At 38.1% G+C, this 288,358-nt stretch overlaps 3 protein-coding genes and 1 long non-coding RNA gene across 13 annotated transcripts; 1 reads left to right on the top strand and 3 right to left on the bottom strand.

The window, feature by feature from the left end:
• Positions 1-44,422: 44,422 nt before the first annotated feature.
• On the bottom strand, positions 44,423-86,667 carry GRXCR1 (glutaredoxin and cysteine rich domain containing 1). The gene is made up of 5 exons (XM_009474218.2): positions 86,272-86,667; positions 83,661-83,663; positions 55,513-55,752; positions 47,805-47,870; positions 44,423-44,602 (listed from the first exon to the last, which is right to left on the bottom strand). The coding sequence occupies exons 1-5, from the start codon at positions 86,665-86,667 to the stop codon at positions 44,423-44,425; spliced, it is 885 nt and encodes a 294-aa protein (XP_009472493.2).
• Positions 86,668-141,985: 55,318 nt separating this feature from the next.
• On the bottom strand, positions 141,986-146,398 carry LOC148051391 (uncharacterized). The gene is made up of 3 exons (XR_015699577.1): positions 146,221-146,398; positions 145,527-145,662; positions 141,986-144,079 (listed from the first exon to the last, which is right to left on the bottom strand). It is a non-coding gene; the product is annotated as an uncharacterized LOC148051391 (long non-coding RNA).
• A 152-nt stretch (positions 146,399-146,550) lies between these two features.
• Positions 146,551-268,895, top strand: ATP8A1 (ATPase phospholipid transporting 8A1). 10 transcript variants are annotated; one of them, XM_087735937.1, is made up of 37 exons: positions 146,551-146,997; positions 158,330-158,444; positions 160,291-160,390; positions 162,960-163,058; positions 167,169-167,214; positions 171,724-171,764; positions 175,354-175,427; positions 177,314-177,383; positions 178,008-178,135; positions 181,590-181,701; positions 182,561-182,726; positions 185,032-185,159; positions 186,809-186,886; positions 189,408-189,496; positions 191,517-191,561; positions 194,181-194,253; positions 196,040-196,145; positions 197,516-197,598; positions 197,799-197,848; positions 203,692-203,761; positions 204,761-204,845; positions 208,505-208,644; positions 210,405-210,543; positions 211,792-211,856; positions 215,569-215,741; positions 223,198-223,381; positions 223,489-223,599; positions 230,326-230,400; positions 230,558-230,680; positions 233,153-233,231; positions 237,180-237,241; positions 242,126-242,182; positions 242,669-242,776; positions 256,892-256,980; positions 257,383-257,475; positions 263,865-263,956; positions 264,305-268,895. In XM_087735937.1, the coding sequence occupies exons 1-37, from the start codon at positions 146,949-146,951 to the stop codon at positions 264,400-264,402; spliced, it is 3,495 nt and encodes a 1,164-aa protein (XP_087592063.1). In that variant the 5' UTR covers positions 146,551-146,948; the 3' UTR covers positions 264,403-268,895. The 10 variants fall into 10 exon arrangements, with proteins under 10 accessions (XP_087592063.1, XP_009472490.2, XP_087592064.1 ...); XM_009474215.2 differs by lacking the exons at positions 146,551-146,997; positions 175,354-175,427 and adding exons at positions 156,721-156,931; positions 172,665-172,738; XM_087735934.1 differs by lacking the exon at positions 146,551-146,997 and adding an exon at positions 156,722-156,931.
• A 4,056-nt stretch (positions 268,896-272,951) lies between these two features.
• Positions 272,952-275,547, bottom strand: SHISA3 (shisa family member 3). Its single transcript, XM_087737142.1, has 2 exons — positions 275,262-275,547; positions 272,952-274,318 (listed from the first exon to the last, which is right to left on the bottom strand). Exons 1-2 carry the CDS (start codon positions 275,545-275,547, stop codon positions 273,867-273,869), a joined length of 738 nt encoding a protein of 245 aa, XP_087593268.1. The 3' UTR covers positions 272,952-273,866.
• Positions 275,548-288,358: the final 12,811 nt, after the last annotated feature.

Raw genomic sequence — 288,358 nt, 5'->3', positions numbered from 1 at the left:
CCTGACTAAGATATTCAGGAAAATAACAGTGATCTTTTGATAAACCATATATTTTACTAAGGACTTGAACATCAGGGGACTTGAAGATCATTTAATATTTCTGAAGGGGTAAACTGTGCTACACTAGATTCTTCATCAGACCTGATCATTAATAATCTAGAGGTAGCTTCAACAATTTCCATGAAACTCATTCAGTCATGTGCGTTCGGTTTCTTACCACCAATCTGCCACTACTTAAGATGCCTTTTAATGGATATTATCTAACCTCTCTGGAACAATCTCCTCAATGGTTGTGTTTATATATTGCCCTCCAGATGACAGCAAAGGTCAATTCCCTATCATCTCATTAAAGGTGTATTTAATTTAGCCTCTTTCCTCTACACAGCTAACAAAGCCCTGATTAATCAGCTATATAGCAAGAGTAAACACACTGCTTCACTTAATTAAAAATTAAATTCCTCTTGAGGGATCATTACAGTAGTGAGCTGCTACATGCCTTTGTTAAATAGGTGTTTCTTCGAGGACACAACTAGAGGTAGACTATTGGGAACCCTGTATCAATATAAACAGAAATTTGTTCAGGCATTCAATTAGAACACTACCTATGTTCATCCTCTAAAAAGAGGTGGGTATAGAAAAGTGAAGGGTACTTTAAAGAACCTGGAGAACTGCACTACTATCTTTGGTACACTTTGGTATCTGGTACACTTTTTAAAATGCATCATGTAATTTCAGTATTTGGAAGAAGATGCAAAAAGTATTGCTTCGCATACTTGTGACTGACCAATAAACCCCTACAATGGAAGAAAGCTCAGAGATGGGCAAGGGCAATATGTCAGTGAAGCCCAGGGAACATGGCAGCGTGTGACTGACCACAGCTGTTGCAAAGAAGCTGACTTTATCTCAACAGAAATGGGACCGGGACCAGAGGATGGCCTTTGTTTTAGCTGAACAGCTAGCAGCAGTTGAGTGGATCAACTGGTGGTGTAAATGTTTCTCCCTGAGTTATTAAAAGAGCATGAATGTCTCCCTGAATTAGCCAGACCAGCACGGCAGCAGGGGAGTGAATATGTGGCTCAGCCCAACATAGAGTATAAAAACTAGACAACTAGAAAAAGTAATTTGCAGAGAGCAATGGGCTTGAGCTGGCTTCAATCCACGTATTCCTTCCTGGTGACTGGGGATGCCCAGTGTTGTGCTGGTGAGCGTGTTATAGAGGCTGGTAATGGGAATCACATTGCTACTGTGATTGAACTGTGTATTACAATTGCTATATTTTGCTAAGTGCAACTTACATTTGTATTGTGTTTTCAGCATATTTTGTATCACTCTACTAAACCAGAAATCCTGTGCAACATCAAATATCTTCAAATAAGGAAATTTGATATTAAACATTACACCCTCCACGTATGGAATATCTAAAAGAACTTGGTCAGAGAGTATTGGACTCTGACAATGCTGCATACGTCCTTGTGGAAATCCTTTCAGTACTCTAAAACTTAAAAAAAAAAAAAAAAAAAAAATCAAACTTATCAGAGATGCAGATGCTAATAACATCATCTAAGAAAACATTGGAAAAAAACTTCCAGGTTTATTGTCCGTCCTCCACCTTCTAATGCAATCAGTAGCAAGCAGCGTAACTTACACAAAACAGATTAGCTGTAGCTAATGTGCTGAATTTTCATACGCAATATGATAGGAACATGCTCCTGCTCTGGTTGTGAGTCCCATCTACTTTTGACACACAGGCAGTGTGAATTCAGGACTCTGATCTGCCTGCATTTCCACAAAACCAGCACTCAGCTAAAAACCACTGTAACTTCTACATACAAGTCATAGTGTACTGATGGATACAAGTGTATCTGTTCTTTCTTTCTACTCATTTGCATTAAATCTCCACACTGCACAAACAAATAGAGTGGCATGAAGTCATCCCTGATCTTCTGCTGACCTTCACATCCTGTACTTGGCAGGACAGAAGAAAATAACTGTTCACGCAAATTCTCTTCCATTTCAGTGGGTTGATAGCCATAGCAGTCAGCCAAAACACACAGATAGCATGCAATACAGTAGGTCTACTGTAGTGTGTTTATTTCCTATTACAAAAGGGGGTCAAGATTTCCTCTAAAGACAGTTCCAGGGGCGTTACAGTTTGGATTTGCACCTTTCAGAATCACAGATTAGAATAACTCTGACCAAGGTCTTGCACTCTGAGTCTGGAAGCAGACATTCAAGTGGGAGTAGACACTTTATATGTTGCACTGAGGATTTACCTCTGCTTAGTAGTATATTCCCATGATCCAGAAATGCAAAAGTGATCTTCTCTGTGACATAATTGTTAACATGGGGACTCTTATTTATTTTCTCAGCTACAATGCATGTAAAGCAAATAGACCATAGCAATACCATTACACACATTCCTGCACTCACTTCAGAGACAATCAATATCAATTATCAAATTCTCAACAGGAGAGAAAGGCTGTGAAATTGCGCATAAAATAAATTTACAAAGTCATCCCAATACCTTCTATGTTCTGTTCTAAAAATTATACATAAATAATTATTTGAAAGGTACTTTCATTTCATTACCATACCACAGCCTATTCATGATAGTAGTGATGATGGCTGTAACATCCCATGTTTCACAGAAATGAGCAAAATGAGCTGCATTCTTGTTTCAGTGAAGGTCCTTGTTTTGTAATTGATTCTGCCTTTTGGAACAGGGTCATTTTATTGTACTTGCTTCTCAAGCTCTGTAACAGACCAGTATCTTTTATTCAAATAAAAGCCATGTTTGTTTTCTTAGCCAAATACTGAAACTCTTGATATACCTTAAAAGCCCAGGAAGATAATTCCTGCCCTGCAGGAACTCTTTACTGGTAACCTTGGAGTTTCTTTTAGGAAGATAGCCCCTAGGTATTTGAACAACCACACAAAGCTGCTTGTCTTCTCTGTCTCTTGTGGAACATCCACTAAATAGGATGAGAGTTTTCTTACAAACCTCTAAACAGAGAGTTTCTCCTCTCCTGCTTCTTGAGGAAAAAGTCACAAAATATTTATCCTTCCAGTTTATGGAAGTGATGATAAGGCTTCTAAGGGACTGGTGGATCAACACGCAGATAATGTTACATCTGTATTGGATCACCTTTGGAAACATGGGAGAGAAGGAAAAGGGAACTCACATTTTTAATATATATAGTTTAAATGCCATTAATGCCCAAAGATATTTGGCATAGTTTGCTGCCCCATTTGATATTTGCTGTTACTCGCATCCAGGTGAAAGGACAGATCCCAGCATTAGTCAGTGGTCAGACTTTATCCTATAGTCCTCCAAAAAGCCCAGGAACTCAGACTCCTGGCAGCTGAAGTGCACTCTAGTCTAACAGGAAGTAAAATGTATTTCAGACAACAAAAATAACATTCTGCTATCGTACTATCGTCTTCTGTTTAACGTACTATTTTCTGTCTCTTCAAGTGAAGGATTTGGCTCTCCATCACTTTATTATGCCAGTGGTCCCCACTCATTTTAGTGGAAACATGCCACAAAGAGCATGTTTCAAGACTCTAATGCATTGCAGCCTTTCCTATCTACTACTTTCCAAGGTGATTATGCATATCACACCTAGGGCTCATTTAAGACTGTGCACTCTGTGTTTGCCCATAGAAAGTACAAAGACATCCATCATTTTACAAGGCGCTACCAGCTTGGAAGTGTGATGTTTGTACTTTTGAACATTCAATATACTTATTCTGCTTGGTTCTTTAAACATCTCATCCTTAATCTTTTATCTCTAATTTAGACAACTAATTGCTTCAGACAAATTACATTATTCCCTTTCATATTTCCCTATATGCTAAATACTGATAAGTAGCCTCCATTTATCAATGATATTCAGCTTTACATTAATTATATTTCAAGGCACATAAAAATTGTTGTGCAGTAGCATTCTTTAGTGATGCACAAATGAACCACATGCTGAATATGAACCAAATACAAAGAATTTAACTGAAATCAAGTGAAATATTGAATCCTGAGCAGAGATGAAAATAATACATTCAAATTAATTCAGGCAATTTTGAACACCATCATTTTTACTATAGCTTATGCTCTCAACAATCACTCTCTTTGAACTGCAGCAACTGGGATTAAAGATTAGGATGTATGGAGCCTACCTGAATCTTTCTGAATAGCCACAATTATCTTATGATTTGTAAAGCTGTGCTCCCACTCTTGAATGCAAACACCAGGCACTGGTTTTATTATGAAAATCACAAATTTACTAATGCCTTTTAGAACATTATTTCAGCTGTTTTTATGTGCCGAGTTGAACTGACTACACATGCAGCATAAAATTAAGGATAAAATGTGCTCTAATCTAACTGTAATTAAGATAAAAATTAAAGGAAATGAGTTAGTATAGCACAAAAAAAAAAAAAAAACCAAAAAACTATTACCCCAGATATATTTGGAACCTTAAGCTTTGAGGCTTAACAAGCGATTTGAAAGCAAGTCAAACAGTCTGAGCTAGATGCTAATAGATAACCACCTGTGTCCTTCCAGTGCTCTGGAAGGCCTCATTAGCCATGTAAGGCTATGGATCTTGGCTCCTTTTCCACTTAAGTAAATTTAGCATTATGAAGAACCACGACAGGGTGGGTATTTCATGCTAATGAACTCTCTGAGCCACATGGTACTCTTCCTGTTAGAAAAAAATGACCATTTGTAAGGAAAGTCATTTTTTTTACATAAAATATTAGTCAGATAGTAGTTAGAGCAATTCCCTGTGCTGATCCAAGAATAAAGAATCAGCTAGGACTGTTTTCTAGTCAGCCATGCTGGAATGCTATATCTATTAAATAGATCTCTGTATGGCTGTAGCCTTTTGTCTGAAAACAATAGGAACTGGATCAAAAGTTCATTTTATTTTAACTGTATCAGACTCAGCAAGGATGCTTCAAAACAAGATTAAAAGCATTCCTGGGAAATGATTTCACAGACCTCTAGTGGACTGAAATTGAGCTACTCAGACTTACTGTGATGCTTAGCACAGCAACAAATTCCCATAGTTTATCTCTAGTGTCTTCTTGCAAAAACTAAATACTGCTGACAAGTTTTATTCTCCAGCAACTCCAGTGGTGTTTTCTCAATATACAAAGATTTCTGATACAAATATCAGCCAGCACATGTCCTAGAAATACAGAATCTTACTATAAGGCAACTTTTGAAAGATATCTGGTATTCTCGTGTATTGTTTGCAGAGCAGAAAATAAGATTTCAGAAGAGCTCATGAAGGTAACTGCTGGAGCTGCACAGATCCTATTCAAACAGGACTGTTTTCCACTGTTGCATCTTCCACCACAAGTTTCTGAGCTAAAAAACCGCTAAAGCTCTCACAATTCTGGATTGAGCTGAAGAAGCCAGATTTCAGGTCTGGTGGCAGAATTAGATTGGAACCCACATCATTCAGAGCACCAAATGTCATCCTGAATTTTCAGGTGTTTTATCTCAGATCAGTAGCAGAATACATTCAGGGTATTACAGGCATGTCCTTCTTGTAGATCTGTCAATAATTAGGCTCCTTAAAACAAAACCTAGAGAGATGAAGCTGATGATGTCTGTCAGGTCTAGAAATTACACTTACCTTTCTTCTGAAATTGTCCTGAGCTGTATTTAAGTCTCTCCAGGCAAGCCAAATTCTTATACCATCCCCTCAACAATTGTTTTTAAGAATCTTCCAGTTAATGCTTTTCATTAAATAAGTCTCACGTTGCACATCTTAAAGAAAAGACAGAAGAAAAAGAATAAATGACCTAAGGAAAGAGTCAGAATAATGGTTTAACAGCTCACAAAAGCCCATCACTGCCTTTGGCTTCAGAATTCCTGTTAGATTTAATAAGAATAAAAAAAAGCCTTCCCAAATACAATGCTGTTGAACATAGAAAAATGGAAAGGAAGACTGTGTAGGAAGAAACTCTAGCAGTTAATAACTTTTATTGTATATTCTTTGCATGAACACATTTTCCAAACATAAGTATCTCTGCTTTCCAGAGATGAATATCCATGGCATTAGAAGCTGTATGAATACATGTATACACATATCACTTGCTCAGAGTTGCTCCTAATTGAAAGCAAGTGGTCTCAGTCATAGGGTCATATCTCAGCAAACCAAAAGCAAATTTCAAAAAGCTATAAATCCCTTCAGTTTCATTATGGCTGAGAGGAATATGGATTACAGTTTGTATAGTTTCAACTTAAGGTCTCATTTTGTCAAAGGTTGAGAACTTTTGACCTAAGAAAGTTGACATAAAAGGCAGAAGGAAAAGAGTGCAATCAAATACATCTACACTTCACACATCTTTCCATTATCTTGTAAATGGGAAAATATATATTACCACATACACATTGGCAGTTTTTCATACACTTTATTGAAAAAAGTGAGTTTTACTGAGACTACTATAGACAGATACAGTGCGATACAGATAAAACCAAGTCATATTTGTGATTGTAACATGTAAAAATACTGAAGAAAGAAGTGCACATGTACATGTGTTCCAAGCAATATTCTGCAAATACTATTACTGTTCAGCAACAGTACTAACTACAGGAAATGTCATTCCTGGGTGGTTATGTTGACAGACTGGACTAAAGACTGCCATATTGGAATGAGCAGAAAAATACACTACTGAGAAAGCATAGCCTTTTAATAAGGGGATACACAGAAATAATTAGGGATGAAGAGAGAGAGGCAGATGCCTCATGAGATTTTCAAAAGTATTACACTTCAATGGCAATCAGGCACTGAGCCTTCTATTGCAGCTTTTCTAGGTACTAAAATAGGACAATTCTGATGCAAAGTCCTACTCCTTACACATGGTTTGTGTTAAAACAAATTAAATAACTGGTTGAGGTAGGTCCGGCAGCATTAGCCTTTTCTTGCTTTATTCCACACAGTTTTACAGAAAGCCACTGCTCCAGAGATTTGAGAGGCTTCTGCTGGCTGCTGAGTGCTGCCTCCTTAGCAGTGTTGTGACTGAAAACACATGACGCTTGTGGTCCACTTCTCTCAGTTCCAGGGTGTTTTTGTTACTTTTTCAAGAATGTAAGTTCTACCTGGGACCCCAAGTGAATGCATCTCTGGCCATGCCTGGCTATGCTGCAGCTAGGCAGTTCACAAAGGATGAAGTGCATGAAGGCCATAGAGAGAACACATTCAGAGTTAGAAAGGGTAGTAACGTGATCAGCTTTCAGAAATATCTGACCGCCATGAGAATGCATGCAAAATTATATTCTCCCAGAAAGCTTTCCCACTATAAACAGTATGAGGAGGACCTAGCAAGGAAGAAAAATGAGGGGGGGGGATCCTGAGCATTGGCTCTCTACTGGGAAAAGAAGAAGAGCAGAGCAGATGATTCAACTGAAGTGCATTAACGCCTCCACAGAGCAGATCTAAATTACTTAGGGAACACTTAAGCATTAAAGTAATAAGCAATACAGGAAACTCTAATGCAGATGTATAAAACATTAAATAACTTAATTTATTTCTATTACCTGCTTTTACCCTGCTACTTTATTCTAACCTTTCTACCACATTTAAGGCAAGCATCAAAATAACCACAGCCCCTTCCAACAAAAATAGTGTTCAGGAAGCTGCATAACCCTTTCTTCTGCTTTACTCCTATCACATTAACTCCAATATATCCAGCTCTTCAGCGAGCCTCACCGTAGGTACTCCTCCCAGATACCAGAATCATGGTGTTACTTGTAATCTCAGTTTACATTAAATATGAAAAAAAAGCTTCTTCATTCTGGGGATAAAACATGAATCCTAAATATACCAGCACTAAAAAAAACTAAAGAGCACTCCCAAACAAAATCCTGAAAGAGAATGGGGTGGGAGGTCGTAGGTGACACCGATCATTGTAGAGAAATTACTAATGCCATTACTAGAGATCTGAACTAAGATAACAGGCAGTGAAGGTCTGGATTTTCCACAGGAAAATGGTAGGGTTTAAGGAGCCTGTGACCTGAGCACCTCACAGACCATGGGATGTAACAGGGGAGAGCTCCTGAGCATTATGCTGTGGCTGTAGCTAGCCCTGTCCTTGTTTCAGCCAGAGAGAAAGCTGTCTGTTTACATCACCTGTTAAGAATTTCAACACCCAATATTCAAATGCAATTAATATTCTTCAGATTCCTATCTCTTAATTTTCAAAGCATTTGAATGTCTCTATACAGACTCTTAAAAGTCTCTATATGAGTCTCTATATAGAGATTATGTAAATGGCAAAATACCCATTTTAAGATTAGCAAAGAAAACAGATGAGAGAAAAAATTTAGTCAGGTATTAATTATTATGAGAGAGAAGGACTCGTTTTTGAGTTGTGAAGGAGCTGGTAATCTCCTTAATCACAGAAGAGTGAAAGTGAGATACTGAATCTTTCAAGGATCTTATAATGCTTAATGAGATTTAAAAGAGAAATCTAAGAGCTAAAAAGTAGCAGTTATCAAGCAAGGATTTGTCATCTGACTCAATAAGAAAAAAAAAAAAAGATTAAAGTGTTTTAGAGCCTTTACTTTAAAGCTGTGTGTCCGTTTGTTTTCAGCTACCTTGTTACCTTGTTTATGTAACTATAGAAAATTAAGTAGAGTCAGGGTGGTTGAAGCTGTAAATTAAAGGTCTGAAAAAATGGACATATAAAATATCACAAGTTAATAACAATGTTTCTTTCTTGTGAATATTTCTTTAATAAAGACAAAATAAAGCCCTTTTAAGTCTTTCAGATCTGCATCATTTTGTGATAAGCATGCCACGACAGAAAACAGTTTTGCATTGACTGTGCTGAAAGTTTTACTCCTTAATGTTGAGTATTACCATCTCTGGCCTTGGAAAGGGATAATCCTACCAGAATCTCAGAGAGAAGAGTCACTGCATCTCAGAGGACTCTCTTGAGGCATGATGAAGAGGATCTAAGGCAACCAGCCCTGCTCTGTCCCCTGCATCTCTCCTTGGGCAAAACATGCTGCCGGCACAGTCCCCCTGGATCATACAATTGGCAGGAGCAAAGTGGCACCAGTCTGTCCCCTCTCTGGCTCCACATACTAGTATTAACCTGGTCCCACAGAGATAGGATCCTGTTATTTTATAGAAACATACGAAAAACACCGCAGCTGTTCAATATATTTAATTATTTTTTCTGGGTATCTTTGTTTGGGGGTTTTGTTTGCGTTTTGGGGGTTTTTTTCCTTTTTTTTTTCATTTAATTACTGGATTTTTGTATTTGCTTCAGAAAGAGTAAATATTCAAGTAGGACAGTTCACCTTCTTCTTATGAGACACTTGATTCAGCAACAGATGTGAATATTTGACATTAGATCATGAATTACCTGTTTGCTCAGATGGACCTCTGACTTTATTCCACTGTCTCTCTAGGTTTGTTTGGATCAAAGCTGAGACAGATAAGGTAGCTGCAAATTTCCCAACAAGGACTGTGTGAAACAAGAGTAGCCCTGAGAAACGTTCAGCTCAGCTCCTTTAACTTGCCAGCACAACAGGTACTCAGGCAAAATCCAGCAGGGACATTATTCCCTGTTATTCTCCAAAAGTCATGATATCCAAGGACCAAACAGGTACTAATTCATTCCACTTACCCTCTAGCTTTTGCTTCAGTATGTCACAAACTCCAGTAAAGCAGTAACAGGTTGTATTTAGCAAATACACTGTTTACTCTAAAAGGTACATAACTCTAAGGCAGGGGAGCTGGAACTTGCTGTGTACTTTAATTAGTTGTCTCTTCAGTCCAAAGATGCTCTTGGCCCTGCAGCCACACTCGCACAAAACAATAGGTACTGCATACTGCAGTTTGAAGTGCAGTATGCAGTATGCTTGCTCTTCCCACTTTTGAGAAAAAGTCAGGCTTCCAAAAAAACATCATTATTTTAGGATGACAAGACAAGAAAGAAGAGGTGCCATTTCAGAAAGAAAAAGAAAAAAAACACCAACAAAAAAAAGAACAACCTGAAAATAAAAAATAAACTCTCTTTTAAAGCAACCCTTTAGGGTCATAACACCTGAAGAAATACGTTCTGAGAACTCACTCTTCAGATATATATATATTTTTTATAAACTATCGTAAAGCCATTTCCTAGAGCCAAAAATAACATAACAACTTGGATTTGTTCCATTGTTAATTTATTTTTCATGAAGGACTACTGGATATATTTGACTTAAAGTTGTTGCTGCTTTTAGTATTTTCCAGGAGGGAGGCACAACCAAGGCATATTATGCTCTTTATAGAACAAACATAAGTGGTGAGGTTCTCAAATCCTTAACCCAAAAGCATCTAGGTCTCTATCTATCAAACTGACAAAGGGATCTAATATTGATTCAGTGGGTAAAATACCTGAGTAAGCTAGAAGTATGTATATACATGGTATGCAAATATATTATCTACTTACATACACACTCACATTTTTCTCTATGTATATAAGGAAAAACTTGTGTTTGGTCATGACTGTTGGGATGAATAGCAAAAAGATGTCGTAGACATAAAATGGTACGTGCTCTCCCCAACCTGCACAGTTCAGCTTGCCTGGTGCAGCCTTCCAGAGACTGTGTTTAGAGACAGTGGATTTTCTTCGTCATTAAGGAACCTGAAGTTTGCAGAATCTGCAAAATTCAGAACCATCTATCTGTTTTTTTATCTTAAAAAGCAAAATGAAACAGCAAGGTGGAAAGACATTTTTAGAAAGGCAAACAGATACCATACAATCCTCATCCCCAGACTGTATGTTAAGCTGAAAACAACGACAACAACAAAAAACTAGCAGAAGGCATGGACAGGAGTCCACCACAACAGCTCTGATGGCTAAAGGAAATAAACTGTGAAGGCAGCAATTCTGAAAAGGTGAAAGAAAGATGGATATATCCTAACTGAGCCAACTGAAACTGCAGCAGGCAAGCTAAAAAGCTCCTTGAACTCCAGACATGAAGCTAGCCAGAAAACTGTCGGTCCCCATTGACAGAAGAAGAGGGAAATGACGTGTAAACAAAGAGCAACATTGAATGGTGGAAGAGAAAGGACAGGTTTCTTCCTTAATGTATTCTCTCAGAAAAATAAAGGGAAAATTTTCCTCAAGACTGGACTCAAGCAAAGGCCTCTCCTGCACGTGCAGATGGAGAAGAGAAGAGAAGAGAAGAGAAGAGAAGAGAAGAGAAGAGAAGAGAAGAGAAGAGAAGAGAAGAGAAGAGAAGAGAAGAGAAGAGAAGAGAAGAGAAGAGAAGAGAAGAGAAGAGAAGAGAAGGAAAAAGAAAAGAAAAGAGAAAGAGAAAGAGAAAGAGAAAGAGAAAGAGAAAGAGAAAGAGAAAGAGAAAGAGAAAGAGAAAGAGAAAGAGAAAGAGAAAGAGAAAGAGAAAGAGAAAGAGAAAGAGAAAGAGAAAGAGAAAGAGAAAGAGAAAGAGAAAGAGAAAGAGAAAGAGAAAGAGAAAGAGAAAGAGAAAGAGAAAGAGAAAGAGAAAGAGAAAGAGAAAGAGAAAGAGAAAGAGAAAGAGAAAGAGAAAGAGAAAGAGAAAGAGAAAAGAAAAAAAAAGCTGGCAGGAGCTGTGAAAAAATGTTCTGTAGACAACTCTCCAAATTTTAAATAGGTGATTTCAGGAAGTCCTGCACTCCATATCAACGTTAATAATCAGAGTGGGAAGAGGACTGAAATAAAGTTTTATAATACAATCTAATAAGTTCAGAGAGTATTCAGTTAATTGATATCAGATCCTATTATGAAACAAGAAGTTATTGGTACAATTTTTCTGCTTGTACATGGAGATAATTAATCATTAAAGTGCCAGTAGTACTCAATTACATGTACTATAGCTTTTGTAAGACCAGCTGTATTCATTTATGCCTAGAAGTGGTGTTCTTTGTAGCAGTCATTAGTTTTTGCCCTTAATAAAAGCTGTAGAGTCTTTCTAGAGAACCAGTAACTCTGTGCACTAAAAATCATGGAGCTTACCTCCAGGATGTTGTTAGGGAAATTCTGACAGGTTTTTCCTATTTTGATACACATTACTTTGTCTTTAGAGTAGCTAATTGATTGTAGAATCACTGCTGTGAGAAATAGGTTCCAGGGAAAGATGAGGTGAATTCCTGATGATTGCTCACTCTCTGTTAATCAGATACTTTTTTTTTCTTTTTTTTTTTTCTCTCTCTCTTATCTGGAACATTCAAAAAAGAGGAAGGATCCAGAATCATTGGTCATATATAAAATCTGACTGTTACCCTGGAAGCATCTGTTTCAGGTGTCCCTCCCTCAAATTTATTCAGAAGAGATCCACTGAATGTGTATCAGACTCTGAGTCATAGAAAAATATCCCACCTGCAATACAAGACTTCAGGAAGTTTCAAAGATATAGTATGATACATACACAAAGTTTCTATAAGTGGAATTTAGTGTCATTATTCAATTTATGCTTGACTGGGACTTACACAGCAGATTTTTATTGCTGATTATTAGCAGTGACACAAGTTTAAAACTTGATGTAATGAAAAGGACTGATCTAAAGTGGTCATTGGTCTGCCATGATCACAAAATAGATTTATTCATACTTGTCTTTAAGCATATTTGCTCACATCTGGCTATGTGGTGAAGAGAAAGCATAATCTTGTAGGAGTGCAAGCAATCACTAGGAAGGCTCATAATTCCAGGTTTTGTAGAAAACAGACACATATCATTCATATTATGTTATCTTTGTTTTCACAGTCCACTTCAGGTCAAAAAGATGTACCTGCACATCTTCTGTAGCGCTTCTTGGATCACAGGAGAAAGGAACAAATGCTTGCCTGTACATCCAAGAACTGCTCCTGGAAGAGCTCTGGGATCTCTAAAAACTTGGATAAAGACCACAGCTTCTTCTCACATCATGAAGGAAAAAGTTTTTCTCCACTAGTTCCTCCTTTGTTGCAACCTAGCAGTGTCGCTATGCTTCTGATATTTCTGCAATTCTTTGAGATATTCCTTCAAAGATTTCATAGAGTCAATTAGGGCAGATGGGAACTTCTGCCACTGCACAGCTTTTGATTCACTTCACTGAGATATGAAAAAAGCTGAAATGGCTCATGCAGTTCCAGCCAGTACCTCACAGATATTGTTAGCCTTATTCCTCTTGAGCAGAAATACATCTATGTCCTCCCACAAAACAAACCAAAGCAACCCAAATGTGCACTGCTAATCACCACTAAATGGCTGTGAATACACATCGTCTCTAAATTCAGCCTCATGGTTTTCCACAGAGAACTAGACTTTTGGGTATGGAGACTTTCATACATTTAACATCAATGTTTATGGCATGCTCCATTTTAAGGAGGTGTGCAATAAGAGTTTGCTGATGAATAAAACAGTGTCTTCATCTCCAGACTCTACAACTTTTTTTGTTTGTAAGTGCTGCAACACCCCTTTCTCTCCACATCATAAAGGAGGCACCATCTGTTGTGACACAAGTGAGAGATGAGCTTTCCATGTGTTGTTTTCATCAATAGCGTGGCACTCAGTTATTTTTTTTAATCAATGCTGTCTTTGAGACTCTAAAGAGCAACAAGGGCCTCCGAGACTTTTTCTGTCACTCCACAGATGAAAACAGCATTCCTGTCATCAGTACACTCTTCGCACTGTGGAAAGTTTAACGTGCTTTCTTTTCTCCTGTTGAACATGCTTTTCAACATTATTGTTGATGCCTTCTATCCAGCGTGACATTTTTGTAAGGCTGACTTCCCGAAATGTAAGGCAGCAAGGATGGCCCTGAATTTCTACATAAGAGGCTTTTTATTTTCTACACTCCTACCTAGGCAGTCCTATAAGTCTCCATCCCTATCCTGCAAAACTGTCCAGAGGGGGAGGGATGTCGAGTATCTATACATTACATAGGTCCCTACAACTCAAGAGGCGTTTTCACAATATGAGACTGAAGGTATGTGCAATAATAGCCCTAGAGCAGAGCATGAGGGATGGTCTGGGGGTACAAAAATTCCTGACACAGACCTGAGGGATTGCAGAAAGGGGAGGGAGCCAAACCTGGTGTAGTCTTATCCGTCGTGCATTTTGGGAACAGTCCTTGGTGCAAGGTGTCTGAAACCTTGCCCAGGCATTTTCTGGAGGACCTAGTAAACCATAAGAAAGTCATGAGCCCCATTAACAGCTAAATAGTATGTGTGATCATAGTGTAATAGTCGAAACCATTTCCTTGGCTCTGGCTAATTTAACAGCATGCACATTGACTTACTTTCAAACATGTACCTCAAAATGTCACTGTTCAGCTTAGCAAAGAGAAGGTGCAAGGGGGATCTTATCAATATATAAAAATACCTGAAGGGAGAGTGAAAAGAGGATGGAGCCAGGCTCTTTTCAGTGGTGGCTGGTGACAGGACATGAAACAATGGGCACAAACCAAAACACAGGAGGTTCCCTCTGAACATCAAGAAATACTTTTTCGCTGTGAGGGTGACTGACCACTGGCACAAGTTGCCCAGGGTGGTTGTAGAGTTTCTATCCTTGGAGACATTGAAAAGCCATCTGCACACAGTCCTGGGCACCCTGCTCTAGGTGACCCTGCTTGAGCGAGGGGGTTGGACCAGATGACCTCCAGAGGTCCCTTCCAACCCCAAGCTTTCTGTGATTCTATTCTTTGGTTCCCTTAAGGGTGGGCAAAAGGAAAAAATTCATTTGTGAACCACATACAAAGTCTTAATGGCTCAGAAATATCTTGTGAGCTGCATTTTGGTAAGCCTTGACCTAAGGAAAAAGTGTGTGTGGATGTGTGTTAATCCAAATAAATCTTCTAACCAAATAGTATGCAACTGCAAATTAATCCCAGAAAAAAAGCAAAAAATACTCAAACTCCCATAACATTTACAAAAATCCTGAATTTTAAACAAGACATACACCCCATGAATACTCATCCAGATGAAAGAATCCAGGTGAAATATATTGCATAGGACACTTTCCATCTGTTCCACACATAGTTGTTGTGTTATCTACAAAAGGAAAAAGTTAAAAGCATTTCTCCTGCTTGTTTTCACATCAGTGAAGATAAGGGGAGAATGATAAGAAATCAAGTGTATGCAAAGGAAAAAAAATGAAAGCATCCACACTAGGGGAGAAAAGGTTTAAAAATTACTGCAGAAAAAGTTTTCAGCTAACTGCAGAAGAAGCAATCCATAAAATTAAGATTTTATTTGGCTAAGGAGATTTATCTTGCTACAGATTGATCGCCCAGTTCCGTTATTAATAACTATTTATATTAACATAGCTAATTAACGCCAAAATCCTACTATGTTAGATCCTAGAATACACAGGACAGAAAAAGATCCTTTCACATTGTAACAATTGGTCTTTGCCATTCACAACTATTAGAGCACCTAAAGAAGATAAGAGTAGGTTCCTTATTAAGGAAGAACCAAAATGATTTCAATAACTAAATCTCTTGCTCCTAAATCCCTTTTTTTTTTTTGTTCCCTCCAACATACTGCTTTTAGAAAGACTTCTCCAGTTACTGTGAATCTCTTTCCTGTTATTTTACAGAACTATTTAAGATCTCATTCATCACTGTGATTGTTCATGAAATTGTGTGCAGGGATAATTGAAAGAAAAATGTTATTGCATGATGTTCTGCATTTTGTTCAGTAATCATTAATTGATGCATTCTTTAACCACAACTGATGCAATATAGAAGCTCTTTCCCTTCACGTACCTCCTTCAGTACCCCAGTCCTTGATGAGTGCTTTACCAACACAATCAAGAGGGTGAGATTTCTTGGCCAACCCAGAACTTGCATCTCCTCTGTAAGTAGCCAGACCTTATCTGGTGTTCAGAAAGACAGCATCTCTACTTGTCTTTGCAACAGATTTACAGCTTTTCTATCTGTTTCCTGCCAAGAACCTGACAGAAAGCATTTATCAGCAAAGTCTGCAATTCCTACAGTAGTCCTTGCACAGCTCTGCCTCTCATGTGCTGTTGTTGGCCATGTTCTATGACCCCTTTTCCTTTAAAGTTATTTCACTGCATAATGCAGTTTTGGTGGGTCACATGGTTTTAAAACTGTGGCATCAGCAAGATGATGATATTTTTATTGCAATAGTTATATCCGTTGTAAATGCACAGTACCTAATTTCACAGTAGTAAAGAACCAAATGTACTTTTAGTTTCATTAAGTATTACCACTGGGAAAATAATACCATATGCTATTTATTTAAGTATTCCACTGGTAATACCTGGAGTACTAGCAACTCCCAGGAGTGGATGCAGACTCTTTGCCCCTGGGACCCTGATTCACTTTCTGGGAGTTTCTATACAGCCAGCATTTTTGTTATTAAGCTATATATCACTTTGGCTTGGCAACATGGAGAAGTTAGTGAGTGCTGTGAATTAGGGAGGGTGTGAATTATGAGTTCCTTCATGCCACCTCCTTATATGCTCATCACAAAGGTTAACTTTATGCTTGGGAGGATAGTCTGCTACCACTTCTAACAGGGAACAGGGAATTCTAACAGGGAATGAGACAGAGAGAAGCAGAAGCATCTCTGCTGTACCTATGTCAGTCTCCCACTCCGAATCAATTTCTAAATGAACTTATCTTTTTTTCTGCTAGTTGCGGAGGGAGTCTGGGCCCCATGAATATATCCCTTAGAGCATGTACAATTAATTCCAAACTAAATGTGGAAGAATGTGTCTCACAGGCAGTGGTAAGAGGCAGAGCAGGTGAGAGGAAAAGGTATCACATCACTTGAAGTGGAAGCTAATCTCCCTAGACTCTCTTTATAGTCCCTGTGGGGAGAGAGAGAAAGAAATTTCTCTGGAGCGGAGATCACAGCTCATGTCTAACTTACATGCTCTGAATCTCCCTTTGCAGGAGACTCTCCATTGTCAGTGCAGAAGCCTGGGGATACCTGCAGCTAGGTGAGATGGATAGTTATACTGAGAACACCCTCACCTGGAGCCAATGCAGAGTAAATCACGCATTGTAAATTCACACTGTAATTTATTGTGCTCCAGCTTTCCGTATAGACAAGTCATTCATGGCAGAAAAGGAAACTGTGGACATGTTTTTTTGTAGGCAATGCTGCAATGTTAAACCAAACTTTCATACAACACTTTTCATCCATTGATTTCAATGAATTTACAAAAACAGATGAACACAAGTACTGTTTTAGAGACTGAGACCACAAGTGTTACAAGTACTAGTCATACAGAAACTCTGTCAGAGACCTGGGACAACCTCCAAATCTCTGGGTTTCCAGTAAGGATTTATTGTCATTATTCAGCTGACTCATTGTAACAAGGAAAATTAAGCAACACTTTGCAGCATTCACTCCTTTAGAGGAAATTACATTCCAAGTATACTTAGTGATAGATGCACATGCTATGTAACCAATATTGGCCACATGAAACCCAGAGCAGATTCTGATATATGCTGAATTCCTTTGCCTATGTTTTTACACTACATTCCTGGTATCTAAGAGCAGGATAGAACCCATTAAGGGTTCAGCTTTGGCAAGATCTGACAGACTTGTGGAACAAAGGCTTGAAATGCTAACAAGAGGTGACAATTTTCACAAGAGAATCTTTTAAAGTCAACTAAATTCAAATTAGATCATGAAATCAAAACAATGTGACTTCAAAACCAGAACATCAATTTTATGTATGCGTGTGCAAAACCACGGCTTAGTTTGTTGTTGCAGTAGGCAATTTACAGTAAAGTAAAATTGTCCTTTCTGTATCAGACATGCAGATAACAAAATAATGCCTTACTTTATACCCACTAAAACTGCATTTAAGAATTCAGTAGCATATGGAATCACTGAAGTACAGAGGCTGAAGACCTAAATGGGCAAGAAAGCAAGAACAGTATAGCAATAAAACCTTTCTTTCCATCAGTTGCTTGTCAGTGTTATGCTGCTGTAACAATGACCAATGATGGCTTTGAAACTTTCACACACTGCTCTTATAACGTGCTACACTAAATCACAATGTAAGAACTGAAGAACTGCAGAGAAGGTACAACCCAATAGCACCAATACCACATGTAACCTTCTGAAATAACAAATAGCTCTCTTTTTCTCAGCACACTGAAATAAAGTTGTCAGGAGTGTGAACAGGGTGAACCTCTTGCCCTATGAGGACAGAGGACAGCCATTCACTGCCACCAGCATCTACACATTTTGCTTTTGGAAAGGTAATGTCACAAACAGAAAATCCTGAAGTTTTGTGCAGACTGGAAAGTTTCCCAAAATGTTCTGCCTTCTTGCCTTCCTATCCCTTCCTTACCTGCACATATGGATATGCAAATTGAATCTCAAGTCACTCAGGTTGTCTACCCAAAGGCAAGACAACTCCAAAAATTGGCTGACAGCTCTGAACATTTTCTTTTATCTGCAGTTAACCTCCAGCACTGCCTTGAAGTGGGGTTTTGTGAGCAGCTCCCACCTTCTGCATTTGTTAGTATATTGAATAGTAACTACTGAACTTGAGAACTGAACCCAGAGGGATTGCCATGGTACGGACAGGTCTGCTGGAGCAGGTACAAGATCTCTTTGTCTCCCTCACTTACCTCAGTGTGGCTCATGGCCTGCTGTGCAGGAAGCAATGGCCGGCACAGCCATAGAGCTCTACATACTTCAAAAAGGGCCCTGAGCATTACATCCAAGAATCTATCCTTTTCTCCCAAACTTTTGACCTTTGGACAGCTATGGGCCTTCATGCTGTAAGAGCTGCTGTTGTAGGAACACCCTCTGCAGGAAAGGATCCTTTAAATTAGCTTAAAGGTAAAAAGGAAAAAAACCTCAGTATGAATGTGAACTGTTGATGAGCTCTTACTGCAATCTGTACCCTGACTATTGGGAAGGTTGGAGATACCTCTGGAGCTAGGGAACTTGGACTTCAGTGTGGAAATTCATGGTTTAAAGAGTGGAGAACAACAGGCTTAATTTTTATTAATTGGCAGGCATCTTATGACTAGTCTGCTGTGAAAAGGGGTGCTTCTAGCATCTCCTTACTTTCAAAAAACCTCAGTAAATGTCAATGGCTGTACAAAGCCCTTGTCACACAATTGAAGTACATTCTTCAGGTCAGTGCAGACTTGAATTAAGTGGCTGCGGCTCCACAGAGGCATCTCCTTGCTTACTGTAGTCCAATATGACCAACATGTACCATAAGACCTAAAGAATTGGCCACACTTTTTCTGCATACTTTAATATTTAATGGCACTTTATGAACACAATGTATTACTGTGTGAGAGTAACAGTGCAAAATAACAAGATATCATAAAAACTGCAATATTTAATATGCTTCTCAGGTTTTTTTCCATGTTATGGTACATCACCAGTATCTGAATAACACAGCTGCACTCCTTTTATCCACCAGTGCTTGATAAAGGATAGTTAATACCCACTTATGTTTGCTACTTTTCCGCTAAGCCAAAAGAAAATCTTCATCACTGACCCTGGCATATCCCTAACCACAGTGCTGTACACTTTCATGCTCATCTGTTTCTGCGATAGGCACAGCTGTCAGATATTGGAAGCACACTAGCTCCATCTGCTGAAACTGCCTCTGCAGATCTTTACCCAAATATCAGTGTTAGATAAAAGATTTATTTGCATCAGTCAGTTGATACCGAGATAAGAGTATTGAAAACAGATAAGACTGCAATGAAAGTCCCTTTGTCAAAGCTGACTCAATAAAAACATCTATATTAACAACATTGTCTCAAAATCTACTTTGTACAAATGTATTGTTCTTCACAGTAAGAATAAACAGCCTCCTTACAAAAATGAATCACTAGTCTTTCTAAGTATTTCCTATTTTTGCTGACCTCCATTTATTTCAACACTCCTATCATTATTGTGCATTTTTTTTACCAGATTTAGAAGATTTTCATCACAAAAATAACCTTTATATTCCGATAGCTCTAAAGGTAAGAAGATCTTGTAGGAACAGTTAAGAAATGCTGAATTACATTTTTAATTCAGAAGATTGCATCTTTTCTATATAAAAGAGATTTTATGTCAAAATGAATATTTTCTTGTTACTCATGAAAAATTTGTAAATCAGTCATGAAGGAAAAGTAACTGACAATTTTTCACCTCCTACCCCCACCAACTAAAGTGATCTGAAGTACTGTTAGGATGGGAATTTTACATAGAAATCAATGTAACCAGTATGTTGCAGCTTCTATCAAGAAAATTTGGAGGGGGGAAAAAAAACTAAACAAGAAAAGAAAGAAAAATGCAAAGTAAACACAACAGATGAGAGAATATTTTCTTAGGAGACCTTAGGTTGGTACATAACCACTAACTCATCTGACACTGAATCCAGTTCAAGAGCTAGAACGCCAGAGACAGGGCAAGTATTTTTCTGACTGATAAGTCCTGACAGTTTGCAGATATGTTAAACAATGATCATTCTTCCACAACTGAACTTTAAGATGGAGACTAAAAAAGAGAATAGAAGCCTTACTTTGGGATTTAATCTAAGTACCTCTAAATCATAGCATGAATCAACTGGAAGATACCTCGGTCAGGTAAAACAAAACAACCCTACTAACACGTTATTTTTACATGCAATTGTTAATAAAACAAACTTTGTGCTAGTCTTTCTATGGAGTTTAACTTTAACAGAAGGCCCCAAGATCTATTTCAGGCATGGGAGAGCTTGCAGTTTTCCAGACCAGAAGGTTACTGCATAGCACAGATCAGTCCTAGTCCTTGCTGTGGGTGTCCTTACCCAAGTCCTGCCTGGCTGCTGCCCCCAGGGGCAGCAAGAATATTCCAAAGGGGTGTGGACCTACAGAAAAAAAAAAAAAAAAAGCGACAACTACAAAGGCAAAGAAAACAGCATGTGCACAAAAACTGAACAACAAAATTTTATACTACAGAGACAACAGACTCTTTTGATGCAGGTTCCCAAAGCTTTAACCCTAACTAAGGGTACGTGAAGTGCTTTGTTCCAGCATCATCCACTGGTGCATCTGTGGACTCACAGAGGCTATTAATATTAAACACACCCCACGTGGAGCAGGTTGGCTTATTAGCTCCTGCTGTACTTTCTCACACTTCTAATTATCAGCTATCCTGATCTGTGTCTTTTCAGTTAGTTGTGAGGGTTGTGTCCCACAAGAGGTGATGAGGAACTTTTTCCTGTCCTTGATCTTCTCAACCAACTGTTAAGTATCAGTTTGTAAGACAAGGAAAAAAAAAGGTTTTTTTTTCTTTTTTTGAAGTGTATTCTAGCAAAATGTTTGCTATTCTCTGAAGACAAAGTCTAGAAGAAACTTTTTGCAGATGCTGACTTCGCTATCTCTGGGAATACATGTATACTTGTCACACCCCAGCTGTTAATCTGGTGGAAAATCTAGGGCATTCAATTACACAGTTACTTAGCGTATTTTACTTAGCCATTGTGCTAATTCTAATACCCAGGAAGCTGCATCTGAGGTTGCGGTGAAGCTTCTCAGTAACCTCTGGGTGTTTCCTTTCATGAATGTCTCCTATTTAAGATAGAACATGATTCCACACAGCAGGAGAGACAGCCTCTCCTGAAAACACAATACAGGTCCCTCAGGCTGCAGTGGAGGGAAGGGGACAGAAAGAAAAATGAAATGAAACAGACAAAAAGAAGTTATCAACCAGACATCAAAAATGCCACAGTTCTTCAGAACAGAGTTTTCTAAGGTTCATATAGGAAGTCCAAAGTCTGTCCCGTCTTCCATGACTGGAAAGGTGATAACAATCCCACAACATTACCAAAAGGACTGGTTTCACCCCAGAAATGGATTCTGAGCTTTAAGGTGTTGCAAAGGCACAATGAACTTACCCTGCAGTAATCCACAGACTGCAGAGGCTGTATTCATCTCACAGCACCGCAGACCAGCACAACAGCAAGTTGAGGGGTGAGAAAAAAGCTTTATTCCTGTACCACTTATGGGAAGATACACACAGATTTAGCAGCTCTCAGCAGCACAACAGCCCTTTTCCTGGGGGAATGAACTTTGTTTGCTAGACTAGGACTAGGTACCTAATGAGTTAAATCAGTATTTATGCTTGGCAGTATCCCAGCTGGGAAGTAACTGGTTGCAGCTGTATATATTTAAGCTCAAAACCTTTTTTAAATAAAAGCCTGGGATACACATTCAGAAGAGGAGGAGAGGGATTAGAGCATTAGGTAGGTTCTGTTAAGGCAGAGGAGTGATGTATTTTGCTTTTGCCTCTGCTTGTTTTCAATAGTGTTCAAGCTATATGTAGGTTATCAGGCTGTAACTGGTTTGTTTTGTCTGCTTATTTAAGTAGAACAAGCTTTTAGTCAGGTAAAAATAAACCTGTCCAAGCAGTGTAGTCTAGTTGTTTATTTTGTGTTTTACCTTGAGCTTTCTTTTATGCTTCTCTATTGTGAACATTTATGTCTGAGACCTTGCCAGGCATTTGTGTGGCCTTTATTTTCCTGAAGATTTTTTTGTACAATCAGTAGAAATTCTGCAGTAATAATATCTAAAGATATAGCTTTTTAAAGAAGGACACTCAAACACCAATCAGTCTGCCTCTGTCTCCCAGAACTGATGAAAATTATGATTGAGACAAAAAAGTAAGAATTCTGCAGGAAAAAATATTATGACCTTTTTCCAATAATGTTGTTAAAAAGCCATAAAAAATTAGTCTGTTTTAAGAATTACGTTTCCAAGACAGTTGAAATTCTTATTTAGAAAACTACTTGGATCAACACTGAGGTCAAGGCAGCAGTTCAGACGGGATGGGAAAGCTGTACCTGGCAAATGCATGTGAAAGGGGGAAATAAACATGGAATTAATATAGCTTATGAGCAATCAATTTGCTGTGAATAAATAAACAAAGCTAAAGATTGCAATGAAAAATATCTATCTCTATCCCAAAGACAACTAAGGTTTGTAAAAAGGAGTTTAAAATTATACTAAGAACAAAAAAAAATATGCTGTAAACATAAGAAAAATACAGCACAGCCAGTCAGGATGTGGGAAGTGCAAACATGTTCACGAGTAATCTAGTTTTGTTTCTTTAATGTTTGGTTTGTTGTTTTTTTTTTTTTCCCCATGATAGTATTTTATGCTTCCACTCCAAGCATCACAGAGTGATTTTGACCATTAACAATCAGAGCAAGTTTTAGAAATATTTATCTATATTGAACAGAATAGACAAATAAAACTACGGGGAGCGGAGGGACAACAGCAGAAGAGCTGAACACATTAGCAGGATGAGTGAACTGCATCAGTATTTGAGTAACCATTCAAAAAAAAATCTATGCAGGGTTTTAATGCTAGAAACCAAGTGCAAGATTCAAAGGAATAAAGGACTTGGTATCATATTCCTAATAAAAAAACCAATTCCATGTAAGCTCCCACATGATGCAGCAGTAAAAAGAGCTGGCAGTCATGTGATACTTAAAGTAGTAATAGGTGTATGAGAAAAGAAATTAATTTATTTTTAGCTATGTCAAGACTGACACCAATATTATGAAACTGTGTACAGTTTAAGTGTCTGCATAGTAAAAAGGTAGCTGGGAAATCTCTAGATGAAAGCCACATAAACGATTTAAAGGCTGGAGAAATTGCCTTGCAGTGAGAGTCTGAGAACCCAATCTGTTCAGCCCAAAACAGGGGCTTGAGAGGTGGCTTGATTACTGCTTGCAAGTGCCTTCACAGCCATAAATTATGTATTAAGGGGATGTTTAATATAGTAGGGTCATAATAAGAACATATGGACAGAAAGTAATGCCAGATATTTCTGCCATGACATTTTTCCAACAATGAAGATGATTAATCATTATAGGGAAATCCTAAGGGAAATGGCAAATTTGTAATTGTTTCATGTCTTTGTATCAAGATTAAATGTTTCCCCTGGAGATATACATTTGTTAAGTGCAACCTGTTTGGTGTTAACTAGGTGAAAGAAAATTATTCAAGATCCCTTAATATCTGTAAATCCTGCAGATCTACACCAGGACAAGACCTGTGCAATGTCTTTAAGGCACTGAGAAGAGTCTTTTATGCATCGCAAAAGCAATTGTTTACACCCCTGAACCTATTAACCTACATGGAAGGACATATACGGATATACTCCTGCTTCTTTGGGGATGTCGAGAACACCTGGCAATGCTAACAATTCACATAACTGGGCAGTACCAATGTCAGATCTCATGTTAGAATGAAGTCCCCATTCCCATTTGTGAGCCTCCAACTCTCACTGCATATCATAATAGACCACTTTTTGTAAGTTAATATGTAATAAACTTTCAGTTTGGAGTTTTAGTAAGCTTTGAATCTCAATAGATAGAGATGGATCATCAAAAATAAAATGTTGTCTTTGCTGTTTATGTGAATTTTATGGAGTGTTTGCAACTCTAACTTTCATTTTTAAGCGTGTGCACTTTTTGTGTGTGCATTGTCTTCTGTTTCACAGTGGAGCCTTGCTCTAGGATTACTGCTAAGACCAGGAACCATTCTGCTCTCTTAAGACCTCTGGATTCCACAGATCAAGAAGTTGGTGCTACTCATATGTGTTTCCAAGTCACCCAAAGCTCCTCTTGATGTTGACTGCGTGTTAATAATCAGTCTTCAGATGCTTCAGCACATCTTGCTACCATAGAATAAGTATGGATCCTGTGTTAATGGACAGCATTCTCTAAAACACTCCAGGTACTCAGTCCTTCTTCTCTACCACGGGTGAATGAAAAGTATCTTTGTGGTATTTTTGCAAATGCACAAGGCTTACACAGAAAATAAATGCTGATGGCTGGACTAAATATGATGTAGCTGATACAAATGAGAACAGTCACCTTCCTTCAAACCACCATTAGCAAGAAATTCAACTGCACAGCTTGTCTTAGAGAAAGGTAGAAGAAAACTAGGAGACTGTTTCTCTGACAATAAGAGGAAGAATATGTCTTCTACTGTCACACTTGTTCTTTAATAGATGCACTGTTCAACACATTTCTATCTATGTGAAAGAGGTAGAGTACACAGACCAGCTTGCATAGGGCAAGCACCTTTGGTGCCTTCCCTGAACTCAATAAAGAGTTGAAAGGATGCTGTGTATGTGGAGTTGGCTGTAGTACAGCTGGTTTTGGTAGATATAAGGGGAGTAGGGAAGAAAAGTAAGCAGAATTGCCTAGATGAGTGGTCTCAGGTCCTGAAGAGAATGGTCATAGAGCCATACAGCTAAAGAAACAATGTGTTTTGGAAATGGCTTGGGAGGGGTTGAGTCAGAAATAAAGCTATGATGTGCTGCCCAGCAAAATGGACAAAAAATCCTGACCCTGTCATTTTGAAAGGAAAGCATTAGAGTATACTAGAGATATAAGACACTGTGAATATACAGAATAGCCTCTTTTTAAAGCCTTGCTAGTATAAAGTGCTGGTGCTCTGGTTCAGTTAACTGAAAAAGACAAGTTTTTATTTTTCCTGGCATGCAGAAAACAAGAAAGTAGCTACCCTAGGGAAAACCAGTGCATCCCTAGTTCTGCTTGCTGCAAGCAAAGCTTAGTTGGTTAATTGGGCTTCTGAGGATGCGAAACACATCAGACGGAAATTACACTATGACAATCACGTTGCAGGAGAACAGCCAGCCTTGCAACATCTGTCTTTTCCCAAATTTTACCGAAGCCAATTAAATTCCCTCATAACCAGCTGGTCCCAATGTGACCACACACTGACTCAGTCAATGCAAGCTGAGCTTTCCGTGCTGGGGCAAGGCAGCTTTCATTTCTACCTCTCACGCACAGCTTACGCACAGCAGCCTCAGTCTTGCTCCCATGGGCTTCCCTCACCAAAATGCCATTGCCTTCAAGGTAAGGCCAAAGCCATCTTCAGAATGTCTTCAGTCTTCCTTTGTGTTTTAATATGTGACCCAGATAACCTAACATACAGAGCCAAAAATACCTGGTTCTTCCTGTGTTGCAATTATAGTTGTCATATCAATGTCGGCGTCCCCCAGTAAATGCTGCGCTGTAAGTGCTTTCCCAGTGCTCAGACCCTGCAAAGCCTTATTTTTCAAAGCAGTCCCTGGCATATGAACTCTCCTACTCATGAGAGCAAGGGCTGGACTGACTGACCAACCCCAGCCCAAACAACATGTTTCACTTCAGGTGCCTTTCTAAGATATCTTTGTAGTTTTCTGCTGGTTAAGGTCACTTGCCCTTTGGCTCACTGTCTTTTCAAAGGCATGTAAAAATCATTTGCAGAGGTGCTGCCTGTCATTTTATTTCCTAGCAGACAGAGTTATTGAGAGCAGAGGGCAAAATAATATGGTATCATGGTTCTGTTGTCTTTCTGCTCCTGTGTATGAATCAATTAAGATCACACAGTAAAGAAAGTTTCATAGTACAGTAATTTTCATGAAAGTCATAGACATACATTGATGAGACTGTTGATAGAAATGTAAGTGAATTATAGTCTGGCAAGAGATGAAGCTATTAAAGGCAAAATGTCCTCCAAGTCATCCCTAAGGATCAGCAGGTTTTATACCCAACAACTTTTCTTTACTTAATGGTGTTTCAGTGGGAATTACAGGAGCCCAGTATGCCTTACAGTACTTTTTATCTCACATTTGAAGTGCTGTGCCTAGTCAGTGCAAGGTTAGGGGATGGAGGAAGGAAAGAAAAGGAATATGAGAAATAACATTGTTTTGAAATCAGGAACTGAAGTGGCTTTTTTCCTCTATACAACCCAGCCTAAAATCTTTCTAGACCCCAAGCTGAGTAATTAGTATTAAAACATTTATCTGATATGAATTTATTATCATTGCCAAAAGAAAACTATAATAGCAGGATTTGTTCTTACAGGGGAAAAATATAAATTACTGTAAATTTTTTTTTATTCCATATGAGCACATTTTATTTTACCTTTTCATCTGCAGTTCATAATATCACCAGTGATCAATATATTTTCATGCTTTCTCTGTGTGACAAGAATTATTTTTATACAGACAGCTCTACCTTATAGCTTCCTACACGAACTCATCAGCGTCTTTATAATCAGCCATCTCTTGCCAGAGTGCAGAAATGCCCTGTAAAGATAATGTTTTAGTTTTGTTCTCTTTCAGGACCAAGTCTGGAGGGAAAATAATCTCTGTCTTACTAAGTCGTGATCAGTCTTGTTTATTCAACTCTGAGAGGTGATGGAAGACCTCATAAAAATTATAAGCTCATATAAAAATAATATTATTTGTAAATATTCTTGTTATTTATTGCATTTTCCCAAATAAATATATTTCACAGAAAGCATAAGGGATGATTCAGTGTCCTAAAAAGCTGGCAGTCTAAATACAAGCATGATGAATAGTTGAGGATGCATATCAAAATATGAAAGGGAAGGCTTAAACAGGCCCATATGGTTGCTCACGGTTCAAACATTATTGTTTATATATGTGTGTATACATATAGATGCTATATCAGTAGTATATACATTATATATATACACACATATGTGTATAATTAACATACCCAAGACCTACTTAAGGTATTCTGAGGCACGGTTTCATTTCAGAAGAGATTATCTGCATATGTTTACAGTTGTCCAAAGAGTATGGATCCACTCTTACATTTTCAAACCTGATTATATCATCCAAACAATCACGAGCATTTTAAAAATGTATTTTAATGTATTTTTGCTAGCTTAAACGCAGTAGTATTTGCCTGGGTCAAAAGAGAAAACATCACAGCAACAATCTTTTTGGTTGTTACTCTGGGCTGGAAAAGACTGACTTGCTGAAGAAGACAGTTTCTTTGAAGATTATTTTTTTAAGCCATCGTTTAGAGACATTAGAGCAAAATAAGTGGCTCCCTTTTGTGTTAGTTCATTATTTGTCCTTTTAATCTCCGCCTGGGGTGGCTCTCTTTCTGTGGTGTAGCCGCTTGTGAATGAAGGTCCTCAGCTTCTGCTGATGCTCACCAGACATCTCGTCCACCAGGAGTGTGGTTTGGATTGTACCTGTGCAATGTATTTCCTGCGAAAAATAGCAGCCCTTTTCCACAGCCAACTAATTGTTCTTGTGACAACATAAACCTGCTGTTCCAGAGCTGGAGGCTTTGTCTTCCGTTTTTAACCTTATGCTGTCCTGAAGATTTTGGGAACTATAGTGATTCTGTTTCTTATTCAAACAGAAATTGTTTCTTTCATATTCCTGGGCCTTTTTCTTATGATTCATTTTTGATCAAAGTGACACAAGCTTTCTGAGCAACAGAATAGGGAAACAGTGAATTGCGCTGCCGGTGGAGAAAGCAGCAGGCAAGTAAACAGATCTTTCCCTCTTACACTGCAGTAAACAGTATTAGCTTTGAGCCCTCAAGAAGCAAGAGCAGCTCTGGGAAAAGTAGTGACACTTTTGCCTTCGTGATAAAAGAGAGATTGAGGCTGAGCTTGCAGAGCTGCATTGCCTGGGACAGCAACAACTGTGACTGCTGAAAACACTCCCAAACAACCAGCAAGTTCAGCCAGCTTCTTGGGTTGGTTTTTTTTTTTGTTGTTGTTGTGCATTTTTTATTATCAGAAAAGGCAACAATATGACAAAAGTGCATCGTAACACTGTGTAATGACATGTCCATGGTATCACTAGTTGTCTCTGTGTGACTACAAATTTTGCCCAACCTGTGAACAATATGGTCATTAAGGAGCTTCCTAACCATTTTGAATTACTTCTGATATCTTGTAAAATTGCTGACAATAGAATGCTTTCAGGACAAAAGTTCATTGATAATATACAGCATATCCCACACAAACTTCTACCTTCTCTGCTGGGTTTTCATTTACAATGATTTTACTCTGCTGCACTCCAGATGCTGTTTCCATCATTTTCATCAAAGTTGTGATATCACTGTTTTCTAGTATATTGTTGATGATATTTCTTCTAATCCCTGCAGTTCATTGCCGATATTGCAAACAGTGTATTTCATACTTCCAGGAATAACTGTCATCATGATGTGAAAGTTCAGAGCACAAACCATACACAGCAGGTTTTGGCTGTAATTCCACCTACACACGACTGCATCCTTTCTCAATGAGGAACACGAAGCATGTGGCACATATAAGGAACAGTGGAGAACTAAAGGAAGAATTAGTATCCATCCTGCCAAAGGCAGGTTCCTTCCTATCTTTTGCCCACCTTCATCATGATTCAGTGCGGCGGTAAGAAAGCAAAGGAAGGTACTTCAGCTCTCTTACACCCTCACTTAGAACCTCTTCTGGGAGGTGCTTCAAGGGGTCCTTCAAGAGGTATTCAAGCTAAAGGCACTTGGCAGCCCTGCCAGTAGGCCTGGATTTGTCAAACAAGACTAAAGAAGTGAGAAGGAAATAGCAGCCTGAGCAGCTTAGTTTCTTAGTTTTGGGTTGGTCTTTTTTTTTTCCCACTTTCTTCAAGCCTGTTAACTCATACAGTGTATTGCAAAGTACCATTTTAATTCCAAAATGAAGTCTGGTCTTTTGGAATTAGTAGCAGAATATACATGCTCTCCATTTTCCCATGAGCACCCAATTCCTGTGAGCACCCAAGTATTCCCCTACTAATAAATTCCTATCTATTTGTTTATTATTATTCCTCAGTTGGGAAGAAGTAGACTTTACCTTGAAAACCTGTTTCTTTCACAATTTTTCAAGGATTTAGCAATAGACAAATTATTTATCTTCATTCCCTGATTGGTATCATCTTATCTCTGAGGATGGAAAACTAGCCAAATGCTCAATATATTCTAAACCGTCCTTGTTGACTTCCAGGTCTATAATAAATGTGTGCCAAAGTTGTCGAGGTACCTTCCAAGCTAAGATCAGCATCAGCATTTTTTTTTTTCCACAGTCAATATTTTATTCACCTTCTGCAGAGATCATGAGTTGCTAATATTTTATTCACCTTCCACACACATCATGAGTTGCTGAGATAATAGTTCCAATGTGTGTCATATTGCAGAGGTTACCTGGTTCCCTTGTGTCAAATTTCAGATTGATATACTGGGTAACATAATACGCCAGGGGCCTGTTGTCAGAGCAGATACCATGGCCGCATGTGACATTACGTGTAAAAGATCTAAGCAGAAAGTATTTTCTTCCAAGAAAGGTATATGGATTTAGGGCCAAGTGATGTTAAGAAATATTTGTGCAGCTTTGGCATCTGAGCTATTGCACTGGATCACCAGGAACCCTCACAAAGGGGATTTCTTCCACCACATCATTAAAATTCAGACAACTTATCTAACTGATCTCTTGTGATACATGATATGCACTTAAGTCATGAGCATAGAGCAGCTTAAAATAGAGTGAGTAAATCCCTGCAGTAAGAGAGGTACATTAACAACTAGCATCTACTTTTCAGCAGGAACCTAAAATCCAAAGGAAATCAACATCTCATTCAAAACAGGAATGGTTTTGCTGCCTGTTCAGTCCTGCTCACCACACTTCTCATTTACAACAATCTCCACCTTATTTACATCATTTATATAGATATATCACTAAGCAAGGTCAGAGAGAAGCAATGACATCTCTTGGCTGCCCTTTGTTTCTCAAAGGTACTTTCCCTAGAATTAAGTAACACTTCTTCCCCTCTAATACCAGTTTCTTTAGGATTTCTCTAAAAGTCCTTCAACGTCCCTTTTGCTGTGCCACAATTTCTGTGGCATTCAATCAGGAAGACATGCCCCCTTTGCATGATTACTACGGGCAGTCTGCCATTTTCCAGCAATATTTTTCAGGATTTCATGACCTTTCCCAATGAAGTAAAAATAGAACCACAAAGTACTATCTCCAGATCAAATAACTTTGAACACATCTAGGCAATGTTTTTGCCCAGTCTCTGTCTCGTCTACAGCTATTACTATCTAATCTATCTACGATCTACTAAAATCCTTTCTTTTCTTAAAGAAATCAGTACTGCCAAAAATCTGTCATAAAATACATTTACAAGTTAATTGCAGTAGAGAATCTCCTTCAGTAATACAAAGAAGAGTTTGCAGCAGAAGGCACAGTGCTAAAAATCCTAAACTTGCTAGAAGCTGCATAAAAGGCCACATGGCATAAGTAAAAGAAACTACAGTATTATGTATCATTATGTTTTCCCACTACAGGTCTCACAGTCTCACTGACTACTCTGGTTTGCCTAACAGGCTACTTTTGCTCCCCAGAAATAAAATTTATGCATAAATTATGTTATTAAGAAGAAAGGACATAGCTTTTAGTGTAGCTATTATGAATTTTTTGGTACTGAATGGTGATTTGTTCCAATATCATAGGACAGAAAAAAAAATTTAAAAGAGGAACATAAGAATTTCGCAGCAAGGACATTCACAGTTAATGCTAAAGTGCAAGTCAACTCATTCTTTCTTTATTACAGGCAACATGAGACCACAGTGTCATCAGAGATCTGTCCGACTTCTTTAGTGAAGTTACACATCAGCACTACTTAAATACCATTTTTGGGATTGCTATTAGTTTCAATGTGCATTTAATATGATCATTGACTTTGGACTGAGACAGCAATTTCCATTTGTTATAAGGCTCTGATAGATTTAATCAGGTTAATTTTCCCTGCTATTGAAAAAAATCAATTAATTCTAAAGGAAAGAAAAAGTCACTCACTTTTACACTAGTAGACTGTGATTCCTGTAATGCTTTGTACCAAAATACCTTTTCACTATTTCTAATCATTAGGAATTTAACTGTTGCATAATATAATTTTTATACAGGACACACAAATTTTGCTTATTTAATTATCTTAGCTGGAGTACTGACACAGTAGAAATTAGAGACGAATCAAGGATACCTAAAAGGAACTGGCCAGGAAGCCAAGGGATAATATTTAACTCTCATAGTCTACTTCAGGGGGAAACTGTCCAGCGCAGCAAGATGAGCGGTTGCCTGCCAAAATGCAAAAATGTCCAGCAAACAACAAATTAGATGTGACCTCAAAACTTCATGTAATTTCCTATCCAAGGACTAATAAGTCTGTGTGAAGTTATTCTCCCCTGGCTCAGTCCAGGAAGGTAGCCATTTCTTTATATTTTCTTTCAATAAGGGAAAACCCAGATCTCTGTGAACAACTCAAGCTTCTTTGGTAGAAAGGAAAGAAAATTACTGAAGACTTTCCATAACAGAAAGAAAAGTTAGCAGTCACAGTAAAATGTAGTGAAAAGCCTTCCAGAGCTGCAGAGAGGCTGTGCTTCTGAGAACACACTGGAAGATAAAACAGTTTGCAAATTCCCCTTGTCCTTGAGATGAGATAAATATGGGCAGAAGAGAAGACAAGCAGTGAAGAATCTGTCCTTTGTTCAGTGACTGAAAGGCTATAAAGCATCCAGCCAAATATATGGAAAATGTTTGAAACAGCATGATTTTAGGACAATAATTTATTGGTTCTTTCAAATTTGCCTTGGATGTAGCAAAAAACTAAAATTAAATGACTGATGTGAACATATGCATTTGCGGAGGGATTTTTATTTGTGGTTATTTTAAAGATATCAACCGAACAGACAGCTTCTGCTTGCTATGGGCAAGCACTTTTCCTGTTAAAATTTTACTTGACATGTTAAATTCCACTAATTTAAGTGCTGGATTGGTATAATCTTTCTCATGTGCAAGAACTGGCATTAAGACCATCACTAGGTGGAGTGTTAATGGCGAGCACTAGTGGAGAGTAAGTGGCTGAACATGGGACCTCGTAGGAAGGATTGTCCTACAACCTCCGTCAATGCATATGGTCCAGGATAAACCACCCTGACTGTGCTTGCTGAATTCAAGCACTGCAAGAATACAACTTTTCCAGTTTACCTCCTTGCTTTTTGAGACAAAAAGAGAAGCTAATCAATTCAAGCAATGGAGATTGAGATGTATCCTGATCCTCAAGAAAAATCTGTAAAACACCTTACAAAGACAAAATTGTAATTTAAATTTCATAACTCTACTGGACACCAAAACTATCAAGTCAAAAGTAATACTGTTTTCATGCCACATTATATTATCCCTTGTTCCTGTCTGTCCATAACAGGCTATGTGCTACTTGTCTCCCTCTCGCCCCTGACTGACCTTTATCATCTCACCTTTTCCTATTCCCACTCCTTCACCTCCTGATACTGCCTCCACTCCTCAGATACCTCCGGTCTAGCTGATGCATATCTAAATAAACCTGAATGAATTGATTTCAACTCATATTTAGCTCTGAAATCAGTTGGGTACTTTTTCAAACCTAAAGAAGGAGCTGTGTGTTGAAAACCTGCCTCTTTTAATGAGATTTGAGTTATAGAAAAAAATGCAAACTCTTCCTCCACGCTTCTGGTGCTTATATATTTAGACCATACAGCAGAACATGTGTTCGTTACATTAAGGCTATACTGACAACAAGCATGTGTCAGGCATATGACAAACCATGTCTTAGAGGGCAGTCTGCACCCCTGCATGGTGTCACACTTTCAGAGCACTGTCAGGATAGACCTTGCATCTGATGTTGAGGGCAGCTTTGGAGAGATCCCCAAAAGTCAGGCTGGACATGCTTATAATGTTCTGCCACATGCATCATGGCTGAAGAGATGGTGAGGAGGCACTCAGCATCTTTCAATAAGTAGATGAGTCATTAAAAATCAGCAGTCCCTGAACAGCTCTTAGCATAGGAGAACAAAAGAATAAGAAAATCTGAGTTTTATCCAGCTGCTCTGCTGGGATCTAGAGTCTGAAGTAAAGGAATTTTCCCAGAAGCAAAAGGAGTTTTCAAATTCAGGTGTTATTTCTGGGTTATAGTATCTAAAATTGTTGGAGCAGGAGTCAGAGAAGAACATAACTGTTATTTGAATAAAATTAGAGAGAGATATATACAGCTCTATAGACATAGGAATACTGGATTATATTCTATACTATATGACCTAAGTTAATAGAATTAATTTATATGCACTCGCTATGCTATTGATCTTTCAGGTATTAGAATATCTTAACCAAGTTCACCTTAGCTTTTTTTATTTCACACTGAACTATACTGACAGAGTAGACTTCTCTCTCCAGCATGCAACGTCATTACTAGACATCTGTTAATTGCTAAACACTACTACTGATTAAATGTATATTTTGTATAGACAACACTGTTCTTCTGCACATTTTTTTCTGAAATGAAGGTGTTACTGAGAAAATGTAGCTGAAGACATCCAGTATCTCATTCTAAACAGAATGCTTAAGATCGCTTTTAAATTTCCTTTGTATTTTTAGGTATGAACACAAATGTTTATATCTTATTTGAAATATTTTGTATTAGCTGTAGGTCTATACACACTTACCAGCAAGAATTTCTAAGCTTAAAACAGGTCATGTAAAGTAAAATGCTAAAAGAAGATGTTACTTCAAAACTGTAACAAAAAATCATGGTAATCACGTTTGGGTTGAGTAACATGACAGGTAGTTAAGTTTATTTTGTGAAACACAGAAGCATTATCTAAGACCTGATGTGTTTTCCTAGTTATGGCACAGATTTTGGCCAGTTCATGGAGGTACATTAGGTGTGGTAGCAATAGGTGCTACAGCATCCAAGACGCTCACTCACTGTGCCATCCCGCAAGCGGGCTGGAGAAGGCATAGTTGTGCGTGGGGCATAACGTGATATCCAGAGCCTCTGCTGAAGTGCTGCAGTCTTTCACCATGTCTCATGCGGGACTGAAAGTGCTAATAAAGAATGTGGACTGGTCTGGTCCGGTAAAGTCTAGAGCAAGTTGTAAGTATTGTGCCAGGAAAGGGTTCTTCCAGTCACAGCTTTGGGCCTGCCTCTGAGAATTTTGCAATAAAAATAAGAATGCCACACAGCACCATGAGACTAGCAAAGCAAATTGCTGAGGACAATGGGACAAGGGTTTGTACTATTTTCTTCAGAAAGAGAGGAAGGAAAATGGGGCTTTATTCTTCCGAGTTTTGTTTTTAGCTATGTGGTCTTTTAGCCAATAACTGATGTCACTTGTGGTACATAATACTTCCATTTTTTCATAATCTCCCTTCAAATGGACGAAAACATTCTGAACAGATTGCACATGTATCAAGCTCTAGAACAAAAGTACACGAGAGTAGGAAGGTAAACTGCAGTTAGTTAATAATCTTAATTTGGTTGATCTCATTTAATAGCAAAACACAAACTATTTCATTCATGAAGGGTGGTTGTTATTTTTCCTTCAGTTAGACGAAGTATCCAGCTAATGCATGTGTCATCATTAAGCTCTTTCTCTTGCAATTAAGGTAATAGTGGTCCTTCATGGATAAGACATTTTCCAGTATCTGGGCAATAGAAATAGCACTTAAAAATTCTTATATCTCTGTATGAAATGACAAAATATTTGCAGCCAGTTTCAATTGCAGCTTACAGGAGAAAAAACATCACTAAGCACAAATGCTCAAAACTGAGAAAGTTTTCAAAAAACTTGTGACAACCTCTCTCAGTATGAAACATAAATCCTTGCTTCTGCAGACATGATATGATCCTTTTGAACTATTATGTAAAAAACACTCAGAATGTAATGCCTGCTGAAAATATTCACAGAATTTTAATGTCAGAGACTCAAATACCGATAAAGATAAAAAATGTTACCAAACTTGCTACCAGCATGTTACTATTGACATCTCTCTCTCATGAACAGTGATGACACGGTGAATCTGCTGCTCAGTGTTAGGTAGCAAATTCACAATAGAAAGCTCAAATTTTCAATTTACTTTGCAACATATTCAATTTTTATACACAATCAGATTTTAAAAGTTGAAAGAGACATGTTATAGCTATGTTTAACAATTTAATTATTTCTAGGTATCTAATAACATCAACTGAGGAAGGAAAGAAGGAAAGTCAGAAATTGCTAGTTTTTCAGATATAAAGCTTTTGGGAAAACTTTATACTTAAAAAAAAGGGAGAAATACTTCAAAGAATTTTTTTTAGGGGGAGAAGACTTAGTATATTCCGATTTCTGCCTGATAACATCTACTTGAATCTGGGCGTCAGCAAAGATTGTTTTTGTCTGGAGATTTAGATTAATTTTCTCTCCCTCAGTGCCTCTGAGGCAAGCAGGGATGTTAAAACAGGGATGTTAAATCTGACTTGCCATTCAGAATTGCTGTGCTGATCTTCACTGTTTATGAAATACTTTCAGATTCACAGCCAAGAAGTCCTTTATCAGTTTGTAATTATTACTGTTATTATCAATATGAAATGCCATGTTGGGAAAAAAGTGCTTTGGGGATTTAGTAAAACTCTTTAAAATAAAGCTCACTATGAATTTAAGCCCCCCCCCCCAAAAAAAAAAAGCTTTGGCTTTATGCTGTTTCTCTGCAGATGTACATTGGATGAAGAGAGTTGGTTACAGGAGGTTAATAGCCCCTCTCAAGGTGGCTGTCATGAGGAGTGAAGGACAAAGGTTGACACCAGCTGAGGATTTAGGAGGACAGGGTGGAATAAACTACCTCTATTAAGCAGGACGAATAAACTCTTTGATGGAGAGAAGATGAAATGAGTGAATCTGGGATCAAATTCTAAAACCAAGTTATGGTATAGCAAGGTATTCTGGACCATAAGTTATAGTACAGCAAAGACAGATGGTAGGAAAGCTCCAAGACAGGACAATAGGATTTGTGGCTAGGCCCTGAGGCTATAAATCCTACAATAAGTAGATATACCAAGTTGGCTGAAGGTAAGCGTAAAGTACAGCATGACATATTTGGCATTATTGAGCATTAGATGCTCTGCAAGAAGTATAGGCTGCAATAGGAAAGACTTATTGCCATCATAGACCTGATAAAGGAGTGGAGAATAAATGCAGAAAAATATTATAGGGTTTTTCAAACCATATTGCTCATGAAGTATGTCCTGGAAGATCAGATATGGTGGCTATAAAAAGGAGCAGATTTTATTGTTAACTTTTCTTTGATACAGAATGTGAACATTTGGTTGAGAACGTGAGAAAAGACTCACAAATTTAGGATTATTATGTCCCAAACTGGTAAAAGATTGCAGGACATGAAAAAAGACAGTGTAGCACCAGTCACCTCAGTGCACTGTGTGCATTGCTGGGGGTATCACAAGAATACAACATCAAATAGCAAGGAGCCCTGTTGTGAAACTCTGCATCCCACAGAAAGCACGTTAATGGATCTCTCTAAAACACTGAGGAAGAGGATCGCAGATTGAACACTCTGACATGTTTGTCTCTTAATCTTGCTTTAGTTTTTCTTCTCTTGAGATCTTAACTGATGAAGGGAATAGTAATAATAATATTCTACATATGTTTAAAAGTACAGTTCTGTTGTTTGATAGTACTCCAGTAAATTTTATTCTGTGATTATGGTGAAAGGGAAAACTTATCAGCATCAGCTATTACCATCAAGCTGTAATGAGAGGCAGCATAATTTTCTTATAATACAAAAAACAATGATTGCAATACTGCAAATATATGAGTAATGATGATGACTGTTTATTATTTTTGTGCTTATATTTAACAAAAAAATTACAAGTTTTTTACTGAGTTCTTTAATTTTGCAGACTGAGGTATTGATCTTATACCCTGTCTGTCTGATTAGATCCCTGAGGCAGTATAAAGCACTCATTGCCAGTGCAGCTCTATTAATGCATAAGGTTTATTATAAATATATCATCCCACATGTCTGGAGGCTTTTTCTTGGAGTACAACATCTCTGTCCTAGTGTGTGCTATTCCCACTTGTCATAGGATGGGGAAAATTAATGTGCAAATGAACTTTGGGGGTTAGACAGAGTCTAGATGTTCTTCAAAGTCTCAGTCATTGGCCCAAATCAGCGGCAGAGCCCCAAACAGAAGTAATAGTATGAAGTTGGTACGGGAAGTTAGCTCAGAGAGTACTCAGGTTTACGTGATGCTTCGTAGATTTGTCATCCTCACTCATCTATAATATACCTGTCTTGAGATCAGAAATTAATTTCTCCTGTATCTGACAGACAAGAACGCATCCACCAGATTTAATACTATGAAGTAAAATAGCAACATTTAAGTGGTAATTTGATGAGTGTTCACATTTAAATGATGGCATTTGATGATTTTCTATTGATCATTAGTTGCCTACTTTGAACAGATCATGATCAATAATAAATATAACTTGTAGTCAACATTTCTGAGTGGTCATATAACCCTTGCTTGTTTTGTGTAGTCACAACAAGTTGTTTTTTTTTTTTCCAGATCAAAATACAACTCTCTGTCAGCTACCCTAAAGCATATTTCTTTTATATACTTTCAAATTTCAGGTCACTAAAGGATAATGATTTTTCCTGTACTTAATATCTGATTGTTGGGTTTTTTTCTTTTAAATAAACCTTTGTTTTCAATAAGATTATCCTTCCATCAGTGGAAAAAATATGAGGCCTGAAATAGAGACAGGCAGTGTATGTCTTATTGCAGTGTGACTTTTCTTGAGTGGAAAATTTATTGGATTTCATAAATCTTTTAACTCATTCAAAACCAAATTTTCAAAGTAGAGCTGATAAACTAGAAGCAGCTTAAACTGCAAGATTTTTTCACAGCCATTTCCTTCTAATGCAATTATTTCCTGATTCATCACCCCTAAGCAAATTAATGCAAGAAGAAAAATAGAATTAAACATAAATATTTATTTCTAATTATTTTTACTTTTCAAATTATTGTTGGATTACAATATCCTTTACTATCATCTCTAAATTATTTAAAGTAAGCTAAGCAATCTAAATTCTTCTCCTTACTAAATTATTTAGGGCATAAATGTTTCCTGTTGAATGTTTTTGTGGTTAAATAACGTATCTCAGGCTAAGTGAATAAAATTAATTATAACATAATAATACAAAGGTAACAGCTAGGAAAATACCTGAAGTGTCTTCCATTAAGTATTTACTTACGAAAATTGTAAAACTCAGCTCAGTAAAATCCATTTCTTATTTTTATCACTAAAAAAAACCAAACTCTCAAGAATTTGTTATTACCTTTCTTACGTGATGCTGAAGTCAAAAATAGTGAGTTTTCTTCCAATACATGTTTACTTACAGCAGAATTCACTTCTCTTATTTCAAGACCTATCAGGTTCTTTTCATTCATAATTATGAGTTCCCAGTTGTAGCAAATTAACTCACAGAGTGAACGTCTTGGAAGGCCTCAAGGCATGCCACATTCTTATTTTAAGAGAGGCATTTATTCTATACACTACACAGCATTAATTTGGTTACTGTATTTCACAGTACTTCACTTATAAAGGGAAGATAGGCTAGACCAAATCAAACAAGCATTTAAATCACTAGAACAATTATCATTGACTCGAAAGGACTGTGTTTGAGATCAGCAAACTTTAGAACCAGGTATGGAGGTCAGTAAGCTCTATGTCTGATATAGTTTTTAGACATGAATTAAAAGGCCAAGCTAATCTATGCAGCATTACCTGCAGAAACTCTTCTCGTTCCAAATTAATATAAATTATTTTATTAGAGTAGGCTGCTGACAGGTAAGACAGTTTATCTGGTTTTATGTATCCTTAGAAATAGTAGACAAAGGAAACAACCAGAGATTGAATGGAAATCAACTCCTAGGCTCACTATTTCTTATTAAAAATGGCTTGACTTCTCCCACAGGAAAAGACGCCCATTGGTGTGTTAAAAGAGGAAGTTACTCCCCAACATAGCAAAACCAAAAATATTTATTAAATAGTGTAATATTAAATAAAATTAATAATCTCTGGGCTCTTAAACAGTGCAAGTGAGAAACGCATTACTCTGAAATACCCCAATGTTATTACAAAGAAAACAAAGCGAGGAGGATGAAAACCTTTTTAAAGGGGTCCTCTCTATTTAGTGATAGTAATAAAGTAATAGTAATAAAGTAATAAATTTACTTACACTCTACTCTTATGAAAAGTAAAATCCTGTACAGAGAAGACCAGTCGTAAGCTCAAATTCCATCCTGAGACTACATAAAATGAAAGTACATGTAGGTTTGTCAATGTGTGATCTTCTGTTGAAATGTAAAATATGATTCTTCTATTCAGTATGACATGGTTTTTTACTTGGAAAGAAGTGCCAAATGCTTTAAGGATATTCATCCCTTTCTTAAAATTTATCAGATCAATATTAATAACAGGAAGAGAAGAAGAAGGTTTTAGGTCAAAACTTGTAGAGGAAAACCTGCTGTTGTAGCCTTGAAGACAATCTTCAGGCAAGCAGGGAGAAAAGAAAGCTCAAAAGAAGCTCCTAATCACCATCTAGTCACTGAAAATTCACACAAACTTCTCAGAGTACTTGGTCCTCTCAGATGGGTCTGAACTCTCATGAGTGAACGTGTGTAGATGCTGAACAGACATCTGACTTCTGCAGAGATCTTGTGCCAGGTATGAATTCAGATGCTAGTCCCTACGACATCAGCATTTGATTTTGTTTAGAAAGTACTCATGTACTTCTTTCTCTGCCTCACAATGGGCAGCTGTTTCCTTTCCAAAAATTAAGGAGAACATGTCATCCATAGTAATCTAGTATTTTCTGTCTTACTCTGCTTCATTTCCACCTCCATTCTAAACACCTTTTTCATTTCTTTTTAAGTTTCTCTAGTTAGGCAAAGTTAGTTCAAAAGTTTTCTCCTTTCAAAATTGTCATGAGGTCATCAAAGCATGTGTATTCTGCAGGTCATTATATACTGCAACATCATATTTGTCTAGCCAGTTATTTAGAGCGATATATACAATCCCCAGCGAAATAGTCACAGTCTTTGTTGCTTACACCTGAAACGATACCTTTATTTGTCAGTCAGTTGTAGCCTTTGCCACAAGGGGGGCCTGCATTTATCTATGAAGTTTCAAGTACATGAGACCTCAGATGGCCCTCGTGTAAGCCAGTTCTCTGCACTGTTTCAGTTTCTACTTTTCAGTTCTTTTTCATGAAAGTAACCAGTTGCTACAGCCCATGAAAAAAGGAAATGAAAAACTAAATTTATAGAAAAATCAGAGAACGAGTTGCATCATGTCATGTCCTCGGATGTGAATTCTGGTAAAGCCAAGCCACCTGATGGCTGTAGCATATCAGTATGGGGGATATGTAGCCCACTGGAAAGCACGCTGCAGGCTACACGCCTGAGAACTCCAAATCATTCTCTTTCTCAGGATCAAAAAGATTGTTTTGCAAAGTAGTCAGCCTAAGGATTACCTCACTCCCTGATACTTGCTCTTGTATATGTTAATATGCTGAGCTGTCAGCCAGAGAACATCTACTTGGATCCTTACCTCAGAGGGGCAATGAGGGCCAGAAACAAGAGGAGCAGAGCGTGATGCATTGAGAAATAGAAAAGTTCCTGTACAAAGATGCAGCTGAATGAGTCTTATTTGTCATACCAGAGGAGACCGCTGCTAACTCCCTGGAAGTAAAGATGCAATGCTGGTGTAAATCAGAACAGAGCTGCATTCCAAGTCTGTTCTCAGACTGGCTTAAAAGTTGTACCTCTTATACCAGAAAGCATCATACCCCTGAACTGGCTTCTGGGTTTGCCTTAGTAATGTTGCCATTCTGTCACCTTCAGTGCTTCTAGGATGGTTGGAGCGAGCTGAGAAGTCAGACCCAAAACCCTAGCAAAGATGGTAAACCATGCAGTAAAAACATCTTCTTGCAAAAAAAAAAAAAAATTGGTTTTGGTTTTGTTTTTCATGCAGGCTGCTACAAGGAAAGTATAGCTGAAGAGAAAAAGCTGGTAATTCAGTTGCCGACAGGAAAAAACAGCTTTTCTAGTACTGGAAATTTGTCATAGGTTTCTTGAATATATATAGTGCCTGAAGAATGCTCTATTTGTGAGCATTATGTGCCCTGTGTTTTATTTTATTATCTTCTAGTTTCCCATAAAAACCCTCTGAAAAAAAAAATTCTACAAAATCTGACCTTTTGCTTTCATCATTTCTCCTTCTAAAAAGAAAAATAAGGGAGTTTTGCCTCATTCTGATTGTAGGAGTGAAGTGCCTCTGTTAGAAGGGTCATGCCTAGGCTAGGACAGTCTCTCTGGGTTTCTTGCATGGCCTCTGAAGATAAATCAGGAAAGAAACTGAATTTAGTGTATTTGTCTTGCTCTGAAGAGAAGTCATTTTCTGATTGCCTGAGAGTGGGAAAACCAGTTTCAAACCCGTATTCCAGATCAATGAACAATTCAGTTTCACTGAAAATATTTAACATACTTTGACGAGTTGTACTAATTTGGCCACGTAGTGCTTCAGTGGAAGAATGATGATATGGACTACTTCATCAAGCAAAATGTCTTTTCCAGGTTGAAGACTGGGGAATTATAATATCACAAATATACTGGCATTTTCTTCAATAGTAATTTCCCTCAAGGGCAAGTTTGCTTACACCATCTTAAGTATGATATTCACTACTGTGAATGAGCTCATTCCCTAGGTCCATAGCATGTTAACAACTAAAAAAAGTAAGTTTTCATGCATGAGAAATTATGACATTCTAAGCATCAGTATTCTGCTTTATGCTATATTTCATTCCCTATCACACCAGTCTAGACTGCAATATTAGCCAGAAATAGAGGTTACATGACGGTATTAAATAAAAGAAGGGAACTGTATTTCTTTTCTTTTCTTCTTATCCATGCAGTAATAAGTTAAGCACATCTGCAATTCAGAGTTTTATAGCTGGGGTGCTGCTAAGCATTGTAGATGGCCTCTGTAGAAAATTTACTCTCTCTCGTGTTATGCAGAAGATCCAGACACTCCCTCTGAGCCTCACTGTAGAAGCTGTAGGATCTCAGAAGCACGTTCAAGACTGCACATTCAATAGCTTATAGAATATGCATAAGTCCTTTAGATTCAAATGTTCAAAAAGATGTTAGCCCAACTTGTTCAACTCCTCAGCACCAGCTACCAGCTCTAGATATAGGAAGTGGAATGGAGGGGAGGAAAGGTTGTTTTCTGTTGATTCAGGTAAGGGAAATAAGGCATCAGGAAACACAAATGTTATCAGAAGGGGCTTTTTTGCAAGCCGTGCTTTGTGCAGCTGTAGCTATCCTGCTTTATACCACAGCTGTGCTGTGCCCAAAACACTTAAAAGAAAACTGCGTTTCTCATCACAGACAAATTAAGCAAGGTTGTATGGGAAGAGGGAAGGGAAATGGGGTCCCCCACCAGAGTCAGCAGCTTCTAGTAAAGCCAGCTGCACTTACCCAAACCCCAGCCAACACAGCTTTACAAGGAATGAGGCAACAAGCAAAAAGTGACATGGCTTAACATTCGCTAAAGCAGTTTGGGCAGGATGAAATGGAAGCCGTTTCTAGCCAATACCAATTTCAACAAGCTGCTAAACCTCTGTATTGCTTGTGCCAGCACAGACTGACAGCAGCAACAGGAGGAAGATGTGCAATGTCAATGTAAGCAGAAGGAGGTGGCCCACTAAAGTACCCTGTTAAAAAGTACTCTGTGGCAGTGCATGAATGCTAATGCATTTTTAGACTGGAATATATCCAATGTGGAGAGCCTACAGTCCATTCAAACTAACCGCTGACTAATTCTCCTGTGCTTGTGTTGGGGAAAGCCACCAAAAATGACAAAGTTATATACAGTGCTGGAGTGTCTGGGTCTAGTGTCAGTGTCAGTGATCCTAAAACACTCATGCCAGGCTAGCCCTTCAACCATAACAGCGACTAAGCTGAAAAAGCAGAAACCTCATCCACAATGATTTTTTATGTAATTTATAAAGTTGTCTGGTGTTCTTACTTGATCACTGTGGGATCTACTGTGATATGGAGGATCATAAAGCTCTGAGATAGTACAACAATGGTTATCAACATCTATGATGTTAAATGTTTATGTAACTTTGTCTAACAATGTTAATTTAGTACTGAACATGAAGCAGTACTAAAAGAGAAAGCTGATTCATGGGACTTTTAAGAAATGTTTTTGTACCTCTGTTGCCACTTAGAATTCAGGCCAGAATTTGGTCATAGCAACTTTTCAGGGAAGTGCTAAGTGGAGTGGTCTTGGGCTAGTCCACATCACAATATCTTTATTCTCACTGATTTTTTTAAACTGCAGCTACTCAGTAATCAGGAGGTTAAATTTCATTCTGCTGTAATATTGGGGGCATGACTCAGAACTCTGTGAGCAGAAACACATACTATTGCTGATGATCCCCCATAGAAAAAGGGAAGACTTCATATCCAAAAAGGGATGATAATACGGTAAGTTTTGCAGACTACAAATCTCTCTATAAAGAATGTAGAAAAATATATTTCAGAGTTCATGTTACGGTCAGTGACCTAAGTTTAAATGGCTTCAATGATCAAACCAGCAGCAGTATAATACAAATGAATTTTTATTGACTGAAATGGATAAACAGATTAATTTTTAAAAAATCGTATTACAAACTGGTGGAGTACCATAAAATCAGTTTGTACATGTGGAGATGCCGTTCTTAACCTGCACAGCTCCTGCAGCGCTGTAGCCCGTTCTCATTGCAAGCGGTACATTTGAGGGCTTTGAAAGAGTCTGTAAAGCAGTTCCGAAACACAGACATCTTGCTTCCATGGCACGCTGAGCACGGCAGGAAACCAAAGCCCCCACAAGAGAGGCACTCCTGAGGATGCTGGACTCTCTGCTCAGAGAAGAAAGTAAAAAAGACAAAAATGTTACCTCATCAACCACCATAAGCTCTAGGACAATGAAGGGTTCCAAGACAGCTGAGAATACACATTCTGGTTCCCATTTTGACCAATACCCACCTCCCCGTCCCAAGGTATACCACCATGGAAGACCAGTACGTCTGCCTTTTCCTTTGGTCAGATCCACACGCAATGGTCAGAGAGGCTCACTGCAGGTTCATCAGTCACATTATATCTCAGTAGCCTGTGTTTATACTTGCCAAAATAGCCAGTTAAAGGATAGCTTGCATACATTACTCTGATGTAGCTTTAGGTCTAGATCAATTCTAGGAGGTATTGCAATTGATTGAATCTAAACTCCGGGCAGTGTATATTGGCATTATATTTTCTATACTGTATGTTAAAATATTGTGACTTTTAGTATTTGCATGCTTGTGCTGAACATGTTGTTCCTATTATAGTTAGAGTTGATCATATCAAAAAGCAATTCATAGCTTCTGACAAGTAGTGCTTGAGGAAATAAGTGGTGTATTCAAATTTAAGGATATAGAATACTGAAGCTTTAAGTGTAAAAGAGAAAGATCATCAATATTCAACAGTTATACCTGAAGAAAATTGCTGCAAGTTAGCCTTGAGCTCCCTCAGTTGCCCTAATGCCTGAGTAAAAAAATAATTTTACTCTATTTTGTTTTGGAGTAAAGACAATGGAGAACACAGGAAGAGATTTCAGAGACAGTTTTAAGTTTCACTTGCTGAAAATGTTGCTAGTTTGTTTAATCATTGCTTTAAAGTTCTATATCAGAGAAATGAAAGGTGCACCACGTTAGGTACTTACCACAGCACAGATATGTGGCTTTAGCATTGCACTGTTGAGTAAAGACTTTACAGATTTATTTACAAAGGAAGAACAGTAATCTATATAATTTCTGCTAGTGTTAGTCTGAGGAATTATGCACCACTAAAAAATTAGTCACAAATTATTACCAGAGTATACTGAAATATGTACAGATAATGTAGTCCTTCTTGTAGCTTCATCGAGAAAACTGAAGAGATTTCTGCAAAACCATTAATAATAGCATTCATCTATCGACAAAAAAAAAGGCACTTTTTCTTTTTGTCCTGTAGCTCATAAGCTTGCCATTTTTCTTCACCGGGCAAACAACTCCTATTACTATTCACTTCTCCAGGGACAGTGTTTGGAAGTATGTAATGTAAAATTAGCATTCTTTTTATCTCAGGAATGCCCACATCTTTCATAATTTATGATGGCAGTTTACTTCATTGGAAATTATTGCAAATAATCTCAAAATTTTAAAATAATAATATTTTTAACCTTTTCATTCATTATTGCTTGTTAGGCTTGTAAATAACTACCTTTCCATGTAGTTAAGGCAACTAACAAAAAACAAATGCAAAACTGTTTTAGTTCAGTTCCTTGAACAATGGCCATTTCCTTCGTGAACAGATGACATTTTGTGTAACCACTTTCAGTTTCCTCAGTAATGAAGAAATCTGTCTGTCTTTTGCAACTGTAGCAAAGCCATTTTTGCAACAAAAAATGACAGGCAAGAATGTGTTTGAAGCAGTGTTTGCATTCATTAAGCAGTTATCATAGTCTGCTGCAGTCTGGCATTGTCTTTCAGATATACTTTCTGTCCCAAGATTAGGGGACACATTGGGCTAGGTAATAACATTATAGGACCCCCCAAAGCAGGATCTGGGGACATTTCATTCCAAAGTAATGAAAAATGTTAAGGAGATGTATTAGCTAACCTTTTTAGTCAGACAACAATAATGCTGCATGCTTTAATCATATGTACATCTTTGTTTAATAGTTTCTGGTTAGCTATTCAGTATGGTTCAATATGGCCAGCAGGTTCTTCTGCATTTTATACAGTAATACGTATGCTGAGGCAAGGAAAGTTTTGCTGAGTTAAGGAACAGGCCAGACAAATACAGAAGGTACCACCTGCACCGCAAAGGGACGAGGCAGTTCACAATTTACTGGATAGTGTGAAATCTACCTCCTGAAAAAGATACAGGTGAACAACCCTTGGGTTCAGCCTGACTGGAACTTTTGGAGGAGTTCAGGAAGGAGACTGTCTGTAAGAAACCAACATGCTTCACAAACAGAGACACTCGTTTTGTGATAAAGTCAAAGGTGTATGATACACAAAGAGTTACTGAAAGCATGTTAGGAAAACATATGCTGTAGTTTGGCTAAATGCAGGGAAAGAAAAACCTTGGGGCTAAATCAACTAGATGTAGCTTTCTTTTGCTCTTTCATCAGTGTCTTTTACAAATATCATATCCTCATTATCTATTTTTAATGCTGATGTTACATACTTCTGAAGTTTATGTGTTATCTTGATTTGGTTAGGGGTGATTTCAAAATAACAAGATAATTAATAGCAATACATTCCTTTTCTAAGGACACAGCCATCCATATAACCCAGATATTATGACACACGTCTCCCCAAAATGTTCTTTGTTGCAGGCTATCCAAAAGAAAATAGAAAACACCTTGTGCAGCCAATAGCACAAAACCAGCAGCAAAGTGATGACCAGTAGAGATCCCAGTTTACAGCAAATCTGTGGGAGCAGACCCACACTTCCGTTGTCCTCAGGGAGCGTGCATCAACTGTTCACAATAAAAGGCAAACTTGCCCCAGAGAACTACAATGGACAAGGTAAACTAAGAGCTGGAGAAAGGCATGATAACCTGTAATTTGTAATTTGTGCAAATTGGTGTAATTGGAAACGTCCAGCATTTGCCCAGATGTCCAGCTTTAGGTCCAGCCAGAACGCGGATGTGCAGGTTCCCAATGCGTTCCCTGCAGTACACAGAAAAGTGGTACAGCATCCACACAAGAGACCTGACTCCTCCAGGGCATGGTGAAGGTTAAATACCAAAGACGATGTCAAAAGTTATAGGAAAGGGAAAATGACTTGCCTTTCCTGCTGTGGCAAAGCCAGGATTAAAGAGATGGATATTTTAATTTGATGTTATCGCCATTCACGTTTTCTCAAACTTAATGGGCTGTGATACTATGATATCATTCATTCAAAGAGAAAAGCAAAAAAAAAATTGAGATCATCAATTTATAACAGAAGAAAAGGAACTAGTGAAAAAAAAATCTTAATTACAAATATTCAATGTACGTTCCTTATATTTATTTGCAGAAATAGAATTACCTCAATTTTGGTTAAGAGATCTTGCAGTTCCCCAGATTCATTCATTAGCAAAATTTTCTCAGCACCCTATTAGGAAGAAGAAAAAGAGAAAGGTCAGCCAGTTTAGCATGAAAAAACAGAGATGATCAGAAGATGTGGTCTTGAAAATTTAAACAGGCTGAGAACAAATTTGACTCACATTAAGTATTTTGTAATTAGGTCAACCTCAGGAAAGTTAGAAGTAGAGGAGAATCGAACCACAGTTCTGACAGAAGTGCCTGTCGTTCGTTACCAGGTGTCGTATTGCACTGCCTTTTTGTAAAAGGCGACACAGCTTGGAAATTCTGATTGTGTTCACTTTATTTTACAGGGTATGCTTCCTGACAGAATAAAAAATATGTCTAGTTACCATGTCCAAAATTACAATTATATAAATATACAAGACATCAGAGAATGCAGCAAAATGAGAGGAGGAAATTGTATTTCAAATATTCTGGCAGTTGAGCATTGAATTAAGACATAATATGCTTAATATATATCACAAGGAGAAAAAGGGTAATGAAAATACTGTAACAACATTAAAGTCAGACACAACAATGAATAATAATAATTTAGTCTGAGTACATTAGGCCTCTGAGGGGTTCTGTAATCTGAACCAAGGCAGTACTGAAGTGGTTTTTCTTTTTCCCTTCTGAAAGTAAATGCTAAGAGATTATTGCAGACAAAATGAAAGTGTCAAAGATGATGTAAAACTTTTTTTTTCCCTTTTCTTCTAATTAGAGGGCCACATTTGAATGCTTACACTTCACTTATGTAACAAAATTCACTGAATACTAAATATTACCAAACACTTACAGATACTTTTAACCAGTGGATCACAAGAAACCGACAGAAGCCGAGGAAACTGAGGCAAAGATGGAGGTAACTGCACAGTCCCTACACGCTGCTAAGGATTATTGCCACCTCTGCACCGGGTGGTGGGTTCATGCCACTGCGATGCCCCAGTTTGCTAGTCCTTGCATGCCCAGACTGTTAAATTTTACCTTTGGGTTTCCTTCTGGCATGAGCTGGGAGGTGCAGTGGGATGCTGGCACAGGGCTGAGGGGTGTTGGGATGCTGGCACACACCTGAGACTGGCCATTACTTTGAGCTGCCCACAGTCAGCTGTGGGGGCTCTCAGCCCCAGCTCCCCACCAGCACTGCTCTCCCTGTTACTGGGAGGTACAGGAAAGGCTGCCGGGGAGCACAGGGAACACATATGGACCAGTAATGTACATGTTAGTGTCCGACCATTTGTAGTGCCTCGCTGGGGACTGCAGAGGTTACAAGTGTGTAGCCCAAAAGGCAACTAAGGGCCACCGAAACATTGCAAAGGATTTTGTATGTCACCCTACTAAGGTTAGTTTCCCTGTGCAAAGTCTTTTTGCTCTGGTTTTGTACAAAATAAAGCACTTTTGACTCTGTGTTTGATGATTTTCATTTCAGTTAAAAAGCAAAATATTAATATTTTAGTGGATGTGAGTATCACTTTTGCAGTGAATGCTATCTTACAGTGCTACACTTTCAAAGAGATTTTTTTTTGGAAGACGTATATACAAGGTAATTGGTTGTGGTTAATTAGTCACAGAGGATGGCAGGAGACTCAGATCAGCTAGCCTTACTTGTGCTGACTCCTACTGAAATCTGTTATAGATCGTGGGCACAGAGCGTACCAGCTTCAACGTATGTGTTAGGCTTTCTGGCCCCAGCAGAGCAGCTTTTAGCAGTCTGTTGGCCCCTTTCATGCTTGCCCTCTAATCTTTCCCTGCTTTCACACGGAACGGGCAATAGGAGTGATTGGCACAACAAAGCGAGGACCTGCCAAGGCAGCCCACAGAGTATTAGCTCAGGGCCGAATACACTAGAGCGGCTTAAGACAAAGCTTGCGCTGCCCGTCAGATGCAGAGACATTAAGGATTTGCAGCTTTATTGATGTAATTGCAGCACCGCAAATTCCCTAAGCCAGACAAGCCCCGATTTGCCCCTGTTTAGGAAAGGATCTCTTCTCTGCAGCAACAGTTGGCAAAAGCATTCCTGTGACTTCTGCTCCGTGTTACAGTGATGCTGTATGATAACGCCGACTGGCTTTTGCAGCAGTAGAATTAAAAGTCTGACAGGTTTCCCATTATAGATTCATATTTTAAAGGATTTATATTTTACATGACATTCAGTCCGCCAGCTGTGTTACTTTCAAAGTGGAAAGCCTCATTACTATGGTTTTAAAATTAAAAACCAAACGTCTGAATGGTTATCAACATTTTTAAGTGTTTCAGTGTGTCTTTTCTGATTAACGGCTGCCTCAAGTGAAATTTGAATAAAAGATACTTTGCAGAGGTTAACCTTCCCTTTGGATCTATGAATCTTAACACACAGAGCCTGTAATTAATAGAGTAATTAAAGCAGCTGCTAAATAAGTCCAATAGCTGCTTTCTGATTAGAAAGTGATATTTTTCTTTTTCTTCCTAGATTGTACTCAGTAAGCAATTACCCACAAAGGCACATGAAACATTAAAGAATCTGTTCCTCCTAAGAGTCACATAAGAAGCACGAGGGACAGTGGCCATAACGTTTAGAAAAGCAGCAAGGAAAAGTGAGTTTTTAGTCCTGTTAAGCAGTCAAATGTCAAAGCACCAGCCTGTGAATCGTTTCAGTAGCTCTCTACCATGGTGGAGGAGCCCGGGGGCTGCGGTCAGGTCTTTGCTCTTCTTTTGGCAAGGAAATGCCACAGACTTGGCTAAACCACTCAACAGATTTTCGAGACCATTTTTATTCTTCAAAATCTTTTCCCAATTTTCTCTTGAGAAAGTCCAGAAATTAGCATCATATTTCACGTACTGTCCCAGTAACTGCAGAACTAGGATAAATCCAAGGTCCATTAAATCTCCTACTGCCCCAGCTCTGTCCTGTCACTAAACCAGTCTTTTGCTTACCTATCTTGGATGTAGCCCATTACCATTTTCACAATGTAGTTCTTCATCAAGGAATACACATAGGTATATGTCTCTGCATCTGGCGGTACTAGAATATCTGCTGATTTTGGGAAGCAGCTTCTCTTCCACATACTTCCTTATATACAGGGAGAAATTAGCACAGCACTGCAACATCTCTCCTGTGGACACATTTGCTGTGCAGATAAGTTGCCTTCCTTATCTCCTTAAAAACAAACTTTTGCTCAGTTTACAGGAGAGGCCTCTTGCTAAGGCAGCAGAATGCAATCACACACCTTACAGTTACTGGACCTGCCATGTTTTTCACCGTGGCTTAGCGAGGGGACAGACTGTATAGACCTCTGTCTTTGTCCAAAGCTCACACGCTCTTCAGCCTATAACACTACACCTCTCACAACAAGGTGCCCCTTGGCAGCAGACATGCATGGAGAGTGATTAAATGCCTCGAAATCTGCCCATAAACTAAGAAAATTAACACTGCAGCATAGTACCAACACCAGAAATGTTGGATTTGATATGCAAAAAACTGAAAGATTGATATGCAAAGAGCTATCAGATTAATTAAACTCTGCTGTTCCTGAAATGTTAAGCTGAAAAATGGAAGAAGCAAGTGGCAAAATGTTAGGTGACTCAGTGCAATGATTACATCACAGTTTTACTGCCACAGAGCCAGTCATATTCACCCCATCAAGTGAACGCCAGGAGAATGTGTTTAACAAAACATGGAGGCAATTGAGAGCTACTAATCATATATGGCCACTGGAAAGCAGCAAAAAGGGAACTGTTACTCCTTGCATAACAAAAAATACATTACACGGGTATTTTCTAAAAGTCAGTTACAAAAGTAACCTCATCATTCTTAGGAAGTAATCATAACCAATGAGTCAAATAAAATAATTTTACTGTAAATCTCATGTCATGGATTCATTACAGCTGGGAAAACTAAATAGGAAACAGTTTCTTCAGGAAAAAAATATATTAAATTCACATATTTGAAAAAGATTCAAGTAGGTTTATATGGCAGGTGAATACTGAATTCAGTCACATCACATATTTAAGGTGAAAAATAAAATAAACGTATTTTAAAACTGCTACGCAGTGAGCTAACATGTTTACTAAAGATGATTCTATTTGCATTTTTTTAATGTGCATCCCTTTTCCAGCGAGTGGGTCTTTACATAACATAAACTTCTGACAGTCTTGGGTGCCTTTGTAAAAGAGTAAATTAATGCTCCTTTTTCTTTTTCTTTTTTTTTTTTTTCTGTGTTGCTTTCTGGTTTTTGGAAATCATTTTTTATTCTGCTTTGGTGTCCCAGCAGATGGCATAATTCCATTTCAGATGGAGACAGCCTCAGGTGAAAAGGAGGGATTAGATCAGCTGGTAAAGAGCATGCTGCAGAAAGAACCTGCAATTTCCTGACAGACTGATATTTAGACAGTGTCTGTCAAGAAATACAATGATTCAATCCTGAAAAAATGAGAAGATTAAAAAACCTGCTGTACTGCAGCACACAGGACTTTGCTTGACAGGGGCTAAATATGCTTTTTCTATTGCTTCTGCCCAAGTTGCTGGTTTGTTTTGTTCCCCCTGTGCAGGCAATGATAGATTCCACAGCGCTGTGAAGATTTATCCACACAGCCTGCAGTGCTCTAACAACATTGTCCCTGCTTCTGAAGGGCTCGGATACTGTACACTTTATCAGATGCACACATGCTGTGTTCTCCTGCTTTTGTTACATTTATCTCATTAAAAATAATCTTGTCCCCTTTCAAAACTGTTCATATTTTAATTAGGGGTTGGGTTTTTTCTCCTTATGACTCATTGAAAGGTGCCTGGCTCAATATAGATTCTCTTTTGTATTGCTACATGCAATCTCCTTCAGGGAGGGATTTGCCAGGAAATAAATATTCAAAATTTTTAAAAGACAGACAGAAAAAGAAAGAGAGAAAGAAAATACTGCATAATTAATTTAGTGACACACCAGGCTTCTGGATTTCTGTGTTGTATTTGCATATCAGAAGATAATCATCATAAAAGGCATTATAGAAATGTCCACTGTTACCAACGAGACCAAATTCTATAATTAGTTCTCAATCGCATGTTAATGAAACACAAGCCCAGCACAGGTTCCAGCCAACTTACTGCCTTTGGAGTCACTGATGCATTGTCTTCCTAAGGTGCCACATCCACCAGGCATTGACATAGCTGGGGGGTGATTACTCCATTGGCAGACCTTCTCAATATGCAAAGTGCCGCCCCCCTCCTTATTTCTCTTCCTAAATGAATGAATTCCAACCTCTCTTACGAAGCCGTATTAAGACAAAGAAATAAAAACTGCAATGAAATAATGGGGGGTTGCCACATTTACCAAACACAGTGTGTGGACACAGGTCCCTTGCCAGCGCAAGTGACACATTCACCCTGGGGCCATCCCTTTCCATCACCCTGCATGCTCCGGTTGGCAGCCACAGTGGGCTGCCTGAGTTAGCTCTGCTCACGCTGAACTTGGTTTTCCCATCCTGGCTCATCTCAACTAAAGCACATTAGAGAGTGATGCTGTAGCAACAGAACCAACACAGCAGTGCTCCCTAGTGTGATGATAATTAGCAGAGAGCAGTGGAGGGCAGAAACCTCGTCTGTGAGCAGAGGTGAGGGGCACCCACATTGGCAGAGCAAAGGGCTGCCACCATCCTGGCTGGCCACGATGCTCCCCATGAGCAGAGCAGGCATCTCCTGGATTGCTCTCTGCCCACAAAGCAGATTCTCCACAAATAATATCGCTGTTATGTGGAATAACATTAACCTCTCCTGGAGCTAAAGTCTGCTCCGTTTAACCACAGTGTGCCTCATCAATTTAATCAAAAAAAGAAAACGAAGAAAGAAAACACCCCCCCCCCCCAGTCTGATTTTGTTCTGTTTTTTCAGCAGATCAATACTTTTTTTTTTTCCTTGTGTTAAACAGTGCCAGTGGAGTTGCCATGCTGTAATAAATGTTTGTAGACCAGAACACCGAATTCTTTCTTCTTTTTCTTACGTACAGGAGGTAAAACCTGCTGAGTACCTGCCAGCAGGGAGTTGGACAGCTAGATTTGTCTCTCCCACAGACAGCTAGCTTCCTAATTCACTTGCCTTCCTTTCTATACCTCTTCAAAGTACCTCATACAATACGTAAATAGTTTTAATGGGGTTGTATTGCTTGTTACACTGTTGCTCCTCTGTTAAAAGACAAGTTTCCCATGATGTCGTAAAAAAAGAGAAAGCAGCAGTGAATTAATGGGCCATCCATCATACCAAAATGACTCTAACCAGGCTTCACTGAGAGCTGAGCAAATAATTTATTCAATCCATTTCAGTATTTTAACTGAATTCTTTTGACAAATTAATCACATACGGACTGAGATTTTCTTGGACTCAGTCATAACTCACTACTTTTATTTTTAATGTGATAATTAGGTGAGCGAATCTTAGTCTGAATCCTGTTGAATTTTAAGCTGCTTTTGAATGAAGCACTTCTGTTCCTGGCTGGCTGGAGAAATCCCCGACTCAGGTTTTTGATAAAAGCATCCTCCACTGGGAAGTAAAAATCACTGACTGCTAATATTCTGCATACAGGTGATTTTGCAGTTGCTGCAGTGGGCTGGTGAGCCTTGTGCCAGCAAATGCATTTGTTAGAGTGCTCAGGGAAGCCTGCCTCAAGCAGAGCACACCGAGAGCTAGGAAGGGGACAGAGAGAAAGGGGAGAAAGGGTACTCGAGTGTTTATACAGGCCCAATATCAATTATGACTGATTGTTGATTACATTTCTTTTCATTACTTAAATCTTTTGTGAAAATGAAAGTGTTAAGCAATACAAACACAATAACCCCACTGTGTGTAAACATAGTTTACCTTCACAAATCACAGTCTCGCTGTTGGTGTTAATTGCTAGTTCTTTACTGCTCGAGACAAATACCTTCTCTGAGCTCTCAGGCTGTTTTCATTGTGCCACTTTCCAGAATCTTTTTCTTTTAAACCCTGATTTTTTCAGTTTCTGAGAAATACATTTTGAAAGTACAGGCTGGCCTTAATGAAAAGGTGATTTCAAATATCAACAGGCTTTTAGACCCAGAGTACCAGAGTACAAATTTGGATTATAGTTTTCCATTTGGAGTTCATGTCTTGCAACAGGCCAGAGTTGGGCTGTTTTTCTCTCACTGCCAGACATTTCTAAAATTAAGTATTAACCAATTCTGTCCCTAAAACAATGTTCAGTTGATTACAGATGCCTGATACAGACTACATCATATAAAATTCAATGCATGTTTAAGGTCTGACCCCCCAAGCTGTTAGCTTCATATTCAGCACAGATATTACTAAATGACAGGTTTATGCTATGTGTGTTCATCTTCCTGGCTCAATCACACATACAGGTTCCCATGAGGAAAAAAATCTATTTCTCTGGATTTTCATGGTTTCAACTACAAAGATAAGCTATTTTTTAAGAAACACAGGATAGCTTAGATTGTATTACTGCATCTTATTCCCCTCTTGATAGCCTCTCCCTGGTTATCATTTGCATCTTCAGATCAAACCTATCAGTGTGGATCTGTGCAGCACATACCACAAAGGGATCTCTGCCTTTGATTGTTCCCATCATTCCAGCATTGCAAACAATTTTCTAAAAACCCTGCTTCTCATTCATCAAGATTTTCATCTGTTCTTACAGACTGCAGAATAAAACATAGGCTCATGCTTTACTTACCCCAAGATAATGGCCATCGATAAACACAACAGGGAGTGAGGGAACTTCACAGACCCTCCTGCATCTTTCATCTAGTTCTTTTCCATAATCGCTGTTCAGAGCAATGTTTTTTTCTTCAAATTTAACTCTGTGATTTTGAAAGATCTTTCTAACCAGTTCGCATCTTTCAAAAGTGGTTCTCACCACACGAAGGCTGGTAGTATAAATTACTATGCGGCCAAACTCTAGCACTGTTGATACCTGGAAAAAAAAATAAGGTGTTAATACCTTCAAAGTATTGAGTAATTTCATTAAAAATACTATTTCAGCAAAAAAATTGCATCTTGAAAACACAATCCAACATTCTACTTTTTTCAAATGTAAAGATGGCAGGGGAGGAATTAAGTTCTTGCAATCAACAACTTAAGGCAATTTAAGCTGTTTGTCTAAGTAAGGTGCAACTTGACTTTTTTTGGAAAGCTTTGGAGGTGGTGAATCAAGCCCACTATTTTCAAGAACCATGTAGATTTTAGATGCTCATGGACTTCCAGTGTGAATAAATCTTCATACTGTTGCTGTTGTCCTGTACACAGAGTCAGTTGTCCTTCCCCAAGCAGTAAAATATGATGCCACGGGTTAATCCCCTCTCATCTGTTAAAGCACAAATTCTTCAAAGCTGAAATAATAACGTGAATGTAGGACTCCCCTGACCCCAGGGTTTTTAGAGATGTCTGATTCTGTTATAACAGTGACTAGTGTTTGTTTGCACAAACACAGTCTGGTAGTAGCCAGACTAAGTCTAAACTTGCTAGCTCAAGTGCTGTTGACAGCCTCCTTTAAGCAAGGATGAGAGCCTAAGCTAAACTCCATCACATCCATGAGCCAATACTAACCTGGAATACTTTAGGTCTCTCCACGCTGAACTAGATTACGACTGCGAGGGGACAGATGTATCTACAGTTTTTAGTGAGGATCCACGTCAAATTACTTTAACATCCAACCAACAATAAAAAGTACAACTTGTGTGTATTCAGTGACCGATTCAAAGCCCACTGCAGTGAGGGGAGGCAGTTCCCTTGGTTGTAATAAGTTTCATACCACAATTCAGATGTGAATTTTTATCCCACTTCTTCATATGTAAAAGTTTATGCTGCATCTTTCCTTTCTGAGATTAAAACTATTAGGGAGGGTAAATACTACAGGGATTATTTTGTCCAAGAGGCAGTGGTACATTTTCCAAAAAACTGAGAATTATTTCTCTAAACAAAGATATTATGTTCAGATAAATAGCTAAAATCCTAGCTTTTTTAAAAGGTAGTAAGGCATTTCCAATTTTTTTAATTATTCATTATATTCAGCAAATTATATTTAATTATTTCAGCAGTATTCTAGGAGCAAAACCAGAAGTTAGAAAATAATAAACAAAGGTACCTGTAATGTGCTGTAGCAATCTATGGAAAATGAACTTTGATGGGTGAATAGATAATTTTTGAACTATGTCATGTAATAACTGTAAAGACAAAGTTGTAAAATTGGGTAGATGCCATTGCAGATTTTGCCAAATAACAAAGTCATGATTTATCTTACTATGTAAATGCAAAAAAAAAAAAAAAAAAGTCATTGCGAAAACCATATTCTGCTTAGAAAAGTGTTTACAAGGTTCAATGTACGATGAAGAGTTCTCAGGAAAAACACTTGGGTTTTACAGATCAGTTCTAGATCACTGGAAGTGTAATTGCAAACATATGTAATTTATTGATTTTCTGTCTCCTGTTCTGGAAAGGAAGCATGTTGTCATAGGTCAGTATTTATTTCTCTTTGAATGGATGTCAGAAATTCAATTTTAGGAACAAATGTTATAAAAAGTGGGCTACTTTTCTCCAGCCTGTTTTCTAGGTTGAAAATCTGTTATACCACTACTGCAGCATTGTCTCTTCTCCAGCATATCGTTCACGCATTCCAAGTGTGAGGATTAGCTCGTCCTGTAATTAAAAGACAAGTACTCTACATAAACACTGCCAAATATTTTAGTAACCATGCATGGCTTGGTGGAAGGAAAAGGATGCTTTTCAGAAGTAACCAAAAGGAGTTCTTAAAATATTCCTTCAAAAGATGATTTCACATACTCATTGTTTTCTCCTCTTTGGAGTGAAAATAGATTTTGAAGTGGAAAACTATTCAACAGGATGGAAATTCTTGTTCCTACATAGCTCTAATCTCTAATGCTGTTTGTTCCCAGACACCAGAGGCTGGCAGCATAGATACAGACAGTCATTATCTAGCGAAGCATCAGGACTGTGGTGTCCCTACAGCATACTAATAAGCAGCTGAAGACACGGAAAAATGGAAAGTTGTAAAGTGATCTGGAAAGATATCAAGTGGAAGGTGTGTACGCAGAGTCACTTTTATGTTTATTCCTCTATTTTTTCCTAATGTGGCAATGAAGAAATACCCTTGTTTGCCCTGCAAAGAAGTATCAAGGGCATTGACTAAATAATTCTTTAGGGAAATTTTAGTAAACACCTTCTTTTCTGTGCTATAAATGCACCCACCTTGTCCTTGGTAGGACTTTATCATACCAGGGAAAATCCTTCCTGTCACCTGTCTTGAACCACACTGGTAATTAAAAATAGGAGTCAAGACAGTTAGTGAGATTTATAGGGTTCTTCTTAATGAGAATATATGCTAATTCCTATTTTGTTACCCGACTCTATGCAGCCTGGAATACTTAGTGACTAGAATATGCTCTTGAGTAAATCAGCAGAATAATGTTTGAACACTGTGCTTTTCCTTCCTAGGTTGGAACTATGGCAAGAACATAATAAATGACAAGCAATGTAAACAAATTAATAGGAAGACATTTTAGAAATTGAACTTTTACAATTTTTCTTCATAAACTTCAAATTAGAATCATCTCGTGTGACTCACAAATGCACATAAAATTTTAGCTGAAGTTAAAGAGATGGTAATTTTCTGGTTAATGGGCATGACAAAACTTTACTGAGGCTGTGGAAGTTGGACAGATGAACAAACAAAAAGATCTGGAGCAACTTACATTGACCATTTTCTCACACTTCCTGTAAATGGGATTCTCATTGAAACCTGAGGCTTATGGAAACCATTTGGCCTGAGGTGGCAACTTTTGTGTCAGATTCAGAAAATCCCATGTGCATGGGCCAAGAGTGTGCTTCAAAGAAGGTGTCCATGTAGAAAGACTGCCAAGGAAGGGATTTAAGGTTTCAGAGGGAAATAAAGTTGCTTTAGTAATGATCCTCTACATCATTTGCAGATTTTAGTTTAACAGCACAGTGCTATGATCTCCCAAAGGGTCCAAAAGCAGTATCTGTTTTACTGCATCAGCCTGAAGAGCTTACATTTTGCTTGGGAGCTTCAAGTAGGCAGCACCAGCAGCAGCATGACCTGCATCACTTCATGACACAGACGCCAATCCTAGTGACTCAGGAACAGCTGCCCTTTTTTTCTCAATCTAGACAGAAAGAGTAATTGTTGTGCCAGTTCAATCCTGTTCATGGTTGAATATGAGAAAACCAAAAGATCGTTCTTATTTTGCACCTGACTCAGTCTTTTCCCAGACTTGTCTACCAGGTGGATCAGGGCTTTCACAAATGAGGAGTTAGTTACAATTTTGTGTACAATTAGGGGAAACCTATCCTTCTGCCATCCCACCAGCATTCATCTGACATGGTTGCAACTAAATGTAATCATCAACTGAGCAAGTCTTCTGCAAACAGCATGAGGGATGTCATCCCATGAGGCTAAATACGTGAGCTTAGCATCAAGAGAGACCACAGAACAGAGGATGAAATTGATGATGAAAAAGAGAAGGCTTAATAGAGAAAGCAGATAAGCAATAAAATGGAGGGATGCGGAGGACTGGAAAAGGGCTGAAAAGACAGAAATAACCAAAAATAGATAATAAACCAAAAACCAAAATGTTAGGATACTGACAAAGGAAGAGCAGTACAAACTAAATGTAGAAATAAAAACATGAATAATACGACAAAAAAGAGACAGACAGTGAAACAAAACAAAGTAAATGATAGAACAGAGACAAGGTCACTGAAATACAACATCCTGAACCTTTTTTAAAATAAATCATGGTAGCCAGTGTAAGTGTAAAACAACAACAAATATATTACAGAATATGTGAATCTCCAAGTTGTTTCAATATTTGGGGGTATTTTTTAAAAAAACTTTGTGTATTACTGGAGCTGCAGAAATAGGAAATATTTGGGAATCATACTCCTAAAATATGTGTTTGAGAATTTACCTTTTCTGTATAACAGCTGCCATGACAATAATAACAGACTTCTCAGTAGCTCTGAAAATATTGTATAACAGTCAGGTGTTTCCATGGTGCTTCTGAAAGCCAGTTAAACATGTACATCATAAAACTCCCACAGACTTCTCTGGGTTCAGACCTTCCCCACTGTATCTTACCCCTGGCTTCTGGATCCAGTCGCAATCGAAGTAGCAACAAAAAGAGTCCGTGTTTCTCTCCTGGTCCCATAGCAACCCTGGCCCTGACCAGTCCCCTCAGTCTGAGCAGATATCACTCACACTGCTATTTGTGAGAGGAATTTATAAAATGAATTATTGAATAATAATACTAGATTATTTCTTCAGCATTTTTGTCATGAATTGCTTTCCCAAGGCTATAGATTTTCTTTAATACCTTTTCTGACATTTTTATGTCTGCCTTGCTGACTTTGAGTGGCTCTTTATCTTTGGAACAAAACTCATAACGTGGATCTCTTTGCAGCACAGCTAAGAGCTGGCCAAATTCAGAGCAGAGGAAGTGGTCCAAGCCAATGCATTTCTACTTATGGTGTAAGGACTACTGGTGGACCTTTGGGCATAAAGCAGTTGTTCCTAAAACAATGGTAACATTTTCTTTTTGAAAACTTTTGTCTATGACCATATCTGCAAGCAAGTAAACAGATAAGCCCAGCAGTAAGAGGAATATTCATGGTGTTAAACTCATTTTTATTTCGTTGCAAATGAAAACTATGACAGCAGCATTACAAAAGTAGTCAGGGGATTATTTTTTTTAATCCTCTCTCTGGACAGAAGACATAAACACGTGTTTTAACCTCATTGGTATGAAAAGAATAGGTATTTACATTCATATCCATATATCATTTATTTCAATGGTGGTGTCACCCACAAATTTACACTTGGTTCTTTTAAAGTACAAAGTAACAAATAAAAAAATAAAAAAAATAATTAAAAAACCCCACACCAAACCCACTCTATACTTTGCATTATATGCTTTATAGGAGCAACTGTATTCTAGCAAAAGCAGAATATTTTTCTGTTAAGATTAATGGGCTGGTATAGTACTTTGGCAAAAGCTGAAATGTTAATGCCAACCTTTATCACATATGAGATTTTTAAAGGGTTTTGGATGTAACATTCAACTAATGTTATTCATGTGGTAGTGAATTGGTTCTGTGACCTAAATCAATGGCTGATATGCCCTTCTCTGTCTCAGAATATCATCTTTCAACATCTCAGAGTGTTCTACTGAAATATGCACCCCTTGGCTTTGTAATTAGATCCTATCAGACTGGCAGAAGTATCTGCTATCCACTAAGTCGGCTGAGGCAGGAATCTAGAGCACATTACAAACCCTGTGCCAGAGATGCTTCAGGGAATAAATGCAGCATTCATGATCTAAAGAAAATGTGGAGCAAGACAAAATGAGTATATATGTGTATATATGTATGTATGTATGCATATAGGTGCATATATGTATATTTTTATGTATGCTTGCATATCTAGAAGCTTTAAATTAAGCTGCTCACTTCATAATTGGTATTGCATAGCTTATAGCTTGAATTAGTATCAATAACTGAGTGGCAAGAAGAATCATGATCTAACACTAATTTTCTGACCACAATCTGTTTTGGAATTTTTTGTTTTAATTTGCCACTCAGAAACAGAAGGGAAGAAAACAGCTACGACTTTCTTGTTGAAGAAGTTCTGCAGAAAAAAAAAATCAATTTAAACATTTCACTTCTGCAAGATTGAAAAGCTTTTACTAGCTTTTGAGTTTCAAAAGGCTTTTAAAATGTATACTAAAAGTAATGAATACTTTCTGAAAGATTATTTTGAAGTAAAAAGCTATCAGCAAAATGTTTCAATTTTTTTCTACCTGACATACATGTTTTCTAAAATGTATAGCATTTAATGAAAAGCATACTTTGCATCATGTCACTGTTTAGATGAAAATGTGCAACATACTTTGAACAAGATGGCCGAAGATTGAAGGTCTGTGTTCTAGTGAAAACTACAATATTTGCCATCACAACAACATAATATAATTCTAATGGGGTTGTGAACCGGTCCCTTCTGTCTGTCATTGTCAGTTGCCTGGTTTAAATTAAAGGTTTAATGGCATTTTTCAGGAAGAATTGATTCGCTGACCAGAAGACCTCTTCCTCATCGACCAAAGTAAAATGTTTTTCTTTGGCAGGTAAGATCTGTTTACGCATACAGGAGGAATTGCAAGTGGTCCCAGCCACGGTGTGCGCTCTCAGTATGGAATCACATTGCCTTCCACTTCACTCTTTGCAGTTCCAGCCCTCCATGGGCTCTCACACAGCAAAGCACAGTGTGCATTTAAATTTAAATTTACGCACTCTCTTAAGTGTTTTATATTACATTTAGGCTGTCCCGTTTGCATTGTGTTCAAGGACCTGGCATTATATCAATATTTGGGAAAATTCAGGACTTGAACTTTATTAAATTCAGAAAACTGTGCATTTTAGTAGAGCTCAGTAGAACAAAGATTAAATTTCTGCAATACTGCAAGTCATATACTCAAGTCAAAACATGTACTGACCTTCTCTTAAATACATCGCTTTGAAAACACTACACTTTTTCTTATCCAGTTTTGGAAATTACAGGAACCATAACTGTATGACTTGGAGTCTGTGACCCTGTGTCATTGGGACAGAGAAATGATATCACCAGCTATCATCCTCATAACCATCAGCAAGCTGGGAAGGTCTATCGATATCAATTTACAAGTGAGGACATCAAGAGCTGCACTCCTAAACAAGGTAGCCAGTGAGTCTGGGACACTCCCAAATGCAGATACGAGTTTTGCTTTCCCCAAGAAAGCGGTCAGGTCACTGTTTCTCTCAGCTTTTAAAATAGCACAAATACTTGTATGCCTTTTGTCTGCCTGTATTCTGGCACTCACCTCCCCCACAAACAGCAGCTCTAGGAATACATTCATTTCCAAAAGCTATACATTCCTATACAGGAATGCAGCCTCCTCTGCCTGATTGAATGTCACAACACACGGCATGAAACATCTCATTTTTCCCCATTTCAGTTTCAACTCTGAGGACCTGGTCACAGTTATAAAGAAGGGCTGTGATCTTATCTATACACTCACCACATACTACTGATTGTAAAATAGCACAGTTTTACCTCCTTAAGGTTGGCATCCTGAAACAACTGCAGTGTAAAATAAATATTATACCTAAGACATCAGTATAGTATATTTATATATGTCTGTAATTCGTTTGTACTTTTCAGGCCGTATATAATTTTTGGGGATGTCAGTGAAAATAATGTTGCATGTGATATTTATACTGTTCTTTTCATCCTAAAATCACTTGACTAAATACTAAAAAAAAACCCCAAGAACATATCCATCCTCTAACAGCATGTATATGTGTGTTGTGACCCTTTCTGTCCCTCAAGTAATACAATATAACATCATACCTTTTTTTCTGCCACTGCAGACTTTCCCACATATCTTCTTGCACAGACCACTGTTCAGACAATGTCAAAGTGTTTTCATTTCAAAGCAGAAAAAATATTTACAATACCACAGCAAAGGAGTACAGGGCATGACCCTGCCTCTCCCTGCTCTTTGTAATGCTTCAGCTGTCGGCAGGTTCAGAAGGTACAAAGACTACAACTGAGCTCACCTCCCAATGTCCTTATTACCGTTCATCCAGCACACACCCATACAACCAGCCTACAGCCTGCTCTCAGGTGACCTGAGCTCAGATCATAGAATAGGTTATCTATCTCCCTAGGGTTCATGGTGTCTGCTAGACCCTGATGCCTCTGCTTGTGTAGACTTCCTAAAGTTAAAGTGTCTGCTACAGGTGTGGCACTGACTCTGGAGAAAAATGTGTCTCCTGTTCAACAAGGCACAGTGATGTTGTGGAAGTCAGCCAAGGCAACATTTATTACAGTGTTCAAATTAGTCAAAAGAAGATCCATATCTGTCCATGCCTAATTGGATATTATTTATTAAGCATTGGAAGGTCTATCAGTATTTTCTTATTTGTTTATTTATGTCATTCTGCATATGATAGGAATAAACGAAACCTTTGAAAATCAGAAGCAAGAGATAATCCTGTGAGTAATTCTAACCCAGCCTGCAATTCTCCCAGGAAGAAATAACACTGTGATATAATGCTTATTTCTCCCTTTTGCTTGCTAGCTCCTTATTTCTCTCTCTTCATACTTACCGATTCAACATGTCCATGAAGTTCTTCCCAGAGAAACAGAGAGAGAGTCTCTGGGAAGACCCTTGGCAATGTTACATAGGTTTGTAAGAAAGAAGAAGCATTTCTTTGTTGTGCAAGGACACTGCCCACAAAGACTGAAGGGGAAGAAGCAAGAGCTACTGAAAATAGTTTTGTCCTCAGCAGTTTACATGAGGCTCTGGAAGTTGTTTGAAAAAGGTGTGTTCAACAATCTCCTCTCACATCGTGCAGTTCTTTGAACTATTCCTGTATTCAGTAGAAGAGACCTGAAACCAGACAAGTTGTACCTAGACTGTCCTGTAACATTGCTGAAGCTACTTTTAGGAAGTCTGGCACATGGGACATAAGTTAAGACAGGTAATAGCTGAGTTGTTTACACTACTTCAGTGTTTCTGTCTTCTATGCCTTACAGTCCTCATCAGATTAGTAGATCTCATCTTTCTTTTTCTTTCCAAAAGAAATGGTAGGGTATTTTTGATCCCTGAAGTATCTTATGCTGCATAGTCAGCACAGTAATGTATTTTATAGCTGATAAAATGTAAGCATTTAGAGGATCAAACCACATCTTATCTAAGTATCCTTTCTCATATCCCTTTTTTTGGAGCAGTCAATTGCATCTATTCAGGGAGAGTAATAGAATAAATTATTACAGAACGTTGTAATAATGGCCAAAATATTGTCCTGGAAACAGCAGCTATTGAGAAATTGCCAAAATGCAGGTTCCCTTCTTCAATTTCCATGCAAAGTCTTCAAACATAATGCTGGTGTGTTGTGAAAAACCTTTAAATGACACACTCCCCATCAAATACTGTTTATATATCTACTAATGTAACTGCCTAAGATGTTACTTATAAGTGAAATATAGTTACACTGTTAATTGGCAAAACGCTGTTACACTATCTTTAAAATGCACTTAAAAAAATCTTCCCCAGATAATCTAGTGGTGGTCGTAAGAACAAAATTGTGGATATATCTTACTTAACTGACTTTACTTCATTGTTTTCCATTATTTAAAAACCCTTTGTTGTTGCAGAGATCTCTGTGATTCAGTTTGCTAGCATCCTCCTCCCCTCTCATCAGCCTTATAAAGACACCAAGAAAAATACAATGTTAGGAAGCACAAGGCAAATAGCAATAAAATATTAGAGCCAGACAAATGGTCCCATGGATAATCTTTTTACAGTTGGCCTGTATAAACTTTGGACTGCCAATAACCTTGAAACTTCCACTAGTAGTACAAAGAAAATCTTTATGACTCCATCCATATCAGAAAAATTGGACACATAATTCAAGATAGTGCAATTTTCTTAAGAGCACTAGCCAGAGAAACTGATTTCAGAAAATTTTCATCAACCAGCACAATCACCATGCAAAAATAACATGCATCTATTTTTTAGGACAGTCAGATTCGGTTATTTGCCATTTACAGCAGGAAACTCCCAGTGGAATTTTAAGGCAGCAGCCAGGAACCTTATCTTAACCAAGTTTCAGAAAGTCACTTTATAACTTTCCCCTTCATTTGCAAAGTGTGCTGTGGGTTCTTACACCAGAATAGATAGTTGAAACCTGATACACTATCTTTCAGCCTTATTACGATCTCACCTACAAAATATGTCTCTGGAGCCAAATGTTTCCTGGCTTCAATAGCACTTAAAATCAAGATTTGGGTGTTGTCCCATTGTTTTAGTTTCTTTGAGTATATCAATCATTATAAGCCACAGAAAGCATTATTCTAGGATGATTATTTTATATCAACTAGTTTGACTAATGATACAGATACATTTGGAGTTTTTTAGCCAGCCAAAATTCACAATTCAGCCCTGTAAAAGTAAATGTGATAGAGAGAATGCACTGCCATTCAGAAGGCATTCACTATATAAAGTGAATGAAACTGCAATATTTCCTAGAACACACTATGTAGAAGGGAAATATTTGTCACTAAGAAGGTTGACTGGAACTAAATTTCATAGAGTAATATTCTAGCTCTTGGACCACGATTTCTTCAGCACACATCAGTGAAGATTCACCTGGATAAAGTTCCATGAGACTTTCTCAGTGTATGCATTTTACCAAATACAGTGTTTGCTTGTTGGGTGAACAAAGTGGCCTCAAACCACACGGAAAATACACTTGCTTGTTCTGATATTGATCTTCATCTTCACTGAGAGCTTGATTGCTTCTCAGCTTTCAGTGGCAGGGCCACAGCCCAATTCAGTCTTGTTCTTTCATCTGTTAGTTCGAAAATTGTAATGTCAGCTCTGAAATGAACTGATCAGGAAAGGGGAGAGGAAAGAACGCTAAAAATTGCTCTGATGCTGCTCATCAAACAGCCTGTTTATCTGTTACCCTTCTCTTCCCTTGTCAATTCATTTCAGAGTAACAGGACTTCCTATACAAGAGAAAAGGTGCTGGGATTACTTTAGTTGCAAATATAGCATTTGCAAAATGGCTCTTTTGAGACAATGAACAACACCAACCTGTAAGACTTTGTCTTTCCAGCAAAACTCAGTTTTTCAGTGGGGAAATGCTGCTGTTTCTGATAAGTAGTTTTCACTTTTCACAGCTGTTTTACGGTATATTTAATATGAACGACGACCTTAACCTATACAGAACACATCATGCAAACTTCAGCCAGCACCTGTCCTAATGATGATTTTTCTTTGGCAATGGGTTATTCCATATTTCCCCTCTGTGCCTACTCTGTGTTGAAAGACTGATTGTAGTGTCCTGTAACCTGGCATCCAACCAGGGAAACAATTGTTTTCTACAGGTGCAGTGTTACCAGGAGAGTTATAAGCTAGTTTTACTAATGTTTGATTATCTGCTATGTTTGATAAATGACTTTCAGCTGAACAATCTGAGTAACGACATAAACAATTTCTCTTTGCTTGATGTAATCTCTGGATCAGGAAATTGAAACCTATACTTCTGCAAAATTGTGTTACAGTGTTAACAGGAGACATAAGCACTCTGATTTGCTTCTTGGGTCTTTGTCTGCATAAAACAAATGTTAATTAGAAATGTTTATTAAATTTTAATACCAATTCTTAAGAAGTAGGCTGTGCCAGTCATATACAGATGAGGAGCTAAATTCAGGAAAATTCAGTGGTAAAACCTGCAAAAATTTTGCAAAACTTTAAATTCCCTTGTGGTCAGGACTGATGTTTTGGTGGAAAATTATGCTAGAGTTTGTTCTTCTGGCTAAAACAAAGTTAGGAAGAAAACTCACTGTAGATGTGGTTAAAATATAGGTATTTTTAAATTGTAATCAAAAGAATGAACAAAAGGACTAATCTTAATGTTGGTCACCAACAGGTGTTGTTGCAGTACAGTGTAAAAACCAACCTATGTCCTCCCATCCATCTGGCTTTGCCAAACCTTCTGAATTCAAGCTATAATTGAAAACTGATGTTTCCATAGTCCTTTTTTCTTTCTCTTTACTTCAGAGAACTGACCAGATTGCAGGCTAAGCTTCCCTTCCCCTTCAGTAAGCCTGATTGCTCTTCATCTCTCTTCCAGGTCAAAGGACATTAACACTCAGTTTTCCCCAGGCCTCCAGGAGAGATTTGTACTTTCTCCAACACTGCCAGCATGTGGAAGCCTTTCTTCTCCCGCCTCTCGCTTTCTGCTTTATTCTCTCAAGACAGAGTACTTCACTGCCACACTTGACATTTCTGGCAGCTATTGAGCGAGTGATTTAAGTGCAGCCCTTATATTTTCCTAAGATTTACGTAAGGTCAAAATTACAAGCCTGTGCTGCAGGCAGGCTGCAAGAATGGCTGGGAGCTAGAGATTTCCATGGTGCCAGCTCAGAAGTAGCTGATGCCTCTTTGTTATGTTTCAGCAGGGCTAAGCATATAATGAATCAGGCAAAATGGGACAGAAGCCCACCAGAGGACTCACATCACTAAGCAGATAGACCTCCCCAAATCAAACCTGCGATCATTTGTAATGAACACAGTTTCCAGGTTTCTGGACATGTCTTACTCACTGAAAGTGTTGCACATATCTTATCCTTTCATATGAAGATCATTGCCATGCATTGCCATGGAGCACCTATAATGCCACCATTTCAGATGAACTCTGCCTTTCTGGTGCAAACTAGTGCCACAAGCCAAGCCAGGAAGACACTGAGTCAAAACCTTCAAAGTTTTGTATTGGTTGCAGTTTATGCCTGAAATGTGATGAATTCAAAGCATTGCTTCCCTCTCTGGGAGGTTTGTTGAGGAATTCCATGAATCCAGGTGAACACATTTACCCAATCATCTTAATAAACATTGAAAATACAGGGTACTTAAAATCATTGCAGAGCATCTCCACAGCCATCACACCAGCTTTTCAGGCTCCCAAACAACATTCCAAACACTGACAATCACAGCTCTTCCATTTCCCTCCAAGATGTCTCTGTGAATCCAGATAGCAGGAAGCTTTCTCCAGCATCTGATGGATGAACTCAGTTTTTCTCCTCAAGTATTTGATTTATCTCCTGAATTCCCTCTACAATATCAGTGTTCCTATTTTATTCCTCTCCAGCCTATACCATATATTCGCAGTCACAGACCTTGCATAACTACCACTTGAGATTTTCTGCAAACTAATTATCTCAGTTTCTACAACCCAACCAGTCTCATTTGCCATGACCTTGGTTTCCACTAGTTCTTCTGGCTCTTGGTTAGCTTCATCTTTTCAAATACCTCTACAAAATAACTTGACAAGGATGCTACATAATTTCATCCTATCTACTGAGAGAGGTTTCTCCAAAGACACTTCAATTACCTTTATCATCTCAGAGAAGGACCTTTGCTTCCCCCACCAATAACCTCTTGCGTTTTACTCATTTATTCCCAGTATCCACTCAACCTAGTATTCTATCTCACCTCCTGCACTGTTTGATGTAAGTTGAATTCCTTTAAAAATAATCAGATACAAAGTATTTACTAAACTAATGAGGTATTTCACTATGTGTAAATAATTTGCACTAAAATTCACACCCAGTCCACAGAAAGCTACGAAGCATGGTAGCATATCAGTTGTCAAACTGAAACTTTCCACTTCTGCAAGAATATTATTTCTCACAGATATGGCTTGTGTTGTGGCAGGCCTGAATACAGTTGTGATGTCTACAAAAATGTACAACATTATATTGTTGCATGAATTGTGTGACCATTTGGAGGTCTTTTAATTTAGGTCTAAATTTTGGCCTGAACTTCCGTTGCACATTAGACTCATTTTGGCTCCAGTAGCCTGTCTGAATTATGCAAAACTAAGGGGACATAGCTTTTAAATTATCCCAGTGAGGGTTTATGACTGTGTTACATCAACAACAAAGGAAAGGAAAAGATCTGAATTTCTACTTTGGCTGTTTGCACCTGTTTACCTGGAGACACTTTTCTGAAGACTCTGCTCACAGAACAGCAGCATAATAGTTTATGTAATATGCCTTTGACATGAGAAAGATATAGGCATTTTAAAATGTCTCGAAAATTGGGAAGTCAAACAAAATGTGAAAACAAAAATGGTAGATTCACAATTTATCATTCCTACCAATTTTTTGTGCCTACTAACAGACAAAATGAAATTACAGAACAGGTAAATTGGAAGGTCACTGTTACTACTTCAAAGTACCTTGCAAACAGAAACTAATTAATGTAAGAGAGAAAAAAAAAGTCTACTGCATGTCACCTAAAGAAATGCTGCCATCAGTAAATTAAAAATGTATGGCTTGAGCTGCATAACGTCTGCCTGCCTAAAGCTATGTCTGTAAATAGTGTGGAAGACCAGAGAACTCAAACAATGGCTCACAGATGGGTCATGGAAAGAATGTTAATATTAATTATACAAATCTAAACAATGTGCAAGCCCTGGAAATCTGAGAATAAGCCTCTAGTCTTAGAAGATTCATCCTTGATTACACCTTTTAATTTCCTTGCTTAACAGTTATGAGTTACTACTTGGTAATAAAAGTTATATGTAAGAGTATGGAAATAATTATTATTTAACATTTGTTTAGTCTTTATTTCACCTCTGTCTCTTTATCACTAGCAACAGGGAGAAACAGACTGAGTAAAATGAGAATTGGATTTCAAGAAAATGGAACTTTTTCTCAAGTTTAAAAAACATTGTTCAATTTTTTCACCCACTTTTTCTGGGCCTTTCTGTTTTCTGGTTCTAGTCAAAACAAGAAGAAGGGATGGAAATAAAAGAAAAGAGCATGTAGGTCAACTTGAAAGAGTTCTGACTAGCACTTAGTGTTTGGTCACTTGCCCAAAAAGGACTTTTAAGCATATCTAGACTTGCCTGTATTTCGTTGTATGTATGAAATACTTGAATAAAGGGCTAGTTATTTTTCTTGCATAGTTATTTTTCTTACTATCAGTTCACATTTTAAGGTACTTTGGGGCTTCCTTTTTAGTAATATGAGTAGGATTTTTCAAATGTGTTTAATTGTCTTGAGGGGGAATGTTCTGTCCTGCTACTTACTCAGACTTTGGTAGTGATTCTACTATTCACTTATGTACTGTTTCCCATGATGTCACCCTGAATTATTAAAAAAAAAAAAAACACAATACATTTGTCTTAAACAGCACCCTTAGCTTTTGGGCACAAATCCTACTTTCTCTTGTCATAAGCAGCTTTTTCTTTTGGTTTTTATTTATCATACTGTTTAAGATGTTTGAATCTTTAATTGCCTGTCTGGGGAGGATCATTGGGCAGCTTGTGTCCTGTTTGAGAATATTCTGCAAGTAAGGATGTCTTTAGCCAGAAGAGAACTAGAGCAGGACTTGCTGAGGGCTGGCAGATAAAGATGAAGGTGTTTGATATCTCAGATCATGTGGAAAAGTTAGCAAACAGCATGGCTCCAAATGAGTCCTGGTTTGAGCACACTGGTCCCATCTGTCTGTAATCACTGCTGCTTCACTCAATAGAACATTTCATACTGAAGAGAAACAGAGTTGTGTTGATCAGCAGCAAATGGCTGTCATGAAGATTACTATGTCTACGCTGACCCATTTCTTTTTAACTTGGCAGCAGCTTTGGAAAACCCTGTTTACAGTTCTCTGGCAGGCAGATGAAGTTTAAAAAAAAAAAAAAAGGTTCCTATCCCTTCCGTCTTTCTCTTTTCTCCTCTCTTTCACCAGGTCCCTTGCTCATCCTTTCTAAAATATTCTCTGTGTATCAGAGAGACTGATAGATGCTAATAATAACATAATAATAATACATACATACATACATGAATCTCTGCCTCAGCCATTTTACATTTAAACATAGCCAGGGGCAGTTTACTCATGCGGTGATCCCTTTATAGTTCCCAAATGTCAATTACAGTTTGGTTAATTAAAAGGCATTAGTGGTCTATGAAAACAAATTCTAGTCTGTTCAGCTTCTTATAATTGTGATTCATCATATTTCTGACAGGAGAATAAAATGATTAGCTGGTGACATCCTGCTTGTGATATTACATGGCTCTTCCTTCTTTGCCAGGGTATGCTTTGTGTGGTGAATGGATCTGTTTTCCTAAGACTTACCTTCAATATACCAGAATATCATAGGAAACAGCATGATAGTCCATAACTTCTTCCTTATTTGCACCAGTGCTGCAACTGGTGATTTTCTTAGTGTTAAAGACAATCACCAAATAAAAACTGATATTCAGAAAATCTCTTCTCAGCTCAGCTGAAAATTTACTGCATTTTTATTGGCAGGAGTTTCAGCCTTTCATCATGGATTAATTATACCCTAGGTTTGGTCTGTCTTATACAACAGAACTACTTCTGCTCATCCAGAAAACAACTAAAGAAGGTAATAGCATAAATTAAATAAGGCACCACTCTGAACTGCAATCAGTAGCAGAGAAAATTCAAAATTATGATCCATTCTTCACAATTTACCTTCTTAAGCAATAAAATCAGAGGAAAGTTAAATGAAGTCTGGCTTTGATTTGGGATACACCCTGGAGTTTTCATGTTTGGCAGATAATGAACTTTCTGTCAAAAGTTATATTATCTGTATTCCTGTGAATGGAAGCTGAAATGAGATGCACTAAGATCCTAAAACTCCCAAGGAGTGGTGAACAAAACTGGGAAACCATCACCCTCCCAGTATGCTTAGTTTTTATTTCCAAACATCCAGCAAATTATGTACTTTTTCTTTCCTGCTGCTCTATAGAATTTAAATTCTACCTGAAAACGTTACTCATCTGGGCTGAGATAAAAACAAGCTATTCTGTAAAAAGCTGAAGTTGTCATTTGTACTGCACTGTTAAGGAAAATTCCAACCATTTTTTGGGTGGACACAGGGCATTCTCTTGCACAGGGTCACAAAGCACTCTGCTACTGGTAATGAATTTTGCACAGGTCTTTGAATGAGGTAAAGAGCAAAGTGGAGCTATGCTTAGTGCAACAAAGTGCTGATGAAGTGCTGATTCAGTCCTTACTCCTCAATGAGAGCAAGCTTTATCTCTCAATATATGTATGTGATGAAAAGGAATCTCATGAAGTTATAGCACTACTTTGTTTTGTACTAGCACTGAGTGATGAAGAACCTTGTTTCCCTGCTATATTACTTAACCTAATTGGAACTACGCTCTCAGCTATCTCATTACTCAATAACACACAGAACCTTGGTACCTTCATCTCCAAACCCTAAGTAGTTAATTATTAGTTATACTCTCAATCTCCATTTCTTTAAATTAAAGATCCATCTGCACTGCACACATATGATGCTTCATTCCTTTTCTTATGCAATAGATTCCAAAACCAACGGCAGAGAGCTTGAGATTTTTATGCAGACATAGAGGATGCAACTCCTAGACAACACATATAAATCAGCTCTGCCCTAGAGTAGCCTATACTGCAGCTCCTAGCCTTAGAATCATAGAATCATATAATTGTTTAGGTAGGAAAAGACCCTTAAGATCATCGAGTCCAACTGTTAACCTAACACTGCCAAGTCCACCACTAAACCACATTCCTAAGCACCACATCTACATGTCTTTTAAATACCTCCAGGGATGGGGACTCAACCACTTCCTTGGACAGCCTGTTCCAAAGCTTGATAACCCTTTCAGTGAAGAAATTTTTCCTAGTATCCAATCTAAACCTCCCCTGGTACAATTTGAGGCCATTTCTTCTTGTCCTATCGCTTGTTACTTGGGAGAAGAGACCGATCCCCACCTCACTGCAACCTCCTTTCAGGTAGTTGTAGAATATCCCCTGAGCCTACTTTTCTCCAGGTGTCCTGGTTTCAGCTGGGATAGAGTTAGTTTTCTTCCTAGTAGCTGGTATAGTGCTGTGTTTTGGATTTAGTATGAGAATAATGTTGATAACACTGATATTTTAGTTGTTGCTAAGCAGTGCTTACACTAAGTCAAGGACTTTTCAGCTTCTCATGCTCTACCAACTGAGAAGGCTGGAGATGCACAAGAAGCTGGGAAGGGGCACAGCCAGGACAGCTGACCCAAACTGGCCAAAGGGATATTCCATACCATATGATGTCATGCTCAGTATATAAACTAGAGGAAAGCTGGCCGGGGGGCTGCTGCTCGGGGATTGGATGAGCATCAGTTGGCAGGTGGTGAGCAATTGCATCATGCGTCACTTGCTTTGTATGTTCTTTTATCATTATCACTATTATTATTGTTGTTGTTGTTGTTATTATTTTATTTTATTTTCTTTCAATTGTTAAACTTATGTTCTTATCTCAACCCACAAGGTTTTTCTACTTTTACTCTTCTGATTCTCTGCCCCAACCCACCAGGGGGGATTGAGCAAGTGGCTGTGTGGTGCTCAGTTGCCAGCTGTGGTTAAACCACGACAGCAGACCAAAACTGAACACAGTATTCGAGCTGCACCCTCACCACTGCTGAGTACAGAGGGACAATCACTTCCCTAGTCCTGCTAGCCACACTATTTCTGATACAAACCAGGATGCTATTGGCCTTCTTGGCCACCTGGGCACATTGCTGGCTCATATTCAGCTAGCTGACTCTATCGTTTCACAATTGCTATGCCCAAGATGGCCTCCAGCCGTCACATCACCCACCAGTCCTTCTCTGTTCACAAACAGCAGGTCCAGCAGGGCACCTTCCCTGGTTGGCTCCCTCACCAGCTGCATCAGGAAGTTATCATCTTCCACACACTCAAGGAACCTCCTGGACTGTTCCCTCTCTGCTGTATCGTATTGCCAGCAGACACCTGGTAAGTTGAAGTCAAGAGAATACATTCAAATAGAATACATCTCCATGGAGCAGAGCTACAGACCTTGTTGCTGAAAAAAATCTAAGGTGTAAGCCTTTTTTTGGCTTTTTTACCAAATAGGTAAAATGTCTGAAAATCAGAATGTAACAGGTTGTATGCTTCATACCAGTCAAAATAGCTGCCGAGTTAGTTATTCTGTATATATCGCATCTGCGGTTGGAGTAATTTTTTAGCAAGCTCTGTGTGAGCAGCTTTATGCTCTAGTCTGATTCAGAAATTTTCCCAGAGATGTATATTTTTTAAATAAAACACAAATTGTTATTCTTATACTTTTCTTCTAATAATGTTCTTATAATAGGGCTAGAATCTATATCATGTCATAGGGTTAGGTGTGTTCCGGTCAAGGAATATGACTACAAATGCAGATGCTGAGATGATTAAATTTCTATCTGCTTTTCTTTTGGAGCAACATTTCAGTGGCTCCTTTGCATAGATATCATTTAATCCCCTGCAGCAAGAAAAATAAATAACATTTATTCTAATACCATATCATGTCTTCAAACAATGCTGAAACCCCACACTGATTACATTTCTGCCAGTTGCATAACCTTCTGCCAAAATGAGAATTGAGACAGGATGAAAGACACACCAGAAAGTTCACTAGACATCTCTCCTTTTTGACAACTCTTGCTCTTATCTGTTGTGACTTCAAAAGAGAATTGCCAGAGCAGCTGATGATAAAACTACCTCATTGAAGGAGCTAAATAGTTCAAGACTGTTCCCAGTCAGTGGCAGCAGAAAAAAAGATAGTATTAGTCACCCGTATTCAGCTGCAAATATTGACCTGTAAAAGTGCCCTTCCACCCCACAGTGTCTCACATGAAGATCCACAAGAACATCATGCACCAAGCAGATAGGTTTGCAAAAGGCCTGACCACCCAGCAGGTGGTACAAAAACAATAGCTGCCATGGCAAAATTTTATAGACAGATTTAAATTAACAGAATCTATTTCTTGAACAAGTCATTTAAAAACTGCTTTCTCTTTTAAATCTACATGACAGCTTAAGTTTGGACTTGGAGGTACTGAGTAGGTGGTTATATTTTTGGATCATGGTGGGATTTGGAAGAACAACCGGACTTATCCACTGCATGTTTGGGAATCTGATTGAAAGCATCAGCCAACACCTGGAAAGGGAAGTTCTCAAGATGCAGATTAAGACCTGCAATAGGTGGAAGGAACTCCAGCAATGCTTAAAGGTCTCATTTTTCACTGTGTCTATCAGGCTGTCTCTTATGACAGTCTCCACTTGAACAACAATGAAATGCTTCACAGTTGCCTGTGGGCCTGGGAGGGAGAGTCCTTTGCATTTAGATGTAGTAAACCAAGAGCAGGACATGAGCAGCTGGGCAGGAAAAGATCACATTTTCTTTAAAAAGCTGTAACTTCACAGGTTTAGAAACTGATTGCTTTCTGTCTTACAGAAGTTGCATGGGGAAATAGATTTTTCTTAAATAATAGTGTTTGACTGCTGTCAGTTTTTAAAACTTGTTAGATAATTAGCAATCGGCAGTGTTCCAAACAAGGCTACCAGGAGTAAAGGAAAAATCCTTTGCCATTGCACTGGCATTCACTGATTTGTCACTGCAGGATACAACATTGCATGTTGTTATAAACTTGTGCAAATATTGGACAGTAAGTTTTCCCATATTTCTTGGGAGTGGAGAAAGAACGAGGCTGCATGTGGTATTTCTGTGGTATAGAAGACATACTCCTCTGACATTATTGATGGATGGTGTGTCTAGATATTGTTCCAAAGCAAAATTGTACTGAGGTTATTAAAATGCTTTCCACAATTCATACTAGCAATGAATGATGGTTTTTCTGCCTTCTTTCTTGCCATGTGTGAAATGAGTCTCTACCTCACTGACTCCAGCTGCTCGCCTGTGACCATTTCTGTTGCTTTGTATGATGGAGGCTGTAAAGAGCTGTGCTGTGGCAGCCTCTCCACAACATAACTACTGTGTCAAGCAAAACCACAAGATTGCCTGCTTGGATGGGAAGCTATATTTTTCCAACTGCTTTTCAAAACCAACAGGCTGGAGATGCTGTCCTAATTACTATTTATCTTTCAAGTTTCGGAAAAATTCAGTGAGATTTGAGTTTTGTGCTTTGTACTATCTAGTACTGGATGTTGTAGAAATGAGGGAAGTTTTCATGCGTGAAAGTCATAGCCTTTTCTCTCTGGCAGCAAATTCCATTCTGAAGCATATTTTATTGCACTTAAGCTACAAACTTATGATAGTGCCAAACATTGCAGTCACAGGTTAAAGCTTCGGCCAAAAAAAGCAGTATCTCTTTGACCATTTCTTTCTTTCAATCTGTTAATCATGTACCTCGTGTTGGTGGAGTGTGTAATAAACTGTCAACACTAGTAGACAAATGTCAGAGCAGGCTGCTGACAGACCAGAGCAGTCTAGCAAGCGTTATCTGCAAATAAAGCATGACTTCATTTCTTCTCTCTTAGGAAAGGAAAAGTCCTCAATGACACCTACATGCCAATTAAATTGGCAGCAGGTGACTTCTGAAACCTGGTTTTGGTCAACTGCTAAAATGCAGTTTTCCTGGGTCATTGTAACAGAATACTGGTATGGCAGGTGTACATTTATGTTTGTCTAGCTTGTGTTTGCTTGTGTAGTTTGTCTAGCTTGTGCTTGTGCTTTGTGTTTGTTTGTCTAGCTTGTGCAAGCTAGGTGTTTGCAAATTCTCATTCAGAACTGAAACAGTTCTGAGATCTGTAAACTAAATGAAATTGTAATGTAATTAACTTGTTAGAAAGTATTTTTGCTAATGCATTCCATGACATGAAATCAAAAGCATTAGTACACGGCTGGATAAACATACCACTAAGGTAAAGATAATTCCTCACTTTTTTGAACTTTTTTTTTAAATTGAAGGAGCTGTGTTTCATCCTCGCTATTACCATATTTTTGCAATTGCACAACTGCACAGCTGTGCATTCTGGTGACAAATTGGCCCAGCGTAGACAAATATTTGCTTCCATGTTTGCAAATGTAACTAAAATAAGTAATAAGTTTGTAAATGTAACTAAAATGTAACTAAAATGTAACTAAAATGTAACTAAAATAAGACCACTAATTCCACCTAAGACACTGGGGTGGAATGAGGACCCTTAAATATTGGTTACAAAGTAATTTATTTGTACACAAAAATTAGGGGTCAATTAGGGGACCAAGAATTATGCTTGTGATTAATCATATAGGATGGTTCATATTTGTAGGCCATTTATTTCAGCTGTATGTGTTCCACAAACTTTGTGTACGCTGTGTCAAAGGCATGCAGATAAGAGGACACAGCAAATGAGGCAGTGGGTCGCCTGTTGTACCATGTCAAAGAAAGCAGAATAGCCCCGACTTTTCTTGATGGTCCTAGTTTTAAGAATATTTCAAAAGATATTTTCTTATAATTGTCCTGCTGAGTTACTGAGTTCAGCTCCACAGCCAGAAAAAAAATGAAGGGTTATTGCTACTAATTAATGATTAAGACTAATCAGTTCATCTTTTTCATCTCTATTGTAAGAGGCCAATTTAGAAAAAAAAGGATTTCCTACTGTTAGAATAAGTAGAAAAATTCTGCTCTAGCATCCTAAGAATTTTTTTATAGGCTGTTTACATAACATTACTTTTTTTCAAGTCAGTTTGAAGGAAGATGAAGCATTTTTCGTGTTAATTCAAAGGTTGAGCACCTTCTTGAGCAGTTCCACAAAGGGACATTATATAAGAGTACCAGAGCAGTAGATGGGCTCAGACCCAGTGTTCTAGTATGCCAGGTCATCTACCAGACAGACAATTAAAAGTAAGAGCGTGGCAAGCATATATGACATTTCCTCCTAATACTCTCCCAGTTTATGAGTATTTTCAGCTCAGAGAATTTCCTGAGGCCAATATGATTTAGGAATCCCACTTAGTACAACCAGAAGGCATCTTTTTCCATTTGGCATTCGCATTCATTGCCTAAGAATAGTACAGTTTCTTTCTTTCAAAAAAAAAGCAAAAGTATTTTTAGATTTAAAGAGAAAGGATGAAACAAGGTGGGAGAACATTGTTATCTGCAGTCTCTCATGTCTTGGCTACTTGGGTTCAGTCTCCTCTCTGCCTCTTGTCCCTAACAAGCAAGTCACAGGCTATGAGCTTTTCTAGGATGCCTCCATGCTGAAGCAATGCCATCACCATAATGCTTAAGAGCAAGAAAGAAAGAAATGGAAGTCAAGCATGATGCTGAAGCATAGCATTTGGGATGGCAAGTTGAGAATCAGCAAGCCTGTGTTCCACTCCTGCCCCAGCAACTTATTCATGCTGTCTTGTGACTGTCTAATTCAAAGTACAACTCCCACCACTGCCTCCTGCAGACATGATTTGTAACAAAGCAGCATCTGCTTATGTACGGTTTGTGTAGGATCTGATCCACTAGGCATGCTCAGAGGACACCTACTGCATCATGCCCTGCAGGTGAGACAGGCAAAGGAATGCCTATTTTGTGGTTCCCATAGGACATGAGTAGGAGGTAACTGTCATGTCCTGTCAAAACTGAGATGCTGAGGCACATGGCCAAGGCAGATCATTAGTCAAATTTTCATTAATAAGAGACTTTTACTGCCTTTGAGACAAGGTGGCACCAAAGAGAGGTTTGGAGGATCACAATTTTGGAGCTTGATGTCTAAGCCCTTCTTCAGAAGCCTATGAGTTTTTTGAATCTATACCTAAGGTCTTGATTCCCTCTAGTACTACCTATTCTGTATACACGTATTCACTGCAGTATTACCATAGCTTCATTGCTATGCCCTTTCTCATGCAAAGGATAAGGCCAGGGGATGAGGTTTATTAATAAATCACTCTGTTGGGAAAGTAGCCACATGGCATAGACTTCACAGAAGAAACAATTTAGTTCTGTTCTTCCTCACAGCCCAGGGCAGCATCTCTGCTTTTTCCTACAGGCTGCACAATATGCTTGGACCACAGGCACTCGGACCCTAGCTGGGGTAAGCCTGAGACAACTCTATTCAGTACCAGTCAGTTGTTAGAAGTTGTTTTCTATCAACAGAAGAGAGAAGGTCCTAATGACTGCAAAATGATCTTTTCCTCACTGCTGCTTCCATCCTGCATCTGCCAGAGTTTGGTTATACTTGAGACTCCAGTGTGTTTCATAGACCCTTGCTAGGAAGTGGGTCAGTTCGGTCTCTGTCTCGGGGAAGGCTGGTGTGCACAGATTCAAAACTGCACCACTCGTGCCACTAATGCCTGACCTCTACTGCAAAATGCGTAAAGGTTAGTTCTCAGCTGTCTTGCAGTTTAGGTGGTCATTACCTATGCTAAACAGATAAAAATATTGTAGCCAGTGGAGAAATATTAATTCAGTGTCATAATAATTTTCACTCACCTGCAGATGTAGGTGTGATTCAAGAAGCAGTCAAAGTACCCGCTTACTATATCCTCTGAAGCAGAAACATATGTAAGCACAGAACAGAAATGTTTATTGTACCAGGGCTTGCCTCTGCTTAGCCCCATACAGTGCACCTGAGTGTCTCAAGAACAGTGTCCTCATTTATGGATCCTTTACAAGGATCAAGGCACATCAGAGCAAGGATAATTTTGAGGCCATGCAGAGCTCTGGAAGGCAGGACAGATGTCCAGTACATGCTGATCAGACTGCCAGCATAAAAATGTAACAATTTTTTCTTCAGTTATTGATTCAATCTTGAAGAAGTGATAAATGTAACCATGGTTTTGTTGCTAAGCTTCCCAATGCTGAGTGTACTGAAAACTCAAGATATCCCTTACCTACATTTTCAAAAAATGAGACAGCTAAGTCTTTTTTAACTCAAAGCTTGTATATCACTTTCAGAGGTTTAGATAGTTTAAAGTCTATTTCTGACCATTTCAAGTCTATGTCAAATATGTATTTCAAGTCCAATAGCAGCAAACACTAAAATATCATGAACAGTCTAATAATAGACTTGTCTGAGCTCGGTGCTCTACAGCTGATTTATATGAGAACATGAGAACAATAAATACCAATATCCTAAGTACTGACCAACCCCAGGCTCCACTTAAAAGCTCACAGACCTGAACAACTTCCTTTTTAAATCAGCGTGGCTATTCAGCCACAAGCTCTGGAACTACCTGTTTTAACTGTGACGTAATCAGCTGAATCACTGTCCCATGCACTGTGGCCACAGATCAAAGCACTGAGGAAGGTACAAAGGAAGTGGTGAAGGGACACTATGCCCGTTCCATTGGTGATCCAGCTGTCCTTCTAACTTTGAATTTTCCATAACAAACTGAAACCTACTTTTCATAATCACTTGATCCTCTGTGTCATTACAATTTTTCCTATTCTTCAGTGGTTTTCAGAGCAACGCTGTTCAATAATTAGTTTTCCAGACTTGCTAACACTAGGAACATACACTGGAACTTTATACCTCAGAGGAGGTACCTACAGCTCACTGGAGTTTATCTCCATCCGTATAAGTGGCATAACTACAGCAAATGCTACAGCTTTAGGTTATCAGCACATTTCCCCAGCATTGCTACCAGTAGGTACAAGCAATCCAGCACGTCTTTTCCTTTTGCAAGCTATGCCCATTTGGGAGTCACAGGGCAGTGCGTACGGATGAGAATATGAAGGGAAAGTTCAGGAGACCATTTACAATCTTAGTCCAGTCCTACCAGGGGTCTTTGAGTTCAAAGAGTCCAATGATGCTGGAGTGTCAGCATTGATCTTCTGCCAAAGAAGCGAGGAGGACAACAGGACTTCTCTAGTGATAGTGCAGACCTCTCTCTTCTCCCTAGAGTTTTGAGGATTGTAGCGATATATGTCCCAGGGGCTGGAGTGGTATGCAAAGCAACACCCGCCCTAAAACCTTTTCTTGTCCTGTTGCACCAGAAACTTTCCTGAATGGCAGTTTGCAGCATCTGCCTTCTTTGCAAGACAGTTGTTTTTGCTGCTGTCTTTCATTTTATTTTCTCTATGTTATTAGCTGGTTTGCAAGCTCTGCATGTCCTGCTATGTATTCACTTTTCCAGGTCACCTACGAGTAAAGATGAAAGTGAACCTAACCACCCCAGAAGCTCTCCTTCTCTTAACAAACTTCTACCTGATTCTTAACTCTTTCTCACCTCTCTCTCTAAAGCTAATTCTTTATCAGGCTGAATATTGACTTGCACTTTACAACCTTAAATGTTAGCTCTACCTGAGACACCGTGCTGGAAAATATCATAAAGACCAAGTACATTATGTCTGACCGTTCACCCATATCCCCTCTGATGCAATGTTCACAAAGGCATTAAGCAGGTTTGTTAACCAGGCCTGTCCTTTCATAATAGACATCAGCAAGCCCTGCCTGAGAATGAGATCTGTAGCTAATTTAGCAGAAGATGACCTTTCAGAGGAAGCTGGAAGGCCAATGGAGTGTGTAAGTATGGAAACAGAGGAAAGGACCCATGCTGAAACAGTGGAAATCAGGGGAGACCTGTGTAAAACCTTTGGCTGAGCTTCATTACATTGCATGTTGGGATAGAAACCCGGTCTGGCATGAAATGATCATTGCACTGCTCATAATATTTCAGACAACCCAAGGATTTTTGTTCTGTGTCACCTGGAAGCCATCACAGGGATGGCCTAGTCATAAAAATTGGTCATGAAGAGAATTCTCTTCATTTATTTTTTTATTTATTTTAAGGAAACAAGAAACATTTCTCTACTACTTTCTGTGCGAAAATATAGGAAATATTCATACCCATTCATGTTTTAACAGTACTCTAAGCATTAGCAAATAAAAATTCTAGTAATGTACTGGAATAAGACCGCAATTACTTTGGATATGCAGAAAAGGGGCTTATGTTTCTGATACAATTAGCAGGTCACATCCTCAGCTCCAGACTTGCCGACAGCACCAGTTTCAGTGTTTCAGCAGGAGATAATTCCACTTATACCAAGGAGGTGCACAAACAGAGAGACTGGGAGCTCCAGATCCTTTCTGTTATTCAGGCTTTTCAGCAGTGTATGTTTCTCACGATTAAAATGTTCCCGACTGTTTGACTGCTGTATTGCCAGTCCTGTAGGAGGCCACCCCTCCGGCCCCAGGTTAGATGGACACGTGTGACCATCCCTGCCCTCCACTGCTGACCACTGATTGGCCTCCCACCTTCCCACCAAGCCAAGGATGGGGAGGCGTTGCCACAGCAACGCCCTCTCATCTCCCCCAGGATGTGGTTGCTATGTCAACACTCTCCTTGTGGCATCCACCCCTGGGAGGGAAAGGCTGGAGGGGTTGCCATGGAAACCATGCTCCCCTGAAGCATCAATAGTGCTGGTCTCTTCCCCACCTTTCTGCCCCCAAAGTGTCCTGCCATGAAGCTGAGATAACCCCCAGGCGTGTCCTGCTCTGTCCCACCCTGTCCTCACAGCCGTGCCAGCCTCAGCTGCACATGGCTGCTCCCACCAGGATCACAGCAGCTTCATCAGCCATGCAGGGCCAACCTGATGGGAGGCCTTTTACTGTCACAGCGCAGCAGTGACTCACATCTGGGGACACAGACAGTCATCGGACAGACTATTGCGGGGGACCTAGTTTCTCTTCTCAAGGAACGGTGGAAATGGAAAGTCACTGGCTGTGCTAGTATAGAAATTCTCAGTGCTTGGATGTGGAAAGATGTAACTGGGGATGCACATCTACTTGGCAGTAGATTTATATTCTCAGGTCAAGCTTGTATCATACAACAAGAACCAAAAACACCTTTTCATCTAGAAATACCTCCTGTATTACATCACCCTTTTCAAATTTCCAAAAACTCCAGAAGGTGTGATTTTTTTTTTTCTGATGAGTCTATTGTGGGAAGGAACTGCCTGAACCAATTCTGTAGGAAGGCTGTAGTTAAAAAAATGTGGAAAAAATATTCAAAAACCCAAATATTCCATGGAACGTTAAAATACATAGGAGTGCTTTTAGCACAGGTATTTGAACAGGAAACATCAAAGGTCTTGACTGCACAATGTAACAAAGCCCAGTTAATGAACCCCTGCTTATCCCTAGACTATCTGAGCAAAGTGATTTGTCTTAAAGGATCTCTCCTCTATCACAGGAAGCATCTGAGGATTTTGGTAATAGCATAGTAGAGGAGTTTACAGATATAGTCTGAAGAATCAGAACGCTGACACTGCAGAAAATCTCAAAAAAAAATAGTTTTGTGTCACAGAACACACACATACTCAGTATTTGTCTTTTTGTATACACATTTTAGTTCATAAGTGATACATTAAATACTAAAAAAGAAGCGTTTGCATCCAAGAATTTATCAGTGCTCAGGATTTAGAATTGTCAAGAGTTCATGTGCATACTCTGCAATTACAAATACCTGCTTTGACACTGACTCTGAGAAATGTATAATGGGGCAGAGATGGGCTCTCCTCAGGGGTAAGAGACTTCATATACAGCTTAACAGTTGTTATACATCTGCTGTGGCTTATGTAAGAGAAGCGAAACATAAAACTGCAGATGACCTCACATAATCAAGGGGGGAACTTACAAAAATGCCCAGATCAAGAGATTTTGAGTTATATCTTCTAATAGAGACATATTTCTATCTTACCATATCTTCGAACGAAGAACTCTTGTTGTTCTCTAAGTGGTATTACTGTGCAATTAATTGTCTGGAACAGACTTACAGAGCACTAGAAATCATCTTCTAATCTCATCCTAAAGGTCATTACTTCATTTATCATTGGACAGATTTCGATCATATTTTACATTGGGATCAAGCAGTTCCAAATCAGCCTCAAAGCCAACCTTTCTGCTTTGCTCTCTTCTGTCTTCACCATGTGGCATAGAAAATTGGCTCACAGTATGACACAAAAGAGATGCAAACGATCGTTCTTCTTCACCAGACTTCAAATTTTATCTCTGGGGAAACAGGAACTTGTTTGTGTAGAAACCTCAAATTGTGATGTTCTCTGCATATCTCTGAATATATGTCTTTGATCCAGTAGGTGCTTAAGGTAAGAACATACAGTTATTTCTGGAAATCAGTCATCTAGACCTGCCTAAGCAGAAGCTGCTCAGTTCCCCATATATTTTCCTCATCTGCTTTCAAAACCTGCCTATTTTTTTGGCCTTTCCAATGCCTGTAGCAGAGAGTTCTTAAATTTAATTATGTGCTGCATGAAAAACTGTTTAGTTTGTTTTCACCTGATAATTTAATTTTTCCACTTTCTTCCTTTGTAAAATATTGTTAGTACAAGATCCTTATCACCTTTGAAACCATTCATTATTTTACAGGTTTTAATTATGGACTTCTGTGGTAGACTTGACTACATATCATTTTCTGAAGTTATCAGATGGATATGCCTCCTACCAAGTCTTCCTTTCTTTTGGCACGGAAATAGTGCTGGTCCTAGCTGTAACTCTGCTAGGAATAAAGGAAACTACATTGCAATCAAAGTACATTGATTTCAGTCCATGAACCTTTCCTGAAGAACTTCCAGCCTAAAACTGGAGATAGAAACAACAAGATGACAGGGCCGCTAATTAAGGTGCATATGTCTTCAGATGGGGCCATTTATTTAGGTGATTCAAATTTCTTAGCTTGGTGTCACTGATGCAGTGGAAGGAAGCTTTTAGGAGGGAATGAGGCTAGTGAGGTGAAATGGTGTACTCCATGTAGTTAAACATGGAACAGTATTTGGAATCAAGGTTGGAGAAGAATCCAGACATGTCCCAGTTAACACTTCCTAACTCATATCTACTTAGAAAAAGTGAGTTTGTTACAAATTTTATCAGAGTAGGGAACTCAAGGACAAACTCTTCAGTGAGTGGCTTGAAAGAAAGCAAGCTACTTGAGTGCTATGTAATGTAAAGAACAAAAAAGAACGGCTAATTCATCTTTGAAATATCTACCTTCCACAGGAACATCAGTATTGATAAAAAGACTGTTATAATTTAGGTAAAACATAGAGGAAAAATTCATATTCAGAAGCAAGAGAATGTCAATCAATAGCCATTTCTAAACGTATTATGAAATGACAGCTTCAAAGTAAGAAAGAACTTTTAGAAGATTGCATTTCAATACACACAACAGTCATTACTAATATCAAATTCCTCATGCTTTAAAACTGCATAAAAGCTTTTAAAACAACGCATTGAAGTCAATTACAGGTTAATTTAAGTGACCATCCTAATTCTGGATTACAACAACCTTTAGAAAGAGTTTGGTTGCATACCTGATGGTCTTTGAATAGTAATGATTATAAGACTTGAATAGTGTATATAGATAAACTATATATATGAGCTAAATTTTTTAGAACATTAATCTTGATTTTTCTGAGGCCTGTATTTCTCTGCCTAAGGCATCAGTGTGGATATACTGTTTCGAATACAAATATTCTGCTGCTTCTACAAAATAAATGAAAAACAGACATTAAGAGAGACCTCTGACTAAGATTTCATTCCTCTGAAATTTTCATATAGGAAAACTGTCATTGCTGCCACCCTGCATCTAATTTGATCTGCTCTGCAGATTAAACACAATGGAATTTGCAAGTATACATATTTACATGTAGGGGACAGTAGATAACATCTCAAACTCATTAGGACTAATATAATAGGAGTGGAAACATGACACATCCCTGTACAGTAGATCTGTACAGATCTCCAATAAAGCCCCATTTAATTCCTCTGTTATGTTTCTTTCCTGGTCCATACATGGGAAACACAACATACATGTTTCTAGTCAGCAAATTTTAGGTCAATTTTGAAAGAAAAATTTCACAGTCAATTCGGAGTGTGGAGCCGGTGTATAGCAGAAAGAGTAAGCAAGAACAGCAAGTGGACAGCAATGGGAAAGAGGCAGAACTGAATTCAGAGTCTGAGAAACCATAAATGAGAGAGGTTTGGACAAAGGGAAAGAATAACTTTGGGAGTTAAATGGGACAGACACAAGGGCTTACAGCCAGCAGGACTACATCACCTACCTGAAATACTTTTGCCAAATTGTCAAAGAGGGCTTGACCAGCGCTGACTTTATGCTTGACTCCCCTGACTGTGCCGTTTTTGCTGAGGATGTTGACTCGCTTTGTACCAAACCCCCTCTCTTTAGTGGCTCGGACTAAAATGAGCAAGTCGTCCTGCTCGTTCTCATTTTCATCGCACTCGGACCCTACGTGTCCATTCTGCTGCCCGTCCACTTCACTCAGCCGGCTGGTTTGGTCGGTCTCTGAGCTACTGGCATACTCGGAGTCCAGAGAGTCAGCGGCCTCCCCGTCGGCATACACCTCCTTCAGCACCCTCCCGCTGTGCGAGGACGCAACGCGGAATCGAACCTTCCTCGACAGCCTCTCACTGCCTGCCTTCATCTCACTTTTAAACATCACCTCTTCCATTGATATAAGCAGTTTGCATTGTTCCAGCGTGGTGCCCATTGCATTTGCCAGTTTGTCACACTTAACAACAATATCAGCACTGCTTTCTGTTGACAGGGGTTCTCATATTAAACTAAAGAGTGTTCCCAAGAAGCTACACTGCCGTTTTGCAGTTAATAATGGATGTGTTTGTGCTATGGTTACCTTTAAACTAAAACCTGTAAAACAATCTCATCAATTAAATATTAAAAAGCCACTGTGTACTTTCTAGCACTAAGGAAGAAAGCAAGAAAGGCAGAAATTATATTCATTGATTAAAATAAAAATTCTAACCCACACATGATAAACACAATAACAGAAATTACACAAGTTTATATGAATGCAGTTTTTGTTTGCTGAGAAAGGCAAAAAAGAAGAGTTTTTGACAAGATCTGCAGAGCCAAAACTGTTTATGTGCATAATACCTGTGGTGAAAATCGTGAACTTCAGCATTGGAGTCAACGATGGGCACATTTCTTTCATCAAAACCGTTCCTTCCCCTACCAGTCAGACCTCATTCACCAAAGCTTGCTTTTCATATAAGCTTACAGAGATTCAGCGGGGAGCTCTGACTTGGTATTTTTTGATGCTGGCCTTTTCACAGACTGGCAGAGCAGTGGAGAAGCAATTAGTCACAATTTGTTGCACAGTGTTATTAAATAAAATTGAGCCACGGCTAGTACCACACAGTAACCCCAGCCTCTGTTCTGTTTTATCAATTATTCAAGGGACTGGGCCAAGAGAATCTGAACAAAGGAACAGGTGAAAGCTAATCAACTGGGGCAACAAGGATCAAACAAAGAAAAGTAGGGTAAGGTGGATTCAACCGGAGGGGAAGCAAATTCCCCTATCCCAACAAATCACAAGTAGAGGCTGGTGCAGTGTTAGGCACCCAGCTCTAGATGTAAAAATCACAATCCCACACTTGAGGTTTCTGGCTATGTCTACACAATATCATGTAGCAGCACCTTAGACCCCCAAGCTGGTTCTGAGTTTGCATGACGATCCCTGCTTGCATTGCTATTTCTGTGTTTTCTCCATTTAAAGTAAAATGCAAAGCACTCCTTAGAGCAGCATCGAGAACTCCGTCCCCTTCTCACTTTCATGTAAACAGTCCCTACACACTCTCTACAGCTTCGTTTTCTCTCTAGACTCATGAATACTGAATTGCTTCCTGAAGCCTGTGATGCCTCCGACAGGCGTAGGCATGAAATGAGTCCCTAGATGCTCAGCGAACCCCGAATGGTAATGCCTGTGGTCACGAGCAGCTGCAGAGCTTCAAGCATCTGAGGAGGTTTTCTGGCCAAGATTTTGGAAATGCAGACTCAAATCTTTCAGCAATTAGGTGGTGGTTATTGTGAGTTTCTTTTGAACAAAAGGCATGAAAATACTGCTCTTCGGCCCAAGTAAAATCACAATTCTTACAACTAAACTCTAAAATTACTTATTTTCCATCTACAAAATGGAAACACAAATGATCAGTGGCATTTCATAGCATTAGTGGTTGCCACACTTCCTAAAATGAGATGATTCGCTGTATTATCAACTATTATTCACACAGAAAGAAAATAGGTAAAAATAATAAGTTACAGGAGTTAAAATGCATTGCTATTCATCTTTCAGAGAAAAAAAACAGCTTGTATCAAAGTCTGTACTAATATTGAATACAGCTGTAAGACACCTTGTGAAATTCATTTTGGAGATGGGGTTGAATCACACTGATTGTAATACAGCCACTTGCCCGCAGGAGCTTTGACAACAAATACAGTTCATCATTATTACTAAAGACTGACTTAGAACTAAGAACATTCTGTAGCTGAATGAATATTTCAAAATATTTTTTATGCAATCATCTAAACAGGGCTGCAAGATACCTGGAGAAATCGCTTAGTCTGTTGCCTACCCCAAAGTTAACTATAGCATAGTGTTTCCATGATCATCTGAGTGTTTTCCTCTTAGGCACCTGGAATAATGAACTTTGTTCATGTTCTTTTTTTTTTTATTAAATAATAAACCCCAAGTGCTTTGTAATGAATTGCCACAGATTAAGAAATCTGAGCTTCTATAACAGAAATATTTTGCACAACACTTTTATAGTATTATCTCCTCCAATTGATGCTATGTATTCTTTAACATAGAAACCATTTTACTCCTATTGCAGGCAATGGGAAAGTTTGTATTGTCTGTAGTGCAAAGGGTTTGATGCTACCCGAGTGATTTAAAAAGTTAATGTAGCATTGAATAAATGCAAATTGATCAGTATCACATTTTAAAAACACTCCAAATACTGTTAGCATCTTGTTCTCTGTTAGTAGGAAATTAGCTTATCATTTAGTTTCATGGCAATTCCATTATTCACTGGGAAATATTTTTATGCCTGGTTATGAGAAATGAGAAACTATGTACAGTTTTCTCTGCAGAAAAATAGTTAAGCACAGTGGAGCGTGCCCCTTGACAGAGGTGTTTACACGCATAAGATTTCATCTTGATGTTCCAGCTGTGGACTTTCTCTGAGCAAACATATGACTTTTGGGGTAAGTGCACATAGCCAGCAGGAAAGGGATTACAGACTCTAAACTGGTTGTATTCATGACATAAGACATTTGAGAGTTCAAAGACCTGAGATGCTCATATTTTTATCATCTGCTGGGTGCACGTTCTCAACAAAGGCAGAAAGAATGGAACGTGACTAAGCATCTCTGTCCCTCCTGTAGAATAAAATTTGTAGCAAATGCTGACATTAACTCTATTTACCCAGTTTGATGCTGCACCCTGCCAGCTGTTATATTTGTATTTATCATTTTCTAAATTTTCTAGACAAACTTCTTTTCATTCAAAGGGTTATTTCATTTAATGAGCAGTATACATTAAAAACTAATGTGGTGGGGTTTGGCAGTAATGAGATATTTCTTACCCATGATTATGACTCTTCCTGAATCATTTGGCCATTGTTAGTCTTTGTTTCTGCTTAGTCTGGTCCTAGAGTTCTGCCATTGATTAATTTGAGGCCAGGGGGTCCAGGAAGCATAAAGTCAAAGGACACAGAGAAAAAAATTGTCATTACAGGGATCTCTCCTGAATAAAAAAGCACGCTGTAAAGAAACACCTGGAAAGAAGATATTAAATCCTCTTCTTTGACACTCTCTCATCTCACAAAGAACTGGACCAATCCATTACCTTGATGTTGTGCTAAATAACATGTTTTCCAGTAAAATCCTCACATTTCATCATGTTCAGTTTTATCACTAAGTTGAAAGGAACAAAGAAGATGATGCTTCTGCTAGTTGTTGGCTTCTGATGCTTCTTCTTGACATAGAGTCAAGATAACAGTACTGGATGAAGCCCAGGGGACAGATGCTGCACAGTGCAGCCTGAAAGACAAACATCTGCTCTGAGACAGACATCTGAGAATCTTCCACACTCCATGCAAGAAGGTGCCTGCAGAGGGCAATTCATCACATCTTTCTTCCATGACAGAGAAAGTAGAGAAAGTCTAACTAATAAGCTTAGTCTGAATATTTACCTTTTAAATGATTGAAATTAGGCCAGGTGAGCCAAACTCTTTAATACTTTTAAGATGAAAGCTTTGAACTAAGTTAAAGTAGCAATCACATTATGCCAAGTGAGACCTTTATAGCTGTATCAGGAAGGAAAAAAAAAGAGCAGAAGAGAACAGAAGGAAACTCTGGTCTCATTTATAAGCCTGACAGAATTTCTTTAATATGTAGGTGAGATCTAGCTGTCAGAGGTCATTATATATCTATATATATAGATATATAGATATATATACACACACATATATATACACTTCCATTTCAGCAGCTTATACAAGTAGAGAATCTGTCCTAGGCCTCCATTTCTGTAAATTTGGAGCACTACCAGCTTCACCTCAGGAAAGGACCAAAAATCAATAATATTAAACTGTAGCAAAATGCTTGAAAGAGTGTCTAGCCATCTGTATTAAGCAGCAAAGATTGTTTACATTTTGCTGAAGAAATGTAGAGTGTGCTATTTGAAACTACTGCAAAAATGGACCTCATGGCATTCCCACTGATCGGACAATAAAAGGTATAAAGAACCGTTAGAATTGGTAGTATTAAAACAGCAGCGAAATGAAACCTGAATCATGAAAATGAGACTTTTGGAAGAAAACAGAAAAAAAAAATGTCCAAAAAAGAAATAAATTAGGTTGAAATCAACACATGCTTTCTTCATTTCTGAACATGTGACAATTTTAACAGAGCAGTTTACCCTATGACAAAGCGTTATACTCTCTGTTTTGATGCATAGTGTAAGTGGGGCCATTTTGCCTTATGTATTTGCAGGTTACTAAGTATATATAGCAAATCTGTAGGCTGATTTGATACCATTCACACTGGTGTCATTCATCATTTGACAGATGGCATGAATTCACAGTGACATGTCTTATGATACTAATTTTTCTTCACGCTACAAAGTCTGTTTGCAACCGCCTCTAACTTTATTACACTGGTAGTAATTGGAAGCATATTCCTGCAATCTCTAATTGTTAATGCACAATTAGCAGGGCAGTTATCAGCACCCAGATATTCAAGAGCCCTAGATTTCCCATCTGTTGCTGGAAAGCAGGTATTTTGGTTTGTAAAAGTACGTGTGGAAAGTTGAGTTTGTTTATTCTGTTTCAAGTAAGTGAAGTTTGTGAATAGCATGCTCTATGCTCTAGAGATTACAAAAGTAGGTGATTTGAACAGTGAATGCTAAACATGTTTCTAACTGAGACAGATTTAGTGCATTTCCCACTTGCTCAGAGAAGGAATATTCCCATTTGCTAAGCTGGCAAAATATCTGTCTACTTTTCTGCAGGTCCAGAATAACATTTTAACTGTAGTAAAGTTCAGGCGGACACACAGAGCATGTTCCAGTACCCATCAGGGAACTCTTGCATCTGCCAGTTGTTTGTCAGGCATAGCAGCTGCTAAACAGAAATACCACAGATGAGAACAGACCAAGCCTGCTGTTGCTATTATAATGTCTAATTATTCATATGACAAGTGCTTTACACCACCTTTCATTTAATTTGTAGATTTCATTTAACTTCTGTTAAACAATTGTTAGACAGAATGGCAGGGGGTTTGTGTCTATATTTCTGTTTGCATTAGTGAGTTGGGTACATTCTTTCTTCAATTTATATAATGAAGGAGTTAAATGAATGAGGAAATGAACACACGTATCTAGGCCATGCACACAAGTGCACAAGGAGGTAAGAGGATATATGGGACCCTTCTGCTACCCTTTTTGCTGGGGGTAGCATAAAGCCTCCATTTCCAAACCCATTAGGGAGAAATGGTCTACATTGTATCTGGAAAGGCAGTCAATTATTATCTTTAACTTGAAATTCACAACTATTTCAGCATAGTTCTTTCATTTCTGCTTTTTCCATGGTAGATTTCTATAGGAACCAGGCTGCTGAGCTAAACACAGAAGCAGTGGTTCCCGAAGAGCTTCTGTCTTTATGAGGTAGTTCAGCTTCTGCTGAAAACTTATTTTGTTTATTTACTCTGAACAAAGTAAAAGGTCAGCTCTTAAACGTGTTAAATATCCGAGTCATATGAAGCACAGACCAGTTTTCCTTCTTCAGGAGAGCCTGTCAAATACTTCTAGCTTACTGACTACAGTAGTAAGAACGGTGGCTGGAGACTTTGATCCATGTCATATGGCTGATAACAGGCACAAACGTTTATTTCCTCTCTTACACAGACAGTCTCAAAATTCATTGTTTCCAGCTCCATTTTTTCTAGTCATGTAAGTGGTCATCACAGGGTGTGCGTAACTGTTAGCTGTCTCTCCAGAAGCATTAGTTTGTAGTTGGCCACCAAAATTTTTGGTAGCCATAGATTTTAGAGTCTGGAATAGGATTGAATTTATATGCTGATCTTCATTATGATTTTTGGTATATTTTCTCCTGTGTTCTAGCTGAACAGGTAAAAATAGTGAGAGAAAAATATTCCAATTATAGCAGCAATATGTAGAGGAAAGAAAAACGTGTTATGAAAAAAAATTGTGTTCTAGATAGGATGCACCAGGAAAAAAAAAATCTCCAATTCAACAGAGAACAAAAAAACGTATCATAAGAGGTAATTGCTCAGCCAGACTGTTCTCTCATATAACGTACTGTATCTATTTGTCTTAGCTCCCACTAGAGACACAGGCCATCTTTCTGTGTTGGGCCTGTTGTTGAAAACTGAAAATAACATAAGTATAGGAATTAAAGGGATCTGGCATCCAGTTACACTGGAATAAAATGGGTGGAAAGAACTAACACTCTAGTGAAATTCAATTTAGTACTGCTATTCTTCATGTGATTCATTACTACTTGTTAAGTACCCCAAGTATGCTTTCCAGGCTGTGTTCACAGGTAGCATCGCTGGGTAATATCAGCTAAATAAAGTATAAACCAAATTCTGTCAAACTACTGTCATCTTTCAACTCATAAATACATATATTGATATGCATCCCTGATACAAAATCCTTATAGGCCTTTCTGTAACATAGGCATGGTTAGGCCTACATGTTGCTTTCAACATTTTGGACAAATTCCAACTAGGTCATTGCATTCTGCATTGTTAAATTTTCCCTGTGCTTGTAGTTGGATGTAGTGGTCTTCCCCTTGCATTGCTATGTTCTATTAAACAGCTGCCGAGTTCTACTGATGAGCTGTCAACATTTCATTAGTGAGAGACCTTATTTAAACACATCTCTTAAATGTTCCTTGGAGACAAGACAGATTTAATTATATAGTTTTACTGGAGTCACACTGAGACTCTTATAAAGAAATGAAAAGGATTTATAAATGCTGTGAGTAGGCTTAAGTTTTTAAAATTTTGTTCTTAGATTATGAAAACGTTTTTCAGGTCGGTTTACATCCAACCTGGGTTTTTGGATTGGCAGTATTTATTTTGGGACTTTAACTCTGAGGGAATCAATGCTAACAACATGTAAGTAGCCCTTTTTTGGTCAGATTTATTCTTCTTTGGGAAGAATACAAGTTACTGCTTGCAGACTGTATGGGAATTCTGCTGCTGAGCATGCAAATGTCTACCAAAACCTTATATCTGACTTGAAGCACAGATCTTGCATGCCTCAAACTTTCCACTACGTAGTATTTTTGACATATATTTTTGAGCCAAAAATATGACTACTAGTGATACAGAATTTTTTTATTTTTTTTTATCTCTGGCTTTCACAGGAGAAAATGATATTCAGTTTTATTCCTGTAATTTTTTTTCTGTAGAAAACCACATTGTTATTGTGATTGTAGACAGTAGATACTCTAGAGATAATAACATATAATAAGGCAGCTTAGCTCTCACTTCATACGTGGGAATAAGAGTGATGAAAATAAGATAAAGGACTTTCATTTAGTTCCATTACTACTAGCTAATGTTACCACTAGTATTCTTTCTGTGGGTTTATTTCGTTTAAAACTTGATAAATCTTTATATGCTGTTTGTTCCCCATGTCTTCAGATCATTGCTGAGAAAAGAAATACTCCAAAATCTTGTGAAGTTGGGTTTTTTCCAACTGCTGTTCATGTTTGTAACAGCAGACTGACTCCTATATAAGGAAGATGATCTGCATATATTGTGATTTCCCATTTGGCCACTAGCTGATAAGAAAAGTTCTCCAATGCCTGGATTGCTGTGGTATTTTTAATTTAAGATAGGGTGGATATCAGTTTTAGTGAAGGAAATATTTATGTATATACAAATGTATTAAATCCTAGATGGAAAGGAAAGGATAGCATTTCATACAGTCTTCAGGATAACAGAAACATATCAGCTTTGTCTTGTATGCTCCTGAGGAGAGTTTAATAGCCATGATTTCCCAAAGGTAAATCTTTATGAGGCCTGGAGGCAGAAGAGCCACGCATGGACACAGAAGAGATGAGACTGGTTTGACTTTTCCACATGACAGAAATCCATAACTGAGTCCAGAGGTGAACCGAGAAAGACCAGGTGGAGGGCAGGGGATTAGGGTACCAGCCTGTTTAACGGCTGAGCTAATTGCTGGAGGGATGAATCATTAAGTCATTTAGGCTCTGTGGATCTCAGCCACCAAATTGGGAACCACCTCACTCAGTTTGATTCAGACAAACCCTTACTATTAGCAAGGAAATAATGTCAGCAAATGCTTGTCTGGACTGACTGATGAAACCACACTGATGCTGGATGAAATCGCTGGCCTCATGCTGACAGAAATTCAGAGCTCAGTCAGTGCAAATGGAGGAGCCCGGACTGGTGATTCACCCATCAGCACAGGGATGTCAGGCACTGTCAGAGCCGGTCTCTGGGTAAGGCTGGCACACAGCAGCCCCAGGCAGGTGCAGAGGGGGCTAGAGAGGAGAGAGACCTTCCTTTTCTGTTTGCTAACAGAAAAATGGGTACTTTTTGATTTATAGAGGAAGGAAAAGCTTGGGAGGACAGATTATGCTTTCTTCTTTTGGCATTGATTGCTTCAAAATTATTGGGAACAAATGATGCAGCACTGCCCAGCTTTTTCCCCACACTTCAGTGCACTGTTGTTATCATGAATCCAGTTATTCACAACTCTAATTTGAAATCACTTCCTTGGGCCATTCATTTGGTATTTAAAAAAAAGAGATGCCAAATATTGTCCAAAAGGATACGCACATACCATAGCACTGGGGAGAAAAAGAAAAATAAGATGCCGCCTTCTTTAGCTACCCTTAATCTCTTTAGACCAGGAAACACTGACTTGCCATCTGAGTACCCAGCACTCTGATATTTCAACACTGTTTAATAGGTTGGTTTGCACATTATAATGAATCATGTGTCTTCAGCCACGTATTCTTTTGTTATTATTATTATTTCAGTCTTATTGCATTCCTCAGGAAACCAAAGGCACCAAAACAAGTATAGCCTCCATACACTATTCTAATCTTGTTTTTTTTTTTTTTCATTTCAGCTTGGATTTTGAGCACTTAGACTGAGCTAATTCAATTTACAGGCTCATTAACCAGACTGCAAATGAGAGGGGAAGACAGTGTGTCTCCACAGGAATTCTCAATGTCAGAACAGTCCCTGGGTTTTAAAACCTCAGGAGCTCCTGGTGCAGTATCAGTCTGCTTTCTCATACCTGCAATCCAAAATAGGATCCAACAGGTAAAGAAAGTGGCAAAGAAACGGAAAGGAAAATTGTAATGCTTTTTTCTCCAGTAAATATTAAATTGCATGTGAATTTCTCTACAGGCTTCCTGGTCAAATCTTTACAAATAATGTCTCAGTTGCCAACAGGCTTTTATGCTAAATCACATTTTTTTTTTTCTGATTGATCTTAAAGCTGTTTCAAAACAAAAGAAATATTTCTTTCTCTCTCTGTCTCTCTCTCTTTCTAGCTCAACCACTATTTGTCACAGCTGAGGGACAGTGATAGTATTCAACACTGTGTTTCCAGCAGGCATGTCTGAGGGCTGTGTCCTGAGCCTGCCTGTCAGAGCTTTTCAGTGCATGCAGCCCCACATCATTATTACTGACCACATGCCAGTTCCACCTTTTAATTGCAAGATTCTTCCCATGAATGCAAGAGTCCTTAATTTATAAAATAGTTTTCAGGTCAGAATACCTTTTGGAGGGGCTTTTAATTTTATACTGATTTGTTTTGGTTTGATTAGTTTTACTTTAACTGTTCACTTACTATTTCTTATTTCTTTGCTCCCCAGAGCTGAGGAGACTGCTGAATTACATCAGTTCCCAAAGGATGCAGCCTTCAGCTGAGTGCTCATATATAAATGACTATTTCCTCTGTGGTGTGTATTCATCAGAGGCAAATTCAAATGCACACTCTCATTTTATTAGATTCTTATATTTGAAATATCTATTCACAAACACAGGATTTCAAAGAAAATCTTTGGGGAGGTTCAGTGGCAGCCCTGACTCTAAATAAGCACAGCAGGAACTCAGACCTCCCCATCGCCCCGCCATCAATGATACTGAGCCCAAGATATTGACTGAGCTGCAGCATATTTAATTTAAAAGTTTACTCTTAGTCTCTAGTTAATAACACATACATGCACTCTCTTCTTTCAAACAAACCACTTTCACAAGCAATGGCCTTTATGCCCGGCAGCTAAATGCCTGATGACTAAATGTCACCTCTTTGAATGCAAAAGCTATTTCATTGTTCAGAACTGTTCCTGGAACACTGAGCAGCATAACGATTCCTGATAAAATAGGCACCTGGGATGTCTGATATTGCAGTGAATTTTCATAGACATGCACTGTCACTAGAATCCCATTTTATTGTGCTCTCCAAAGACTTGTATTTATTGGACTTGAAATCTCTCTTCTACCATTCTACTGGCGTTTCTGTTCCAGGCCAAATAATTTGTGAGGGAAACAAATTTTTCTGCATCTTACGTTTTCTGGGGCAGATTCTCATCTTTTCTGCAGGAAGCTTTGTTTACTTTCAGCAACAAAAGCCCAGATAAAAGCTAAATCAGCTGGGCAGGTGAAGATTCCTTTTCAGTAAGTGAAGCATTGTGGTGGTTTAGCTCTAGCACAGACATCAGATTATTTAAGGATGTCCCAGCAAGTGACCCAAATGAATCTTAGTCACCAATGATATTTCCAAAATGTTCAAAAATCATGAGTCACATCCCCTAAAGTCTTCACACTGGATAAATAGTGTACGATTTTAAAATGTGTGTATTTCTTTTCTCTTTGATCTTGATCCTGTTATTGCACCCCTTTGATATTTTCAAACCTTTCCCTGCAACAACATGGAAAGCAATCTCATTTTTCATGGAAGCTGAGATTTTCATGCAATCCTTTTATTTCAGTAGTTGTGCATTTGCCCAGGACCACGTCCAGGCAGGTTTTGTATATCTCCACATTTTTCAGTCTTTTGCTAAAGATCACTAGTTATTGTGACACTCACAGCAAAATTGTGAGGATTGCTAAATCTAGTCTCTTAGGGTGAGGTGCAACAAGGTGCATACAGCACCTTGCATCTCTCGAACATCCTCAGTACAGTCTATTGTGTAAGCTATAGCTAGTAGAAGATTTAGTCATTAAGTCACCCATCAAAAGTTATTCTCTTCAGTGAAAAGAGATGCCAAAACCCGGCATCTGCTTAGTTGGATTTCTACTGGCGGTTCTTACTGGATCCCTATTACTACAGTGTGCAAGCACCTAACCTTTTTGTAGAATATCTTCACAATGAGGTGCAAAAGTGTTCACCAGTCATCTGCATTATTTAACCTGGGAACAGATGGGAAGCAAGTAGTCACCCTTTGCTGTGGGAGGAAATTTGTTTCCTCCATGTTGGTGCATAGTTGTAACTCTTATTTCATAAGGGTCCGCTAGCCAGCACACAGGAGATGACTGATTTCAAGAGCTGGTAGGTTTCCTTGGTGCACAGTAATTGAATTTGGTATCACCAGCTGGAGTCAGAAGAGGCTCACTTTACCTCAGAGTAAATTAAAAATGCTGGTAATCTTTCTTTTTTAAAAAAACACATATTGATGTGTTTTATGTGTATATCAACTTCTTCAGCACGTTGTTCAATTTGACAAACTATTTGTATGTATGTTAGTGCTCCTGTTTTGGTGTCATATTTGCTGTCCTTGCACCTCCCTTTCTCTGTCTAAACTTCTCCCATGTTGAAACATCTTCCTTGTTTTGTTATGACCAATTTTCCAAAAGCCTTTTAATCCAATTCAAAATTCATGGCAGATAGAGTAGTCAGAGCAGAAACATTTGCACATTGAGCAAAGCTTCTGCAGTCCTGGTTTTTATTTTCTCCCTTGCTCTGATCCCCTGCTTGGTTTGCTTCCCCCATCCCTCAACCTCACCTGCCTTCTATGTCCGACTTCCTTCTTGGATCCTTCCTTGGAGGAGTTGAATCTCTACACTACTTTTTACAGTAAAATAAAATTATTATTTAGAATGTCTAGCTTGTAAACCTTCAGCAATACAAGTATTTGTGTTCAGTAAAGTCCTGGTTTATTAGTTATATACAAGAAATACATACTTCCTCTGACTGGAACAAGATAGACTACAGCCAAGTCATTTCCCAACAAATTATCAAACTATGCAATCTGCTGTTTCATGATCAATAGATGGTGTAATGCGAGAAGTGATTTCATACCTCTCTGGCTCCTGTAATGAAATAACTTTATTATACCAGAATTATATGTATTATCCTCAGACTAACTGTACAGCTGAATGTGTTATCTCGGGAAACATACATATTCCTAAAGTGAACTGGCTGATGCTTTAACAGTGCTTTCTTTTCCAATTTGTTGACATGAGAAAGCAATCTGTCTTCAGTGTTTCTAAGAAGTTAGCACTTCAAGGGAAGAAGTGTAGTATTTCATCTGATCTGGGCATTTCAATTATTATTTCCTTCACTGGAATCAAGAAAGAACCAAAATTTATGCAGGAATAAGAAATTAAAAGATCTTTCCAAATGGAGCTTGAACTGAGGCAATGACTGCAATTCCCATTGATTAAACTAATTTCTTGTTTAAATATTTAAACAATCTGACAAGGCAGACAGCCATTTTTGTACCTAAGGTCCAACACTGCAAAATAAGAGTTGATATTTACATCTTTGCTGGTTTAAGTATGTTCTTCTTTGGACATTGTTGCTTCATGGGTCTAACTCACACCCTCTAACCTGCAGGCTTGAAATATTACTGATGTATGACACTACAATGATTAAGCATTTACTGATTAAGCAATACACTACTAAGAAAGTAATTGTCTAATAATATAATTAAATAATAAGCATATCACCGCTACTGATTTAGTTATATCATTTTGCATAATTATTACATACAATTAAAAAGCTATTATCACTCAAGTATTATGAGACACACACAACTATTATTACAGCTCTATCACCCTTTTCTCCCCCCACCACTTAGTACGTGGCTGCAAGTCCATCTGTCTTTATCATACCCCACACCAAGTCTTTCAGACATAGACCTCATGGGAAGTTCAGTGAGTTGTCTAAAAGAGCCCCCTCCAGCACCCCAGTCCACAGGTCAGCTTCATTAGTGTTTGTAGACATCTATGCTCCTCATGTCAGAAGATTCACCCCCTCCTCTGTTCCCTACCTGATTTTATATCTTATTCCCAATTTACCCTGTTTTCAGAACCACCTTTTTGCCATTCTTGCACCTCCTTTCCTCTGACCAAACTCTTCATTACAGACCAGAGGTGGAGCAGATCCTTTGCTTGAAGGCACATCTGTCTCCTCTTCACCTTTGAGCATAGTAGACCTATTTTGTACTTGTAAGCCCTTAGCTGGGTCACCAGCTTCCATCCTTCCCCTTCTCCAGAAGTTGCACTTACCTTAAGACTCAGTGTGGACACTGCCTCCTTCTCTACTGCAGTGAGGGTCCAGGACTATTCAAGGTGCTGCATCTCAGAGAAGATCCCATCTGCTCCAATGCTGCACAGCCTGCGCTCTTCCTTCTGTAACTTTTCCACTTGATGGCACAGCTCCTGCAGGACAGAAGGCCATTTCTCCTGGCATCAGAGGGAGGCCCCAGGCACTCCTGCAGACTGGGAATTGTAGGACTGCACCCGCTATCTGAAGCTCAGTCTGTACCAAAGCCGCTGCCCTAGCAGGGACAGCTGCTCAAACACCACCTGGGGAAACTACTCTGTCATGCATCACCACCACAACTAAGCACCTAACTCTTACATAGGCCCAGCCTGAGCACTGGCTAAAAGGGTGCTTGATCCTCCCTAACTGGTGACAGCTGCAACAAAGGCTTCAGTCACTCTGGGTCAAGGGTAGCTGATCATGCTTGTTAGAAGCTGCTTGGGATTGCACCTTTGTCTCATGAGAGTCCTCCTAACAGGAATTACTGAAACCCCACAGAGAAGCTAAAAAAAACTGGAACCCCACCAGCTTGGACCAGCTCAGAGACAAGCAAGCCCCATGAAGTTGTGTAGAAGTGAGTATCAATTAGATAACCCCAAATACCTGGAAAAGCCTAAGCAAGCTCTGTATAGGCAAGCTCTGAATTTGGAGGGGAAACATTTGCTGTTCTGTTTTTTCATGGCTGTTTTCCTAGACCAACCACACTGCAAATCTGAATTTAAACTCTGAATGGGGGATATACTGGATTAAAATGCTGTTTCTTAGGGTAGTGTCTTGGCAATCCTATGATACTAGTAGCAGAAGTAGGGCACAAAAGCCCTTGCCCAAAGCCTGACCTACTTGTTGAACTGACCTGATGCTGCAAGTTATCTAGTTGTGGACTGATGCTCAGGACAGCCAGAATTTTTGGACTATGGCATGCATCTCTGTAACACATTATCCCAAAGACTTTTCCTTGTGGGCTTATATTTTCTTGTATCCCCTGATGGTAAAGTTATAGTTTGGTACTTACTACATGTGCAGACCTGGAGTTCATCCATTTATTTGCCTCTCAGGCTGGGTTAAACACTGGCTGGACAGCTGAGCCCAGAAAGTGGTGGTTAACAGAGTCAAATCCAGTTGGCAGCCGGTCACGAGTGGTGTTCCCCAGGGCTCGGTACTGGGGCCAGTCCTGTTTAATATCTTTATTGATGATCTGGATGAGGGGATTGAGTGCACCCTCAGTAAGTTTGAAGACAACACCAAGTTGGGCAGGAGTGTTCATCTGCTGGAGCTTAGGAAGGCCCTACAGAGGGATCTGGACAGGCTGGATCAATGGGTCTAGGCCAACTGCGTGAGATTCAACAAGGCTCAGTGCTGAGTCCTGCACTTGGGTCACAACAACCCCATGCAACACTACAGGCTGGGGGAGGAGTGGCTGGAGAGCTGCCTGGCTGAAAAGGACCTGGGGGTGTTGGTTGACAGCTGCCTGAACATGAGCCAGCAGTGTGCCCAGGTGGCCAAGAAGGCCAATGGCATCCTGGCTTGTATCAGGAATAGTGTGGCCAGCAGGACCAGGGAGGAGATAGGGCCCCTGTACTCAGCACTGGTGAGGCCACACCTCGAGTACTGTGTTCAGTTTTGGGCCCCTCACTGCAAGAAGGACATCGAGGCACTGGAGCGTGTCCAAAGAAGGGCAACGAAGCTGGTGAAGGGTCTGGAGCACAAGTCTTCTGAGGAGCGGCTGAGGGAGCTGGGGTTGTTTAGTCTGGAGAAGAGGAAGCTGAGGGGAGACCTTATTGCTCTCTACAACTACCTGAAAGGAGGCTGTAGCGAGGTGGGGGTCAGTCTCTTCCCCCAGTAACAAGCGACAGGATAAGAAGAAACAGCCTCAACCTGCGCCAGGGGAAGTTTAGGTTGGATATTAGAAAAAACTTCTTCACCAAAAGGTTAGTCAGGCATTGGAACAGGCTGCCCAGGGAAGTGTTTGAGTCTCCATCCCTGGAGATATTTAAAAGAAGGGTATACGTGGTGCTCGAGGACATGGTTTAGTGGTGGACTTGGCAGTCATAGGTTAACGGTTGGACTCGATGTTCTTAAGGGTCTTTTCCAACCTTAACAATTCTATGATTCTATCATAATGGAAGATTTTGCATACACCCAACTAACCTATTGACCACTGAAAGAGAAGAAAGAGAAAGCAGCCATGAGATCAGGCACAGATCTACAAGAAAGTCTTGTCTCTAAGACTGAGTGGCCTCAAACTTCAATGTCTTTAAGCTTTGCAGTTTTTTTAAATCCCAATGATTGCATGCACACTGCTATGTGGAGCATCCTATAGGTCAGGCTTAAAGTCCAAACAGATGTCCATCTATATTGCTGCACTGCAGGATGTCCCCATGATCCACAAAGTGATGAGTTTCTAGGCTAAAGGGAAATCTTGGGTGTTGACAGTGCTTAAAGTGTCTCTTATAGCTTACTTGCCCTGTGGACAGGATCAGGCATCTTTCTATCCAACGTATCCTAGGGACAGCCATGAGAAACAATACAAAAATTGCTGGTGTAGCACAGACAAAGGATTCACAGTCAAGATGTCCAGCAGCAGAGTTTTCTTACATGCTTGTTTGCAGTTCATTCATTAGGATCTTTGCACAGATGGAGAAAATCAAACAATAAAGTCTGAAGAATATAAATATGCTCAGGGCAAACAGAAACCTGTGGAGACCTATAAAGGGAAATCACTACATTCTCAACCTCCATTTTATCAATGTTTTGTTTACTATACAAATGTAAGAGAGGCAGAGGTGACAGGGCATTTGCTCAGGAATTATTCGGCACCATCTGGCATCTTGAGGTAATTAGTCTGCACTGTACCTCCTTTGGAAACCATAGCAACTCTGCAATAACTTAATTGTGTTCTCTGATGATGGCATAATAAATAATAAGTGCCACTGCTGTAATATACTAATTAATGCATTCTCAACTGCCCAGCTGCTGTATACAAATGCACTGTCTATTATGGGTTTCTTGGTAAGAAGTGTTTGCAAAACAGAAAAAGAAAAGGATTCTAAAAGAGCATAATTTTGCATGACATCAGTCCTGGATAAAATCAGGGAGAAGCTGGTACATGATTTAATTGATTAAGAATTGCAGGAATCTAATTAATGTCAGTCAACATGGTTTTATGGGAAATAGATTAGTTCTGTCAAACAAATCTAATTGCATTCTTTAAGAGCATAAGTTTTGTTGATTTAAAATAACGAAGCAAATGTAATCCACACAGATCTGTAAGGTATTTGATGTACTGCAACATGACAAAAGATGACTACAAATCAGTATTTCACAGTATCAATAAAGTGCATGTTAGAAAGATTAAGAAATGGTTAACAAATTGGGGCTGGGGGCAAGCCAAACCTCAAAATTACACTTCATCTTGGTGAAATGTAGGTTTTTACATCTAGAAACAAGAAATACAAACTATACAGCCAAAACAAATGAATCGGAAAAGTAGTGAATCTGGAAAATATCTCTAATACTAGATTCAAAAATTCATCTAGACTGTTGGAAAAAGCATACAAGCTAGTGGGTCTGGTATTGATAAAGCTAGTGTTAGAGTATGGTACTAAAGTTCAGGTGCATGCCTGCATGCAGTGCAGGCAAGAGTGAAAGATGATTGGAGAAAATGCTCTAGAGCAGAAAAATGTGGACATGCTGCAGCACTGGCCAAAATGCTAGCCAGTGTTTGTCAAGCTAGCAGTGGAAAGTCGTACAACTGCAGTGGTACGGTGTAAACAAGCCCAGCTGAGAGACAAGGGTTATTTGCTCCCTGTGTCATCTCCTCCTCGATTGCTTCTGGAATTTGTGCTAGTACTTCAGCATAAGGCTGCCCTACATTGTGAACACATGCCAGCTTGCTCAAAACTAGCCCAGGGATCTCTAACCAGGCACAGCATCACATTATTTAGATGTGAAAATATTGTCCTGAGTTTGTGTGCAGCTCCATTCAGACACCATGAAATATGAGAAACTGAAGCCAAATGCACATTAATGTCCTAAAATCAAGTTGGATACCTTTCAGGAATACCCAAGGGACTGGGCTCAGTACAAAAGTCAATGGAAGAAATATAATGGCCTGTGATACATAGAGGATGTTAAAAGAAATGATCACATGGCCCCAGTCAGTGAAGATGGACCAATGATTTCATAAAAAGATACAGTCACTCCATTCCCAGTCTGTGATTACCACCATTACACTGTCACACTGTGGGAAAATAGCAGTGTGATCATCCAGTCCTGGAACAGTATAAAATTTATAAATACTGTGTTTTTGTTAAGCTTGAATTAATATAGTCAGACACATTTAAAAACAGATATTTGTCTGTAAAACCCAGATTCCTTAGTAATGGCAAACTGAATTCAGAATATTATTTAGTACAAGTTAAATAAGAGTGCCACTGCCATGCATTAAGAATGCCAAGACAAATCTCTCCTTAGTGGCAACATATTCATTTTTGCAAAACACCAGCACAAAACATCGTGTTTATACTTCTCTTATCCTCCCCCCAGGCCTGTCGATCATGTTAGTTTTGATCCACCTTTTTATGCTAATGTAGATGTGAATGTGTTGTTTTCCCAGCTCCCTATGAAGGAATGTACATTACAAAATCCAGTGCAAATAAATACACTTATATTCAAAGTGATGACTGAAATATTTCATAACCTTATTATTACAATGCCCAGTCCTGTGCTAGCTTAGGCCTAAACTATGCCTTGATCCCTCACGATAGACCTAGCATGCTTTTAAGGCAATATAAACAGTGTTACGAACAGTTGTAGAACAAAGATACTGAAAATACTGTCATATACAGTAAAGAAAAATATTTGTCGTTCAACAATGTAATGACAGGTTAAAATATATTGATATACCACAAAAAAAATTCTAGCCAAACATACACACAGGGCTTTCAGAAAGAGCAAATAATCACAAGACAATCAGGAATTATGCTTCTATCCATCATGATTCATATTTGACTCATATAGTAAGTGAAATTAACTTGAGTCACCGGCATAAGTGAGAATACTTTTTCCTGTAGGAAGATAAGAGTTGTTTTGACTTGTTATTAGTGTTATCCCAGATGATCATTCCCAAATATCTGAGCAAAAACAAAAACCTATGAGGCCTAACTACATGCTGAATTTATCCGCATTCAAGCTCACGGAAAGAAACAGGAGAGCAGTTTCTTCCCTGTCTCTGGTAGCTGACCCTCCCTTTACATCTATGTCATAACACCTATTTATGTTGAATTTTGCCACGGGAGTGGCAAAGGTCTTTTGAAGCTTTCCAAGCCTCAACTTTTCCGTGTCGATGCAATACATGCAGTCTGCCACACGAGGGTATGCATCCCAGTAAATAAACACACCGAAGTAGCTACTCCGTATTTACACTTTCCCCTGACCAGAATGAACTGGATGGCACTACGAGCTTGGGGTATTTTCTGAGGACAGCAACACCTCACTCCCACCAGCTCTGTGTCAGCAGGACACACAGCAACATTCACAGCAAGAACTCTTGGGTAAAACCAACTTTTCATCATTTACAAGATGACCACGATTATTTGACAGGCTCGGACAAAAATCTATAGCTTTACACCTACTTCTGTGAAAAGCAGATGATAGTGCAATAATTTCATACAAGGAAGTCAATAGAAATTTGTTAAATTGATTTTTGTATTTTCAAATACTGAAAAAGCTAAAGGGCTACTATTACCTTCAGTTGAACCAGTTTCAGCCCAGAGCTGAGGAACAGGCTTCCCCATACATGCTACAGACCTGTGTAACTGAAGCAGAATTTAATAATGTATGTATTTTTTCCTGATTCCATGACACGAGCATACTTCATTGTTCATTTTCAGATACACTGGGAGTTAAGCATAAAAATAACAGTAACCGTGTCTATGTAATGTGTGGATTGGGAGGAAAAGTGGGACTTTGAAACAATTTCAGAATTAATAATGGTGTGCTATTCTAAGCACTGCTATTTTATACTAACTTGACAGAAAGTTCAAAATTGTTTAAATGCTTTTTGTCAGATGAGCAATACTAACTGCACAAACTGTCTCATGTTCTTTGCAGAAGGAGGGAAGGGGATTGCTCCATTTCCCTTTCTTTCCCTTTCTTTCCCAACCCTCTCCTTTTCTTCCTCTTTTCCCACATTTCTGCAACTTGCATTTTCACATGAGAAGTAACTTTTACCATCACAACCTCAATAGCACTAAGCTAATAGCCAGCAATCTAACAATCACCAGAGCAGTCAGCTGGGGCTTTGTCCTTACTAGACATTTCTGTGTATGTGCCGAACACTAAAAGTTTGTTTCAGATGAAGCCCAGCCTGAACAATTCAATGGATCTCACCCCTACTAATAAGCCTAAGTGAGGTACTTCAGCAGCTTGACTTGGCAGCCGCCATCTATCACAATACAGAAAGCAGTTCAGATCATTTACTGATTAGACAGGTTGAGATCTTCCTCCATGACTCTAGTTAATCCACAGCATAAGTTTGGTAAACTTAGCCTCCTTTCCAACAATAGATGGATAGGTGCTGGTTGCCCTGGCTCAGACATCTTTCTGGGCAGCTTAAAAGTAGATCCAGAATATCTAAAAGTCCAGATCCAATTTTGTTGGGAAATCTTCCACCAAAGACACTGTTGCCCAAAGACCATCAAGATAAAATGAGGAGTTAGACCTTATGTTTCATGGCAGAAATTCACTTTTGTAAGAAGATGCCACATTCCCAGCCTGCTTTCATTCTCTCTCTCTTTCTGGTCTAGATAAAGCACTAACAAACTAATCCTGTTTGCTTCTTTCTCCTTTGACACATCAGATACTATAGTTTTCCCAGCGCTAGTGGGAAATGCTATCCAAAAAATACAAAAGAGGAATTCTGAAAGCTTTTTGTTGGTCACAAAGTAAATATAAGGAACTAAAGCTTACACCATGAGCAAGAAAGAAATGACATATCAATAGTTTCATTTCTAGTTGTAAACAGGCCATTTTTGCTCCCATTTGGGTTTAAGCACAGTGCTAAAGTGAGAGGCCTCAAGCCTCGTTTATACAGCCTTTGCTAATTCAGTGTCCTCCCAGTAACTGGAGACTAAAGGCGTGAATATGTTATGTGAACAATAACTTTTTAATAAATTACCTAATTAAAACTAATGGCCTTGGGATTCCTACGATATATGCAGCCATGTAGCTGTTACAACTTGGTTTTCTCTGTGCCATGCATTTCATTTACTAATCACTGACCTCTTCTCAGGGCCTGCTGCCATGCTATGATGTAGTTGATGAAGACAAAGGCAGCACATGGCAGAGAAAATACTCCTTTTAAGCAAGCTTAACTTTGTCCTACCATGTTTCTGCCATTTCTTCTCACCTGAAATAGAAGAAACTCAACCCTAAAATAAGTGGGTGCTCTTTAAAGTTACCTGGAAACTCTAAGGAACACCTCAAAAAGACAAAATGTTCAGGGATGATTAAGGCAGAGGTGTTCTAACAAAGACAACATCTCATCTGGATCTGCAAGGAAGCTGTGCAGTGCCAGGAATTTTCATGGCTTTCACCCTGAGCACTCTCACTCTCCATGAGGCAGCCTTGGTGCTCCAGCTCCCTCAGAGAACCTGCTACTCTTGCTCTCCTCCTCCTGCCTCCCACAAGTTAACATCTGCTAGCATTAGTTAATGCCAGTTAGCAATAGCTGACATTCTCTAGAGAAGCACTGGCTTCCTGAAAGGTTTCAGCCCAGCACCTCAGCAGTTTGCCTGCAGACAGAACTGCCACTCACCTGCTCCCATCCTCCTCAGATTTCAGTCCTGCACCGTGCTGGCTGAGGTCCTGCCACAGCCTCCCTGGGAACATACTGCATCCCTCACAGCCGACTTGGACAACGGCACGTCCTCACCTCATGCTCCTACGGAGGGGCTGGTCTGGGCCAGGCACAGGGCTGTGCAATCTGCTGGATTGCCTTGATGTAGGGCAACGAGAAAATTCTGCCAGACCACATTTCAGGGCTTCTTTCTAATCTTTGTTTCTGCTAGACTAAAATCACAAGCAATTTCCATAACCCCATTAGGCAAGGTATTTCAGAAAACACTGACAACCTACATTATATGATTATTGTAATAATGAGGTCTTTCATCAGGGAAGTCTATGAATAATTAATTCTAATTAACTAGCTGATAGGCACAGTAAATCATTCATCAGTGCTTGAGTCCTGCATATTACAGACTGTAATAATTTTTCTGTTAGCGTAAATGCTGAGAAAGAGAGTGTAATCAATGAAAACATTATTAAAGATTTGTGTCACTGCTAGGAACCAAATTGGAATATTTCTTCTCTGCCTTTGTTTTCCTTATTCGTTCTTGCAATATTAGGCAGTAGTTGTCCTTGGCCAATGACTCATTCTTACTGCCGCATTATTTGAAAAATAGGAGTGAAGCAGTAAGTACAACAGTAGGAAGAATAAGGAAAAGAAGAAAAAAGATGGGCTATAGACAGAATGTCGTTGGCTTTCTCTATTAAGAAAAGTGATGAGGAAAATTTTTCCAGAAAGTGCTGAGCCAAAGATAATAGACACAGAAAGCTTATTTTGGAGAGCGTTGCATTCTGTGGACTGTCATCAGACCTACTGCATATAATTCAAACTTTTGGATTTATAAGTTGCCTCATTATGCCTAATTCTGGGATCAGATACCCCTGAGTTGTTCAGGTTCTATTGGTAAATTCTGCAAAAAATTATGCGTATTTGAAAACTAATGGCAAAATCAATGTAATAAATATGGTTGTAATTACATCTAGAACCATAATACAAGAAACTATAAATATTAACGTAGAATTCCTGTTAACTCAAAGCCTGAAAATATATATATCGCCACTATCTATGACAACTGGACAAAGTTCTCCTTAGAGCCAGGTACTCACACCTTGCACAACAGAGGGAACCAGAGCACACAAAGAATTCTGGCAATGTCACAGGCAAGGAGATAACACACAGAGAAGCAGTGGCAGCACCACTATCTCTTTGATAAATGCTGAGCCTTTAGACAGGCTGGCTTAAAATTTATGGGTTAAAATGCTGGTGAATTTTTTGTCTTTGACTTGTGAATTCTAGTGTTTTCATAGTCCCAATTTTACTTTTTTTTCCAGAAAGAGAATAATAATCTAACTTCAGGAAGGGAAGCTTTATTGAGACTCTCCAAGTATCCTGAGACTCCATATAAAGCCATGAGAGACAGCAACTTTTGCAGTAGCTTAGATATTTAGAATTCAATTAAGGATCCAGGTCTTAATGTGCTTGGGATATGAGATAATAAAAGCAGGCTTTCACTGTTACATCCAATATGAATAAAATGGAGATAGTATAAGTCAGAATATATAATATAATTTTTAGAGAAAAATCATAATTACAAAGGCAATAGCAGCAAATGTAAGAAGTAATTTTAAAAAATGCATCAAGAACATTAAGGATGATTCAAAAGAATTTAAATTGCCAAGTCTGTGAAAAAAAAAACAAACATGTAAAATCAATGCCCATAAAGAAAAAAAATGTATGAATGTGGTAATGCAACTATAGGAAAAGTATTTCCTCAGCAATTTTCCTATTTTTTATGAGTTTTCAATTTTTGATGATAGCAATAATTAAAAATACAGGAATTTGAATAGATGCCTACCAAGAAACCAGGACTTAAAAAACAGGAATACAAGAAAAATGAAAAAAACCCCAAACCTGTAAACAAAAGTCTCAGATTTTATGACAATGTTCCTCCAACAGGACATTTGCCTATTTGGAATTTCACAGCACTGCAGTAGCCACTGCCATAGGAGACACTGAATACCCCGTAGTTATTTTTTTCCTCTACTGTGAATTGTATGTATTGTCAGAAACATTTTCGTCTAGAGCAGAAAATAAAAACCTCGATAGAATGCAAGTGCCCGCTTGCTCAGACACGTAAGTACAAGCATAATATTGGTCATTATGGGGAGTCCCACTGACTGCAAGAAAGCAAATGACATTTCCATCTGTCTCTGTAGAATCAAGGCTGAAAAGTGCCATTGATGTGGAAGAAAAAAGATTTATATGGCAGCTATGGGAAATGATAAATAGTACAGCACACTTGCATGAAATTGCAATAAACATTGTACCTTTCTTTCTTTCCCCTTCAGTGAGTGTATACTTTGCCATCTCAAGTTATACACCATCACAAACTTGGACACAGTTTTTTTAATTTTCAGAAGTGCTCACACAGCATTAACGAGGCTATCAGTTATCTGCAATACCTGGGCATAGCTCAAGGTGGAACTCTCTTATTTTCCATCATCTTGCCAAAAAAAAAATAGCAATATTGACATGTTTTTAGTAATATGAATAAAAATATCAAAGTCCATGTATTCATCAACAAGATTTTTTTAAACTGAAATCTATTTCCCAAGAAGCAGAAGGTAGGTCCAGGGAAGATGGATAAAGCAGTGTTTTGCCTGTTCTGAGGCCAAGTGGAATGATCCAGCAAAAAGAGATAACAAAGCTCTGAGCCAAATCCACAGCAGTCAATGGAAAGCATCTCACTAATTCGATGAATATTACAGTGTATTGAATGTTACATTCAATATTCAATGAATATTGAATTCCATCATCTTCAATATGAGCCAGATTATTCCTAGTTTAGTTCTACTGACATCAGTTTACTGGCTAAAATGTATTATTTTTCCCTTGAGAGATTACACCATGTTTTTTTCTTTTTAATGTCTCCATTAAGAGAAGGCAGAATAATGTCAATATGACAGAGTTGAAGAGGCTGCGTGTGTCCTATTGTGTTTCAGTCAGATCATACTCTTGTCATCTGGCCATGAAAAGTCCCCTACTGATGAAAGCCAAGTGAGCTGCAGTCTGCCTGGCAGTCTGTAAAGAGCCTTTCTTTCTTCAGCAGGTCTTTTATAAATGGCATAAAAGGAACACAAAAATCCCATGCATATTCCAAAGTACACTAGGGCTTCCTGAGGATATGCTGAGTAGGCTCACACAAGAGTGGGCCACACACTCTTATTGCTGAAGGAGGCACAGAGGAAGGTCTAGCAGATGAATTAACATGTTCACATATCTGCAGTTACAAAAATAAGATGTTTAAAGAATGAGCTAATGAAGATGGGATCTGCTAAGCAGCAAGCCAGCCATGGCATGAAGTGTCACTCTTCTTTTAACGATAAGATGGACCCCTGCTTCTTGCAAGTAAACCCCATTACCATGGAGTTTGTGAAGTACATACTCATTTCTAATGTAGATCTTCCTGTCTGAGAATGTTAGTACGATAGTTGATGTTCCACTGGCAGGGCTGGCAGACTGCAGAATGGAGATACCTCTGGTTTTATGAGCAATACCTTTATAGACTATAGGGTGATAATGTTTACCAGAATTTTTTACTCTATGTCCTTCAATATTTGTTCAGCTCTGTGAGCCCACAAATGACTGAGTAACTTTCCTGGGTTTAATTCATATTCTATATATTGAAACAGCCAATCTAAATGTTACTTTCAAGTTAAAAATGTGTTTCTAAGTTACAAATGCTAAACCCCATCCTCAGGCAAACAATAATTTGTAATTCCTGTTTCGCCCTTTCACATTTTAAGCCAGGCACATTTAATTAAAACTGCAGAAGTAGTCTATTTCTTGTAAATCCTAGTATGGCCAATACATCAACAACAGCGTAAAAAAATAAATCCATCAATGCTACTTAACCAAGTTTTCAAGCACATGATATATGATTGCTTTCCTTTAATCTTTTAACTCCTCCAGAGATTAGAAGGATGTTTCAGGATTGTTGCAATCAGGAGAAAGGAATTCAGTAGTAACACACATGAGAAAATGGTTCATTCCTTTGCAATCAAATTTACAGGGTAATAATACAGTAGCTCTTGAACACATATGTTTGAAAATGAATGTATTTCAGATGCACTGAGAATACAGGCTCCATTATCTTTATTGTATAAGAGCAAAAGACACTCTATAAAATGAATCCAGGTATTTTACAACAGAAGTTTATAACTCATTCTTTTTTATACTGGAGCACTATTATACCTCCCAAGTGTTTCTATACTGAAAGAGTGGCTGCTTCCTTGCAAAGTGAAATTGATTTAGTATTTCATAAAAGAGAAAATTTCCATTTTTTGCAAACTGCTTTTTTAAAAAACATATAAAGGGCTGTATCAAGTCAGAGGACCAAAAGTCCTTCTAACCTGATATTTAGGCTCAAGCAATAACCAATAATGGAGGCCTAAGGATGTCTTCTTTACTTTTGCAATTCCCAGAAAATCTCAAAAGAAATAGAAAAAATTATTTAGGGGTTAAGAATTTATTTCACTGTATTTCCTTACTGTTATGATTAACTACATCACTGCCTTAGACAGAGATAAATGTAGAGTTTTAAACTATAGTTATACAAAAGTTTGTGCAAATCATCCATTCCTTTACTGAGATTTTGTGCAAGTTAGTATAATTTCAAGTAAAAGTGTCTAACTAAACAGGTAGATAATCAATCACCTGAGCATGAAATTACACCCAAGTGTGAAATTGCACACAAAACCTGAAACTCTGGTACAAATACGGTCACATCTTTGCATACTTCGATGCAGATTTCAGATCTTCATTCTGAAGAGGTAAAACATTGTAAAACACGAAAGTTTTATACGATATGAAGAAATTATGCTAAATACTCCCCATCAATTATGTTATTTAAAAACTCAAAAGGTTTTGGAATACAATTAGTGTAAAGCAATCTCAGTGATTCTCTTACTACATTACCTTTTTTCTCATTTATGGAAAAAAAAATTATAAAAGACCAAATACATGGGGTGTGTACAGAATACTTCTGCCTGACAGTACAAAGTGCCCTGTGACATTTAATCTCCATTAAAACAGTTCACAGAAATTGCAGATGTCTATTTATGACACTTTTAACACAATGCAGATGCATGCTTCTCATATACATTATAGGATTTCTGTATGTATCTAACTTAAATCTATTTCTTGCATACCTCCAGCTAAAATTTCATTACAAAACGGACACTTGATGATAAGGTAATACCCTAAGTTGCCTAACATGGCAGCAGACAATCTTAGCCTGTTTTCAGAAAAGTGACAAAAGCAAAATTTATTTTTTTTTAAATCAAAGTAGAGTTCTAAGCAAAATCCTTTGAGTTCTTCAAAACTGATAAATTTGGCTTCTACTGAGAATAAGACGAGGACATAAGAAACAATAGGAGCCTGGAGCACCTGGCAATGATAGCATTAAGACATTCTGTACGTCTCCCAGCTGAGTGTTTTTTCCTAAGGTTGTTGAATTAGCCACTATAAAAATGAAAGCACAATAACAAACTGAAGTTTTGTACCAAGGTCATGGCCACATGGAACCAGTGATTGCAATACCATTTCTTGGTGTATAATTCTAGTTTTGCAAAGTATGTAAACAGAAATGTAGTTACCAAAAAATACTTGCACTGCAACCTTGAACAGAATCTGAACTTTGATTTGATTTCAAAAAGCTGTGATCTCTGGAGTGTCTCATCCACTTTCATTCTTGTAGTGAGACCTGGGAGACAGAAATCACTGCGTATATCTCCCCTACTTAGGGGAAAACAGTATTATAAATAAGGTGAAGAGGTAAGTAATGTGTGCCTGTTCAGCTATAAGAAATTTGAAAGCAGCTGTTCACAGAGAAAGTGGATGTTCCACACAGAACCCCAAAGTGAAAGACAGTTCTCCATCTGGAGTACTTATATGATCCAATAGCAAAATTATTTGAACTTGTTCTGCTGTTACTGTTTGGAGGATTTTCTGAAGATGAATGATGAGTTCAAAAATAATTGTGGCAATGATCTTTCTTTCAAGCCAGTGATGTAAAGCTGGATATACAAAGATTCTGCCTGCCACCAAATTAATGACAGTCTTTTATGATAATAATCAAAGAAGGCAAGGATGATTCAAAGTCCTAAATTTAGATAAAAGATGACTTCTCATAACAATAACCCATCAGTTCTCTAACCACTGCCTCCCCAGTGAGCGCTATGAAGAGCGATCTACAAGATTTTCTTCCAAGAAAGCAATCTCCTAGTCATCCGACTTACTGACTTTGCTGCTGCTCTTCCTCTAGGCATTGACCTACAAGAACTTGTTTTCTAAAGGTTAATATGAGTTCTTAAGTTTAGAGTGGCACACATTACAACGTTGCAATAACAATATCCTCTTGCAGCTAATATATACATTTTCACAGCAAGCAGCTGTGTGGTGTTTAGTTGCCAACTGGGGTTAAACCACAACACCAGTGTAGGTGGTCTGAAAAAGACTGCTTCTTTCTTATTTTGGACAGTGATTTGGACCTTAATGTTTTCTGGAGAATAAGAGAATAAGTTAGTAAATGTACCACAGAACAGATGCCTGTTAAACACAGCATTAAACTCAGATCTGCTGTTGCCCTCAATAACCTTTTACCGCTTCACCAGTTCTTCTGTTCTCTGTTAAACAAATATTAAGCTGATGTTTTAATTAAATGACCCACTCCACTAGATCTCTTTCCAGTTCCAGTTTTCACCTTACATTCATTCCACAGGCCATCTCTCAGCATTACATTCAGCTACTTTTCCTTCACTGAATTACCTATTGCACTGAAAGCTACTACCCTCCCTCTCCTGTTATTAAAAAAAAATGTCACCACCATAAAATACCAACCTTGCTTCAGCCAAATAAGCTTTACACATGTCTCTAGCCCTGCTTTCACTATTTCCCCCTTCTTAGAGCACTTTGCCAACTACCTTGCTTCAGTGGCTTCCTGACCGTCTCCTTGCAGCTTAGCATGGGGTCGTCTAATGTCACCTTCTGTTGGATCTCAAGGCTGGTTTTCATATTATGACTTACCCTTCTTCACTGTATACAAAAGTGGTGGGAGAAAACTGTACAAATGTATCTATTGCATGAGAGATACAAGCCATAAAAGAGCAGCAGGAAAGGAAATCACAATTTAAAAAACAAAAACCAAACAGTTGGATATTCTACAAGAATGTGTTTTGTCTTGAAGTGAAAAATGCAGCAGGTTTCTCTCATATGTTTTTTAGTTGCTCATCTTGATATCTTTACCTAGTAGGAGATTGCTTTAGAGTGAGAATTATAGCCGTTTTCCAGATGATTTCATCTCCTGTTACAACATTGTTTTGGTTGTTTCAGAAGCAGTGAGCCTTCTCTGTCTTGCCACATATTCAGGTCCTTATCTCCTCTTTCCTCACCACTATGGTGTTTTCCAACCAGCTTTCACCATGCCATTTTATGGTAATCATTCTTTATTTTCTTAGTCTCCCATGTTAGCAGATAGCATCTCAGGCCAATGAGAGAGGAACTGCCCAATAGAAAAGACTGGTTAAGGGTGAAATGGGTCCAGGAAAGAGAAGACGATCCGTGTGTGAAGATTCAACTAAGACTACAAAAATTATGAGTGGAAATAAGGCAAATTAAGGAGAAAAAAGTCCAGATGAAGGAAAAGAAGAAAAAAAGTAAAGAGAAAAAAAACAACCAAACAAAAAAAGCCAATCCCAACATTGAAGTTAAAACAGATTATGAGAGTCAACTTAAATCCCCAAAAGCTCACACACATATGTCAACATGACTCTTCTGGGAACAGCATGCAAATTGTGTGAGAAAAATATTTTACAGTATAAAGATATTAAGATGGCAGCAGGTCAGTGGCAAAACCATGATGATAATTTGCACACGGGGTGACAACAAGTCCCAGAAAGTCAAGCGAGATAATCCCTCTTTACTTAGAGAAACAAAGCTCGTATTTGTGAAACAAAACTTGTGTTTCACTATATGAAACGTGCAAGCGATGGGTCAGAGCTCAACATTAAATCTTATATCTAGAAGCACTATGCCAACAAGTGCAAAAGCAGACCCAAGGAAAGAAGACAGAGAATGAATTATACATAAGCATTTCTGCAACATTACAAGCATTTAAAAAAGAGGAATGAATATGCAAGTAACTTCCTTCTGTATTGCAAGCTCTGCTTAATAGCCTGGTGTAACTGAAACCCTACCTATTGCACCTCAGTGTGCCCAGGGCACATGCAGGGCCTGGAGACTAGCTCTTAGGAGGAGACTTGCTGCACCATGTAAGAGAAAATGCAAGTATGAGACTGCTGGGAAGGATCCCTACAACACTCCCCAATCTCTCTTCCCTGTAGCCAGTATCCTGGCAGTGTATTCCTGAAATCTTCACAAGGCAGGATTCTGGAACAGATATATATATACACATTTACACATATACACCAGGAACATACACATAACACACCAGGAACATACACATATTTACATATATTGTAAACTATTGCCATTACTGAACAAAACTGTGGAGCACATAGGTGCCCAGGTAGCAGAGATCTTGATGAATGTGAAGTCAGTGGAAGGTCTGTGCAAAGAGCTCCTTACAGTACAGAGATGGAAGAGAAAGATTTGTAGAGACGATGTGTGTCCAGATAAGTACATCATTTCAGGTATTTGGGTTTAGAGTTTGCAACTTTAACATTTTCCCATTTAGAAAAAAAACCTTTTGTTTGCTTCTGTGCTCCTACCCAAAACGTGCCTAATGTTTTACTGTAATGCATCTTTCAGAAATGGCCAGGCTATGTGTACTGGGCAAAGAATGCAAAGTGTCTGCCTTCTAGAACTGAGAACAGAAAACGTGGGAGATGCAATCACAGGTATTTTTAAAAGAATACATGCTCTGCAGGTACATCGGCATTCAACAAGAAATGCAGTACTTTTACTGGAATCTCTCCCTTTTCATGTGAACATAACCTACTGACAGTAACAGCCATGTTGTATTACATATAGCTAAAATATAAAGGACAGACAAGATCAATATCTCCTGTGAAAATGATGAAAATTTTTGGTTAGACTTTAATCTGTGCCATTTAAATTCATGACTCACTTCTTCTTATGTGTAGCTGAGATTTAAGGAACTACATTTAAATCAAAGACAGTGAAATTACAATATTTTGACAAAGCAAAATGGTTAGTGTTCAAAGTTTTCTACTTCAATAGCACCACAGATTTTTAATATGTTAAAATTAGCCACCAAGTATTATTAGAAATTATTCATTGGTTTTAATGGCCTGGTCTTGTCCCCATTAGACAAAAAGAGAGAAATTTAAACAGAAATGTACGTCAAATAGGCAACTCTTTAAAACCCTTACTGTATGTTTAATTTCCATTAAACTTCTCCTCTAAAATTGCAGCCTGATGATGACGAATACTGGCCTGGATTGAGCCCTCCCCAGTAGGTCTCCTGGCCACGCTTACACCTCCATAGCACTATATCCTTCTCTTTCCCACCCTACCTCAGAATTGGCCAGCATTTGGCAATTCCACCCCAAATATGAACTATCTTCGGTGTTTATTCCTATGATTGTCTGGATATAGGCAAATCTACCCTATAATTTTTCTCTTCTAATGCTGTCTTCAACACAGAATCATGGCCCCAGCACTCATATAAACCCAGATAATAGACACACATAGTCACAGCTTCTTCCCAGTATCTAAAAACCCAGACACAGTCCACTCCCAAGTAGGATTGCAAGTAGCTAGTTTCCAAGATGGTTTACTCCCAAGATAGACAGAAGTGGGGGTGACAGAGACAGGTCAGCAAAGCATCTCTTCTGTGAGCAGGCTGAGACTTGTGGAAGACAAGGTTTTGGAGACCTCGAGTTTTCCATGGCAGGATGAGGAATGCAACCTCCTTGCTGCATGCTCCTGTATGGATCCCAAGAGGCCATAGTGTTTGTGAAAAAAGACTTCAGTGATAGCTGATGTGATCAGTAAACATCACTCCAGCAAATATATTCACTGTTTAAGCAAAATAAACAAACAAAACAGCCATTAGCTTGCACCTGCATCAGTTGACAGTATATGGATGGATTGCATGGTGGTTTCTGTATGAAGTGCAGGAAGAAATGGTGTGCTGGTTATTTTTTCTCATCTAATACAGCTTTGCCAAAGACCTCCAATAATGAAATACAACTGTGTTGTCTCTGGTTTTGACCCCACTCTCTACTGTTTGCTCAAAGGTGCTTGAAAACTGATAAACTGATAATGCAGGAATTGCGAAGCCAGAAGACACAGACATTGGTCCAGCAGAAAAGGGACCTGACTCAGCAGGACTGGCACTGGTAGCAGAGAGATTAGATGAATCTAGAGCCAGAAGTGGGAAATAGTTCTTTCTCAGCAGCCAGCCTGCAACAGCAGTTTCTAGTTTATGAGCCCCGAGAGAGAGCTGGATCAACAGCAGCTGCAAGAGTTATTTGTCAGGACCATTCAGTCTGATCCTGGACCTTCCCTTGCTCTTTGCCATTTGCAGTGAAAGCTAAATGACACAAGTCCTGGGAGAATCCAGCTGACTCAGGGGGAGGTAGGGCACGAGTGACCTCTCCGGCTAGTCCCTCAGCTCTCAGGGTCCTGGGAAGTGCTGAGCATGAGGTTGGAAACTCCTCCTGGGCAGATGAGTGAGCGGGATTCAGCTGAGCATCCAGCCAGTAGGCAGGCTGGGGGACCCAAGGAAGATCCTCAAGACATGTTCCTAAGCTCTCCTGGGAGGGGCAGGGGTTAATAGAGGTTGTCGCATATGTCTCTTCTCCTGATTATTGTACAGGGAAAAAGGAGGCCCCATCATTCGGTTTGTATTTTTCTGCCCTGACAGAAAATAAGCTGTTTCTTGTGTTTATTTTCATAACATCACAAAAATATGTTTTCATCAAGGCATCACCAGCTTGGATGGTGGGCTCAGCCATGTCCTGTGCTGGTGCTGTTGCCTCGAACCAGCTGTGTCCAGCACAGGGCAGCCCCCAGTCTCTCCTCAGAGGCCACCCTGCAGCCCACCCACTACCAACACCTTTCCACCAACACCCAATACACCTGAGCTTGACCGGCTTATGGGATGGCACTAGACACAGTCAGAGCTGCCTCACGTAGCAAGTATTTGTCAAAACTATGTTTTCTGTAGGACTTCAACAAACTCAGTGCTTACAGCATGGAAAAGGCACAGACTAATTAATTTTCAGCTTTTCCAAAATATCTGACTGTTCATGAAGTACATGACAAGACATAATGCCTACTTAATACTCTAAGGGAAAAGGTGTTTTGTTTCCACAACTGGTCTAGGTGTGGATATTGAGAACAGCAGAGGCAGAGAGTCTTATGAAACAAATTAAGAGATCCTCCCAGCACAGCATAAAAGAAGTCTACACGGTAGATTGCAGAAATGAGATTAACAGCATGTAATGGGATCTCCAGAGGGATGTCTCCATTTAAGGACATATCTGTAGCATTGTTTTCACTGAATATAGTGACATGTCTTTAAGATACCTTTCTTGGACCTTCAGTGTCTGCCTGGAGACATCACTTGTAGCTGTTTTTCTGGTGCCTTCAAATAACTCACCCAAGTTTCTCTCAGGCAGCCAGAGAGGCTGGCATGCAAAATATCTCAAGTTAAAATCATACTGTAAAGCATTACTTCATAGTCTAGACTTACCACTTCTGCAACAATTCAAGAGAGGTTACATAAGTTACATAAAGCTCTTCCTTATAAGAAGATAAGCCTTACCAGAGTTTCATAATAAAGCATAATAGCATGTACTGATGTGTGGAAAAAACACATTTAGTTTCCATAGCAATAGGAAAAATGTGAATAGTTTTCAAGGTCTTTGCTTTCTTTCTTTTATTTTTACTGCTGGTTGTAAAATATCTGAAGGAGGAACAGCTAAGGTGCCTCTACTCTAGAAGGAGATACAGGAATCCATCATTCAAATTACATCATCCATCAAGGGTTAGTTTCCAGGAGTCTGGGTTGGTGTGGTTTGAATTACTTTAAGCAGTTCATGGGTGGGAAGGGACATATATAGCAAGAACAGCAAGGCAAATGGCAATCTTCCTCCAGCCAGCAGTACTGAAACAATATTAGATTTCCAGCTCAATATTGTCTCCATATTAAAATGTTCTCAGGACTCATTCTATTATACAGATCAATTACACAGAGCCTCCTACAGTCAAGGGTAAAAGAACCTCGCCGTGAATTTTAGCTGAGACTTTCAGCTAAGCCTGTTCTGCGTTAGCTGAATGTGGTTTGGCGCTTTTCACCCCCTTTGTACATGTGTGCAAGGTAGAGCCATCAGAGGCCAGGCATCCCAGAAAAGGTGAAGAGACTCAGCTGCAAAGGAGCATCTCCTACAGTCTCCACCAGGCAGTGAAGCCTTGCTCTTATTCTCCTATTAGGACTCCAGCACCAGTCCAGCTGTTGCATGAAATTGATAAGTTCCTGAGGCTTCTGTTGCCACCTGGCCTCTCTGAGAGCTGGTTTTGGGACAGCCAGCCTTATGTCACTGGAAAACAATGCAGGACTTGCAGATCATCTCTAGATAGTCCCAATCATTTTGCAGGATGTTCTTATGAACATGCAACACATGGGATGAACAGAGATGAGTCTGTGGAGGAGGTGATAGAAAACAAGCCCAACTATATTTTTTATTGTTGTTGTTGTTATTGTTTTTAATTGCATGTGGATTTTGTGATGGAACTGGCTTCCATCTCTCTCCACCACTGTCAAACAGGGAAGGGTGAAAAGCACTCACTCTTGGAGCAGTGCACTACTTAGTCCTCTACTATTACTACTAGTAGCAGTACACTTAGTGTACTTAGTCTAACATGGCAAGGACTTAAATGGCTGGGGGAGCCGGGACGGGGGGGCAAGATGACAGTTCTGCATCAGTCTCAAGTCAGCAAACAAGTATCATTTTCCTAACTGTGAGTACTTTGGGGAGGGAAAAGGGTGTTCTGCGATAAAGCTCCCCTCTAACAAGGGAGAAAGGCTGAGCTGGTATGATGGAGTAGATTACAAATTGTATTTGTCTGACTAGAAGGTGGGAGAGACTATTTTGCACTTGGTCTGTAGAGAAGGACACTTTTACTTAATGCTGGGCCATGACAAGGAGCTATTTATGTGATTAACCTCTGAAAGATTTGTATAAGACATTTGGAAGAATTTTTATTTCAGCAAAAACATTAGTTTTCTTCTTGATTTGAGATAAAAGGATAATTATTTTTTCCTGTTGGGTATTGATGCAGCTGTAATTTTAAGTGCATTATGCTACATCAGTATCTTCTAGGTATAAACTAGTGCAGATCATGATTATGAGTTTTTTCTTGTCTTCTTGAGAATTGTGTGTCTTTCTCTACTTTCTCCTGTTTTCATTCAAGCATTTTACATTGCTCCTTTTGCTGTTTTTAAAATGGCACATAACGACTTATGATCTGAGACCCAGCAGAATACTTAATCACTTACTAATATATGAGTGTTACATATTTACTAGAGGGTAATATAAAATCCAAAAATGTCACCTGGCTAATTGTTTAATAATACTCATGCATTCATTATGCTACCTCCTGCCACGGATGCTGATAAAATGGAAAACATCTGAACAGCTGTAGGCGACTTACAGAGAAAGACTCGAACCCTCTTGTTCAAGTCTTCCTTTCCTCTGAGCTTGCCCCAGTGAACACAGTGTGCACAGGAAGGCTGGATACATGCGGTGGTAGACAGAGCTGGTAATACCACCTATTCCCAGTCACCTGACAGTTTCCGTTGCAAGATCTTATTTTGGTTGTTTATATCTCTGCCTAACTATTTGGACTAAAATTTCCTATGCCAGGTTCTCTGCCTCGGGCTGAGTTTTACTGGAAGCATTGCAGAGAAAAAAATACTCTGCTGTGTCAGAGAGCAGAGCTGATGGAGGAGGGGAATGCTCTGCTTTTTCCACATTACCAAAAGAGCTCAATTAACTAAACAGGAGTCTGCTTGCCATTGTTTTTCCCAGTCATTGTGAGGTGCTGCAGCAATGAAGTGGCTGGATCTGTGCGACAGCGGAAAAAACCAGCTGGATGCTGAAAGTTGCAGCGGAGTAGCAGTGCTTAAGTAAAGCAAGGTTTAGATCTCTGTTTTGGTTTCAGGAAGACTATTCCCAGCTAGAAAAAGAGGATCATTCTAACCATTTTGAAAGAAATTGGTGCCTCAAAGCAGAGAAGGAGGAGAGAGTATTGGGATGAGACAGAAAGAATCTGCACTTGAGGGAGCGAGAGAGCAAAGGGAAAGAAAGGAGCACAGCCTTCGGCTTGCACCAGACAGCACTCTCTGTTTCAGACCCTGATGGAGCCACAGATCACCAGATTCCCCATCCTTCCACTGCTAGCAGAAGCTCCTCTTGTTCTCATCATATGGCTGCTCTGCAGAGTGACAAGCTGTTATCTCACTCAGTGATAGAGTCAGGAGATTTGCATATTGGATCTAAAATGTTCAATACTGTTGATTGACCCTGCCATGTTATAGTCAATATAATTTTTCTATGTCAGCATTGGTTTCCTCAGTTCTTGGAGTGGTTAAATCTAGGAAATATGCAGGAAAAAACATACAGATAAGTTACAAAGTCAGTGACATGAAAGTTACAGAAAACTAGATTAAAAACTGACTCTGTATTTCCCACCACATCTCACGCGGGACTGCTCCATTTCATTTCTCGCAGCATTTACCTGCCAAATTTTGCTTACATGCTTCGAGCAGAGAGAAACATGGACCGATGGTCTAGAACAGGCAGAAGGGCTGAGGGGAAGAGCCTGAGCAATCCTCCTAAAGTTAAGGTATCCTCAGTCCCTCTGGCTCTTGCTCCCTCTCAAAAGTAAGGGGGGAATTCATTTGGCATCTATAATTTAAAACCAAACAGTTGGCAACCTTACTTTTAAGTGTATGTGTATATATAATTTACCATTCCTCTTAATTTTAAACCTCCATTTTAAGCTCTTTTAATAAAGAACATATTTCTTTGGACAGATTTTTTTATTTCCTACCTTCATATTTCATCAGTGCAGCAGGCAGCAAAGTGCTAGAGTCCTCTCTTCCTCCTGATCTCACACAGAGGATGTATTTACAAATCACCTTTTACAGAAGGCTTCCAGACTCTAAACACCCGCAAGCAAGGTAATGAATCTCAAGCACAGACGTAATGCTGCATACACAGGAAGCAACTGAAATCACTGAAGAAAGTAACTGAGAAAATAAACATGGTCTGTGGTGGGTTTGGAAGAGATGGAGAGGCAGGAAATGCTCATTTCCAAACCCGTTCACTCTGAGGTATTTCAGGCGTCACGAGGAAAACAGCCAGCAATGCTACCTTCCACATGTGATGTCTTTCATCAGATAAAGGATGCCAGGCAGAGACTAACTGCTTCATCAGGCGTCAGGCTCAACATGCTCTTCCCCAGCTCTCAAGGAAATGTGCTTTGCAGTCACATTGGCTAGGAAAAAAAAAAAAAAAAAAGGCTTATTTTTAGTGGTATCCATTTGAATCATAGTCAAATTTCCTGCAATTCACAGGCCAGCGTCCAACCCTCAGGCCTTGCGTAGGTGGGGACTCGGTGTGTCTCTGAGGTGGCACATTAGCCGGGCAAGTGGAAGAAGCCATCTGGCCCCCCTGCAGCGCAGCGCTAGGAGAACAGCCTCAGGAGAAGGAGCTGCCACTGCTTCAGCTACCAAGGAGAAGGACTGGGGGAGGGGGAAAAGCACTCTCTGAGCATGGACTAGCCAGCTAACTCATATCCAAATGCCTGCTGTTCTCTTTCACTAGATAGATGATCAGACTCAAAGTCAAAAGCAGTTGTCTCAGATATTTTTCTTCCATAACCCACCCCAAATAGTAGATTTCACGATAGCCTGAACAGATGAATTCTAACAAATTAAACAGGAAAGTCCACTTAGGGAGTATTAGTCTCAGCTGTGTATGTACCTTTGCATCAGACCCACCTCTTCAGGACCTGCTCTACCCACTCTGTCAGCTCCTTGTGTGCAGCCAGATTTGCACTACTGAAATGGACTGTCATTTGTTCAATGCAGTCCACAGGGTGACTTAGATCTAGTGTGCTTATCAAAGATTTAACAACAATATGAATACATTAATAGGACACAGATTTCAGGGCATATCAACAATTACCTGGAGCACTGTGCAAGTCTTGAAAGAAATGATGTTCATAACATGAAACAGATTGAGAGCTAAAAATCAGTTAATGGTAAAATGGAAAAATACAAAGGAGTACCACAAATAAAACCCATCTCTCCTGTGGGCATATTTCTCTTTAGTGAAGAGAAGAGAAGAGAAGAGAAGATCATTTCCAGAAGCTGCAGGAGGAAACAATTGTGAGAGTCTGCCAGACAATCTGAGACACAAAAGCCTGGAGTGGAATGATAACCAGAGAAAAGCACTTTATTCCCTTTACGTGATGTATTTGTTTTCCCATCAGAAAGCACAGAGCCACGATAAGCTGCCATTAGGATTCTGCAGATCTTTCTTTATGATGGGTAGTTAGTGAATGGAATACAGCTATTTTAAAAACTTCTGCCTTACTTTATTATTTTGGGGTGAAGCTTAGCCATCCCTGGCCCCGGCCAAGGAAGGACTCTTCTTAACTACACAGATAGCATCTCTTGGGTGCAAGACGGCACATGGCATACACAGGTCTTGCTGTAAACTAGTGTAGGAAGTCAAGCAATTCTGGTAACTGAGAAAGGGCTTCCTGGAGCTCATTGCTATTCTGGGACTGCAGTTGTTTTGTAGTTTTATAGGAAGATTTCTTCCTCCACTGCAATTTCCAGCAGACTCCCTGCAAACAGCTCATCTGCTTGAGCCACAGGCGTGAGAAAGGTTTCACTTTTAGATAGCAATATATGACCTAAAATCCTCTTGGAAAGGAGTGGAGAAGTGAATTGGGAAAGGTATTTTTGGTAGAAAGCAGTGTAACGTGTCTTTCTTTGCATGATCTGCACAAGTGTTTTCCAGATGCTAAAAACCCGCAGGGGAAGACGGTTCTCTCTGAAGCGATAGACAGGAGGAGCAAGGTACTGCTCTGAAGTGTGTCACTGCGTGCTTAGCGGAAGCGGAAAAGTGGTTTACCATGTAAAGCAATACATAAAGCTCTCATTTTAATTAGCCATGTGAATGACAAATATGGTTAGCGGCCCAAATGAACCTGGTGAAATGTAAGTGAGCACAGTGTAACTGATGACTTAAGTCAACAATGAAACTACTTATGTTAATCTTTCAAAAACAGTCATTAAATTTTTTCTAAGTACAGTCAGTACACTGATTAACAGGCAGAGTCAAAAGATCATTTTCTTTGTGAAATTCTTTACAACAGAGATTTCCAAGCTGCAGAGAGCTGGTTAGTCAGGTATTCATTCCTTTTAATTTTAGCTGTTAAGCATACAGCAGAGGAAAAGAGAGAAGGAAATTAAATAAGCATGTGTGTGCAGGAGTACCTAGAGTAATATTTTTTTTTAAGTTTTAAAAAGACACATGCATTCTTTTCTAATGTTATTACACCTAATTATATCTTGTGGTTATCAAGGGGATATTCTCAATTGCAAATAGGAGGAAAACCATTCACTTGAGACAGGAAATAGAAGAGGTTTTGCAGTCTCTTTGAATGCGCTCCATGCTCTGAAAATTCAAAACTTCTTTCTATATAATGCAATAAATAATCTTTGTCAGTACTGACTTAGCAATATCCATATTAATATGTGGCCTACACCATAGATTTTCTTTGAAAGTCAGTGCTCAGATTTTTTCTGTGCAGCTACTGAAAATGAATAACAGAATGAATCACAGCATTTTGTTTTCCTCTTCCCCTCCTTTTTTGGGGGGTGTGTGTGTGTGTGTGTGTGTATATATATATATAAAAAAAAAATGTTTAGAGAGGAAATAAAAGCTCCTTCAACATTCACCCCACCTCCAAAGTAGTGCACACCACGTAACAGCTCTGTTTGCCACTTCTGCTAACATTTGTGTAACATTACAATTTAATGCCCTCATCCTTGCCCCTGTTTGATATAAGGCTTTTACTGACTACATCACAGTAATCTTATATTTTGTCCATCAGGAAGTTCACAACTTAATAATAATCCCAGTGCTTAGGGGTGCTGGTTTTGCAGAATTCCCAGTGTGTCCTTTTGCTTCTGATGTGTGCCAGGATGCTTGTGCCTGAGGTTGAAGCCCACTTCCTTAGGATGCAATCTGAGAAGTTCTGGTCATTGCAACATTTTGAAAGTAAACCGCTCCCAACTACATGTAGAGTTTGTTGAACAGTCTGAATCAGAAAAAAACCAAAGTTTATGACTAGCTTCTTAAAAGACAGGTGCAACTCAAAGGGAAGAGGTAAAGCTTTCTCTAAGCTATCTTGCAATGCATGTTTCTGACCACCTCCAGAGCAAAAGGAGCCTGCCCTGGACAGCCTTTACTTTAAACAAATATAGCTAGAAATTGCAAAAACTGAATGGTTGAGAAGGAAAATCAGTTCACAGTAATGCAGTTGTTTGATTTGCTGCAAACTAACAGAATGTTTGACCAAGATCAGATTTCCAGAGTATACAGCAAATGTGGAGCTGTGCTGACTCTTTAGAAAGTCTTGGAAATGTTCACATCTCATAGTAGTTCTTGATTCCTTCTGTTGACCTAGTAAACGTACGAAAAAAGAAAAAGCGTGACGATTTAAAGTAGTCAGCCTTCTGTCATTGATTAATTTCTTTAGACATCTAAAGGAGTTTATACTCTGCAGCTACAAAAATTCCCAGATCCTGGCCTTATTGTGGACTCCTGCAAGCACAGGTTGCCTCAGTGTGATTAGAGCAGAGGTATGGAAATAACCTGATGCAAAAGCTGAATTCTAACTTACAATCTAAACACCAGAACACACTCAGGATATAGCTATGTTTAAAGGTCTAAAATCTTTATTTGACAGCCTGGGATGACCTTTAGTCTGAAATCAGAGAATTAACCTGGAAATAAAGATCTTATCTGGAGTGGTGGATATTATTGCACATTACCTTAGCAAGGTGGCACGTTCCTTCACAGTGACACTTATTGACAGGTATGATTTCTTTGCACTCGCTACTCAGGGATTTCTGTTTTCCTCTGGTAAAACCTACCTGTAGCTTTGTGTTGCCAAACACAAATGAAAAATAGCTATCTTAAATAGCTAAAATAGGTAAGTAGTCTAAAGTTAAGGAAAGCATGCCACCTCTTTGGCTAACGTGTTCCTGCCAAGTTGCAAGAAGGGCTGCACTTTACATCTCGGTCAGGTTAATGATAGTGCTTTTCCCTGCCCTTTGGCTGGATCGAACCCTCTCCCTACAACACACCCACAGCCATAGCACTGCAATCATAAATCCTCCTCCCAAGGAAATAACAGGAGGAGAAACATAAGGGTACCCTAAATCTTAACTTTACTGTCACCTTGTTGATACATAGCGAGCAGGGTAAAACAAGTTGAGGTTTTAACAGCAGCTGCTCTGGAAAAGTACTCCCATATTTACATGAAATGGTGCAGGACCATCAGCAATGCCCTAAGAAGGACAAAATGATATCTAAGTAATGAAATGTAGTGTAGCATGGCTATAACATTTCTATAACACAAGTTTTTGCAGTCCTTGCAGTGATACAAAACTTGCTAGATTCTGTCCCTCTTGTCAGCCTCCAGCACTACCTATTCTGGGAAGCTTTGTTTCATATTTGATCTTTTCTCCAGAAATCATGTCTACAGGTGTGAATTTCATAGTATCTACAAGGAAAATAAGTACATGAAAATGAACAATATTAGGCCTGAAGTTGCACGCTGATTGTGGATAGTGAGAAAAGATGTAGCTAGAATACCATAGACAGTAACACAAGGTTGACCACAGACCCATATTAGTCTGTGTCTTTCTGCAGAGTAGAGTACCAACCCTGTGTCATGTTGGCCGGCAAGCTGGCAGATGAAAAAAACACTAAGGGACATTATTCTCTCCCCCACCATCCTGTCTTTAATGACCATGCATTCAACCCAGTAATCTGTGGTGGTGCATGATGTGAGATGGCACAGAATTGCTTCCAGTAATGTGGGCAATATCTGACATAGAGGGATAGCCTAGATAAGTGTTTAAAATTTAGTCTCCTAGATATTTCAAATTATTCCTCACTTAACACTAATTTAATATTTAAATATAAGTCTCTTTGGGGAAGAGGAGACGGAGAAAGTATGAGTGTGATGCCAAGAAAGAATGACTGTTTGGTTAGAATGAAACAGCTAATCTAGAAAGTTAAAGCAATATGGAAGACTGAACTTCTAGCAGCTGTGCTCATTGACTAAAGTGGAAAAATTACACAGATGACTCTACTGTGTTGAAAGTTAACTGCTGAATTGAATGTGATAGACCGTTTTGCTGACTCAGAAGATAGGATGGTATCACTATGAACTACTAAAATTGTTCTGAATGAAAAAAAAGAAATCCCTAACTATGATGCTGAATGTGGGATACTGAAGAGAAAAGACTTAAAGGAAGTGAGAGAATGAGAGTACAGCCAAAAAAGTTTAAACTAGTTTTCCCCCTGTTCCCTGTGCAGGACCCATCAAAGAAACAGTGGTAGTCACTCCATCGGGAAGGCGGATATGAAGGCTCAAACATCATTTTCTATGTGGACAGTCGCTGCTTTAACCCACGAGAACAAATGCATTCAAATTATCTCCGCAGTGGAGACATGTCTGGTATTGCATGCAATACAGAGAGCCTGGGCGAAGTTTGGACACCAAAGCCAAATTCCACCACACCCCCAGAAAACGAAATCAGCCCTAAAGAATGAAGAAGGCTCAACACTTCTATAATCAAGCACTAGGAATCTGCTGCTGTGACATTGTTGGCAGTTGAGAGAAATGTTTCTTTTCTAATCCCAGAGGAGCTTATGCAATGCACAATGTCTGCTTCTGCTTTCTTCCTGTTCTGCTGGGCATCAGCAATACCAACAGAACACCTTCTGTATCATACATCCTTACCATTTATCTGTCAAAGCAGTGCTTTGTAGCAAGACCTTTCCTAACGAAAAAAAAAAAAAAAACACCAAAAAATCAACCCACATATTTTCAAGGGTGGCATTAAAATGTAACTGCAATTCTTTGCCATATTGTCAGGAGAGTTTCATGTATTTTTAGAAACTAGGCAGCCAAAAATAGAAGAGTAGGTCTAATATTACTCTCGTCTCATGACATATAAGCAATTACAAAACCAGTTTAAACAGATTCTTAAAACTTATCTTAAAAAGTTTTTTCTATTCTTATTTTACACTGCCAATCACCCAATTAAACTATAAATTGGAATATCTCTTGATGGAACAATGTACAACAGAATTTAAATTATATCCTATTCCCCTTCAAAAATCAAGACAGCAAAATAATCATCTGCTAGACACTTTAAAGAACAGGAGTACAAAAGAATTTATTTTTTAAAAGGGGAGCAGAGGAGAAAAATCTCAGATTTCGTTTTTACCATCTCTATCCATAATTGTTTATGTTAGATGCTCAAAGGTTTTGAAATACTAAGATAAGAGCAAGAGGGAGAAATCGGGGGCGGGGGGTGGAGAAGGCGAGGGGAAGCAGCAAATGTTTCAAACTGGCACTGCTGAGGGCAGAGTTTGGTCAGTTAATCCTGACGCAATCAGATTCCCAGTCCTTTCTGGACACTGTTTTTCTAATGTCATTTAGTAGCTGGTTTAAAAAAAAAAAAGACTTAAAAACCAACTGAATTTCAGTGTTATGGCTACTACCATTATGTTTGAGAGACAGATGCATGTTATCTTAGCTTCTCGGGTCATAAAAGAGCAACGTAGGCAAAGCCAGGAGATAAGGCAAAATCACTGCTCTTGAAGTTCAAGGGGATCCTGGATTTCTAGGCTGAGGCTTAAATTTTTCACTTACCATTGTCTCTTAATTTTTTTTTTTTCTCATTTGGTATAGTGTGTAACTGTATTTCAAGAAAGAAGAAACTGATGAAAAGTAAAATATTTTCTCAGAGCAAATAAAAGTTCCCATATAAAATGGCTCCAGGAAATGAGAAAACAAAATGATACAACAGTATATAAACTTTGAGTGTGTCCTCCAAGAAGGAAGCAGAAACAATAGCCCAAGCAAAACAACTGACTTATTTGACCAGCTTTTCTCCTGTGTTCTAAGACATTCAGATGGGAAGGGGTGAAAAAAAACTGTTTTCTTAAAAAAAGCACACAGGAGTTCTCATTGTGTTGGAACACGTGGCCTGGAGTGACAAAGGAAGAAACCAACATATCTTTTACTATTAAGTGAGAAGTAAATGTCTTTACTATCCTCTAATTTACAAAAGAAATCTTATCTCGATGAATTATTATCCCTGATAGCAGAAATAATTTGAGAAGTATTCCATAAGGTGAGTTAATTAAACTTAACCACCAAACAACAGCAGATAAAAAGAGAAAACACAGATAAATAAAAATTTGGCAAGGTTAGAAAACGCATGATTAACAGCTTGTTAAAAATGTCTAATATAGGGGAGGCATCCAATATCGCTCAGGGATAGGAGGAAAAGAGAGAGAAAGGTAACTGAAGCAATGCATTTCTGTAAAACGCATACGTTCAGCAAGATGTTGGTGTTCTGGTGGGGAAAAAACAATCAAGCAGGAAAAAGCCTAAGAATATTCCAGTCCTTCTATAGAAAATAAAGTTTGACTCAAATTTCCTAAATTATAAGGTTAGTGAAGCTGGATCCTATGCAGTCTTGCACTCTTGCATTCTTAAAGTAGTTTTGTTAATGTGCCACCTAACTGGTAACTCAGACTTTTTCCAGCCAGGTCCAACACTGATTGCCAGCATGTTGCACAGTGGAGAGGTTGCTAGGCTAAACAAAATAAAACATTAGACAAATGTTAGGACTTTTATGGTTACTTTTTTTTTCTTTCTAGCCTCTGTCTCACTTTGTGAAAATAACAAACAAAGACAAGAAAAGTAATTATGATGAAAATAACTCCATTGGCAAATAAACTTAATGGTGTCATAAAATCAAAGTATGCAAGGAAGATTCAGGTCAAGTGGAATTATAATGATGTAAAACCCAGGAGGAGAATTCAAGGCCTACTTGTAAACACAAGGGGAAAAATTACCACTATATTAAACCATCCATCATTCCCGTTCTCTTCTCCACAGAAATAAGAATTTCCAGAGAATAACATACAATTATAGTATCACAGCTGTATATACAGCTCAGAGAATGGTTACTTTGCAATTCTTACAAAATATATCTCTGATAAACAGTACTTTATTTGAAGCTGCATTTCTTTTTGTCTTTTGCCTCTCGTGATTAACATACCTAGAACCTGGGCACCCAAAATCACCGGAAATTATTTCCTTCTTTGTTTTCATAAAGAAATATAGGCGTATATCTAGTGCATGTCCCCCCACACAAATGCACATATGTATACACAAAAAAGCCATTTTATACCCTATTTGGAGGATAAGCTTTCAGGAAGATGTGAGTCTGGAAACAGGGCCAGGGAGACCTGGCAGGGCAGGGGCTGGTCTGGTGTATGCGAAACCCGCATTGGGGATCGCAGCTAAACTGCCCGTGCAGGTGCCCGAAGCACAAGGACTGTGGAGAAACTGTGTTAATCTTCTCTTAATACAATAGTCACCTCTGTTTACTAAAACTGATTCTTGCATATATCCTAATTTTTCGCTTAATTTATTTTCAGGTGGATTATCAGTCAGATACTGAATACTCTTATATGGTTAAAGCTGTGGGAGAATTATCAAGTGCTGTCCTGATATACATGCTCTCTTATATACTTTCAGAACAATCAGGTGCATTCACATTGCAATGCCATGAGAAAAATATTTTTGACAGGGACTCTTTCAGCCAACTCGCCTTGCTGTCCCAGAGACAGGGTTTGTGTCAGGTCAAACAAACCTCACATCTTTTTACAAGAGGATGATGACAGATTAAGCGCACACTGAGGACGAGAGATGTTTCTAGGGGGGAGAAAAGGCCAGCTTTTTTCCTAGAAGGCAAGTGCTTAGGAAAACTACCAGGCTTTTTGTCAGCATGCTAACTCTTGATCCTAGCATGCAGCTGATAAACGTGTTTGCTCGGCCCGCTGCGGCTGCAAACAGGCAGCATGATTGCAATGCTGTAGTGAAACGGAGGAGCTCCCAACAGAGTAAAGTTGCTCTTTGGCCCCTCAGCTGTCTGCTGCAGGGATAGAGTGAAGGACTGCAAAAGGAAAAATAATTGCATCAGGTAAAGGGCATGTCCCATTTCACTGTGTAATATAAGCTCTTCACTGCATCCCTTTTGCTCCCACTGTAATCAAGGCACAATTTTAGTAAGAAAGGCACTCACCAGAGCAGTGATGTCTTCATTTTAACTACATAAATAGTGGCTTTGAACCAATATACTAAGTATTTCATTGTGAAATAAGAACTGAAGTGGATTGTCTATAAAATACATGGACTATTTTAAAAAGAATGCCAAATGCATTGAACTTTGAGGATCGCAGCCCTGGTAGCACAAGGTAGCAGTAACCTGTGCCATAAGGCACTGCATGGTACTCCAGCAAGCACTTTAAAATCAGCCAGACTTTCTTCACCCAAATGGATAATGAGGATTCATTCAGTACTTCACCAGACTGTTCATCAAATGTATTAATTTTTATCAGTTCATAAACACATACCAGTTTGAACTTTACATCACTGTCGACATAAGAACTAGATTAAAAATAAAGTTTAAAACCTAATGAAAGTGTTCCAAGGCATGAAAAGAGTCCAGATAAGCTGTGTTTATTTGGTGGCTGACAGATACTGTTAATATCTGAGACAGAATGTCTGCAATAGATTTTTAAAATATCAAACATTTTTTTAATCGATTCATTTCAGAAAACTTGTCAAGTAGAAACACAGATGGGGGTGGTTCTTGTAAACTCAGTGATAAGAAGCAAAATACAGGAACTAAAACAATAATATTTAGCATTCTAGAAAAGAAGATTTGAAGCCTGTCAAACATCAAACTAAATTAATAAATACCATAGCATGTGCTCTATAGCATGCAGCATTTATCTCCCCAGACAGGATTAATTGAATAATTCATAAGTGCTGCAGAATGGGGAATGAATGAGTTTCCTATACTAATTCTTGTAAAAGTGATTACCAGCATCTCATGGGGTTCCCAGTACTCCCATTTACGCTATGAATGAACGTCCTGTTTCAGTTTCCTAAATGACCACTCACAATTGCTTTTTTCCTTCTGCGCCATCGTTATGTATGGAACATACATCATAAGATGATTGTTGCCAGCTAAGATTTTTTTTCTTTTTCTCTTGCAGTTTATATTATTTTCAAAAATGGTGCAGCACTACAATCTGCCATTTGTCTTCCATAGAAACACAGGATTTTCATGCACAGGACTAAAATCAAACTCTCATTTTACAGAAAAAAGCATGATAAAGTTGTTGTTTGGGTCAGAGATTGTAAGGATTAGCTCACAATCGCTTCTTTTACTCTCAGCTACGTGTGCAAAGGCAGGGACTTCAACTGATAATATGAATTTTATTACCTGTCAAATGCAGTTTATAACAGGAGCTTTTTCAATGCATTCCCATCCCCAGAACGATTTAATCACAAAGCCAAGTAAAGATAACACTTCTGTGCAACCAACGAGAATCCAGTTAGTGTACAGGTCTCCTTGGTTTTATCTTGACTTTTCATGCGTCAAAAAAAGGGATCCAGCTTTCGCAGCCTCTGTCTCAGCCTTGTGCAAGCAAACATTTCTTGAAGCAGCGGGGCTTTGTGCTGACCGACACAGCTGATATATGCTGGTACCATGCAGCACATTTGCATGACTCTTCAGCTTCCCTTTTAGACTGGGCCTGCATCTATCTTTGCTTTCCATGGGTGGCCTGTGATCATACAGCCTGAATATTTTTGACAGCCTAACGTGGCAGTTGTAGTAGAGGCTACAGTTTTCTTTCCAGGTGGCAACAGGCAGTTCCCCCTAGGAAGAGGAAGGCAGTAAGAGTGAAAGCGCTGGGAGCAAAGCTACTGGCCACACTCAGAGAGAGAACTGAGAGGAGGGGAGGGAGCCCGCCAGAACCTGAGCATGTTTCTGTTCCTCTCCGCTCCTTCCCTGTGGGGGAAAGGAATCGGTTTCTTTTCATCGCCACATTTTCTTTGGGAAAGGAAAGTAAGGCAAAGATCATGTGCTGAATGCTGAATCATTGCTTTGATTTACAAGCCTGTTGCAGTTCGTGTTTGATCACTGCACGTTGAGTAATGAGTCGACATCACCAATCATTAGAGTCAACTCATCTCCACAGCTAAAATGGTTCTCTATAAATGTACAGGAAATGCTTAGTATGACTGTAAAACACTACATAATTTTATAAATTGTTATTTTTAAAACTTGTTTTAGTTAGTTTTCTATATTTGCCCCTGTACTAGAGAAGAATGAAAAGTGAGCAATACTATTCATTTGTTCTAAACTAAGAATTTTATAAATGTTATCAAAAGCTATTATCAGCTACATTTTACTGGTAAAGAGACAATTGTGGAACTCACTGCAGGAAATGAGAGGCATTATCTGGAGCTAAATTCATGCCTGCTTTCTAGCTTAGTGAAGAAAACAAGTAAATAAAAAGGGGATGCTGTCAGTGGGACACATGCTGCTCTTCCATAATGGAGGGTGCAGCGCCTTTACTTTTCTCCCTCCCCTTTCCCAGAAAAACATCCAGTTTAGCAAAAAATCGTTTTCTTTCCTGTTTTTCTTCACATTTATCTTTGGTAAACCATACTTTCCTTTAAATCAGCTCTGCACAGAGTTCCATTTGGTTCAAGACCACTCAGTTCTCTGGGCCCTAAGCACACTGCAGCTGTGCCTGGTATTGCTGAAATATAAATAGATTACCACCTCAGTGGGTTTTAAAGCCACAACTAAGCTTATTAAAATTGAGACATTGCACAAACCACATTCATTTCTATTAATTCTGATCTTTACGTTCAGTAACACTGAATTCAGTTTATTCCAGAGCACTGCAGGGAAAAGCAACAGTCAAAGTGATCTCTCCAGACCTAAGTTTACAGCAAGTATTTCTCTGAGTGGGAATAGATTCCTTTTTAGCAGGCTAATGTTTGAGAATTAAAAGAATGTATAAAGCAATATTTTTTTGGCTTAGAGGAAGCTAATCTTTATACCCTAGCATGCATCAAATCAGCTTGGTAAGAGATACAAAATGAAAACTGGCATTGCTGAAGCTGATGGAGCTTTTGCCACTGACATTAGATGAACTAGTTAAACTTCACTCACGGTGAATGCTGTTCTGTATTTCAAAATCCAAATAATCTACTTTAATTTCCAAACATCTGATGTAATAGTAAGCGATTTCACTTGGTAATCTACATTTTATGATCCTTTTCTCTCAGATAAACATTAGATTAGTCTCATGGTGTCTAAATAGATGTTGGCGCCTCTAGAGAACTAAAAGAGAAATGGAAATAGAACACTTAGAGAAAATGGTTTTTTCATTTCCCCTTCAATTTTCCTTTTCTGGGATAATAGTTAGAGCTTTTTGACTTCTCTGAAATCTTACCAACCTTCCACTATATTTGCATTCTGTTACAGATTTATTTATATTTAGCATTTTTCTTTAGCCAGCAGAATAGGCTATGATGCTGGATTAGTGCTTTATTCATAGTAGGATTTCAGATGAGTCACAGATATATCTCTGCAGCAGCTGTTGCAGACCTTGTAATGCCATTAGGCTCTGACTCAGAGAGATGTTGCACTGGCATACTGTGGCTATAGTCTTAGTGATCTCTACAACACAGAAGCCACTCAATGTAGATTATGGGAAAATATCAATGAAATTTTGATGCAGAGCATATCCTGAAGGCATAATGCACACAATACGCACTTCACAAGATTTGTGACCTTTCCAGAACTTACATGGAAAAACACTGCAGAGATGAGGAAATTCTACTTGCAGAAGTTTGTAACTGCTTCCTGTCAAAAAAGATTCACTTCCTACCTTATGCTAAAAAAACATTTCCTAGCTCATGATAAAAAAAATAAAAAAACACTTCCTTGCTCATAGTAAAAAACAAAACGAAACAAAAAGAAACATTTCCTTGCTGATGATTAAAAAAAATCCCACTTCCGTGCTCATGGTAAAAAGCCTTTGCAGACCCACTGAGGACCATTAACGTCCATGAGAACTTTTAGAGGTCCTGCTGAAAAACTACGCATTCATGCTACAGAGGAAAATAGGTCCCATGTGATACTAGAAATTTGGTCAGGAGTTTAACTGGATGTCTGCAGAGGATTGGAAAGCATCTTACATATTCCCAACACTATTATAAAAGCTACAGTTTCTGAGTTCTGGGGCAGAGTTATCATAAGCATAGACACGGATAATGCTTGGCATTTTCAGCTTCAATGCCAAGAACTCTGTGAAGCTTCCACCCTTGAGTGATGCCATCTGTACAGAAACATTAAGTCCATCTTTACCTCTAAGGTCTCATATGTTAAACTGACATACTCAGCTAAATTCAAATTTAGAGCAGATAACCTGCTACACCTGGGAATAGGTACATAAAGTACAGCTGCTTATCCTAAGTGCTCAGTAAGTAAGAGCTGTGATCATCTTGTTTCTGCCAAGTCATCCAGTCAGATAGCAGGCACTACTTTGGACTAATGGAAGATATATACCTGGCTCCTTGCACACCTTTCTAAGACTCCACTTGCCAGTCAATGCTCATTTCATTTGATTTCATTCCACTGCCTTTATCTGAGTATATCTGGAATGAATCCGGCTTATTAAGATATAAACAAAATAATAGAGGACATGCATACAGAAATTGAACAGACTGATCATGTAACAAGTTATGTTTCTGAAAAACAGAACAGTACATAATTATTATAGCGTGAAGATACATAAATAAAAAGGGAGTAGAGGAGAATAAGCTAAATCATTTGTTACACTGTTGATTACCCAGACTGTTAGATATTTTTTGGCATGTCAAACATCTCAAAAATAAAACATGAATTCTCACCTCCCTAACACAGAAGAACGGGCATCTGTCATGTTACATTCACTCGATCTATATTAGAACCCCTTAAAGCTTTTCAGAGACTCCTACCATGCTGCATGTTTTCATCTTGCAATGAATGCAGCACAAGGAAGGACATTGTTTTGTTTAAAGGTCACATCTTTACATAAAAGAGAATATGCATTATAAATGCTTACAAATACCTCAACAGGACAGATCGGTCTATTGAAGAGATAGATCAAAATAATGTTGTTCTATAATGGTAAATATTACCTCTGGGCAACTAGGTATATGCTAGATCCAGTGTGTGCAAACAAATGGGTACTGTTAAACTGTAAGTGGGATGTTTTAGTTCCTTACATTGGCTGTTCAAAAGCTCCTGAAACAAAGTATGTCAGAATATTCTTTTTAAAATGTGTTATGGCTGCCTTTCTATCTAGGTAGTCTTATAGCTCTCTTCACTGTGATACTGCAGAGCTAAATGAATGCTGAAGACAGACTTTACTGTATTAGAAACTAAAATACCATGTCATGTACATTCAACATAGGCTATACCTAATTACATTCTTCATTTAGTAATAACATTCTTTTAAAGATAACATAAGAATGCCCTTCATCTTTTTGTAATTGCCCCACATTACCTTGCTTGAGAGAGGACAGAAAGAAAATAGATAAAACAATAGGTCAGATCATTGCAGAATAATACTGATTTATATCATACCATTATTTGGGACAGTGCTTTTTAGTCAGAAGCATGTTTTTCATTTATATTTTACTGACTAGATAGTAACATGATGGTTTTAAAACTACTGAAAAAAATTTGGGTGGTATCCTTGCACTCTAAGGTCAATAGCAAAAATGACAGTCATGTTCAGCGTACCTAGGATTTCTTTCTGAGCTTTTCTTTTTACCGAAGGATGTGGAAGATGTCAAAATAAAGTTTTCACAAACACAGTACAAAAATGAAACTTATTTGGTAACTCAGGAGAAGTGGTTTGTGATCAAAGTCTAAACATGGCAGTGTTTCATGCGTGCGTTAAAGCCTGTAAGGTTCAATGGGCAGCCCGAATGCTGTGACTTCTAACTTGTGACAAACTGGCTCTGTAACCTTTACAGTGAAATTTCCTACAATTTTAAAGGCATTCTAGAACCAAAGATTAAAAAATCCATCGTGCAGGTTATTTTCACTTTTAATTAAAACTGCCAAATTTAAACCTAAACCATCTGATCTCTTTGTTGTCAAAGTTATTCTTTTACAGATGGACTAACATCCTCCTGGAATCACTTGCTGAAGCGTGCAGTAAACTCCATGAGTATCCTGACAGTCACGAGTTTCAAACCTTACCTGTCGCCAGAGCTGTTAGACATTTGGTTATTACCCAAACAGTCCAAGAGCTGAGACTCTTAACCAAGGACTAGGACATGCACCCAGCCCGGTGTCAAACACGAGACGTTCATCAGTGAGTCTGTAGAAAGCATGAGCTACTTGATGTCCTAGAAGAGGTCTACTTTGGTAGCTAAAGACACTTTATCCATTGTTTTAACTCCCAGGCCAGACGTCTCTTCATTTGATTTGTACAATGTTCCCCTTCTCCTGTCTTCCCTACCCACAACTACTTCCTGACTCCAGTACTCAATGCTGCGACCACATTTCATCCTCTTTGGCACACAAATGTCTCCAGATGTGACACTGAAAAGCACAGGAAGTTTAATTCCTTTCTTGGGTGAATGTTAATCTCGTAATGGCCCTCCTGATACTGGGGAAGGCACTTGGAAGAGCTATTACAGAAGGGAATCCTGCTCTCTGCCTGTAGTCCTGGGACAGAATATATCTGGCAGACTGTGTAACCTTCAGAGACTTGGCTGTCAAATGCTGACTGCGCTGAGAATCTGCAAGCTCAGATTTTCAGAGTCATGACTCGCCCAGTTTCAGTTGACTTTATTTTCAGTTTCTTCGGAGCAATGTCATAAAGCATTCCTCTGCCACCAGGTAAATGACCTCCATCTCTGCAAAGGCTCTGCAGTTTCTCAACTAAACGATGAGTTAATATTTAACATAGGAGTCCCTCACCACATACTATTTTCTCTCTCTTATAAGGCTTTCTGATATTTGGGTGCAGTGAAATCAGAGAGAGACATGAAGGCATGAAGGTCTGCTTCCAAGCTCAAAGCTGCTACACTGCAGGATAACAGATAGTGCGCGTTGTCCTGCCCTGCTACTACACAGAGAGTGACACCGGCTTGCTCTCTTCAAAACATGGAGCTGACTCATGCACTATATTGCTTTGTTTAGCAGAATCTATTCTGCTTTGGGTGGATTTCAGACTAATGATGCATTTTTGGTTTATAATTTCCTTCTTTTTACTAACATTTGAATATTCCTGCTACTGTAGCCCCTGGTGGTAGCTATATCAATAGATTTTTAAACCTCTTATAAGTGCTTTTTGTAACTGACTGCCTGGAAAACTGAAAGCATTTATTTTGACAGAAGTTCTCCCTATTGTCCCTCCTTGTTCTCCCAGAAAGATGTATCTAATTGGATATGAGTATTTTAACAATGCTGTTGGAAAAGTATCTGCAGCTGTTTTAAATTTAAACTTCAGGGGCCTCGTTCACCATCCAGTTATTCCATATTTACAGTGTCATAACATCTTTAAAATTGAAAGTGTTAAAGCCAGCATAAAATGGAGGAAAGTAGCAGCAAATTATACTATTGTTATCAATGTAAAGCCATATAACTTGAATTTGTACCGATTTCTTAAAGTGAAAGTAATCACTGAACAGCAGGATTAAATGGTCATGCTGTATAATTAAGACCTGTGTATGCCACTTGTCATCCTTTTAGCATTTTCTTACAGTTTGCCCTCACAGAAGAAACCAATCTAATATAAACATCTGCATTTTGTTTCTCTTTTGTGGTTTTAACCTAGTATTTGCATAAGCGTGTGATTAGGCACAAAGAGGCCATCTGGTTGGCCACGCTCTTCCTGATCCAATTTCTTTATGTGCCAGCACTGCTTGCTCCTGTGCCATTTTCCTTATGTGACAAATTTGCTCGCCACAACACTATACTGAAACTACCAGCACGACTGTTTCTGTTTCTGTGTGCTGAGCGATGGGTGTTTGTGTGTTTGTTGCAGCTTCACAAACATCAAGGGATGCCTGCAGAACGCTACAATAGTCTTGAACCCACTGTGAATGCCAAGTAGTCTGGCAAGAGATCAAACCTTTGCCTTGTTTTCTGGCAGCGTTTTTATTTCAGGCATGATGTTCTTCCTCCTTGTGTTTTTCTACAGCTGTGAACGACTGTCAAGAGAGTCACACACAGACCTGGACTTTCACGTTCTCCTTTAGCTGTCTGCTTTTGTATGACTTTGCTCTTCCTGTTTATCCTGTTGTAGCATACAAGGTCCTATGGGTACAGCGGCTAGGTACTGGCAATCCTGTAAGAAACTGTCTCTACTGTAGACCTATATCCACGACTTAAGACCATGGAAGCCCAAGATGATGGTCATTTCAGCCCAGTCTTGCATGGTATTGAACACCTCCTGTAAAAATCTAAGCACTGTTGTTAGCACTATTACTGAGGCCAGGACCCCACCGTAGTGGGGCTGGCACTACTCAAATGAATATCAAAAGAGAAACTGTCCTGCAAACAGCTCAAATTGCAAAGAAATGACATTAAAGCAGCCAGGAAGTGCTTATCCAAGGTCACACAAGTTGTCCCTTGGCACACTCAGGAAGACAATATAGGTATCTCACTTTTTCACACTCCTGTAAAGGTAATAATAATACAAATAAATATGCAATCCCCAAAGATGCATCTCTTGCTATGTCATAAAGTTACGCTAAAATCCGTTCAAAGACAAAAGAAAGCTTCCGAAGTTGAGAATTTGGAAGTCCTGTGTGACAACTCCCATAGAAGTATATGGCACAATCAAGACAGCAGAGGTCCCCAAGGATCTCTTCTCACATCTCTTCTGTCTTTATCCATCCCATCATTCTTATGTGCAAATTGAGTTATGGTAAAACCTATTTTGGGAAAAGATAAAGAATAACTTCCCTTCCCTCTGCATGTAAAAAAAAAAGATACGATGCCCACGATGCCCGCCTTCTTTTCAGAAAAGTATAATGAGATGGATTTGAAGAAGTACTGATACATTCACTTTTGTTGACCAGAAGGAATGTTCCTGATGGCACATTTGATAGTATCTGTACTGTCTTTCCAAGGCCAAGCTCCAAAACAGACCAAGAACTGACCATAACTGCATTGCACCACTGTGGACATCTGTAGGTTGGCTGCTTCCAGCTACCACAGTTCCTTTTAGCATGCGAGATCATGTCTTTTCAGAAACTAGTGTGCCTGATGTGGGCCGTTTGATGCCGCCACAAGGTGTTACAGGATGCACACCAGAGAACTTCTCCTTCCAGATTTCCATTGCAAGCAACTGTGAGTTTGGGTCTATGCTATGGAATTATGCATCCCTAAGTCTTTTTCCTCCAGTGCCCTGAATGTGAATCTAACAGTGTATAAAGGAAATTTGAGTAAAGGACATTGAGGCTGAGGTGTAGAGCTGGGTCTACAAAGAAAAGGATATATAGATGTAGCTTCTATTTGTTACATGCTGGATCTGCTTTGTTTCTGTTTGTCTGGGGTTTTTTGCTTTCCTTTGCTTTGTTTATGCACTCAGGCTCTGCTACAGCAGCTGAGCGAGAAACTAACAGGAATGCCTTCACAGGTTTCTATAAATCAGCCTAGACGTTGAATTATTTGATGTGTTTTGTGGTATGCTCTATATGTCTAAATATCCACTTCAGGTGTTTGAGGTTTCTTTTATTAACATGTCTTGCCTCAGGGAAGGAGAAGTTTTGTCTTTCATAATCACAAAGGATACACACAATATAAATTTACACTGGCTTGTACAGCTCAAACACATTCTATAATGAAAACTTCACAGCCTGTTTCCACAGGTGATCTATTTTCAAGCCAGAGGGATGGGGTACAGAACAGTTAAGGGCAAAGCATAATTACATAAACAACAGCAAGTAGAAGACAAATAATTCTTCATATCTTGTAGTCAGATACTGATAAGTACATGTGAACATTGGATAGACTTTGCTGGCTATACAGAGTACAGGCTAGTTGATGTATTTGGTGTCACATTTGGGCAAACAGAAGATTTCTTGGTTTCTGTTAAACCACACAGAGAACTGTCAGGAACTTCACTGGGACTACTTGAAATATCAGTAAAGAAAAGTCAAATAATTTAAATAAACTTGCTTTGGAGATATATTTATCTGAAAAGATTAAACAAAACTAACGAGAGATTTCAAAGCTTAGAAAATAACAATGACAACATATAATTTAGGAAATAAACATCTTGTCACCATTTTAATGGCTTCAGGTAGAATTTCAAAGCACTTTATCTGATCTACTTAGAGAATAGATAACAGAAGCTTATGCTTAGACATACGCACAATGGATTTAAAAATCAGTACACAGAGCTTGCAAGTACTATCCTTTCAGAGGGTCAAAGAAGGTAAAGAAAGCAAGAATGTGCTTTTGTTCCTTTGAACACACCACTGGTTTAGTCTTCAGCAATACCATACGTAGTCTCCCAGCAGATAGGCAAATTATAGACTCATCTGAGCTAAAATGGTTGCTTCCCTGTACCTTTTTAAATTTTAGATGTAGCTATTTATAAAATTTCATTAGAAACTTCCCATGCTATGGGAGTATTTTATATATTAAACTACAAAGTTATTGGTTAAAGTACTATGAGAATTTGAGATTAATTGCACAGACTCCAGTTGCTGCAATATCTTGTGAAGCAGAAAAAGATATATGGCAGAAATCCTTTCCAGACAACTCGGGAAAAGAAGCAGCAATTACGGTATTAATTTTCCCTTCCACTATTGTATGAAACCCGGCCACCTGTTTTCTGATAGTATATCACAAAGGAAAAGTGCACCACTTCATATACATTAACAGCATTACAGGAAAAATCTAGATTAAGTTTTTATATACGTCAAGTTTGTGAAAACGTCAAGCTTGCAGACCTCATTTTCCCTGTTCATACACGCATTCATTTTGAAGAGAATATTTCTTACTCTAGGAGGCTCCTACAGTGGACAGTTGGTATGTCGTCAATAATGGAAATGTCTATCTTGACAGTTCTAATAAAATAAGTGTTTATAGCATTTGCAAGAACAGATTTCAGTTGGGTTAAGTAGTCTATACCACTGAAGGCCACTAGAGATGAACCGGTGAGATAAGACTGCTTCATCATAGCTCAGTCTAATCCATAAAACTATGAAGTAGTATATGTGGTATTTTTGACATACAAATAGACTTGTAATCGAGGCCTTTCACAATTTTCTTTTACTATCTCAACATTTCAGCTGTCATTGCAAGGCTTTTTCTCCATCTGAAATAACTTGTTCTTCTCTGTGGAGATGCAATTTTTCTGCATATATGTAAAAAATGAGGTTTCTGTCCCCTTTTGTGCCAACAGGTAGTGTCTGCTAAGAAATTAATGCTAATAAATTGCTATCGGTTACACCAGAGCTTCAACGTATTTCAAAATACACACTAAAATCAAAGAGGAAGCTCAATCTAGAGTGTCATCTAATCTTTAAAGCATAATATAGGCATACTGGTTAATTTGCACGTTTGTTCGAAAGCTGACTGGCTTGCTTCTGTTTTGCAGCCCTATCGTGCACATTCCAAACAAGTGATGATCCAGAAACAAATACTGGGTTCCTTAAATATAGAGCATACTCTGAGCTTAAAAAGCTGCAGAAGCCTCTTCTGACCTGTTTCTATCAAAACAATAATGGTGGTGTGTGAAGACGGAAACCGCTTGAGTGACACAGGCTATATTTACCATAGAAGAAGTGGAGGGATGGAGCTCATATAGTCATTTTCCAAAGAAATACAAGGGCCAGTTGGTTGTGCCAACGGATCTGGAGGGGGGAAGGGAGAAAAGATAGAGGCTACTGGGCTTCTCTTGGAATAATATTGCAAGTGGATGGAGATTGTTAGGAAATACAGTGGTTCAGTTTCCTATATTTGGACGACATCTGGACGAACTGTGTGTTGTGTAATTAAATGGTTAAATGTGTTTAGCTTAGCATTGAGGCTTTGTTGAATAAAAACTGGAAAACTGGACAATTTCTTAAGTGATGGTAAGATTTAATAGAGCCTTATTCCTTATTTTTTCAAATACTTTTCATACTATAAATTCAAAAAAGGCTTTTTCTTTAAAAAAAAAAAATGGGATATTAAGCATTCACAACAACTCAGAGTACACAAAAGTATACCAAGAATAAAGCTACTAATTTTGCTGCTGTGCTATTTTGTGACGTGGATAGTGGCCTTGTTTGTAAAATAACTATTCACGAATGTGAATAAACACTTGGCAATGTTGTTTTAGTATCTTCTGTACTCAAGTGGGTAAACTTCCAGTTGCCCAAAGGTTATCAGTAATAAGCACCATTTGCCAGGAATCTTACCGAAAAGATGTTTAGACATAAAATGGGATTTAAAAGCGGATTTAAGTGACAATCCTATTTGTCACTAGCATTGCAGTGATTTGGGGGAAAATGCACATTGACTGGCATGTATATAAGATTATAGTGAGTTTCACAGTCTGGCTGCAGCCTTTTAACACTAATGTAGCTGCCACGAATTGCAAAAAAAACCCCACACAAGATCCTTTTTCACAAAAGGGCCCTCTTTATGCTGGGAGGGTTATAATATGTTGAGTCTCCTAAATGACTGCTTCAGACAGGCTTCAATGGAATCTCAACAGAAAACTAAGAGCTGTTTCTTACAGAAAGCAACCTGCATCAGCCAAGCCTCTGCCCACAGCTGACTATGACCTACACTATTTCTTAAAGCTGGATGAGCAGTGCATGTTCTCTCCAGGCATTTTGTTTTTCCAGTAAAAAAGCATTAATAGAGATCTTTCTACAACCTTTGATTCTGGTTCAGGAAAAAAAAAACCAAACAACCCACACAGATTTCTGCATGGGATGATGCACAAGAGTATTCTCTTTTGAAGAGGAGTCTCCAGCAGGTTTCCTGGCCCATGGCTTGAAAAAAAAAAAAAAAAAAAAAGCTGCATTTGTTTCCCAATGCAGTCTTCCGTGAAACAAAGTATTCCTTTTTAATGGTATCTGAGCTCGGCATTAAAGAAAAACAAATTCTTGGTTCACTTTTCTCCATGAGTGAAGTGCTGCTTGATCGATTACACAGATTAAATTTATACAATTATATCAAACAAAAGACTGACTCTGTTGCTGCTAAGAAAGCCTATATATATATATCTTATTCTCTCATAGCATGCATGTATGCTCTGTAAAGAAATCAGCAGCAATCCCACGTCTGTAATCTGACCGTGTTACGTACTTTCTGGAGGACGCAATGTTGGCCTTTAGCGGACATGTCAGCCTCAAATCCTCTCAAGATTCGTGGCACAATAGTAGCTTTATTCTGTTTCACAACTTCCATCGTCCTCTAGGCAGCCAGTATTCTTTACGCCTGACTGAAACGGATACAAAACATAATTATGCCAGGAAGACCTGCAGGTCCAAATCCTATCACCTTTCCTATTTTCTTCTCCGTCCTGTTTTTACTGTGGCTGTTTTTACTGAGACGGAGGGACAACACGCCAGAGACAGGTTTCTCCGCCTGTTGCAGCCGCCCAAGTGTCACGCTAACAGCCCAGAAGCACAACTGCCGCTGCTGCTGCAGCCTGAGGCGTCTGCAGCTGGGACCTCCTTTCCACCAGCCCACACAGGAGGGGAGCTGGGATTCACACTGACTCAGGGCTGTCAAACTGCGGCACTCGGATTTATGGGAGATTAAAAATAAAAAGCTGGGCGAGAGTTTGAAAGCCGCCTGTCAAACAGAGAGCGGCACCGAGCCTCCCCGCGCCTGAACGGGGGCTTCAGAGCAGCGCCTCCATCTCCCGCCCCCCGCCGCGCCCTTTCCTCCGACACCGGCGGACGGAAGGACTCCCCCCCGCAGATAAACAAGGCCGGGCAGCGCGGCGGGCTCCCCCCCGCCCGCCCCGCTGCCCTCCACCCTCCACCCCCCTGACCTCGCTGCCCGGGCCGCCGGGCTCCACCGTCCGCGCCGCCCCGCCGAGCCTGCGCCGCCCGAGGGTCGCCGCCCTCAACAGCCCACCTCGCCCCGCCCGGCCCCCCCGCGGCTTCCCGCCCCGCCGAGGCTGAGCTCCCCCGCCCGGGACACGGCCCCCCGGCTGCCAGGAACGGGGACCCCGGCCGGCCTTCCCCGGGGCTCCCCGCCCGCCCCCAGCGCCGGGCAGCGGCCCAGGGCTCGGCGCGTTCCATTCCCCTCGCGTCACGGGGGGACACACACACGCGGGACACACGACACATCGGGAACCCTTCGCTCGCTCCAGAAGCAGGACCGAAACCGCCCGTAGTGCCGGTGCCCGGTTAGGCGCAGCGGCTCGGGGAGCCTGAGCCCGCTGAGGCGGGAGATGGCGGCGGGACGCCGCGGGACGAGGAGGCGGCGGGGGGGGAGGCGGAGTTGGTAGGTTCCGGAGAGGGCAGGCGAGCGCGGAGCGCTGGCGCCCCGGCTGTCAGTTAGCAGCGGCGGCGGCAGCGGAGGGAGCCGCAGCCGGGGTGCGAGCCTGCCGCCTCGGGCTGCCGGAGGAGCCGCTGCCGGAGGAGCCGCTGCCGGGACCCGCCGCCGGGACCCGCCGCCCTCGCCCCGGGCCTCGCTGCGGCGCAGGGCGCGCTCCGGCGTGCGGCAGGTGCAGGGCGCGGAGGCGGTCGCGCCACCGCCCCCCGCCCGGCGGCGATGCCGGCGGTGCAGAAAACGGTGTCCGAGATCCGCTCCCGGGCAGAGGGTAAGTGCCGCCCGCCTCTCCCCGGCCGCAGGGGGGGACGCGACCCTCCGGCGCAGAGCCGCGGCCGGGAGGGGGCGGCGGGGAGACGAGGCGGCGGGAGCCGGTGTCGCGCCTGCTGGTGCAACGCAGCCCGCCGCGCCGCCCCTCACCGCGGCCTCCGGTCGCGCCGTGCCCGCCTCCCGGCCCCGCAGGGGAGGAGGTCTTCGCGTCGCTCCTTCTCCCCCCGCCGCGCACCTGAGCGCGGGTCGGGCACCCCGGCATCGCCCAGGCTGCGGCGGCGGCGGCGGGCGCTTGCATCGGCCCCAGCGCTGGGGCGTGAGCCTTGCTGCTGCTGCTGCTGCTGGTTTCCGGGCGGTCTCGGGTTTACGGCTGTCCATTGTCTGCCGGCGGGCAGCGGTCTGCGCCTCGGCGGTGGCAGCGTTTCAGGGCGAGCGGCTGTTGCCTTCCCCCCGGCGTGCCTGGCTGCGCGGCCCGCCGGCCCCGAGCGGCGGCGGGGGAGAGCCGGCGCTGGCTCATGGCCGGGGGTATGTGCCCTGGGGTACTCCTCCTAGGCATCTGTCCTCATGCCTTCCGTGTGTAGTATGTGCACTGATCGTCAGAAACAAACGTTTCTGGGGCAGGGAGCGTGCCTGAAAGCTTCAGGCCGTGCTGATGTTTCATGCCTAACTGAGGGTTAGGGTTGCTTGCCTTCAGGTAACAATGTGACAAGAACTGCCTTGTGGAAAGAATCACTGTAGTGAAATTATCTTAATATAATATTTATCGCATGCAAAAGTAGGATTTGAAATCACTGATACTAAAGCAGCAGTGTGTTGGGGCTGCTTATGATTTTCAGTTGCTGTAGGTAATGACAGCAATGTCACTGTAATGACGCAGGTATGCAGGTTCTAGCCCTTTGTCAGAAAGTTTTTGCACTTAAACCATTACATCAGGTTGGGGTTTTTTTGTCTTTCTTTAGCTATATAGGGAGGTAGAAACTTTCTACCTGTGTCTTTCTTCGTTCTTCCAAACAAAGGAATTTTTTTTTTTTTTGGTGCTACGAAGAGCACGAAGAAAGATGGATTGGAAGCAGGGTGTGATCTTGATGTTCTTTTCTGTTTCTCCCATGTTACATGCCTTCCTCCCCCAAAAGTAGGTTTGTAGGAGGTCTGGCTCTACCTCTACCTAGGAAATGTTAGCTGGCCAAGAAATAGAAGAATGCATCTTTCTAAGAAGAAAGGAAGACGGTACATCCTTCCAGGGACACTTCTGAAATGCGTATACAACCAGAGCAGCTGTGGGGCTATACCCACAGTGATTAGTAGATGCATATAATGGTATTAGTTAAACGTCCAAATTTTCAGTGCTTTATTTTAGTTCTTTTTCAGTCATTCTTTTCCAGACAGTTGGTTTTCACTGCAAGCTTAGCACAAATAAATTGGGAAAATTGATGCTCTCTTTAAAATGATCTAATTACAGGAACCTTAACCGTTATTAAGTGAACAAATGTGGTGTTCCCTGAAGGTAAATGTCTAAGATGTGCATATGCAGTAAAAGGAAAAAAAAAATCTAGCTTATTTGAATAGTGTTCAAGGTTGGATGACTGTAAAACAGTTGAATACAGGGTTTAAGAGGCTTCTCAAAAATACTTTCTTTAGGACTGAAAATAGGTATGAAGCCTCTTTTAAGAAACTTAACTTTTGGAAAATGATGTGATAGTTTGTCATCATAGCAGTGGAGTTACTGACTCATACTTTGTAGTATTACTTTATAGTATTACTCAAAAATAATTTTTAAAATGTTACTGTTTTCTTGCTCTTACATTAATGTGACGCTTACTAGTTCATTTTATTTATATTCAGTTCAGTTTATTTATACTCGGTTCATTCACAATGAAACCAGTGTCAATGAGTCTCTTACTTCCTTTTTTCTTTTTGAGATAAATGGCTTCCAAGTCTAGTTGGTCCACACACTTGGACCATGTGGCTGGCGTTTCTAAACAGTTCTTTGTAAGTAAATGTTACTATTTTCTAAAAAAGAGAACTTCAGAGTTCTGCAGTTTGGGTCTCGCCTGTAGCATTTGACAGTGACATAAAGTAACTGTAAAACCCTAGCTCTGGCCGTCACAGGAGGCTCTTAGATAAGCACTGTGCGAAGTGATGATAAAGCTGCCTTCAGAGACCTCCACCGAAGTCTTACCTACAGTGCAGAGTAGGAAATTCTTGTTATTGGCAGGGTCCTTCTGTGTTCTTTGGAAGTCTCTGGTAATACTGTTATCACAAACAGCAGCTTCCATAAGTGTTGTTATGGTGTGGACCATTCCTTAGAGTAGCCTAAGGCTTGTTGGGATCTGATAGACAAGCTTAATATTACTTCCCTTATTCTAGAATTTTTGTATTGTATCTTTGGGGTTAAAACCTCATTTTTTTTCTCCTGTCACTGCAGCAACTAATTTCTGCTTCAGAGACTTTTTCCATGGATCACGAGCTACCTTATCAGGCTGGACTGTCTTGACATCATCTCAGAACTAAGCTCACTCTGACATGAAGAGATAGTAATACTGTTATTAGAGAAAATCAACTGTTGTGCTCAGATGAAATAAACAAAGTCAGAACTGTCAGACCAATGCACACATATATCATCGCCAAGAACTGGTTGACAGTTGCACAGAAGAATTGATGCTACAGTCTATAAATTATTACAAAATAAAAATTGTAGGTGTTTTGACATCTGTAAGACGTTACCTGCATAGAGAAAAGAATTTGGTTATAAAAGAACTATTATTTTTGTGGCATTCTTCCAGACCTCTGCAGGTTCTTGTGCTCTTCATGGCTGATGAAAGATAAGGAGGCATGCTTCTAACCTTTTTTTTAATATATTTTTGTGCCTATTATCCCTGTTGCAAAGAAGAACACCTGCAGTTCCACCATAAGCCTAGGAAATGCTGCAGTTCTAAAGCGGTATGTGTATCAATAAAGTCTCACTCGAGGCATGGAAGATCTGGCCCTCCTAAACAAATTTAGGAAATTGGTACATGTGTTTTCACCACCAGTAACCTTAATTCAGAATTGTACCTGGGCTTCAGACATTTGGTTCTGTGGAAATAGCATCGGTGTCATGTATTCTGCAGTTGCAAAACACATGGGGAATCTTTGAGTAGTGTAGCCTACATCTAGCTTTATTAAATACAGTAATTAACTATGATTATTTTAGGTAGATATAGCTGCACAGTTAATATATGCATCTATTAAATAATATGAAATGGAATCATTCAAAGCATTTTATTTCTTGTGAGAGACTCTGAGAGAGTGGAATTGTGGTTGGCAGTTCTTATTAGGGTTCTCTGAGGATTGAAGCATTAATGCCTTTCCTCCGTGTATTGGTGTTCAGTGAACTATATTAGGCTGTCGAGAAAGGGTAGAAATGTGAGGTGCCATGGTGCTGTCTACCAACAACAGTAAGTAATAACTAGTTCTTCATATTAGTGGAGGTAAATGCCTGTATGAAAACTAGGGGAAACTGAACTTCTCCAAAATGAGGTGACTTTCATATGAAGAGGGAAAGTGTTTTGAAATTCTGTAGTAGTCATCAGATTGTCTTCAGCAGACCATCTGTTTTTGTAATGCCTAATAAATGCTTAGGTGTTTCTACTCATGGACTATAGGACTGCATAGCATTTTACCAGATGTAGTGCTCATTATAGTCATTTGTGTCTGCGGTTTTTTTCTGCCAAGTCTGTTCTGCAGACTATGTTGACATCCCAGTGCTTCAGTGGGGAAAAAACTTGGTCTAGTTCTAGTGCAGGCTTGGCCATCTCAGTCCTACCAGCAGGTTCAAACAGGTCATTGCAATTCCCTTCTCTGCTCTGACTCCTCAAAACGACGGACTGATGGGTCAGGTTCCCAGCGCCTGCTCTGTCATCGAAGGTCTATCGCAGCATTACGACAAACAACTTTGAAGGCAGTTTTTTCATAATGATACCCTCTTCAAACTGTGCTACGTTCTTCGGGAATACGAGCTAGCAAACTTACTCATGTAAGAAGTTCTTGGCTACAGCACCAGCTTTCAAAGCTTTTGAATGCCGTACTTTGAGAATAAAGAAGAAATTTTTAATGATTAAGTGAATTAAAATCCTTCTGGTGATTTGAGCGAGGGTTTTCTTTCCATGTTACAGTCTATCTGTATTTACCTTTGTCCATTTCTTTTAATGAAAATGAGACTGGTTTATGGAACGAAAGCTGAAACTGTTAAACTACCCTACCTAAAGGAAAATTGGGATATATGGAAAATATTTGGACAATGATTACTCTTTAGAATTTATTGTTGTTGTTGTTTTACTAATTTAGAAACTTTATTGTCAAAACTGGCTTAGGAAGAGTCCCTGCAAATATTGTGTGTTGGAACAGAGTTGCTTCTTCCAAATTTATTGTTGGAAAACGTGGTCTTCAATGGGTTGTCTTGTTGGAGAAAGCTGAAGATGGTTGGTTGGGGGCTTTGTTTGTTTCATTGGTTATTTATTTATTTGGGCTTTGTCGTTGTTGAAGATGTTATTTTTGCTGGCAAACCTGAAAACATGTATTCTATGCAAAATACAAGTTTTGCTATGATTTTTTTTTTTTCCAGGTACAGCTTGTACCCTGGGAAGTAACTACCTGGTCTCCATATTTTCAGAATTCACAGCAATTCTGTTTCCAATTTCTTCTTGCCTTTTCCCACTCTTGCATATAATTTACTTCCATTCTTTAATTTTGAACAGATTGAAGGAAGTCCTGAACCAAAACCTCAGTTATGTATTGAGCGACTTCGAATGAAGTCTGTAGTGTTTTGTGCTTATCTGTCAATAACTTCCAGATTCTGTGTTCTGTTAGCAAATAACTTTCAGAGTGCAGAACAAAATATTACGTACAGTCATTCTAGTTTATGCAATAGCTTTGTAAATGAACTTTTTGATTAGGGCAATAGTTGCATTCCTTTGATATTGAAGTACATTTTTTATTGGTTTTGGCACTGTAGTGGCATAAAATAATAAGATAATCAAAATATATTATCAGAAGGTGTGATTCTGAATATTAAGAGGAAAATAGTTTTGGAACTTGCCATTTCTGCATAATAAATTGTCAGTAGTATGACATGTTGGCATTTCCTATTTGTTTTACAGTGCTGACTTACAACTTTTTTCAAGTCAGATGCTTTTCTGTCAGTGGGGACATGTAAGAATGTATGGCATAGAATCTGTTTGATATTTCAACTGTGGTTAAATATCAGCTCAACTCTGGTTAAATATCAGCAGTTTTGCAAGCCACAGCAGAAGAAGAAAAGTCTTGCAAAATATTCGTTCTTTCTGAATGGCAGGTCTTACTAGTACAGCATCACAGTTCCTGTCTGCAATGTGATAATTACAGTTTTACTCTTGCTAAATATAAGACTTCAAAATTATTACTAAGAGGTACTTCAGAATTTGCTGTGACCTTAAATTGTTGCAGCCTTTAGGCCAAAAAGAGTCATGCTGCTTTTAATTATAAGCCCTGGAACAATGCTTTTCTGATAGCTTAGTGCGATGAACAAACAAGAAGTGAGTTAGGTGAATATCAGTTTAATACCTGTAACACAATGATAACTGCACTTTTTTTTTTAAAAAAAAAAAAGAGATGAGAATGACTGCTTCATCTTAAGTTCTTACTTTTATTCTTCACACCAATTTTTCACAATCAGAATTTTCTAACAGCTGATGCTTTGCTATTTTCAGTGCGTATGTTGTGGGGTTTTATTTTTCCTGTCTGGATTCTTTACTTCAGGTTTTTATATATTTTTTTTTTCTTTGTCAATTTTCTGAATGTTTGTGTCAACACTCTTCTGTTGTCCTGGAACCTTCTAATGGATTACAGAAGGGCAACCAACTCTTTTTTAATTCTTGCTGTGTCTTAAATGCATTCTTTTCAAACATGCCTTTATCAAAAATATAACTGCTTTCACTAAGAGATGGTCTGGTGAAATTTCCCTTCCATTTTTAAGTATAGGCATTCTTTATTTGTTCTTGCAGTTACTTGGTAGACAATATTTTTATGAGAGGCCGGACTCTGCTTATTTGATTAATAGGCTGAGTTCATACAAATTGGTTTGATGGCAATGGATCCTCACTTCTGGAGGAAGTAGTGTAACGCTTAGCAGCTTTTTTGCAAAGTGGTGAGCTTTTATGTAGACCTGCTGCACTGAAATGTGAGGTTAGTCAGCAGTTAAGCTCTAGCCTATAGTTTGGGTTTTTAAAATTTCATAGAAAGGTAGCTCTTAAAATTGGGAGGTGACATAATGCAGTTAGGCTCAGGTTTGTCAGTGTAGTTTGATAGATGTCCTACTTCATGTTTCAAAGTTAATAGTTGAAACAATACACGTCTTAGACATGATTTCCTGTAAGATGCCAGATTGCATCAGGGATTGTAACAATGGGACAAATCTGCAGCCTTTATTTCTCTCCTCTCGACTGTAGATTGGTGGACATTTCAAATGAATGTATGAACTACCATAACTTTAACATCCTTCCTTGTTGAAAAGCATATCCCTTTTTAATTTTAGTTCCTGGCGTTATTTTGGGCTGTTTGAGTACCAACCAGCTGCTGTCAAATTCTTTACTCTCCTTAAGTAAATAAAATATAGTGAAGATTTCTTTGCAGGTCGTATTTGAAAAAAATTACTGTAATAAAGCTTTTGATGATTTAATCTGTTTATGCTAGACGAGTGTGGGCGAGACATGGCAGAAATTGGAAATGCTTTATGATAGTTTTCTGAAGATGCAGAATACAAACAAACCCTGGGAATGTGATACATAATTTTTAGTTGCAATTCTAATGAATGCATCATGTGGGAAAACTCCCAGTCACGCTCAAGGTGGTACCTATGAACATACAGTCCTGTATCTCACAAATTAGTGAAAAATTTCACTTACAAAACATAGTATATTGACTTTAAAAATAAAACAAAACTGTTGTAGGGTAGGCCTGTCCCGCATGCAGGCCAAGGTGATATAGTGTCCCTGAAGACACTGGCATGCCGAGAGCCCAGAAATGGTGCCTGAGCTTTGGCTTGCCTTGCAGCTGTGCAGCAGAGAGTTCTCTTTGACCTCGCGCAGTTCTGAAAATCAGCAGCTACATGGCAAGAAGAGTGTGCCCAATTTCGGACCAGGCATTAGGCACTATTAGCTAACCAGCATAGCTGCAGAGGAAACTCAGGTGTGCCGACTCTTGACGGAAGTTCTTGGGTAGGTGATGCAACCAAGGTGTAATGGTGTTGTTGCAAAGGGTGGTATATGGACATTTAAAGAAATGGCATCGTGGGAGGGTAGGATGTAGAAGCTCTATACCAAATGCTGAATTGAAATTTCATGTCTTTTTTTACACTCTTTCTGATAATCTTATATGAAAGCAGAGAATTTCAAAGAGCGTTGTGTGTCTCTTGTTGCTTCGATGACATTTTAGTCATTTAAATTAAGCTTATTTACCACTTTAGGTGATATAATAACTTAAGTAATGCATAAGCTTTTGGATATTTTTGTGTATATGCATATAGACAAACACACACAAACAGGGAAGAAAAAAATTGTCTCCTTGATATGGAGCTTTGTGTATCAGGCTAGTCTGTGTACTCTAGTGAATGCATTCTAAAGTTTAGGCAGGGACGCGATGGGACATGTGTAACCTTTAAAGCTTTCAGGGTAGTATAATGCACCTAGGGCACGAGAGCTGGTTTTACTGAAGCTGCAGAGTATAGAGGCTCAGAACTTAACTCCTAAGATTGATTTTTAAGTGAAAATTGAAAAAAGTGAATTCAAGGTAGTAGGAGGTGGGGCGGTGAATGTTTATGAAGCTCCTCAGCACCTTTTTGCTGTCATTTTGAATAAAGGCGACCAAATAAATGCTGTAATACTGATATATGAAAATAAATGTCTACAGTTTGGCAGTCTTTTTAACAAACAGGTAATATGTAGTGTTTAATGCCCACTAGCATTTGTTTTAACTCTATCACCGTCAGTATTCAAGGCTTATACTGGCATAAGTTTTTAAATGAATGCTTTAAAATTAAAGTAATACATTCCAGAAATGTGCAAGCTCTTTCCTTATTTCCTGAACTTAGTCAGGCTAGGTTGCTACTTTTGACACAATAGTTTCCAATTTCTCCACCCAAGTGCTCTCACAGGAGCCGTATTTCGTGTTTACTCCTTCATTGAGCAACTGTAAAGTAAATGTCCTATACCCAGAATGAAGGTGTGCTTGCCATGTGATGGATTTGGGCTCAGTCAGGTATGAACATGGGATTGGATGTGCACCTGCGGCTTGACTGAAAACGTAGTCTTCTTACAGATGTACCTATCTCCAGTTGTGTTATAGGGATATACGTTTATGGAGTTGTGTGCTGGAGGTTGTGCATAGCCAGTTGTATGATGGTTGTCACTCCAAGGAGAGGTAATGACAAGAATAGGATATGGCATGCTTAGTCTGCCACGTGTGCCCGTGTGGTTCCTTGAGTTGAGGGGTACTGCGTGGATGCTTGTTCAGGTGGGCCCAGTCTGTTAGACTCTGAAGGGTCTTCTTGAGATACATACTGAAGTTTGAATAGAAGTGTGTTGGGTGTATGCCTTCCACTGGGGGAGTGGGAAGGAAAGAAATAGAGAAATTGCAGTGGATGAAGGTAGTAGTGGGGATTTTCTGCATAGTAATGGAATCTCTGAATTCTGAATGGCAAACGGCATGAAATTACAAGTTTCTGCTGAGTCTTTGCACAATGTGTGGAGACTTGACCTTGCAAGGTGGTGTCTGAAATATATGTTCTGGATATAATAGGCAAGAGGCTATGGAGTGGGTCAGTGGACTGGAGGATGACTTGGATTGTGCATAACCTGTTCGTAAAAATTTATAGAACATGCTAGAAATAAGCTGTAAGTTTTCATGTACAGCCTTAATTGTCCTTGAGATGCATATACGTTCTGATATATTCAGTTGCATTCTAACATATTTTTTTTCTATGTATCTTTCTCATTTGGCATACAAAATGAACAGTGCTTATTTAACAAGCAGCTATGCACAGATAGATTATTGTTATAATTTAAAAACTTTTTGGTGATTGATTTACACCATACCTGTGTTTACTTTACAAGCTCCAGCCCGAGTAGGCTGCTTAGGCCTGTTGGTCATCAGTGTAATGGCTGAGTGATGGACAAAACATTAGTTAAAAGTCTTGAGAGAGAAGAATACACTGGTATCCCCTTTTACAGGTGAAAGTTGTGATGGAGGTTGGTACAAGATTCCTCATAGTTTATAGAAGAATATACACAAAGCTCAGCTTTCAGTGACTAGTGGAGGCAGGTGCTGGGAATGTCAGTGAGTCTAATAGTACCATTTCAAGTTAAGCAGACACAAAATGAAGAATATATTGATGTCAGTTCTCAGAATAATCTGGCTAGTGTCATGCAGAAAACTTCTAGCAGGTGAAGTAATAGTAGAAATAGAAGTACTAGTAGTAGTACTTCTACTAGAAGTAGAAGTAATAGTCCCATTAACCAACAAATGCCTAGTGGCCTTGGCTTCCAAAGATCAGGTCCTTCCAGCTCAGGATTGGTCCATCACAATGAGCAAGAAATCAAGCAAAGGTGGCAGTAGAACACAATTAGCAAGGAGCCCCTGACAAAACTCAGGTGTAAAAAGGGAACATACAAGAGGTGAAAGCAGGGACAGGTGGCTGGAGAGGAGTATAGAGGGATGGGGTTAGCCAGCAAAGCCAAAGCCCACCTGGGCTTTAATCTGGTGAGGGGCTTGTAGAAGCTCTTGTTCTCCTTCAGATGTAACAGCAGGAAGAAGATGGCTATGGGAAATGTGGGCCTGCCTGCTGAATGGGGCAGGGAACCTGCAGACAAAGGACACAGAAGAGGTTGCAGTACATAGTGCCTTCTCTGCTTTGGTCTCTACTGGTAAGATCAGCCTTCAGGAACCACGTGTTCCTTACATCAGTTGGAAAGTCTGAAGCAAGAAAGACTTACCTTGGTGGAGGAGGACGACCAGCTTAGGGAACACTTAAAAAAACTGGGAATACGCGAGTCTGTGGGATCTGATCAGATGCATTCATGAGTGCAGAGGGAGCTGGCAGGTCTCACTGCTATCTTTGCAAGGTCGTGATGCTCTGGGGGCAGGGGGAGGTGTTCCTGAGGACTGGAAGAATATAATTGATCTCACTGTAGGGTAGCTTACATTAGTTTTCTGTGTTTTCTTCGTTTTAAGTGTGACAGTTTTTTATGAGTACTTCTCAAAACAGGTGATTTGTGCAAATAAATAGAATTAGTCATTTTGATTTAAGATAGCTCTACTAGACACATGCTTTTTGTATTTAATTCCATTATTCAGACATCCTCTTGGTAAACTGTTTTTCTACCATTGAGATTAATGGTTAAATTTTCACAGTTTTTATAAGACTTTTACCTGTTTATGTGTTCTTTTACAGACTCTAAATTGTTACACTACTACAGCTGTGTTGGGGGTGGCGGAGTAACACTAGTTTAAAAGAAGCACAAAGGGGAAAGTGTGTTATGTGCATATTGGTCAGACGTGATGCAGGAAAATAGATTAAGTAGTATGGAATGAATTGTATAAAGGTTATAGTAAATACCCCTTTAAATATTTCACTTGCCTTTAAATTCGGCAATGACCAGTGTTAAATTTTACATGCAAAACTTGAAGCGGTTGAATGATCTGTATACAATATAGAGATCTTCTGAGTTTTTAATGTTTATTTTTCTGATAACTATATTTGTCATTACATGTTGCCTAGAATTACTGGTGTTACTGGTATATTCTTGAACTTCTTGCCTTTTTCTTATGCTAGTGTTAATATATTTCTCTTGGTGTCTTCCTTTTTAAATATTTATTTACCTCACTACTGGAAGTAAGTTCTGCAATTTTGCAGATTTTTAGTTCAAGATCACTCAGCTGGGAGAGATGGATGAGACTGACATTTTTGGGGCTTGGGTTTTTTTTTTTCTTGTGCCCCCCCCCCCCTTTTTTTTTGGTATGCACACTTCTGGGTTCAAATGCATCAACAGACAATAGTTCATTTCATATTGCCATGAAGCAGCACAATCTATTTAAGTGTACACATTAATTCTGTAGATTTTAGTTATTCATTATCGTAGCTTTACAAAGCATCTTGACTATATACTTTTTCAGTTTTTAAATGATCATTGCTTGTCAGAAATGCAAATGCATTGTGTTCATGTTTACAATAGATGTCTTTTTTTTGTCATGAAGTGCCTTGAATCTTGTGTATGTATGTATATAAATCTATTTATATGGAAAACCATGCTGTGTTTTTACAGGCTATGAGAAGACAGATGATGTTTCAGAGAAAACTTCTCTAGCTGATCAAGAGGAACTGAGAACTATATTCATCAATCAGCCCCAGCTAACCAAATTCTGCAATAATCATGTCAGGTATTAACTAGTGGGTTTTTTTAATACATATTTAATTTCAGAATATTCTATTGCATGTTGCATAGCAAAAATGAAGAAAAGATTCTGTTCATTCCACTTCTGCAATTTCCTCTGACCGCTACTTATAGTCTCAGACTCGTGAGGGGGGAATGACGTGAAATGAGGAGAGCAGCAGAGCTGTTTCAATTACAAACCTGACCTGCATTTTCCAGAAGAGGGTGGGGAAGGTACGGATACTTTACAGCTGCACCATCAGCATGGCCCTAGAGCATGGATTTGTTCTTCAGCTTTCAGTTCAGTTGAAGTTCAGTTTGTCTTTGAATGTATTTCTGGTAGCTGGATGCCAGTGCGGATATACTTCACTTGAGCATGGCATTGTTTGTGCTTTGGAAACTCTTGTCAGCTACAAAGATGCTGTGGTTCCTTATGAAACTAGTTTTGAATTTCAAGTTCAGCCTTTAGGACTCTGCTGATGGTTTATGTTGTGCTTTTTTGTTTGTTTTTGTTGAATTTTAAGTAATACACTGAATACTCATAAGTAATATATGTTTAGATCTGATAAGATACTCAGTTCTGTTGTTAAAATTCAAAGTAAAGGAATGGCAAAGGTATCCCTGTCCCAGGTAGGTGTGTTTCTGAAGGTACCTTTGATAATACGCAGAAATTCTATAGAGATTGAGAATAACGTGGTGAGCTTTTCCCATGGACTTGAGAAACATTATAATGCTCTTTGTTTGTGTACGCAACTTGTCTTTTCTGTCTTTTGCTTATTTCTTGACAGCATTGAGCTTTTTTGCAGGATACATTCATTCCCCCTTTAAATTGACTTTTACACAAAGTTGAAGTAAATATTACTAACTTCAAAAGGGGTTAAAATATTCTTACAAGTCTTCTGCTTGTAAGTTTTTGGCATGATTATTTTCACTGTTACTGTTTTAGGCCCTTAGATGGTAGCAGTCTGTTTTTAAACAAATGTAAGGCTGACCAAGAGCTGGGAGCTCAAACATTTTGTGATGATGGTTTAGCAGAGATTATTACGCTGGGATAAGATGTGTTCTGTTCTTCCAGCCTAGCAAAACTACACTTAATATCCAATATTTACAAGTTTAAAATAAAAAAAGTGAACTTCACATTCAGTGAAGGGTATGGGGGTTTATCTTTTAATAGATTTTTATTATTTTAATCATTTCTTAAATGCACAATTTCAACTCAGTTGATCCTGTTGTTAGGTTTTTGCATTGAGTCGTGCAAACTCACACTCAGCGCAGAAGCTCTGCAGCTCCTCAGTCCTGATTTAGCACCTCCTCGTTACGCTTGTTATCCCTCTTTCCCCAAGAACTTTGTCTGAACTGGAGCCGTTGTGCAGAGTTACCTGCCCAGCGTACGCCATGGCTTGCGGGGTAGGGTACTCCTCTGGGCCCAAGAGCTGCAGGCCTGGGGCCTGCCCTACCTGCTCCCTGAACGGTGGTGCAAACGCCTGACTGCTACCTTCTCTGTATTTTTTTTTTTTTTTCCTCTCCTCGTTGCCTGTAACTGAGTGGCAGCAGGGCTTGACTGCTTCCCACAGAGCAGGCAGAGGTGACAAGGGAACTTCTTGCCTCAACATGGAAGCTCAGGACAGTTTCTGTGGGTGGCGGGTGCTTCCCTGGGTTAGCCAGTTCACAGACCCCTGCACCACTGTAGAAGTCTTTCAGTTTCTCTTTTAGCCAAAACAAATGTTTGCTAGCACAGAAATCACAAAAGGTTCTGTTTTATTTGAAAGCTTGTGTAACCGAGAAGGAAGGAATACATTTGAAGACTTTTTTGTACTGTAATAATAGTGCATGTTTTTGTCTCTTTCTCTCAGCACTGCAAAGTACAACATAATCACATTCCTGCCAAGGTTCCTTTATTCCCAGTTCAGAAGAGCTGCTAATGCATTTTTTCTTTTTATTGCGTTACTTCAGGTAAGATCAACAATAAGATGCTAATGTTTGAAACTTGTTGAGAGAGCTTTTATACCATAGACAGTGTTTTGCAGAGATACTGAGGTTGGTGTACCATTCCTTCTGAGCTAGTTAGCCTCTCAAGATAGCTGTATTGTGTAAACGTACCTTTAATAAATGTTTGGTTTTGTGGGTTTTTTTACTCCTTGAAGATAACACAATACACACAAAGATTTTTCTGTAAAACAGGTTAAGTATAGCTGAAATACTGTCAGTGAAAAAGACTGTTGTGACAGGAAAATCCTGTTTAAAAATATCTGGCATACACAGAATAATGTTACCTGTACTTGGCATTTCTCATAATGGAGGGTACTGCCTAAAAACCTGTATTTATGAACTTTAATCCTGTAGCCTGTCTTGAGGGGCAGGAACTGCAGCTGAAGAGAAGTGATTATTTATTCTTAGAGTGAAGCTGATAACGACTGAAGTTGAGCCTAGATGAAGAAATACAGCAGTGGAGTCCGGTACTATAGCAGCTATTTCCCATATCCCAGTGGCTTAACTGTGCTGATTAGGAAGAAAGCACAGTCTTTCTATACCACCGCTGTAGCTTCATTCACTATGTTTGTATAGTCTGACCCAGCTTACTGAGAAGTATGTAATGTTTTGCAGATATATTAGAGTATTTTAATTTTTCAGTAGTTCAAGTTGATAAAGCAGATTGTGGTGTTTTGTATACTGTTCTATGAATGCAATAGCTGCTGATGAATGAAAATTGAACTGTGGGCAGATGCAGTGATAATTACCATTGTCTAGTTCTGTATTCTTAATCATATTTGATAAAAACACATTTTCTGCATAATTTCTAGTGCATGTTTTAGAATGCGTTGATTTGTCTGTTGTGGAGATCGTGTTAGGAATCAACACACCAAACAAAAATTCCTAAAATAATGGCACAGATACTACCATGTGTACTTTTTCCTCCCTCGCTTCAGATGTTTCAGCAAGTGAAAGTTGATTTCTCTGGACTTATTCAGGTTTCTTTGCTTCTGCTATAAGGGCTTGGAGCAGTTTCTTAGGATACATCTGCGTAGGTAGCTTACCCTGTTTTCTAGGGGTGGGGGGGATGGAGGGGAAATCTGAAGTTCAGGGTTTCATTAGGTTGTCTGCCTGCAAACCTGTGGCTTCTAAATAAACAGCCTTTTCACCCCATCTGGCATTTCGGGCTAATCCAGTGGCCCAGCAGTGTTTCTTGTGGTACCACTGTGCATGTTAAGCTAGCAGACACAGAATGTGGGGTTTCAGAAGCCGTTTGAGGCTTGGCATGGCTGGGTGAGAGGCTGGCAGGCAGGTATTTGGGGTGGAGGAAGTGGAATGTGAGGCAGTGGAATGTTGGGACTTACAAGCCCACCGTGTCCTGTCAGGCTAACAGTGAGACCACAGTGGCAGGAGTAAGAAATATGGGGTAATGGAACCAGGGTATGGGCTGGTGCCCCTTTTGCTTTAATATTTTGCCTGGAAAATAACGTGGAGTTAGAATGGGGGAGTTAGGGCATGCATGTAGCAAGGGTAGGAATAGCTGGAGAAGAGATAGATCCCTTTCCATTGTAGCCAACACATAGGCACTTGCTCAACAGTAACTTTTTCTGCCTCGTTTCCATTTAATTGCTTGAGAAATGTGGTCTACAGTAACCTGGAAAATAGATTTATATTGGTCTTACTCAAAGAAATATAGCATATGTAAATATAACATCCTGTTTTCTTCAGAAGCACAATGTGGTGGTAGCAAAAAGAAATATATATAATTCATAAATAACACTGGCTGTTTTTCAACATGCTTTATGATAAATTGAGGATGTCTTCTAACCACATTGAAGCACCACTTATTAGTGTACTCTTTTCTTGCAAAGATCTCATTGTAGTCATATGGGCTGCATTGCCTATTATAAGTCTATTAAGGCAGCAATCCTCTCACTTATCAATGTTGCCATTAACAACTCCAGTCAATATTAAGATAATTATGGATAACCATCCGTGTATATCACATAAGTAGCTGAATCTTCTCAGCTTTTACCTTACATACACATTTGCTTGTACATCTGTGCCCGTACCTGCTTAGCAAAAATGGGTTTCTTACAATAGTCTGACAGAAAGCAGCTATTTGAAATTTGTCAATTAATAACTAGTATGATACAAAATATCTCTTAAAGATTAAAACTATAGGGAAGTAAAAATACCTTGGATGTGTGTCCACTCTAACAAAAATCTAAACTGAAAAAATTAATTGTGTTTTATAAATACGTATTCTAATTTAATTTGAAGCACAGAAAAGGAAGGTGAATATTCTGCAGACACTAAAACCTCTGAAAGTAACTCCACTATATTCTATGCTATTTGAAATGCAAATGTTTTATTTTATCAGCTTCTTTTGAATTGAAGACAATAACCCTCTCTTGGAAATAATCAGCACCATGTCTAAAAAGTGAATCCAGTTGCCTTGTCTGTATTTGCACAGAAAGTACTGCTTCTTGTATTAAAAATATGTTTTCAACCAGCAATGCAAACAAATCTTTTTCTCTCTTTTTAATAGCAAATACCAGATGTATCACCAACAGGCCGTTACACAACATTGGTCCCTCTCTTATTTATTTTAGCTGTAGCTGCAGTGAAGGAGATAATAGAGGATATTGTAAGTATTTAATAGCAATATTTTGTAAATAGTTTTCAAATTTTTCATAGATTATTCAACTAAATTTTTGTAATATAATTGTGTTGAACCATTCTTGCTTTCTGGATGCTTTTGAAAACTTCTAAAGCTACTTTCTTCAGAGGATAAAGTTTTTTAGAATATGGTGTTACGATTTGGAAGTGTGTTTACTATATATACAAGTGACAATAACATGGTAAAACAGTGACTGTTGTGTTTATTATATAGATTGTTTCTAGTCAAACAGTTCTCATTAATGAAGTACAAGCATATTTAAAAGTGTGAACTGGAACTCCACAGAACCAGTCAAGTCCAGAATATTTCCAGTTTTCTCAAACAAGGGCTCTGCTAAAAGAAGATTGGAAGCTATTGAATTAATCTCAGGTGGAATCTATTTTAAAACCAAATAACCTTTAAATATTTATTTGGTTAGAAAACCATTTTTTTTCTTCCTGCATGAGCAGGAGCAGAGTCCTTTACTCTCACTAATTATATTTGTGAGCTGGATTTAAGTTCAATCTGTGAATAAGATACGAGACTAACATTTTACAGAAAAATTGTGAGAACTTCTGGCTTTGCTCACAATGAAGAAGGTAGGATTAAAAAAAATCTTCCCGGCATCCTTTTTATCTTAATATCTTTATTTGAGGTGCCTTTGAAAAAATAGATAAGCCCTCAGGAGCTTACAGTTGAGAATCGAGGAGTCTGCACAGTCTTGAGCATCTTCACTTGTCCTCTATACCTGAAACTGGATGGACTTTTATTTCTAAATTTTCTTTTATTTCTATTTCTAAAAAGTGTCTTTTAACTTGCTACTGGAATTATAATGTGAAATTTTTCATACGTTTAGAATACTAATCTGTTTGATTTAATACATTTTAGATGAATGAGTACCAGTCACTAATGTGCCATTTTTAAAGCTTTAAAAATGGATTTTCCCCAGTTGTCAAATCCAGGTCCGTGCATCTGGTGTAGCTCTTTATTTCTACAGTCACATGCCTAAAATCCTTGGTGTCACTGTTGTGACTTTGCACGGTTTTGTAGACAGCAAGGGGAATAGGCCTTTTCCAGTTTTTCCCATCGCTCCAGCCCAGTGCAATTTACTGTTAGTCTTTCATGTCTTGGTGCTAAGTGTGACCTGCTGACGCCTGATGGCCAGGAGCACACATGGACTGCTTGTCCTCGTTAGGCAGGTACTCCCACCTACACCAAGCTTTCCTTGGCTCCCTCCAGTCAGTGTTTGTGGGAATGGTTGTTTTGCTTTCTTCTTGCATTGAATGAAAACTTTAAAAGAGCTGGGATGACTTGGAAGTGTCCATTCTGACATCTGTTTTGTGGGTAGGGAAAGGAATTTCAGGCTCTGTTTCACTTTATACAAAAGCCGTTGGAGTTTTCTGAGTATCTTCCTGCCTGCTCTTCACTGAAAGCATATGGTAGAACCTGTCTCTGTAATTTGCATAACATAGTTGAGTATTTTAATTGATGTCGTTCACATTTAAGGAATTAGTCTTGGTGATTTACCAAATCACTCCAGATGCTAAGAATTTCTTCATCTGCTCTTGTTCTGTTTTAGTTCTGCAGATATGTTAGGTGGAGGGCAAGAAGTTAAATACATCATAATATGGCAGAGTGCCTTGTCCACTAAAGGAGTAGTGTTACTGGTTTTTTATATTGTGGGCTGTTCTCTTGATTTTTTGGAAAGGGTTGCAGGTAGTATAGTCTTTCCCTGCACACAAGTAGTAGGCTTCCTGGGAGTGTCAGATTTATTGCGTTAGAGCAGAATTACAATGTATGTGCAGAAACATGATCAAGAGGAAGAGTGGTGAGCTGCAAAGAAGCTCTGAAATGGAGGGTGGCTGGTCACATGCTGCTTCTCTTGCTGATACAGTCAACTCAATCTTCTCCTCAGTTACCTCTGTGAATGGTTGGTAGGCAAGATATATTGTCCCCCTGGGTTGTATGAAGCTCCTGGGCCACAGAGTTGAGTGGTCCTGCAAGAGACAATGATGTTTCCATTAAATGTTTGTGTTCTATTTTGCATTTCTAGTACTTGCTCCCCAATAGTCAGCTTCTCCTTAAATGTCTTTTGTTGCTTTCTCTTTATATAAACAAAATCCCTTTTAAAAAAGCCATAAAATGAATTCATGTTCTTTCAGATATTTTTAACCATTCTGCTGTTAATGCTTACAGACTTACACCATCTGTCAGTGTCTAGGCAAATATAAAACTGAGGCTGCTGCTACTGTACAAAGTGTCCTTTTAAAAATTATCTCATCCACTCGCTTTTCTTCTATGTCATTTGTTTCTACCATTTGCTCTTTGCAACTTGAAGTGTACGGTTTGGCATGGGAGGAAAGACAGGGAGCAGGTTTAGTGTTTTTTGCATATAAGAGCTAAAACAAGAAGGTTCTCATTACCAAATACTACAGAGATACCTAAAGGCAATTCAAACACTATTTTCTTTCTGTTAAGTTTACATTGTCTCAGCATGTAGTTAATTCCTGCTGTACTTAGTTGAAACTGAATGAGATGAAGGAGCCAATTGGGAGAGTTTAGGTGCTAATTTAAAGGCTCTGTGTGTGTGTAGATATATATATATAGCTGATGGTAACTTCATTAATTTCTCAATTGCACAGCTGAGTTTCACAGACTATAGTTCAAATAAAATAGTTTGCTTTGTTTTTGTAATCAAACAGGTATGAAATTTAATGTTGCCTGCTGGTTATATTTGGCTGACTCTGACAGCTGTACTTTTTTTCCCTGGGAAAGCTGACCATTTGCTGCATAGTAAAATATTCAGTGTGTTTTCCCTTAACCTTTAATTTTCATTATGTCTTAGTTTATTTACACAGTGAGGTATCTAAGATCTCCAGAAATGGTTGTCTTCATCTAATATCAAAGGAAGATTAACTGGCTTTTGAATGGGAACCTTATGTATCGATATCAATAGATATACTTATCAAAATAATGCTTTTATCTCAAGAACCAAATGCTTCCTTTTCTGGAGTGAAATCCCAAGAAGCAGAAGATGTTAGCAGAAGACATTATTCATGAACAGCATGTGTTTTCCATATATGCTTCAGAAGTGCTAGCAAAATTTGTGACATGCAGTGCTAGATTATCAGCTGTTTCCAGTGTTCTTTTTTTGAAAGGAGAATCTGCAGATAATATGTGAAAATCTAGTAAAAAATAATAACTTACTCTTTGCAAAGTGATAAGGTGGCCTTTTAAGAGCTGCTAGCTCAAAGTCATACCAGCATTTTATTAGAAATAAATCTCTTAAGCAGCTTGACTTATTTTTCTTGCAATTTACAAGATTGCTTCTGATTTTATTTGGATTTCAAAGGCATGAATTCTGTAGCTCTATTAAAAAAGCTAACCTAAACCAGTTAATTATATTTAAATTAATTTTCAAAATCATGTTTCTGCTTAGGAGGAACTGAGTTCATTACTCTTAAATACTGTGTTTAAACTAGTAGTCTCCTAAGCTTTTTGTAGCTAAGATGAGTTTGATTATACCTTGAAAATGCTGGTGGTTAGTAGCTGCATCAAAAGATTTCTGTCAAAAGGTTTCTCACAGCTGTATTAAAACTGAGAGACATCATGGCCTGTTGGGGGGGGGGGGTTAGTTGATTTTTGTTTGCTGGTCCTTTTTACTGTTGCTGAAGTCTGCAGGCACTTAAGTGTAAGTGAAGTCATTATGTTTACACAGTCGTTGCTTGACTCCAGATCTGTGTGAGGCACTTGTATGAAGAATGGTTCCATGATCTTTGCTCTGGTAGAATCATCTCCCAGTTCCAAGAACAGGCAAAGTTATGGTACACAAATACACTGCTTCCTTATATAAGGAACTTGTGTAGATAGTGATTGCCCGCATGAGAGGACGTTTTCATACAACACAGCCTGGAACTGGGTGTGACTTTCCTGATGATCATAACTATGCAAGTAATCCATAGTCCAGTTTAAAATGTTCTTAAAATCAGTTTATTGAATTGATGAATGGGAGAGGGTAATACTTGTGGTTTTTACCTTAAGTGTGAAAGCTTTATCATGTCAACAGAATTCTTTAACCACTGTGCATTTTTAATTTAGAAAAGGCACAAAGCTGACAATGCGGTGAACAAGAAACAAACTCAAGGTAGGAAATTTTTTAAAGCCTGTTAATTGGGGGGGAGTGAGGGGGTGTTTTTTGAATTTTTTTGGAAATGGTAGTAATGTCATCTGAACTCCTGACGGGTAATTGAGTGGGAAATTGTTTGTGCAGATTACTTCAAAATTTGGAATCTAAACAGTTGAAATAACAATTTGCAGTCACTTTAGCCCCACAAAATGGAATATGTTCTGGATTAAGTTTATGAGGTTCCTAAGAAACTCTAACATTTACTCATTTAACACAGGTGATGCTGTAGCTGTTAAAAGATCATAATCACCACTATATTTAGTGGGCCTAGATTATGATGAAAAGTCTATACATTTCTGAGTACACAAATCATAATTTTTTTCAACGAGCAAATCTTGAATAATTCGATTTTGGAAAACTCTGCAATTGGAAGGAAAAGTCATAAAATGGAACTACCTTTCTATGCTGCTTCAAAACTGTGGCTAAAGATGAATGGAGTTGTTTGGGTTTGTTTTGTGTTTTTTAATATAAAATCAATAATAGTTTGATTAGAGATAATGAGATATTTAGCCAGTGTACCCAAACCAAAGTTTGGAATATAATTTTTTTAAAGATTTTAATAAAGAAAAGTAGTATTAAACCAGAGGATTATTTTAGCTCAGAAAGTGAGGGAGATGTTAGCTGATATGTCCTAAACACGCTTGTCAGGTAGGAAGCCCAAGTTCAAGTTCCTGCTTTGCTCCTTTTCAGCTTTTCCTGTTACCTGTTCTGAGGTAGGCCTCTCTTGATAGAGCTGGTCCTGTTTTTATAAACAGGAGGAGGAATGAGTGTCACGTGAATTTGATTGCAGAACATGTGAACAATACCACAAAGAGGAGAATCTTACACGGAATCTTTTTTAAATAAATAACAAACATAACCTTAATTTTTTTACGGAGGGATGTCGTCATTGACTAAAGATAGTCAGAATTGTTTAGCACTGCTAAACACTGGAAATGTCTCTAATTTAAAAACATAAATTATAAAGCCTACCTAAATTGTACATCAATCTTAAATTTTACTGTAAGATTTATGGGGGAAGGAGAAGGGAAGATAACTTACAAAGCTACTGAGCATGTACTTCAATAGGAGGAATGGAGAGATTAGGACAGGGAGACATATCTATTGACTAAAAGCACTGGGAATAGAAATCTAAAGAGAACAGGCCTGGAGAAACAGCTTAATGTAGACATCCAAAATTCTTTCATCAAGCATTCATAGCTTTTGAGATTGCAACCAACAGTTCTAGGTGGCAGTGAATCTTGAAGTGCCTTTTCAATTATTTTTTTTTTGTCCAGCGTGTACAAAGTTTTAAATTAATGAAAGACTTGTTTCACTGACTTTCCCACCTCTTCTCCTTGGTTATCTCTCATTAGGCTCTTTGGTGACTGTTCCTAAAATTCCTGAATGTTCCATGCATGCAAAAGAGCATCTTGGAAGTTGAAAGTGTAATGAGGATACATAAAATATTGCTCGCACCGAGAAACAAGTTTCTTAAGCTAATGCAGGGTTCACATAATTCCAACATCGATCTTAGTGTACTGTCAAAGCAATACTTAAATGTATCATCAAATATAGTCTATTGTCAAAGCAATAATTAAAAAGTTAATGAATACGGTACTCTTTTACTTTATTTTCCTGTATTCAGCAGTTCTGTAACTCTGAAAAGTAGCGATGCGCATAGTACATTATATAACCAGCTCCACCTTTGGTTATCTCTTAAACATATGAATTTGTTAATGAAATGACATGTTGTCGTGGTTTAACCCCAGCTGGCAACTAAGTACCACACAGCCACTCTCTCACTTCCCCCTGGTGGGATGGGGGAGAGAATCAGAAGAGTAAAAGTGAGAAAACTCGTGGGTTGAGATAAAGACAGTTTAATAAGTAAAGCAAAAGCTGTGCACGCAAACAAAGCAAAACAAGGAATTCATTCACTACTTCCACTTGGCAGGCAGGTGTTCAGCCATCCTCAGGAAAGCAGGGCTCCATCACGCATAATGGTTATTTGGGAAGACAAATGCCATCACTCCGAACGTCCCCCCTTCCTTCTTCTTCCCTGAGCTTTATATGCTGAGCATGATGTCATATGGTATGATGGAATATCCCTTTGGTCAGCTGGGGTCAGCTGTCACAGCTGTGTCCCCTCCCAATTTCTTGTGCATCCCCAGCCTACTTGCTGGTGGGGTGGTTTGAGAAACAGAAAAGGCCTTGACTCTGTGTAAGCACAGCTCAGCAATAGTGAAAACATCTCTGTATTACCAACACTGTTTTCAGCACAAATCCAAAACATAGCCCTATACCAGGTACCATGAAGAAAATTAAATCTACCCCAGCCAAAACCAGCCCACGTTTGCATGTATAGATTCTGTGTGTGGGGTTTCCCTTCATCTGTCTGTTCCTTAAAGAGCATCTGTATCTCAATTAACCTTAAGTAATTAACTTTCTAAATTCCCATTACTGTAAAAAACTTTTGCACAGGATTTTGATTTATTAGGCTGCATTAGGGATGATTTTTGTTACCTCAGGCTGCATATATATACAGCACGACACCGTCAGGCATTTTGACATGATGAAATGTGCATTGCTGCAGTGTGGTGAAGTAGTCTCCTGTAGGGCAGCATGATTTTGAAAGTTACTTGTTAGAGACAGCTGGAAAATGGGAGACACCAATGTGAAAGCCAGGCTGCAGAAGACTTTATGGCACAAGTTCTCTAACCATTATATAAAAGGTGCATAACAACACTACTTCTTTGTTTGTTCTCCTAAGAAAATGGATTTAATTGAATGTCAGTGTATGTTAATTGTGCTTAAAAGCTTGTTGAATCAAGCTAGGGTTAGAGTACTCTTGAGATTTCAGGTGTCTCAGCACGTTTTTGTGAGTCTGACTCATCCATTTGCGAGCTGATTTTAACCAGCTAAACCAGCAGGAAACAAATCCAGAAAGAAAAGATGACAGTTTCCTTCCATTTAGTGGGTTAAACTGGCTCATCAAAGGGTCCAACCAACACCAGAGGCGGCACACATTAAGCAGTGAAGGCACACACCTTTGCATGGGGTGAGGGCAGAACAGGACCTTCCCTTTGCAGTGGCAATGCTATGTTAGGTCAGCTTGGCTGCACGTGAAACCGCCTTAGGATGTATTTCAGCAGTGCAAGTGCTTCTGCAGCCAGCGCTTCCTAAGAAGTCCCTGGCCACCTCTGGCAGCTTATTTACATTTCAGACCTGCAGAACTCCACTGGCAGTTATTCTACTATAGCTATTTGTGAAACTTAGTCATCTGGATTGCTGCAAGGTATACGTTTAATTCTCATCAGTTCTTTCATTTGGTTGATACCGTGGCCCCACAAACAGTATTGCTGACACAAGGAGATGGAAGGAGATAGTTGGTAGCACAATTATTAAATGTATTGAGTTCCTTAGGACAGTTTTACAACCAATCCTCACTCTGGATCTGTAGTTCTCCTGGTGCAGGGAAACGGTGTGTCAAAATAGATTTTGTGAAATGATCAACTGATTGGTGAGCTAGTCATTAAAATATCTTGCTTACTGTCTGAAAGGGAGACTGCTCTATTTACCATTGCCCTGAGCATATCGTAGCACTAATAAATTTGGGGGAAGGAAGGGTAAGAGAATTTATCTCTTCCTAAAGAATTATTAAGCAGGTTAGATAACGACTGGCAGAAATCATTGAGATACACAAGAAGAGGGGTCAGTCTGGACAGAGCTTCAAGGAAGACTTAGGTGTAAAGGCCATATGTATTCCCAGATTTGGATCCACTTTTTTGAAATCAACATATGCTTGCGTGAGAATTGGGTCCTGATCAGGTACTTAGATAAACATCCTGACAGTTTGAATGCTAGGAGACACAGTGAAAGAGAACAATCTCTTGGAGCTGAGTATTGGTACATGGCAATACGTTTTCTTTTAATCTCATTTTCTTTTTGCAAATCATTCTTCAATGGCTTTGTAACTGGTGCTAATAAAAAAAAAAGTCACCTTTATTATTGTCTGAAAACACAATCTTGGCAATTAATTAGCAAACAAGGCATGGTTTTTGTATCATAGTAGCAATACTTAAAACTAGAGTAGTGGAGCACGCTTGCAATATTATTTGCTACTGCCAGGGAAAATCTATACTATATCTTATGCTAAATGTAATGGGTTGAATTTGGGAACTTTTTATTCTAATTACTACTTTGTTTTAGAAAACACCACGTTATCATACAGCCTATATCAGATTTAATTGATTCTCAAACCCTGTAAAATGTTCTGATTGACTTTGTAATAAGATTCTATGGTACTAGAACTGTTTATACAGAATATGTGCTGTATAATTGAAATGCTTGACCTGAATTTATTGAAACAAGGCATGCTGTAAAATATTGTGTGAGCTGTGTCTGTATGGCTTTTCATAAGGAATATAACCCATACATGTTTACTGCAGTTAGATTGTACAACTGGAAAATTCTCTTTCTTTTTTTCAGTATTACGAAATGGTGCATGGGAGATTGTTCACTGGGAAAAGGTGTGTGTTTATGTTGATGTCTTTTAGAGCATAATGCAGATTTAATATTTGCTTTATTTCTCCAAATAATTGTCATTGATAAGAATTAACTGGTATGATGGGAAATGTATAATCTTTTGTATTTTATTTTTTGTTTGTTAATACTTGTCTCTTGAAATCTACTTTTAAGTCAAGTCAGTTTTGATGGCATGAGTCAGGCAAAACTGCTGTTCAATTGTGGACTTTAAGTTCAGTGAAAAATAACTTGAATAATATGATTGACTTGGTAGTATTCGCATATGGCAAAATTATACAGTTCCTTAGTATTATTTGGTGTGCCAAGGCAGAAACTTCTGGAAACTAGTTACTTTGTGTATTTGCTGAACTACTTTGGTTTAAACCATGAGAACTTTAAAGACTGTTACGCAGTAGTTAGGAAGGGACTGTTAAAGGTAACTTTCAAGGACTAAGTGTTACTCTATCTAGTCCCTTAGTTTTATTGGTTTCCATACTTGAAAGCTTGAACAAAATTTGACCCACAGTAATTTGGAGGCAAGGTTCAGGTGAAATTGGTTTATACCTTTGGAGAAGCAAGGGTAAGGTATATAGCGTGATGCAACAGAACTGTGATCTTAGGGGAGATTAATTTCTTCTTTAACTTCAGTCTTCCAATAAAATATTTTACAATAACTAGCAAAAGTAAAGAACTGCATAGAGAAGGTCAGGATTAGGCCTATTAAATAACAGATTTGCAAAGAATTCCAGTGACGTTTGAGTACCTAATACCTACAGGCTTCTCTAAGTGTGTGAGTTTCTAACAGTCTTTCTATCAAATTCAGCAGGTCAATATTTACTGTGCTTAAAACAAAGGGATAACATATTTTGTTTGAGACCATTAACCAATTCCCAGTTTTCTTTCAGGTAGATGTTGGAGATATAGTTATAATAAAAGGCAAAGAGTATATACCTGCTGACACTGTACTGCTCTCATCAAGGTAGAGATGCCCACTGATGCTTATAGTGTAGAGGCTGGTTTCTCTACCCTGCATTTATTTATTTATTTATTTATTTATTTGTGATTGCTCCAAGGAAATAAGGAATAAACAAAAATGCTGCTGTTCTGAAGTGTAGTCTTTTGTTCATTCAGGCATTTATCATTTCAGGCAGTGTTTCTTTAAACTGTGACAATTACAGTTTTCAAATTACACTGGCATTCAATTTACCCCTAAGAAAAACTTAGTGTGTTATTTTGTTGTTCGGTATAATACAAAAAATGCTGATACTCTGTCTAAAAATTGGACCTCAAGTGCCATATTTAACCAGGTTGGCTTTTTGATATGTACCTAACAAATTGCATCCTACAAATAAATTAAAGTGGATATATTACAGGGAACAGAAATATTTTTTTAATGGATATAGCTGCCAGTTTCGTAGTTGAATCAGGAAAAAAAAATTAACATGCGATGTGAACCATCAAATTAGCACTGTCTTTATGAGCTGAACATTCACTTTATTCTCTCATATATATAATGAATAATTTCAGCACTGAAAGCAAGGCTTAATTTATAGCATGTAATGCTGTGACTCTTTTTACATGGACAATCAGAGGTTGTTTATCATGATTTCCTTGGACAGTTTTATTTAAGAAATCCACATCTTATGTGGAAGATGCACATTTTTCAACATCTATTTGATCAGGTCAATAGACAACATATTCTAAGAATTTTTAAAATGAAGATTGTTTAAATGTGATCAATTGTATTTGATTTATTACCGTATGTTTACAATGCAATTTCTGTATTTTTTCTGGCACAAACAGAAGCATTATTGTAATGTGTGTCATTTTGCATTAGGTATAAACCCTCTATGATCCCACTGAAGTTCATGAATCCACTCATACGTACAATTAATAAGGTTAGGATCTTATGCATTTCTGTGACAGACTGTGGTGTAGACTAGTACACTGTTCATTCCATCTTCCATTATATCTCAAAATCAAGTGTAGCTGTTTCTGAAACACTTCCACTAAATTATTATCACGTGTAAAGTAGTTGCCAGATAATACTGTAAATTTTCCCCACAGTCTGTCTTCAGTACTAATGTTTGTCATAACTTCGAATGTTTTTGTATTGAGTGTCCTCTATAAACCTTTTACTTCAGTACTTCAAGAAGCATTTATAAATTTTATTGGGGCTGCTCCACCACGATCTTCATAGGCTATACACCATGCAGCAAAAACAGTTGTTCTGTTGGCCTGATAATAGCTTCTGTCATGCTAACTCTAATGTTTTGCAAGTGAAACAGATTACATCCTTTTAGAGCAGCTTCTTTATAATCTTCCTGAATTTGAGTCTGTCTTCACTGTTTTGCCCTTTTGGATTTGGAGGACACTAGCGTAGCAGTGTTCTCCAGTTGTAGTTTACACACAGAAAAATACCAACTGCCTGCAAAGCCTTCTTTCCGAGCCTTGGCCTCCTGAAGGACTCCTACATCATGTGTTGATAAATTGAAATAATGGTCAGCTGCTACTGGACTTGTCAGGACTGTTACCTCTTTGTTTATCCTCACTTTACTGCCCTTGTCAGAACACACTGTCCCAGCTACGACCATTGCACAACCTTGAATTTTTCTGTCAGGTTTTCTTCTAGGATCCACTTTGCAAAGGGGACTCCTTGAAGCAAGATTGCTTTTCTGGGCCCAGTTCAGGCATTTCTTCCAGCTAAAACTTCCTTCTCAGTTATATTACTATGGTCCTGTTGCAGCCCTCCTTCCAGGAGAGAACCCTGTGCTACTACATTACCTCTAATTCTGCCTGCATACTGGCCTGTGCTTTCCTTCTCCACCTCTCATCTCCATGTGACCATGCATTCTCCAGGAAGACAGTCTCGTCAGTTTTGCTTTTCAGATGTTTATTGATGCCCAGTTACATTTTAGTAGGTTTCAATAGTAATGTGACCCTGTGGGCCTGGTTTTAATTCAAACTAATAATATTTGGTTTTTTTACCAGTAATAGCAGTTTGTGGAGAATGAGAGGATCTTAATTATTTTAGGAAACTATAATCTCTTACAGTGAAAGGACAGAAACCTCTGAGATTTAATTCCGTTTCATTATTGCTAGTTCAGTGTAAATTGAAATTTACAAAGCTGAAACAAAACACAGTCATTTTCAGCATGTCTGCATAGAAAGGTTCTTGTCACCTGACTTTCCAGAAAAGTTGGTGGAAAATCTTTTGTTGTGGCTTTTATTTTTTTAATTAATGTATGGAGTGGCTAAAAACTTTGTCAATTGAGAAATAAGAATAACAGCTTTTTATTTTTACTGTACAATATCAATGTGTTCTGCAGCTTAAAATTGGTGCCTTACAGTAAAACAATCCACTCGAGTAAGAATATTCTACCTCTTCTCCTTCTGACCTGATTAAAATAGATTTTGAAAAAATTGTCATCAGACATTTTAATTAACATGTATTGTTTGTATAATAATTTCAAACTCTGTCTTTTTGTCTTTGTCTGTTTTGGGTTGTTTTTTTTGGTTTTTTGTTTTGTTTTGTTTTTTTTTCCCCCGTCACTTATTTTTCTGTTCTAATCATTTTCAAACTGGGATGTGTAGGTGGCAGTAGGGGAAGTAGTGAAAGTGACCAATGGGGAACATCTCCCAGCTGATCTCATCAGTCTGTCATCAAGGTTAGAATAAACTAGTTGCACAGGATACGTGTACGTGGGTCCTCATATACCAAATATGAAGAACACTATCGTGTTGATAATCTTTGCTGTTCACTTTTCTTCGGCAAAACACACGCATTTATAAAATTAAAGGGTTCGGTTGATTAAAAGTACAGATCATTAAAATGTACATACACAATAACTGTCCAAGAAATTAAAAATTGTTTCAGTCCTCTTTGTTTTTACACTATCCCCATGAAATTTTATCAGACAAGTTGTCATTGAATAAACACACAGTAAAACACCAGGGTAAATATATGTTTAATTCTTTAGAGCAAATTAAGAAGAATATACATGTTTATACCAACCCACTATTTTCAGCAAAGAACATAGTTTAATGTTGGTAGGACTGGTAGAGGACCCTCTGCACAAACTTGGATGTTGCACAATCTCTGCTGCATGCAATGGCAAAAGCAGCGCTGTTCCTGTGTATTGTGACAAAATGCATGTTTCTTAGACATGTCAGCTTTATGCTATTGTCTGCACTGTTACCGCACTTTGGGTTTCCCTAACAAATAAATGGGCCTGCCTTGATCTAACTGTGATTTATTTACTTTGGAAGTCACTGCTATCTGCTACAGTAATTACAATTAAGCATGTGTCTGACTTGAAACGTCTTTGCTGCCTTAGTCCGTTTTAAAAGTGCTTCAGAAAAATATTGTTTGGTTTTTACTATTAGCTAATAAAAATGCTAGAATTGTAATAACGTTTTATGCGGGTGATTCCATCCAAACGATCTAAACAGAAGTTATTTACATTTTTAGAAAAGTTTGCCAAGAAGAAAACGCTAGCCTGAAAGGAATTTATGATAATTATTTATCACATTTTAATGCTTTTGCTTTACAAAAATGTTAGAATAACCTACAGAGCTTTATCCTGCAAGCATCTTGAAACTAAGTCGCTATCAGTAGCCACTGTTACATTAAGAAAGCAAACTTTAAAAAGCACTTGATGCTTGAATTTCATGTTAGAAAGAAGGAAGATAATAGAAGTTTTAAAGTGGTGCAGAGAGTAAACATTTATTCTTTTAAGTTGTAAGGGATTTTTGGGACTCCTCTGGTCCTTTTCAGGATCAAAACTTCTTTCTATTGTAGATACAAGTAGTAGGTGTTCTGTCCTCTTGCCCAGAAAATGGGAGCTGAGTGTAGTAATTCAGAAATCCTGACCTGTTAGATCTGTTCTTGTTTACTATCTACTTGCAGAAAAATAATTTTGTCCTTCTGTATCTCTGTTTTCTTAGTTAACACTTCTGTAATGGTTATAATATGTTTTAAAACCAAAAAGTATTTTACAAAATACTGCTGTGTTACACATCAAAAAACCGTGTTGAAAAAATTAAATGTAATAACCCTTTTATCAGTATATGTCAAATAGATGAACTATTCACTAGTAATGTTCTGCATAAACTTAAAACTTTTAATTTATAAAAAAGCTTTTTTAAATTGCATAGAGGACAGATAGATTTCAAAAACTGTACTATGTTGTCCATAATTTAGACTTTTTTAATAAGAGAACCCTTTACAAGAAAACGTTCATGTCTAAACTACTACAGTAGTAGGCACTACAAATGCACTATATTTGTGCTTGTATCTTAATCTCATGTAAAAACATAGAAAACTTACTATGTACAGCATTTTTAGCAGTGTTTCATCTAAGAAGATAGGTTTTGGCAAACTTTTCTGAAAATGTACTGTTGGTTTTACAGATTTGGCTGTAAATGATTCTAGTTCTGAAGATTTGATAAGAAAAAAAAACTTGATTGTATAAATAGCTATGAAAATGTTACAGAAAGTTCATGGATTTTGACACAATAATTTAAAATTAAGGATTTTTTTTTTTCTTAATAGTGAACCACAAGCTATGTGCTACATTGAAACATCTAACTTAGATGGCGAGACAAACTTAAAAATTCGACAGGTAGGAATTTCATTTTTGAGAATATTGCTAATATTCGTACTGTTTATAAAAACATATTTTATGACATTAATGGCCATTTTAGAAGACTGTGAAATTTTAATGGTTTGAATAAAAAGCTGCGGGTTACTGACATCATAAAAGTTTTTGTTCAATTAATTAAGCTGAAGGAACGAATGGTTACTCCTAAGCCATGTCTCGCACTTTGTTTTAGGGTTTTTCTTTGGTGAAAATAGGTGGAAAGATTTGTAGTTTGGGTATTGGTTTTGTTTTTAGAGGATAGTTGAGGGAGAAGCCCTGCAGAAAGAAGCTGATAGTGCCAGTATTGTCCTTGAGGGACAGGTAGGGAATGCAGTTTTTGACTGAGTGTGCTGTCCCTATGCAGGAACATTCTTGCTGAGTTAGATCATTGGTTATGACCCTGTCTTCATCGTGATGTTTTAAGATACCAAGGTGACTTTTTCCACTGTCTGTAGCATCCAGCACTGTGACAGCAAAATGTAGCAGTCCCATTTTGTTCCCGTAGGGATACTGGTTTTCTGGTTTTGCACTATCAGATTTATAATACATAGATTTATATATTGAAAAGTGATTTTTAATGTCATGACAAACTGATTTTGTTTACAGGGTTTGCCACTAACATCAGACATAAAGGACATAGAAAGCTTGATGAGACTCTCAGGCAGAATTGAATGTGAGAGCCCAAACCGACATCTCTATGACTTTGTTGGAAACATCAGACTGGATGGGCATGGGTATGTAAATCTGAGGAAGATCATCTCAGTAGATTTGATCTAAGAGTAGATAGCTATATGTTGTTAAACTACTCAAGTGAAAATATCAATAGTAAAATCTTTATTCTGTTAAGACTAGAGAGGTAAAAATCTTTTCTGATGTATGCTTTATTAGACTTTGTTCTTTAAAAAAACTTGAGGGGTAAAACCGTACTTCTAATGTCTACACCTTGAGTTTTTATACTACTTGACCTTCATAAAGCAATAACTATTAATAGTAGAAGGGAGTGCTAATCAAATTCCAATAGTTCTGGAATATGTACCTAGTAACTCACTTAAGCATCTCATTCCTTGCCTGTTAAGTTTCTATCATAGAAGCTACATAGAAGTAGTTTCTTGTCTGTTTTTTTATTGTTGTTTTCTTTTGTGTGTCTAAGTCTGGAGTGGAACTGAGTCCATCACTATATACCTCAAATCCTTCTAATTTGGTAGCTGAAAGACATTTAATACATTAGCTTACTGACAGTATGTTTCTGTAAAAATAGACAGCCTCAGTGCAATTACAACATACATGCTTGTAAAACTGCATCAAAGATTCTTAAAATACTTAAGTGCTTACCAAATATTGATATTTGGAGTTTTCTATGGGTTTGAACCACATGTGATGTATTAGGAGTATAAAATTCATTATGATATCTAGAATTGTTGAGTCCTTCATTCCCAAAGATTTACAGGATTTCTTTTTTATTTGGTAGGCATTTACTTCTCCGTTATACAATATTATTCATGTTTGTGGTTTTAGACTGATATATATAGTACTAACTAATTATTAAATACCTTTTTTTTTTTTTTATATTCCATTTTTTATTTACTGATTTCTTACAGATACATTCCGGGAGTTTTCAGTCGCAAGAGTGTGGATCTATTATAATTCCACTGTACTTGTCGTTAAGAAGAGAAAAACATTTACCTGTAATTCTTCTCTGAAGGTAATAGTTATAATAGATCCACACATTCATCCTTCCTCCCTGGCTAGAGGGAAAAACATACTTGTTTTTTTTTTAATCTAATTATTTAATTTTAAAATTTGGTTTAAAAAAGAAACATTGAATGTGCTGATGGCTATTATGCCTCAAGAATGTGTAGGAGCTCGCCATCTGCTGGTCAAGCAATTTGTCATTTAAGAAATTCAGTTTTGGAGTATTTTTAATACAGTTGCTGTGCAGTAGGATAGTTCCAAAAGTGTGGCTCTAATATAATATTTACCTTCAGTGAAAAAGAATTGCAGGTAAGTAACTCTCTTTGGATCCTGACCTTATTTCCAACCTGAAAAATCAGGGATGCGTTCTCTTTCTGCCTATATTAGAGGTAGCACAGATTCATCCAACTGGTATTTATTTATCCAGATCTTTAAGACCTTCTTACCAAATTATGTAGATCCAGAAGTTTTGATTTCCACTTTATCTGCTACCATTTTAATGTTTTTGCAAAAGCAACAGAAGATACTGAAAGTGTTATCTCTGTCTTCTTTCACTTTAAATAACTCATTGGAGTGCCATAACTGTTGTATCTTGTTGACCTTTTCAGTCTCTTATTTTTCCCTTCATGGGAGAGCAACTCAAAAAGATGAAGGTTCTCTTTTTTCTTTTGGATACTCAGTATTCAAGGAGGTAGAACTCCACTACAGTTATTTTGCTTTTTGGCTAAATCTGTGGACTAAAAGAGGTCAAAAAAGCTTTTGTAGTATCGTCAGCTTTTGAGTGAGTGAACTCTTACCTCCAAAGCATGCAGCTTTTTGTTATGCTCATGAATATACAGAAGCATGTCACTTGGTTTTAGTCAATGAAGACAATTAGCTAGAGAAAGGAGAAGAGGATAAATTCCTGTCCCAAGTTGGAGAAGGGTATCCATTTGAGAGACAGTGTCCTGATGGAAGAATGAATCAATGGATCCTGCACTAGAAAGGACTTTACTGCATATTCTTCACAATTTTTAAGAAGGGAAAACAAAGAGGAAGATTAGGAAGAGTCTTAGAACTCACCTGACTCTTCAAGGAGTACAAGAATTAAGACTGGAAGGTTTTGACTTCTGCCTTCCTAGGCTCTCTTGTATTAGTAGAAGGGACAGAAAGTCTTTTGGCATTCCAGAGAAGGTCCATAGTTGAAAGGTTTCCAATTTATCTGTGGGGGACTTGCATATAACCAGAGAAAGGTATTTTTCTTTCATCTTCTGTGACGTTCATGCTAGTGTTAATAGACTAAAACTATCTAATTATTCTTGGAATGACATGTAATACATTCCATAACTGAAATGTCTACGTATTGTGCTGATCGATGGTCCAAAAGTCTTAGAATGATTCTGATCAAGGAATGCAAATAAATAGAGGTGCAGAAGCAATCTTTGATGGCAACAGGGGTCTCTCTTAATGATTCTTGTGTAATTCAAACACCAGCAGTTCCTTTCATACTTGAAAGAATATTTATTTTCTTAATTTTGCCATGATATGAACACTTCTCAAATACAAGAGCAGCACAGTTCAAATTTAGAATGCAAGTAAATCTCAGTATTTTTTATATTTCAGTTTTCTTTTCTGATTCCTTCTTTTGATTAAGTGCCTCCACTTGGAAATTATTTTCCATGGCAATATTGTTCAGCATTTCAGTTGCTGAAACCTACTTAGTTGGTGGGGAGAATGATTCCTTAAACAGTCAGTATGCTCTGTGCTAGTTTCCTAGAAAGTAAATGGGTCAAGTTGTAATGGGGTGGTGTTTGTTAGTTGTTTGGTTTTTATGGAAAAGCACTCAAATATTTTTCCAGATTAATTTTTTTTTTCTACTTTCTGCAAGAACTGATTCCAAAAACCTGTCTGAATTTAAGACAGTTAAATTTTTCCAGCATCTTTTGAGGTTTTGTTGCTCATTTACTCAGTGCAGTTCTAGAAGAATAACAGAAGTAAATTTACCTGGTTTTGCAATTTAAAGAAGGTGCGGGAAATACTGTTGTGAATTTTAAATAATTTATCACGTTCATAAAGGATATTTATTTCACTGGAAGAAGGGATTAAGTTGAGAGTTCAGAAAATTATTTCATTTGAAAATTGATTTGGAAAATCAATTTTATAAGAGGAATTGAGTTTCCGCATACGCTTAAGAAAAAGCTTCGTAACCATAAATCACAGGAAAATTAGCCTTTGTTAGTTTCAGTATGCTTGCTTAGTAATACCAAATCTTTAGTGTCCATAGTCAAAATTAAATGGTAAGTAATATTTTTGCAAGCCTAAATTTTTGGACTTGCTTTTAACTGTCAAGTTTTTTCTCTGTCAACACTCCCAAAAAGTTAACTATGAAAATTAGGTTCCTAGCATATTTACAGTAATCATCGAAATTTTGAAAAATTAGTTTTAACAACTGCTGGTTATGTTTAGTCGTTGGCATTGCTTGTTTTAATGCTAAAATATAAAACTTCTTCCTTCTAGTACTGTTCCATTGGGATCTGACCAGATTCTTCTACGAGGAGCTCAGCTGAGAAATACTCAGTGGGTTCATGGGATAGTTGTCTACACAGGACATGACACAAAACTTATGCAGGTTTGTCACTTGGATTTTGTCTAAATTATCTGTTTTGTTACTGTATTATGCTGTTACACAGCACAGAAAATCCTCTCAAAAAACATGGCTAGATTCAATATAGTGGTTAAAATGTCATTAATAGAGCATTTTTCTTATGAAGAAAACCAAAAAAAAAAAAAAGCAATTTCTTGTTATTATTAGTCACTTAGCCACGGAGTAGTTTTTCCACTAGTAACCATATCCATTGATTCTATTTTTTAACTTATGTTTTGAAACTATTTTATTAGCAAGTTGGATCATTATAGTTTGCCTGTTCATGTTTTTTATTTTTGACTGCTCCTAAATCTGTCCTCTTGTGGAGCTTTCTTGCAAGTACAAAGGTAAGCATTCTTGTCAGAAAACAAAGTGAAACTTTATTTGCAAAATGAGGAGGGAAGAGAACCGTTCTCAGCCTATGAAATCACTTTTCCTAGTGCTGTTTGAAATAAGAAAATTGAGATGCATTTGTTGAGAAAAAAAGAATGCTTTCAGATTGGTCACGCATGTCTCATTTATTGCTTTTCTGATTTGTAAAATTGTCTTCCATAGCACTGATGAGGTGTACGCACATTCATTTTTAATGTTTACTGTTAGCTGTTGCTGTTATGAGTGTTCTGTGTGGTTGTTTAAACTGGTTGTGACACAGATCTAAAGCTCTAATTCATGGATTTATAAGCTGCTGCATTTTTTTCTTTTGAGTGAAACAGTTATGCCATTTATGATGATGAAATATTTGGGAGAATATTTGGAAAAGGATGCAGTAACATGTAATTTGAAAAGTGAGAACTGTGTGTACCTTTTCTAATATTTAATAGCCACTCTTGTTTTTGTCTTGCAGAATTCAACAAGTCCACCTCTTAAAATGTCTAACGTGGAACGGATTACAAATATTCAGATTTTGATTCTCTTCTGCATCCTTATTGCCATGTCTTTGATCTGCTCTATTGGTTCAGCTATATGGAATCGAAGGCATACTGGAAGAGATTGGTATCTTGATCTAAATTGTAAGATGTAAAACAATATATTAATATTTTAGTGTTCATATTTGGAAAGTAGGATGATTACCATCCTTTACACAGTGTGTTTTTTGTCAGCCTTTCTTTACTAGTTGTTGACTAAAGTCTTTAGGCTAGGTATATCACAGCAAGTATAAAATTTACCCTACTGTGCCATCTGACCTTTTGGTAAATTCAGGGAGGGGAGCTTTGTTGTTTGCCTCTGCATCTTTCAGCCCTTCCATCTCTGCAGCTCAGAAGGGTCTGTATCAGCATTCCACTGACATAAACAGTCAGCTTCCTAGACATCAGACTAAAGCCATTTTCAGCTATTACCGATGGATTATATTTAAAGCTGCAGCGACTCTTCTGAATTTTTAAACTGCCTCATCCCAGGACGTGATGCTGTGGCTTTATAATTTTTACTAGACAGGGATCTAACTAATTATTGGTTGCCAACATCAGATCTTAGCAGACTGCTCCTAAAGAAGATAAAACAGGCACAAAAGACCTCACCTAACATATTATACTGGGCAGCTGTACTCACAGTGGATGCAAGGCACTGTGATGTTAGGTGGACCTTCACAGCAGCATGCAACGTATTGAAATAATTTGACCCTCAGTGAGGGAACTAGTTTTAAAGGAAGTTTTCATAAATATACTTTGTGTTCAATTATTCATATTTTCAGAATTTCTTATGGTGGGCCTACAGTCTTCTTTACTTAGGCAGTACAACCAAAACTAGGCTTTCTGCTCCTGAAACAACAGTCTTGAATACAAAGCTGCTGAATGTAGTCATCAAAATAGGAATAATGGAGTGGTTTGGTCAATATTTTGGTCAATTTTTCTAAAAAAAAATCTTAGAATTCTGATTTGAAGGCACTCTCCTGAAGTTTCTGTTGAACAAAACAGTTGTCTGCATTTATGATGAACTTCTGTTTATTGAGAACCTTGACTCTCTTCTTTTTGACGCTGAGGAAGAAGCTTTTTGTTTTAAAAAAGGAAGACATTTAATTTTCATATTCCCATCGTGAAGTGGAAAAAAGTTGATATTTTTGTGTGTTCTTTAAGTGATTATCCTTGTCAGTTTATTTTCTGATATATGCCCCATGATTAAATGAAATTGTGTGTGTGTTTTGTAACATATGCCCTCTAAGGCTGCATTCAGCTCATACTTGTTCTTGTACCAGGTACTTTTAATATGTAAGAAGCAATTTATTCCACTTTCCTTTTAGTTATTTAATTTTTATGTGGTAGTGAAACAGGTTCCCAGCAGTGCCCCATCTTTCTGAATGCTGTTAGTATTTAGTTAGAACAATCTGTTGCCTGTGGATGATAAAAAAAGTGGTAATGTTAACAATAAATATCTGAATATTATTTTATTTACAGGTAGCAATAGGTAGCAAACTTCATTTAATCTTGGTAGTCAGTATTCAGAATATCAATGTCATGGTGAATGTTAGCTCTCTGGTCTTCTAGGCTTGTACTTCATTTGATGCTGGAATTGGTATTAATGAAAGTATCCAAAACCTGCTCTCTTGGATCTTAGAGTAACAACCAGATCCACATTCCGTAGGCAGTAGAAACCTGTCTGAGGCTGTTTTTCTTTGAGAGATCTTTGAGTACAGGCAGGCAGGCTACGTCTTTTACCCTTTTGCTGTACTGGAGAGCAGACTGCTATTTCCTATTCTCATCCTCTCTGAGGTGCTACTACTAGAGTTATCTAAAATTTTGAAAGGAAAAAGTAGGATAAAACTGCTTGTTATATATGGTAATATTCACATTTCCAGTTCTAAAAGAACTTTCATTAAACTCTCTAATTTCATCTCCTCTTTTCATGTGGTGTGAATTTGTGAATTTACTTTTTTCATAGTATTTTACTGGATTGGGGGGGGGGGAATAGGAAGCTGTGAGGGCAGATAGACAACAAATTCATTCTACTACATATTTGCCCTTTTAAAAACATAAAACTCCAAAATTTAGAGTTTAGAATTTGGTTGCTATATATAGGTATTCCCAGATTATGATCTTAAAATGTATTAAAAGAGGGAATTGCTGGTAAGTTTGCTTTTCAGAAATTGGAGAAGATGGCAAAGATCTCTAAATTTGAACTCCACTTTATAATAGAGGTCCTTAGCTTTTATGAAGGGCATATTTATAGGCAAGTGATATTGTAATTAATTCTTAAGTTTCTTCTTAGACACAGAACATTTTAAAAATCAGCATTTAATGTAATACTCTGAATCAGCAACTAACGCAATACTTTTAAGTATGGTCATAAATGTTTGTTTTTGTTTGCTTTGGTTTTTGGCAGATGGTGGAGCAAGCAACTTTGGACTGAATTTCTTGACTTTTATCATTCTCTTCAATAATCTTATTCCAATCAGTTTGTTGGTTACACTTGAAGTTGTTAAATTTATCCAGGCATATTTCATAAATTGGGTAAATATTATTTTTACAATATGCATTGACTTCTAAAATCACATGGTTTACAAGTAAGTGAAATGATTGCTTGTCTATGTATACATTTTTTCCAGACTTTTTATTAATGTAAATGCCTACGTATGCTGTTTATTTATTATTACTGGAATCTGAGAAGGTAATAATAAATGGTTTTATTTAGTACTTTTATACCTGCACCAAATTGTTTTTTGGAACATGTTTTTATGTGCTTTGTACTTTCTCATTACTAATGTGTCTGTTTCAGCCAGAATGATCAGAAGAAAGAATTTTGTACTCCAGTGGAGTTTTGTCCAGTTTCAGTTCTTCTTTCTAAGCATAGCCCATGTTTTGGGTTTTTTTCAGTATTTTGCTGATTTTTCCCACCACCACCATAGTTTAATGGGGTTTTTTGTACAAAGCCAGTGTCTGGTAGTATTATCTCTTACAAAATATATAAAGATCGTTTTGGCATCCTTTAATTTTTTTTCTTAATGAATTAATGGGGGAAAAGAAGGGTTTTACTCTGTTCGGGGTAGGGGTGAGGTATTCCCCTTAAAGCCATGCAAGTGCTTTTAATAGCATGCCTTCAATTTTTCCATTTTTTCCAAATGTAAATTAATCATACCATTCTGAACTCTTTAATCTGATTCCTTGATCAAATGTCAGAAATAGATTTGTGTGTGTGAAATATGATGTCATGCAGATATAGATAAAAGTGTTTGTGGAGTAGCAGGTGAAGTGTATCTTTATTTTAAAAGTCAAATCTTTTTGTGAGCAGTCAGCTGGCTTTGATTTCTTCATTTCTTTTGTGCTATAGAACAAATTGTTGACAAATAAGAGAATGCAATTAAATTCTTCCTTTATGTTCTGTATTCTAAAATAAATATTCAACAAAGGCGCACCCATTTTGAATGTGTAGATTGGCAACTGTTTATACAACAAATTCAAAAGACTGTTTTAACTTCTATTTCCCCCTGCCCCATTTCATGTCATGAGGGATTAGTTGTCTTTAATTTCTCTTGATCTGGGACTCTGGACATTTATCTAAAACACTATCTTTCTGTTTGTGCATGCCATATTGGTATGGAGAAGTTGGTCATCTGCAATCTGTTGCACTACATTGCCTTACTTCACAACGTTTTAATCTTTTACTGTATTTAAAAATATAAAAAAAAAAAACCACTTATGTACCCTACATTTATTGTGTACTCTTAAATTTATCTTCATGTTTTTATCTCAAAGTATATTTATCTTGCTATTTAGAAATGACTGGATGTGCATACAATATAAATTGCTAAGCCTGACTTCTATGTGTTACAATGTAGTATTTCTGCTTGTGGCTAAATCTATTTTAGATGCACGGATACAACAGTTTTTCAATACTACAGATCACTGGAAATAATCGGAGTAAAATCTCAAAGAATCATATAGATTTTTGTTTTAAAGAGGAAATCTAATTTCTTCTGGGGACTCTTGGAAGTGATCTGATTGTGTCTGTGGCTTCCCATGTTGAATCAGTCATAAGTAGATAACTTGTATCCATGTTCAGTCTGCTCTTCTACACTTACCTTTTGTATTTATGTACTAATTTTTTTGTAATAAGTTCTGGACGACTAATTTTTAAATATATATACTTTTTTTATCTGTAGGACATAGACATGCACTATGAACCTACAGACACTGCTGCGATGGCTCGTACTTCTAATCTCAATGAGGAACTTGGACAGGTAGAAAAAAATCAGTGGTTCTAACTCTGTGTGTGAAATTATTCCTGTGGTTTTATAATTTAAATTATTAAAATAACATGAGGATTTATTTCAAAAAACTTATATTCTTGCTGTAGTCGTCTTTTGCTTATTTCTGTTTTCTTCATTTTGTCAGATATTTTTAAAAATACTTTGCAATATGTGGGAGTTAAATTTTTTAAACCGGTATTAAATGAACAAACACTGCTTTATGTATCAATTTGTATGTGGTAGTCACAGAAGGTTGAAGTGTATCATTAAAATCACAAAATCCTCAAAGGAATTCTGAGCATTAAGGCTGTCTGTGACAAAAAAAAATATAGTCTCTGTATATACACTATGATAGTGTGCATCTTTAGTATGTCATTTTTTTTCACGCACACTGCCTTGCTCGGAAGAGACAGTGGGTATGCTCTAGGACTGAATCATGGTTGTATACATTCCCTCATTTTTTTCCACTGAAGATTGGAAGTAGTGAATGGAACAGGGGCTCATGGCTGAATTAAGCCCTGGAAATTTGGGCTTAATTCTTCATTTTGCTTTAGAGTGCTCTCTTAATACTATAAAATCAGTTAGACTTTTCACAAAAGATCACTAATTGTATGCTCTTCGTTTTATTGAAGTATGACTTTGTAGAAAGTATGCCTGGGGCACAGGGCATGCTTCCAGAAGCACTACACATTGTGTTTGCTGTTTCACCCAATTGTATTTGCATTCTTGCTTTAAAAACATGATAAACACTGTTTTCTGTTACACTGACTGGTGATGGTAAACTGATTCTGTGGAAAAAATATTATGGGCACATTTAATTGAACTGTATTATATGCACAACTATACATATTCTTGCATTTCCTAACCTAGAAGTTTTCATAACTAATTCTTTCGTTTATTGCATAGGAATGTATAAAGTGTTTTTAGCTTTCCAAGAACAATCAATAATAACATAATGTTAGCCATGTAGCAAACAAGTCTTAGGGACTAATACTTAAGAGGTCTGCCTTTTGGGAAAACAGTAGTTGCAGGTTAACATGTTCTAACATTGGTCTACATAGAGGAGGACAGGGACTTTGCCTACTGGGTTTAAAAAGTATGTGCAGATAGCAGAAAACTTGATTCTCTTCCTAGCCTTAAAGGGGAGTACAATCTCCTCTAGTGGGTAGGACACTCTGTTGAATCTTAGCTTTACTTCTGTCTCATTTTACACTGTTTTTTCTCTCTGCAGTTAGCTTGCTATTCACATTCCCAGACACATTCCCTCTTTTTGACTTTGGCAGTTCTTGTCTTCATTTCTTATGTTTCCTCATCAAAGTCTCCTTCACCACCAAGATCTAGCCAGAGTTCTTGGGATCTCCACTTTCACTTTTTTGACAGATTCTTAATTTGAGCAGATTTTTGTAGGGAGACCAAAGGACACTCTGCTAACAGAAAGAGCAAGTGTCTTCTCTGAAGTACGAAGGCTGCATATAATGAAAAGAAGGTTTCCCCCAAGAGATCTTCACGTTTTAAGAAAGGCAAAATTTTGGTTTGGGAAAAAAAGGTTGAGTTTTCTTAGCTGCAATTCCTGCTTTCCCATTCTGCCCAGACAAAAAAAAAAAATACAGTTTGAGACATAAACCTGGCATGGAATATTTCTTCTAACTGCTGATTTGGCTAAGTCATCATCCCTCAGAAATAGGACCTTTAAATAGGAGATGCTGAGTAAATTTTACTAATACATAGCCTTGTTGGTGCCATCTATAATGCAGTTAATTCCTAATTAAGAATACTGTGATTTTTTTTTATGAGAAATAAATTTTAAGGAATTAAAATTGAAGTTTACCTTTGACTAATAGAGCCTTTGTTTCATCACAGACCATTTCTTCATATATTGACTTTTTTCTTAACATTAGTTTTGAACTAAATTTAAATATATCACAGATACATGTATTTCAGCTTCAATTTTTAAAATACTTTTAACTAGTAGTTTCCAGAGAGGAAGGGTTTATGATGATAGGGAAATATGAAACCTGGAGTAGATGGAAAAAAAAGTATTTCTTCTATTCCTGCAACTTGGCATTTCTGAACTGTTGTTTTCTTACTAATGTTTTGGCTTTAAGAAGATATTTCTATGTCAAAAAGAGGGGTTTGGAAATGCATATAAATACTTTTCTTTTACTGTATTGTTTTCTGTCAGAAATGGAATATTTTACTAGCAAAGCCATTGGTCTTCACTAGTTTCTTTGATTTGAACAATATGTAGAGTGAGGAATAGTTAAGTAGTATACCATCATGCACTTAAGCAAGCTTAAGCTTCCTGACATCTCAGTTGATTGCCATGTTTGAAAATCGGTATCAAGACTGTGCATCTGCCACATTTATGTAATGTTGTTTGGTTTTTTTTTCTGTAAACTATTAAGATTGCAGAACTGGTAAAAATATTTAGTGTGTTGGTAGTCATGAATTGTACTAGATATGTAAGTAACTGCTGAATGTTAATGTATAATGAATTTTATCGTTCATTTAGGTCAAATACATATTTTCCGACAAAACGGGTACCCTGACATGCAATGTCATGCAATTTAAGAAGTGTACTGTAGCAGGAGTTGCTTATGGGTAGGCATTTTTATATACTTTTTTTATCTGTGTGCCTTTCTTTTCCTCTGCCTGTGCATACGTATCCATGCATTAATACTACAGTTAAAATAAGCTTACGCCTGGCAATATATACAACTAGGAGTCAGTTTGTTTGTGACTATGAAATGTTACTTATAAGAGGTAACATCACTTCAGTCATGACATCTCTTTTTGCAATGAGGAACAAAAATAAAGTTTAAATATCAAAGGCTTCCTGCTGTATGCAGCTTCAGTATGCATGTTTTTTCTATCGCTTAGTCTGTCTAATGTTGTTACTAAAAAAAAGTCTTCCCTCATACTTGCAAAAACTTGTATTATTGTCCATGCTTCATATTTTATGTAAGCACATGCTCTTGCACTAAATAATATACAGGATGAACAAGAATTTGAATTACAGTCCTGTAGCATGAACAGTAGTACTGTAGCCACCATCCAAGTGGCTTTTATGAATACTCTAACAGTGGCATAACTCCGAATATTAATGTTGCTATTAAGAAATCTCTCCAAATAAATGCAAACAAAGCATTTTACTGTTTCCTTGCCAGCAGTTGCAGCCAACTCCTTCAACAGAGTTTGTAAAAGCCTCAACCTTCTAAGACTGTTTACTTGAAAAAAATTCATTACAGCAATAAATAGAGCAGAAGCACCTACATTGTAAATACCAGTGTGGCTTACCAGTATGTGAGATGCCGGACCGGGCCAATCTCAGAGCATTCAGTAGCAGATAATTAGACACCTCTAGAACTGAGCAGAGACCAGGCAGAGGTTATGAAATCAACTGTTGGGCTTGTGCTAGAGGTGATGATTTGGCTTTTGTGGCTTTATCATTTGGATGCCTTTGAAAATCCTAATTTTCAGGAGTCTAATCTAGGCTTTTCTGTTTTGAAAAAACTTAGATCCTTAATGCATTAACAATACTGATGTTTTTTTTTAATTAACAGTTGTAATAAAATACAGTTTAACCCTGATATTTCAAATATGTATATAAATGTGTGTGTATATATATATTGGGCTCAATTTCAACCACATGGGCTAATTTTATGACCAGAGAAACTGCTCTGAGCTAACTATTTTCAAATTCTTTGTATAGCAGTTTTTTAAGATAAAAAAAAAGGATTAATGGTAATGGCACTTAAAATCAGTGTTTGATATTCAGTTCATTATATATCTTTATCTGAAAGTGGCATAGCACAAATTCTAAAATATCTCCTTTATGAATCCTAGGTGTGAATGTATTTTTTAGAAAAAAATTACCTGATTTCTCTTGCTATGCTTTCCAGCTCCCATCCACCCCATTTTGAACAGACGTAGACTGGTTTTCTGCTTATCATCATGGTTTAGAAAGCAGAGTTTCTCTTAACAGTGAATAGCCATTACAGCATCTCTCATAGCTACTCAGAGAACAGAGTCACTCTTGTCTTTCTGTATTGATGCAAATAAGAAGTTGGGAACATAGAAAAGGGTAAAAGCGACTGTTCCATCTCCCATGCCTCTTCTAAGTGTGTTATAAATTATGATATATTTAAACTTGTGTCATCACAGAGCAGAGTCCTTCATGTGCCATGGCTAGCTTTGTTCATCAGTGTTTTGTGAACTCAGCCAGTTAATGAACTGCATTAGCATGGCTTCAGATAATTTAAAAAATACCTTTTGTTTAATGAGAAACTGTAACATTGTATATACACTGAAATATAAAGGAAGATTTGTAAAGAGGGCAAATGGCTTTATATCTGCTGGTATAAGTTAGCAAGAAGACAAGCGTTCAATTGAAAAAAAGTATCATTTATAGTTTATGAAGCCTCAAGAGAAACCTCATACTTTTGTAATATTTTATTGTTATCTAGGCACTAGGAAAATACTCTGTGGAAATACCTTTAAAACTTTTTTTAGTAATTTAATTTCATTAATGAAATTCTTTTTTTATAAATGATCAAATTTTTTAGCCTTTGTGATTGTTTTTCCTCTCCCTGTTTCTGTTCTTCCCTTACTTCTCATGCAGCCATTGCCCTGAGCCTGAGGATTATAGTGTTCCTTCAGATGATTGGTAAGCTTTAGAAGTCATTTAGCATGTGGTGTTTGTTGAAGATTCAAGCTTAAAACCAGTGAGCAAGATTTTTAGAAACAGAGCTAAATGTGAGGTATTTTACTCAAAAGTTATTTTAGCTTCAAATTGATGCAGACCGACAGAGTCTTACACAAATTTTATGCCATCAGAATTCTATGGCATTAGGTTGTGTACTCTGGAATACAATTGCTAGTAGGGTCGCTGAGGTATAGTACAGTTATTCTACTGACAATCCTGTACAATTCAGAATTGCTCATTGGAGGGAAAGTTTTGTCATTTATTAAGGTAGCTGGTGTTATGGTAACTTTGATCACACTTTCCTGCTGTTACTTAGTAATAGGTTAATAATAATCTCTAATACATTTGAAAACAAAGTCCATATTTGAGAGTGAAAAACATGTAATATGTTGTTAATAATATTTTACTTCCTACAGATAGTTTTAGGTTATTGGTACTACCTAATTCTTAACTGAAACTGAGGTTAAAGCACCCAAACACACTTGGGGCCAACATTAATCTCTTAACAGGGACCTCAGGAAAGACTATGTCCTGGCTTCCTTTCTGCTGCCATTGGTGTGATGCCTCGTACTTCTTCATCATTCTTTCTTAAACTAAATATTTGCAAAAGCATTCAAAATAAGCTCAGATAAATCAGGGAAAATGTCATTTACAGTCTTTAACTTACCACTATTGTATTTGTTGAAAGTCACAGCAAGATACGTTACACAAAACTGTAATGTGTTGTTTCCTTATGTTTAAAAAGTTTGAAGGAAAAAAACTTGCTTTGCTAGATTAGAATTAATAATTCTTTCTTTAGATTAAAAAAGAAAAATTTCCCCCACATACACATAAAAAGTGGCACACATGCACACCCCAAAATCTTGCCTGACCTGAATATCCTCACTTGATGTAGTAGTAAGATGTTTCTTACAAAGATGTACAGGTGTGCTTAACTGTGCACAAGTGAGTGGTTTCATTAAAATAATGTAATGCTTACATGAAATTAAGCATGCTTCCTTATAAGATATTTATGAAATAAGACTGGTTTTGACTAATACACATCAGAATCTTTATAAGCACATCTGAAATGGATAAACTGATGCCTGAACAGTAGTTCAAAAAAAAAAAAAAAAAAACTTCCCTTTTATAACTGATAAACACCTTGTAAATACTTATGAAATAAGATACTTAAGAGAATTTTTTTGTTTGTAAATCTATTGTTATTAATAGAATCTGTTTATGACCATAACATTTCTAATCCTAAACTGATTAATGTGCTGAATTCCAAATCTTTTAAATCTGTATTTTTTGTATTAGAAAAAACTGTTTTCCAGTTTGATACAACATATACCTGCAAATATTTTCCCTTTTTTTAGCATTGAGAATCTGGAAAATATCTTGAAGTCTTTCTATCAGGAAGCTTTAAGCAAACAAGGCTTAAACCTTAGACTCTAAACAAATTCAACATATCTGAAGTTGTTGACATTTGGCACTCCAAGATCCATCTGCTTTGCATTAAAAAAAAAAAAAAAGTCTTGGTGAATGAGGATGCTTCGAATTTCTCACTTTCATGGTGGGGTTTTGGAAAAATTGGTCCTTGAGTGGTTATATAGAGGAAGTACTGCCATTTTATATTCCTTCATGGTAGTGCAGGACTAGAACAGCTCACTTTTGGTTTTCATAAAGACTCTTGAGACTGCCGTTGATGTATGTGGCTTATCCTTCAACTTAAATCACCAAATGTGTTCACTCTCTTCCTAGATTATGTGATCATCCAAAGTAAACAAAAAAATACTTTCCTCCAGCTGGGTTCGCTTTTCAGCGCTGTTTTGTTTTACTGAGATTCAAACTCAACTACATTGTCTTAATACTCAACAGTCAGCTGCAGTAACAGGTCATCCTAGAAGTATCTACTTTTTTTGAACTCTCAGCTTCAGCCAGAAGACTTGTGCAATTTGAGAGATGTTAGTGGATGACTTTATTTGTCCAGAACCACTTCCACCTTGCATCTCTTAGTCCCTTCCTACTTCACTATTGTTGCTGTGTCGTCTTTATACATCAGTTTACTAGATTCCTTTTTTGGTCATGAGTAATAGAAAACAAATCCTCTCCGTGCAGTCTTCCCTGATGTCTGAACTCGGTTTTCCTGCCCCTTTCAGATACAGGACTTTCTTTTCTGCAAACATTTGCAAGCCTATTGCAAAGCTGCTAATTTCTCAAAGAAATGTGATCTCTTCAGGCATATCTTCTTCTGAGTCCCTCCAATAATCTCGTTCTATGGAGATCAGAAGACAAGAAGCCACAGTCTTACATTGTAGATTTATTTTTATTTCATCGTGCGTTACCTGCAGTCAGCAGAAAAACTTCCCTGGATTTGAGTGTATTTATATGAGTCAAGGTTTATTAAAGTTAAATAAACTTTGGAGATGCAAAACAAGTACCTTTTCCCTTCATTTTTTCATAATATGCAATTACAGCCTTTATTGTAACAGCTACAAACCAAAATTTGTGTTTGTCCTTAGCACAGTAGTGTGGGTGATTTGTAGGTGAATTGTTAAGAATATGCTAATGATGATCTCTTTTGTACTTAATTTCTAGGCAGGGCTCACAAAATGGAGAAGAAAAAACATTTAGTGACTCATCATTACTGGAGAATCTTCAAAGCAATCATGTAAGTTACATAGAAACAATTACCATTGTTTTGTGAAATCAAACCATTGCCTTCAGTAAGTCAAAAGATGATGTCCTTTGAAGGAAAATAAATTACATATTTACACAAAATCAGCATGCCCTCATGAATACTTTTATAATTGTTTGTTGTTGATACATGTTAATTAGATCCACCTGGAAATAACATCTAGTGTTAACTTTTGAAGAGCCTATTTAAAGCAGAGGGGGCTCCTGTACTTACCCACACAGGCCAGTTTCAGTGCTAATAATGTAGATTTGGAAGAGGCATCATCCTGTTTCTGCTGTTCTCTAGAGAATCCTTGGTGCACAGGTGGTTTGAATCTTGGAAGTTTTCTGGTAGATCTATAGTATTAAGTGTTTGCATGTGTGCGCATATGTATGCGTATATATATCTATACAAGTGCATTTTTATAGCTTATATATCTTAAAGTAAAAATTCAGGCACAAATTCAAAGAGAGGTTTCACCACTGTACATTAAATGTGTTCTGAAGTGCTTTGGAAAAGAATCTGTAATTCAGCCTTTTGAATACATCTTGGAGGACCTGGAGAGGCGCTCAGTGGAAGAGGACAGGAACCTGGTCCCATTAGTGTTTCTGCACTGTCGAATTAAGTTAGGTTTTCAGCAGTTATTGTATTTTATAGAATAATTGTAATGTTGTCTTGATTGTTGACATTCTTAGTCTGAAATATTATAAACATGCTGCAAAAAAAACCTGAGTTGAGGTGGCAGGTGCTCTGAGCTTATTTAGGGGGAATGCTGGGGTTTCTTTTGACCAACCATTCAGGAGTCAGTTCATTCATTTTGCAAATTTTAGCTGTATTAGTCAAAACCAATCAACTATTTTGCTTATATACACTCTTTTCCCCTCTCTTGGCTAAATAATTTTAAATTCTTTCAGCTTTGTAGACTCTGAAGTGCCTGAGACATTCATCTAAATGTCTTCTTTTTAAAAGCTGTCTGCCTGACCTTGCAGCATTTTTGACGATTTTTGGGTTTGATTGATGCATCTTTCTAAAGGTTCTTAAAAAGTGTTGTCAAATATAGTGTTAGACAAAAGTAATGTAAAAAGGAATATTTTTAGTAAAAACGACAACATCCAAAGATACTTTAGTGAATTATAAAAATAAAATCATTTTAAAGTCATATTCTTTCAATACAGCGTTCATAGGATCATAGAATTGTTTAGGTTGGAAAAGACCTTTAAGATCATTGAGTCCAACCATAAACCTAACACTGCGAAGTCCCAATAAACCATGTCCCTAAGTGCCACATCTATCCATCTTTTAAATACCTCCAGGGATGGGGACTCAACCACTTCCCTGGGCAGCCTGTTCCAATGCTTGATAACCCTTTCAGTGAAGAAATTTCTCCTAATATCTAATCTAAACCTCCCCTGGCGCAATGTGAGGCCATTTCTTCTCGTCCTGTTTAGACTCACCTTCCCTATAAAATGCTAATTTGAATTATTCTATGTTTCTGGTTATCTACTTTTGATTGTTATGAAAGCAAATGCCACTAAATTTTATGTATATAGCCTGTATTGAAGTACAGCAGCAAGAAGGTATTCTGCATGCTGAAATTAGTGTACAGATAACATCTGTTTTGTTTAGTTGTTGATAGTTTAAAGAAGGGAGGAAAAATCTTTCATTAACTTTTTCTTCACTGTTATTTGTCCATATCTATTGTTACATTTCAGTTAGTTATTGCTTAAATGATTAATCACTTTCTCACATCTTTCTTTCTTTTTTTTTTTTTTTTTTTTAGCCAACTGCACCTATAATATGTGAGTTTTTGACAATGATGGCAGTGTGTCATACAGCAGTTCCAGAAAGAGAAGGTGATAAAATTATATATCAAGCAGCATCTCCAGGTAAGAATCAAATAATTGAGTGAACATATGTAAAGTATTCTGTCAGCTCAACAAGAAAATTTTATTCAAAGTATATTGGTTTTTTTGAGATATCTTCTGAAATTAAGAAAAGAAAACATATCACTCAAAAAAAGAATTGGTGTCAGCTAAAATCAGTCTTGTCAAAAAAGAATTTAGACTTTTCTAATTTGCTTTAGAAAATATGTATGGATGTCCTGTGGGTTATGTAAGGGCAAAGCGTAATTAACCATACAGAATTCCTAAGGTGTTGTCAGATTGCTGTGGAAGTCTGAAGGAACTGCTGAAATGCAAATAGAAATCAAATCAGGAGACAAATTGATGTCCTTGCTTGTGAACCTATTCTGTGCTTGGTAGCCATGGTATTGATGTAGAACAAAGACTGTGTTTGTAATCAAAAATTAACAAGAAGTGTTTTTACCACGATAAATGTTGTGGTAAGCTCTACTATAGAGTGAGAAGAGATTATAGTGCAAAATGATGAAGCAAGGCAAAATGATTAAAATATACTCAGCTCTGCTGAGCTAATGTATTATGACAAGCTGTAACGGGAGAAATCACATGCAGCACAGAGAGTCTCCAGCTTTCCTCTTCCCTGTCTGCCCCAGCTCCTAGGTGGCCATCTCTGGAAATTCTGTCCTTCAACAATTGGAAAGCAAGGTCAGAGGCAGGGCCGTAAATAAAGCTAACTGGGCCATGGCAGTGTTTTATTGGGCATGGTGAGCAAATTCAGTGCTCAATCTTGAGGCATTTGGAGAGAACTGATGCCTACGGGAGTCCGGATTGCTGCTTGAAATGTTTCCTGAATGTAGGCATTGAAGTTATCTGTTACTTACAGGAATGACTTATCATTCTTGTCTTCTAAAAGAGAACTCACACAAAAAGGCAAGTACCTTGTCCAGTGCCCTACTGCGTAAGGCACTTGCCTAGCAATTAGGAGGTTTGTTCTCTAAGCAGTGTTTAATCAACATCCAAACTTCTAACCACCTGGAAGTAGGCTTACAGGGAGAAGGAGGTCAGGAAGTCTTGCCTCTTGATGAAGCGGTGTCATTGTGTCTGCTGGAACGTATAATTCATTAGTTTACAACTTAAAACTTTGAAGAGGACATTCTTGCTACTGAGCTGAGAGGCGTGTTTCTTTGGGGGTTTATTTTCTCTGAATTGTAAATTCATTTCATCACAGTTTTAACAGGAGAAACAGAGAGTTCTTTCCAGCGCCGCATCTAATCTTAAAAATCCATAAAGGAAAAAGAAAGTCAAAAGTAGAAAAGCTTGGACTGTGTCCAGTAAGTCATGGGGTATGCTAACAGTTTCCTGGTACATCTGTAAAATAACTAATTGACTTGTTGCAGATGAAGGAGCATTGGTCAGAGCAGCCAGGCATCTTCGTTTTGTATTCACTGGAAGGACACCTGACTCAGTAATCATAGAGTCTGTAAGTACATTCGAGTAACATAATAATTTGCTGTGTTTAGTATTGCCGTAGTACATAATTTCTGAATAACTGCATCATGGTACGTATCTCTTGAGAGGTTGTTTGTTTCTTTTTGCCTCTTTTCCTTGAGGTTTTTTGCATTAATTCTCAGCTTTTTTTTGTTTGTTTGTTTTTGTTTTGTTTTTTTTTTAATTGTTCAGCTGGGACAGGAAGAGAGATATGAACTGCTAAATGTCCTGGAATTTACAAGGTAAACAGCGTATTGTGCTCTTAGCGTCTTTTTGTGAAAATACTTTTATTAATTTCTTTTATGGATAAAAATGTTTGCATTTTTTATGTTTGTACAGGCAAAGTGTGCAGGTTGTGTGGCTTTTGTCTCTACAATATGTCATCATACTATATGCAAAGCAGCTCCCATGATTAAGATCACACTCCTGATTTTATTGTAAAACTTTTTCAGAGACATATATTTTTTTCTGTTGTCTCCTCTTTGGCTAATATTGGTCACTTCTGCTTTTGCACAAAGATTCAAAAAAACCTTGATCTCAAAACCTTAAAAAATTATGTGAAAAGACAGCATAGGAAAGTACTTGAACTTTTAAATATGTTTCTGAAAGACCTAGCACCACGTGCTTTATTAAAAAAATTATATTTGGGGGTAAGTGGGAAGTTTCAAGTAAGTGTTATACGTAACTTGTATTTGCCGTGACTGATAGAATGAAATTTTGCATTTGACCTTAAATATACTTGCTTATAACTTGTTTAAATACTTTAGACTAAAATGCATTCCCTTCTGAGCAGTATCGCTATAGCATTGGCCAGTTAGTTTTCTTGGAAACTGAGTTTATCACATGCTTTGCTTTCAGTAAAAATTTTCTGTCAAAGCTGTTGGAATTATAGAAGTACCCATACGAAATCTGGATGCAGTTTCACTTGTTATGTAAATCTGTTTAAATTGTATCCGTGTATGCAGTCTGTGTTCTAAGTATTCGTGTAGGCCCATTGTTTACTTTGGCACAGGATGGGGAAGAGATTTGTATGTAGAGGAAGCTCTTTTTTTCTTAGAATGATTACTTGTAATTGTGCCTGTGGAAAGTGATCATTGTTTTCCTTCCTGTCCTATTATGTTTCCCTTGAGCTTAACTAAAGAAGCAAAAAGAACAATAAACAAAAATCCAAGGCAATACTGGAGAGATGGGCTGAAGATGTATATGTAGGGTGAAATGAGAGAAGTAGTTGCCTATAGTTATAGCAATAATAATGTGAAACGTAAAGATCACCACAGTGAAAAAACATAATGCGACAGAAAGTAATTTTTATAGTTTTGAATGTCTTTTAATGACTGTTTGCAATTAATGTTGTTTTTATATATTGTAGAGGACATACTTGAAATTTTTCAGATTTATGGAATGGTTTAATTTTTCTGTGGGCACTGCTTTCACTTTTTGTTCTGAAAAGTTAGCAAGTATGTAGCACAAAGTGCGTTGTTGTTAGTTTGACATCTGTGAAAGTTTATACTGCGTTCATGGAGCAGCAGTGAAGGAGTCCTACTTTGTTTCTGGTTTTGATTTTTGTCTTGATTTCATAGATCTTTTTAAACTTCTGTGTCAGTCTAAATTGTAATTTAAACAGTGATACTTTATGGAGAAAGGAGAATTGCTTTTAAATCTTAACGTTTGGAGGATTAAGCTTTTTGGTGGATACCAATCACCCAAGTTTATTAAGCATTCAGTTTTTATAGCTGTTTTTGTTCTTATTCTGTAATGTTTAGCTTTGCTTGGAACTGACTTGTTGGAAGCGCTAGAGGTCACCCTTGTTCCACAGCAAGAGAAATTTTGGCTCCAAAATATGACACAATCTGTATGCGTAGGAGCATGTACCTTCAGAGGAGTAATCTGTAGCGATTAAACTATTGAGTTAAGAGTTTCCAGGTGTTCTAAGTTTTTCCCAGAAAAAATGCAAACGAATTCCTTGCCACCTTCCAGTACAAGCCAGATAAGACTCTTCTGCAAGTAGAGTGCAACAGTGTCAACATTTGATAGGATAGTCTTTCAGAGAAGTATGTTACAGAAGTAAAACTTGTAGGAATGCTTGGCAGAGTTGTCTTTTATGGTATTCTCTTTTCACCTGATCATAGCTGTGCCTGTGAAAAGAGAAGCAGTAAACTTATGCAATGTGCTAATTATAATTCATTCATAGCAAGGAAGTAGCTCTCAGTCTAACTGGCAGGTGAGCATACTGAAAGCAACTGATAATCCTTAACAAGCTGACAATTATTCCTAGGGATTTATCTATGGGGCAGGGAGAAGCAAGGGACTATGTCATTTAAGGATCCAGAAGCAAAGCATGTCTTATGCTTACTGTCAGTCCTGTGCTGAATACGCGCACTGTCTTTTCACCTGGGCCAGTTGCAAAGGTGAGCGTGATTTTGAGCATGTGATTGCTTGTTTCAGCAAGCATAAGAGATGTCCACTATCGGTGCACAAACTGCACATCAGTCCTTGCATCAACATATCATTACTAGCAGTGCTACTGAATGAGGTTTTGACTTATATCTGCTTGTTTTGTTAAAGGAATGAATTGAATTTTTAGCACTGGAATTAATTTCACTGGCAAGTATTGAGTATAGATGTAGCAATAATATCTCAATATCTGTAGTATGTACCATTTATTGATTTAATGACTGATATTCTTCTGCATCCCTGGGGCATATCTCCGCAGTCTAGCAGAAACAGTCTGTGATACTTACAGAGTAAAGCTTCTTGTCTAAAAACTAAATATTTTTTATTTAGAATGCCGATGTATTTAGCTGAAATACAGCAACAGGTTGACTAGTCTCCTGTCTCATCCATTTTATGAATAATCCACGTTGCCTTGACGGTTGTACTGGACAGACAGAAGGCCTCCTCCTAGAGCATTCGAGACCTTATCTCCTCTCCGTCATTCAAAGAGGTCCAGAATATACCGATCCTGTTTTGTGACTGAAGACTGATACTTCTAAATGTAGAAAAAGATTGAGTGGCTGACAGAGGAGGTAGTAAAACCTCTGTAGCAGTGTTTCTTTTCTGTGGTTGTGTGCTTCAACTCTGAAGAAATTTTCATCGTAAACCCGAAACAGATTTTAAAGTAACAAGGGACCCATCAAGAGCCACTTCTGCATTCCCAGATTCTGGAAGTGGCAAATCTTGTGACTGAGGGAGGTATTTCTGTCCTCTTAAGATGCTTCTGTCCATCTGTAATCCTGTGGCAACTCCCTGGGAATTGCCAGCTATTCTGCCTCCTTGTCACAACCCAAAGGGTTATCTGGCCTGCGGGTGTATAGGGGTCATGACAGTGGGTTTGCAGGATACCATAGCGCACAAGGACTTGGAGGCTTTATTTCCTAAATTTCTTTATTGCAGATTACTTAAAATTACTATTAGTAAAGCAAGTATACTCATGAGTAATAAAGTAAGTACATTTATATTTTAATAGTAGCAGCAATTGATAGTAGCAGCATGTATTTTCATATATGACAAGTTGCTACTAAATTATCAGTAGTGAAGAAATACACTTAGAATCAGTTACCTATATGTGTGTGTGCGCATGCGTGCACACACACACACACACACAAATATATTATTCAAAATAATACGGTACAGTGCTTGCCAAACGACTCTGAGGAGTGGGGCCTCAAAGTGGATGAAGGACGAAGTCTCACTTAGAAGAGTGAGAGTCCGGAGTCAGCCAGGTGTTCCTGGTGATGATCCAATAACTTGTCTAGGAAATCTCAGAGGAAAATTCATGCAGGGCGAGCTCTCAGAGAGAGGCTTCATTTTGGGTAAAAGCGAGTCATTTTTATATGGCAGAGACATAAGGGGGCGTAGGACACCACCACCTGGAGCAATCAATAGATGCTGCTGATTTCTTTTTCACCTGGGACAGCCAATAGATGATGGTGTTTTCTTGTCTCTCAGACCAATTTTTATTTTTCCAGACTGCTTTCCTGTTTTTTCAGCTAGATCAACCAATAGCGGTTGCTGTTTCCTACTTTCTCAGGATGTTTTCTCCCTTTTCCAGATTTTTTCACCTTTCCAGACCATATGTTGCTGTTACAGTTCCTTGTTTTGCTCTTATTAATGGTTTCTAGGTACCCAGCTGTACTTCAGAGCTGTCGGCTGCGCTTCTCAAGGATGTTTCTGGTTCCCAGGCCTAGTTCCCAGGCTAGCAGCTCCCAGGCTGGCAAGCATTTTCTCTGTCAGTATTTCAGCAGACATCTTCTGTTCAGTATTTTTCCCCTTATAACCAGGTCACCTTTATGGTTGCTCACATGACTCCTAGGGTGAAGAAAACAAAACAAAACAAATGGTCTCACACTGACAGTTATTTGTAGTAGTGCAATTTTGTGGTTTTCTGTATTTCGCCAAGAAAAGGAAATAAAACTGTCACTGCAATGAAAAGACTCATAAAAAGTTACAAGTCCTTGACAGTAAGTCCTGCTCGTTAGCTTTTTTGCAGTTTTACTAAGAAAATGTATGTCAGTAAAGACTCAATATCTGTCTTCATAGCTAACATTTCAGAATGCTACAGGAAAACATTAGTTATTCTCTGATCCATCTTCAACAGATTGATAGGCAGCTATATGCAGAACTTCAGGATTGCAATCTTCTGGTATTGCAAAACAAGTACAAAACTGCTGTTTTTACCTGTCAAGGGCGCATATATCAAATCGTTTATACAAACCCTGAATTACTGTAATTCCTGCACAGTTCCTTAACTGAATGTTCAGGCAAGCGTAATGAATTTAAGTAGCAACAGGCTAGATAATCTTCCCAGGAATCAAAGTGGATCTGAGACTTGCTTTTATTTTAGGCAACTTAAGTGCATTCTGGATGATCTGAATTTCTCCACTATTGTCTAAGCAGATCCCCAACTGGACACTGTCTAAGGGTTTTTGGAGTTCTGTTTATCTGAGGTTTTTTGGATGAGAGATGAAAAGGAGAAAGAGTTTCAGCAGTTAATGCTTTTTTTTTATGCTCTCTTGTGCAATATTCACGGTAGAAATGTAACTTAATATTGCTGGTCAGATGTCTGTACTTGAAGCAAAGTGCATGCACAGGTGGAATAGGAAAATATTTTCTTGAAGTTGTTGTCAGTTACTTCACCAGTAATTATAAAATTCTTTCCTCCACCTGTCTCCATAGATTCCACTTATAGGATGTTTTCCATGGCAGTCTGAACTTCAGGAACCATTCATACAATAATGCTATTTGATGATCTATAAATGGGATAAAGTTCCAACAGGAACTGAAATTGTAAAAGGACTGTTTACTTCCACCTCTTTCGTGTATTTTACTGTGAACTGTTATATGAGAAGTGTGTTTTGTTCCCTGAATAGTGTCTATGGATTTATTTAAAAAGTTGAAATTTGAAAAAATTATGGTATAAATACGCATTTTGACTGGACTTGATCTTGAATCTAAAGTGGGCTTGTTGAAGGACCTCAAAGGGAAGGCAAAGCAGAGAGTGACAGTCTTCATGCTTTCTTCCAGTTCCTACCTCAGTCATAAGGACAAAAAGAAAAAATACTTGGATGTCATTAACAACTGAGAGCCAGAGAGTAGTTAAAATGAGGCAAACCCGTTTCCAGTTCTCAGCATATTTAAAACTTTGCATGGTGAATGATACTCTGGGATGACAGGAATAGGATTGCAGCACAGTACAGTGTACAAGAGACTGGCTGGGAAGGAAGAAAAAGCTGAAACAGTCCCTGATGCATTACCTCTTTATGATATTAGTCACAAGTGCTTTGTGCTTTAAGATGCTTTTTTGTGATCAGTAGACAGTAATCAGATGAAGGTGAAGATTCTCAAATTTGTTTTTGCGGCCAAAAGGCCTACAGAAGTATGCACAGAAAAAACAGCATTCACTTTAATTATTAGGCAGTAAAACTGTTTTTCCATCCCGGTCACCTGAGAACGTAATTCAGAATAGATAGCCCTTACTTCTTTTCCTTTGTCTTACGTAAGGTATATATTGATATTCTTAGGTAAAATGCTGGTAAATATTTATATTTATGAACCACCTTATATAGGGCATTTATTTCTCTTTCAGCACTAGGAAGAGAATGTCAGTGATAGTTCGCACACCATCGGGAAAGTTAAGACTCTACTGCAAAGGAGCTGTGAGTTTTATTCTGTTTTCACTGTGTCAAAGAACATGTGCTACCAATACAAATACAAAAGCAAAAGGTTCTTATAACTGCAGTCAAAACATTGAAAATGTGGGGGAAGGAATGTTGATGCCTTTTTCAATTTACATCATTTTACTATGTAGCTGTTTAATGTGATGAACTAGTTAATGTCTTTTTTTTTTTTTTTTTTTTGCTAACTGCCTATGAAGGTATGACAGACCTGTTCATCCTCTTCTTTGTGCTGGACTAATACCTTTATGCTTCCTATTAATTGCTTCCTTCTGTACTCTAAGAAAATGGATGAAGTGACTAGATGGGAATTTTAACCCACCACTGATACTACATCAGAAGTAAATTTTCCTGAAAACCGGATCTATGGGAAGATATCTTAATCATAATGTATCTGGGAATGGCAGAGTTGCTCATTAGTTCTTGTTCTGTATCTTAAGTCAAGGTTGAGGGAGAGGTGGATGCAAATCCAGTTCCTGAATGGTTTAAAAAAAATGAAGTTGATGATTGAATATAAATGTCCATTTTGTATCTTCTCAAGTGGAGAGAAGAGGCTGTTGGTAATATCCTGTATATCAAGCTGGCTGCAAAAACCTGAGAATGCCAGTTATGAAACACTATTTTTACCTTGTGGGCTTAATATTAAAGACGACGACAGCATTTTAGGAGATCAAAAGAAACTCACATGGCAAGCCAAAGGAAGATGCAGTGCTTTTCAAAATGAAGGGAAATAACAGCAAAAAATGTAGGAGAGAAAAACTGCATCATAGCAGAATTTGTAAATTTAGAGAATCTGAGGATTTGGAATGTCCTTTCTTCCTTCCTCTGAAATAAAATTACTTCTATTAATTTTTGACGCTGAAATAAATTAATACAGTGCTGCATATTTTTCTGCCATTTTCCTACATGATTTGTATTGTCTACACAAAAAACCTCATTTTTCTATTAAATTGTTCTGAGTTCATTTTATTTGTTTTGTAGGATACTGTAATTTATGACCGTCTCGCTGAAAGCTCAAAATACAAAGAAATCACCTTAAAACATCTAGAGCAGTTTGCTACAGAAGGTGGGTGATATTATCCAATATAAAACTAAATATGAAATTCAGTTACTGCTCACCTTTTCAGTTTTGCAATTTTATGTTGCTGTAATGTTTTATTCACATTAAGTTTGAAAATTATGTTTTAGTAATGCCTCCCAAAAAAGATCTCTTCCTGAGAAGTTTCCGTAACCAGTTCATGCTTAATCCAAAAAAAAACCCAAAGGACACCCACACAGTTCACAGTGGAGTCTTTTAAACAAAATATATTTTTCCAGAGCAAACACATTGTGTGTTGTTTGTTTCTGTGAAGATCTCATTTCCTATGATCACTTTCATGTCCCACACACAATGAATGCTGTAGGGATGGCACACAGGAAGAAGTAGCCAAAGTGAAGATGCTTGGAAATGACTAGTGTAGTGCTTTTGAGGTAGCTTTATGCTGTATTATTTCTGTCACCAGTCACAATAAGGGGAATTGTCAGCACTGGCTTTCCATATGGTGTATTTTGGTATCTCTGTTTTAACAGTCACTCTTACAAAGTAGTTGCTGAAGGTGGGGAACCCCTCCATGAGGGTTCATGAAGTAGGAATACTAAGTAAAATTTAAGACTGTGAAATTGAGATGATTGATACAAACACCTAGTTAGTTATTTAATAACAGTGGATTCCACAGTATAGACGTGAGCAGGAAAGAAGACTGTAGAAAGATTTCTGCTTTCATGTAAGTTCTTCTAGCACAGTTCCTAGATCTTCCATGCCATGCCCCCTTTCTGGTAGCTTAGTAAACGATTATAGAGTAGTACTGTGAAGTATCATAGTGTTTTTATATATCAGTAAGTTGGGAGAGAGTAGTTGGAAGCAGAATTATAATAGTTATGGGAATCTGTACTGCATTTTTTTTACCTCTTCATTTTTTTAATACGCTGTTACTAGAACATTAAAATGATCTTTAGTGTGTCTTAAGAAATAAGCTTACACTGGAAAGCAAACTTTATTAAATATTTTCCCTCTGAAATATAAACCTTACCTTTTGATAACTGATGTCTGGTCAAATCTTCTTGTATTAGGAAAGATCCTTTTTCCGTTTGTTATACATATGAATTCTCTAATTTTTCTCTTTTGGTTTATAATGGAATTTAGTGTTTTGATTAGTGTCGTAGTCAGCACCTTCAGTCTCTTGATTCTGTCAGTGACAGCAGAAGCAAGCCACAGATCTGTTTCTTTTGTTAGCTTTCCATATCAATATCTCTACAGGAGACATTTGGTTAGCCTTAAATATTAGAGTATCAAAGTTACAGTAAATTATACAATAAAGCTGAAAGCAGAACTAGAAACAAACAGGTTTGACTGATGGTACAACATGAAGCCTCAGATACACCCTTTGAGCTCATGAATCTAGTTGCATGAGCTGATTGGCCAGTTTGGGGTTTTATAAAGGCCTAACCAGGATCAGTCAAGGAAAAGTTACTCAGATGTGAAGTTATTTTGGCTCACAAGACTATATATTTGGTTACAGAAAACGTAAAAATAGATCAATATCTGCTATCCTGTGTGAACTGATATGAAAATTTCAATCCAATTCTTAATTACTGTTCTCATTAAATCAGTGGTACAACTGATATCATTTTTTCTTTAGCAGTCAGGTTGGACTGAGTGAATCAACATAAAAAGTGAAAAATTCCACCCGTCTTTAAAACCACTGTACATACGTATTAGTGTTAAGAAGTTTGTTCAAGTACGTTTTGTACCCTTCTTTTCAACAGCTGAAAAGATTTACTGTTCAGAAGGGTGAATTGCTAACTTTTCCAAAGCATAAAATTCAGTCTTTAAACAAAAATAAAAATTACGTACGTCTCTCTCTGGAATCGATTAAAGAAATTTGTATTTATTTTTGCATCAGATTTAAATTGCAGCTGATGACGTTGCAAGGTTTCTCATGTGTATCCTTTCATGTGGCAGTACAGTATGTCCTTGGCATTTGCTGCATGCTCTTGGTGTGTTGTTCAAAAATGAAGTGGTTAGCATGGCTGGCATTTATATTTAAGCATTTATTAAGCTTGAGTGTTAATACCTGCTTGGATAAATAGAGAAAGTGAAAATTTTCCTGAGTTGTTGTTCCAGTCTGTTAAGAAGCAGACTTAATGATATTTTTTTCCACAAATCTTTTTTTAATTTAAAATTGAAGAAATAATTGGGCTCTGATTTTAAAAGAAAAAGCAAATTTCTTGAAAAACTTGTTTGCTGATATTCCCGATTTCTTCATTCTTTCATCTGCATAAAATACTTTGAAAGAATTGTGGAAATAGTATTACTATTAGTCAGTCATAAATTCCTTTCTTCCCCCTCACCTCATATTTATTTCTTTGGACCTTGCTAGCATAGCCTTATTACACAGAGGCTGAAAAAAAAAAACAAAACCAAAAAAAAACCCAAAAAAAGAGTTGATTTGTTAGCGTTAAGTTAATTCTTTAGGTCTAGATGGTGAGAAGCTGTGTTCCTTATGCTGTTCACTTGTCAAGATATTAGGATTACATATGGTTTTCATCCTGAAAGTAATAAATTATTGTCTTAGATGTAAGACATATGTATTATTTCATGCCCGGCCTCTTGATCATTTCAAAATTACTGCTGGTGCTGAGCTGTAGACAACAGAAACCTGTGAACAAATAAACACTGCATTTAGCTATCCCTGGTTATGGTGTTCCTGGGGAGAGGACAAAGGCACTAACTACACTGGTCCTGCCTGTCTCCCTCCGAAATCTACCTGCCTGCAAATTGTGGCTTCATAAGACATCATTTGGCTAGAGCAATGCTCTTGTCAGTATATAAAGAGTTATGCTAATTTCATGCTCTAGAAATCTAAGAATCTCAAAATATGTGAAAATGAACTGTTACGACATTCACACTTGGCTACTTAAATTGAATGTAAATGTGTGTTGTCAAAAAATAGATGTTTCTTGTAATCTTGCAGTCTGGAATTCTCACTGGAGTGCTCAATTCAGGTTTCTCCTGAAGGAAAAAATCTGTTAAGTATAACCAGCTCAAAGATTGTTGAGTAAAATCTCCAAATGCTGCCTGTACACAAACATTGTATTTTAGGAATTTGGAAAGCTGAAAGAATCTGTGAGATGGGAAAATTAAATCTGAGCAGATTCAAAGTTGGCTTCTAGATGGTAAATTTCAAAGTTCAGCTGAGAATTTCCTAAGGATATTGAGAAGGGGTAAAGAATTTTGACTTTATTGCTTTCCAGCATAGCAACATTTAAGTTTTTAGATTTTTGTTTAGAAATATAATTCGATCTTATAGTTTTAATGTTCTTAAAAATCTAATGCATATAGCTGTTCAGCAAGTGTGATTTGGGATTGCTTCGTGTTTTGTTTACAGTTTAAGATAAGTCGCATCTTGTGTAAAATTTCTTTTTTTTTTTTCCCCTGAAGTACATCACCTGTATTACATTCAACTACCTTGAAAGAGTTACTCTGTTGAATAAATTGCTATTTATATAATTTTTACTTTATGTATATTAAAAAAGTTCTTCAAGACATGCAGCAATAAGTTGAAAATTGGTATAAGCATACATAAAATACAGAATAAATTCAGCTTTTAGTAGTTACTCATTGCAGGTATATCAAGGAAGGGACTAACAAATACTGAATCATACTTACTATCTGCTTTCCTTTAGGCTTAAGAACTCTCTGTTTTGCTGTGGCTGAGATTTCAGAAAGTGATTATCAAGAGTGGTTAGATGTCTATCACCGTGCTTCTACAGCTATACAGAACAGAGCACTCAAACTTGAGGAGAGCTATGAACTAATTGAAAAAGTATGTGTAGCTTTCTGGGGTGGGTTTTTGGGGGGTTGGGGGGCGAGGAGAGTGGTTTTCTAGTTTATGTCCTTGCTCTCTGTACCATGAGGTCTGAATCATTATTGAGGAATAATGCTTAGACAGAAAAAAAATCTGGCAATATACTGACAGCTGTGTCATGTAGTCCTTGCAGTTTAGATGATCAAAATGAAGGAAAGACTAATTTGACAAAGTTTTTGCAACAAGTCACTACGTTGCCAGAAAGTATTGATTTTGAGTTGAACTACTGGAAAGCTCAAAGCAGGGCTAATTTTGCTTGCCCAGCACTTTGAAGTTTTGAGTATCTGCAAGGAGTGATTTTTCCCAGCTGCAGTAGGGATTTTTTTTTTTTTTTTTAGTGCTCAACTATTCTTTTTCCCCTTTTTCTGAACTAAAATTTCTGCTGCTGCAGTACGTGACTATTGCTCTTGCCCTTTCACCTTGTGGCTCTTAGAGGAAGATGACTTCTCTGCAAGCCCTCTTCACTTAGCAGAAGGCAGCTGTGGAATCCCTGCCTTAGCCTTATTTTTGACCATGTTAAACTCATCCTGCTTCCTCAGCTACTCTTAATACAGTGTGCTCCAAGCCCCAAGCTATTTTTGTGTCCCTCTGCTGGACTTGCTCCACTTTGTCAACCTCTCTTGTACTGAAGGCCCAGAAAGGGAGGTAATACCCAGATGCAGCCTCACAATAATCACTTCCCTTGAGTTTCTGGCAATGCTGCTGCTGGAGTAGCCAAGCATGTGGTTAGACTTCACTGCCTCGACAAAAAAGTCTCCTGTGAATCTTAAATGTATAAGCAAAAGGAGTTCATGAGACCAATATTGCTTGAAGTTCTGATACTTGACTTTTTGGGGGGGTTTGGCTTTGTGGTTTTTTTTTTCCTTGGAAAGGATAAGAGATATTACATTGGTGAAACTGCTTAAAATTCAAAGCCTCAAAAACCTGCAGTGTTTAATTCATGAAAAAGAGTGAGGGTATATAGCTTCAGTCACATGTGGAACTTCAGTTTACATAGATGAACAGTTTATCCAATAGATGAGAAGTTTATCCAGACATGCACAAGACAGTCTTAAAACTATATAACTTTGTTAACGCCATGGCAACCCTGCTACCATTACAAGTTTTTGTATTAGCTGCACAAGTACTTTCTCAGCATGTAGTATGCAGGCCATGCTGCAACCAGGATTGCACACTATTAGGTTTATAATGGTGTCATTAACAGGATTTTAGCTAGTTTTAAAGGTACAGAAATATGAAGTATAAAAATGGCTGATTCACAAAAAATCTGCTCCATGGGAAGTTAAAACGAAACATAATCAAGATTATAGTTTTAAGATTAAGATGAATTGACAGGGTTTTGGTTTTTTGTTTTAACAAGGTGAAGAGAAATCATTACAAGTGAGAAAAGACATAATAATAGCACTCCTTCAGTCTTCAAATCAGAGAGGTGCCCTTCAGGAAAAGGTAGCTGTTGCTGTACAAGCTACTGAGCTTGTAAATAATTGGGTGAAGTTTTAGTGGTCATGCTGTGCAGTTTGTCAAGCCACATAGATATTTAACTTAAAGCTCATAGGAATAAACTGGAAGATCCTTATTAGTTGATACCAAATCCAATTAATGAATTTAGAGAGCATTAATCTTATTGTAAATATAGAAAGTTAAACAAAAGAAACTGGAAGTTTAAAACTGAATTTAAACAAAAAAAATTGCATGTACTGAATATTTTATGTTCACAGAATCTTCAGCTGCTTGGAGCAACAGCAATTGAAGATAAACTACAAGACAAAGTGCCTGAAACCATAGAGACACTCATGAAAGCAGACATCAAAATTTGGATACTGACTGGGGACAAACAAGAGACTGCCATTAACATCGGTATTGTATTTGCATTTATTTGATGGCATTGTTACAGATTTAGAAATGATAGAAATTGCTTTCAGAATCGAAAGATATCTTGTAAAAAATAATATTATATGGCATTCCAGAATTTAAATGTTAACTTATTTTTTCAGTCACTGGTAGGGGGAGAGTGGGGAATGGTGGATTCTTTCTCCATTAAAACAGTAACAGCAAGAAAAGTTCGTGTTATAGAGAGGAGGAAAAAAATAGGCATTTGTGCTTTTCGTAGCATCTAAAATGAATTAAAAAGAATACATTGTTTGAGTTTTGACAGTCAGAGGGAATATTAAGAAAATGTAAGTATTCTTAGTTGCCCTTCTATATTCTTCCTTCTTTCTAAGAAAGCTGTTAGGGACCATAATCTTAACTAAAGCAAAACAATATAGATTGTGCACTAAAGTGCTATAAACTTTACCATCAGTCAGAGGTCCCCTATTATTCTTTCCTTTTATTATAAAGGAGGAAAAAAAAAAGAATCATGAATTAACTAATTTCAACAGCAATAAATCTGTATTTTTAAATAGTAATACATGAAAGCTGCATTTAAGATGTAATATTCTTTGCATGTGAGCGTATCAGCACTTCTGCAGTAGCCTAGATATGTGCCCAAAATAAAGCATTATTTTGGTCATATGGATCCTTTTTATTACTATTTTTAATCTTAAAGAACTTTTTGTATGCACACGATACAGTTGATCTAAGGTTATTTTCATTAGTACCTTCAGGTTTGAGGCAATACACGTAATACCAGTATTTTCACTTTATTAAGAATGGTGATACATATTTGTCTAGGCAGCCTGCATCATTAGCACGCAGCATACATTCTATTTAAAGCATCAAAGAATAACAGAAAAGAATGGGAACATGTATATATGCTAATTTTGTATGAAATGCAAGTTGCATTCCAAAAATTTGCAAGGTTAAGGGAGATACGTTTGCTGTTTTCTGTAACTCCCTGTAAAGGTGATTCTTGTCTTTCTGCTGAGCACCTCTGTGAATAAGGCACAAGAGCTGCAAGCTGCAGCAAGGAAAATTCTGACTGTTCTGACTTAGTACCTGTATGTCTAATTTTTATAGAATGCAGTATGATTTTTTTACCGTTGGTTTCAGCTGGGGAAGTCTTATTTTTAATTCTGTCTGTAGTTCTCTACCGGAAAAAATGCCTTGTTATATTATAATGGATTTTGTGTAACAAATTTTTGAAAACAAAAATGTTTTTAACAGGTCACTCCTGTAAACTTTTGAGAAAGAACATGGGACTAATTGTTATAAATGAAGGTTCTCTTGATGTAAGTAAAATCTGCAGAGTTTTCACTTAATGAAATGTTATTTTACTGCTTAAAATATCCAGACATCATGGTGGAGGTGGCCTGAAAAATAACTTGGAGCATCTATTTATCTGGACAAACACAGAAAATTCTGCTAAAATCACAGTTTGGGGGGGGAGGGTGTTGTTTCTGTTTGTTTGTTTGTTTGTTTGTTTTGGGAAGTTGATTATTTTGTTTGTTTCTATAATCTTCTCAGTTAATTTTAGTATTGCATACTTGGAAGACCATATGGTCTTTGTGACAAAATGTTACTGAATAGCTAGAAATTTAGTCTACAGCTTCCAAAACACAGTGTAGTGACTACACAAATTAACTTCAGAATGATGAGGAAACAAATTCCATGTAGTGAAATGACTCCATCCATGCAGGCACAAAGCCAGGAGCTTCACATGCTTCTAGTAGCACCTAGCGGTGCCCAAACAAACTAATCGTAAGTTCCTTTCTAATGCTGTTTCTTACAGAATACTTAGTATTTGCCAAAAATTAATTGTTATTATGTGGTTAAACAGCTGAAATTGTAATCAGATGTTGAAGTACAAGTGAGGGTTAAAACTACCAACTTGCAAGTATACAGTGCTTTGTAGAGAAGAGATTCTTTAGATAAGGTAGGAATGCAATATTAAGTGAAAAATCCAGTGAGGGGAAAGAACTTAAATCCTTTTAACAGCCCTCTGAGGGAGCCTTAAATGAACTTAGAAGTGGAAGAATTTCTTCAGTGGAAAAACTCACTGTCCAGAAGGCTTCAAGAGGAAACCCTGAAATGAAGTTTACCTTACTCTGTATTGTGGTCAGGTTGCTCAAGATAGGACTTAGGGAGAGAAAGTGAAAAGAAAGTATGAGAATCAGCAAGAGTGCTTTAACTGAAGGATTCCATGGTAGCATGTAAGAGTAGGCTACAACATGAATTAAAATACTTACTACTTTTTTTAAATAAGTACTTATTTAAATGGTTTGAGCCATTTAGAATAACAGATTTTCAACGTTAGTATGACTTTAATCATGATGACTATATTTCAAATATAAATTGTTTTAAGCATCATATTTTTGCTGATAAAATTTAAAATAAAATCCCAAACACAGGACAGGCAAAAGCTGTTGATTAATGTCTGGAACCAGAGTCTGTTGATATAGCAAGCAACTTTTGACACAAGTAGGCTGTGATATTAATGGAGAGAGACAATTTTATTTTCTTAGTTTAGTTCATTTGGATAGCTTTTGAAAGATTGCGATCATTGTTTGTTGATAAAACAGGGAAGGTTTTGGGTTCAAGCCTTTAACTTTCCTTTTGAGTTTTTCACTCCTCAGCCAATCTCTGAGTAAGAATGAACCAACACAAGTAAGAACTTCTGTCCTATATTTAGGTTATTTACACAGAGTGCTGGATGTTGGAACTACTGCAATACTTAATAGATTTGAAGTGCAAAAGATTGACTGCTTTGTATACTTCTTCATATGTAATGAAATAAAGTGAGGTAGTTTATTTAACTACTAAAAGGAGTCCAATAAAAGCTCATTAAGCAAGCATTGCACACTAACCACTTCTGATGTGATGATTAAAAAGTTGAATAAATATATATTAAGCAATATATCTTAAAAATAAATGTATATAAATATAGTTTAAGTCTAAAAGATGGTATCTGATATCATAACTGCACTGTACTTCCTATTTCAAACTGAAGCATCTAGATCGTGTAGAGATTGAGAGATCCTTTCTGTACGTGCCCAAAGTGTGTTCAGAGTATATGGGGATGCAGGTACCATATGGCAGCTGAAATTGCATATGCAACCTGGTTGCTTGCAAATCTGTCTGTGGTGATAGCATAAATCATGTTTTTTCAGGAGCAGATAAATGTAGTGATCCGATAGTTTGAGGGCAAGTGGCAGTTCAAAAAATAACAATAAACTAGCTCTATGCCAATATTTTAACAAGAGACTCCATTAAAGGTTTTCTGCCTCATTTGATGGTGCACGTTTCACTGTTTGATTAATGTATACCTTGTGTCCTGCCTTTTGCTTGCTGATGTGGTTGGAATCAGATGTCAGTCTCCATATTAAAATAATAGTACAGTATCTGTTGCATGCCAGTGGCTTCTTCTAAAAAGGAGCTAGCTCAGCTCTAACCCTTTTAGGGACAGGCAGAGTCCCCTGTCCCTAAGACATATAAAACATATTTAACAAAACAAATACCTCTTCAGTTTGGTCATTATTATGACCTTAGCATGCAAGATGGAAGAAGTTCAAGACAAAAAACATTTGTTTAAACTGTATCCCAGCTCTGCTGAAATGAGAGATCCTCTTTTATATGAACCAATACCTTATTCATGGAATTAAAAGAAAAATACCCCAAACCCCACTCCCCAATTATCATTGGCTGTTATAGAACTGGAAAGACTTCCAGGAAGCATTTAGATATCTCTCTTTTTTGCAACATTATTTGTTTTGAGGCTTCATTCCCATGAACATCTGCTTAGCTTCACAAACAAAATGTGGTTTTGTTAGGAAGTTCTTATAGTTGTATAAAAGAACACTGGATTTTATTTTGCCTTCATATTAGCCTAATGGACTGTTAAATTTCGGTATAGTACTGTTAATGATAGATAGAAATGATAACATAGCTTTATTCTTAAAACTGTGAACTTAATAATACTTAAAGTAGAAAATAGTTTGATTACCATTTAATTTCACTGAGAAATATTTAATGGAAATGGTGTGGAAGTGAATAAGAGATGTTTTTGATACTGCTTGTAGTTTAAGGCATTGGATTTCAGAATAGAACGACATGTAAGCCCACAAAGGAATTGTAAATATGACAGTTACACATTTGGGGTAAGTGTTTTGTATTGTCTTGGGGGTTTTTTGTTTGTTTTAGTACATAGCATGCCTGGAGCTACCTGATGGCATGTCTGTCTGCGATAAAAAATTAAGGTCAATTTAAACAGAAGAGCTTATACTGCATGTATGAGAAGAAACAATAGATGAGAGGAGTATGAAGTTTCAGGCTCTTGTATTGCTTAAATTTAGTCAGAAGCTAAATAATCCATGGAGAGAAGAAAAATTTCTACTTTCTTTACATTGCAACATTTCTTAATCAGAGAAGATGCTCTGGAAAATAGTTAAAGAACTTATTGTCATTTTAAAGACTTTCTAACATGTAATTTTAAACAATGGCACCTCATTTCCCTTGCAGTTTCTATGGGCGGAGAGCCAGGAAACCTGAAGCGCAGGATTCCCCAACAGCTTAATCTGTTTTTCTAAACATTTAGGATCATTTTATATAATAGTGAACAGAAATTTTTTCTTCTGGTATCTATATCAATATGAATTTTCTTTTGCATAGGTATATAGAAAACTTATTAAATAATACCTTTTAGCAAACATTTACGCAACTATTGTTGCCATTCAAAGACCGTTAAAAGTTCCACCATGGCTTATACACTTATTTTTTTTGGCAGAGTGTGAGAGCAATCCTAACCAACGTTTCTACTGTGGTTTCTAATAGTACAGATGTTGCAAATACTTTTTTCATTTTAGACTGCCTATTTGATAGCATAATCAAAAGGTAATTTCCTAAAAAAGCAGAATGCCAGTGTTTCTGATCACACTGAAAAAAAAAAAACTGCACTTAGGAATAGTAGGAATTAAAAATAATGGACACAATTTTTTTGTGCAACAGGGAACAAGAGAGACACTTAGCCATCATTGCAGTACTCTTGGTGATGCTTTAAGGAAGGAAAATGATTTTGCTCTTATCATTGATGGTAAATCTCTGAAGTATGCTTTGACATTTGGAGTGAGACAATATTTCCTGGATTTGGCTTTGTCATGTAAAGCTGTTATTTGTTGCAGGTAAGGTTTACATTATTCTTTCTCTACAGTATTTTTATTGACATACAAAAATTAAGAAACTTCTTCTATTTCAGAGAAAATACACATATCCATGTCATCCAACCATGACATATATATAAAAAAAAGGACTTCAATAGCTGAAGTTATGAAATAAGTTATGAAATACAGTCATTCAAGCAAAATATTTCTGTAGAGCAGTCTGCAGAGAGTGTACCTGTCACACAAAGTCATTCAGATTGCATATACCCAGAAAAATAATTTGCTATCCGTCAAGGGTAGTCTCAGCAAGATTGAGACACTGATATTAACCTTAAATTGATACTACAGTTAACTGCAGGTTTTAGCACATCTGGATTCTTTTGTAGAGCTTCCTCTGCAGGCAAGATTTTATATCTCAGCTTTTCAAAAGCTGTGGATTACACTGCATAAAAAGTGCACAAAAATGTTAAGGGTACTGCTTTGGGTGATTTTTATTTCCTGAAGCTGATGAAAACACATTATTATTATTATTGTTATTGTTATTATTATTATTATTATTATTATTATTCCTGATTGTTTTGGGATTCTTTCATACAATCAGACCTTTCATCCTTTCCTGTAAACGTCAGCTACTAGAGCTGTAAGCTTACCGTAACAAGGGAACTTTTTCCAGATAAGAAAATTAAATATCTGCTTTCTTTAAATATACACAATATGAAAGCGGTTTGGCTGGCCTTTTAATATTTCCAGATTTATATTAAGGAAGGGATACATAGGAATGTATAAGTGATAGCTTATGTGTTTTGGGGCCTTCTTGCATTTTTATGGCATTAAACACAAAAACCACAAACATCTCCGAAGCAGTACATCACCTTTTCTACATTTGAATGATTGAACGAAAAGGGAATTCGGGTGCTCGGTAGTTAGATAAACAAAAACGGCTCCTGTCAATGTTTAAAGAAGTTGGTTTAGGCCAGGTGATTAATCTGTCAAAGCAGAAGCAAGGACGTTTCTTTACAAGACCATTGGCAACACAGGTAGGATATCTGTATTAGAAATGCAATCAAACGTTCCAGAACTGTGGAAATTGCTGTTATTTTCATCAGTGTCTGAGGTAACTATTACAAGAATAGCCAGTTAATGTTCTTAGAGTATTTTTGACTATTTTGACCTTTGTAGTAGCATGGGAAGATTTCCTATCTTAAAATAGGAAAAGTTAACTCAGAAACAAGGTATTCCAGCTCTTCTAGAGTCCCTATAGCTTGCTGTTTCTTAGTATACAACAGTGTCACAAATTCAAGTTCTCACAATTAATGTAGTACTGAAATTTTTGGCATCGTCTGTGTATGCAAGATACGTCTAATTCTGTATTTAAATAGGATGCTATGTCTGATAATAATTGCTTTAGAAAAAGAATCTCTGAAAAAGGAGGTCAGCCTGGATTTTGTACAAGAACAAAATAATTATTAGAATTCAGCATCACTTCTTACCAAATTCAAATCTTCTTTCAATAAATTATGTAAGCTTACTGCCTGCTATCTCATTATTGCCTATTGTATTATCTACCTGAAGGTAGACACATGATGTGTACAAATGTGAAAACTGTTGTAAATACACCCTAATAGATTGTCTGCTTTTAATTAATAAGATAAATAAATGGAAGGTTCTTGTGTTCACGTAGAGAGTTCAGTAATGTTCCATTAAGATAAAGCAGATTAATCTGAAAAATCAGTGTTCAAAATGGAGCTATTTTTCTGCCTTGCAAAAGGACAAAGAAAAGCAAATGACGGTATAGTATCCAAATAAACACCTGTTTTGTAGTCTTCCCATCCTTTCTGTTAGGTGATATGTTATGCTACCAAGTGATTTTTTTAAAAATTTTTTTAATGGTTTAGCTTTGTAACCATCCTAAAGCATGAAACACTGCATTTTTAAAAAATTTTTTAATGGTTTAGCTTTGTAACCATCCTAAAGCATGAAACACTGCATTTCAACCTAAGGTCTTACTGTCTTTTAAACTGAGATCTTACACTGATACACAGTTTATACTGTGTATAAACATTTTTCTAACAGCAGTAGTCTTTCTGACAGGGAAGTTGGAGCTTTGTGCTTGTTCTACTAGTTCCAGTTTTGCTCAGTATAGTAACAAGCAGGAGATGCATGTAGAACTGCTCTTCAAAACTATGTTTCTTTTTCTTCTCTTTGCTTGATTTGAAAATACATTTTATGTGATTTGAAGAGACAATATTGCCGTTGCTGTTGAATTATAGAACCATTGAAGGATATTCTGTATGTATAGCTCTCTTTTAGTGGTAGCATTTTTGCGATGAAACAACAAAAAGTGCAAAATTAAAGTTTCTGTTCTAGTAGCATTCTCTCTTCCATTTCTACGTTTCTGTAGTATACTTGGTCAGCTGGCTTCAATACATGTCTAGGTATATACTCTGACATATTTTGTGGTTGTTTCAGAATTGGCTGCAAGTTTAAAACTAAAATATTTGCTAGTACCACTCACTATTTTAGTATGCGCTTTTTTAATATCACATGCTTTGCAAAAGTCAAAATTCTATCAAAATGTTTATTTCTGTTAATGCTCCATCTTTAGTAACAAAACTTCATTTCCTTGTTTGTGAGATTGAAAATAAAATGGTTTAAAATGGTAATTTTTAATTAAGGTAAATCACTTAAATATGTATATCGTCTTTACTAAATGAAAATACAGGCCTTTTTTCCATCCATATAAAGGCAGTAAACATTTTAAGCACTCCTTGGTTTTTAAAGTACAAATTACATCACTTTGAAGTTTTTCAGACTGTATTCACTTGTTCAGAAGTATTTATTACCAATGGATTCTTCCTAAGACTAGCCATAACACAGATGAAGCTGACAAATATTCAGTAGACATTTCACTTCAAAAATCTGTATATGTTATTAATTCCAAGCAGATGTTTGGCTTAAAGACTTTGATGAACTGAATTCCAACTCTATATTGGCTTCAGAGTAATGTGTGCAAGAAGAATGTTAAATGGATTATTCTGTAGTAAAAATATACAGCTAAGAGTGAATAAAATGAACAAAAGCTATTTTTTATTGGTTTCACCATGAACTTGATGCACCAGGCAATGACAGTAAGTGCCATCTTCTAACTGCGCCTATAACATTGTCTGAAAGGGAGATAAGCCACTGTTCCTGGAAGGTTAAAAAGATGAAAAAGAAGTTCTCAGGACAGAATCTTCTATAGAAGCTGGCTGTAGCGAGTCTTGATACAATACTCATCAGCAGAGTTCAAATAAAACACGTAACAAAAGATCGTAGAAATGCTTTTTGATATACTTGGACCATAGAATTTTTCTGAAGGACTGGTGCCCAGAAGCTTTCATCCCGAGTTCACCACAAGGCTGTACACATCCCAAGTACCTTTTTCAAAAGTCTGACAGCATCTGTTGCACAGGATTTTACGCAACCTTTTTCTCTGATGTATTGCACTTAAAGCTTAAGAAATTTTACTTAATTGGCACGGAGTAGGATTGGAGATTTTTTTTTTCAGCTGATGGAAGATCACTCAGAGTTGAACCATAAGAAGGTGTCCTCTGGCAAATGGAGCGGAGAACCAGAACAGCTTTAAGGATGTTACTGGAATGCAGTGTTAGTTAGAGTATTGTACGTGAGTGAAGACGAGCATAGATATCATGTATCCAGTCTCCCTTCACAACGCTGTCTTAGTGTTAAGCACAATGGTCTAGGAGAGGCAACCACCATTAGTGTACCCCTATGCTGGGAACTCAGTAATCTAATGTTGAGGTTTAATCTAGTTGTTTAAACTTTTTTTTTTTCTTGCTGTAACTTTCTAGGGTTAATATTGACATTTGCTAGAGAAAAATGGAAAATATTTTCTCTTGCTTTTCCAAAGGAGCTATGGACCTTATACTATTCCTTCATATTTCTTCTGTGACACTGAAATGGAATCAAGTATCGGTCTGTTCCATAGTAAAAAGAATACCTTGGTGATATGGACTAAAGTCATAAACTGATACCATTGAAAGTATTGTGTACAGTGAAGTTGTGTGATTATGATGCATACATAAGATGTCATTCTACCAAAGACAAGGGGGATTGTAGTTGAAACAAATAATATAACAAATATGCTTCAAATGTAATATTAATTAATTTATAGAAGAGATAGTGTGCTTTAATTTCAGAAGTTGTGTATCTGGGTATAAAATATACAGAGGAAGACAAATCATGATCTCTCTTTTTTTTATCATTTCTGTTTAAAAATTGATGTTTTAAAACAGTTCTCTCTAATACGCTCAATAAGTTGACTTCCTCCACCAGTAATAGTTTGGGGTCCTCTTTCAGGTTTGAAGTAGTCTGAGTTTCAGAAATGTTGTATAAGTTTTAACTAGCTAGAATTATGATTTTTACTGTAGTTTACTGGTTTAGACAAAACTTAATTCTTCATGGATGTTATATGAATAAATGTGTGTTTCAAGACATAAAAAGCATGTCTAGAAAACCTTGGTTTTCTCCTACAGTTTTAAGCTATGTTTCAGAATAATCGTGATCAACCTTAGATGGCTAAAACTTAAATAGCCTTTATTTTAGTGGGAAAGGGCTTTTGTTTCATAGGAAATTAATGTTGGTCTTAGTGAAATTTGCATTTCTAAAGGACATAGTCATCAAAATTTCTCAAAGATTGTTTCTACTTTTGCCCTGATTAGTTAGCTTTTCTCAAATCTTCGTAACTTGGATTTGTTAATAAAAGAAATGGATAATGGATAATATCAGCAGTGTGATGTCAGAGATTACGGTTTTTTCTGAACTTTTTCACCACTCTGCTGCATTTACTTTTTCAATGAACACCATGAAATCAGTCACCAGCCTCAGCTGTCAATTCTAAGAAAAACTTTTGGTTTCCTTTTTTTAAGTTTATAGCTTGTCTGTCATGTGAACATTGGACTTCTGTTATGCTATCTGTTTTTTTGGGGGGGGGCGGGGGGTTTAAAGTTATTTTCTAATTGCATTCTTATTCAGGCAGAATGGAAGGTAGCTGGCATGGCCATTAGCTTCAGCAATCGTGTAATTGCTTATTGGTTGTGGTTTTGGTAGCTGTCATAGAGTTCACAGCTAGAAAAAGTGATGGCCAAGCATTGCCGTTAGTATCTGTGTGCTTAATGGAAAGAATATAATTGCTGCTTCAGTGTTCTTTAACTGTAAAAACTTAGTGTTGGATGTGGAGAATTTAATATCTTTCTTCTTTATTTAGAAAGAGATGGGGATTTTGTTCTGTTTCTGGGGGGTTTTTTTGGGGGGGCAGACAGGGAGAAGTGTGATGAAGAAATTTATACAACCAATGGGAAAAAAAAACTTTTCCTCTCAAATTGGATTATGGATCGAAAGTTTGGTCCAAATAGAGAGCAATGCATTTTAACCTGTAATGTCAGACTGTCCAGTGTGAAGACAGGCAGATCATTCAGCCTTGGCTGCAATGCCAGAGATCAGTGGGCAGACAGGAACATTTTACTATGCTATGTACTGAAAAATAATTTGACTAATGTATGTAGTTGGAAAGATTTTGTTTCTTTTGTAGGTAGCTTGTTTTTATTATTGCCCTCATTAGCACTGGTTTTGTGATCTTAAAAATAAATCAACATAGATAGGACAGTATTTTTTTGCCACATTCACTTACCAGATTTGATGGAATTCTTTGAGCTATAATTCTTCAAGCTAGAAAGGACTTGCCCATCAGGAATCTCATTGATAATATAACAGTATAATTTTCTCAAGTATCATGAGGCCTTCCAGTATTCACGTGCTTATGAGAGTGATGCCTTTGGGACCTTCAGCTTGCAGGATCTTTTGTGAGGAACTTTAGGACTTTTTGTGAGGACTCAGGACACAGATGCCATAATACGGCTGAATTTTTGGTGCCTGGTGGTAACGTTTCTTTTTGTTACTGAGCTTGTGAGTGCCGTACAGCAGTCTTGGTTCACGTGAGAACTGTACTCATGAACTACACAGGCCATGTTACTTGGCAGTATCCCAGTGAGCAGCAATACACAAAGCATGTTCAGGAAGGAACATTACTTAGAAGTAAGTGCTCTTTTGTGCCTGTCCTTTGCAAATTTATTCCTCAAAACTTGTGTTCTTAATTTCTTGTATATTTCTGTGGTTTTATTTTATTTTTTGACCTGGAAGAGTTACGTCAGGTTATGAACATCCGTATATAATCCTTAACCCTGGAATTTTGTCACTTAAGGGGGGAATCTTTCACAGCCCAAATTGCAAAGTTCCAGAAGCTTATGGTACCAGAGAGGTTATTGCCATGAGCGTGCATGTAGAAGACTTGTAGGAAATGAATTATGAAGACACGTTTTTCCCCTAGTTTTGGCATGGAGGCATCTAGAATGAGTTCATCTGGAAAGCTGGAAAGATAGATGAGGAAAGAACGGGTCTTCACTAGCTGCACATCACCAGCTCCACAGCAGGAGTCATGCTTTGGTACCAGAATTGCTCTCTTTGTAGGAAGCAGTGAACAGCGGTGGTTGGGAGACATACTCACAGAGCTTTTTGCATTTCTTCTTGTTTCTGTTTGTACCATGAAACAAGAGGGGCAGGGTTTGATACTTGGCTCCAGTGCCAGGAAGCACCACACTGCTGCGGGTTTGCTCCTTCCCTTCCCCACCCTGTGAAACACACCGGTCCTAGCACATAATTTCTGCATCTTTTCAGTTATGATGTCTCAAATACTACAAGGACTGAATTTCAGCGTACAGAATAGAACTTTTACAACATGAAATGGAAGGTACACATATGACACAATGGTAGATGGAGCCAGAACTGATATAGTTTCATCAATAGAGCTTTTGAGAGTCATCCCTGGAATAATTTGTCCCCTCAACTGTGGACAGGCATTTTCTTAATGACAGATAATTGGAGCAGTCCTGAAAAGAACAAGGGAGAAGTTATCAGCAGTTAAACAAAGCGGAGGATCAAGAGTCAAAGTTGCTTCCTCTAATTCAGCAGCGTAGGCTATGTTAACACAGTGGCAGTCCACTCTGTTTGTTCCTGTTTGCTTTGACATCTGTGTCTTAAATATCTTGTTGTTTGTTTATAAAATACATATTTAAACAGAGGAAAATAAACAGCATACAACAAAATATGCCAAAATCTGCAATTGTTGTTAATACTGGTAGTGGCAGTGTTTGTGGTTTCTTCCATTACTCTGTTTTAGGGGCCCATTGCTGTTTGACCTATGTCTCTTCAGTCCTATTAACATCTTTCTTCAACAAATCCAAGGTTGCCATGAATTTCACTGGGAACATGCTTTTAGCACATAGCCATAACAAGACCACGTCCCTGACCAGGATGTTAGTTGGCATGGTTTTGTTACCGTTTCACAGAATATAAAGTATATTTTGAAAGTACATTCATTTGAAAGTCCTGTATTAAGTCCTTTTCTTTCTGTTACCCTTAGGGTATCACCACTTCAAAAATCTGAAGTTGTAGAAATGGTTAAAAAACAAGTTAAGGTAGTAACTCTAGCAATTGGTGATGGCGCAAATGATGTTAGTATGATACAAACAGCACATGTTGGTGTTGGTATTAGTGGGAATGAAGGTCTACAGGCTGCTAATTCTTCAGACTACTCAATTGCTCAGGTAAGTCATTACACTGTAAAATACCACAATAAAGTAATTTAATATGAGATTAATATTGGTGTATGCATGTTCTGATTGTATGTTTGTTCATTTTTCATTTTTTGCAGTTCAAGTATTTGAAGAACTTGTTGTTGGTTCATGGAGCCTGGAATTATAACAGAGTAGCTAAATGCATCTTGTATTGTTTCTACAAGAATATAGTCCTTTATATTATCGAGGTAATTTTACAGTGCAGTAAATGTTACTTCTTGAAAGTAAATACTTTATTATTTTGAGCTTTTTATTATTATATATGATTTTAAAGAAGCATTTAAACTGTCAATAAACTCTTACTAGTACTGAATCTTGCTTTTTAATAAACTGATTAATATTAGTCATTTTTTTTATTTTAAAAGACCCAATTGTCTTAAAAATATGTACTAGATACTAGTACTGAATGTTTGTGTTGCATAATGCTGCTAGCTTATTAAACTTCTGTATCTATAACATCGTTACAGTATTTAAGGAATACAGTTACAAGTAGCCTTAAGTTTACCTAGATATGTATGTGCTTAAGCTCTTTTCGCTGGTGTCAGTAACTGTCTGGTTCACAATCTGAAGCCCTTTTTCAGGTCACTGAAGGGTTGTTGCTGTTCAGAACAGTACTTATGGTTTTTACATCTATGTTTGGTTACACTATTGCATACCTTTCACTTGTTGATGGGGTAACCATGTCTCCTTAGGGTCTAGTTCATGAACATGGATACTTTCTTGAAAGTAGATGACCTAATTTTCTCGCCTGGGATTTCAAGGAGACTGGAGTCTTGTGAAAAATACAGTAGTATGAGAGGACTGTGTTGTAATAAATGTATGTTTATTGGTAGGTGTGGTTAAGACAGCATATATAGCTACAGTTTTCATGACCTTTGTGACCACATGGCAACCTTAAAATTTTGAACATATTTTTAAATGGATTTTTAAATTTTTTTCTCCCCTCCTTCATTTCCTGTTCCTCTTTTTCTTTCAACAGCTGCTTGCTTTCTTATAACCAAATATGTATCTAGTGATTATGTTTATAATTGATTCAAACTTTATATTCATAATGATACTTTGGGTTAAAAGTGTGGAAAAAAATTTAATGTGTTGCAAAGCTTGATCACAAAATAAATTTTATAGGTCAGTCTTCTGTATTTTTACATTAATGGGGTTAACAGTTATTCTTAAAACTGTCTTAGTTTTTTTAATATATTTTCAAAGTAATGTCTTAAACTTGTATATCAGTTTTTACTGAAACAAAATGCCTTATTTCTGTTAGACCTGATGTAAACATTAGGTTAATGTTTCCGATTTTTATGTTTATGTATGTGATCTTACATGGATGCAATATTTGAAAATACTTTAAACATCTTTTTTTGCACAAGTGTTGTAGCCAAAAAGTGTGCATTTTAATTAGCGTATTTTTTACCTTTTCTAAATATTCCTTTTTTCATCTTTATTGTGTTATTAATGTAAAGATATTTCAATCTTAGTAGCAGCAAGTTTGTAGCCTGCTTAGAAAAACATAAAGTAGGAAGCCACAGAAAAAGCAAATCCATTAAAGATCCTTTTTTGCTTTAGATGGCAGACTTTAGATCCTGCATTTCAAAAGCTGAATATCTGATTAAATGATCAGACTTCCAGAAGTACTGATTAGCAGTAGCTCTTGAAGTATTTCAAAAAACAGTATTTGGTGTATACTTTGTGTTTATGGAAAACATACAAAGTTGGGCTTTAGAACATACTACCTTATTTTTCTTAATTTTCTGTTATTGTCACCTGCAAACACATTGTAAATTTGTAACTTAACTGAGTTATAAATATCTCGCCGTTTGTATTCTTTGTGAAAGAAAGTTAAACGGAAGGTACAGAGATCATAGTCTAAAAAGACTAGAAGAGGTAGTCTCTGCCTCCTGAGCAGATGGAAGGACAAGGAGATCATTTTTATATGGGTTATGACCCTCTATATATAATGCATACAAGCATTTTACCATATACACCTTCTCTGGGAGACAAGATGACTTCTACTTGAATTCCTGTTTGTCAGCTCGGAAAACTTTCACAGATGTTAATAGCTCATGTCAATACTGTGAGTGAATGGGCAGAAATTCATCATTGAATGTCTCTAGAAAGGACAACTGCCAGTCTTGAATCTCTCTTTTCAGTTTTTTGTACGGATCAGGCGTGGGAGCAGAGAGCTCAATGAGTATTTGTAAGCTGCTGCTTAATATGCAGAAATGCTACATCAGGAAAATGTCTGTGAAGCTTGCGTGGCCACGCCTCCTCTGTCTTGGAGTTGAGAAAATAATACTGTGAAAGGCATGTCTGGAAGTTGCTTTAAATAAGTTTCCTTTTATTAGCTGACAATAACTAAAAATACCTACCTTTACTTAATAGATGCATATTGTATTTTTAGATGTCTGCTCAGTACTAATCAAACAAGTAATGTAATAAATTCCATTTAATCTAAAATACAGCCTTTTTCCTTGGCTGTATTTGTGGGGTGATACGAAATAAGTGCCATTGGTTTCTTGGTTCAGAAAATGGTAAAGGTCTATAGTAATACTCCTGCACAGTGATTAGTGTTTATCGACATTTAAATTCCTATTCATAAGAAACTAGAAGTGGTCTATAATAACTTTTTCTACTCTGTGTCTTGACGCAATAGATATTTAAACATGGGCCTCATCTTTTGTATGGGGCTAGTCCAAGTAACTTTAGAGGTTATATTCTGAAGTATCATTGTAAATTCCAAGTGAAAACTGAATTTCTAATAGACTGCTAACATGCATTATTAAGCCTGTGCCGAGCCTCACACTCACATAGGATAAGCCTATGCCAAGTCTCATACTTATTTTGAGGGGGCTGTCATTACCCTATAATGATGGTTGGGATTGAGATTGATCTAGTGATTGAGAAGTCCTTTGTGGATTGATTTTGGTTTTATAATTACAATTACTGCATATACTCTTTTGTTAAACTACTCATTTTGTGAAGTTATGCAACGGGGGGACAAAATTTTCCAATTCTACTTTGTTCTGCTAGCTAGTAATAACTAGAAATAACATAACTGTTTTATGTTAAATAAAAAAGATTTACAATTTAAACAAAAATAATAATTTTTGAAGACCTGCATAGCTCATTCATGTTTCATGTAGGGGAAAATTCAAACAAAAGAGTACAAGACCAGGACACAAACAGAAGAAACAGATGCGTGGAGCTCACATTTAAAGTTCAGTCACAGAATCTTAAACAAGGCCATTTGTAATAATTTAAGTGATAATAAGTAAACAGTTCAATTATACTAAGTAACTAGAGCTGTAATGGCCTCTTCTTCGTCTGGTAAGCTTTGGATGACGGTTATCTTTTTTTTTTTTTTTCTCTCCTCCCTCCCTCCGCCCCTAAGCCCCTTTCATCCCACTGCTGAGTTACACACTTTCTGCTGCTCATGTCCGTAACTGAAGTTTACCATTTTGTTCCCAATTTCCTTTGCCTGACACATCAGATGAATGCCTGTGGTCATGCTGAGACCTGTATCATGCATAACCCCAAACATGAGCAGGCTTTCTGTATATGCTCACACTGCTTCTGAGCTGTAGAGTTTAGGTGCTGTTGTTCAGTCTGCCGTGGCACACTTAATGTATGCAAACTGCACGGAGTTCACTTTAAAACACGGACAGCAGAAAGTGATTGTGCTCATGCCCACTCTTTTGCATTATATGGTTTGAAAACTTAGAAATACAGGGATCTGCATTGAGGCCCATCTCAGTTTAGATGGGCTATGAACCTAAATCTTTCATTTTCAATGGAAATTATGTAGCAATTGAACTATAAAATGGTCTGAATTTTCACTTCTCCCTCACTTAGTCTAAACTACTTCTCAAGGCCACCTATCTCCTGCCCTTCTCTGCAGGGGTGCTGGGTTAGTAATTGAGCTGTTAGAGTAGGACCTACCCTCTAGGAGAGAAGTGGCTCAATCTGCTCCTAAATTAGTATCGTGTACAACATGTCCTAAAAACTTACTTTGCAGGTACAGCTGCCTTCATTGTCCATCATAGTCAGAATGAAACACACTTGTCCATGAATAAATTTCCCACTATGGCCAAGAAACTGTGTGTTTCTTGTGACTGTCACTATTAATACTGTAGTGAGTTCCATAGAGGTTTTTTCATGTATGGTTAAGAGTGCAATTTTCTAGGGTTCAAGGTTCAGAAGTTAGGGTAAGTGGGTGACTTACTTTCTTCCCCTCTTACAGTTTGAGCTGAGGGCTGTATTTATCCTTGCTGCTTCCCCCACAGCACCCCCACCCCCTAGATCTGCTAAATATTTTGGAGCCATAGGTATTCTTAAATGTGAACATTCAAATCACTATCTTGTAAACAATAAAAAATCCATGTTTCTGCTTACATATTAAAGATGCTCTTGTCTGTTAAAGTAGTATATCTAATATTCCACGAAATAGTAGTGTTTCTACTACAGAGGACATTTTTTTAGCCACATTAAAACATTTCTCTTCCCAGCCATCTTTTTTTATAGATTCAAGAAGAACTTTAGAACCCAGAGGTGCTACCAAATTTCATTTCCTCTTGGCTTGCATCTAGAGTTCTGACCAAGATTTGTTCCAGTTCCTTACTACGCTAAAACTTAACTGAAATGCCTGTAACTTGCGTGCTTTCTTTGGAAGAAAGTAAATGCTAAGATTTCAGGAAGTTACTATTATAACTTAAAGGATTTCTTTACAATTCTACAGTAAAACTGTAATTTTCAGAGGTTAAATAGCTTGAAAATTTTAACAAATTCTGTACAAAATAAAACTGAAAGCATCAGAGTTTTTAAGGAATAAAATGATGCATAGCATTTCTGAGAGGCTTGGTAGTGACTTCATGTATGACGTTCACTGTAAATTGAAATTTTATCATAAAATCTTGCATTTCTTTAAAACAGTCACGCCAAAACATTTTCAAGTGTTGCTTAGCATCACTTACCTTTAATAGAAGTGAATATGTGGAATAGATTCAGTGCATGTATTTAGGCCTTTCTTTTTAAATTAAAGTTTTATAACATTTTTACCGTTAGCTAGATCGCAACAGAAGGTTAATGTTCTTTGCATATACTCCTTGGTTATGAAGGGTCAAGTATATGTCTACCTCAGGTCTGTTTTATTTTCTTCCTAGAGAGTCATACTTTTGTTAAACTCTGTCTGAAATCACCAGCAATGAGATGTACACATATTTATATATTTATGTATATGTACACATATTTATATATTTATGTGTATACATATGCGTACATGTAAAAGTACATGCACCCAACTACTAAGTCACATATTTTCTATTAAAACTGTCCTTTTCCACCACCCTAAACCCTTTCAAAATAAGAGTTCTAAAATTTACTCCAGCATTTGTTACAAACAAGAAACAAAAATTAAGGGGTCAATCACATAATAATATCTGACCTTCACTCTCAAGAGCTGTCTTCCTAGGTTGGGAGTAAAATAATGTAGGAACTATGTATAATGAGAAGGTTGAAAAGAGAGAAGGCAGGTGAGGAGCACAACTTGTATCCAACAGTGGTGATGAGGTTCTGGATTAGGTTCACACATTTAACTTAGTTGTAAAACATCCATAAATTGTGCTGATGTTGAGTGCATAATTAATTGTTCAGTAATGAACAACTGGTTATGCACTCATCTCGCCCCCTCATACTCAGCTACTGAGAAACTGCTGCTAATAAATGCCTTGTAAATTCATCGCAGTTAAATCGTAGTTCCTATTTCAAAAGTCAAAAATCGAAATACAGAAGAGCTTATAAAACTCTCGTTTAACTGGCATAAAGTAATTCCATTGTCATTTCAGTGAATAGACTGAAAGGTTAGAAAATAGAGTGCTTGTTATGGTTAAGTCAATCAAAGTAAAGAAATTTAGCGTTATAAGACTTCAGAAAATTCAGTGTATTTTATGTCTCTATTATTGCAGCCTCTAACATTCATGATTTTGTATGCAATCTTGAAAACATTCACTTGAAAAACATGAGTCTTAAATTGAGTAGAATATTGTTTAAATGATCCTAGCTTCTGTCACCTTACAGCTTATGTTTGTCGTGGTAATACAGTTTCAGTGTAGCTTGTTAATAAAGATTCATCAGACAGGCTGCTTCTCCACTTTGTCATGGAACTAATATAAGTGTGAAGTAAGAAACAGAAGAAAGCAGTCATGCTGCACTGAAAAACATCAGAAAATGTGTCATCATGCCTTTCAAATTAAATTTGATTTTTTTAGCCTTTTAGCAAAAAGTGATGAAACTTACGCGATGAAAGAGATTTCCAGCTGCACCTCTAAAATACTCTGTGGTTGAGTTAGTGCTTGTTAACTAAGTAATTGTAGTTGATTTAGTGCTCTGGTAAAGCCTCATCCTGTCATGAGTTTCATGTGTGAGGAAGGAATATTGGTACAATTTTAGGTTCCAAACTACAGATTACTTTATGAATTCTATTAATTAGGAGGTTTGCTAATGATTAGAAGATGACTGCTTCTAATCTGTAGGTGTTTCCTGTGATATTTTTTTTCCCCTGGTATTTCTCAGAAATTTTATTTCATTAAGAATTAAGTACAATACAAATGCAGTGAGCTAAATCACTCTTAAATATTTAACAAACATAAAATTCCTTCTGAAAATAGCTACCTCCTTGAAATGTTTTCATATTTAGATGGAATTGCTCACATATTTGACTAGATTGCCCATTATCTGTTCTGAACACAACTTGGTTTTATTATTTTTTTTTATATATGTTTAAGCCATAACATCCTCAACTGTGTTGTAAATGTGTTTTAAGGATAGCCCTTCTTGTGAAGCTGAGAAAAAAAAAAAAAAAATCTATTAATCCCACCTCGCAGAATGTTTGAGTAATATATGATTCTTCTCTTTTTCAGATCTGGTTTGCTTTTGTCAATGGCTTTTCTGGACAAATTCTTTTTGAAAGATGGTGTATAGGTCTCTACAATGTGGTAAGATGATTTGGGTGTTTTCAGTTATTTCCAATCATAGTCATGAAAGTTTCTTGAGTAAGCAATCTTTACGCAAGTCCTCACCTCTAAAGTTTTGCAATATGTTTTTTTGGTTTTGTTTGTTGTTTTTGTTTTTTTTTTTTAATTTGTCTACTAGATGTTTACAGCAATGCCTCCACTAACTCTTGGAATATTTGAGAGATCCTGTCGAAAAGAAAACATGCTGAAATATCCAGAGTTATACAAGACTTCCCAAAATGCACTGGACTTTAATACTAAGGTAGATTTAATAAATCTTATATAATTAAAGCGGAAATTAAGAGGAATTCAGTATAGTTACCCTTTTTGTTCTATGCTGCTCATAATTAAAAATGGAAGGGATTTTTATTACTACTGTTTGCAGTTGTCCACTTGTCTGTGAATGGTGCAAATCATATTTATCCATTTTTAGCAAGTATGGGAAAGGACAGCAAGCATTTTATTTTTTTCAGCCCTGATTTTTTTTTTTTTCTCTGCTGGTAATAAAGCTGTCTTCTACAGGCAGAAGTGATTAGACCTCTCTGTCGCTAGGCTGTATGTATTTGTACTGTTATATGGAAATGGATTACTGAAGCCTGTGGAGAAGTGTTGCAGAGGACAATAAGAACTGTCATTAGATTTGTAGAGGGAGGGACTTGGTACTATTCTTTGTCAATTTGGAGTTGTGATTTTATGGTTTAATTTTGAGTTTTGGCAAAAAATACTTGGAGACGGTTAAGAATGTGTCAGGGTAGATCGAAAGGAATCTGAGGCTACTTTTGGTGGGAAATATGTGACATTCGTCTTGGAGAGACTAGCACAAGAAGTAGTAAAAGAATATAGGACTCCTCTTTAATATATAAAATATACACAATTTCTACAGATCTGTCCATAAATAATCTCTTAAAAAACCTAAATGAAACTTTTTCCTGAAGGTGTAATTTCATGAATGCCTGATGTTTGTAAGAGTTCCTTCTGATTTTATTTGATTTTTCTAAATATAATTGGGGCACTTCAAGTAATGTCATTGTATGTTGAATTTGGGGACATTTTCAATCTGTCATTGAATTAACAATGCCTACATGTGCTGGTCTGATACAGCATACTCAGCTTTCATATCTGTGCCACTTCTGCTGTAAAAGTGGAGTGCCCATATCTATATAGAATTATTTGTTTACACTGTCTTTGTTCACTGAAGCATACGAGATGTTTCTCTGTCCTCACTTCCTCCCTTCACCCACAAAAACAAACCTGAAAGCTGTAAGGAAACTAGGGGAAATAGTTTCTTGTGTCACTGTGAGTGCTTTACAATTATCAGACTTCTCATTGTCCATTAATACAGACACTTCTGTGTTGTGATAGTTTTAATAAATAATGTAAGTCATGAGTTACAATTGTTGGGTTTTTCTGGTTTTAAGTAAGTCTATAACATTTTTATTGCACATACATATTGTTGCCTTCACTGGAAATTCTGTGGCTATTCCCATACAACACTTGCTATGAGTAAACGTCTACAAACTTCCCAACTACAAAATTCCCACCTATATAAATTGAATAGTTGGTGTTAAAGATTTGGAAACATTACCGCCTTGAATGTTGATGCAGATGTTTGTTATGGTAAAAGGGATCAAAGGTTATGAGGTCATGACAGAGGTTAAAGGATTAGCATCTGACAATAAGAATTGGTCAGGAAAATGGAAAAGTAGAACTAATTTTTCTTGCACCCACCTGTGCTTTCTGTCAAATAAAAACTTCTGGTAATGACATAGCAAGAAGGAGAGACAAAGGTTAATGAGTAGCACAAGTTCAAATGTGCAAAGTGTTGGAGTGTAAACTGGATCATACAACCTAGTGTAGTTGTATAATCTAACAAAAGACTTTGAGACATTGTGGAAAATGTTGTGAGGCAGGCAACTTAATTTCAATTGTTTGAACACCTTAACACTCATAATACACGTCTGTTAGTTACAATCAAGGCTATGATTATCAGAACCGTTGTTAATGAAAAACACGATTGCTATCCTGAAGGAAATAGGTTACATATTTTTGATTAAGTATTTTTATGTCTTTATACAATATATTATGGAAAGCATCAATAGGTTGTTTATCCTTAAACTTAATACAGTTCTTTTCAGAAGGCGTATTTTACAAATGAAAATAAGTTTGAAAGTAAAATTTCAATTATTTAGCAAATACATTAAAGGAAGTTTAATATGATGAAGCTATGCACTTCAAGAATGGAGCATGTAAGGACAAATCTAAGGAAGATACTTTATTTGTCCTTTTTTAATTCCTTTGTATGTGGAAATATGTAGGTAGGTATATGTAAAACTCAAGTTTTGATTGTTCCACTACCCAAATATCTTATTACACGAAGTGTAAATTATAAAAGCTAGAGTCCTTTTAGTTCCCTACTTAGAATGTAGCAATTGTTCCAGTTGTCTGGGTTAGTTTAATTTTTCTGGTGATATTCCCATATGTATATATTTTAATTTCCCTTCTGATTTGAAATTAAAAGTGGGAGATAATACACACTTTTTTTCAAAACATAAAAATAAACAAATGACCCATGAAGAACTAAGAGGCAGAAAGTGCCTGTCAGTTATATTACTTCACAGTGGTGGCCTGAAAGAAACACATTTTGTGAATCTAACACACAGATAAAAAGAAAGGTCAGGGTTCACAGAGCTGGTTTATTGCAAATGGTTCTCATGGATTTTCTGTTTTCCCTTAGGTTTTCTGGGTTCATTGTTTAAATGGCCTCTTCCACTCATTCATTCTGTTTTGGTTTCCACTAAAAGCCCTCCAGCATGGTAAGTATTATGGAAAAATAAAAATATAAATGTTGAAAAGTATGAAATATCTAAATACCTTCTTTTTTCTTAGGAAAGCTTTATAAATACTAACAGTTTTGTGTGATTAACTTTCAAGATACCATTTCTAGAACTAGAGCAGATGCAGTATATTTAAAATGTTTTATATAAAATGTGTTTAAAAGTAGGAGTAATATTATGTACATATGCATAAAACTATATAAATAGGTTTTAAGTAAACAAACAAGATGGAGAAAAAGAGATTGCTATTTAATTATGCTATTTTTTTCTCTAATACGCTACCATGGTAAATAGCTACAAGATCCTACATCACTACTGTCCCTTGCATTGTCTCTTACGTTTTGTAAGCTTTTATGGCTGATGTGTATACCTTCTCTCCTGTTACTTCAGGGGCATACTAACCCGTCAGTTTACATCTATGTGAGCAGGCTTCTGACAGAGGAAGCTGGGACATCTTGGACAGCTCAGTCCTGTCATTCTTCTAGTTCAACTGTTGTATATGCACCTGAGTTGCAAAAGGAAGCGGGACAGCTGGGAGGAAAGCTGTATTAATTAGAAGAAACTTGAAAGCATTGCTTCCAGTTTGTGGGAGTGTTTGTGTGTATGGGAGCTCTCACAGGGGTGGAGTTTTGTTTTGCTTCCACTTTGTGGGGAGAGAGGAAAAAAAAAAAAGTGTGTATCCTGCAGCTTTTCTGTACAATTAGTAGTCTTCTCAGTTTCCCTGCTGTAGCCAAGCAGTCTGCTCTGGCATAGGGGACAAAAATGATCTCATGGACATTTTGGAACTGTTGAGACTAGATAGTGAGACAGTCACAGCTGCTTGTGCCCAAAAAGGTTAAGGGGAAAACTTCCTGCGGAGTATTTTAAACTCAGTGACTTCTGATGGGTAAAGGGATGTAGGACGCAGCCTGTTTTCTCTGAAAGGCCACTGGATGCGAGTTCAGTGGCAGCGGTTTGCATTGGAGAGGTTTAGACAGCCCAGGAGGCAAGAGGTCCCAAAATGTCAGTACATGCTCTAAAACCACAACCTCAAATCCAAACAAAAATCCCCATTCAAAGCTGTAGCCAGTCCATGTGAGCGATTTATGCATTACATGACGCAGAAATGTTTAATGAGTATATGTGGTGAAGCAGGATAAAGTTCATGTGTGAATGGCAAAGCTGAGATACTTTCATGAGCAATTCTAAGAGCACTGTAGTGCAGGCCTCTTCGGCTCACAGTCCCTGGGCTAGAACTGACCTGCTGGCAAGTGGCCTCTGCAAGTCTGAACAAATTGCCTTCTGTCTTCCTCTTTCATTCCTAGAGAAAGGCCAGGTGAGTAAGGGAAGCAGAACTGGGACCTGGGGATTGTGCACATGGTGAGCAGTATAACTGGTTCCTGCCGTGGGCCCGGCTGGTGCACAGAGTTCTGCATGAAGGGGAAATGAGCACAGGATGGGAGCTGCTGTTAATTAATTCTCCGATGGCTGTGTGGGTAAAGAGGAAAGGGAAATAATACTATTAGTTTCCTAGGGAGGAGCTGATGAATGCCAGAGAGATCCACCAGAGAGAGGAACTTCTGAGAACAGGTCTCAGCCTCCACCTTCTCTTAGCAAAGAGGCGCAGGAGGATCCTGAGACATGAAAGGAGGAATGGGAAGAATGCTCAGCTTAGTGCTTAAGAGTGCTGAGTCCCAGCAGTCTGACTCATGGGAACAGACTTAGCTGCCTGCCTATTCCCCTGTTTTATCCTCATTATGCTCTTTACTGCTAGGTATATATTGTAAAGCAGCGGGGTGCGTGTTTGAGCAGGTATTTATTAGAATATTAAAAATGAAATCTTGAACATCATGAATATCTCTGAGCTCACAGTCGATCCTTTTCTTTGAGCATTTTCTCCTGTTTAGTCTCACTTGTCCACCCCTTTCTTGTCTGTAAGTGGAAAATTTCAAACTGCATGTGTTGTAGTAGAATCTACCAAGAAATATGCAATCAGAGAATAGGTATGGATTTGTAAGAATTGCTTGTCAGAATTTACTCCATGCGACCTAACCATTGTACAGTACACAAAACTAGAGCCTTTGCACTCCGTGTACTGTCATGTGGATATGAAAAGTGACAAGGGCATACATCTTCACAGAAGCTTCTTCTGATGCAACTTTGTCAACATAACAGTAAATGGCAGAAGCCAAACTTGTATGTACAAGTAAATCCACCAACTGCTTCCTCTTTTGTATAACCTTTAAAATGAGCCATCGTCTCAGCTTTGTTTTCAGGCTTCCAGAGCTCTTGTAGTCCTTTGTGGTGTGCTAGTCTGTCCAGGGAGAAAGTTAAATCAGGGAAGTGCCAGGAGTGCAACCAGTATCACTAGAGCTACGGAGGCAGCCATTGTGAGCTCCTCATCTTGGAATGCGAGAGGGCTAGGTTAAGGAGGACTATTTGCAAGCATTTTTATTCTGGTTTTTTTGTGTGAACTTTCACCTGCTCTCTCTTCCAGAATATCAATAAACAGAACTTTTTTTCCTGTGATAAACTGGCCTCACAGGTCCTGAAAAGCTTTTAGAAAGGAGCGCTCTTCATCCACAATGAAAATTAATTTCATTTCAAGCATGTGTAAAGGTGATATGAAGGCTAGAAAAATACTCAACACAAATAAAAACGTACTTAATTAGCAGTATTTAATATACTGTATGCTAGCTGAGGATAGTGGAAAAATAAGTGTTTTCAACTACAGACCATTTCTATCAGCTTGTCACCTTCCTCTGGCCAGCCCAATCAGAGGAGTTTTAAATCCACTCCCACCCCCCAAAAAAACCCAAAACAAAAAACCCCACCACTTTTATTCTTCTCTTCCCCCAAACACAGCTTTTTAAAAACATCCTTCCTTATGCTCTCTCAGCATTAGTGGTTTTGGGGTTTTTTTGTCTTATATTTTTATCCTTCCTTACTACATGCACAGTATTTTAATACCTCTTTATATGATGGCAGTAAAAAGCAATATCCCAGTGATTAGAACCTCTACAGCAGAGTAAGTGTTTTGGTTTAGTTGCAGTATATGAGCAATCTCAAGTGCTAAAAGCATTTCTAAACTGAACACGTAAAAATTTAGCAAGCTGAACACTTCTGATTGAGAACGAGGAATTCCCTTCAGATAGTTCAGTTGTGTGTCTGCCAAGAATTTTCACAGAACTGGGATCAGAAAAGCCCGTGCTCTAGCAATAGTTGTAAAATAAGTTCTGTTAAATAAGCATAAATGCACTGCTTCAGAATTCTGAACTTAAGAACCACAGTAGATGCAATTTTTATGCAAATGCATCTCTTTAGGGCACTGACTCTTTGCATAAATGCTGTGTGTGTATCCACATGTGCAAAATGGATCCGCAGATTTGAGTTGGGTAAATTTTGAAAATGTTGTGAATAACAAGCATCTCAAGAATTAAAATAGAGTAATTTTGTATTTTTACTTAAACTGAACCTCAGAAATACGAATAAGAGCAAAGATAAGTTTCTATACCAAAAATATCCAGAATCAGTGAAAATCTGACTCTCTAAGCTTTCTGTTTACTTATATGTTACAATCTGTGTACACTATAGCTATTATATGTCATATTTTTCTGAAGGTAGGATACTGTATCTCTAATCTTAAAAGTCACTCTAATTGAATTATTACTGAATACAGTATTGCTGATAATGGTATATGATGTTACAAAAAGCTCCTGTTTCTAGTGTAATTCCTGAAGTCTTGAAAGTCTTAAAGGACTAAAAATTATAAAAGTCATAGATTTCTACTGCTCAATACAGTTCAAGGTGAAATCTGCTGTTAGTACCCTGTAGGAAGTGCTACCATCTCTTTTGTACCAAAAATAAGATTTTTATATATATATATATTTATATTTAGTGCTATTGTGGATATTTAAATGTTTTTATTATCACTGTTTCCTTCTCCAGGTACTGTATTTGGCAATGGTAAAACTTCAGATTACCTGCTTTTGGGGAACACTGTATACACTGTAAGTCTTCCTTACAGCTATTTGGTGCTCTATCAGCTGACTATCTATATCAGCTCTATCATTAAGTCTTCAACAGATGTGGTTTTATTTTTATTTATAATTCTCTACATAGAAGACATGATTCATTGTAGTACCTTAAGAATAACAAATGGCGCTTGAATGACTCTTCGAGAAGCTTTGAAGTGCATTTTGCAGTCTAATTCCAGTTTTTAAAAAAAAGCAGTTTAATAAAGATGCAGAAGATACATTTATCCTTTACTGGAAACAGTTTATTTTTTAAATAATGGGAACTGTAATTCCCTAATTAGCACACTCATTAATTTAAGGTAAGTTTCTGCACTGGAGAAATCCCAGGTTATTGGATATGGAACGGGTTTGTTGACTTGTGAAGATACAATTTTGTTCTCCGTCTCTTAATCTATCATGGGGCCTTGAAAGAGGGGTAGAGCCACATGGAACCAAGATTTGTGGGGTGCCTCTTTGGGGACAGCCAAACTGCCAGAATTACACCTGACCCACACTTAACAGTAATCTTCTGTTACTCTCGTAAATATTAGTCATTATTGGGTTTTTTTTCTTTTAATCTTTTATCTCCTGGAATAAATTAATGAAGCTAAATACCTGTTTTTCACTTGCTGGGTTGGTTATCAGTGTTACCCAATAGATGAAGGTTTTCCAAGATCTCTCTTAGAAGGAAAATTAGACTTGTGCCTACTTTCCTCTGTTCTTCAACATTAAGAGTTTAATCAATTTTTCAACTTCCTGTTGTTGGCAGATACAAAAAAGAAATTAATTCTTCCATCAAGATAAGGGGGTTTCCAATAGTGTTTTCTGGTTAGCTAACCAGAAAAGTTAAAGAGCACAAAGGGCTGAGTAACCACAGCCCATTCTGTGTATTTCCTACTGCTGTGGCAGTTGAAAGAAAATGTTTCTGCTGCCTGTCCATACATGGACTTTAAACTGGTTCTTTCAGGCACACTAAAAAATTGGTTGTCCACACATTCTCTTAAAAGTTTATTTGCTCTACACTTCACTTTCCCTATTCCAAAAGCCAAGCACAGCATGTTGTATCAGCAGTTAGTTGCACATGATCATGCAATCTATCATATGATGAACTGATCTCCATTAGGGATGGATGGAATATCCTGGGTAAGTGTTTTCTGTGTGAGTCCTAATAAAATTAAGATGTAAGGTCACAGTCATTGTCATAGCTCGATCCTGGCCGAAGTAGTTCAACTGACCATGGGACTGTTTGTATTATCATCTCATAACACGGAGCAGTGTTTAGAACTCAGTCATTTATCTGAATGTCACTGCTTTCTCCAATATTGATAAATACTTTATAAGAGTATCTATCAGAACCACCTGTTGTTCTAAGGGAAACAGATTCTTCTTGGGGAGAGGTTCTCTGCACTGGGTTTTCACCCTATCTACAAATGTTTCATTGTTTACTGTACTTAGAAGTTGCAACCTTGCTCAGTTCAGCTGAAGTTTATTTTATGAATTGTATGTACATGAGTTGCATAACTTCACCTATCCTAGCACCTAAGCCAAGGTTTCTGATAGCTTCTCCTTTTCTTTGATTGCTTTAAAAGTATCCCTTGTATTGGTCATCATTTTGTAGAGTAAGTTAGCACTGTACACTTGTTAAACCCAATTATTCAACATACTGCTGCAATCACAGCTGCAATTCTTTCCTGAAGTGATCTCAGAACTTCGTCCTACCCAGTCCTTCTGCTCTGCACTTGCTTCCAAAAGCCAAGCTTGGCACCAGGAGAAAACAAGTTACATAGGCCATACTAAGAGTTTACTGGATTACACTAGGTCCTGTGGAACTGAGTGTTCAAAACATGCTGTCGTCTAGATTGTCACCCATCAGTTGATGGATAAGTCTTGAAATCTTACAGTACCGCAGAACATCTGAGTATCATCTATGACATCAGCTGACTCACAAACAACAAAGCCTGCATTTGCACATTTGCAGCAACATTTTCCACCACCTTCAGAAATTAGTTAATTTCTGATACTTTCAATATAGTAACCTGGAGCTACCAGCTGCTCTTTGTCAAGCTGTATCCATAAATGATAAAACAGAGGTCACAGTGCAGTTGTTCTGTCACCTTCTGCAACTGATTTTCAACTAGGAGAGCTGAAACTTCACCATCTTGAGAGGCTAATTGCTTACTACCAACTTGCAGAATGGCCAAGAATTTCCTAAGAAAACATTATTTCACCATTATAAGTCCAGACAACCTGCTTTTTCATTTGTTTTTCAGATTCTCCACTTTCCTTTACTTCAGATTGAAAATCTGGGGAGGGATGGGGGTTGCAATTGATGTATTCCTGCTCTTGCACAGGAATTCAAGAAGGTCTGGTGCACACATGAAGATTTGAGAGACTTTCAAAACTGGGGGGGGGCAGGGTTTGAAGTTTTGGGTTTTTTGTTTTGTTTAAATCTGTGCATGTGAAGTGATGTGCACTGACAGTTGTCAGTCATTGTCTTTATATATCAAAATCATAAGGCTAAGGTACTTCTCATTCTTCCCACTGCTTTTAGTCTGGTTTTAGGAAGTCTACTTTCATCACTTGTGCAAAAACCAGTAGCAAAGGGATTCAGAAATTAATACAGTTTCTTTGGATCCACAGAGAAAGTCAGGAATGTGCACTGATTCATATCATGTCCTGGAATTATTTCTTCAAACATAAATTTCAAATAGGAGTAGAGTGCCATGAAAATATTTGTACAGCCATTCTTGAGAGGTCTTTTAAAAAAGCTCAGTGCTTTATACGGAATACCAGTTTGATTTCTTGTTTCCTGGGTACGATTCAGTGAGCTATTGTTAGTTTGGATCAAGGGGAGGAGGGAGCAATAAAAACCAAATTCCTCAGTGAGCCACTGTGTGTAGTTGGTAACTTTGTTAGGGGAATCTGTTAAGATGCAAGGAGGGTATATATTCACATAGTCTATGTCTCCCTTTATAGAGACCTGCAGTGTTTGTTTTGTGTGTATATTTTGTCTATGCAATGAGAGTTCTTGATCTGATCCTAAAGAAGGTTGTTTTCTTTTCTTACAACTAACTCAAAAGTAGCAAGCAAGTGTACCAGATGAGGTTTGGTTGGGGTTTTTTTCCATAATTAATTTTTTTCACTTCTCCAAATATAGCACCAGAACTGGATAGACTAAGTAAATTATAACACTCATCATGGTCCTTAATTTTCTTCTAATTAGATTTCACACATGTTTTAGATAGTGGAATTGCGGCGCTGTGTTTTTTTTGTCCTTAACAATGCAGGAGTAGTTGAAATAGAAGATTCCAAAATTAAAAGCATAGATTTACAGCTAGGGTGAAAACTTTCTGGCAGGATTTGTATCCTTCTGTGCACCAGACATAGTGAAAGACTCACCAAATATATGTAACCACTTATTTTCAGCTTCTGATTGAAGTAAGTTTCTTCTGAGTTTCTGAGGCTCCTTGAAGTTCAACCACAGACAAACTCACTTGCATCATTGATGCCAACCTGGCCAACAAACCAGAGTTTAAACTATAGCTGTTACAGTTGGAGCTTGGTCTTTGTGACTCAGTTTTTCAGCGTTGTGTTCTTCAGTGTGCACATAAAGCAAAACTTGTGATACATGTTCACACGTGAGTTACAAAATGTAATAACTGTTTCTTTGCTAAACAGAAAACTTGTTTGTGTGAATTTCAAAGGAAGGAGATAAACAATTTTCCTGAATCAACTAGTCCTTGGTGTGGGATTATAAACTTTCTACTACTGCTCATCTCTAAACTAAAATGGAGTATATCCTACAAGATAATAACGTGATGTTTTCAGAGACTGATCCATAAAAAGAGTAAATATAAGAAAAGAGTAAATATGAGAGGGAAGAATAAAAATGACATAACACTTATTCAACGTATTATTTTGTATGCAGAACATAAGTCTTAGGCTGCCAACATTTAACTCTTCAGCTTTTTCAGGGTTTGGCGAAGGTGATTCATTTACTAACAAAGTACTATTGAAGTAAACAAAACTTTTTTTTTTTTTTTTTATTTAGACTAATGTAAGCTTGATCAATTGCAAGTTTTCAGCCCAGCATCTAGATCTTCTAAATCTGTCTTCATGTAGAAAGTAGTAGTTATCCTCTCCGTAACTAGGGGATCTGCCATCTCTACTGAAGTGGACTACGCTTTTTACTAACCTTTCTGTGTAATCAAAATGCCACCAATGAAGAAGCTAACAAGCCAGACTTGCAGACTTCTAGGAGACAAGGGAAATGTTTAAGATTTCTAATACAAAAGAAGAGTTTTCCAAATCAAATGAGTGGAATTTATTAATGGAACCTAATAATTCTTAGTGTTCTATTACTAGCTCATTACTGGGGTATATGTTTAAATCTTCTAGTGACATTTTACAGTGGTCATTTCAAAGGGGAACTTAAGCTTCAGATCTAAGCACATGCATTTACAAAAAAAGAGGAAAAATATAGCTAGCTGTGGTCTAAAAGAATTTCACTTTGGGGCTGCTGAGAGTCCTACATTTTGGGGGGAACAGATTCTATTAAGGCAGAAGGGCTCTTCCATAGCTTCTGCAGGTCCATAGAAACAATTGCCTTCTGCTTTACGAACTTTGGTTTGGATCCTATTGCGCAGCTAGGTGCATTGACACACACAGTACTTTGTTGAGTAGTATTAAGGAAATCACATTTAAATTGAAGAGATTGATCATTCTTTCCCTTATTTCATTTGTGCAAGTAAACATGAAATATGAAAATCATTAAACTTTTTCTTCTGTTCTTAAAGTTTAACAAAACTGATCAATTCTGTATGTTAAGTAAGATTCCCATATTAAATAAGAATCCTCTCTCTCTCTCTCTTTTTTAAGTTTGTGGTTCTAACTGTGTGTTTGAAGGCTGGATTAGAGACCTCATATTGGACTTTGGTAAGCAAACGTCTTTATCATATTCTCAAATGTTCTATAAAATATGATGGATGAATAACTGTGTTATTTTCTTCTTCCTTATTATATTATGCCCTTATAGTCTGTCCGCCCTGCCCACAATATCAAACTAAACTGTGGTTACTGCATGGAAAGACAGAATATCCACATACAAAAAATAATGCTTAATATTGAAAAGCAGGACATTGGGATAAGGCTTAAAGTAATCCTTAAACTAGAAAAATCAAATTAGTCTGAACTGATTGTAATTGAACTTAAATTGGCTTAAAATGCAGTAATATTGCTGCTGAAAGTATCATCTTGCTTTAATAAATAGCTAAACTGAAGTAGCAGAGTTAAATTAACACAAGGCGCAGAAATTTCAACCAATATATCAGAATTGCATTGTAAATACTAAGTAGAGGAGGTCTTTTTTTATGTCATAATACATCTGTGATGATTGTTCTGTTTTCTTTTTTTGTTTAACAGTTCAGCCATATAGCTATCTGGGGCAGCATAGCACTTTGGGTAGTGTTTTTTGGAATCTACTCTTCTTTGTGGCCAGTCATTCCTATGGCACCTGATATGTCAGGAGAGGTAAAAGTATATTTTAACTAATATCCAAATGTGTGCAAAGAATATTGTTTCAGTCTTTAGTACAGGCCTAATCTTTATTGGATCCTTCTGCTAATTAGAGGTGCATAAGAGGGTTGCTTCTCTTATACCTTCAATGTGGTAGCCATGTTTATTTGAAATAGAATTAATTGTCACTCTTGTGAAAATGGAACTCAGCTACAAGCTGTGATTATATGGTCCAGTGAGGAAGAATAGATAGGTAAGCTGCTTTGCAGTTCTTTAGTAAGTTTTAATTTTCTAAAGAGAAGTCTTACCAAATTCAGAACTCCAGAAGTTTGCCTGGAGTTTGTTTTTTTTAATGAGGTAGCACAAGTAGTGCCTTGGTTAAGGCTGTTTTTTCATCTTCAATTTTATGAATTTGCTAAGTATTTGAAACTGTAAAATGCCTCAAAAACTTTGAGGTGCCATAACATTGCATGAGCAGCTGCTTGTCATGCACACATTTCCTTTTCTATTAATGTGCTGCTTGGAATACATTATTGTACTGTATCTTTAACCTTTTGACAGTAATTACTGGTTTCTCTTTCATTTATTATCCCATTTGTGTAAACCTGCTCTGAATATTGCAAATAGGACTGAATCCATAACAGATGCTTAATTGCTGCCTGTGCTGATCTAATTGGGACTTCAGTCCCAAATTTTCAAAACCATTCAGTTCCATAAACATCTGAAGTTTAGTATTAATTTCCCAGACACTAATGTCTGCTTCTGGGCATGGCCAGTACCTCCTGAGCCAAGAAGTTTGGTGTGCATTCTCAGTGGGAATCAGAAACTGAGAATACCTGCTTGTTTCAGAAAGATATTCTTCTAATGGTTCTCAAAGCATATCAACTAAATCAAGCCTTACAGGGGTAAAAGAGTGAGTGCCTTTAACTCCACCTCTGTGATATAATTCAGCAATTTAAAAATTCATGCAGGATGTGGGAAATTTAGGTGCATATCTCTCCCTCACTTGGAGATAATTCAGACCCACAAATCTCACCACCTACATAAGCAGTTATGGGAAAAACAGTATATAGGCATTTATATAACTACTACAATTTAATGGAAAACACAAGGAATTAACTTAAGTACTTAGACACCTAAGAAAAAAATTAATTTGAAATTATACAATTTCTTGCTGGTTCTTCTCTCTATTATAAACTCTTACCCATGTATAAATGTAGATTTTTGTATATTACCATGTTGCCTTCACTACTCAAAATTTATTATGTACATTATTCTAAATTAAAGTAGTTGAAGCTATCATACTTCAGCATTTTTCTTCATATACACTGTATTTTATAGAAGAAATAGAATGGTTTTGGAATTTGTTGGGTTTTGAGATTTTGTAAAAACTTTATACGTTGTTCTTTAAGACAGAATAACTTGTATAGTAATAAGCACAGTGGGAGCAGCAGGGTGTGTTATACTTGGTATGACATAAAGGTGGCTACTTCACTGTTGAAATAACTCAATATTTTACTTAAGACATGTTTAGTCTCTGAAGTTATTGTGAGCAAAAGATGTTTCTGAAGGGAATGTAATTCCTACAAAGTTGGAAAAACAGTTGTTCATAAAGAGATGTAGCTGTCAAAAATAAATACTCTCGGGGTTTGAATTCAACATGACACCAAAGTAGTCTGACTAACGAACCCAAATTCATTTATTTGTTGTGATAAAACTGTATCTGTACTTGAAATGGATAGTCTTATTTTGTTAGTGTGTTTGATTATGCATGTATGTGTATATAGTAGCTTTAGATGTGTGTATGTGCATGCAGTTCTTTGAGGGGGTGTTGTTGGGTGAGGTTGGTTTTGATTTTGTTTTCCTTCTAAGAATATAGTTAGAAGTCTGTAACATCAGAATAAAGTCTCCTGAACATCTCATGGACCATAAGAGCTTATTTTAAAAGCTCTGCTCTAGCTTTTTGAGCTGTACTCTGTGTAGCTAAAAGTCCTATTGACAAATACTGCGTCTCAGACTGGAAGCAGGATTTTTGTATGTTCTACTGGAAGCCCCTTCACTGACCAGATAGTCTCTGGGAGGGCAGAATTCACTGGGTTTCTCTGAAGCAAGTCCAGGCCTTCCATAAGTATTCATAGAATCATAGAATGGTTAAGGTTAGAAAAGACCCTTAAGATCATCGAGTCCAACCATTAACCTAGCACTGCCAAGTCCACCACTAAACCATGTCCTTGAGCACCACGTATACCCTTCTTTTAAATACCTCCAGGGATGGAGACTCAGCCACTTCCCTGGGCAGCCTGTTCCAATGCCTGACTATCCTTTCAGTGAAGAAGTTTTTCCTAATATCCAACCTAAACTTCCCCTGGCGCAGCTTGAGGCCGTTTCCTCTCATCCTATTGCTTGTTACTTGGGAGAAGAGACCGACTCCCACCTCGCTACAACCTCCTTTCAGGTAGTTGTAGAGAGCAATAAGGTCTCCCCTCAGCCTCCTCTTCTCCAGACTAAACAACCCCAGCTCCCTCAGCCGCTCCTCAGAAGACTTGTGCTCCAGACCCTTCACCAACTTCGGTGCCCTTCTGTGGACATGCTCCAGCACCTCGACGTCCTTGTAGTGAGGGGCCCAAAACTGAACCCAGTCCTCGAGGTGTGGCCTCACCAGTGCCGAGTACAGGGGCACTATCACCTCCGTGGTCCTGCTGGCCACACTACTCCTGATACAAGCCAGGATGCCATTGGCCTTCTTGGCCACCTGGGCACACTGCTGGCTCATGTTGAGGCGGCTGTCAACCAACACCCCCAGGTCCTTTTCCACCAGGCAGCTCTAAAAGATTCACAAATTTAACTGTGGAAAAGATTGTGGTGTGATAGAAACAAATCCATATGGACACTTCTGCTTGCCTGTGCAAATACTGCTTGTCTTATTTCTTCAAATGTGCAATTCAGACTTGAAGACTTCATCCAAGTACATTTGGCAGAAATTAAATGACCAAGTCAAAAGCTGACCTCTACTTCCGTAGCTTTTTGTCTGTTTTGCCTTGGCCTGATCTGATAAATTATGCTGAAGGGGATTTTCAGGGCTTTTTTTCCAAATGTGTTCATTAAAAATGCCCCTGTTTTAATAAACTGTAGATTTATAAGGAGATTTTACCAACTATAATCCTTATAAAGCTTAAATGTATTCTGTTTCAGCTCCTTAGAGCCAGTAACAAGAGTTCCACCTTAGCAGGTTTGTAGTCTTACGAGTCAGTATTCTTGATACAATATTCATCCAATCATTCAGTCCCAACTAGATGATATGTGTCTTCTACAAACATCTTTCTGTGGCTTCTTTTAGACAGAAAAGAACCTACTGAAACACCCTAATAAGGATTCAGTCTAACTTCTTCATATTAATGTCATGAAAACAATAAGATTCTTGATGCTTATTGCTGGTTCTATTCCAAGAAAATAAAATACTAATGCTCTTGAGGAGGAGAGAAAAAGCATATGGAGCTGATGGAAAACTTATTCATTGGATGCCAAAATATTCATCTAAATATTTTGAAACTCAGATTTTTCATCTATTCCTTTAAAATACCTATATAGCTCTGATAAATGCATTTAAACGGAGAACACTACAAGATAATGCGTCAAGAAAAAAATAGAGTTGTAATAGAAGAGTCTATTCATGCTGCAAAAACACCCTTATGTTGGAGCACTGAAGCTAGCAGCCCAAAGTTAAATCATAAGAATTATTGATTTGTGTTCATCTTCTAGTATCAAAGCGTCATCCAATAACTTACTGAACAAAGAAACAAGTATGTCACATATTTTTGCATGTTTTCCCTACTTTTTACACTATTTTTTCCCATCTGTAGAGAAGATGATTAAAATTGACTTTTACATATGTGTTTCTGTACATTAGTAATACAGAAGGAAAGATTGTAAAATGCTGTGCTCTAAAAGAAAATAGAGTGAAACGAAAAATTATGACTTTCTGACGGAGTGCCAGCAGTTTTGTTCATTATCTAAGCCACTACTCCCCTTCTTTGACATGTTACTAATACTATAATCAAGTGTATTTTTCTGTCTCTCTCTTTTGCTCTGAGTTTTCACAAAAAAGCCAAACAAGGACCCCTTTGATCCAAAATGCCCTGTTGATCTGGAATGCTGAGGCAATTCTGGCATCAAGACCTTTGTTTTCTTATCTTTCCAAGATTGCTATTCCCACTCTGGACCAACTTATCCCAACTGTACAGTACTTTTCGTCACAGTGTGGGAACTAGATGGTTCTCCATGTTACAGTACTCCTAAATCCTATAAATAGTGGTAACTAGATTGCCAAATAGGTAGTGCACCAGAAGAGTTGAAAGGTCGCTTCTGGCTCACATAAGCAGAGGTATCCTGGCACAAGTGTTCTCCTCATGTGAATAACTGGTCGTTATATAGCTGATATCTGTTAGAGATTGGTAACAGGCATCTGGGTGATAGTAGCTGAAACATGTTTAGTAAAATTCTGTCAAAACCTTAGAATCAACGTTCAAACAAGAAACCAGTTACATTTTGTCCACCTTAAAAGAGTTTCTATTCCAGTTTTTTAAAAGAAGTCCCTAATAAGGAAAACGTCATTCATTTTCCTGGATAGATGATGTTCAGATGAAAACTGTTAGTTCACCATTGTCTTTCTGCAGACACAGCCTAGAAGAAAAAATCAATGAAAAATGTGAGAAGCAGCAGCATTTATGAAGCAGAAGAAAACGGAAAAATAGGCTGTAAAATTGAAGAGCAATGTGATAAAAAAAGGGGTGATAACCTAAGTAGTTAATTCTATAGTATCCATGGCTAGTTCAGGTACTGTATTAGATAAAGTTTAAGTTATGAGCCTTTTAGTAGTCTGAAACAAGACAGGTATTTTATCATTAATTAAGCTGAAGTTATTATTTACCTTCATATTTTTTGTTTGTACTTTAGACTCACTCATTTAAAAATTTCTCTCCTTGAATTTATTCTAAGAATTAGGGACTATATTCTTCTAGTGTTAGACACAGATCCTAAAATCCTAGGAATTCAAATTTTATCTGCTTACAGCACAGTGTTAAAATACCTTTTCTACAAGGAGGCTTTTGGTAGTAGTAGCAAAACAGGATTTCTGTTGAAGGGAACTTGATGCACAATATATGAGAGAGAAACATGGAAAAAATTTCAAAAGTTTTCAGTGACTATAACAACTCTGCAGTCTCAACATGGTCTTTATTACAGTACAATGTTTATCTGCAGTAATGTTTATTCACATATTTGTCATCTTGTCAGTACTGTCTAGTGTGGAAGCATCTGAACAACCAGCTTTACAAGTTATTTTCATAATATTTTACCTGTAAAGATTGTGCTTTTCATAGAATCATAGAATCGTTAAGGTTAGAAAAGACCCTTAAGATCATCGAGTCCAACCATTTAAGTACAGATGCACAAGAAAGAAGAAAAAGTACTTCTTTGTAGGCATTTTTTGGTTAGATTTAACACTGTTATGGAGAAGTGGGTCATACCACAGGACAGCTTTTTTGACCCATTACATGAAGCAAGCTCCATTTAGTTTCAAAAAAGGTGCCACTACAGACTAGAACATTTTCATTGCAGATCCGAGTAAGTCAGCTGCATAGATCTCTTTCTCTACTACATCGATATAACTGAAGTTGATACTTTTCTGTGTATATTTCATACTAGTATAACTCCTGACTCTTTTGGGTTTGTTACTGTTGTGTGCTCTGAGTTGTTAGGCCTTTTTTTATACACCTACCTGATTAATGAGCTAGCTTAAAATTATAACACTTACTGGAATAAGAAGTATGACATTGAGATTAAAAGCAAAAGTTCACGATCTGCAGAACTTTTTAATTTATTGTGATACTGTAGGTAATGCACTGTGAAGTTCTCCAGAGCACCGTTTCTGCTCTGTCTGACCCAAGGGATCTATAAAACTACTGATGGAAATTGAAGTTAAGGAACAAGCCTGTATTTTATAGAATTTTAGATCATTTGATTGAGGTTTGCAAAATCTTTGTGAAAAACAATAATATTCCTTGTTGGATGATTTAGCTGTATCATGTAGGAAAGATGTATTAGAATATACTATATTAACAGTATTAGTTTCTTAAATATTGCTTCCCTCCGTATTATTCCACATAACCTGCTTATATGGAATTGTGCTTGTTAAAGGACTAGATATACATCCTTTAATCCCTTTACTGATTTTTTTACACACACACACACACAAAAACCTTTTTAAAAATGTAGCTGTCCAGCTATTTCAATCTCTAATGAACAGGTCTTCTCTGGGCAGATGTTTGTCTAAATTCTGATCTGAAACGGGGAATTTGTTTTAGTCTAACAGATAGCAAAATCCATATTCGGGCTGGTGTACAATCATAGAATGGTTGAGGTTGGAATGGACCTCTTGAGGTTATCTGGTCCAACACCCCTGACACATAGAGCAAGTTGCCCAGGACCATGTCTAGTTGGCATTTGTATATCACCAGGGATGGAGACTCCACAACTGCTCTGGACAACCCATGTCAGTGTTCAGTCACCCTACCAACAAAAAAGTATTTCCTGATGATCAGATGGAGCCTCCTGTTTCATTTTCTCAGTCTGTGCACATTGCCTCTTGTCCTGTCCCAGGGCACCACTGGAAATAGCCTAGCTTTGTCATCTTTTACACCCTCCCTTCAGGAATCTATCTCCATTGATAAGATTCCCCCTGAGCCTTCTCTTCTCTAGGCTAGATAGGCCCAACTCTCTCAGCCTTACCTCTTGTATGAGAGATGCTCCGGGCCCTTCATCATCTTTGTGGCCCTTTGTTGGACTCTCTCCAGTATGTCCATGTCTCTTGTACTAGGGAGCCCAGAACTGGACACTTCTGTAGGTGTGACTTCATCAGGGCTGCGTAGAGGGGACCTCCCTTAATCTCTGCTGGTAATACTTTGTCTAATGAAGCTGAAGATACCATTCATCTTCTTTGCTGCAAGGGCACATTGCTGGCTCATGTTCAACCTGTTGTTCACCAGGCCCCCCAAGTCCTTTTCTGCAAAGCTGCTTCCCAGCTGGGTGGCCCCCAGCATATATCAGTGCATGGGGTTGTTTCTCCCCAGGTGCAGGACTTTGCATTTCTTGTTCAGCTGCATGAGGTTCCTGTCAGCCCATTTCTCTAGCCGGTTGAGGTCTCTCTGGATGGCAACACAACCCTCTGGTGCATCTGCCACTTCTCCTACTTTTGTGTCATTAGCAAACTTCCTGAGGGTACGCTCTACCCCATCATCCAGATCTTTAATGAAGGCGTTAAACAGGACTGGACTGCAATATTGACCCCTGGCATATGCTGTTAGTTACTGGCCTCCAGCTAGACTTTGTGCCACTGATCGCCACCGTCTGGACCTGGCCATTCAGCCAGTTTTCAGTCTGCCTCACTCTTCATCCAGCCTGTACATCAACAGCTTCTCTATGAGGATCTTACAGCTTATGCCCTGCTGTTTTGTCCCTTCAGCTGTAGAAGATGCTATTAATGAATACTTATCTCTTGCATTTTTAAAAACAGATGAGTGTTATTTTAATAACTTTTGCAGAATACAGCATAATAAATAAATTTAAATGGTTGTATGTTTAAGAAAATTGCTATAGTACTTTTCTTCAATATTAGCAAAGGGAGTTATAACGCCCCTAAAATTTGAAAAGTAATGATTCTCTAAGTTCTTCAATGAAACAAGAGAAGTACAGTATCATGCTTTTAAGGGAACCTGTCGGATAACTCAGTTGCCAATCTGTGTTTCTAAAAATTGCCTTGAGCCCTATGTGGTAAACAAATACCGAAGTCTCTCAATTCTCACTTCATTATCACAAAACTTGTGGAAAATAGCCATTCTTCAATGGCTAATATCTGGGGTAGTTATGCTAAGTTAGCTAGTCTTTTTTTTTTTTTTTTTTTTTTTCCTGCTTCACTGCTTATTACTAATCTGGATTAAAATATTATCCAAAATTCTGGGTCTTCATTTTGGGGGGCGTAATTGGTGTAGTAAATTTTCAGCGAGAGACTATTGCTTATTTACAGAGCATGTTTGAAATACAGTTTTCCAGAACACTGAAATAATTTAACAGCAAAAGCTAGGGTCTTCCTTCATAGCCCAAAACTTTTTCAAGCCCATTCTCAGCAAAAGGCCCCTATGGGCATTTTCCCACATTTTCAGCACATTTTCATCCTCCTCCAAGTTTTTTCCCAGCTTGTCTTTTACAGAGCTGTGAGTCTTTGCAAAACAATAATCAGTAATCTGTATCTGTCTTCCCCTCTATACCTAAGTGAACCTCTTGCTTAGAGAAATAAAATGTTTCAATGTACGTTTGTGGAGAATATTGTTAATTCATAAAAGAACTCAATGATTTATTGAAGATTTTTTAAAGTGGATCAGAATTCATCCCATAACACACATCCATTTTAGTCATCTATCCTCACCTGAGAGCCTAAAATCACATTACCATTCTGATACTAACATATTTTAGCTTATTCAGTTCTTTAAAGTTTGCTTGTAGTCTTTCACTTCAGGAATCCAAAATATTTTCATAAGGGATTTTTCTTTTCCTATGTAATTCCCATTAGGTAGTTTCCATTTTGAGTCCTCAGACCTTCATGGTTTAGTTGTACTTAGTCTAGTACTAGCTATTTGTTAGCTAGAGTCTGCTATTCCCAGATATACTTCAAAGATCCTATTCCATATTCAAAAGTTACATTTCCATTCTTGTTCTTTAACTGCACGGGTACAAACAGAAATAGCAGAGCTGATCTTTGAACTACCAAATTTACGTTTTCTGCTTATGATGGTCTGTCTTGGTAGTATTACTGTTCTAATATTCTTCCTTTTTACTGGTTAGTCTTTTCCCGGTATCAGCATTTAACTGAACTCTTACCCTCAGCATATTATTGCTAATCTCCTTTATAAACAGAAGTTACAGGTTTTTTCTGTTTAAAATCTTACGAATCAAATTCAGTACACGTTCCTGTTGCAGTTACGCATACGACACTTAAAAGATTAATGATACTCAGCTGCCATTTTTTTCCATAGCAACTTTCTCTCCTGATGTGCAGTAGTGAGGAATGACTTCAGTTCCTTACAAATCCTGGTGAAACTCAAAGTTTCCTGTGCTCCTTCCCGTTACACCTATTGCAGTGCAGACAGCCCTTATCCTGGTAACGAACTCTGCCGAACCGCCAGAACTCATCTGCTCTTTGTGGCTTTACGTCTCCTTTGCCAGATGCTATTTCTTATGTCATCTTTGAATCAGCTCACATAGGTTTCCCTGTGAATCTTTTACTCCGAGGAAAAAGAGGACAGTCTGGCCTTTTCTTGCAGAATAACTAATGTTCCATGATTACAATCACAATCAAAAGTAGTGTGATAAATCTCACCTTGCCAACATTTTCTAGTTTGTCTAATTTCACATCCAGGTGGCTAATTCTCTTTAATTTTCTAAAGGTTATTTTTCAGGTCTGTTAGTTCAAGCTGTAGTGCAACCTTGTTAGTCAAGCTTTTGCTAAAAGAACCTTCTTTTCTTCCTAATTCTCGGGGAAGCTTTTTTTGTTTTGTGTCATTCTCCTTTCCAGCTGTTTGAGGAAATGTCCAGGTATTAATATTTATTGTGAAGCCTTTTTTCTTTACTCTTTTTCTGCTTTTTGTCTTTGAAAGCACTTCCATCACTGATTCTGTCTAAAGTCAACAGAGATAGCAACTGATAATTTCTCTTTATAAGAGCTATTCCTGGCACCAGGGTTTATTGCTGGTTTGTTTGTTGTTTGTTTTTTTTTTTCCAAATGTGAAATATCTATTGAGGTAACCTAGGCTTTCATAAAATGCAAGGAAGGAATTAAATGCCTGTGAACTTAATTCACAAAGCGAAAATAAGCAACCACTCTAAGCTAGTCACAAGAACATGTAATAAGGTGCAGTCTTGCATTTCATCCCTTTCTGGGGTCAAATGCCTTCCTGTGGTTAGAGATAAGTGCTAATCTGATGATTCACAAACCTGCACTACCTCCCACAGTTAGACCCTTATCACCTATATTTTTTAAAATACCCATTTATCCAATAGTTAAATACTAAAACGTTCACCCCAAATGAATGTTACCCAAAAGCCAGATTTAAGTTTCTCTGTACTTTGCAACTTTCAGGGTAATGTTTTCTGCTGAAAGGGTAATTGAACAGAGAACTGCGTCTTCTGCTGTTCCACTCTGTATGGCATAATCAAATATTTACTGGATCAGAAGAGACAATGTGCTGCCTTTTGCTCAGCCTGAATGATTAAGGTGCTCTAGGAAAAGGCAAGATGTGTGTTCCGACGGATACTTAAAATATTAAAATATTCACTGAAACAAGGGACTGAACTAAGGACACGTCTGTAGAAGAGAGACCCAAGTCTCTGTTAATTCTCTGTATTGCTCTGTGTCACCACAGAGGTACTCCTTGAAGCTTTAGGATTTATAGTGCATGTCTGTGTTTGTGAGCTTTTGTATATATATATTTATTATTTATAATATTATTTGTTATTTGTGTTTGCATAATTAAGACCATAATGTTAATCCTCCCTCTGTGGGATACAGTCCACCCTTCATAGCCGCCTGCAGTGAGGAAATCAGTGATCTTGCAATGGACTAGACAATCCTTACCTGAAGAAAATGAGGGAAAGAAGTAAAGGCATGTTCCTTAGTCTATCCTTACTCATTTTTCTTGTCTCATCTCATTAGGAGATTTGTACCAGTAGGAATTTATAGATTCTGCCTACAGTTATCTGCTTCAGTACCTCTTACTATTTGTTGTATACCAGTAAGGCTTTGTTTTGTATTTGCAGAAAATGGAAGGACTCCCGTTTTAATATACCTAATAAGCAGAATTCCTACTTAGTTCTTAATTAACAGGAACTATGAGATGTTTTTTAAACTCTAAATAGCAAAAAAAGACTACAGGCTTTACAAGAACTCACTTGTTGCAACTTCACTGCACTGGGAGGTTAATGCTGATCTGGTTTATTATTACAACAAGTACTTACTTAGGCAAACACATGCAGATAACTAAAACCAATGAAGTCGCTGTAGGTTGTTGAGAGGAGAAACTGCAGCTGGTTTGATAGTGTGAGGAGTTATTTTAATAGTTCTGTAGTTTATAAGGAGAGGACAGATACCTAGATGATACCTGAAATAGATAAACTGAAAATAGTTTTCACAAGCTTTTCTGCAGCAAGAATTTTACTGTTATTTTCATCTTTTTCTCTTCACTTTTAGAAGGCTTTTTAAAATCTGAGCTAGCTGTTTCAACAGAACATAGAATATTTTCTTCATAGTGAAGAAAAAGGGAATATTCTCTGTTCATTTTGGCCTGTAACTTCCTAACAGTACATCTTCATCAGTGCATTAAAAATGTTTTGCAGCCAGGATTTCTAATCTGCTACTGAGCCATGAAAGGGAGTAATTCTCAGCATTTTTTTCTTTTTTAAAAAATAATAACTTAAATAAAAATCTGTACAATACACTTATTAAGCGATGTTAATTCACTTTAGAAAGTCCTAATATTGAGCATGAGCTCCACAGACGACAATTTATTTATCCTCCCTGCAGGATTTGTAAGTCCTACAATAAACCAGGCTTCCCAGCTCTCATTTTGGATTACTTCTGAATTCCCCTGGGAGCCACTTTTGTGGCAGATTCCATTTGGTTTCACAAGGCCTAAAGGGGGAAAACTTGGCATAGACCACAAATCTCTCACATTAGGAACAATTTGTAAACCACGAACAGAGGCAGCCAGAGTCCGTCCCCAGAACAGGCTGCTCCTGTTAGTGCCATTGTCTGAAAAGGATTGGTTTGCCATTTCCCAGATGACCTGCCTATGTGTAGAGAGATGTGAAAAGTTAGAGACAAAAATGTTTTCTACAGAGTGAGGGGGGAGCTTTCTTGTACAGAAAGGAAGGAAATACCTCTGTGGGATTTTATTTTTTCCCCTCTTCATCCAAAAAATACAAAGAGGCCCTCTGTCTTTAATGCGAATGTCGGCTTTAAATCTTTTAGGTTTGGATTAACTCTGTAAAAGAAAAAAAATCTGACAGGCTTTCAAATATGACGCAGAAAAACTTTTTTTTTTTTCCTCAATTCATGTTGTTCATTTGTAAAGCCAAAGGCTGGATGGACTGAATAGTAGGCGCCAGTTGTTCCTTCATTCATAGTTAGCATTACAATGGTCAGAATTAACATCCTAAGACCTACATTATCACTTTTGCTGTTTCACCAGCAAACATTTAATACAGGGTGGCTAACGCGAGGACAGCTCTTTGCTGTGTTCTTATAAATTAAAAAATGTTGTTAATGATAGGAAGTAAGAGTCATAATTACTTCAAGTTGTATTTTTTATGCTTTCTCTTGTTTTTTAGGAAACTTCATCTCTCTAATTGCTACTTAATTATAAAAAGTCTTCCAAAATGTAGTTGTGATAGACGTTTCCTATTAGCTGCTGGTTTAGGAAATGAGTATTTCATCAAGTATGTCAAAAGTCGTGTTTTGCTTATAAAGTGTCTGTGCTAATACATTTTCTCCACATCCTGATATAAAATTTTCTTTTTTTTTCCTCCGGTGAAAATATGAGTTGTTTTATTTTGAACCTGTCACTGCTCAGTGTTTACACCTTTGCTGACAGCTGTTGGCAGAAATAACTACTAGAATCTCAGGGCAATATCTATGTCCTTTTAACATAGCTGTGGAAAGTTTACCAAATTGTCAGTTCAAATAGATTCTAATGGTTTCCAAAGAATCAGTGTCAGTAGGAATTTGGATATGAAAACAAGGTAAATTTAACTTTTTATCTATATGAGGAGATTTTTTTCCTGAAAATAACTCACTTTTGGTTTTAGACATGAACATATCAAGTATAATTCTAAAATGTTCATGTGTACACATTCAGAAATTAGACTCTAGCTAGTGCAAGCTACCTGTGTTTGTCTGCTAACTAATATTAGTAAAATTTCAGCTTGTTTATTTTAGTTACATACTAAGGTTTAACCTTTGAAAGGAGTTAGTCTCCAAGTAATGAAGCAAAGGATTTGAAAGGGTATCGTCGCGTAGCGATGTTACTTTCAATCTCTGTGCAATCTAATTACATTACAAAGGTATTTTTAATACTGACTGCAAAACAATCTTTCAGTAATATGCTTCATTAAGTATATATCATACTCCTTGCATCCATAATATTATTGATGTAGATACTTGGGCATGAATTATAAGGGTAGATTAAAGGGGTTTTTTTCCTTTAATGTCCATACATTATGATGTTTGTTTTGGCTTTTTAGTGTGTTTTAGTTTTTAGTATGTATACAGACCAAGTTGAGTTATGAACAGAGTAAATTCCTACGTATTAATATAAAGCAGTGTATAAAAAAGCAAACACACAGCTAAAAGCAATGATCTGGTTTGCAAATATTTCACTGTGCTTTAATGTGTTAGATATTAATTTAACAATATGTTGCATACTTCCATAATTATATAATTAGTTGTTTTCTTAGTTCTCATTTTTAAGCATTTTGTTGATCAGGAGTCTGTGGTAGTGTGGGAACTGTGATACAGTGAGTTCTGTTGGAGATAACTTTGATCCAAGTTACATTGCAAAATGATTGTAACGGTGTCCAGTATCCATATCAAGGGTCAGGAACCATTATATCCTGTTAGGGTTGATTGCAAATAAGAAATTGTTCTCATAACGTATTGACAAACGTGCAGGGGGGAGGGGGGGGATGGATTTTCAATAAATCTGGTTTTAATGGAAATGTCTACAATCAGCATAGTGATGTAGAGCAGGGTTGTGGAGGGGTAGATTCCCCCTCTCTCAAAGAGCTAAGCGGTGTGATCTTTCTACCAGCTTCTTAACATGAATTAGTGCTTACTACCTACTGGATTTCTATAGCGACTCAGGGGACTTTAGAAAGGAGTTAAAGTTTTATTTCACATTAGAGAGACTAGAATCGTTCATTTAAATTTGCTTTTGATACCCTCAAACCAAGTAATTGATACTTCTAAGGATTTTTTCCCAGTTCTTGTCATGACATCATCACATTTTGTGCTTTTTTCCCCTCCAGGCAGCTATGATGTTCAGCTCTGGAGTGTTTTGGATGGGACTTCTATGTATTCCTATGACAGCTTTACTTTTTGACGTAGTATACAAAGTGTGAGTACAGAAATGCCGAGGTTTACAGGAGAAAGTACTGACTTTTAAATGTGTGTTCTAATTACTAATATAAGAAAAGCAAATTAATATGAACTCTGGTGATTATATAAAATCATTTTTTACCCTGTTTGTTTTTGACAAACTTTATTACAAGTGTTACTAGTATTTTAAATGTTTCAATAATGGCAATGTCTTTTTTATACATATTTGTTGTTTTAATTTGCAAGAACAGCTGATAAAATATATTATTTAGACTTGCTTTTTAATATTTCTTCTTGTAAAGTTTAATTTTAAGTCATCTGGGAATGGATTTGTAAATTGAATGTTTATGTAAGTGTTAAAACAATCTGTTCTTTTATTTTCAAGAAGAGTAAATCTGGCAGTATTTTGTATTACTTACAGAGTAAAGAGAGCTACTTTTAAGACACTGGTAGATGAAGTTCAGGAGCTGGAAGCAAAGTCTGAGGATCCTGGGGCAGTTGTGCATGGCAAGAGGTACTGTAAAAATCTGTAGATCATTGTCTTTAAAAAAAAAAAAAAAAGCTAAATCTTTTCAGCCTTATACCTGTATTAACGATAAAAGGTTATTTTTCAAAATCAATACAAACAAAAGGCATCTGTAAAGAGGTTTCAGGTCTACTGAGCCCGTATGTTTTTTATATGCTTAGATGTAGGTTTTTACGAAAGGCTTAATTGATGTGTTTCTTTGTAGCTGACTGTTATGTCTCGAATTATTATGTATAGAACAAACTTGAGGGACGATTTTAATTCTGCCACTTTTGTCTGTGTTAACAATTAATACAAAGTGAGTTTGAACCTGCATCATTCACTAATTTAGTTATAAATTGGGCCTAAGCACAATAAAAAAAATTAAAATAAATTTTTAAAACATGCTTGGTAGCATACGGGAAAACAGCAAAATCTGTCTAGGATTTTCTGAAATTGAATAGAACAAGCTGGCTTTGTATCTAATGCCAGTCCAGAGCAAACAAATTTGGCTAACCTGTACAAGGTAAGAAATAATTTTAACTTAAGACTCCACAAGAATTCCCTTGTTACATCCTTCTTCATGAGTCAGGCAGGTAATTTGAACAGGGAGAAGGTAAAACTGAACAATTGGACAATTTCTTCATTTTCATGAGTTTTGTGAAGTCTAAAAAAAAGCTGAAATTGTTGATACTTGATTTTCCTGTCCTTTCTTTCTTTTGGACTGCTGGTCTTTTAGTATCTTCATGGCAAAAGGCTTAGCCTAGAAGGCTTTTTTCCTGCCAAGGTATGCATGGAAAGAGACCAGAAAAAACACAAACAGCCACTTCTTCTATTGTAGGTTTGATTTTCAAGAAGCACCTTTTGTTCATAAAGATACTTAAGTTCCCTTTCTCCTTCAATCTTACTGTATCCCTCCTCCAGTTCTGTGGGAATCAGCTTACTAGAATTTACCAGGTTGAGACCAAATTACATTGGATACCAAGGTGATGACCACCATTTCTAATGGGTTGAATATCCAGCTTGTGTGTTTGCTCCTACTTTTCCTTTCTTTTCCTAGAAATTATTTTCACAAGAATGTTTTGTCTCTAGTGGAGTTCATCTTCCCTGGTACCATAGACAAATACCTGGGGAGGTACCGTGAGGCCTGGAAGCTCATCCCACCACCTGTGGAACACCTAGTCTAGTGTGGTGGGCTACGTAAGAGCACATACCTGCATAGTGTCTCCCAGCAGGCTCTATATGCTGTCTTTGTGGCAGCAGCTTCATATTGGAAGTACTGCAAAATCCCCTAGTTGATGAGGATTCCTGCATCAAGCATACTTTTCCTTCGTCACTACAAGACCCAAGTAGTGCTTGCAAGAGTGAGTTCTCTTACCTTTAAAGGTGATCTAAATTGATTGTTATGGATGCCTCTCTCCAGTGGCAGTGCTCATTCAGGCAGCTTCAGGGCAAGATATTCCTCCAAATCAACCAACTCATATATTGATGTGCTGAGCTTTGAGACAGAAGCAATCTATGCTGTGTGCTCTTTTGTAAAGAGCAGAAGCTGTAAAAGAATGAATTACAGAAAAGAAAGCAGACATTAGTACTAGACAGTGCTAAAAGGGGAACATCTTGTGGATGCAGAAGAAAGTAAGGTAACGTGCCTTTTTAGTGTTCCATACTTGCATTCCCAAGACTTCTCTTGTATTCCCAAATTCAGCTACTTTGACTTCATTTGTCTAGGCAGTATGCTCTTCCTTCATCCTACAGGATGTCTTCCACGTCCCTTTTTGTTTAAGTAAGAGGAACTTAGTGTTTTCACCACTAGTTTTATAAGCATCTTTTTATCCCACAATTAAGTAGTTAGGAGGGCTTCATGAAGGTTGTTTAGTTACCTGCCAGAATGTCTTTCTTAGATCCATTCCTTCTCCACAATGTTATTTTTAGACCTGTATTCTCTGAAGTATACAAGCATCCACCTAACATGCGAATCGATGTTATACATCTTAATATCTCTTAAGGATTTATTCCTTCTGTGATTTTTTAAATTACATCTTAATTCAGGAAATAGAGCCAAAACTTCACCCTTTATGGAGAAAGTATTCTTTGTTAAAGAAATGGTCTGATGAACTGACTGACTTGCATCTTCAGAAATGTGATTCAACTATTGTAAACATTTTTGAGTCTCCTAAGTTGCAGAAGCCTGGATTAACTAGTTACCAGTGCAGAGTTAGTTAAATTGGTAAGGAATGTCCTCTACATCTGATTTAAATATGTACATGAGGCTTTTTTATTCTTGAGTTGTAGTGCTTTTCATGCAAGAACAAATAGTTATTTTTGACAAACTTACTGGGTATTCTTCAGCACCAAATAATATTTTTCTAGTGTGCATACCTCTGGAAGTACCTTTTTATGTTTTAGCGGAAGAAGGGATTTGTTCTTATGAAATGCCAAAATAACCTAAGAAGATATAAATCACTGTTTGATTAAGAAGTAACTGGGAAATAGTGAGAAAAATAACTCGGGAAGTTTTCCACTCTGTCCATTCCCATCTTAAAAATACTACAACACAAAACAGCTTCCACAGATAACAGGTCAGGATTCTACTATTGGCTAGATGCTGTAATGAGACAGTATCTGAATGTTTACTTAGAAGTATATTAGTGTTAATTTTTATGGCTGTTTTTTCAGCTAGAATATATTTGTTGCAGATTTTTAGAACTGTGACCTGATACTGCGTGCATTTAAATACAACTAAGATTGTAAGGCTTTACTTTTTGATGTTTTCCTATCAGTCTTAGGATGGGAATTTTCTATTTAAATTCTGAATTTGTGCTTTCAGCTGTTTTCTTAGAATTAGGATAAAAACTGGCATTTAAATTGAAAGAATTTACAATATCGTTCTTCAAAGATCTTTATTGTATTTTAGCATATGCTTTAAAAGTAGGACATGCTAATATAGTCTTAAAATCTGTCATCCCTTGTACTTTTCCAGTACTGATTTGAAAAGGTTTTTAAACTGTTAACATTGAAGGCTCAGGAAGAGCGTTCCTATTGTATCTTGGTGTTTCAGTGTGTGTGTTAAGGTGTGTAATCAGATTTTTTACCCAAAACTGTCCAAAAATACTTTATTCTGTTCTTCTGTAGGCAACACCTTGAAATTGGTTTTGTCACATGTATTTGTCAGTTAAGTAAGCACATATATTGACCAAGAAGGTGCGAATTTTGTGTGGTCACTTTTCCAACAGCAAGTAAACTTTCATGTCAGAATACTATTGACTTGAGAGTGCCTTGATAGCATAAATAATAGAGCACCTTCAGTGGATTAACAAATTTGTGCCACAGAAAGTATGACTTGTATCATTAGAGCCATTGTAAATGAAATGCTACAAAACCATTTCTACTTAAAATTGAAATGACTAAGGCAAAAGGATACATTTTGTATATAAACCATTGTTCAAAAACAATTTTTCTGATACCTTGTATATTATGCTTAAGCAGAAACAACAATATTAATACCTAGTACAAAAATATTTTTACTGAGTTGAATACTACATAGACTTAACAATAACATGAATAACAGCCCAAACTTGTGGAAACGTCTTTAGAGATATATACTGCAAATTCTGCTTCATAGAATCATTGTTTTTTATTCAGTCCACTTGCAAATTATTTTTAGACCAGCTAAGGAATATACAGAGTAGTAATTTTTTTTTCTATAAGTGAGATTAATTACCTGTAAATGTATACATTACATGTTCAACAATAGTTAATATTCTGCTTGTCCATGTAGGTACGCATAATGAGCATAGGCATTTAGTTGCTGTGGTTTATCATTGGTTAATTATGAAACCATGCTTTCTTGACTTCACAAGTAGATTTTTAAATATGCTTTTGAATGGCAACAAGGTGATTCATAATACTTATTTTCTGCAGTATTTCTTCAAGTATAGAAATAGAGCAGAATTAAATACCCGAATAGCTGGAAGCACTCTTCATTTTCCAAATGTATTTCCTACTTTATTTGTATTTTCTGTACCAGCAATCAGATCTGTGCAGTGAAAACTTAATTATACATGAACTAAGAAATGTGCATACTTCATGTTCTTGTAAAACTTAAGACAGTATTTTCAGTGCTTAGCATTTAAGCAATCTGAACATTTCATTCTGGAACACAAGCAAAGAATAATGACAGTACCAAAAATGCTAGAATAGGCCTGCTATGTTTTTAATAAAATAGTTTTTTATTAGAAAATTACACCTGTCAAAACCAAAAATTTCATAAAAATTTGCTGATTTCAACTCACATTAAGAAGGGTTTCTCAGATGTATTGCAAAGGAGATACAGCTGATAGCTGTATCTAAGTATTTGTATGGTCTTCCACCTCTTTCACCTCCCATCTTACATGAAAATATTTATTTATTCACTCTATGTATACTTGTGGTTTAAACTTCAGTCCCTAATTTTTTATTAATCTTGTCATTGTAACAGTTTGTAGCTCTGAACTAAAAAACAAGGCTCCTACACAGCATAGAGGAGCAATTAGGATGAAAAAAATTTAAAAAAATTAAAAACAAAACCCAAGCAAACAAACAAAAAAATCCCCAAAGAGCCAGTGTATGAAAACACTGAGAGTAAGGTGTGTCTCAGTACTCCAGCCTCTCCATTCTTGGTTCAGTCAGCAGATGCCAGCTGCTTTCCTGGAATTGGTACGTAATTCCTTTTTTACAAGGAAGTCTCATTCCATCTTTTCATTCAAAACATGGCCACAGAAGCAGTTTCCCTTGCCTGTCCTCTTACCCTGTAGATTTTGCAGTTAGCATTCCTCTATGGATGTGGGAATAATAGGTTTATTTCCCTGTTCCAGCTTAGAACCACCACACTGGAGGGGAACAGGAAGGGGAGATAGACCATTAGTCTCTCCAGTTTAAAACAATGGTTCACCTTCATATATAAGAAGTATATAGTCACTGAAGAAAGAATTAGCATTTCTAATCTAATGGTTTGAATATTAATCTAGTAAGGGAAGCAATCTAGTTCCATTCTTTGCACCACTTAGTCTGGTAGGTAGTCTGGGAAGGTTAAGTCTGTTGAGCTAATTGACAATAATATTAAAAAGTAATTTGACTGATCAAAACTCAGTAACGTAAGTATGTGAAATCTGTTATACTTGGTACGTCCTTACACAAGAGACAACTTTGATAATCTAGGAAAACTATAATAAAATCAAATCACTATATACTCAGAATAAACATAAGATACTTTTTTTTTTTTTAAGTGAACTAATTTTTAGACCACTTCACATGGGGAGGGGCTGGATTTTTCAGCATTGAAAATGTTTAAATGATAAGTTGGTATTTCTCTGAAACACAAGCTCTAATTCACAGTGAATACCAAATTTAGAGGAAGAAATTGAAGGTTTTGTGTGAATTTTTTAAATGTAGTTCCTTGCACATCTTTAATATGTTATCAAAATTGTCAGATGTTGAAAGCTTTCTGAGCTATAGCTAGTCCATCTGTTACTTATTTAGTAATGTAGGATCCTATCTGAGAGAACTTTAAATGTAAGAAAGATGTACGGTAAGGAAACCTGATACCTTCACTGCTCCATTCCTTACAGTTTGCAGCATTCAGCTGGTGCTTGAGTCTCGGTTTAAAAAACTGTTCAATACTCCTTCAGTTTTCTAGTTGGGCTGAAATGGAGAGTCACTTGGATCACATTAAAGCTCAATAAACATATAACACAACAGACTCAGTATTGCTGAGAAGGAAGGAGATGGGCTGAAGTGACCAACCTCCAGTAGTAATAGTAGTCTGTAATTTGGGTATGATCTCCAGAAAAACTTCTAGAGTTTTACAGGGAATACACCTTGCTAGAACAGTTTTCATGGAAGCAAGATGTTTCTCTACATGCAGCTGATGGCCACAAATATGACTTTTCCTCCATCTTCTTTTGCCATCCATTTGGGGTACTGTGTCAGTAGAAGCTAAGAGCACTACTTCCTTACGTAAGAAAAAGACAGACTGTAATTCGGCCTGGCACTAATCAGGCCATGCTACGTCAAGGAAGCCAGTGCCTTCCCTTCACACTGCATGTTTCTAAAGGAGTCACGCTCAAATGTTTACAATATTATTCATTTATTTGTATTATCAGCGCACAACAGTGCTTCAAACAGCTGTTTTGCCTGTATTGTGACAAGTAAAAACATTACCGGGGATCTGGGCTTCATAGTCTGCCCTTTTACACACTTTTAATTATCTCCTTAATAATTAGTTCAGGCACAATTAAAAAAGAAAAAGGAGAATGGAGACTTCTCATTTAATAATTAATTCCCATTTAACAGACTCAGAGACAAAGGGATACTGTACTTAGTAAGTAGATATTTTTCACACGTGTCCACTTTCTTTCTAGCTTAACTGAAAGAGCCCAACTACTGAAGAATGTTTTTAAGAAGAACCATGTGAACTTGTATCGCTCTGACTCTCTGCAGCAAAACTTGCTTCGTAAGTGTTCACTGACAAATAAAAATTAATATCCATTAATAATATAGAAGTAAAATTCTACCTTTCACTGCATTTGTTTATAGTAAAGATGCAGTATCCTAAACCCAGTAGACCATGTTCTTTGCCTGTTGGTAGGTTTCTCTTCATTTCTAAGATACTGCACAAAGTTATTTCTGCTACTTTATAATTGCAAAATTATGTAAGAAACAGCATGGGTTTTCTACCTACTAATTGCTAAAAAGAGGTTTATTTCCCTCTACTGACCTTTGTTAAGTTGTTTTTATTAAAGCTTTAACAAAAAAAATCTGATCAAAACTTAATTGGTTTCTATTTTGGTTATACCTGCAGATGGCTACGCCTTCTCTCAAGATGAAAATGGAATAGTTTCCCAGTCTGAAGTAATAAGAGCTTACGATACCACAAAACAAAGGCCTGAGGAATGGTGAAGGAACACTGCTCAATATTTAGGCCTTAGTAGTTACTTTTGTGAGACAGACTACTAGATCTTTGCTGGGAGCTGCGACCATGGCCCAGTTATCAGAGATTTAAAGAGCTATGATGGTCTTGTTCCATAAAGTTTGGATTTGTGTATTCAGTAGACATAAGCACTGTGCAACTATACTGTAACACACCATCTCTAAATTTTTTGACAAGTATTTGCTTAGCCTTTGTAAACAGATTGGAATTTACCTTGTATCTTGCCAGCTTGCTTATTTTACAATGAAGTTGAATCAACACTGGTCATATACTGGGAAGGCAATGGTCAGATCGCTAAACATACTTTACATTGACAGACCATTAGCATCTGTGAAGGTTTTTAAGTGTTAATATATTTAAATACAGTTGATAACAAGCCTTTGATTTCAACAAGTGCTAAAAAAAAATAGTATCTTAATGGTGTTAATTCACCTTCTTTGAGAAAGACTTTGAGTCAAGATGTTTATAGATGTTTGTGTCAAACTAACGTAAAAACGTTTGCCAAAGAAGTTCCATAAATGTTTTCTGTTGTTAGAAATAATTTGAAAGGAAATTAACTCCAGTCCTGATTTCAGAACTGCATGCTTGAGTCTCCGCACTTGAGGAGAAAGATTTACAGTACAGCAGGTCTAATTTGAGTGGCCTTTATGGCATTTGCTTTCAAAACTGCAAGTGTTTGCACCTTTGGCCTTATACAAGCTTTTCCCTTATATTAATTTAGTATTGCACATGTTGAAAATGGCTGCCACCTTGTAAAATTGAGTACACATATTATTCTGTTCAATTTTTTAAGAATTGCTCTGCCTTACTTCCCTTTAGCAAACTAATTATGTTTGCGATGCTTAGTAGTATTAGCTTATGCTGTAGGTTTGAAAGAAAGTTTGTTTTAATGTCTTTTTTAAAATTAATTAAATTTTCAACATTTTTATACTAAAATTATTTGAAATGCATACATTGAAATAGAGAGCAAAGCATGCCCTTCGCTAGTCTGTGGTATGTACTGTTTTGTTTGCGCTAAAGCCACTTCCTGTAAAGGTGTGAAATATGTTGCAGCAGTCTCTTTACAACTTACTGGTCAGGCAGAAGACCTATATACTCTCACCTTTAATTAAAAATGGAGAGGAAGCGACTGCAGAAAAAGATACACACCTGCTTTAAGGGAAAAAAAAAAAGGAGGCAGGTGTTAAATGAGAAGATTGTGATAACTTTTTTAAGTAGTTATATTTGGTATTTCTCAGCTTACCACCCAACAACCATCAGGTTTCAAGCTAAGAAAAGCTACTTTAACTCCAGAATTTAGTTAAATCTTGCAGTTTTTTAGTCCATGTTTAATTCTGAGTTTAAAAGCCACCATAATTACATTTAAAATAAATTTTTCTATAGTGGCAGTTGGTTTTGTTTTTAATTAAATTTCTGCGCGTTACTTAGAAATGATCTTTTTTTTTTCTTTGAATGGAGATCAACTAGATGGAAAAGCAGAACAATGACATCCCCAATGATCTGTTAAATTAAGAATTTCCTCTTTGCTCTCCAAATCATCCACTTTCAACTTAAAAGTAACAAGTCATCCAATCCCATCTTCTCTGCCCTCCTTCATTTGTCATATACTTACTAAAGGTGACTTCACCTCCTTGCCTTTCATCTAACTAAACACTTTATTGCACTATCCAAGTTCCTTATGCTCCATTCTAAGAGAAACTTACAAATACACATGGAAAGCCCAACAAAAGGACTATATGAAAGTACATATTTAGGAAGGCGTATCAATGGGAAGGCAGTCTGCATTTCATATGCATGTTATGCAATGTCTTCCTCTCACTTTCTCGGAGTGATCTTTAAACAGAAAACAGAAGACACAGGGACAAAGGAAACGTATCCCACTAGAAACAGTACTGCCAGTCAGTCATGCAGACAAGAACTGCCTTCAGAAAAGCCATTTCAGGCATAGATAAATAGATGGATCAATATGGGAGGGCCAAATCACTTGACCTAAGGCAAGAAAAAATTTGGGGGCATGCCCCTTTCCTAAAATGGGGGTCCCTATTTTCTGTCATCCAAGGGACAATGACCAACTTCAAAACATTTCTGAAATTAACCATGACACTGTTGCTCCTTTATAATCTTTCAGTGTACTTAACTCATATAAAACTACTCAATCCATGCATATTCTTTTTATGGGTAAATTTTTAATTATTATTGGTGGGTTTCTGTTCTAAATGGTTTAACTGCTGATTTTGCAGATGGGATGCGAGGACTAGAATGCATTGTAAAGTATTTACAATGTGAAATTACATGATCTCTTATTCTTCCCATGAAATAAAATTCTGTCCCATCATTGTAATACAGTTTGTGGAAAATAACACGCAGCATATCCCCAGTTTAACTAGCTTAAGGAAGAAAGCAACTGAAACAGCTCTAAGATCCTAAATTTAGACTGTAATTTAAGGTTGTTAAGATAGTCTTATCACAGCGTTTCATCCTTACATCTTTACAGAATTTGAAGTAGTATTTCACAAAGTGCATTTTTCATTTTTGTTGCTTCTGATGGGTTTTTCTCCTGTCTCTGTACTTTTTCTACACACTGTATGTTATTTATTGTCTGGTAATTAGTGGTTGGAAGATATTGCTTCTTGGAAATAGTAAAAAAGACAATGTGGCAATTCTAACTATGTTTTTTGATTGCTCATGCAATTCCATTTTAAAATATAAGATCATCTTAGCTATGTGTGCCCACTTTTAAATCAGGTGAAGTATACGATATGCACTTTATTTTCATGTTGAGTACACAGTAATATAAGCTATTACCATCCTGTTAGTACATCCTATCTTTGTTAAAATAAGGGGATTGTGCAGATGTTTATTTAAAGAAAAAATAGTTTAGGCAAAAATGCTCGTAACAATGCCTCTGTTCTTATTGTTTGAAAATTCAAATTTGTATTAAATATAGAACTCACATGGACTTTTCCATCTGTTTCATATGCACTGCATAATAATTACAAGTTAGTATTAAAAATTTCAATCAAAAAGTTGAACCAGTGCCACTTAGAAATCGGATATCTTATATAAATACTGTTGCTTGATTATTTTTAAATATATACATATATATATATAAATGATTCAAAAGAGTAAGTAACAGGAAACAAATTTTAACAAACCTATTGATAATTTGTATTTGGAATTTTTTCTTGCCATTTCCTAATTTTACACTTATTTTTGCAAAGCATTTTCAACAGATTTATACTTAGTCATCATTCTATTTGTATAAAATGATAAATAAAATATTTTGAAACACTAAGAGATAGCTGAAAATTCCTGTATATCCACATAAATCCATAAAATTCACTGTGTTACAAAGATGTGCGTTAAGTGTCTTGAGACTTCTTTTGTTACATTTAAACCCATCTTGAATGATGAGTAACTTGGAATACGTGTTAAATTTAAGGAGAGAAGTTATTTCCCTTTTTTCTTACGTATTGTGTAAAAGCACTTGTAGTTCTGATGAATTTGTCATTCTGTCTGCATGAGGCAATATTTCTAAGTGTTCTGAGGCAATGCATGGTGGTTGCTGTTCCCTGTTTTTTAATGCCTTCGTTGAAAGTCTGCTCATAATATATTGAGAAGCTAGCGCTATGTAGGCAAATGAGTTTGTCAATTCAACTTTCTTGGTACTGGATGTTTTCACTGGTAACAAAACTCAACAGATGAGTTTCTCCTTGCCCTCCTCTGCCCTCACTCCCCCAGTTTCCTCGCTGTTAACCAATAGATCTTTATTAAACAAAGGAATATTTTAGCATCCCAAACCTGGTTCCTGCTTATGCAAACCGTTACTCACATAGGCTTCAACTGGACTGTTTGTGAGTATACGGACTACTCATCTGAGTAATGATGTGCAAAGCTGGGCACTTTGGAGGGCTGATACTTTAACTTAAATGAAAGCATTTCCATATAGAGGGTGATTTGTAATTGCAAAGCTGTGACCAGAACAAGTTTTTTTTTTAAATCATATTTTATGGTGTTTCTTTATTGTAGAATAGAAGCCATAAATGCATTAATATTGTTTTTCTACTTCAACTTAATTTTTCATTAAGATTTTCAGTGTTTGATATGTATGAACCGCTGCAGAAAGCGGTCGGTCTGTAATAGCAAAATTTGCATTCAAGGTAATAAAGTGAGGTTTTACAGCTCCACTAAGCCATTACTGCTGAAACTGTTGTGGAAATTATGAAGCTGCATGAATGAAGACTTTTTGACTCGGTGTTTATGGTAGTTTCTCAGGTTTAGTTTTAACTGGATGTTAAATGCACTGTGTTTTATAAATAGTTAGTCTCTTTTAGTAACACATTCAGTTCTATGCAGTGTTACATGTCATTTGGCATTTGGTGAATGTGCATGTTTTGAACTGCAAATTTTAAATGTTTTGTCTTTTAATTGTTAAAAAATGAATAAACTTTGCCATTAAATGAAGAAACTTTGTTGAATTGATTGGTTGCAATTGCTAGGGATTACTTTCAAAGGAAAGCGTATATCCCATCACTCTTGGTTCTGAATTCTTTAAAATTAGACATATCAGAAATAGCATTTCACAAATACTAAAGAATTCTTATGTTATTGAGGTAAACTGAAAAAGTAGAAAATGGTTTTAAGGTTTTTTTTAAACACCTATTTTGAGATGTCTATTTCAGTTCTCATGTGAAGTCCAGAAAGAGTTTCCAAAAAAAAAAAAAAGAACAAAATTTATAAAAAAAAAAAGAAAAAAAAGGGGGGGGGGGAGCATGGGAGTCTGCAATGTAGTGATCTGCAGCAGAGCCCTAACATACTTCTGGTGGTGATACAGTATTTTGAAAGAGAAGCATGCAGTACAAGACTGGTAGGGCAAGAATAAGGAAACATCTCATTTTTCAGAAGACAGTGATAAATACTGTATCCTCTGGCTGTGGTAGTAGCAGGTTTTTCTTTCCCCTAACAGTGCCCACCCACTGAGTAAAAATCAATGTATCCAAACCTAAACTGTTTTGGTTGTAGATATGCGGTTGATTCTTTATATACACTAGGCAACTAATTTATTTTGTGGATTTTGTGTTCTGTCAAGGCAGTTTGGATAATAGATGCACCTTTCACGCTGTTAGTTTCATGATACCCAGTCTTCAATGGTAGAGCTGGTTTAAGGAGATTCCACCTCATGGTGTGTCACCACCTCTATTACACTGGCAGTCATGAGGCCACTGAAATTATTCAGGTTATAATCCAGTTTATAATGATCCAGGCTCCCTTGCAAATCCTTTCCCTCCTTTCTTACAGCAAATGTTATTTTTAAACTAAATGATTTCACTAACCTGCTTTACACCACAGCCCCCTGAATTTGCACAAGTCGTAGATGGAGAGAATAAAAAGAAGGGAAAGGCATTTCTTATTCTGCCTTTGCTAATGAAGACAGCGTAGCATGGAATTACAGCCTCAATGCAATTGTGAATCAAAAACTGTTCACGTGAGTATTGTGGGGCAGCAGGTCCCTCAAAGGCAGAAGCTGTGTTCAGAGGATTTCAACTCCACACAGCGCATCGCAGTATGCAGAAAAGCAGCGCCAAAAATTGACTCCATATCCTTAATGTTACTGTCAAGCTTTAACTGAACAGTAGTGACAAAGTAACTTTGAAATTGCCACTTTTTTTTTTAAATTTCAATGGGATTAGTATTACAAATAATCCATGATCTTACATAACTATATACCGTACCGCTTACCTAGTTTCAAATAAAATCCTTCAGACATTCTTGCAAGTATGTGTAAAGTTTTTCCTAGCACTGAAGACTTTTGATCCATTTTGGAGATACACACTGAAACCCAAAGTGTAGAAACACAAAACAAATGGCTGATCTAATTCATGCCACTGTTATTCTTTGCCCACAGAAGGCTTGGGTTCCAGACATGCTATTACCAGTTAATGGCAATCAAAGCATTTTGTGCATAACGTGTGTGAACTGCAATAATTTTGATTTATTTTAGATTGGTGTCACTCTAGTAAAATGAGTATGAACTAACTCCAGTATTACAAAAGAAATAGTTAAACCTACTGTGTTAAAGAACAAGCATGGCAGTAAAGCAAGTACTGTGTAAACATCGCTTCTGCTAGCAAGCCATTTCTTTTAGTTCAAGCATACCTCTAGCCCTTCAAACTGTTCCATTAGTCATTAAAACTGTGTATCAGAATGCCATTTGTATTCTGTCTGCGGGCTTTAGGAAAATGACTATTTTCTATAAATCATAGGAGCATCTAGTGCCAATAGGTCCTTTTCAACGTTCGACATTCTCACCTGCACCCTGAATCCATCTGCGTTGAGAACTACTGGCACAGGCCACAAGCGTTTCAGTCCGTGGGCTTGTGTTCTGGCCACCTCCCTTCCTCTCCCTTCAGCTATATAGGTCACTGCCACTGTAGCTACAGGAACAATGATTTATAGATTCTTCTTAATTTATAGATTCTTCTTTGTTTATCTATTTGCCGATGATGCATAATCCCTCCCTCGCCTGCTTTACAGGCAACCCAGTGCAGCAATTTTAACTACACCTAATCCTTCCCAGCCTTAGACCCCCGTCTGCAGGATTTGTTACACTCTGGCCACCAGTCTGTGAAGTGTTTGCACTCTATAAACTTATAGACTTATATAAGTCTGACTGAATGAAATTACTCCTGTGTGTCAAGCTCTTCAAACATTTTATGAGGTCAAACGTATTACGCAGCATCAGGGGAGGAAAGGAAGCAACTCCGAGGGGTCTTCCCTGCGAGGCCGAGTTTCCCACTACGTGGCGAAATGCACAGCCTCTACTGAGGCCGAATAATCGTTAAAATCAGTAAGCCTGTACGCAAGTGTAGCAAAAATCCACCCGTGTTAAAACATTAACAAATCTGACTGTAGAGCCCAGTGAGACCGTTACAGTGACGCAGCCTGGCCCGTTCGGTGCGCGCTGCCAAGCGTCACCGGGCAGTAACTGCGTCCAGCTCCCGGCTGCTCTGCGGACAGCCTCCCCCCGAGGGAAACACGGCCCTTCGGCTCCCCACCACCTCTGTCAGCGGCTCTGGTGACTACTCACTCTTCACAGGAATGTAAAATTGCACCTGCTTAACTAGAATTGATCACCTTTCTGCTTCCAGAAGGGTCTCTGTTGCCTTGGTTTACTAGATAAAAAAAATTTCTACTACTTGAAGACTTATGATATACTTTTAAAAAACAGTTTAACTGTTCTACTGTTTCTGCTGTATACAGGAATGATCAGCAGATCTCACAGGACGCTTTCCAAACAACAGAGCTGATATCTGTTGCAATATTAAATGATATTTCTAAAAAGTTACTTGATGAACACTCCCGTATTTCTTATCCATTCAAAATGTGCAGTGAAAAAGAGTCCTATGCAACATCATCAAAGGTGGGCAAAAATTTACCCACCCCCTTCCTTGAAGATTGTTTCTTAAAAATCGCAAGCCAAAACACTTACCTTTCAAGTCATTTCCCAACTACTCGAAATCTACTTTTTAGATTTTAATAAAACATACACTACTGTGTATCATTATTTTGGTTTGTAATTAACTATTACAACATTCAAGCTAAAGCTTATTACTTAAAACCTCATTGTACACAACTTAAGCGGTCTTTCCGCTTAGAAACCGCATTTCCAGCAGTAATATCTATTGGACTGTAATGTTAGTTATGCAATAAAAAGCATATTAATAGGGTTATTTCAAAATATTTTTTTTCATAAATGCTAAGATACGGATTGTTAGATATTTGCTAAGAAAAAAAAATGTATTCAACTCTTGAGGAAGAACCAATGAAGCTTTTCTACAATCCAGAGTACGCTCTAAGTCAGAATAGAAGTGCTGTAATCTGAATATGCACCGATACGCTAGGACTTGTAAAATAGGTCGGCTATAATGTACTTCAACAGATCCCATACCCAGGGAGTTCAGGGCTGATAAAACAGGACAGTTCAGCCTCTGGTGCTGTAGATTCTGACACACAGAATGCCTTCGTTTGTTCACAAAAATAACTATACAGAGAAGCCCTTTAATGACTGCATTTTTTCTTGAGTATTTTCCATTTGCTTGCTGCATGTGTTTGGTTTATATGCGGTTTTTTCGTCTTCCCTTTGGTTTGTTGGTTTACTTGGGTGAAGGAATGTAGAAGGGCAAACAAAATTTATTCCTAGGGCAGGATGTTTTAAATTAAAATGCCCAACTCATCAGTGTAGTTTTTACCACATTTTTACCACAGTTACATATAAAAGACATTAATCTATTAGTTTGCTATATAGTCAGAATTTTATATTAAATCTGCACAACAGGTGCAGTTAAAGATGTCAATCATTTACAAAAGCGAAATTAACTATTTTTAACAGGAAAAAATACAGTATAGTTATACCATCAAAATGAAAACTGGCTCATCAAACACTATCTGTACAGAGACATCCAGATGACACAGCATTTCAACCACACAGTTTATTGATACTTCTTTTTTTGGTGTGACTACTAAATAATTAGTGTTGTCAATGCTGTAAATACATTTTAAATTACAAGCTTGTCTTTACATTTTATACACGACTAATTTTACAAATAGAACTTTATGATCAGTTTGTCCAACTTACACGTGGCTGAGCAAAAAGTCAACAATAAATACCGCCTTCTGAAAAATGCTGTAATAGAATGCCATTTTTAGAATTTGATGCAGAGAAGTTATTAGTGATACTGCTGAATACATTCTGCTTTTCTCAGAGATAATTATTTGGCTGTTTGGGATTGGCTCATTTTCAACTAGCCTAATTAGTACTAGTTTTATCTATCGCCGTTAAAGTTTACTAATACAAATACGCAGTGTAAGTTCAGGTATATTATGTGTATTTTAAAAACCCTATGCATTTTGATACCTGTAGGAAAATTCTTCCTCTTATTTTCATTGCTCATGGAAGTGGGAAGCAGTCAGCTGTCTTCAGGATCCCCTTTAGAAAATACGACTCCTCTCTCACTCCTCAGGCTTACTGCTGCTCTATAGAACTAGTCTGATTATTACCAGTGGAACGCAGCCACCGTTTGTTAGCCACGTTAATAGCATTTAGGGTTAAAATGTCATTTATAACGCTGTGAAATGAGTACCTTTATCCCAAAAGGTTTTTTCTACTTGTCTCTGAACACATTCTGCACGAATTAGACTGAGCGATCAGAGCAGTCAGTTTTTAGAGCAGCTAAGTTTGGAATATTTTACAATTCATTTGTAAGTGTGACCCAAGCTTGGGAAATGAGATCCCAAATGAGACCTTGCGCTTTTCAAGGGCAACTCACCCACGGGAACGGTTCTGCCTCCTGCAACCCCAGAGCATGTCAGTGTGACACCCAACAGCAGCAGTCCCTGCGCTCCCGAAGGCTGCATTATTTCTTGACAACTCCTTTCAGCTCTGACTAAAATCGGAGCAGCTCTTCCCAGCCAGGGCAGGCTCTGGCTGCAGAGGGTACCCAAAGTACGGCGGCGACACCAGAAATCCCGACGGCTGGGTCAGGTGGACTGCATGGGCTGTCTGGAAGCAGCCAGATGTGTACGGTGGAGGCGGCGATGCCACAAGGCACCCTGGCTCTGCCCGGGGAAAGGAGAACCTGCGAACGGAGCCGCCCGTCGAACTGGAACTTGTCGCGGTACTGGACTGCCTCGACGGCGTCCTGAAGCTCGTCGAGGCCAGGATCATGGGAAGAGTCTCGGTCTGATAGCTCCGCAGAGAAAATCGTATTGGCTGCGACGGTTGTTTAGGTCTTAAACATGTGCAACAATAAACCGCTACCAGAGAGCCCACGATAATGAAGGCAATGAATATTGATCCAACAATGAGGAATGGAACGTAGATTGGTTCTGGGAGAAGAAAGAATAAGAAAAGCCGCGCACGTTAGCCTACTGAAGTAACAGGTCTGCTGCGTAGAAATAAACTCCATAGAGTTTATGAAGCCCCCCATCGCTTCAGTCCCAGTAACACACGGAGCTGCTCAGCAGACAGAGCTTCCGACTATTACCATTAGAACAAAATTAAAGTTAAACCCTGTATGGACCAGCCAAAATTTCTTTCTGTTGACAGTTTTAATAGTTACCAATGGTAAAAGCTGTCTACACCGTGTCCCGTTTGCTGGTTCTATTCAGGTTTTGCTCAGGAATCGCACTCCTCTTCCCCTCCCTCATCCCCCAAAACCGTCGGGGCTGTCCAATCTAACAGCTTGAATCCGCAGGCAAAGCTCAAATGCTGCAGATGCTGTTAAGTCGCGTGGAAAATAAGGGCAGAATGTGTGACTTAGGAAACTAGTCTCCGTGTGCGCTGCCGGATTTCTTTTGTTTGAAAACCTGACGACCCCTCGCTCGGTGGGGTTGTGCCTGCAGAGCACTGGAGCCCAGCCTCACCTCCGGGAACAACAAAGTGAAACAGACACAGTTAAGTTTGCCCATGCAAACTTAAAATACGAATGCGCCTTCCAGTTCGGATGGATCCAGCTGCTGGGGCCCCTTTTGACCGTGCAGTGAGGACACCGACCGCATCCCCGGGCGCCCGCTCTGCCGCCCGCCGCGGGGCCGCTCCGGCAGCCGGGACCCGCCGCCCGCGGCCCCGCACCCCCGGCGCCTCCTCCCGGTGCGCACCTGGAGCCGCGCCCGCTCCTGCCCACCCGCCGGGCCGCGCCGGGCCGGGCCGCGCCGGGCCGGGCCAGGGAGCCCCGCAGCCGCCGCGGGGGCGGCCGCCGGGCTCCGGCCGGGGGATGCTCCTCGGGGGCCGGCTCCCGCCCGCCCCGGGACCCGCGGGCCGGGCACTCACGGGCGGTGACTCCCGGGTCCGGGGGCTCCCGGTCGTTGGTGCAGCCGCCCTGCTCCAGGCGGGCCTCGGCGGCGGCGCAGCAGTAGCGCAGCGCGCAGGAGCCGCAGCAGATGGTGGCGGCCGCCGTGTCGAAGCCCTCGGGGCACTGGAAGCCCTCGTGGTAGCCGCCCTGCCCGTCCACCCAGCCGTGGCAGTACTCGCCGCCGCCAGGCTGGCCCCCGCCGCCGCCGCCCAGCAGCCCCAGCAGGAGGCAGCGCAGCAGCAGCGCCCGCCGCCGCCCCGCCATCGCCCCGCCGCCGCCGCCGCCGCCGCCGCCGCCGCCGCCGCCGCCGCCGCCGCCGCCGCCGGCCGGCTGCCCGCCCGCCCCGCCGGGGCAGGCAGGGGGCGGCCCCGGGTGCGAAGCGGGGCCTCCTGCGCCGCGCCCGGGGGTGGGGGCAGCTCCCCCCGGCCCCGCAGCCGCGCCCCCGCGGGGCCGCCCCGCTCACCTGCCGCCGCGGCCCCCGCCGCTGCCCGCGCCCCTCCGCCGCGGGGGCTTCGTGCCCGCTCCGGCCGCGCGTCGCTGCCCGCCCGCGGCCCCCGGGGCCGTGAGTCGCACGGGGCCGAGCCTGGAGGGAGCGGGGTCTGCGGCCGTAGCAGCCTGTGCCTTTCGGGGGCTCCTTCCTGCCGGCAGCTCGGGTGTTCAGCCTCCGTGCAAAACCGGCTGAGCTGAAACGCGGGCACCGTCCCTGCCGGCACACCTCCGTGCGCCCCTTGCCTTCCCGCTAGCCTGACGCCCGCTGCAGAAAGGTTTCTTGCATTGGCAGTTTATTAAAGCAGCCCTGCGCTTCTGAAAGTTAGAAACACAAGCACAGCGTATGATTTATTACTAAGACTCTTTGCTTTTTAACCTGTTTCCTTTCCTCCATATTTTTTATGTGCAAAGACCTAGCAGTATATCCCCAGAAGATTTATCGCCTCTTTTAGTCAAACACCAGGCCTGTCACCTTTATTTTCCAAAGGGAGAGGGTGAGTGTGGGGCTGAGGAGGAGGGACACATCTGTTCATATGAGCGTCTGATCCTTTTTCTGCTGGAAGAATAATAGCAAGTCACCAAGCATCAGGAAAACCACAAAAGGAACTGCTTATTCATTTATTCTAGAGAAAAAAAAAATATTTTAAATGAACTGAGCAGATTTGGACTTCTGGTTTAAGCAAAGCAACTTTTCTTTAAATGATGTCTCCCCAGTGTGCTGTCTGAGAGGCGCTCCTGCTGTAACAGTAAAAGTGCTTACGAAACCAGCGTTATATTAAAGTTGGGCTGAACTAAAGAATTCATTTTTACTGCATCCGAAGCTTCCTGCCATCATTTACCGCTGGGGTATGAATATGTATATCGGCGTCTGACCACTTGTCAAAGATTTTGAATGCCCGTGTCACTAATTTCCGAAGTTGGCAGGTTTAGTGAAACAAAAGGAACAAAGTGTGCTGTGTACCAGCAATAAAACTGTGCGCCCAGAACCATCTATCAAGACCTTAGACTCCTGGCCAGCCCCTAAATACCGTCCACAAGCACAATATTTGTGTTTGTTTTTCTTTTAACTAATCTATTCTCTTTTTTTTTTCCCCTCTGACCCTTTTTTCTCTGTTTTGATTTCTTTAAGTATAACCAGTACTACCAGATAGGAAAAACAAATCAAAAAATTGTATAAATGCAAATATTTTTCATGGCTATTTAACAGGTGTAGGTATAGAAATAACAAAATTGGATATTAAAGAAAACAGATTTCGAACGTGAAGATGTGATAGTCTGTCCTCTTCTGCATTTTCATTTTGAAATGATGATGTGAATTAAACTTGTACCAGCTGTCCTGACTCTGAGTTCCTAGTTTTTATAGGCCAATGTTAAATATTAATATAGTATTGCATTTACTTCACTGTGGTTTTAGAGCAAACATAGCCTCCATGGAATGTTTTAAAATGTATGGCTTTTAAAGGCCTAATCCAGCTTCCAGGAAGGTCAAAAGGAATCTCTTTGTTGACCAGGATGAGGCTTGGAGCAGGAGCTCCGTGAGGTCGGCATGGTAGGTTCAGCTGTCCTCAGGTGCAGAGAGCACAGAGACAACAGATCCCTCCTGCCAGATCTGCAGGAAGGCCACATTTGGTAGTAACTGCTAAGGAAATGTGTCACAGTTGATAAGAACGTTGATTTCGCTAATTAAATCACCAGCTTCCAAAAAAAAAGAGGTCTGAAAAAAATCATTCTGATATATATATTTTAGATACTAAGCTACTGCAGGAACTGCAGAGACATTCTTCTGTGGTGAAACTAGGGGAGCTCCCAATCCACAGGCATCAGCAGGATTTTGACCTGGGTTTACTTCTCCTGTGTTGCATCTCTAGTGCTGCGATTGTTAATAAAAAGTTTGCCTTTGTGTCCCCCTTTAGGCAGAGGCTGCTCCCCCTTTAGGCAGAGGCTACTCTCTGCTCCCCTCTTGTGCAATCCCCAAGGGAGCGGCAGGAAGGTATGCCAGGGGAGGTTTAGGTTGGACATTAGGAAAAGGTTCTTCACCCAGAGGGTGGTGGAGCACTGGAACAGGCTCCCCAGGGAGGTAGTCACGGTGCCAAGCCTGACACCATTCAAGAAGCATTTGGACAATGCCCTCAGACATGTGGTGTGATTTTTGGGGTTGTCCTATGCAGGGACAGGAGTTGGACTTGATCCTTGTGGGTCCCTTCCAACTCAGGACATTCTATGATTCCATGATTCTATGATGGCAGCTGTCTCCATCAAACAGGCACAACTACCCTTCTCTTTAGTTGAATCCCAAATTGCCCTGTCCTGCAAGAAATATCCTGTAAGGGCTTAAGTATTTACTTGAAAGTGCATATGGGGTTGGTTTATTTTTTGTGTGGATAAACGGCATTTCACTCACTTGAGTGGATTTATCTCACTTGTGCCAAATAAAAACCAGAGGCAGGTTTCGGTACTGCTCTTGCCAACACAGCCAACCTTGAAAGTCTGAAGATACATGGGCAGTTTTCCTATGAACTGCTGAGGTCTTAACTGACTTCTTTGGGCTTGGTTTTTGCTTTCTCTGAAATTCTGATGCAGTTTACAGAATGTGATGTGACTCTAGTGGCGATGAACTGGGTTGCTCTGACCCAGAGAGACAAAAACCTTTGCTCTGCTTCCCTTTTGTGAAGGTTACATCTGTGCAACCACATCCTTAAAGAACTTGTCATGCTAGCAGATTCATTTGCATCTATTTATGTCATTTACTTTAAGTTAAACCCACAAATAATTAAGAGTACAGGAAAAAATGTCATGCAGACTGTTGGTGTGCATCCTTCATCTGCAGTCTGAGGACATCCGATGGCTCTGAGTATCTCACTTTTAGACTGTTCTTTGTTGGGTAACATTCCTGCAAAGTACCTGTGCTGACTTTGCTTATTATTTATTCTTAGCTGAAGCCTTCCAGCTTCCAGGTGATGTGTCATCACTAATTTTGAGTGAAAAACGCTCTTTTTAAAAGCTCATATGGCTATTGCTCTGATTGCTGTTGTTTATAAAGCTTAGTATTAAAACTAATGAAGGTGAGATTAGTCATATAACAGGCAGAGAAGATGATTTCATTGTAGTTTAAGGTGTTATTATTTACCAGGCTTACTGTCCCCACAGCAAACCTATGGGGAAAGCACATTATAGCACTCCTCAGCTGCAAGATCAAGCAATTTTTCTTAGACGACTTCTGAAATCATTGCATCCATACATGCAGAAATTATCACTGCCAAATCGATTGATTGTAAAAATAGATATTAAAATGTCCTTAAAGAGATTCATAGTTCCTACCAGTAATTTTACTACACTCGGTTTTCTGGGTTCGGGCTTTTTTTGATGATACTTTTACTATGATACTTTTGGGGTTCCTTTAGAGTATAAAACAAGTCAGTGACCCATGAAGCTGTAGCATGAGGGCCAATCATATTACCATTTCAGGTGGGCACTACTGATGTTAGTAAAGCCCTGGGACTTTGGCTTAGCTACTAGAGTCCAACTAGAGACTGGCTCTTCCAAACACTCCTAAATAATGTCACACTTCTATCTTGACTAGGGTAATAATAAATAGGCTCAGCTCATATCTTGCTTGATGTAACCATCAGGATTGGTTATTTCACCCTGGCTCTTCATTAAATATTGTCTTGAATTTCAAAGTACATAAAGGCTAAATTGAGTTACAAGCTTCTAAAAACAGCCTGGTGCAAGCAGAGTTCCCTTTAAAAACAAAAATAAAAAAAATTACCATCTAAATTGCACACAGTTTAGCGTGGTGAGTTGCTTCATTAAGAACATAAGGACTGTGTTGAATAAAACCCTGTACGCTGCTCTCTAAAACTATGTCGTTATTCTTGGCTGGTTGTTGAGAAAGCCCTCCCTGCAACTCCCTTGCTGGGAGAGCCACCTGCCAAGCCACACGCATCCCTGTCACCTGCGAAGCCATGCGCGTCTCCCAGCCTGGGACGGCTGACTGGAGCACCGGGATGTGCCTCAGCCCCATGCCCCGGGGGAGGATCCCGCCATGCGTCCGCTCCTCCTCTGGCTGCAGAGCCCCGTCCCGTTGCCCACATTAACAAATTAAGACAGACCTATAAAACCCACAAAGCGTGTTTTGGTTGGTTTAATCAGGGGAAAATGCGCTGCTTTTCTTCTTCTTCCTTTTGCCCTGCTTCTTTTTAGCATCCTTTCGTATCTGGGAGGGAGGGATCATTCTGGACTGTTTTGGGTTGGGAGCTGCAGGCTCTGACAGTCGACATTTTATGATTTATTTCTGAATAAATATTTCTTGGATTTGACCAGCACTGCCTTGTTCTTCACCCCAGTCAGAAATATCACCGTGTTTTCTGAAGTGTCTCAGGAATACTTGAGGGGTATGGTTACATGGGCCAGATATTAAAAGCAGCACCACTTACGCTTGCCCACAGCTAACCCATTGAGACAGCCAGTTACAGCTTTTGAAGAAAAATGTAGAAGTCAAGCTATCTCAGCCTAATGACTGTCAAAGTAAGTGAGATTAGTCACGCTATAAATGCCTCAGGGCTCACTCAAGTAGGATGCGGGGGTGCTGGTATCTTGATACGTATATAGGCATATCACAGTAATGTTCCCTTATCTAAAATCTGTAGCAATGCTAGGTGGAGGAGTTAGGTTCAGACTTCAGAAATCATTATTCTCCTTCTAGGGCATCAAGAGCAGAAGCTATTTTCAAGCCTGTAATGCAGCCATTCCTTTTCAAGGGACATATTATCCCAGCCACCCCCCTTCTATCCTTTAGGAGGTCATTCTTGTCTTCCACTTGAGCTCTATAGAGACCATGTAATGAAGGAGGAGGAGATTTGCTTACATGCAGTAACTTACATGCACTGAATGTATCTCTTCTACACCACCACAGCGGTGCTCTCTGCTCTCAGCACCCAGGCTGCAGAGAGCTGTTAGGAGTAGAAGAGCAAGGACAGATGTCTAGCAGAGATAGGAACTGGTGATCTTATGGGACGTGTAGTTACCCTTCCTTCACTCCAGTTGTGGCTAAAAATAGCCTGTCTTATGGCTACCAGGCAAGGTTTTCTGAAGAGGTGTTTAATTTGCTTTTAAACCAGAAGTTCCCATGTTGTTGAATTCAGAAACAAATTCTCCAAGTGACATTTCTGAATTCTGAAAAAAAAACCAGTAATTACACCACCAACGCTCACCAACAGTGAGAGCCAATAAAGTCCTAAAGAAAAAGTCAAAAATTAAGTGTAAAAATGGCTGTTTTGTTATATTTCTAACAGCTATTTTCAAAGCACTGAACATGGGGAAATGTTTTGACAACCAAAAAAGGTTGAAAAATGGCCACGTTTTGACTACTGTTTCACCTGAAAAATGTTAACCAGCTATAATTTGGCACACAGCTCCTTCTCTGCAACTTGCAGAGAAAGAATAAGTTATTGCTAGTAAATAACTATATTTTCTAACAATCTTTGTAACTGTAACCGTTTTTAAGCAGTACCAAGCTTATCAGCTAGAGGTGGGAAGCTCAATATGCTATTGCCATGCAATTCCCCAATCCCCCGAAACAGAAGACTTAGTGGTATAGTCATATTAATGACTAGCGCTACAGAAAGGTCAGGGGAGAGAGAGAGCATCAGTCGGACCCGCTTTGCTCTATAGTGGAGTGTGCACTTATTTTTCCTTGCAACAGAATTAATGACCAAGAAAAAGTGAAAGGATGTGAGAGAACATGACATTTGACTGTAGAAAGAAAATGTGCTTACCAGGGAATGAAGACAACTGGGTTTTTTTCACTCGCACCGAGAAAAAGAAGATTTGAACATTCAAAAAGAAAAAGTGAATACATACCAATGCAATTTTGGGGGTTTTGGTGCTTTTTTTCTTTTTTCAAAATAAATAGTGCTGAATATGGGGGCACTGTTTCAATCCTTAATTAACAGAGTGCCTAATAAACATGTGCCTAAGTTTAAAAGTATGCAGTTTCTTTTTTATTATTATTATGAAACTAAAGCATGAGATTAACTGAGAATTAATGTGTAAAGAAATCTCCAGATGGACTGGTTATAGAGTGCCTTAAGCCTTAAGTAAGATGCATCCTTTACAGAACTATGGGAGAACTAGTTCTGTAGGGTATATTAATATCTAGCACTAGTCAATAGTTTTTAACACATCAAAGCTCTACACTAAACTCATTAGCAATGGATCCTCTGGATCTAAAAGAATAATTTCTTTGTAGCACTAAATCCGGTAAATTAAACTGTTCCCTGACACTTTAGTCAGCAACCAATTAGATAATTTTATTAAATATTTTTATAGTACAAACAGGAATTTAAAAAATACTTATATTACTGCTGTTACCAATTTATTCTGAGCATTAAATAGCTGCTGTCCTATGCTAAAAACCAGGGCCAAATCCTGCATCTTCGAACACAGGAGCATTCCCTCAGTTCCTCTGGCTCAGGTCCTCCACACCAGCTTCCACATGCACCACCACGACCTCTCTGGCCATCAATAACTGCTTCAGGAGAAGTAAAAAGCCCTGCAGCTGCACCACCTCCACCTTGCCCACGCAGCCAGCAAGCTGTTAAGCACATACTGCATGGCTGACCAGGGTGCGCGCAGAGGAAATGTCTGGGGACTCTGGTCTGAAGTGCACGGTCCTGAAATTTACCCAAACAAGATTTATGTGCAGGAAATAGTCTTATCTAGTGAGCCCAATATATAATAATTTTAAACTTTGGATCAGTAGTAATTGGGGACTGGCTTTAATTCAAGTCCTAGAGCAGGCACACTAATACTCTTTCCAAAATATTTTGCTGGTAATTTTTTTGACAGCAGCTGAACATTGAGCAGATGTCTTCACTGAGCTGTCCTTTTTCTGAAATAATACAGTGAACTGAAAGTCCTGTAAAGTGTCTAAATTGAAGTCTGGATGTGCCTCTCTAAACGGTATTAGCCTGTATTTGCAGGCACTGCATTTCATTTGCCTTTGTGTTGCCCACTTACCTGACTCACTGAGGTCTTGTCACAGTTCTTCCAAACTTGGCTGCTCTGTTTGGCTGTCTCATGACATTTGTCATCCTCAAACAAATTAGTAAGTTATAAACTGGTTCTTGCCATCGTCACAAACTTGGTTCAATAGTGCCAGGCATGGTCTGCATTTGTGTCCCACCACAGTTCTCCCTGAAGCAACATCTTCTGTTAGTTGGTGCATCTCCCTTGCCTTAGTTGGAGAGATGGCATGATATACTCCAGTGTTTGCCTTCCACAGCACCTTCCTTCATGTGAACAGTTGCCTTTCCCCAGCTGGAGGGTGCCTGCGAGGTGGACTGCCTTGCAGTGTCCCTGGCACAATGTCTGTGAGCAATTCTTCTCTCACTCTTGTTTAGCAAGTGATGACTTTCAAATGTATCTGCTCCTTGAGGAGCCTGGACCTCTTGCAACTCCATCTTTGTGTGCAAGTGCAATAGCTGCGCATTCAGCAGTAACTCAGTGTCGCTAAAACAAGCTGCTGGCATTCAGCGCCTCAGCTCGAGAGGGACTGGGTTGGTTTGCAGTGGTTAATCATCCGAGGGAAGATTTTCACTGGAGGACTTTTAGCAGGCAGCCACTAGTGTGATTTATAGCCCTCTCGCCTCTCGCCACTTGTGGCTCTGCTGGAGTGGAGAGCAAAAGCCTTGCACAGCAGCATCGGATCTAGGGGCTTGTTAGGGGCTCCTGGGTCAGCTTCGGGAGCTCACTTCTGCTCAAGCCAGACAGCCCCACGCACACTCTGTCTTCTCCACACGAGTTTTTCTGCTTGGGAGAGAAAATCCATGAGAGAAGGAAAAAAACCTGTATCTCTCCCTATATGCTTAGTTGCTTAGTCATCACACAACTGTCCTGAAGCCCAGCTTTAAGGAACAAAAGTCAGCTCAAACTCTCCTGGCTGGCATCAACTACACTTCAGTGACACCAGCAGACTGTAGGGTCTGACCCACAGCCCCAGGCAAAACCTGGGCTGCTGCTCTCCACTAATCTCCCCATGGTTAGGGGACCTCCTGCAAACCAGCTTCAGCCCCCAAAGCTTTCATGGCAATGCTCATAAGCGCAGGACTGAGAGGACTCGAGGGGGATAGCAGTCCACTGTCTTGTACTACTGCCTCTCCTTCAAGAAACTAAATAAAACACAAGCCCATTTCAGCCTTTGCAGTTTAGAGCATTACCACAGTGGAGGTACAATGCAGTTATGACATCTGATTGTGACTCAAGGAAAAAATTGAATAGGGAGATGTCTTTGAATGCAGAACCAGTACAGGCTATGTTCTGAGGTGCAGGAAACCTAAAAAGGACTAAATCTTTAAAGAACTACATGTAGATTCATAAAATGTTTTGGTGAACACATTAGTTATTTCGGAGAGCACTAATGTTGACTTAAAATATTTAGCTTTTGCATTTGATGTAAAGTATTCACATAGACCGAACGTAGTCATGTGTTTAGGGAATTAAGAACTTTACTTCTAAGTGTTACTTATTATTCTTATATACAACAGCCCGAGGAAATTTTCTTTTTCTTATCTACATTTCAGTCTCTTTGCTTAGATTTCTTCTGGGATCTGACCTATAAAAACAACTGGATTTATGATACACTAAAGTTTACAGCAAACACTTAACAAATACTCCTGTTTCAGATACGAAATTAATAGTGTTTAAATATAGTCTCAGATGTTATCATTTTTGCTGTTTACTGAGTGAAGTAGTTTTCTAGCAAATGTCAAGGAACCAGCTCATAGCTAAATATGCCAAGGAAAGTAACTGCACACCGCCATCTACAGTGCAGGCTGGGGATATTGCAGGAGCTGGGAGGCAGGAGAGCGGGTGTTCACAACCAAAAATGCCCCAGGTTCTCCTTTTCTGGCAGCAGCGTCTGTTGGTGCAGGGCATGCGTTGCAGAAGGGCCGTTATGACACAGAATGTGCATGACTGTCGGGTGAGGAGTGAGAATGAACACAGAGTTTGGAGAGTAATTATTTCTCTGAACGGTGTTTGGAGTATTAAGGACATATTTGAGAATGGCCAGGTGAAACGATGCAGGAGGGCAGGAGGGGCGCACATCCCATTTCTGGTGGGAGAGCTCCCGCAGGGACAGCAGGCTGCAGGCATCACAGCAGCCCAGTTTGCGCAGTGTGTTGCGAGAGCACCGTGTCGGGTCCCGGCTGCTGGTGGAAGTGGCTATTTCAGACACCAGCACTCTCTTCCTCCCCGCTCCTGCCCTGTCTTTGGCTCTCTGCAGGTACCTCTTGCCTCACCTCGCCTCCCTGCCAGCAGCTGCTACTGCCCACCGTTTGCCTTTTCTAGGAGCCGAGTTGGGATGGTCTACATTGACTGCAGAAGGGAGTCTTGGACCACCCCCAAGTCCAAATTGTCCATACAACAAGGCTATGTGCTGGTTTTGGCTGGGATAGAGTTAGCTTTCTTCATGGTACCTGGTATGGGGCTATGTTTTGGATCTGTGCTGGAAACAGTGTGATAACACAGGGGTGTTTCAGCTACTGCTGAGCAGCGCTTACACAGCGTCAGGGCCTTTTCTGCTTTGCACCCCACCCCACCAGCGAGCAGGCTGGGGGTGCACAAGAAGCTGGGAAGGGACACAGCTGGGACAGCTGACCCAAACTGACCAAAGGGATATTCCATACCATAGGACGTCATGCTCAGCATATAAAGCTCAGGGAAGAAGAAGGAAGGGGGAATATTTGGAGTGATGGCATTTGTCTTCCCAAGTAACCATTATATGTGATGGAGCCCTGCTGTCCTGGAGATGGCTGAACACCTGCCTGCAGATGGGAAGTAGTGAATTAATACCTTGTTCTGCTTTGCTTGTGCACGCAGCTTTTGCTTTACTTATTAAACTGTCTTTATCTCAACCCACAACTTTTCACACTTTTGCCCTTCCGATTCTCTCCCCCATCCCACCAGGGAGGAGTGAGTGAGTGGCTGTGTGGTGCTTAGCTGCCAGCTGGGGTTAAACCACGACAAGCTGCAAGCATCCACTTCAGGCGCAGCTCCATAAGGACACATCACATGGTCCTGGGGAAGAGAAGCAGGAGGGTGCCCAGCGTACCACGTGCATAACGTATACACAGCACATGGGCCACCTTTTACCTTCTCTCCAGGGTTACCTCTTGCAAGTGAAAAAACTCAAGAGAAAAATCCATCACTGCAGAGCTCCTCCCTCAGCTCCCCACTGATGTCTTCTACGCACAACCGTCCTCTTCAACAAGCTTTTGAGGGACACTAGATGGTTAAAAGAAACTGGGAACCATTGCATAGGGCAAAAGTAGACACAGAGGAAGAACTAGCGATGCATGCAGTTTCTGCTTTTACCATCCACTTCTGTGTGCCTTGCAGACCACCAGCAGCCCATGGGTTGTCCCTTGAAAATCCCCAGCGCTCAGCAGAGCATACTCTGCTCATAACCTGGCTGCTGAGGTCTTTGCTACTGGATGGCTATGAACTGCGTGCATCCCACTGTGGTTATTACTTTATTACTGAGGCTGTTTGTTCATTTTCTGTACTAATAATCTGTTGGGTTTTAGACTAAGAGGTAGGTGGAGCAAGGGCTGGCACCAATACGTGCTGGGACATAGCCTAGCACAACTGGGTTTGATAACAGTCTGATAATCAACTGGCATCTCAATATAAGTCTTTGACAACATATAGTTAGTAACAACAATAGTAGTTAGTAGCCTCAGCCCTAAGTAACTGTTTATCCAATTATAAAAACCAGTCCTAAATTAGCTGACTTCTGAGTCGCCTTTAGCCTCCCTCTCAGAAGAGAAGTCAATATTTATTATACAGACTGGCTGTAGTCCCCTGTATTATCCACGTTTGGCTTCCTCTAATGAGTTTATCTCATCTCAAATTGATGATGAATTATTATGAACTTACTTTGGACATTTTACTTTAGACTTTTGGCTCAATGTCCTGGAAATTTCTTCAGTGCCAGATTGTTGACTTCAGTCTTAATTAATGATCGGTTGTTATCAGCTTAGTTCAAATGTTTAGTTTCTAACTTTTGGTTGTGTAGTCTAAACATTTCCAAAGCCCAGATAGACGGCTTTAACTTAAAATGTTATGATTTCGATATTGACTTGATACCTTCCTGGCTGAGTGTGAAGATTTTATTCTTCCGTCACTTTGATTAATAGACCTGTTATAAATCCTACTCTTCAGGGTACCAAGGAGTGAAACAGCTAAACACCATGTAGATTAACCTAGTTAAGAGTTAATCTTACATTTCTGTGAGAAGCTTTTTATTTGCTCAGAAGCTGCTTCACTCTTTAGTACAATTTTCAAATTATGAATTACTGTACTTCTCTGCAGTCACCTATTTGTCTTTTTCTTAGCCTGAACTTTTGTTCTGCAGCTCACATGCTGTATGGTTAATCATTGTTACTCTATTACACAAGCACTTAAGAGTTCAATTTATGTATGAGGAAAGTATTCTGCAAAGTTCTTTGCTAGCAAATTGCAAGGTCTTTACCCCTAAGAGTTCAGACAGGATCTTTACAGGAAGCACTGGTCGTTCTTCCATCATTACCCAGTCATCAGGCATTCTCAGCTGCAGATGCTAGACCATTCACAGATTCCATACCGGCTTGTTCCCGTACCCTCCATCAAATATTCTTTAGACATTACAAATGTGCTTTGGGAAATCACAGTCTTTAGCACAGTAAAAATAGAAATGCTCAGGTTCATTTTTACTAATACAGCTCATGTTGTCATATCAGCTTCTAATCAAAGATGCATTCATGTTTTGCAGGCTTACTCTAATACCCTCTTACTAACTAACCAAACAGATTTTATCAATTGTTTCCTAAAACAGAATTTGAGTGACTTCTGGTTAACAGGAGCCGTGTTTGAAACTGAAGACACTTTTCATATTCTCAAGTTCATTGTACCAGCCAGGGCTTTTTATTTAGTTGGAGAAGTTGCACTGAGACTGAGACACTAAAACAATTATCAGTCTTGAAAATCATAAAAAACACTTCATATTTTTTTGTTTCGGTCATCTGAGATTCTTAAAACACTCATGAAATTTGTTGATTTATGTTCTGGGAGGGATATATGTGACTTCTCTGTCTTGCACTTACCAGCGGTCATAAAATGGAATTAACATCCTGTCTTAGCGCATACTTCAGGTTTATGCAAAGAATACTGTAGAGTATTCCCATCACTTTGGGATGAAATATTAGATAAGCTCAGTTTTTTTGTGAAGATTTCTTCATATCTCTCTCTAAAGAAATAGCATAACAGGTAATCTAGTTATCAGCTGGCCCAAAAAAGCACTGCACTTACTTAAAACCACCCGAAGTGCGAGGAGTGAACACATCTGCTCAGCTCCTTGCATAGCCATGTGGAGACTCATCACAGACACAAAAAGGATTTGTAGCCATTCTGAGACTTATTTTCACCCTAATTCAGTTAAATAAAACAGCAGCATCCATGTGATCAAACTTGCACATCCCACTGGTGCATTAATGGCACATGAGCAGCAGTGGACTGGTGACACGGAAGCCCCTATGGAAAATGT

Source organism: Nipponia nippon, unplaced genomic scaffold (genome assembly GCF_047370975.1).
Source record: "Nipponia nippon isolate SJK-2023a ecotype South Korea unplaced genomic scaffold, ASM4737097v1 scaffold_6, whole genome shotgun sequence".
NCBI lineage: Eukaryota > Metazoa > Chordata > Aves > Pelecaniformes > Threskiornithidae > Nipponia > Nipponia nippon.
The sequence above is the reverse complement of the archived record's forward strand: the minus strand, read 5'-3'. Positions and strand labels throughout refer to the sequence as shown.

Bases quoted from the DNA above. Each gene is read 5' to 3' on its own strand.
- GRXCR1 (XM_009474218.2), bottom strand. From the start codon at position 86,667: ATGTTTAAAAGTGAGATGAAGGCAGGCAGTGAGAGGCTGTCGAGGAAG. The intron at 47,871-55,512 runs GTAAGTAAAGCA...TCTTCCTAATAG, and splicing joins TCGATGGCCATTATCTTGGG to GGTGCTGAGAAAATTTTGCT. The intron at 44,603-47,804 runs GTAATTCTATTT...TTCTCTGAGCAG, and splicing joins ATCTCTTAACCAAAATTGAG to AGAGTCCAGCATCCTCAGGA.
- SHISA3 (XM_087737142.1), bottom strand. From the start codon at position 275,547: ATGGCGGGGCGGCGGCGGGCGCTGCTGCTGCGCTGCCTCCTGCTGGGG. The intron at 274,319-275,261 runs GTGAGTGCCCGG...TTCTTCTCCCAG, and splicing joins GGACCCGGGAGTCACCGCCC to AACCAATCTACGTTCCATTC.
- ATP8A1 (XM_009474215.2), top strand. From the start codon at position 156,835: ATGTGGGCCTGCCTGCTGAATGGGGCAGGGAACCTGCAGACAAAGGAC. The intron at 178,136-181,589 runs GTATGTAAATCT...TCTTCCTTCTAG, and splicing joins ATCAGACTGGATGGGCATGG to TACTGTTCCATTGGGATCTG. The intron at 197,599-197,798 runs GTAAGTACATTC...TTAATTGTTCAG, and splicing joins ACTCAGTAATCATAGAGTCT to CTGGGACAGGAAGAGAGATA.